At 36.4% G+C, this 275,323-nt stretch overlaps 15 protein-coding genes and 1 long non-coding RNA gene across 30 annotated transcripts in view; 7 read left to right on the top strand and 9 right to left on the bottom strand.

Moving 5' to 3' along the window:
* The first annotated feature begins 10,168 nt into the window (after window positions 1-10,168).
* LOC122137371 lies at window positions 10,169-12,924 on the top strand. 2 transcript variants are annotated; one of them, XR_006154802.1, is made up of 6 exons: window positions 10,169-10,288; window positions 10,697-10,943; window positions 11,026-11,067; window positions 11,180-11,273; window positions 11,939-12,379; window positions 12,778-12,886. It is a non-coding gene; the product is annotated as an uncharacterized LOC122137371 (long non-coding RNA). The 2 variants fall into 2 exon arrangements; XR_006154801.1 differs by having other exon boundaries at window positions 10,170-10,288; window positions 11,939-12,924.
* A 24,871-nt stretch (window positions 12,925-37,795) lies between these two features.
* On the top strand, window positions 37,796-41,271 carry LOC109072439 (homeobox protein orthopedia B). Of its 2 annotated transcripts, none has more exons than XM_019088673.2 (3): window positions 37,796-37,961; window positions 38,316-38,713; window positions 40,003-41,271. In XM_019088673.2, exons 1-3 carry the CDS (start codon window positions 37,925-37,927, stop codon window positions 40,510-40,512), a joined length of 945 nt encoding a protein of 314 aa, XP_018944218.1. In that variant the 5' UTR covers window positions 37,796-37,924; the 3' UTR covers window positions 40,513-41,271. The 2 variants fall into 2 exon arrangements, with proteins under 2 accessions (XP_018944218.1, XP_042580605.1); XM_042724671.1 differs by having other exon boundaries at window positions 37,796-38,000.
* Window positions 41,272-44,788: 3,517 nt separating this feature from the next.
* On the bottom strand, window positions 44,789-51,209 carry ckmt2b (creatine kinase, mitochondrial 2b (sarcomeric)). The gene is made up of 10 exons (XM_042724670.1): window positions 51,079-51,209; window positions 49,136-49,311; window positions 48,853-49,051; window positions 47,706-47,801; window positions 47,361-47,582; window positions 46,170-46,255; window positions 45,793-45,916; window positions 45,566-45,700; window positions 45,255-45,380; window positions 44,789-45,011 (listed from the first exon to the last, which is right to left on the bottom strand). Exons 2-10 carry the CDS (start codon window positions 49,279-49,281, stop codon window positions 44,895-44,897), a joined length of 1,251 nt encoding a protein of 416 aa, XP_042580604.1. The 5' UTR covers window positions 49,282-49,311; window positions 51,079-51,209; the 3' UTR covers window positions 44,789-44,894.
* Window positions 51,210-51,893: 684 nt separating this feature from the next.
* LOC109056230 (ras-specific guanine nucleotide-releasing factor 2) lies at window positions 51,894-108,137 on the bottom strand. 4 transcript variants are annotated; one of them, XM_042724668.1, is made up of 28 exons: window positions 107,488-108,137; window positions 89,450-89,556; window positions 87,252-87,399; window positions 85,258-85,347; window positions 84,321-84,574; window positions 81,601-81,680; window positions 81,069-81,262; window positions 80,427-80,536; window positions 79,488-79,606; window positions 77,952-78,112; window positions 76,784-76,850; window positions 76,196-76,332; window positions 74,207-74,289; window positions 73,081-73,284; window positions 71,512-71,604; window positions 70,139-70,548; window positions 67,393-67,518; window positions 65,931-66,020; window positions 65,252-65,358; window positions 60,714-60,826; window positions 60,515-60,575; window positions 56,548-56,651; window positions 56,261-56,345; window positions 55,955-56,152; window positions 55,774-55,853; window positions 55,570-55,687; window positions 55,376-55,444; window positions 51,894-54,288 (listed from the first exon to the last, which is right to left on the bottom strand). In XM_042724668.1, the coding sequence occupies exons 1-28, from the start codon at window positions 107,761-107,763 to the stop codon at window positions 54,196-54,198; spliced, it is 3,777 nt and encodes a 1,258-aa protein (XP_042580602.1). In that variant the 5' UTR covers window positions 107,764-108,137; the 3' UTR covers window positions 51,894-54,195. The 4 variants fall into 4 exon arrangements, with proteins under 4 accessions (XP_042580602.1, XP_042580599.1, XP_042580601.1 ...); XM_042724665.1 differs by having other exon boundaries at window positions 73,081-73,329; window positions 107,488-108,136; XM_042724667.1 differs by having other exon boundaries at window positions 67,393-67,479; window positions 73,081-73,329; window positions 107,488-108,136.
* A 1,882-nt stretch (window positions 108,138-110,019) lies between these two features.
* On the bottom strand, window positions 110,020-160,833 carry LOC109046921 (DNA mismatch repair protein Msh3-like). The gene is given in 25 exon segments (XM_042724664.1): window positions 110,020-110,403; window positions 110,764-110,932; window positions 113,330-113,456; window positions 121,586-121,709; window positions 121,711-121,755; window positions 127,401-127,558; window positions 129,332-129,446; window positions 130,244-130,351; window positions 130,573-130,689; window positions 131,041-131,105; window positions 133,994-134,162; window positions 134,338-134,525; window positions 136,812-136,944; window positions 139,780-139,889; window positions 140,997-141,081; window positions 143,911-144,019; window positions 146,411-146,541; window positions 156,356-156,522; window positions 156,633-156,766; window positions 157,426-157,543; window positions 158,166-158,282; window positions 159,024-159,221; window positions 159,411-159,628; window positions 160,168-160,261; window positions 160,424-160,833. Coding segments are annotated over 25 exon segments (3,243 nt in total). The 5' UTR covers window positions 160,586-160,833; the 3' UTR covers window positions 110,020-110,321.
* Window positions 160,834-165,365: 4,532 nt separating this feature from the next.
* On the bottom strand, window positions 165,366-172,531 carry LOC109085502 (ubiquitin-associated domain-containing protein 1-like). The gene is made up of 10 exons (XM_042724663.1): window positions 172,006-172,531; window positions 171,000-171,120; window positions 170,151-170,230; window positions 169,932-170,033; window positions 169,743-169,845; window positions 169,295-169,403; window positions 168,770-169,028; window positions 167,806-167,892; window positions 167,494-167,632; window positions 165,366-165,900 (listed from the first exon to the last, which is right to left on the bottom strand). The coding sequence occupies exons 1-10, from the start codon at window positions 172,141-172,143 to the stop codon at window positions 165,785-165,787; spliced, it is 1,254 nt and encodes a 417-aa protein (XP_042580597.1). The 5' UTR covers window positions 172,144-172,531; the 3' UTR covers window positions 165,366-165,784.
* A 1,122-nt stretch (window positions 172,532-173,653) lies between these two features.
* entr1 (endosome associated trafficking regulator 1) lies at window positions 173,654-176,819 on the top strand. Of its 3 annotated transcripts, none has more exons than XM_019100051.2 (9): window positions 173,654-173,727; window positions 173,886-173,990; window positions 174,150-174,241; window positions 174,488-174,898; window positions 175,008-175,081; window positions 175,533-175,644; window positions 175,753-175,815; window positions 175,999-176,138; window positions 176,240-176,819. In XM_019100051.2, the coding sequence occupies exons 2-9, from the start codon at window positions 173,951-173,953 to the stop codon at window positions 176,322-176,324; spliced, it is 1,017 nt and encodes a 338-aa protein (XP_018955596.2). In that variant the 5' UTR covers window positions 173,654-173,727; window positions 173,886-173,950; the 3' UTR covers window positions 176,325-176,819. The 3 variants fall into 3 exon arrangements, with proteins under 3 accessions (XP_018955596.2, XP_042580596.1, XP_018955593.2); XM_042724662.1 differs by having other exon boundaries at window positions 173,659-173,737; XM_019100048.2 differs by having other exon boundaries at window positions 173,675-173,990.
* Window positions 176,820-177,158: 339 nt separating this feature from the next.
* On the top strand, window positions 177,159-190,671 carry LOC109067927 (snRNA-activating protein complex subunit 4-like). Of its 3 annotated transcripts, none has more exons than XM_042724657.1 (26): window positions 177,159-177,485; window positions 177,541-177,565; window positions 178,245-178,385; window positions 178,686-178,726; window positions 178,840-178,942; window positions 179,068-179,090; window positions 179,201-179,344; window positions 179,455-179,580; window positions 179,676-179,754; window positions 179,842-179,923; window positions 180,124-180,225; window positions 180,783-180,855; window positions 180,966-181,130; window positions 181,298-181,448; window positions 183,227-183,333; window positions 183,508-183,602; window positions 183,707-183,801; window positions 184,123-184,205; window positions 184,292-184,774; window positions 184,888-184,974; window positions 185,230-185,377; window positions 186,650-186,720; window positions 186,806-186,871; window positions 187,033-187,063; window positions 187,195-190,058; window positions 190,145-190,671. In XM_042724657.1, the coding sequence occupies exons 3-26, from the start codon at window positions 178,262-178,264 to the stop codon at window positions 190,229-190,231; spliced, it is 5,430 nt and encodes a 1,809-aa protein (XP_042580591.1). In that variant the 5' UTR covers window positions 177,159-177,485; window positions 177,541-177,565; window positions 178,245-178,261; the 3' UTR covers window positions 190,232-190,671. The 3 variants fall into 3 exon arrangements, with proteins under 3 accessions (XP_042580591.1, XP_042580592.1, XP_042580593.1); XM_042724658.1 differs by having other exon boundaries at window positions 178,233-178,385; XM_042724659.1 differs by having other exon boundaries at window positions 177,159-177,565; window positions 187,195-189,227; window positions 189,330-190,058.
* Window positions 190,672-190,815: 144 nt separating this feature from the next.
* LOC109067948 (caspase recruitment domain-containing protein 9-like) lies at window positions 190,816-196,844 on the top strand. 3 transcript variants are annotated; one of them, XM_042724661.1, is made up of 12 exons: window positions 190,816-191,294; window positions 191,476-191,613; window positions 192,573-192,898; window positions 193,412-193,591; window positions 193,669-193,812; window positions 194,809-194,934; window positions 195,395-195,583; window positions 195,775-195,810; window positions 195,963-196,011; window positions 196,101-196,144; window positions 196,222-196,301; window positions 196,443-196,844. In XM_042724661.1, exons 1-12 carry the CDS (start codon window positions 191,018-191,020, stop codon window positions 196,534-196,536), a joined length of 1,683 nt encoding a protein of 560 aa, XP_042580595.1. In that variant the 5' UTR covers window positions 190,816-191,017; the 3' UTR covers window positions 196,537-196,844. The 3 variants fall into 3 exon arrangements, 2 of the variants coding, with proteins under 2 accessions (XP_042580595.1, XP_042580594.1); XM_042724660.1 differs by having other exon boundaries at window positions 195,930-196,011; XR_006154883.1 differs by lacking the exon at window positions 196,443-196,844 and having other exon boundaries at window positions 195,907-196,011; window positions 196,222-196,277.
* A 427-nt stretch (window positions 196,845-197,271) lies between these two features.
* ccdc180 (coiled-coil domain containing 180) lies at window positions 197,272-209,919 on the top strand. The gene is made up of 37 exons (XM_042724654.1): window positions 197,272-197,536; window positions 197,687-197,817; window positions 197,894-197,973; window positions 198,656-198,765; window positions 198,914-199,042; window positions 199,147-199,257; window positions 199,338-199,433; window positions 199,521-199,684; window positions 199,879-199,998; window positions 200,089-200,168; window positions 200,283-200,371; window positions 200,450-200,569; window positions 200,656-200,829; window positions 200,968-201,083; window positions 201,228-201,354; window positions 201,439-201,481; window positions 201,569-201,687; window positions 201,759-201,946; window positions 202,259-202,434; window positions 203,262-203,442; window positions 203,536-203,682; window positions 203,788-203,932; window positions 204,023-204,139; window positions 204,217-204,315; window positions 204,398-204,484; window positions 204,572-204,759; window positions 204,988-205,052; window positions 205,184-205,292; window positions 206,192-206,272; window positions 206,366-206,435; window positions 206,529-206,673; window positions 207,218-207,378; window positions 207,602-207,739; window positions 207,823-207,934; window positions 208,470-208,572; window positions 208,685-208,826; window positions 209,497-209,919. Exons 1-37 carry the CDS (start codon window positions 197,477-197,479, stop codon window positions 209,629-209,631), a joined length of 4,458 nt encoding a protein of 1,485 aa, XP_042580588.1. The 5' UTR covers window positions 197,272-197,476; the 3' UTR covers window positions 209,632-209,919.
* LOC109067947 (protein O-mannosyl-transferase 1-like) lies at window positions 209,826-218,805 on the bottom strand. The gene is made up of 19 exons (XM_042724656.1): window positions 218,643-218,805; window positions 218,419-218,525; window positions 218,279-218,329; window positions 216,087-216,233; window positions 215,881-215,986; window positions 215,634-215,693; window positions 215,371-215,464; window positions 215,134-215,289; window positions 213,637-213,767; window positions 213,452-213,547; window positions 212,716-212,808; window positions 212,520-212,616; window positions 212,340-212,432; window positions 211,929-212,049; window positions 211,756-211,853; window positions 211,559-211,672; window positions 211,342-211,468; window positions 210,969-211,146; window positions 209,826-210,400 (listed from the first exon to the last, which is right to left on the bottom strand). Exons 1-19 carry the CDS (start codon window positions 218,759-218,761, stop codon window positions 210,226-210,228), a joined length of 2,163 nt encoding a protein of 720 aa, XP_042580590.1. The 5' UTR covers window positions 218,762-218,805; the 3' UTR covers window positions 209,826-210,225.
* A 990-nt stretch (window positions 218,806-219,795) lies between these two features.
* Window positions 219,796-236,707, bottom strand: zgc:194398 (midasin AAA ATPase-domain containing protein). Of its 2 annotated transcripts, XM_042724653.1 has the most exons (13): window positions 236,573-236,653; window positions 232,772-232,898; window positions 232,381-232,480; window positions 232,207-232,292; window positions 231,906-232,074; window positions 231,646-231,825; window positions 231,423-231,545; window positions 231,154-231,266; window positions 229,650-229,677; window positions 229,463-229,565; window positions 229,284-229,383; window positions 222,238-229,134; window positions 219,796-222,195 (listed from the first exon to the last, which is right to left on the bottom strand). In XM_042724653.1, the coding sequence occupies exons 2-13, from the start codon at window positions 232,895-232,897 to the stop codon at window positions 220,744-220,746; spliced, it is 9,477 nt and encodes a 3,158-aa protein (XP_042580587.1). In that variant the 5' UTR covers window position 232,898; window positions 236,573-236,653; the 3' UTR covers window positions 219,796-220,743. The 2 variants fall into 2 exon arrangements, with proteins under 2 accessions (XP_042580587.1, XP_018940340.2); XM_019084795.2 differs by having other exon boundaries at window positions 219,796-229,134; window positions 236,573-236,707.
* A 9,500-nt stretch (window positions 236,708-246,207) lies between these two features.
* Window positions 246,208-248,470, bottom strand: gcnt4a (glucosaminyl (N-acetyl) transferase 4a). The gene is made up of 3 exons (XM_019084812.2): window positions 248,318-248,470; window positions 247,905-247,972; window positions 246,208-247,783 (listed from the first exon to the last, which is right to left on the bottom strand). The coding sequence occupies exon 3, from the start codon at window positions 247,780-247,782 to the stop codon at window positions 246,493-246,495; it is 1,290 nt and encodes a 429-aa protein (XP_018940357.1). The 5' UTR covers window position 247,783; window positions 247,905-247,972; window positions 248,318-248,470; the 3' UTR covers window positions 246,208-246,492.
* Window positions 248,471-248,608: 138 nt separating this feature from the next.
* Window positions 248,609-257,916, bottom strand: ankrd31 (ankyrin repeat domain 31). 3 transcript variants are annotated; one of them, XM_042724650.1, is made up of 18 exons: window positions 257,721-257,916; window positions 257,548-257,615; window positions 257,367-257,434; window positions 257,227-257,267; window positions 257,083-257,138; window positions 255,829-256,008; window positions 255,469-255,611; window positions 255,219-255,357; window positions 254,508-254,584; window positions 254,254-254,401; window positions 252,649-252,734; window positions 251,007-252,561; window positions 250,773-250,928; window positions 250,550-250,692; window positions 249,960-250,158; window positions 249,431-249,597; window positions 249,156-249,270; window positions 248,609-248,968 (listed from the first exon to the last, which is right to left on the bottom strand). In XM_042724650.1, the coding sequence occupies exons 1-18, from the start codon at window positions 257,795-257,797 to the stop codon at window positions 248,832-248,834; spliced, it is 3,555 nt and encodes a 1,184-aa protein (XP_042580584.1). In that variant the 5' UTR covers window positions 257,798-257,916; the 3' UTR covers window positions 248,609-248,831. The 3 variants fall into 3 exon arrangements, with proteins under 3 accessions (XP_042580584.1, XP_042580585.1, XP_042580586.1); XM_042724651.1 differs by having other exon boundaries at window positions 249,156-249,267; XM_042724652.1 differs by lacking the exons at window positions 248,609-248,968; window positions 249,156-249,270; window positions 249,431-249,597; ... (3 more) ...; window positions 251,007-252,561; window positions 252,649-252,734 and adding an exon at window positions 253,083-253,460.
* A 941-nt stretch (window positions 257,917-258,857) lies between these two features.
* hmgcra (3-hydroxy-3-methylglutaryl-CoA reductase a) lies at window positions 258,858-267,250 on the top strand. Its single transcript, XM_042724647.1, has 20 exons — window positions 258,858-259,084; window positions 259,927-260,116; window positions 260,229-260,340; window positions 260,443-260,530; window positions 260,633-260,717; window positions 260,817-260,922; window positions 261,040-261,146; window positions 261,230-261,349; window positions 261,430-261,590; window positions 262,031-262,272; window positions 262,363-262,532; window positions 262,869-263,063; window positions 263,819-263,977; window positions 264,103-264,260; window positions 264,356-264,461; window positions 264,599-264,769; window positions 264,910-265,050; window positions 265,144-265,302; window positions 265,438-265,592; window positions 266,066-267,250. Exons 2-20 carry the CDS (start codon window positions 259,952-259,954, stop codon window positions 266,118-266,120), a joined length of 2,655 nt encoding a protein of 884 aa, XP_042580581.1. The 5' UTR covers window positions 258,858-259,084; window positions 259,927-259,951; the 3' UTR covers window positions 266,121-267,250.
* Window positions 267,251-268,282: 1,032 nt separating this feature from the next.
* cert1a (ceramide transporter 1a) overlaps window positions 268,283-275,323 on the bottom strand; it is a 29,757-nt gene continuing 22,716 nt past the window's right edge. Inside the window, exons 8-18 of the mRNA XM_042724649.1 lie at window positions 274,201-274,293; window positions 274,023-274,109; window positions 272,909-272,998; window positions 272,530-272,607; window positions 272,301-272,396; window positions 271,385-271,517; window positions 271,221-271,291; window positions 271,002-271,130; window positions 270,730-270,859; window positions 270,198-270,335; window positions 268,283-270,111 (exon numbers count right to left, since the gene is read on the bottom strand). Coding sequence (XP_042580583.1) covers window positions 270,208-270,335; window positions 270,730-270,859; window positions 271,002-271,130; window positions 271,221-271,291; window positions 271,385-271,517; window positions 272,301-272,396; window positions 272,530-272,607; window positions 272,909-272,998; window positions 274,023-274,109; window positions 274,201-274,293 — 1,035 coding nt within the window. The 3' untranslated portion in view covers window positions 268,283-270,111; window positions 270,198-270,207. The remainder of the gene's footprint in view (window positions 270,112-270,197; window positions 270,336-270,729; window positions 270,860-271,001; window positions 271,131-271,220; window positions 271,292-271,384; window positions 271,518-272,300; window positions 272,397-272,529; window positions 272,608-272,908; window positions 272,999-274,022; window positions 274,110-274,200; window positions 274,294-275,323) is intronic.

Below are 275,323 nucleotides of genomic sequence, written 5' to 3'. Positions count from 1 at the left end.
AGGGCGAGGAGCTAGAGACTGCACAGCGTATGTATGATCAATCAGTCTCAAGTGATTATTAGCAAACGCTCGGCTGCAGGTTTGTTGCCAAGAGAACATGAGAGTCAAAAAGACTCATGTGTTTCAGACAATAGGAACGCCAGAGGGTTCTGGGAGTAATTGGTTGTAGTGTGACACAGGTCTACCTGAAAATTCACTCACCTGAGAAGAACAGATGCTCATGTGAAACCCAAACACTAATGTGAAACAGACCAAACCTAAAAAAGGACAAACAAACTACTCAGGTATGCAAATGACCTCAGAAATGAGTCTGGGCATGTGTGTTGTGTGGAATAATTACTGTGAAATTGATAATTGCACTGTTATGTGAGATTATGTCTGGTAGCATGACGAGCAAGACCCATCTTGGCATATCATTTCTGTATGGCAGCGACATCTAATGTCACTATAAGGTCAAAATGCACCACAGCTATGGATGTAAACAGATGACAATCAGTTATAATGCTACAAAATCTTTGATTTCCCTCTCTACTTGTTAAGCAAGGCTAGTTGATGTGAAATCCTTCTGTAGTGGACATGTCCTACGTTATATAATTGTATATTTAAAAAAAAAAAAAATTCTGTACTTGCTATGCAAGGGTAGTTGACATGAAATACTTCTGTAGTTGACATGTATTGCAGTGAGACATTATATCGTTGTATAATTTAAAATGATTTATTATGAAATAATAATTACATTAATTAAGCCTTTTTTTTTTACTTTTAATGCAAGGGTACCTAACATGAAATTCTTCTGAAGTTCAAATGTCCTACACTGAGACATACTATAATAATGAAATTAATAAGGTATATTTTAATTACTTAATAAAAATCTAGACTTTTTATGCAAGGGTATATACTTCTTAAATTATATGTCCTGCTGTCTATATTTTTAAGTTATGTTTATGATAATATAATATAATATAATATAATATAATATAATATAATATAATATAATATAATATAATATAATATAATATAATATTTATGTATGTACAGTATTTATTTTTATATTGATTTTAAATAATTATTTTTTACATTTATGACCAGATATTAATTTATTTATACATAAAAATTAATTTGTCACACTCCAGTAGCATTTAAAATGAGCTACTGATGGCAGAAAGGTGTTTAAAAATGATGAAAACTTTTATAGGTCAACATTTCTTTATAGTCTACAGGACAAAAACATCTTTATTTTATACATTCATAAACAATTGAGCCTAAATCCCTGATAATAGAAAAGTCCACAAACAGGTTCCATGTTCTTATAGGATTATGTGGGTCAAATTGATATGTTCTTGATGTCTTCCATTATAGCCTGAAGGATGGTATGTGAGGTTTTGTTTACTTTGCTTGAAACCGTAAAGCTTTGAATTGGTCGGAGCGCGGCCGTGTTCTCCAAGGACGTTTTGGCGAGCGCTTCTTCTCAATCTATATCTCTTATCTGTGGTTGTTGATGATGTATCTGAGCATTTGTGGCAGCTGTGTGTTACGTCTAATAGAGCAGAAAGGCTGCTCAGAATAAAGCTATTTGAAAATTTGTTTATGTGAAATATTTGTAAATGGAAGCAGGACTCCTGGCGCCTTTGCATCACGTTCTGGTGTCAGTCTGGATTGTGAATTTGACGGGGGATTTGAGGCTGGCAAATGGAGCACATGTTGAAGCAGATCACGAAGACTCCTGCCTCCCCTCGGTGGCTGCTTTAGGCCGGTGTTAGATGCCAGCGGTGTCTGCTGACATCTCCTCTCAGAGCCACAGTCATTCTGCAAGAATTCCCCTATGGTTTCTCAGAGCTGCAAGTGTCATATTTGCTGTATTGACAGTGCATGGAGCCTACTACCTATTTTCTAGCATTTTTTTTTTTTTACATATTTGTCTTTTTTCAGAGTAACTCATATGTAAACATCATCTGTTTTTGTGACAGAAGAAAATCATACAGTGTAGTCTTATATGATCAGTGAACTCACCGTTGAATAAAGTTTGATTTTGCTTTCGATGAAATGTCTTTTCTAGTCACAACATTCCCTGATTTATTTGCTTACTTTTCCATTTAGTCCTTCAACGCAACACATACTCTCAGTCCCAGCAAAGAATTGTGCCATTTCAGCCTTTTAACCAGCTCTAGCAATTACATTTGATGCTCCTTAATTCTGACACCGTCTCTCCCTCCAAAGCCTCTTTTCCAGCTCAGCAATCGAGACAATATGTTTGCTTACCGCACTGCTCTGCTAAGTGTTCCTTTGCATGTAAATTAATCTTGATTCAGTTGACACTGTCATGTTGAGTGGTACAAATTGCCCATAACAGTAAAGCAGGCTGAATAAGAAAAAAGCCAAATTGCGGCACTTGACATGATGTTTCTTTGCTTTATGCCAATACATTAGCAGCACGTAATGAGTGCGCTGAAAAGCATGGTATACTGGAGTTTTAATTTTACTTCAATGGAGCAGCACCATATCTTTTGAAATCCAAGTCAGACAAATCATTAACAATGTGGATGTTGAGGTTAAATAGGAAGCAATGCATTCACTTGTACAAGCTCAGAGTGCCATCCATCATTCTATTTGCAGAAGCTTGACAAAAGTACTTGGCTTTAAATAACAATCTATTTACTCTTGGTTCTGGGCAAAACAGGTTTTAGGCATTATACAGTGCAAAAGCCATTTTCCATTTATTTAACTTTAATTTAGAAAGAGAGGAATGAAATCCAAGGATAGAGATAAGAAACAGAGAAATTATATTCAGCATTTCAATGTAAAGTGTACACTTTTGTGTCCATATCTGTTTCAAGACATACACCATAAAGTAATATCTTAATGAAACAACAATATACAGAAGAAGTGCCTGACACAATGCTTGTAATAATCAGAAAGAAGAATTCTCAGAAGTCTGCGGAATTACTTTTAAAATTTGAATTTAAAATTACTTTTATAAAATATATATATTTATTTCCACTCCTGGCTTATGATTGGTTGATACAATATTCCAGGTTTATTTTCAATAATGTCGTTGCAATTATGATGCAAACATATCATAGGAGATTTTGTTGCATGAGAACTATAATAAGAACTAATATAAAACTAATATTTGTTTTAGCAAATGTGCGTTAAGTTAGTTATTTGTAATTAAATAGTTTTAACATTTAAATTAAAATGAAAAATTTGTTAAAAACTTAATGTTAAGAAATTGTGTCCTCAAAATTTTTATTATGTGGCAGTTATGTGGCAATATTGTTGTTGCAAAAAAAAAACCTTTTCCTTACTCAGTATGTTTGTCTTGTTAGTATAAATATCTACAGTAAGCATTTTTAAATTAAGATTATTATTATTTTTTAGAAAATAAAACTTAATATCTTAATTAATGTTGCTTCTCAAGTAATTGTATCTTGATTTATAAAAGTTTAAATATTTGTACTGGAAAACAAGAGAAATATACTGCATGAGTAGTATTTTGCAGTTTATTATTGTTATTGTCATTGTTATTATAATTTACAGTATAGTACAACCTTAAGTGCTTTAAGTGTTGATCTAATATGTTCTTTGTCTGAGTATTTTACCACAATGAGGCAGCCATCCTCAAAACCGTTGTTGTTTATATTAGTATTTTAACGTGTGATGTGTTGTTCTGAAACACATTTCCCCTCATATTTCCTACTTTTTCATAAGCAATATACAGCAAATCATTCTTGTTTCATCTCTGTCTCATGTTATTGTATGAAACACATCTTCAATATGATTTTAATGTGGGTTATCCTGCTGTTTTGTTGTGGTAAAACCACATCATTTTTCTCCAACCTATTTAGTACTATCTGTGTGGGGCCTCCGTACAATTTACCAGCTCCGTGATAATTATTCTGGCAGCACAAATGGAGGGGCCAGCCCTCTTTTCTCACTCAATGCTCCCTAATAGGATTGTGTCTGCTTCAGCAGACTTTAATTGAGGACTCCATGTCAAAAGAGAGCAAGCCTGAATGACTCTCCCTTCTCAGCTGCTGGTCACCATGAAGTCTCAGACTAAATGTTGAGAGAATTAAGGTGCTGAGTTATGATTTTTCGAACAATACAGCAATTGCCATTACCTGCTGTTATATGATATACTTAGAGATGAGACATTGCTCAGAACATCATAGCAAATCAGGTCTTTAACATATTATTTAATCATATTATTAAGTCTATATTATAATTTTAATCTTAATTATTAAATAAAAATATATAGCTATTAAAGATTTATTAAGAAAAAACATCAAACTATTAAATATATTTGTATAATATTTTACTGATAAATAACGAATTATTAATTATTATAATGTAATATAATATAATATATTATAATATACAACTATGAAATAAAATCTAACATATATATGTATTATTATTATGTATTATAGTTCATTGATATTTATTTCTAATCATGATTCCCTCATGCAGATGCTTTGTTATTACTCCCAGGAAAAGCATTGTTCACACATTATATGTGTTTTTCTCTAACAGACACTTTTGACACAGAGCGGATTAAAAACAGTGTCAGAAGAGTAGGCCCTAGAGCATATTACTCATTTAATCCTGATTTAGCCTGAGGGAGAAAGGGATTTTAAGTGTCTAGTGATAAACTCCCTTTCTTCTGTTGATGGTAATTATCCACGTCTCTTGAGACTCTGCCAAGATGTTGGTGACAGGATGTGTGTTCTGATCGTCAGACATGAGACACACTGTCCAGTTGGTCTGTGTAGGTGAATAGAACCCAATGTATTTACAGGCTCCTCTGCATGTTTGAAGATGGCCTATTGTAGCCCTTTTGTAAGGGATAACTGGTCAGCCTTTGTGGCCAAATATGTTAGGCAAATTGAGGCAGATGGCTCTAATTCAGACACGTGGCTTTCCCAGGGCAGCAGGGATGGCCTAGACAGTGGAGAGGGGTGTTGTGGGTCAGGGCCCTGCTTGGCACTTGTTAGTGCCTTCAATAGACCCATGTGGCTTTATTCACCCCCCATGTGGTGTTGCTGAGAAACACCACGCTGAAGCCTCCAGCCCTGCCCACTGAAGGACAGCATGGGGGCGGCAACAGCAGCACTCCATCTTCCTCACGGGCCTCGGCATAGTCCCGCTCTTGCCCTCTGGGATTTGGATGAATAGGGCCGACTGACAAGTGGGTGGTGGTCCATCCTGAAAGGCTTTTCAGTCAGCTGCTATAATAGACTGGAAGGTTTTTTTTCCACACTCTATAATAGCTGCTAATTATGAGATTTGCAATGTTTTGGAATCCCTTTTTAATATCTGTCTTGTGTGTTTTCTCTTTTCAGTGTATTCTGTGAACATTGGGAACATTGCAAATCCTATAATTTGTTGACTGTTTTAGTTCTAATCCAGCTACCTGTTTTATTTGAAGGATATTTTATTTGTTTATAGCCCATAACATCTTTGAAGGGAACACATTCATGTTAAGTGACTTCAGTCAAGCTGATTTCCAATATGGCACAAGAAGCGATGCATTGATTTATGAGTGTTAATTATAACATAATTAGAATTTTAATATACCATTTAAGCATGTTTGCATATTTGTGTAAAATATTGTTTGTGTGTGTGTGTGTGTGTATGTGTGTATATATTTATATATATATATATATATATCACATATGTACACCTATACATACATACATATATATATATATATATATATACGTGCATAACACACACACATATATATATATATATATATATATATATATATATATATATACAGTGCATTCAGAGACCTTTCACTTTTCAATTTTGTTTTGTTGCAGCCTGAAACTACAATTGTTTACATTTTTTTCTTATTAATTTACACTCCGTACTTCATAATGACAAAGTGAAAACAGAATTTTAGAAATGTCAGTTAATTTATTAGAAAGAAAAAGGTTTTCATTGAGGATATCTCTGTACTCTGTACTCAAACCTGACCAGTCTCCCAGTCCCTGCCGCTGAAAAATACACCTACAGCATGAGGCTGCTACCAGCACACTTTACTTTTGGGATGGTATTCTGCAGGTGATGAGCAGAGCTGGTTTCCTTTAAGCATGATGCTTGGAATTGAGGTTTATCAGACCAGAGAATCTTGCTTCTCAGAGTCTGAGGGTCCTTTAGGTGCTGTTTTACAAATTCCAAGTGTGTTTTCATATGTCTTCACTGAGAAGATTGATTCTTGCCACACCACCATAAAGCCCAGATCGGTGGAGTGTTGCAGTGATGTTTGTCCTACTGTAGTTTTCTCCCATCTGCATACATGATCATGGAGCTCAACTAGAGTAACCATCATCTAGACAAGGCCCTTCTCCATCATTTGCTCAGTTTGGCTGGGTGACCAACTCTTGGAAGAGTCCTGGTTCTTTCTTTCATTTGAGAATTATGAAAGTCATGACATTTTCCAAGTATGGTAACCCATACTCGGAATTGGTGCCCATCCAAGTGCACACACACAGCACACACTGCACACACACAGCAGTGAGAAGTGAACACACACCCGGAGCAGTGGGCAGCTATATCCAGGGTGGAAGAAAGTGCTGTTCATTCACTCCCTCCCACCTACAACTCCTGCCAACACCGAGACTCGAACCTGCGACCTTCGGGTTACAAGTCCAACTCTCTAACCATTAGGCCACAGCTGCCCCCTTATGGAAGCCATTGTACTCTTGTGAATCTTCAGTGCAGCAGAACTTCTTTTTTGTCTTCCCAAGATTTGTGCCTTGATACAATCCTGTCTCTGAGCTCTGCAGGCAGCTCCTTTGTCCTCATGGCTTGGTTTTCACTCTGATAAACATTTTCAGCTGTGAGGCCTTTATAGAGAGGTGTGTGCCTTTCCACATCATGTCCAATCAGTTTAATTTACCGTAGGTGCACTCCAGTGTAGAAACATCTCAGCAATGATCACAAGAAATGGGAGGCACCTGAGCTAAATCTCAAGTGTTGTTGCAAAGGGTCTGAATACTTATGTAAATGTGATATTTCAGTTTTTTCTTTTAATGAATTTACAGACATTTCTAAAATTCTGTTTTCACTTTGTCATTATGAGGTACGGAGTGTAGATTAATGAAAATAAAATGAATTGAACAATTGTGGTTTCAGGCTGCAACATGACAAAATACAAAAAAGGGTCTGAATACTTCCTGAATGCACTGTATACAGTATATATACACACACACACACACACACACAATATTTTTCACAAACATGCTAAAATGGTTTAACACATAATTCTAGTTATGTTATAATGATTAGATAGATAGATAGATAGATAGATAGATAGATAGATAGATAGATAGATAGATAGATAGATAGATAGATAGATAGATAGATAGATAGATAGATAGATAGATTTTTTGTAGATAGATAGATGTTTAACAATATCATCAAGATTCACCATATAGTCTGCTGTGTTTACAGTACATAATAAAAATAGCTCTGTATAATATTCTTCACTGCATTCCCCCGGCATCTCAATTACCAGGGTTGCTCTCTGTGTCTTCTGAACATGGATGCTTTTACTTCACAAACAAACGTGGTCCAGAGATCTCCATTTTAATGCACTGCTTATTCAAACGTGCCAGGGGTCAAGAGTGAAGATGTTACCAGCCGGCCATTCATCACAGACATGACACCCTCTCTCCTCCGCTCCCTCACCTCCAGGCTATGCTTTATAGAACAAACACGTCACCACAGGCCATGCAGTCATCCATTTTCCTGTGCTATGCATTAGAGCTTCATGAATATCCCCACACAGTACCTGCAGCCCGGCTGTGGATGGATTGCAAGGGGTTCTTTTCTTCTGCAATATGAAACTGAGAATGTAAGGAAGTTATCATTTACTGATACTAATTTCTTCTTTAACCCCTGTTCTCTGTAGTTTAACGTGACTGTTTAATGTTTGCTTTTATCATGCATTTATTTGTTAAAAATGCAGTAAATCTGTTGTGAAGTATTATTACAGTTTAAAATAAAATTGTAAAATATAATTTATTCCTGTAATGGCAAAGCAGAATTGTCCACCGCCAGTGTCTTCAGTATCACACGATCTTTCAGAAATCATTGTAATAATTTGCTTGCACTCAAGACAACATGTATTATTTTGTTGAAAACGGTTGTGTTGCTTAATATTTCAGTGAAAACCATAATAGATTTATTCAGGATATTTTGATGAATATGAAGTTCAATAGAACAGCATTTATTTGAATTTTGTAAAATTACACATGTGTCTGATGTCACTTCTGATGACCTCAAACATTTGATCAACAGTGCTTTTTTTTTTTTATCAGACCAAAGTAGAACATTTGGGTTAATTAGAAGATGACCAAACGTGGAAAATAAACACCTGAACCAATTGACTAATCAAAACAAAAGGGAGAAACTGGGTCACGTGGGGGAAGAAAAACACAACAAAACAGGACACAGGTCTGACAACAGCAAGCCTGAGATCCTACAAAACAATGTGCTTCTACAGAATTAGTTTCTTTTTAGTATTCATATCGAGACAATATGCTCCAGACCCAATGGCATTAGTTCTTTGTGTCATGGGGCTGCAATCTGCCATAGGCACCATTGCACGCCTTTGATTATTAACAGACAGCATGCCACTGCTCCAACCATCCCACCCCTCCCTCCTCTTCATCTGCCACCCATGTGACCCCTCCTGGCAAATGATTGGCTAATTACGATTCTGGACAGAATTTGAGGGTGGCTAACGCTGCATCTGGCCTCTGAGGTGCCTGCGACTGCAGCTGGTGTGGCTGCTCTACAGCAGGGCTGTCTGTGGCCCCTCATAAATAAAAAGCTCTTACAAACTGGTTATGAACACCTGTTAGATCATCTGTCAGCCTAGCCCCCTTCTCATCCATCACCTAGTGCTCAGGGAAGTCATTCCACCCCATCAATCCCTCTCCGTACTTACCAGGACTTCAACACTGCCCTGATACCATCCACAGCGTAATAGCACTGCACTGCTGGACACTTTTAAATACAGATTAAGAATCCCTTTCTGTCAGCTTTGGGGATTTAAAAGTGAGGGGTTGCGGAGTGCTGTAAAAGTTTACATTTGTGTCAATAAATCAGAGGAGAGGAGTCACGGACGGGCTTGTCATTCGGTCTAATAGCCGAATCCTTCACAGACCACGCTGAACGTGCCGAGATAAAATGTGTTCGGGGTTGTTCAGTCATTATACCTTTATTACCCCCTGCCATAACCAAGGAGAGTGAGGAGAATCGGGAATGAATGAATTATGTGTGCTTTAGAAGGTGCTGAGGGTCTTCATCTCTGATATTGTGACACAATCAGACAACCACAACACAACATTTTCACTTTAACACTGCTGTTATGGTCTCAAATGACATAAAGGATGGTACATTACAGTCATTTTCTATGTAGTCAAAGGATTTATGGGTTAAAAAATTAGCCTTTTACAAAGCGAAAATGAAGCTGTGTGCCCTTTACTCACACACATGTGACATTTTTTCACCCTCAGTGCACCCTTTTGCCAAACCAACATTGGTGCAGATTCCACCGCCTGATCTATGAAGAATTTGTAACTATTTAAACATATATTTTGGATTTATTTTAAAATGGATGCACTGACAATGGCGAACACATAAAAGTGCGTACAGCTTTAGAAATGTAAAAATCCAGTTTCCAGCATTTTATTATTATTTGTATGTATAGTATTTATTAATTATTGGAATTTGGTTTTATTTTTATTTTTTATAGTTTGGGGACTGATTCTCACTATTAGCTAACTATTAACTAATATTAGACTGTTGCCTAATAAACTCCTAATTTACTCATTATTAATAGTTGGTAAAGTAGTTTAGGTATAGGGTAGGGTAGGATTAAGGGATCTAAAATATGGTAATGCAGAATAAGGCATTATTATGTGCTTTATAAGCAGGCCACTAATAAACAGCCACACTGTAAAATGTAATTGCTGAGCTTACTGAAATGATTAAGTAAACTTAACTTATTTTATTAAGTTTGTTGACATTACTTAGTTAAACTAAGTAATTCCAACTTTTTCCTCACACAAAGTGCTTAAACTCAACTTGTTCATTTAGCTCAACTTAAAAGTTTAAGTATTGTGAATGCACCAGATATACCGTAGGTGGCGGTAATACTCCAAAGGAGTGAGAGGCCATTAATTGGACGAAGAAGACTGCATATGCGTAGTTACTTGCTTCAGATAGCAGGTTCATTAATTTGCACGTGGCTGGAAAAGAGCATGATGAGGTGAGTCTAATTTTTTACAGTTTAACTGCTACATTTTTATTTCAAAATAACAATATACCAATCAAAGTTTATAAACAGTAGTATTTTGTTAATATAAAATCGATGGATGACGTTGGATTGCTTTTAGCAATCTAATAATTGGTAATCGTCTAGCTTCAGATTAGTGATGGATGAGAGAAGCTCTTTACACGAGTAACTTTACTCATACCCGCAATTGAACATTTCTAAAATACAATAATATGTAAGGTTATATATTCTGCAAGCACGTTTGTCTAAGCGACATTGTTTTTTTCTTAAGACTAAAAACTCATTCTGATTTTAAACGCCTCACGTGCCTTCAGACCATATACTGAACAAATTAGTAATTCGTGAGCGAATTTAGATTGTCTTTCTCTGTTGTGTTTTCAGTTATCGGCAAAGAATCGATTCAAACGAATCGAGATCAATTTTCTACCCAATATGCCTTCTGGTGAAAATGAAAGCAGCATGGAATCAAAACGATTAGAGGAAATGAAGAAACGACATCAAAGTTCTACACTGCTAGCACAGAACATGGACATAAGTTTTTCGCTAAGAAGAAAAGAGTTGGTTGAAAAGGAGCCTTCAGTAAAAGAGACTTTACAAGGATGGCCAGCACTCTTCAGGGAACAGTCAGGTAATTAAGACACTTTATCTAGGGCATGTAAAAATGTTTTAAGTCTTAATGTGTTGTTTCTTTTGTTCTCCTCTTTTCGTAGATTATTGTTCAACCGGAGTATCTAATGCAAATGAAGTCTGCAGTAAGTGTTTTTTTTTTGTTTGTTTTTTTATACAATAGTCTAAGTCCATTTGTCAACTTTAAAGTGATCTGTTTTCACTGTTGATCTTGATGTTTTATGTATTATTATTTAGAACATCACTGATGTCACTGCTCGACGGACAGCAGTTCTCTGTGGTCTTGCTGTCCTTCTTGGGGAAGACACTACAGACTTCTTCAAAACATGCTGTAAGTATTCTTCTAACTTAATATCTGTAAAAAGTGCTGCAAGAAAGATGTCCCAATCGAAGGCGATTCATATGCTTGTCAGTGATCTACGGTTCTGTCTATTAAATGCCGCTCCATTTGAAAGCAGGTGATGGCGATTTAGCGGTAATCAAGGAACCAGATTTACTGACTAGATGCGCATGATAATATCGTTCGATATATATCGCCCAGCCCTAGTCCCGTGACAGTTTTAGCAGCATCCCCTCTCCACCCTATCACCTCACTCTCTGCTGGTATAGATGGTTTCAGCAGTAACAACAAAAACGCCTTTCGATGACCAATAATTAGCGTTAAATAATAAGTTAAACATTACAAGGATAGGGAAAGGATCTCATTTTGTTAAAAACCTGTATAAATTTCTTTGTTCTGTTTGAAACCAAACCGATCATGGGATGGATGTAACTGTTTTACTAAAAAGACATTGCTATTAAATGTTTCAATGATGCTTTTGCTGAAAAGGTCCAAATTATCACTGACAGTTCCCACTGAAGCCCTGTTACAAATTTAAATGTTACTTCAAGAACTAGTAACAGCACCTTAAGCAGTTTAAATTTTTAAAAGGAACATGCACTTGTTTGCGTTTGCAATATAAGAATGTATTTTAATATTGTTTCTTTTTTTCTTAGGACATTGATATTGTTGCACCTCAAGTATCGATAGGAATTCTCACTGTGGTGCCAGAGGACAGCCCGATGTCTCCACAAGGTTTGCCATTGGAGGTCACTGATACAGCAATAATTTTGGAGGGTGTTATAGCAATGGATGGACTTGAGAATGTTCCACATTCCATTTTTGTTTTTGGGCTGATCTATGCTTTAAATATGGAGTACCCTTCACAGCTTAAGAATTTGTGCAATGTGTTTTTAATAGCAGAAAAAAGCCTGTCTTAGGTCTATTTTTGCATTTTGGGTGTTGTTTCCAGATTGATGGGTGACTGATTAAAAATCTCAATACTTAAAAACTTAAAAACCTTGATGTTTTAATCTGTTTTTGTTTTATGCTTCTTGATGGCAGAAAAAGACCATGTTATTGTAGGTCTGTTGTTGCACTTTGGGTGTTTTATCCAGGTTGATGGGTGACTGATTAAAACAAATCTGTTTTATTTAAAATGTTTAATGGTTGCAAAAACAAGGATTTGTTACTGTACGTCTGTTGCATGTTGAGTTTGTTTTATTTTTATTTTTTAGTCATCCAGTAACTTGGGTACAAATCCTAGAAAAACAAAACTGTAATTGCTGCATAACTTGGATGTTTTGGTCAAGATGTGTTCTTTGTGTTTCTGATGGCAGAAACTAGACCGTGTTGCAGTATGTCTGTTGTTGAACTTTTTTTGATAGTTTTAATCAGACACCTACCAACCTGGATGCAAAACCAAAACTTTAGTCAAGATGTGTTTATGTTAGTAATTACTAATTACAGAATGATTTAGTCTTGTCTATTGTTGCATTTTGGGTGTTGTATTCAGGTTGATGGGTGACAAATCCCTATACCCACAACAAAAATGTCTGTTTTAATCAGTTATCTGTGTGTTTGCAGTAACACAAATGTTTTATTGTTGGGTTGACTTATTTGTTGTTTTATTCACTTACCATCAACCCTTTGTTTTTAAAAATGCTTTAAAGAAAAATTTTTGTACACTGTTACAATAAAATGAATGTTTTGACAACATAGTTCATTTTTTGCTTTACTCGTTTTTGTTAGTTTAGCTTACTTAAAAATGTGAGGCAATCGGTTTCCTTATATTTACTAGTAAAGTGAACACTAATAATAAGTTACATCAACTAATGGTTTTGAGTCACCAGTACTTAATTGTACTTGATAATTAAGTTTAGTCTACAAATACTATTTAGTTCTGCCAACTTAAAATGAATACATTACTTAACTTATAAATTTAAGGCAATCGGTTTCCTCACTTTTTTAAGTTAACTCAACTTATTACATTTTACAGTGCAATATGCTGGTAATATGCATGCTAATAAGCAACTAGTTAATAGTGGAACTGGTTCCTAAACTAAAGTGTTACCAGCTTTTTGTTATTTTAATTAGCTAAGTATCTAGATAGCGTGGTGAATGTTTATTTGGTTACCAAATGGGATGCTATTTTTTAAAAACCAGCTGGAATCTGAATAAATATCTTCTGGCTTTAATAAGATTTCCCCATTAAAATAGGCCAGAATGAACTCCTGAATGGTCTGGCCTCCATGATTCCTGTTCTTTACGACAACAAAGCACTTGAACACAACAAACTCGTAATTACAACTTTAGAAGTGGCAAATAGGAAATTTCCAATAGCATGTGAAGGCAGCATTGTTAGGAGGCCTTAACAATCTTAAAGAATTCATAAATATGTGTATGTTTTTGTATGTTATGTCACTACTTTTCATTGTCTATGCAAACACACAAATATGTGCTAAAACCACAGCTTACACAATAAATACCTATGATTAGACCACATTTTGGAAAGGGTCTTTATTTCTACCAAGAATATTGTGACGTTCACTTGAATTTGGTGTAGTTTATGCTATATTTATGTTTATGTTATTCTTTTTGCCTTTATGCCTTTATTCAGATTTCTGTCTGTTAAGTTGTTTGACTTATTGGGCAGCAAATCAGTTGCCTTCAGCATGTAAGCTTTATGAGTATTAGCATGAAAATGGCAGGCAAGTTTAAAGATTCTCTCACTGGTTTATGGCAACTATTACAGCAGAGTTAGTCTCAGTTTTATGTGCATTATCTCAGGGCTTGGCTGAAACTATAACTTTTATGCATTCATAAAGTGTAAATTGACAGCGATGAATCAGCTATGACCAGGCAAGCCCTTATACCTTTCCGTCATCTTTATCGAAAGAGAGAAACGGGAATGCTGGAGATTTTTTTAGTGCTTTTTGAAATGTTTTATGATCTTAACTTAGTCATGCCCTTAAACTCTCTTGCGTCAAAGTTGCCTGAGATTTCATTTGTAACTCTGTAAATGAGTATGTGCTTAATATTAAATCATTATGAGCAATCAAATGCATGATACCAGAAATGTTAATCAGCATTTAGACAGAAGGCTAATTTTAGGTGCTAATTGTCCCCTAGAATGTCTGTAAAATGGGATCTATTGCCAGCTAAAAGAAAATATCTAGTGAAGCAATCTTAGCCACACTAATCGTCACTACAGGAGCCCAATTTACAATCTCTTTGAACCAGCAAGAAGCAATAATGAGACACCTGATAGCGTCCCAGAATAAACTGGAGAATGTGGCCTGTCTAGTTTGTGGCACAGGCTATTACAGAGAAGCGTTGAAGAGATGTGCAGTCTCACTGGCCTGATGTGACAGCTTGATTTCCTGGCCTCCTGGTGGGACATCAGAAGAGGTGACATGAATGGCCTGTTAATTTGGCCATGTCACAGTATATAGCAGCGTCCTCAGGTAAAGGATACTTTCGGATGGTTTAGGGTGAGGGAATAGAGCTTGTCTCAGCCCGGAACCGCCTGTCCAGTGTGACAGAGAGGGGCAGTCTCACACTTTATTGTGTAGGTCACACACACACACACACACACACACACACACACACACACACACACACACACACACACACACACACACAATGGCCCGTCTCTGTGCGGTGACAGGCGAGGATGGAATGGGGCGGTGGTGGCTTCTCTTGTTTGCCCTTGATGAGCATGTGATTAATGGAAATAGGAGAAACGGTGGGCCATATCAGTATTCAAATAGCCTGCCATCTTCTTCTCTTCCTCCGCGTGCTGACTCCTAAACATTCAGCTCCCTGCTAACTCTTTCCATGCCTTTCTCTATTCCTTTTTCCTATCAAACTAGCCCGAACTTCAAGGTGTACTGGAGAAAATTATATTATTTCTTCGGTCCTGTGGACTCCTTGTGGAATATAAACTCTCTTAAAACACACTTTTTACACTTTCAATTCTATATTTAATTCATCTACTAAGAATGTCTAACAGTGAATGAATTCTGTCATTTTTGTCTCTTTTTATTGGAACATCATGAACTTTTCCACCACAGTCCCATTTCCACCAAATCTTATGTTTAACATTTTGTGATGGAAATGACCGCAGTGCAAACAGCATTTAAACACTTTTGGAATGAAATAACCGATATCCTTTGTCTGAGTTGAGGCTATTTTTATGGCTACCCGTTTATGTATCCTAAATACACACAATAAAATGTATATATATTTATATATAACTTCCTACAAATGGGATGTAAAAATATTTAGTGATATTTACATTTCACATTTGTAAATATATTTGAATGAATATATTTTACTAATTTCAGACATGATGCATGTTCCTCCTCTTGATAAATAAATACACAGTTAAAAAAAAAAAAAAAAAAAAAAAAAACTTTATTAAAAAGGTAATTTTTTAAATTGTCATGAAATATAAAAACAAATAACTTAGTTTGAGGACAGTTGCAATTTGTGTAACTGCTATAATTATTGAATTAACTGAATTGAAATATTGCATTAATACTGAATTATAAATATTGAAACTGAATATTTAATTAATTGTTTAGGCTATACATTTTTAATGAACTAAAATATGATTACTTAAAGTAAGACAGTAAGTGCACTCATTTTTGAAAAAAACAAAAAAACAAAAACAAAAGAAAAACCTACTACAACAACAACAACAACAACAATAACAACAACAACAAAAAAACAGTAAAGGCAAAAATTGTTATTTGATGTGGAAATGATGATACATTTAATCATCATTAGTAAATTTGAGGACCGCTGTCATTTGTGCAAACATTGCTATAAAATAGTGAACATTTAAATACAGATATCCTGTACATCGAAAAAATATTAAATATGTCATTCAATGTTTTAGTTAGCATTGTTTTTCAAATAAAATTTTTATGATAAATCTTCATATTTTAAAATTGGTGTGGGACAAGGGTAGAAGAACAATCTCTAAACTTAAAAAAAGCATCTATGTTTTAAATGCTAAATATTTAAATATAATAAAAAAAACATTAATGTGACATCATTAATGTAATAAAGCTTTTTGTACAATCAAATACAATCATGATGAGCTATTTCCTGTGATGATCACAACAATCCTGTGAGATGGCCTCCCTGCTTTCCTCTTAAATGGAGTCCATTCTGCACTATTGCTATAGATAAACACCCACTCTACCTCACTTTTGGTTGTATGGACCACTTCAGCAAGGAGTCTGTCAAGTAGTTAGGGGCTTAATTGGGCTGATCCGTGTTCAGTTCGTTAGAGTAATTTATCAGAAAATTGGCTGGTTGAAATGAAGACAGGTCAGACCCTAAACAGACACGTGTAGGGATGCACAATCACAGAAAGTACAGAGCTACAGTGCCTCACAAGAACATCACAAGCAACCATGGAACAGCGTGGTTGCTTTTTCCCTTCAATAGACGTTTATTGAAGTAAAGCTAAGAAATAATTGATATAAAGTAGCTACACAAGGCATCCCATTAACAGCTTCAGAAAACCTCCCATTTCAAGTCGGCTTCTTGGCATCAGTGCATCCTTCTGCCTTTTCCACTGTGCATTACTGATGCTTTCTCTTGATCAGAGTGATATTTGTTACATTATGATCAGAAACAAGCTTTATGTGCCAGTGCACTGCTGGTGAATGCTGCTGTTTTGATAGGCTCCATTGAGCAGATCCTTGAGGCTCAACACAAACACTCAGCGGCAGGTGCACAGCTGTGACGTAATGAACGCTCGTGCCACTTTCTTTTTGCGGGCAGGATTTCTATATTCTGTAATTAAGGGTGAATGTACAATGCAGCACAGGGCCAATGCAGAAAGCACCGAAGAGGATGCCTTTTCATTTAAGTGCCTTCTTGAGTCTATCTGGGAGCTGAGGTTGCCAGTGCAGCCACATCTAATCATGAAAGAAAGCCTCCTCATTATTTCAAGTCATTCTGTAAAGGAGGGCGGCACTTAAAATCCCACCAAAGAAGTCCGGACCAGTGTAATTGTATTTCTTATTTGAATGACGGTAAAAAAGGGAAAGAAAAACATAAAGAAAAGTCAAAGGTTTTTCGCTTATCATAGGGCGCTCAGGTTGTCAAATAGGTTCCTGTATGAAAGAGAAGAAGAAAGCACGCTGGTTTATTCAAAACATTCCCACTGATAAATTGAAACAAGCTTTTAGGCTGGTTTTGTGAAGCCCAGTTCAAACAAGAGCAAAAAATACACATCCTGCAAATAATAAATGCCACAGTGTTAAGTGCCACTCTCGTCTATAGCAGAGCGGCTTCAAATGAGATCTGTGTTTAACACTTGCCTCGCTGCCTCCTCTAAGAATCGGGAAGTTCATCTCTCGCTTTCTCTCTCTTGTGCTCTTTCTTTTTGTTGCTGTTAGATTTGTTTTGCTTTCAAGTTAATGATTTATTTACAACCAATTAGGAAGCCAATCAGGGCAGAGTGCAGTGTATGGGCAAAGAGGCCTGAGAATACATCAGCCATCAGCCCTTTTATTTACTTAAGAATTAATATTGATAGTAGCAAAAGACTATTTCACTCATATAATGTACCATTTTAGAATTACTGTAATCCTCATTTCACTAACCACACACAAAACCTTAAACTCCTGGTCTTGTTATGTCCTATTTTTCACATTTTCACATTCAAGAGTGACACAAATGCTTTCAGAAACTCACAATTAAGATTTGTCACTAGATCCACTAAACAAAATCATCAGGATAAAAATATTTTTTTTGGCAAATTGCTCTTATTTGGATCCTTACCTTGTTGATACCTTGAGATCACATTTGCATTATTGTTCTTGGCCTTGCTGAAATATCTGATACTTTGAAGTACACAGAAGCTGAAATCCCAAGGTGTCAATATGCTTGGTACGTCATTTATTTAATATCTAAGAAGCTCCAAGTGTGACTTATAACAGAGTCCAAGCAAAATAGTAATAGTATAGGATGGTTTTGCCAAAAGGATTCGTTAGGGTTGCATTTCTACACTGCAACTATAGACGTGCTTCAAGTTTATTGCTATTGCAGATGTCTGTTAATAATAATTTGATTTTGATTTAAATTTATAAATTAAATGAATTAAATCTTCTATTATTTCCTTTCAGTCCTTGAAGACTGTTTACTGTCTGACTGTTTAAGCACAAATATTCAGAAAATTATTATTATTATTATTATTATTATTTATTTATTTATTTTAAACCTGTAACAAAATAGGGATTATTGAGCCTAACAAATGAAATAATTGTCTATTTTTTAATAGAGATGTTAATTGACCTTTACTTATTGAGCTTTATTAACCTTTATTGACCTCATACTTTAGGAGGAAAAAAAACAAAAAAAAAATCTTAGGTTTTATTCAGAAGTCCAAACTGAGCAAAGATATGCAATTTGGTGCAGTTGCTGATTTTTATATTGCCAGAAGCAAGATGAAATTCTGACAGCTTGTAATGTAAATCAATAAAACTTTTATACCAGTATAGCAAAATACTTACATAAAATGCATATTAATATCAGATATCACAAAATATGCAATGCAATGCAATACAATGATGATTCAGAAATATACAAATAAACATTCCTCAAATCCTGATGCATCAAATTTGATACTTTTTTATTAATACAAATCACTATTAGTATTCTAGGGCTGTTAAAGAAGGCTATAATTAATTTAATATGTTTCATATAACCATTTTTAACATATTTGCAAAATTTTATAGTATTACGGTTTCATTTCACTTTCTAAAACTAGTCACGAAATCATGAAATTACTCACACTTTTTTTATTCAGACAGCACTAGTTTTTGTATTTATTTTAGCTAAATATAAACCTTTAAGATAAATACAAAAAAAAAACTTTATTAGTTAAGATGACAAGATGAACTGTGAGCAAAGTAACATGTAAGCAAAGTAAAGAGCGTTCTCCACATTATATTATATTATATTATATTATATTATATTATATTATATTATATTATATTATATTATATTATATTATATTATATAATACATACAGCTGTCTTTATACAATATTTTAGGATGTAGGTCCATCGAATTACATCTGTGGATCCTTGATAACGAAAAATCATCAACTTGTTGGTACAACTGTTTCCAGGTATTTGGTCAGCAAGCAGATACTTTTGGTCTACAAACAGGCAAATCATTCAGTGTTGCTTTTGCAAATGCCCATGTCAAAGATTTAAATCACAAATAGAGGGGGGCAAATGTGGTTGTTCTCCTCTGATGGCGATCCTCAATCAATTAAGCGTGGCTGAGGAGGCTGGTGGCTGTGAGGGGCTATTTAAATTTAAATGTGTCTCATCTCCGAGCACCTAGCGGGGGCTACATCACTTTCGTTCCAAGGGGAAAAAGACATTAACGCAGTCTGTCCTTTTTTTCAGCAGTTTGTCCTCCAGAAGCTAATTCTTCAGCCACTAGTGCAGTTAAGAGCATTCTCTCTGGGACACTGCAGTCAGTGCGCCTCTCAGAATTGATGTTTAGAAACTTTCCTTTGTTTACACCTCACTCCCCTGTGAGGCAGCGTAGAAAGGGCTCTAATTGAAAGTGACAGTTCTTTAATTGAGGAGGTCTTAAAGCAGCGCCTGCCTGATGAATAACGATTGTGGTTTCACCAAAATGCATGCTTAGACCGATAACATGGATTGTGTAGGTTCTGGAGAAGTCGCTTTTATTTTCTTTGCACTATTGACAGTGTGTGATTTAACTGACTAAAGGATTTGACCGCCTCTTCTATGCAGCTGTTGAAGAAAGCCTTTCCTTACGATCATTGTATATTTAATTGTATATCAAAGACAACATTTCATGTGTTTGAGTTATAATTTAAACATAAAACTGCATATATTTTATACATTTTATTTTACTAATGCCAGTCCCCATTAATCTTGGTCTATCTTAGAGATGATCACAAAGGTTCTAAATCTGTGTTTAGTAAATCCAGACATTAACAATGAGTGAATCTAAGCTGTTGTGATCATCAGAAAGCATGAAGTGATTAAGAGAAGGTACAGGGACCTGTGATTTGTGTGCGTAAGAAGACTTTGCAATTTATCGGCATGCGTGACCCTGCTTAGCGGACATTCAAATTGAAATACAGCAGAGTTTATTCTTCTGATTAGACTTTCTACTGCCAAGCACTGGGACTTTATCTGCAGAAACAGATAATAATTGTGACAAATAGATCATTTTTTGATAATTTGATAAATTAATGCAATTCTGCTTTCAACAACTAGCTAACCAGTTTTATTATTTTGTTAACTGAAGATTAAGTAAAAAGATTTTAGGCATGTTGTTTTTAGATAATAGTATATAAAACACGCATCATGTATGAATCATAAATGATGGCTGGAATTAATCAGTTAGATCTGAAATGACATTGCGATATTGTGTGCTTAAAGACAGCTGGTCTGCCTGTGTTAAGATACTTTCATTGTTTTGAAATTGTAACAAGTTGTGTTACCAGTGCAACATACTTCTTGGGGAAATATAAATGTTATGCCTAACCATAGGAAGCAGTTTGTTCACAAACCAACTGTGATGTCCATTAAGATAATTTATTAGGAACCATCTACTTCATGTCACATGTAATACTGAGAAAAACGAGGATTGAGTCTATCAGTTTTGTCAAGAGAGCTTAATACAGAGATTTGAAGATTTGTTTCTCTTTTATCACATTTTGCAGTGCTGTCATTTTTTAAATACAATAATAAAAATAAAATTAAATAAAAACTGCACTATTTTAAACATTGGGTTTGGAGAAAATAGCTTTTTTCTACACTATTCCAGTGTTTTCCAACCTTTTCCTGTCTTATGGAGCCCCATCCAACACACAAAGTATTATACTATAAAATTTTTGGTGAATTCATATGGATTTGTACACTCTTTTTCTTACGATCTGCTTAGGAAGGTTTGTTTTAGGATACTTTTGGTTTCTAAAACCTAAAAGGTTTCTTTATGTTTTCATACAAATACACATGTAACTTGTAAAATAGTTATGTTTTCTCATTAAATCAGAATGGTCCCATCAGTGCAGCATAAATGAAGAAAGTCATCATGTCTGAATCAAGAAAGAAATATGTACAGATCAAGCACCACATATGAGCGAAATTAAATATGTTGGTGGATTTTGATGCAAGAGAACAAGAGGGGATGGACATTTTCACTGGAGGAAGTGTTAAAATGGATTATGGACTATTCTGGCCAGAGGTGGCAGTTTAAAGGGGTCATATGATGCAATTTCAAGTTTTCCTTTCTCTTTTGATTGATACAAGCTGTTCCTGCATACAGTAGATGTTGCAACTCAGTAGATAAGTTGCAAAGACTAAAATCTCAAATCCAAAGAGATATTCTTTATAAAAGTTAAGACTCGTCCACGCCCTCCTAAAACGGCTCATTTAAATACGCCCCCACATGTCTACATCACTGTGTGGGAAGATTTGTATAACAACGCCCAAATGTTCATGCAAAGAAAGAAGGCGTAACTTTGATTCTAGCTGTAGTATTGGTGCTGCCTTTTTTGTTTTGTTATGTTTTTTGTTTTTTTTTGGGTTGTTGTTGTTGTTTTTTTCGTAAGAAGTTGTGTTGTTTTTATCAGCTGTTTGGACTCTCATTCTGACGGCACCCATTCACTGCAGAGGATCCATCGATGAGCAAGTGATGTAATGCTAAATTCCTCCAAATCTGTTCAGATGAAGAAACAAACTCATCTACATATTGAATGAGCTGAGGTGAGTACATTTTCATTTTTGGGTGAACTGTTCCTTCAAAATAGCCAGATGAGGCCATTACTATGATTCATTATTTAGATAAGTTATTTAATGAGATCGCTGTTTTAAAGTATGAATAAGAGTAGAGAAAAATCTCTGAGGGATTTTTCCAGCAGGTATGCATGTTCTGATGTGAGAGCTGTTTCTTCAGGGGTTTGCTGTCCTAACACATTTAAGTCCGGCCATCAGCCAATACGAAACATCTGCTGTTTGGGAGAAACAAAGCGCACTAATCCAATATGTATTTCAGACATTTTAAACATCATCAGCTCCCCAGAGAGCGGCCACTGCTTGGCTACGGGAGAGAATTTTAAAGCGAATTGTTCTGATTTATGTAGGGACAATAAATCAAAATTAGGGTGAGGACAGTGCAATGCACTTCACTGTAAAATGACAAAATGCAGTAGGGGCTGGTACCATGCCCCTTATATGTTTGTGTGTGGGGTTTTATTTGAAGCTTTTTCTGCATTACACTTGATTGTAAGTTTATGTGAAACTGTGAGAATGGAATGATATCATTGTATAAAGTGCAGGGTATAAATACTGCTGCAGCCCATCAGGATTTACTATTTGATGGACAGTGGTTTCAATGCTTCATAAAATTTAATGCACTGAAATATGTGCACGCTTGCATTTTAATGTCCATGACTTGGCCTTCCACTTATATCATAGGTCACTTAAACTGTGTTTTGAATCATGTATGAGAGGAAAAGGGAACTGCATTTTTATTACTTCCAGTGAAATCTCAAAAGTCTCTGTAAGGAAAAAGGATTTGGTTGTGACTGAACAAAACAGTAGCTCTCTAGTTTTAAACTAAAATTGCAGATGACCATAGGTTGTATCTGTTAAATAAGTTTTTAAAAAACTGTTGTCAGCTGGATATGAGTGGATTTTACTGTTGTGTTTGTGTAAAATAGCATTATATTGAAGATTTGTTATAAAATGCTCAGAAGGAATGAGAATTAAACAAAAAAATCTAATGTTTCTTTTTATAGTATTTTGTGGTTACACTTTTTTTTAAGGTGTCCTTATTAAATTTTTTTTTATGCGAATACATGCATGGGTACATGATAATCATTGTAGGGTAGACAATCAATGACTATTTAATATCCATGTTAAAGCTGAACAGCACTGAATAACACATCCCAATCATGTAGATAGTCAAAATAGTGAGAATGTAGTTCATTACACAAGTCAGTCTCATAAAACTCTTCCAAAGACTGATACCAGACAATTAAAAGCCTTTTGAAAAGTGTCCTTATTACAGTGTCCAGGCATCTTACTTACCCAAAGATACATCCTTTTACTTGTGCCCCAAAACTGGGTGTAAAATGGCCCTCATCTTTGGAAGTCTTTGGTGATGATGATGTCTGTGAAGGGGCAGATGCTGATGGGACGTTGATGGATGTCTGGAGCAGAGCTGTCATTCAACTGGAACTGAAGTCTTTGGGCAGTCATGCAGTTCCCTGATACTGATTCTCTCTCTTTCTACTCTACACACACATGCCTTTACACTAACTTACAGTTTTTTTCAATTGCTAACAAGCGTTTACCAATACTTAAAGTACTTTTTCTAAACTCTTAACACAGCAACACATCTACGTCACACACTTAGCCAAATAGTTAATTTTATGGCCAAAATCACATAAGTACAAACTTTACATTTTAAAATATTGAATACCTCTTTCTGCATATACTAACTCTATCAAAAAACAGCAAACCCAATTCAAAATCGAGTCATTCGGACAAAACATTAGCACTACTTTTCTATCCAATAAGAACATATATAGTCATAGCACAGTGACTCTCAAAATACTAACAGCTGATGGCTTTACAAAAACTGCATTACTTTCTTGTACGTGTTTGACATACGTTTCAGTTCTACCTGCATATAGACAATATAAAAATCCATTGTTTTTTGTAATTTAGTTACCTTCAACTGAAACCCATTTTACATTTTTAAGTGTTGAATGTGTTCATTCTTGGCAACATACTGTCTAAAACTGAATAAGTCATTACTTTATAGAATGTACAATAGAAAAATATAGGCTCCTCTATGCAGAAATTCAATTGGAACCTTGATTGAAATTGCCCTCCAGTGGGTGGGGGTTGGATGTGGATGGTAGCTGATGCCAGTGATAAACAAAAATTACAACACATGGTTACTATGCAAGCTTGTTTCCGTCACAGGATAAAAAAGTAAAAACAGAAATTGTGAACTTTTTATCTCACAATTTGGACTTCTATTCTTGGAATTGTGAGTTTACGTCTTGCAATTCAGACTTTATCAGAATTGTGAGATAAATTCACAATTGCAAGAAATAAAAGTCAGAAGTATGAGATGAAAAAAGTCATAATTACCCTTAACCCTTTATATTCCACAGCAGAAATAAGCTTTCATAGGCTCTACATGTGTAAGGAGGAAAACAAACAAACAAACAAACAAACAAACAAACATAAAAATGCACAGTCCAGCACACATTCTTACCCCTTTTTCTAACCCAATTATTCCTGTCCCTCTCCAAGGCATTATTTTTCCTCTCTCTGATTCTTTGTGTTGTTCTGCATCCACAAAACCAATTCACAGAGGTTTTACTCTATGTTGATGTAATGGATAGAGCATCAACACCTGACTATTCCTCCAACTGAGACTGGAATCAGCTATTTCTAAATATTTTAGTAATCTGTTACTTAAAAATGCTTATCAGTTGTTACAATATTTTATATAGAGATATTTTTCAATACTTTTGAGCTGCTGTTGTTGCAGAAGTAGAGGCTTTTGTAAAAAAGATAAGAAAGATCTATGATTTTGGTATGGGGTAAGCTTATGTGAAAAGAACATTTAAGCAATTTAGAAACGTGTTAATTTACTGAATATTGTGTGAAAACAACATGAATTGTGTTAAAGGTGTGGTCACAACAGACTGATGTTGTGCTAATTGTGTATAGTGGTTTGGAAAAGTGACTACAGATTGGACAAATGCATGTTAGCAATTTAAAAAAACTGTAAAAATATTATTTTTAAACACTAACATGCTATATATTTGTTTTAAAACTTGTGTATGCATGACAAAATAATGTGAACCGGGCAATATTTCTTTATTTTACCACCATTTGCCTTTAATATAACTTCTTAGACTAGATTTATATAGATTCACATCAACTTTTGAACACTCTCTTGTTGACTGTTGTCTATCAGAACATCTTCCAGTCTTTCAGAGGAGGCTGGAGTTTGGACTGGTCACTCTTCTCTCTAAAAATATCCAAAGTGGATTGATGATATTCAAGACAGGTGATTTGACCAGCCGAGACAGATGTTGAAGATCATCTTGGTGCTCCAACTATCAAGGTTTTATTATCATAACACTAATAATAAAATTTTTGCATTTTTGCATTAGTGTCTGTGATTAAATATTTAAAATTTGCAGAATTTTTATAGATGTTAATAAGAATATTTCTGTGTGGATAGATAGATATATAGATAGATTTACTTTTGGCTTATTGTATATACATTCAATCTTTCATTGAGCACTAGTTATGATTTACGATGCATATTCTATAAAATAAGGAATAATTCCAACTTTTTGTATAGGAATGCATTGTATTGTATTAAGGCGGTTATTCATTAGAAGGCACAATTAGTGATAAACTAGCCATAGCGGCCCGACTCATTAGATGCTGAAGCTTTATTTAAAATTTGAGCAGTGCCTTGTTTCCACTCTATTCTCCACCATATGTATGCATTAATTAGAGAACTGTGGAGGAGGAGTGGGTTGCTGTGTGTGTGTATGTGTGTGTGTGTGTGTGTGTGTGTGTGTGTGTGTGTGTGTGTGTGTGTGTGTGTTTATGTGTGATGTTTGTTTTTTTTTTTGTGTGTGTGTGTTTTTTTTTGTGTTTCGTGTTTCGCTTGTGTTCTACCCCCTATAACTGAGGATCTAATCAATCTGCTGGCTATTAAGTTTCTTAATTGATAATGCATACAAATTAAGCTGAGTGCTGTTACTTTGGAGACTTCGAGCAGGTGATTTTAGGCACCGGTCCAAATGGACTTTTAAAGCAGTTAGCCTAAGACTGAATCTATCTGGCAAAAGATGAATCTATACCACTGAGTCTAAGGACAGAATCTTTTCACGTTTTCACTTTTCATGATTCGATTCAGTTAGGCTACACAACACCAAGCACATCTGGACAAATCCAGTGGTTTTAAGAGCATCATGGGAATCGCAAAGCAGAAAAATAAACCTGTTTTTGAAGTTGCTATTTAAATTGCTATCATTTCTTCCATATTGAAGGCAGATTTGAATGTAAGCTTACAGTCCATTGTAAGAAATAAATGTTTTTAATTTTTTAATGCATATGCATGGATAAAAAACTCACAATAGGATTAACAACTTGAGTTTAAAAATATAGATATGTAAAATGAAATAGTGATCAAATCATCAAAGTGAGGAGGATTCCGAATATTATTCGTCTTTTGTACATTTCACTGATAAACATCTAAATCATTTTGCACATGATGTTGTTCATAAAGTATGTACATATAATACAGTCAACACTTTACTATCACATCTCCTGCTCAGAATCAATCAAAACTGTCTCTTCATGCAAATTAGACAAAATAAACGTTAACAACTCACAACCACCAAACATAAATTAGGCAGACAAACCGGGAATGACAGTTACCATCAACATGATGAGTCATAAAGACAAAATAATGATCCAAATATTCACCCATCTTTATGGCTGATCTGAGGAAAAAACATTCCATTAATCTGACACTTCATTAGGAACACACTTATTTAGAATGCTAAATAGTTTTGGCAATGGAAAACATGGTTAAAGAATTCACAGTTCACCACCACATAACAATAGAACTTCTTGAGAGATAAATCTGATGTGATCATATGTTTACTCATGAAAGCACAGGTGATCCCTGCATTAATGTTTTTAATATCACAGTCTAATGTTAAATGTCACTGGGGAGAAATGTCTGCTTCTTTTGTAATGTGTCTGTTAGCAGAATTGTGTCTTCATGATTCCTCCATGTCATTTAGATGTTGACGTTCCTCATTTCAGAAGCAGAAGTTTGACTTGATGGAGACACTTGTTGGATGATTTCTGAGTGCTGGTCTGCCTTTTGGTCTTCATGCCCCTGAGACAAACGGACCTACAGGCATGCCAAACTCATTCTCTGATCAACACAATCTGATTTGGTCAATTTTGCCACATAGGACACATTCTCTATTACAGAGATAAATAGCTTTGGGCCAACTGTCGACCAAAACTTGTAAGCTAATAAATTATTCCAATTTCTCCCAATAGATTTCTCTAGAGACAGCCAAGGGAAATACACTTTTTCATTAGTGAAGTTATGTGTGTGTGTGTGTGTGTGTGTGTGTGTGTGTGTGTGTGTGTGTGTGTGTGTGTGTGAGATATGTCATCTCTGATTAGGACCAGAGCTTCTCCGGTGGATGTTGCCTGAAGTGCTGTCATTTTGTAATGAACAGACAGAGGTTGGATCAGCCCACCCGTTCCCAATCTGGAAATGGTGAGAAAATCATCATACTATATTCTACATGGGCATGAAGACATTTGGGTGAATATTAATGCCCACTGTAATTAAGTATGCTACACTCACCGGCTTGGATAACTAAAAAACAACAACAACAACAACCATAATTATATCCATAATACAGCAGTGTTTTGTCTTTATGCAAGACCAATATTTGTGTTGCAATGTTAAATCATTGCAATATCATTATCGCATCAGTTGTGATATCCCTAACCCTAATTGCTCTGAGTTGCATTTACAATCATGTCTGTGTCCTTGCCAGACATTTTCTTAATAAGGTGCATTCGTTTTGTAAGTGGCAATTATCTTACAGTTCATCCATTCATAGTTCATTAATAGTTCATCCAAAAAGAACATTTGTTGAACAGTTACACACTCTCAGGCCATCCAAAATGAAGATGAATTTGTTTCTTTATCAGAACAGATTTGGAGAAATTTAGCATTATGCACAACAAATAAAAAGAAAACATGATTATTTTAGTTAAACCATGGTAACCACTAATTAACCATGGTTTGCTATACATTAACCATAGTTCAACCATGGTATTTGTATTAAAACTAAGGTTATACAAATGGTAACCCTGTTGTCTTTTCACATCAAAATCCACTGACATATTTGTTTAGAACTGTTTCACTTTCAAGGTGCTTCATAAGTACATATTTTTCTCCTGAATCAGATATTTTTCACCAATAACAAAATTGGCTTGTTGCACATCTAATGCATCCCCCTGCTTGTGGTGTTAACTCACTAACTGCCTTGAATTTTAAAGGCTTAAACCATTACATTTAATAACAATATTTCCATATAAACATAGCGGTTGCACTGAGCATGAACACACAGATCATTTATCAACCGCTCTGTGCCCTAAATTATTACGTCTCCAAACTTTCGAACAAGGTCAAGGAAATTCAAATTGTAAATTGAACTTTAAAGGGTCAGCGATTTTTACTTTCCCTATTCATCTTCTCTCACCTTCTAACTTTGAGCCCAGGAGTGCATGATAATTGCATTTCAGTGGGTGGCAGAGTTTCATTATGTCTTCCTATCTTCTTCTCGCATGTAATTTAGTCAGGTCTTCAGAGAACTACATAAAGGCAAGACTGCTTTAAAGAGAAGTTGTTACGTTTTGCAAATGAGCTCTATTTGGTGATAGTGATGTTTCCTTCTGCGTAGCCAATTTAGGCGCAAAATATGATTTTCACTCCACATAAACTGAATGGCAGATCTCAATGAGGTTGTTAGTCTCTGATGTTCAGCGGACACTCCAGACAAAGCATTTACTGTAATAACACAGACACTGCCATTCTGAGTCAATGAAAAACCTTATTTCTCTTCCCACTTCAGAAAAACTCCACCATCTATAGCTGCATAATACAGCAAGTGAAAGTGTTTGCAAAGATATACATGCGAGCTTGCGCGTGTGTGTGTGTGTGTGTGTGTGTGTGCCTGTGTGCAAAGAGCAAAGCAACCAGCTGGGTTGTAGGGGTAATAAAGAAGGAGAATCAATAGGGCATGCAATGGAGCCAAGGTGCTGCCATTTATCATGGCGCTTCTCTGACTCCAATCATTCATCAAGCTCAATGAGGCAGCAAATAGGAAAATGACTATTTGTATCAAACACATCTGCACTCATCCACTGAGGTATTTTATTCCCATTAACTTCCAAAGTAAAATACCCACTTTTTTCAGCTGCTGTGTACCTGTGTGTACAGCCGTGCATGTGTGTGTGTGTGTTTATATTTGCACAGTTAGTAGTAAGACAGCTTACATTGTGGGTATATTTAGAGCTGCATTCCTTTGCACATGCATCTGTCAAAGCATCACTTATCAACCCATCCACCTCCCCAATCTGACTATTTGCAATTATGTATTTTGTGTCCCTAACAGCATTTTTAATTCAAGCATTAACGGGTTACACTTTTCTATTGCTACATGTCTCTCTCTTCAGCAATGGATGTCTCGAGAATCAAGTAAATATGTGTTTCATTAAAATTTGATAGTCTGTCATTTTTGTTCATAAATGACCATTCGAGGACGTACTAGATGTTCATTTCCACTGGCCAGGGCTGCATCAGATGTAAATGGGTGGATTAATGTAATTATGGTGTAATATGCCATGAAATAGTAGTCATTATCTCTGCTCTTTTATGAGGTGTCTGTGGATACAGGATTCTGAGGGATTTCTTTTGCTGACAAATGATATAATTGGATTTGTTATTTTAGGATGTTATGATAATAAATGTAATATTGCTCAGTAAGACAGCAAGACAAAATAGAAATAGTTACTCATAGGAATGCATTGCCTGCCATTTTAAAGAATTTTCTTTATTATTTGCAGTCATGCAGTTGTGCTTGTTTTAAACTAACCTGGCTGGCTTGTTTTAAATTTTGCATCAGATATTTGTACAGGGTGTGTCCTTATCCAATAGGATTATTTTATTCAATTGATTCTAAAGGCTTGTGCTTTGTTTGTGTATAGTCTAATCGTGATTTATTGCATGGACCCTAAATCAATTTCAATCACTGTTGAAAAAAAGAAAATACACATAAAATACAATTAATGACCTAAACTTGAGGCTTTGCTTTGTCTGTGGTAATTGAAGGGAAAAAGCAAGGTGGGATAGACATTATGGGATTGTTATCTGACATTCACTGTGCACAAAACAGTAAAGCAATAACAGCCTGCAATGAAGTCTTCTCTGTAAAAACATTACATTTATTTAAGTCTAAGTAGGTTGTCTATGGGGAAAAAAACTAAGGAAATATTTAGAAAAACATGCATAAATTTATTTTGCTTACACAAAATCAGCACATTTTATGAGCACACTGTAAGAATGAACCCTGAAATTCCTGCATAATGCTGCTATTGTTTGTCTTTGATCAGTATATTCCAAATTAGCCAAGTAATTATTTGATAGTCCCAGCAATTACTATATAAATGGTTAAATTTGGAACTCTAGGGTCCCTAATTGATCCAAATTTGATGTTTTGCATATTTGCATAATGAGGAAATTGATAGAAAATTGTGTTCATTCATTTGTGAAGAATTCTATGAATTTTATAAATTTGAGAGCCGTCCATCGACTGTGGATGGGTGACTTTGCTTGCTGATCGCTGGGAAAACTGGCCACATGCCAAGTTCACAGTCATGCAGATGGACCTAAATGCAAGCAGTTGCATGTTAAAAACAAGATATGTAAAATAAATAATATTTTCAAATGTAGATATTATTTTCCTTTTTTGCACACAATGTCTGCAAATTCACAGTCTGTGTGTCCTACAGTCTGTCATTTGTTCCCAGATACATGCTACAACTCCTGACTAAACAAACTGCACACGGAGACGTACTCATGCGTGGCCGCTCTGCCCTCATAAATACCAAACAGAGGTGATGTCTCCATTTCACACACAGGCCACGGGCACAATATGAGACCCTGTATTGCAATTATTTCGCCTCTGGTTTTGACGGTAAAGATGAATTGCCAGTTCATCCTATCATTGTTTTAGAGGCCGCTTAATGCCAGTTGAAATACTTATAACACATAATGACTTTAGCACGCCGCCAACAATAATGGCACGGATGGGAGTAGATTTATCACAACAATTCATAGCAGGAAATTTCTCATCAAGCCTAATTACTCATTACTCATGATCTGGCCCTTTCTGTTACAAATATATATATATATATATATATATATATATATATATATATATATATATATATATATATATATATATATATATATAATGTCTAGGAATAGACCAATGTATACAAACAAAGCTGGAGTACATATTTTGAGCAAAGGAGGTTTTCCAATTATATGTGTGTGTGTGTGTGTGTGTGTGTGTGTGTGTGTGTGTGTATATATATATATATATATATTTATACACATAGCAATGTATTTGCTTTATTTCAATTCCTTTTTGCAGCCATCTTCGGTCTACTATTACAGATGGCAATCTGATTTTGATTTAAGTATTTTGGTGTAGGCCTGTATCCTTAGGTCTTGGCCGCTCATTTGGATGGAGCAAGCCTACAACTCGCCTCCAAAATATTAGGATCTTAGTGCATGAGATGCTCTAAATAAGATGTCCAATGTAGTTTATAGCATGTGATAATATCCTTCAGGGGCTCACTAAATCATTTCATGATCTGTTGCCTGTTGGCCTCATCCGACAGAAAAGGGCGAGTGGCTGTGGTGCATCGCCCTGAAAGTATAAAAGAGATGAAGGTAAGGATATTAAGTGACTCTATAGAACATCCAGGGCACAACAGAATGATTGATGGCGGGACAATGTGAGAGCTTGTGGACAGAGGACCCTTAGAGAGGCAGAAAAAGCCATCTCCAGCCTGGTGTGCTCGTGTGGTCTATTTGTATGAGTAATCAGTTGAGCTCCCTACTCTGTCAGTCCTGTTTACTCACTGATTCTCTCAACAAGACAGTCATTGACACGGGATAGATGGGGATAGTCTAGCAGAGAAGCCGGCGGCTTTAAAGAGGTTAGGGTTACGTTGGAGTCTCCAGACCCAAAGCACTATATTACACAATGTGATATTTGTAATACCTGACCATTTATTTGAATTGTCAGACTGTGTGTGATTTCCTTATGTCCTAGGAGTGTGTGTGTGTGTGTGTGTGTGTGTGTGTGTGTGTGTGTGTGTGTGTGTGTGTGTTTGTGTTAACTAGACTGGCTGCATGTGTCACAATGGTTCATTTCCACCAGCTGATGCCCTGCTCTTCTCGCTGTAACCGCAGTAACATTCTCTCCCCTTTCCGAACGTCACTAATTTCTCTTCCACAGTCAAACACACATGCGCACTAATGGTGTAATTGATATTCAGACAGCGCTCTCTGCGAGGACATGAGGACTGCATTTAGATGTGTGCTTTTTCGCACATTTTCGCACATATTGGTTGCCCGAAGAGCCACGCTGGGTTTGAGTTAAAATATGCTCACAGAGAACTGTCATTTAAGCGTCATGCCAAGTGCAACCACCTCTCTGCATTTATGCGTCCCACTGTACTTTATTTTGTTATTTGGCATGTACCGTAGACTCGCTAAGGCCCGTGCATTAAAGTTCGTTTTCCACTAGTAGTAACACGTAAATCTTTTTAACTGTTACTAAGTTTGCGTGCTGTCTTTCATTTATTTTTTTCCATATAAGTCTACTTTGACTTGGTCATATCTCGCCACTCCTTGGTTGTTTCGTGCACTAGGATAAGCCACTCATCCAGTTTTCCCTAATCACGACAATTACTTCTGAATTATCTTCGGACCCTGACAGACGTTCCTTGTAACTCTCTTTTATTTTCAAACGGCCCCTAATCAGCGACTCTCATTACAATCGCTGATTAAACTGCAAATTATCCAGCAGCGCCAACAGTTCGCGCCTACCACCGGCTCGTTCAATATCAATTACACCGAGCAGCATGTCTGCAGCCTCCGGGAGCCTCCAAGTGCTTGATGGTGGCACTTATTAGTTTGGAAAACAAGGAAAATACTAATAATCAGGGGTCATGAGAAAAAAAGAGGACACGGAGGGATTATAAAGTAGCAATTGAAATGCTATCAATAGATACGACATTCTTCTTTGCGCACATATAGGCTACTGTAGTTGCCTTTGAAATGAAATGGTAAACATACCTGGAGGAGTGTCTGTTACTTCATGTGAAGTCACCAACTTCCAAAACAAGCGATTTACGATCTCCGCTTCTTCTTAGTCATTTTTCTCCTGTGCATTTTAATGATGAAGAATAAGTTCCATTTAAGGCCTATGAACACGAAGCTCTGTTTAAAAGCCATCGCCCGCTGAGCGCAGCGATCTGGATGTGTGGTCCAAATTCATTTATACTACCCTCAGATAAAAATAACATCGTGCTAGGCAATTACTTGACGAATCATATGTCTCAGTGCAGTTATATAAACACAAATGAATATGTTCTTATTGAAGAACAAATGGGGTGAGAGGGTGGTATGGCGAAATGAAAGCATTGCTAAGCGCATTTAGAGGATTTACAAGTTGTGGTTCTCCTCCGTGATGTGCGCATTTGTGATATCGATTTTATTTTGATTACACAAAAATTTAAAATGGCCCCCAGATGTAGCTTTGCTACAGGTTGGTGCAAGATGTGCTACAGGCTAACAAACAGGCCTGTATTGGCTTGATAAAATAATATATTTTTTGGAAAGATTATGTACAGTTTTCAATATTCAAATAATTTTCTACAGTAGCTATTCATAAGAAATAACTCAGTAAAATAGCCTTTGTATGGTTAGTTTTCGTTATGCTTAGAAAGGAATGACGCATAGATCTACATCTTGCCTATAGCAGAATGCAAAAAAAAAATCATATGGCTACTTTTGTGCCGACAAAAGTGCATTCTTTGAATTAAGAAGCGACAAATCAATTTGTTATATTTCACATATATGCCTCAGTATAAGAATAAAATGCCTCCACTGGGGCATCTCTTCATTCAAAGTGGATTATCTGGGTTTTTTCAAAGCTGCAGTAAAGCAGCATAGATGAGATATTCATTTGGTGAGTTCAGCTTTGTATATGCTAACAATGACAACTGAAATTATTTGTGTAACTGACACAAAGTGTGACAAAGTATGTCAGGCTTTCTGAGCAAAGAACACACATTACTGAAGATCTGCCCCATAATGCACCTGACTAATGGCAGCTTGCCCACGCGCCCTGCTGATTTCATGAAAAATGTATTTTGTGCTGTCATTCCGACAAGCTAGCAAGCAAATCCGGAAAGAAACTATTAGTGCGCATTTATTATTAAAAGTGATATCTACAAACTCTATTAGAAAAATCAGCCAGCAATTTATTCAATAAATGTATCTCGTTTGTGCGTAATTGATAAATAATCAAAATATATCAACGTAACCTGCACACATTTCAGTTACAATCAAGTAAAAGTAGACCATTTACCACCTGACTTGGTCCGAATTAGAGCTAAATTGACGATCAATTAATCTTGGAGCCGCTAGAGTTGTAATTTGTGGACAAGCAGCAGAGAAGTGGCAAATAAATGGAGTAGAGACAGGAGATTAGTGGAATGAGCAGAAAGGAGCTGAACCGCCTCGGTCTGTATAGATAATGGACTTGCAGCTGGGTCGCAAATTGCTGGATTTGTATCATCAGTAGGAGTCAAATTGTAGACTTTATGATTTATCATACAGAGTACGAGGGTTCTTTTTTTCTTAACTTTAAGGCGGAACACGGTAGTTCGAATGGGTGGGAATCTTCTGGCATATTGACAAAATGAGCAGTTTTAATGCAGTTTAAATTAACATGGGTAATGCTTCAGGTAAATGTATAATAAACACTTTTTTAACGAATACAATAGGCGAAGACAATAAAAAAAAAATTGCAACACAGGCGAGATGTTTTCACTTCCACAGATTCATCTGCACTTTTCAAAAATTTTGTCAATGACATGATACATTGTAAACATCGCCGTTTTGAAAGATGGCCTTATGTACCTATTTTTATTGCTTTATGAAAATTATAAGACTCATTCACTCCGAGTTTTCTATGGAAGGGGAGTGGTTTGGAGCATTTAAGCATTACTGTTTCACTCTCGTCTTGCAATGTACAAGGTCAGTGAAACTAATTATTTTCAGTATTAATTTGCTGATGCATTAAATTGCATTAGCAGTGTGATTATCCTGGAATTTAATAATTACTAGCACATGTTCCCAATTTGGAAAAACTCAGAGTGACCACTGACCCAAGTCCTCCCTTCTCGCAAGCTACTTAAGGCCTTTCTTAAATGAATAATGTCAGTATATGTATTGTCTTAAATATTAGTTACCACACCCTGTTCCTTTACTTGTTTGACACGGAGTTCACTTCACTGATTATTTCAAACAAAACAAATTACAAAATATGATTTTTTAAATAATTTTAGTAATTTTAAAAGATTGCTGTTCCACGGGTTTTGTGTCAGAGTAAACTTGACTAATCCTCTTGCATAAGGCCCAGAACTGAATTATGCATCTGTAAATCAGGACTAAACCTTGCATTTAGACTTCGAGAACAAAGTTTTAGTGCAAACGTGGACATCGAAGTAAACACAGTTTCATGTTTAGATGATTGTCGTGCTTACCCCCAAAAGTCTCATTACGGACCGTAATGGAGGCCAGCCACTCCGTGACACACCAAAGCTCCATTTCATTACGGTAATCGCCGTCCAATGCTGATTATTTTATTTAGGGCCATAATTGTATTCTCCCCAGAAAACTCACGTTGAAATCGGGTCCACATGGAGGGCACCGAGTCTAATCACAGTATGAGATGCGACGGGGGTCGCTTCTGCTTGAATGCAGGAGCCGTTGTGTTACTTTCCAATTCACTTAGGCTGTTTCACGGTATATGGTGAGCCCTTTGGACCTTTTATCCAACTTATGTCAAACCGCAATGTCATTTACACAAAATAAATAAGAATTCCTCATGGATGGAATCGGTAAGTATCAACAGAAACTGTCCTGTGAAAATAATAAAATAACACCCAGAAGTAGGCCTATATTAAAGCACATTCAAAATCACGTTTACATTTTATATGAACACTGCTGCAACATTTACAGCCAATAATAATTATAATTACAATAATAATAAATAACGACATTATTCCTTCTGAAATTAAATTGTAAATGGCAAGCTTTCAAATAACAAACCATTTGGAGTTGAGATAGCTATAATTTCAATATAATTGACTATCACCAACTTGCAGGGCCAGAAAAGAATGCATGCTCCAGTAATTATGGGTTAATTAATTAATAATAATAATAATAATAATAATAAACAGACAAATCTATTGTTGTCGTTATATTAAATTATAATATTTTTATATAAAAATGATGCCGTGATTATGTAGCCTAGATTATTTTCTGTCTAAAATTTTGCACTGGTCTGAAAGGATGTTTAGACCCATGCCTTTCTTTGATATTCAGCTGGATTCAAGCTATATTACTGGAAAGTACGCGACGACCCCAAAGCAAAAGTATGCAGAAATATGACAGCATTTGTAGGGTTTTTAGTGATATTCGAGATTCCCATATCCTTTGTGTTTCTTAATTAGGCTACTCTCAGTAGTCCAACAGCTTGGCTGTGCACATTCATGCTAGAAACCGAAGGGAGCACTGATTGATTATACAAAAACACGCTGAAAACTTGACAGCCTGGAGAATGTGCTTTCGCTGAATGGATTAAATTAGGCAATGTATGTCAGCGAGTTTGAATTAAATAAGTCGAATTACTTGCGTCAGCGCTGATGAAACATCGATACAACTGAGGCATCAGTACGCATCAGTAGCCTGTTTCACCTCAAGCCTTTACCGAAATGAATTAGAATTCTTCAAACATGATTTACAACGCCTTCTTGCAATATATCTAAACACAGTTAAATTACCACGCATTACTCAGATTTCACTGTAATAACTGAGATGAAAGCTCATAGATTTGGCACTAATTACTTCAAATGCTTAATGGTCTTGAAAATGACTAGTTGGAAATGTACCTTGGATGTGTTGTTAGCTGCCTCAAAGAATTCATCGTTTTTGATAGATGGATTCCACTCAAATAAAGCTGTAACTCACATGAGGGTAATAAAACAACCAGCTCACAGCACCCATAGCAACCCTGTGTTCATTCTCTTCACACGAAAACAAGCAAATATGACCCGCGTTCTGCATTCGATCCGCAAAGGGCCTCGAAAGTATAGGGCTGCAACCAAATAGTGACTTTAGAAAAAGTGCCCCCTATTCCATGCGTTTAGATGGAATAATATTGCATTCCAAGTCGGTCAAGTAGTAAGCTATAGGCTTAAGTCTAGACTTTTCCACCTTTTGTGAAGCCTCTTTTTACCAGTAGCCTACAGAAATATTTATTATTCACTGGTTTTTCACCATGATTATGAAGTCATTTAAAATATATAGCTAATAAGGGGGCGACGCAATAAATCAGATTTGAAATGAACGAGAGCAACTACAGATGAAGCCGGTTTGTGGATTTTAGTGGTTGGTTGTCTCACATTTCCAACCCTCAATTCTGATTGGCTCCCATTTGTGGACGCTCACGGGCTCATCCAACTATTAAGCGCCTCCCAATCTCTCTAAAGAACAGCATAATACATGGAACCGCCTTTTTAAACGCACTGACGACTTTCCTTGATTTGAGCCCTATGCGCTTTTTAAAAGGGTTAAAAGTTGTAGAGTAGTTTGGGAAGCAGTTGTGACTCCAGCAGTGCGCAATGCTCTCTCATGCCGACCTTTTGGATACTCGCCTCGGTGAGTTATCGCCACCAAACTCCGGTCTTCAGCTCCACTGTAAGCTAGAGTATTTTTCAGTCTTCAAACTAGTGAACTAATGTGATTGCAAAACTGATTTCTCAATCTGTTTTTATTTTACTTGCAATGTTTGTTAATTATCAGATAAATTAATTACACATTTTCATCTATCAGCTTATTCTGATGGATTGCGAAACTGAACAATGTTTTTGATAACTGTTTGTGTAACAAATATGTCAATAAGTTTATAATTTATTTTAAAAATACATTTTGTTCTTTCTGTCTTTAATGTGGATATTTACATGTTCCTGCCATTTGGAGAGTATGCTACATTTTTGACTCGTGCGTCCACAGGGATGAAGGATGCTGCAGCCGAGCTTCTCGGACACAGAGAGGCTCTGAAGTGCAGACTAGCGGGGACTGACTCTGGACACCCCGGCGATCTTACTTCGGCTACAGAGACTGTGGAAGGGACCACTCTGCTCCCCGGGGAAGACATAAGTAATGTGGGATCCAATCCTAATGGAATGCAGCAGGTCAACGCCAAAGACCAAGAAAAGCAGCAACAGCAAAACTCTAATAATCAATCGGGTGGCCAGCAAAACCAACAGAAACAGAAACGCCACAGGACCCGCTTTACTCCAGCGCAGCTGAACGAACTGGAAAGGAGCTTTGCTAAAACACACTACCCTGATATCTTCATGAGAGAGGAACTTGCATTACGGGTTGGTTTAACGGAATCACGGGTTCAGGTGAGACAGAGTGGACCTGCTCATCTTTGACATCGTAACGGAGCTTTCCAGCTCGCTATTAACATCTTAAAAAGATAAACGGAAAGCAAACTGAACAAAAATGATATGATGAAAATGATATTTTTCTAAAGATCCGCAACAATTTATTGTATGCATTGCATGTATGCCTTCAATAATAATAATAAGCTCTCTCCCTCAAAAAAAAAAGATGCACAAAATATAGGTAGCCTAAATATCGATGCTGCCCGCTGCGCTAGGCCTACTTTCAAATGTAAAAACATTCAGTGTTGTCAGTGCAAAAATTCAACGTTAAAAATTCCATTAAAAAAGTGAAATACACGCCCTCAAGCGAAAATAAAAAAATAGTACATTTGCAAAATTTTCGTCAAAGAAACAAGTCATCAACGTCAACAGAATACATGCCCTGTTAGACAATACTTTATAAAACGTTTTCTATTAGCTGAATACGAGTTGTGTCGTTAACAGTAGCTAGTATAAAAATATGCAAATTAGAAATAATAATAAAAAAAAATAATAAGGTGTCAATAATAAATCGTATGAGCCAAGCGCTAAATGTTAAAAATACCCAAACAATAAGAAAGGGTAATATCCATTTTGAGCCCTGCTTGTGCACTTATTTTCATCATGAATTCATGATTATGGTTCAGTGATGAATTACGGAGGCCATCAAACTATCAGTCTCCTAGAATGTGCCATCAGCTATAACGACTTCATCGCCAGCTGTCTGCAAAACATCATAGAAATTGCTTGGTCTGTTTTTGTCTTGAAATGACCTTCCCCCATGTTATATCATGGCTAGTTGTCGGTGAAGACAGTAGCATAATATTTAAAATTTTATATAGCGTCTACAAAAAACAAGCAGGTGCATGTTTATAACATTCAGCATTCATGAAGAACCATTGTACAAAGCCCACAAATTTACAGTGGCTCAAATCTGCATAACAAAAAATTAATGCTCGCCTTTTACCCACAAACTTAGGCTAAGCTGTTGCAAGAAATTGTGCGGTAATCTAGCCTATATGTTTTATTTATGTTTTTATTTATTAAATGTTATTCATTTATTTCAACACAATTATTTTTTATTAATTTCAGAATTCAAATCAAATAAATATGTGTTAGCCTATATGCAGTTTAGTAGCCTATATCCTAGCAAAATATTTGTGCAAGAAAGTTGTAAAAGTAGCCTAGGCTATACAACTATAATTCATAGGCTACTCACCAACGAATCGCGTGACTTTCTAAGTGTTTGTTTTTGTTTATCCTTCCAGGTGTGGTTCCAGAATCGACGCGCAAAATGGAAGAAGCGCAAGAAGACAACCAATGTTTTCCGGGCGCCGGGCACTTTGCTGCCAACACACGGTCTGCCTCAGTTTCCGTCTGCGGCTGCGATGGGCGACAGTCTCTGCTCTTTTCATGCCAACGACACACGCTGGGCCACGGCCGGGATGCCTGGAGTCTCACAGCTGCAGATACCGCCTGCGCTAGGCCGACAGCAGGCGATGGCGCAGTCCCTGTCCCAGTGCAGTCTTGGAGCCGGCCCCCCACCAAACTCCATGGGCCTTTCCAGCAGCTTATCGTCAAATGGTTCCGGTCTTCAATCGCATCTGTATCAACCCACATTTCCAGGGATGGTGCCCGCTTCACTCTCGGGTCCAACGAGTGTGAGCGGCTCCCCTCAGCTGTGCAGCTCGCCGGACAGTGACATGTGGAGAGGGACTAGTATCGCTTCGCTGCGCCGTAAAGCACTTGAGCACACCGTTTCCATGAGTTTCACCTAATTTGAGCATCCAAGACGTCTTTTCTGTCACGGCAAACCCCAAGTATTCCTGAAAAACAGTCACGGAGCACTCAGGATATGAGGTTATAACTGTGAAATTACAAATTGGCAGCCTTACTGGATGATGGGACCCAAACAAACCCCAGACAATGCTTATATACAGCAGATGTAAAATCTAGTAATAGTTTTAATGCTTGAAATGTATGTAATTTATTTATGTGTTGGATTCGGTCATTTTTATTTGGTTTTCATAGCTATTGATTTTAATAACGGCGACTTATTTATTTATGAGTATTTATATGACTCTTCATTCATATATGAAGAACAACTGCAAGCATATTTATTTCGCTGATTGGTGATATTATTTTAAACTAAACTAAATGTAAAAGGACACGTTATTAAGGACCACATGTGGGCATGTACAGATTGTTCTACGGCACGTACTACGTTGGAGTGATTTTTCAGGTACAGAACTGAACACGTTGGAGTGAGAGCCAATTTCCAAATAATCAGATTCAGATGCATGTAAAATTTCAACCAGGATCAACAGGAAGTTGTTTACATAAAGCAAAATGAACTTGAGTGTTTGTGTAGATAAGAAAAAAAAATTGTTATCTGCTGGTATGTTTGTGACATGTTTTAACTTATTGTCTGTGCTTATTACTGGAATATGGTTTTTGTAAATGTTTATCTTACCAAATTCAACAGAATTGGGAAAGTTTATGTAAGTGGGTGAATAAAATCATTTTAAGAATTTCAATTGCCAAGTTCATATGCATTTTTTAAGGTGAAGGAGCAAGAAACAAAAAAATATAGCTCAAAATGAAAATTGTCCACATATTTTAGGGTTATGGACCGATAATTTGGAATTCAAACATATGTTTTGTCTTAAGTTATAATTTAGCGCTTTTTTCTCTTTTTTTCTAAAGCAACATTCTGGAAAAACATGCTTTGCTCAACAGAGACGCTCAACAATGCTCAAGTGCATGAATCATTTGTCCAGATTTTTACCCCATCTCTACAGAATTGCTTGACCTTGCCATGTTGTCAATGGGAGTAAATATTTACCCCCTGACATTAAGTAAAAAGACAAAATGATCATACATATAAATAAGAATGGCCTGACACAAATCTTGAGCCTTATTTTATAGGTTATTTTAACCTTTTCATGATCAAGGATATAATCATGGTCATTTGGATAGTCAACGCAACATATTTTCCAGTGATACATTCTAATATATCCTCACAACACTGAAAATTGTTTGCAATATGTTTCAAAATATTTTAAACAAACATAACCATTTAGATTGATGCAATGGTTAATTTTAGTTTTATGGTCAAGATAAAAAAATAAATAAAAAAAAAACAACTTGACTAAAAGGCTTTCCTAAAAGACCTCCTAAAGGGATAGTTCACCTAAAATGAAAACAAATGTAATTTTAAACTTATTTGTCCTTCTTCTGAGGAATACAAAAAGAAAATATTTTGAAAAAAAATACTTTTTTCTCTCTCCAACAATGACAGTCAGTGTTCAACATTTTATAAAATATTTTCTGTTTTATCTTCCCCTGAGGAAAGATTTGCAGCGACATTAAGATGAGCAAATTATGGCATTTTGTTTCATTTTTAGGTGATATTATTCTTCTAGAATTCAAGATTTTACAGCTTTTGGGAAAATGTAAATACTAGTGGTCGTCTACCCTGGATCATCAGTTGGACAGATAAAACAGAAGCATAACATTCCTTGAAGGGTCCTTGGGAAATCTGGGAAACGTAAGACACGCTACTCAAGACCCTTTGCTTTTTCTATAGCAGTAAAGCACCAACATAATTGTAGATATAGCTTACAGCACATTTTACAGAGATAGCTTATGATACTGCACATTACTACTGCATTCATAAATTTCAGTTGCAATAAGTCTGTAGGGATGTATTCATATCTGATTGTAGCCCCTTGCAGACAAATATCTAAAGCAAAATTGTAACCAATTAGTGTGGCATGTTTTTTCTCCTGATCTCTTTGTGTGGTTTGTAACCGTTACCACTGGGGAGGTGGAACAGCCCACAAACATCTGCCTGATCTTTTCTCTGATACAATACCAAGACTGTGTCACATTTAGCAAAGATTCCTTTGAGCTGTGAGAAGAACCATCTACTGTCACTTCAGCAATCGCCTTTATCAGCTGACAGAAGACTCAGACAGACCTGGTCAAATGTAACCATATTTCAAATAATTACTGTAATGCCTGTCACAACAGATAAAACTAGTTCACTCTTTTTTTACATATATATTTTAAAAGCATATGATATAAAACACATGGTAAAAAGCGAAATCTGAAATTGCCACTCGCAGAGTGCTGCCCTGCACTGATGTGAAACTAATTGTCCCAGTAAATTTGCATATAAGATTTCATGAAACAATGGAAAATGCAGAATCTACACAAGCCTCCCCTGATCATTCAACAGTTTCCATGTAGACATCCATCATCATCAGTTTTAGCATCTGCTCTGAGAGACCCTCTGCCTCTCTGGTCCCCCTGTGAACGCATGCTCTGTTCACTGGTGTATTTCATCACTTTAAGCAAAACGCACAAGTGTCTCATGATTAAAACAGAATATAATGACAATTAGGAGATTCTTTAAATGGAATTAATGAGATTTTGTCAAAAGTGTTCGTTGAAAAATCTACTTTCAGTTAATAGTCAGCCCTTAGGGCCACTGAAGACGTTCTTCTTCTTCTTTTTTTATAACATGGTCCCATGGATATGAGTGTAATGAATCAGTGATATATGCACAAAGATGAGATTTGAGTTATGAATGAAATGAAGACTGCATGTGCATGCTCCACTTTGCCCATGTATCTGATTATGGTCATCAAAACAAAAATTATGCCATAACCTTATCAAAAAATACACAATGCACTTCTAATGCACAAAAGCCATTCCCTGCTTTTCCTTGCTTGCTTTATTCACCCAACCTGTCCACACTTGCCCTTGAGTTGCTCTGTCAGTGCATGGAAAGCACCTCAGCTCCTGACAAGAGCAGCACTAAATCAGAAATCAGTGGCTGGCAGAGGAGTAAGCCACCATGAAGGTCACAGACATCAGCAGGATGCCATCTTTATCCACCCAGAGCACACATCCGTGACCAGCAGGAGGATTCTCCCATCTCAGGCTGGGACAGGCTACATGCCATGATCTCAAAACAGCCTAAATTAAAACAGAACTAAGCAACAGAAAAGCTAAATTATTCATCGCATTCTAGGTTTGAGCAATTACCATAGGTGAACGTACATTAATATGCAAGTATTTATAGGTGGGTTGAATATTTTTCAGTCATTTATGTTTGTCTGTTATGTTTATTTTTTTTTAAATATATATTTGTAAAAAGTTACATTTTTAATTGTTAAAAACAATAAAATACAACTTAAAAAAGATTTTGTTGTATAGGCTATACATTTTGAGAGTAAATAACACTCTTAAACTGGTATTATCACCGTGATAAATTATCTATACAATACGCTACATTTGGGTTATAATATTCAATTTATTACAACAGTAAATGTTATTATGGAAAACACATTTTATGGTGTTTGCCTTCTGCATGTGTTCATCACATGTTAACATACTGCCATCTGCTGGTGAACCAGAGAGAATGTTTTGTGTGCGTGATGCTACTGATTCTTTAGGAATAAATCAACCAGTTATTTGAGATCAGTGTGCAGGATCTTGTTATGTCTAATTGTTCTTGAAGTGCACAACAAATGAAAGCAATATGTGTTCTAAAATCCTCTTTCTTTCTGTCTTTTTGATTGTAATGTAGTGTTGTAATTTTAAATAATATCCTCCCAGCCAGAAGATTCAAATGAGCTTCTAGGCTATGGCACAACAACTGTGTTACATAAGGTCCCTGTTAAATAAATAAAATAGACTAAACTAAACTCTGAATGCCCAATATCAGACTGCAGACTAGATCTGACGTTTGGCAAAAAGATTTGACTTTCAGAAAAAAAGGTACAAAATCTGTCTCTGGGGTGGTACCCTTTCAAAAGGAACTGATATTTACTTGAGGTACAAATATGTATCTTTAAAGTACTAATATGCACCTTTTAAGGATAAATAAGGTACAAAGTTGTCCCTATTGAAAAGTACCATCCTAGCTTTTGTGTTTTTCTGAGTGTGGTGTACAGTAGATGCCTCCAAAATCAGGGCAAAAATTGTGGTAAAAAATTATGTTGTGTGTTCCAGCCTTAATTTTAAAGATCCCACAAGACAGAATTAAAATATGAATAATTTATTCAGTTGAGTTCCCTGCAGACGTCATAAATAACAGGTTACAGATCTCTCAGCTGCCTAGCTCTCAGTTCCTCTCAAAAGGATGCCATTATTTCTTGAACTGGGATACTGGTGGAGGGATGGTGATATCCTGGCCCTTCTCAAGTTTCTTTTCACAGTCGATCAGGTAGTTGACACCATCAACCACACACTGAACGAGCTCAACCTGAAAGGCAATGTCAAATAAAATTGGATTTAATAACTGGCTACATATGTCTTTGATATATAATTTTTACAAACATATTGAAAAACTGTTTTTATTTGCATTATTCTACACTACTAACATCTGATAAAACATCTCACATAATCTTTCGAAGTATGTCTACTTTTTATTTGCAGAATTTGCTATTTTTATCCAATTGAATGCATTTGCACGGGTTAAGACACTTATCAAAGATGTGCTGTTTACCTCAGATTTGCCTAGACGGTCAAGGTTGGAAATGTCAAAAGTGTCCCCCACAGCCGCAGTATCCACGCCTCCTGTGCCACGTTTTTGTAGCCTGAGATTATCCAGAATTTTATTAAAGCGTGAGTCCTGTTCAGAAGAGTATATGAAATAGAGGACATTTTCTAATTAGAAGGCGGCTTTCAGTAGATTATTTAACATAAATTCTTAGCATGTATGCATTTCATTTGATCATTTTTGATGGAAATTTAATCCATGACCTTGGCATTGGGAAATCAGTTTCAGATTAAACTGAACTATGTTAGATTTAGCACCTTGCTCAGGAGGGGCAGACGGACATGGACTCCAGCTCTCAGTCCGGTGCCTAGGTTAGAGGGGCAGGTCAGGATGTAGCCCAAGCGTTCATTCCACATAAACTCCCAGCCTCTCTCCTGAATCAATTTCTCGACCTGGGAGAAACAAACTTCATTAACTGACCTCATATCAATTGAATTCACAGACAATATGCATTTTTTGGGGCTGATTGCTTTGACAGTGATACCTCTTTCAGTCCTCTGCAGAACCTCTCAAACACTCTCTTCATGTTCCCACCCTTTTCCATGGAAATGACACGGGTGTGATCCTCCTCATTGATCCAGATTAAAAATGTTTTTTCATTGTTGTGCCTAGACGTGAAGACAAAATGCATTCAGGGAATTCTGCTAAAACTGTTTTTATTCAGCCTTAATTTTTTGCAGCGGGATCCATGAATGTCAGCTAGCTTTTGATTCCATGTATACTAGTTGTTCTAGGGTTAATATTGTAACAATGAATCGCTCAGTAAAAACAGACACCCATTAAGACGCCCGGTTATGTAACACACACAAGCACATGCTCTCTATAAGCGCCCTCTGGTGATGCAAACCTCATGCACCATACCAGATGCCTCTGGCATCGGGCCAATCCCGCGCCATTCCTGCACAAGTCAGCAAGGGTGATACGGGCTTGTCAAACAAGAAGTGGTCCTGGAATTTTCAATCAAGAAAGAAAAAGAAAGGGAAGTCTGGACTGGTTCAGTGTGGTAAAATATCTCCTGATAACTTTCTCTCTGGTTCTTAGTTGTTGAGTATCTAGCCATTCATTCATTATGTATAAAATGCCTCTCTGGAATTGGAATACAGCTGCCAAAAAAGGATTTTCAAACAGAGATTTAGGTGAGAATATCTGAGCCAGCTTATGGGTGACTAGTAAAGGATGTGCTATAGGAATGTAGTGCTATGCTCTACCAACAGTTCAGTAGTTCTTCAGTCTTACCAAATCCCACGAGCATCTGGCCAATCTCTAGCCATACCAGATGCGATGAGGAGAGGAGACACTGGCTTATCAAAAAGAAAATGCTCCTTTGGTAGGCCATCATAAAACAAGAGCAGTGAGGTTTGTTAGAGAATTACAATATGCAACGGCCCTAATGAAAAGACGAGCATGTGTCATGTTATGGATACTTGGCTAGTGTCCCTAATAATAGCTAAACCAGCAAATATGAAGTTTATTCCGGAATGACCAGCTTCATAAGTGTTTCTGCTGAACAGAATTACTATGTTTATATACCAGACAGAATAGAGTGCTGCAGGGATGACGTATTTACGTAGGCCAAAACCTGGAAATGCAGCATTTTAGCATTTTAGCACTACCAGTTCCATTATTCTGAAGTCAAAAGCCTGAAATAAAGTCTGTGGTTAAACACAAGCTCAAAATATCTTCATGTTTTATTCAGTATCTTAAAATCCATCAGTAATACCAAAGAAAAAAAAAGTTTTAAATGTCTGAAACAGTTTTAAGTTTCTTTTCTGTTTCAATGTGCTTATGTTATACCCACACTTTAGCAAACTATACAAACGCAAACTTTGAGTGTGAGTACTGCAGGTGATCTGCAGATATGATATAAAATATAGAAAAATTATTATATAAGATACTATTTTTAATTAGTATGATTTTATATCTGGGTGGAGGTCTGTGAAGTTTGAAAACTTTGAAAAACTGGATAAATGCAACTGATGTATTTGTGTCTGCTTCCATAGTCATTTGCCTACAGTGAGCTTATGCTGAAATGTGTTTCTGGTGTGTACTTACATCAATCAGCTGCTGCTGCTCTTGCTCAGTCATCTCTGTCAGGCTGTAGTATTTGCCCGCCAGATCACCCTTCAGACCAGAAAGACCCTGGACCACCACACGCTCCACCTCACGGCGTTCAGCACGAGTGCAGGCAGGAGGCAGACTGAGCCCACGAATACTGCGGCCCGTGCGCACACGTGATGACAGCACATAGTTCTCATCAAACATCCCGGAGGTGATCTGTTCAGAGGCCATCGGTAGAGACATTCAGTTTTCAGTGTAACTAAACTGAGACAGATCTCACCTTGCATGAGCCCTTGATGGAATGAGTTTCAGAACCAAAGACAACAGAGGAACCTTTACCTTTGAGCTGTCCAGGTCTGTTGGGTGCTTCATGGTTGTAGGGTCATAACCATTGTGTCTGTCCTTAATGACTGGGTTAAAGATGTCAGCAAAAACCTGAGGATCACAGCCATAGTCAATGACAAAGTTCATCTGCATGTACTGTATTTATGTCGAAGTACTTCATTTTGATGGACAATTAAATAATTATCTTCTCTTATTGTATTATAAAATGAACACAAATTCCTTTGTCTATTCAACTGACTATAACATTGCTCTCTTCAAACTATACTCACAGTGACCACAGTCCAAAACATAACTCAGTATACAATGAAATTACATGATTACATGAATCATTGCCACTAGGAGCCTCATAAAGATTTTTTAGGCAAATTGTGCCTGTGACAAGAAGATAAATCATAATTTTGTCACTTGTCAATTTTAATTTTGTTGGCTTAAAATTTATATTTTAAATAATAGTGAATATTTTTAAGGTTGATTTTAAGACTTTAAGTTATATAAATGAAACAAAAAGTAGGAAATGATGCACTAAAATGCACAACAAACATTATTTTACATTTTAGCAGATAATTTGGATAAAGAATTTGGATCAGGAAACTCTTGTTTCAAGCATATTGGTATTTAAAAGTCCAAAAATGGATCCAAAATTTTATTAAATATCATCAGCACTGTTGCTCCTCATTTCAATTTTTCCTGGCTAATGTTGCCTTCATGTGCTATCGGAATTACCATAAATATTCATAGTTGGAAATTAGACATGAACAGCCTTTCAAGTCATATTTACACTCAGAGATACTTCTGATACCTGAGTTTGCCAGTTGGGTGAGAGTGATGGAGAGGCTTTGTCCCATCACAGTGGGATATAAACTTTAAACATGGTGGAGAAACTGTAGTATAAAGTTTATTATATAATTTATTATATTTATAAGTTTTTTTCTTGCTGTTACAGGCATTTATTTACATATATACACAACTATTTGGTGCACATTGCAAACTCGTAATTACACCTTCAGAAGTGGGAAGTAGGAAATTTCCAATAGCATGTGAAGGCAGCCTTATTATGAGAATTATGTCTCATAATTGTGTTATTGATGATTTTAATATCCTCTAAAGCCAATTTTTACTGACATTTGGCCCAGTTTTGTACCTCATAGCTCTCCTCATCACCAGCCACCATGCCCACAGTCTTGATGAAGGGATGACCAGGGTTGTCCACTCCAGTCTGAATGCATTGGTCAAGACTCCAGTTATTGGGGGTCAGCTTGTCCCTCAGCTGGCCATAAATAGCAGGAGTCAAGACAGAAGCCATGCAGTTGTTGTGTTTGCGCAGGTCTGGGTAGTCAGCACTTGGAAAGATAAAAACCAAGGTTAACTGGAAACTAAGTCCTCAGGATAACGGGAAACTAAGTGAAGTCATCTTTCCTACTCACCTGGGTGGGTACAGCTTCTTTTTCTCCCCAGCAGAGACTCCTGACTCAGTCATGATATAGCTGGATACCAGGGAACCTGCACCCAGGCTGGCCATGATCACAGCCGTGTTGCGTCCAGACAGCACTCGAGTGAACATGCTTGCCATCCTCACCACTCAGCCACTTACCAACTTTAACTTTAGAGCAGAGGACAGCAATAATTTGTGTTAAAAAATGTATGGTCAGGTAAAATAAACTGTTTTTTATGTGACTGAGTAATCCTTTTTTTAAAGATTTATTTTTGGCATTTTATTTTATTTATTTATTTTACTTTATTAGTGTAGGACAGTGTAGACGTGACAGGAAGCAAAGTGGGAAACAGAAGGTCATGGAGCCATGATTCGAAACTCGATAGCAATGATTTTTTGTGAATTAATTTTAATGATATTAATAACATTTCTTGTACCTTTATATTTTTTATTCGTTTGGTTTACTCAACAATTCATTTACTTTACTTACTTAATGTCTTAGATAAAACAAATTAAAGGTAGCCCAGAAATGACAATGCTTTCACTCATGGCTTTCCAAACTCCAAACCATTCCAAAAGACTCTTATTCATCTTTGAAAAGCAAATGAAGATTTTTAAAATATCCTTCATCATTTTTGTCTGTCCACTGAAAGTACATGCAAACCAAGATTTTCACACATCAAAGAGTAATGATCAAAACACATCTCATGAAATAAGGAAAGCTCGGCGTGTTTTCTAGAGCTTTGCTCAGTGTTCTGTTTACTTAAATAAAAGCCTAAATTTAATCTGTCTTCGAAAATTTAATAAGTCTTCAATTAACCCACTCGTTTCATATGGATTACTTTTACCAAGTTTGACGCATACAAATCTTGGTTGTGTGGACTTTCAGTGAATGGATAAACATGATGAGAAAACATTACAAAATACTTTTTATTTCTGGTCCGAAAATAAATTATGACATTTAAATTATGACAATGTGACTGAATGAATCAGTGTTAATCAAAAGTGCTCTACTTGTCGATACAGTAGTTTGAAATGAGCAACTTCTGTGTTCTGACATACAGTGCATGCTGACTTTTTCCACTGAGGAGTATCCAAATATACATAGGCTTTGAACTTGATGCCCGAGTAATATATGCCAGCTTATATTTCACATGCTCCAGTACCACGCAGTGCAGCCCGTGTGTCACATGTAGGCTATGTTCCAGTTGTCAGGTTTCTAAAATTTTACCGAAACATTCTTGAAAAATCTTACACAAAACTTTAGTTATAGGCACAACTCTTCAGCAAATGTTGTTTTAAAAATCTAAATACACCATTCATTTTTTAGTAGAGAGTCCATGTCTGCTTGCTAATCCTGTTTTTTCATCCTAACTAGTATGTTATCACTATCCAGCTTCTTTACAAAATACTCAGTTTGTGGTCCATATGAGGAATTTATGTTCTTAGTGGTTCCCAATATTTTAGCTGTATGCCAAAGAGGTCAATGCTGTCTACAGTGTTACAGCTGACATTAGATCCACAGCAAATGGTCTTTACACAATGGTGTGCAGACTTTGCCGGAATATGTTACAATAATCACATGACCAGTGACCATGTAGAGGGGCTTACAATAAGACAAGGTGGTTGTGCGATGGTCAAACTTCTAGAGCCTTCTGAGAATGTAATGGTGTGCATTATATAAACATAGGAAAATGGAAATCACATTATTTTACATGATTTTAATTATAAGCAGTCATTTTGGATAAAGAGATGAACTTCGGTTTCATTTCAGATTAGTTAACAGATTAGTATCAGAACCAGACTGTCATAAAAAATACTTTGCACTGTTGCAACTGCCAAAATCTAGCTTCCCTGGTTTCTCTACATTTCTGTCAATAAATAAAGCTATACAAATACAAATGATTGTTAAAGCGAATGCTTTATTGTACTCACCTGTAGGACTGAAGGGGTCTCAGACTTCAGAACAGCAGACTGTTCTCTGTAGTGTGAGACCACACTGGGCCTGTGCTTAAAATAAGAGCTCATCTCTCCAGCCAATCCTATTTCATCTGTCAGCATGACGCCACGTCTCTGTGTCCTTGAGTTCTCCCTAACCAGTGGAAACCTCCAGTCATGTGCCAGTGATACTGTACACAGCTGGTGACTATGATACTTATACATACATATGTTTACCTTTCACCCACCATAGTCCATCGCGTGGCCATTATTTTACAATATGTGTTTAGATTTGCTAAAAAAAGCTTTACAATTACATGTCTCCATTTTCAGAGAAAATACCCTTTTAAATGTTGTACTTTGTCACATGTGGCTACAGATGATATATAAAGCTCACTTGTTTAGTGGGACAGTGTGTGAGGGATAAAGTTAAACTGGTATTTGATTTGCACAACCCAAGAGCTTGTGCATTATCTGGTGCTCATCCCCCCCTTCCTCTCTAGGATTATGAGCAGAAAGAGAGACCTTGACATTAGTGCCTGGACACTAATAACACTCTAGTTTTCAAATAATTTGTTCACATTCCACACCCTTCTGAAGAGACCGATTTATACTAGAGAACTGATGAGAAACATAAACATGACAATGAGTTCACGATACTCAAATGGCAGTCTCAGTCACCAGATGTCAATACAATAGCACCCTTTGGAGTTGGTGGAACAAGAGAGATGTATCATGGATGTATTTATCTATCTGATTTGATATCTTATCTATAGTTTGATTAGTAATTTATCGTAGATTCCATTGTTTGTTTAATTTGTTTATTTGAAATGAAAGCATGGAATTTAAGTACAGAAGCCATACAGTCTCCAAGAGAATCAGTGATAAAATAAGGAGGAAAAATAGTTTGTACAAAAAGCAGATTTCACAGAAGGAATCCAACCTGAACATGCAAAGACATGCAACATACCAAAGCAACAATTCTGTGTGCACAACACACTAAACCCATAAAAAAGAAAGAAAAAGGACAAAGGATTGTAAATTAATCAGTTATGCTACATTTTTCTTAACACATTTAGCAAAATATAACAATTACACAAGTGCTTGCAGAAATTAAAATATTACATGGTAATGGATGGGGACAAAAATCACATTATATCATAAACCCATATTGACACACTATATACAAAAAGGGTCAAATAAATATGCCAGGAAATAAATACTACTGATTCACACTTGTTTTAAAGATAACAACGCTACATTGATGAGAGTGTAACTCACACCTTTCCAACCCACTCACCTCTGAGATCACATTCACACCTACAAGCTCTCCTGCCTTTCACACGCTTGCACCTAAAGAATCGAAATCCATCCCACTCCGAAGAAAGGAAAGATCAGACAAAAACAACATTGTCTTCATACAGCACAGTGGTAGATATATATTTATGGCCAATTTGACAGTTCCCTGCCAGTCTATGCATATGAAATCTCCAGCTATTATGATCAAAGTATTTAGATAAAGAAGTGCAGTCAGATGAGAAGATAAATATATGTATCTGTTTTACTTGAGGTTTCTAGAGAGTTTAAAAGAGGCTACACAGCAGCTGAATGACACATGACCACAAAACATGTCTTGCAATGCAATTTCCAAACATGCGATCACTGAATTTTTCATGCAAATTATGAAGCGACCCTCTTTTCTGGATAGTTGACCAGTGGGGTCATTACATTAAAAAGCAGGAAAACAATGATTATTGAAGAACTTGTGAGTCAGATTTGGTTAAGAATCATTCAACAATAATAAACTTTTCCTCCAATAGGGGGAGGCAAAGCCTCAATTTACTGTAAAATCAGACCAGAAAAGGTTTGCGTTGCACAAGCATACAGTATGTCAACTTGTACTTTGTAATGCATGGATGATGCAACCTACTGTAAGTGGATTATATCTGCACGCTGAGGGTATTAAAGTACGATGTTTTAAAATTAAGGCCTGTTCACACCAAAAACGAATAACCAAAGCACAATGTTAACGGTGTTTATTGTATTAAAGCTGCAGTTATGTTGCCTGCATCTTAAAATGCTCAAGCTCTTTAAAGCAGGATGTAGGCTATTCTGATTGACTGTCGATGTTTTTATCATTTATAAGCTGTGGATCCCAACAATATCGGTCCTTGTGGCATGGACTCTGCTCTTGATTTAGAATGATTTTTAAAACTATGTCTTTTTTGCCCTTGGTGTGAACAGGCCTTAATGCTGAATTTGAGCAGAAAATGCTAATTTACAGTATACTTGTATTTATTAGTGTAAATAGTTTGAATATCTCCATTCTGTCATCACTTTGCTACACAGGCCAATAATATCCAAACTTTTAAGCATTGCTGAGACATTGGTTTTCATTTACAAGTGTCTGTGAGAAGGCACAATAAGCAACTGATTTTTAAAGAGCTCATATAGCTTCAGGGGCTATTACGAAATATCAATATCATCTATAACTGGTTAGTATTTTAAAAAAGCTACTATACATTCCCATTACTTAGAAGTCTGATGTATCTTTTAAATGTGGCATTCTTCATGTGGCATTTTGGTTCAGTTTATCCAGCTGTTGGCAGATAGGAGAGCACATGGAGTGTAAAGTTGAGGCAAAGCACACAGCAAACCCACAGTCTAGTTCATGCACAAAGTCACTACCATTACCAATGAGGGGATGTGCCAAGGGCCACAGGCCCAGGGAGGCCACAATACACTACATAAGATCTGGCTAATAGCTCTACTTCTGTACATGCTACATATCTTCAACCACTCTCTTCACAATTTAGACTGAATCCATCTGCTCGACCCTGAAACTCACTCATGACTCCTGACCTCTGACAGTGGCCAGTTTTCATCCTTCATTCCTTCCATGATAAAAGTCACCCTTCAGGGGACATTATGGTGGTGAGCACTGTTCAATACTCTCCTCCAAACCTGGACTCTCTACTTTTACTTCAAATGGAAAATTTTCCTTCCTCCCTAACATCCCTCTTTCTCAAACAATAGACATGCTTCATGCCTTCAAAACATCCCAAGAGTGAGAAGCACATCTAGATGCAAGCTGCCAGGTACTGAGGTTGTAGTTCATGCAGGAAGCCTGGGTTCAATCTTGAGAGACAAGTCATACAGTGTGTCTTCATCCATAATCAAGGTCTTATCCAGAAGATACTGTGTGACCTGGACACGAAAACAATAGATTACATGATTACAAATTAGAGTGGAATTAGATTGCATAATACATGTTTAAAGCAGTTTATAAAAACAATAGAAAGTACAGGTTGCCATGATTCATCTGAAGTCCAATATGCTCATATTTTTTCATAAGATATATAACAATCTCTTACACACACACACACACTCAAACACACACATAAACACACACACACACACACACACACACACACACACACACACACACACACACACACACACACACACACACACACACAAACACACAAAGCTAAATAAAAATAAGTTGAGCAGCTCTCGAAACCTCTGGCAAGATGTACAAAGCACAAATATAATCATAATGAATGACACATTATAGTTAACCTTATGGACGTCACATTATGGTTAACACTGCCACTGAAATATTTTTTTTTCTTACATTTTTGAATGATGCATCTTCTATTCTCAACACATTTGCTTTTACTTGATCTTAAAATGCGGTAATAAAACACTAATATTGTGAAATATTATTACAATTTAACATTTTTTAAACATTTTTACAATTTAACAGTTTTCTATTCTAATATATTATAAAATGTAAATCATAAGAACTGCATTTATTTGAAATAGAAATCTTTTGTAATATGTCTTTACTGTCACTTGATCAATTTCATGCATTCTTGCTGTATAAAAGTATTAATTTCTTGGATGTGCATATACTTATTTAAACAAATACAATTAATATGTAAAATAATAGATTATAGAAGTAATACAAATAAAAACACGAAAAACATGGCTTTTGTGTAGCTTTTGTCTAAATAAAGCCTCACAATATGTAACTTGTAATCAACTATATATAACATAATATATACATGATTTAACAAGCACTGATTGCAATTAATAGCATCTACAAAATACAGACATTCATAAAATAAATTACACTTTTGCACAGTCAAATATTATGAACAGTACATATGACACACTGTCTGAATGCATGGCTGAGATTAATCAAATAACGTACAGTAATGTTATTGAAGCAGGACTGATGCATGGAGAGGTGTCAGAACTTGATCTGAATATGAATTATTTGTCTAACCTTTGGTTGGTGCTCAATTCTGTAGGGAGTTTGCTGGAACTGTCGGATCTCTCGTATGATATGAGATATCTGCAGTCAAAGTGTCATGATTTATTAGTCTACCCACACAGTATCAAAGATACTAAAGATACACAAACATTGATTAGTATTTTAATCCCTGAGCAAATTATACAGGATATTACATAATTTCTTACCATTCTCATCTTTGAGAAGTTAACCAGACCTTCCTCTGTGAAGTTTGGTGTTCCCTCTTCGATAAATGCGAGGTCTGTCAAGTACATACCCAGATATGGAACACAAGGTGGATTACAGCTGCAGAAAGACAGAAATGAGGTCAAAAACAAGTCATAAATTATGTAATAATAATGTAGCTGTTTCAAAATGTATCAGTAGCTCACTTTTTTAGAGTTTCCCTCAGGTTTTTAAACCTTCCCTCAGATGACACAGTCTTTTGAAGTTTGTCCATTAGTGCTTTAGTCTGTTTGAAGAGACACAACAGCGGTAAATAATTTATGAATTTGCATACTGATATAACCTACATAAAACATTACAGCACAGTATTCACTCGGCATTTCTCACCTGTTTGCACACTTTAGCCCAAGTCTTCTTTAGCCTGTAGATGGCGCTCCGGTTCAGGGCAGACGTGATCTCCAAGACACCATTATAATTGTTGAGACAGCGACAAATATCAGCCACTGCTACCCATTTTTCAATAGAGCTGGCTCTAGAGCCCACATCTGTGTGGCTCATGATCTGAGAGGCCACGAGATTACTCATCTACACAGAGAAAGAGAGAGACATTTTTATAAACAAGCCAGGGTTATGCTTTTTTACTTCAGTATCCTAAGAGGGTAGCAGATGGATATTTCCATATAATATACTCACATCATTGAAGTGCTGACTTGTCTTCATGATGTATGGAGTTCTCTCTGTCTTGTCTGTCTTCATCCATCCTTGGCCCAGGAACTCCCTACAGCAAGAACACAGTCAGTGTATTGTGATAGATGTGCATCTGCAGAGGCTTCTTCTCTCATAAACACACAAGCCTTTTTGAAGCCCATAATGAGTATGTACAGTAAGGCTGGCACAGATTTGTTCGTGCATTAATCTCTGGTGTCTTTGAGGCTTGAGGTCTGCATCTCTCTGCACTGTGTTGTTGATGCTCTACTCACTCATATGGAATGCTCCTGAAGACTATGTGATCGAGAAGAGTGATTTGTTCAGCTAGCTCCATCGCTGACAGAGACTCAAAACACTCAGTCTTTGGGCATTCAGCCTGGATGAGACAAACAGACACAAAATCAGCTCTTTATCATGACAAGATGGCTCTGTAAATGTACAACAACTCCTTCTGGTATTATAAATACTGCGTATCTACAAAGTATTTTTAAATCATGTTTTCATTAGTGTATGTTTTTCCCTAAAAAAAAAATAAAACAAAAAAAATTCATTTTTAGTAACTGAAATAGGATAATCAGTGCACAAAATGTCATTTTTGTCATTATTTACTCTCCCTCAAGTCTTTCTTTCTGTAGTGGAACACAAAATAGTAAATGTACATGCTGCTCCTTTCAATACAATGAAAATGAACAGTGACCAAGACCATCATGCTTCATAAATAAATAAATCTCATGGGCTCTATTCCAAGACTTCTGAAGCCATATGATAAAAATATGTGAAGAACAGAATGAAATTTAAATCAATATTAACTGAAAATCTATTCACCATGGAAAGGGCAGCATAAACATTCTTCAAAACATCTTCTTTGGTGTTACATGGAAGAAAGTAAGTCATACAGGTTTTGAAATAAATGAGGGTGAGCAAATCAAGACAGATTTTTCTTTTTAAGGTGAACTATCCCTTTAATAATGTAAACGTTCTGTTCTAGGAACATTTGTACTTGTGACAACGCAACATTGTTAAATGGCAAAGTGGAACATATCATGGTGATGCTGATATGACAGCTAGAAATTACACATTGTATGCATATGAACTTATGAAAATCTATAATTAAACCACCAATTAGTGATGAGTGACTGTTGGTTTTGTTTTCTTTGGCAGAGACACTTTTCAATTAACACAGTAGGTGAGGATTTTAGAAGCAAAATAAGGGTGTGTGTGTCCAGGCACCATGCATTACTAATCAAAACATGCTCACACACACACACACACACACACACACACACACACACACACACACACACACACACACACACACACACACACACACACACACACACACACACACACACACACACACACACACAACTGTACAGGCTCGGCCCTGATAATGCATGCTGTGTTTGTAATTAGTGAGCCCAGTATGCTGCTGCCAGTAGCATATTATATCATACAGCCACGCATGAGTGTGTGAATACATTTATTTGCGTATCTATAAACAACAGTGCATAAGAAACATTAAAATCAACTGGTGTTACTCACTCAAGTCCTCTTAAAAAACAGAGTACTGCAAACTATATTCATTCAATCTACAGTATAAGCAGAAGAATAAGTGGAACTGACTGCATTATACAGTAAATCGGCATACAGTGCAGATGCTGCTTTTACAATATTAATAAACATGGACTACTCTCATCACATAAAATAATAGCAATTTTTCCTTCACTGCCAATGACAGAACAATGGGAAGCCCTCCAAAACCATGCCTCTAAAACTGAAACTCAACAAATATCACTAGCAGGGCTTTGAAATGTAATAACATGATCATTTACAATAACACATGGATATTTCAGGAAGGAAATACTCCTGAAAGGTTGTTTAGAGTGTGTTTTTGTGTGCGCTGGCTTTGTTGCATATAGTTTGCATGTGGTGGACAGCAACAGGCGCGCCGTCTCGCTGTTTGAAGTTGTAATTAGAGTCCTGCTGCTCAGAGATTTGCAGTTAGAACATGTAATTCGGTCCCTGAGCCCGATGCTGCCTCTGAAGCTGCCTCATGAGGCATGCCAAAATCTGCCTTCCCTCTGAGATCTCCTCCGTAGGTGGCTGCTCAACAGTGATGTGGAACAGAGATATGATTTTAAGTAATAAGATATCTTCGGACAAGTGAGACAGCTGGGCATGGGCGTCTTATATCAAAGTCTTATATGAGCCTTGCTTTAAAACAAATGGTTTATGTTCTAAATTCTCATTGGAGGAGCCAAGTATGCATGTATGTATATGTCTGTTCCTCCGTCCATCTGATCATTCATATTTATTCACAGATGTGATGTAAGTCAAAATCTTTCAGCTATTTTGAAGGCCATTTCATTAGCCCCAAGTTCCTGATTTAATAGGAAATACACTATATGGACAAAAGTATTAGGTCATTACACCAACAGGGACTTTAATGGCATAGAATACATAGATATTAATATGGAGTTGGTCCCCCCTTTGTAGCTATGAGAACTCCCACTCTTTTGAGAATGCTTTCCACAAAATTTTGCAGTGTTTCTGTGGGAATTTTTGCCCAGTTATTCCAGTAGAAAATTTGTGAGGTCAGGCACTGATGTTGGACGAGACGGCCTGGCTCTCTTATTCAGTTCATCCCAAAGGTGTTCGATGGGTTGAGGAAAGGGCTCTGTATGGGCCAGTCAAGTTCTTCCAAACCAAACTCATTTTATGGACCTTGCTTTGTGCACTGGGGGACAGGCATGCTGAAATGGAAAAGTGTTTCTAAGAAGTTGGACGCATAGCTTTGTCTAAAATGTCTTTGTATGTTGAAGCATCACCCATCAGACTGCCAAACAGAGAAGTGTGATTTGTCACTCCACATAACAGGTTTCCACTGCTCCAGAGTCCAGTGGCAGCATGCTTTATACCACTCCATCTGACGCTTGGCATTGCACTTGGTGATGTGAGTCTTGCATGCAGCTGCTCAGCTATGGAAACCTATTCCATGAAGCTCTTCCCTCTCAGTTTTTTGTGCTGACATTAATGGCAGTGGAAGTTTGGAACTCAGCTATGGAATCAGCAGAACGGTGGTTACTTTTAAGTACCATCCACCCACTCTGTAACTTTACATGGACTTCTGCTTCATGACTGAGTTGCTGCTGTTCCTAAATGCTCCCATTTTCCAATAATGCCACTTACAGTTGACTGTGGAATATCTAGCAGGGATGAAATTTCACAAACTGACTGCATCCAGTCACAGTACCACATTTGTGAAGGCAGACTGCAATGGTTAGATTTTATACACCTTTGTCTGGTTGAAACACCTGAATCCTGTAATTAAGGGATGTGTCCCAATACTTTTGAAAGAAAACTTTAAGGGGGGGTACAATGCTGTTTCATGCATTCAGAGTTGTTTACACTGTTAAAGAGATGGATTCTCATCCTAAGCATGGAAAAAAAAAACAAAAAAAAACAATTTGGACGAATGATGGAGTATTTCCGTGGCAAAAATCCTACTTCCAGGTTCGTACAAGTTTCGGAGAGATTTTTTTCGATCATGGCTCTTCATGAAGTAGACAAGGGTGGAACTCCTTATATGGGCAATTCTCCCAGAAAAACGCACCCGTTCCGGCATCGACCAGAGCGAGAGTGAGATCGCGCCAATCAACAAGCTTCATCTGGTGGCAGCACTGCACGGGACTTGCTCGGGAAGAATGTCTCCAAAGAAGTGTGTTTTTGGTTGTAAGGGAAAGATAACTTTGTTCAGCTTCCTAAAGCGTTATGTAAAGAGTGGATACAGTTTGTTTCACGGAGTTTCACAAGTGTGTTTATTGACAAATATTTTATTAACAAGGCCCAGTTTGACGCTGCATTTGCACTTCAATTTGTACTGAAAGATGGAGCGGTCCCAGCTATAAAAGATCCCGGTCATGATTCAGAACTGCAGACAGTAAGGGAAACGGCATCAAATGTCTGTTTTGTTGGCATTCGGTGATCAAGTGCTCATCACTCTTTAGCTCTGCCCACGGCGCGCCTCCAGGAACTCGGCTTTTTCCGGAGAGAATCATAAAGCTATATCTTTCTTTTATAAATATAATAAAACTAAAGACTTTTTGGAGATATGATGCAGTTCTACTCTATAGGTACTCAAGATTAACCTGAGATTGGGTGAAACCGTATGTGTTTTGTCCCCTTTAAGCTATTTCTTGTGGTTTATAAACATATGCAAAGACTATAACTTATCCTCACCATCTGAAGAATGTCTTCAATCTTCAGCTGGGCATCGTCCTGGTCATCTTGAGAAAGGGCACTAGGGAGAAAAAACCAACTTCCTTTAATCAGCTTTCAAGTTTGCCTTGAAAATAAAATCTTAAAAAAGATTTACACTTATATTTAAAGACTTTCAGAAAATGCTTTCATTTCATGTGTGAGAGGCTGTGTAACCTGCCTTAGTATGTTTGCTGTGGCTTTCCTCTCCTGAGGAAGAAGGTCAGGGTCTCTCAACACCTCCTCTAGCAGGCAGATCACACCCATCTTCAGCTCTCCATTCATTTCAAAGTCCTGAAACCCACCACACACACATATAGAATCACGATCCACAAACATGAGACACCCATGCATAATTTAAGTAAAGCAAATACTGATGGGTTCACATCCCCAGATGACCGAAATCAACTACTGGGTGAATACAAACTCATTTTCTTTATTTTAACTAATGCAGATTAATCTAATGCAGATTCTGTGCATAGACTGTACGATATTACTAATCAGCATTTTTGTGTAGTTTCTTTTGCAAGCATTTGTTTTGAGAGAACATATTTTGAATGAAGGATATCAAATAAAAAATGTAGTCAGATTCTTCTTTTGGGGTAGAAAAAGAATTCAAGAACAGAACAAGTCTAAAAGCCCGTTCACACCAAGATTAATAACTACAATTATATTAGCGTCCACACCAGTGGATGATATCATCTGTTTATTCAAATGCGCACACTTGTCTGCCACTTTAAATTCTCAAGCTCATTATAGCAGGTTTGATTCTGACTGGGTGTCAATGTTTTTCAGCTGTAAAACGTTCATCAGCTGGTAAAAATCATTCGGAAAGTGATTCCAACACTATTTTTTCTCTTTACCTTTTTCATTATAGCTGCGGTGTGGACTTTGCTTTTCTTTAATATTGAGAACGATTTTTATAACAGGCCTTTACACAATTTGCTTTTTAGCTAATTTGTCTTGTTTTAATGATGTTTATATATATATATTTTTTTTTTATTGGAAAAACAAGAACAAAATACAGATTAATAAAAATGTTATGCAGTGTGAAAGTGTTGGTGTTTTAGATTGCATACTCTCCATTAATGCTCATCAGAAGCTGTACTACCTCAGCTTTACAGTTTCCCAGTGCACTAATCAACAGCTAACCCAGCCTTTCCTCTGTCTCTCTGTGCCTGCAGGCACTGCAGGTGGGTGGCTAATCTCTTGTGTCACAGTTAAAGCATTCTTCAGTTCTGGCTTCATAATGCCCTGCATCTATTAAACAGTCAGTGTTCTTCACTGTTTTTTTTTCCATTCACTTTAGGTTTATTGTTGAAATAATTTGGCCATCAGGACCAAAGCATTAGTCTAGTTTGATCCATCCATGTTCATACCATCTGTGTTTAGAGCACTTTCATCTGCCAGTTTTGAGCTTACTAATAATTCCTGATCCTGACATGAAAAATGTAAATATTTCTCTGCTAAGGGACAGTCATCCAAAATAGCATAAGTGACATGATTTAAACAAACCAATAAATTAGTACATAATATTCAGTGCAGCCTTTCAAATGCAAATGCATAAAGCACTTGAGCGCTTGTGCTGTGTTGTTCTCAGAGTATAAGTACTCTTATGTTTGATATGCTAGACTGTAGTTAGCATAATGGGCAACTCACTTGCTTATTCCTGTTATGCAGTACAATTTTATGTCCCCTTTATATAGTATATGTCTGGATAAAACGTTAACATTACCCTTTTAAAGTTTTTTTATTTAAACTTTCCAAAAATATATTTTCCAGATGTCTTCCTGCAAATAGAAACTTTAAAACAAAGAAGCAGGACCAGATCAATTGAACCATTTCTGATGATTCTGTGAGGTTTCTGCACTTATTGGTACATTGGTATATGGTATATGCTTTAGCTGTTATGACCTGGCTTTCCAGCAGGGGGCTTTGAAAATATATTGACTAAATACTAATCTGAATTCAAAAAGTATTACCAGATAGTAGCTGTTTCAGTTTCAGTCAAGGAGAAAGATGATGTAAACATCTGATAGAGGATGAGAGAGATGAAATGGCAGTGCAGGGTCTCTGGGCTAATTAACAGTGCAGCTGAATTCTCAGTCCTCTTATTCACTTGTGGGGGTTTTTCAAAGAGATTCAGCAGCCTGCAATAAACGCTTCCAGATCCAAAAGTAATTTACACTAAATCATACTGTAGCTGGTAACATTTTATTGTGAACAGTAGATAGCTGTTTATTCCAGTTTTGTCCCTAGAGTGACAAAAAAAGAAAAGAAATAAAAAAAGACCCAATAGTACCATGGTAATGTCATGATTTATAAGACATAGTATCATGTCAGTGTTGTTATTAAAATAATTATTTGAATTGAGATAAAGTTGGAATAAATTAAAATATTAAAGTAAACGTTAGAAACATTAGATATTAGATGAAAAGCCTTAAACAAAAATTTTTGCCCTGGCAAACATTAGAATATAATTTTACTAAATATAAAAGAAAACTAAATAGTGGGAAAAAAATAAAAAAATCTTACTTAATGATACAACAATATATAAATAATCCTGAAATAACAATGTATCATAATATGATATGATATGTTTAGTAATACTTTGAAGTGCTTTTGAGCAACTCCCTACTATCAGCTGAATATTTCACTTCTCTTCTAACAAGTTCTCTCTGTGTGAGTTTGTCAGGCCGTTCTTAACCTAAACTGACAAAGGGTTAAATCAGATCAATGAAATTAGCCCATACTTTGCCTTCACTCAAACAAAGCAAAATAAATTGAAAAATCAGAAGGCCATTATGAGAGACTGTTTCCACTGCAGCAGAAATTTATATTGGCTGTGTGTGAGGTCCTGTGACTGTGTGTGTGTGTGTGTGTGTGTATGTGTGTGTTTTGCTCTGAACAGTTGTCAATATTAATGTTATAATGTCCTATGCTTTTGACTCATGAAGAAGTTGGCAGGGCCTGAAATTATATTTTATCTCCATGAGTTAATGGGCATAATATAATACAGATCAATATGATGACTATATGGCTTTATAGCTGAAAGCAAGCCAAGTATTGCTGAAAATACCTGAATCAATAAATATACAAGTGTACAGAGAGAAACAATAAGGCCATAAGTTGCAGTAAGGCCATAAAACAGTGCACATGGTAGATTTGAACACATACCACAATTCATTTAACAATTTCCTCCATCTACCAATGAAACAATTACCCAAAATTTACAATTTTCTGAAAAATTAACTCTCAGGTCATTCAAGATCTACATTGTTTCTTTTTTGGAACAAACTTTACAGTACATTACATGTATTGTAACCATTACATTACTATCGGATCCTTTGCAGTGAATAGGTGCCATCAGAATGAGAGTCCAAACAGCTGACAAACACATCACAATATTTCACAAGTAATCCACAAGACCCCAGTCCATAAATTAACTTCCTGTGACATGAAAAATGGTATGTTTTGTAATTAACAAATCCATCATTCAGATGTTTTTAACTTCGAAGCATTGCTTCCGGATTAAATGCATTATCCTCTATCCATAATATTGCTTTCTCTAGGGAAAAGTCTAAATCAGGAGAAAAATATGCATAGATCAAGCACTGTTTATGAGCAAAAACAGTCCAAAACTGTTTTTTTTTTAAATATATATTTTCGCCTTTATTTTATAGGACAGTAGTTAGACAGGAAGTGAAGTTGGAGAGAGAAGGAGGGGCAGGATCAGGAAAGGTCCACGAGCTGGGACTCGAACACAAAATGTTGACGCGCTGCCCACAAGGCTCTCAGCGCCAACAGTGCAAAACAGTTCTAAGCAAATATGTTGGTGAATTTTGATGTGATTGGACAACAGTGGATGGACTTTATCAGCAGAGGAAGTGTTATTATAGATAATAGATTGGCATTTTGGCCAGTGTTTAAAGTTAAAACGCCTTGATGGTTTTGTTTCTTACAAACAAGCAATTTTTCACTTCAACAGACAGAGGACTGGAACTGAGTGGATTTGATGTTTGGACTCTTATTCTGATGGCATCCATTCACTCCAGAGGATCCAGTGGTGAGCAAGTGATATAATGCAAAATTCCCCCAACCTGTTCCAATGAAGAATCAAATTTTTAAAATTGTTAAAAATTCCTTTTCCTATTCTAACAAAATGTGTATATTCAAAGTCATTTGTATCCCCTTGAAAAGTCTAACAATGGCTCTAAGGCTTTTCAAAACACTGATCAGCAACATTACTCAAACAATGTCAGTCCAACCAATGCTAGATGGGAAAATGTTCAAACAATCATTATTCTTTCAAATCCACTTGGTTGGATGCTACTGGCACAGAAATTGCACACTTCACCTTTAATAGTCTCTCTTTCAAGAAATGCATTTTGGTAATTAAGGTTTGGTGCTGTTTATGTAAGGTAATTGGTTTCCCTTGTGAAAATAATATGGAAATTGTGAAGAGGTGTTACGTTTCCTCTGCCCTGTAAAATATGAAGCCTGGGGGTTAACCATGTGTTCACAGCTGAAGTCTGGACTAAAATGTAAAGGTGCTGATAAAATATCAGTCAAGCAGCAGGGAAGGAGAAAGAGAGGCTGATGAGGTTGACAACTACTGCGTTAGGTTTTTAGTGACACGAAATGTGTCATCTGCTGTTCGGTACGACGATGTCATTGAAATATAAGCAGCTACAGAAGAACTAATGCTGAGGGACAGACCTGTGAGTGTTTGGAGACCCAATGGCGCAGGACATTCAGGACTCTGTTGGTAGCCGCACGACGTATAATGAACTCCTTGTCACAAGTCCGCTCAGAATTGTTAAAAACTGTAAAGGAACATAGACATCGTAAGGGCAAAAAAAAAAAAAAAAACGGCCCTTAATATCCAGGCTGTTGTTTCAAAATGTAAAACCAATGTGAATATAGATTACAGGATCAACAGCATACTCTATCATATGCTATATACATTGCCTTGCAAATTAAATGTCCATTTTGCACATTTTAGACATACATTCCGATCAAACCCTTTAATATTTTCACATTTTGTTAGGCTGATACCATAAGAGTACTAATGCAATTCTGAAGGTATTTAGTAGGATTAGAAAATGTTAGTTTATGCAAGTAAAAGGATTAAGCTTTTTTTTTTTTTTGACAGTTTAATCTAAGCAAATTATTCCTTAATTCAACATGTAAATCTTGAGCCTGCTATTCCTGTTACGGTTTTAAATACTCTGCTGATAATGAAAAACCTACTAGAGCTGCAGAAACTGCAACAGCTTTATGTGTAAAGTGAATTTCAGTTTGTGAACATAGTAGAGGGTCTACAGCATTCTGAGGCAAAGGGCAGAGCATATGAATCTGTGAGCTTCTCCCGGCTTGTGTCAGTGGTGCAGTGTACCTGGAGGGCTGCTGTGTCCAGCTGCTGCTGTGGCGATAGCAAACGCAGAGGCTGGAGAAACGGAGCAGCGTGAGTTCTCAGCTGACTGGACTAGAAAAAATAATATGGAGAACAAATTTAACAATGATCATTTTTAGAAAAAAAATAAATTAATTAATTAAAAAAACCTGAATTGGCCAAAAAGGGTGATGACACCTATTCAAAGAATCAAGTCGCTCAAAAATTCTTTCATTATTTACTCACTCTTAAGTCATTTTTCCCATGGAACACAGAGAATCTAATAGTTCATTTATTTATTTAGGTTGGATCTCAATAACATCAAATGTCATTAGATCCCAAGTGTCTCATAACCACATGCCATGATGTCAAACCTGCACCACATCCATCATATTTGGTGAATCGTTTTACGGAATAATGGCTTAATTTTCAGTCTCTTCCTCACACACAATTATAGGATGAACTACTTTATTGAACTACTTTTAAAGCTTTTTTGTCCATTGTAGCTTGCAAGCTCCTGGTCACTTTGGACTTATTGTTTGGAAAATACTAATGCTAATACCATTTAAAATTTATTTTTTAGTGTGTGTTCCACTGGAAAAAAACAGCATACGGGTTGGGAATGACATTAGGTTAAAAAAAATAATGACAGAATTTATCCTTGACTTCCTCAATGGATGTGTAGTACAGTATGTACTGTATGCGTAGCAAAGCCTTAGTTATCTCAAAACCAGTCCTTCTGACAATCTAGTGGTCATACTTCAAAATGAAAGAAATATTTTGCCCTTTATTCAGCCAGTAACTGAGTGAACATATGGAAACTGCTTTTCATGGAAACTGAGAGAGCAGACATGGTTATAAACCATATACTGTATATCTACTGCTAATTGCTTATGTTGAACAAAATGAAGATGCTAATGATACCCAATACAAACAGTCTGGATGGAACAACAGCTGCACCAATCAAAACCAATTATGTGCTGGTGGAAGTCCCATATAATTTACTCCTGTCCCAACTCTCCAAGCACAATATTTGACTGTTTCAGATCCAAGACTGTGACTGTGGCCATTTAGTAACAGAACTGTACTTTATGGAGGAATGGAGTATGTTTCGCTTGAGGAATCATCAGGATTGTATGCTTTCTCCACTAAAATGCAAATTGAAAACATAAGACACATAAAACTGATCTAAGACCAGTATAAAAGCAACTGCATGTCCCATTAGCTATTTAATACATGCAATAGGACTTCACAAAGTTATCTACAGTCCAGCTTTATTTTATTAAATTACGGTCAAATCTTCATTTACACCACCTCATTGTATGGAAAAATACTGGAATGAAAGTGTTTCTTTCACTGAAGTATCTATATTTCTCTGGGAAAGTCATAACTCGCCACTGTGTTTGACTCTATAGTTGTTCTGAGAAGAGGCCTGCCAAACACAAACAGACATGCGCACGCTTACCTCCTGACTGTCTGTAGCGGAGGTGGCGTGGAGTGGAGGGTGAGCGGCAGGGAGAGATTTCTCCTGGTTCACTGCCTTGTGGCGACTCTGGAATAAATTTGTCCAAAGACACTGACTCCAACACAGCTGAGGGGAAAGTCAGACTCTTTATTAAAATGGATCATAACCCCTCCTTAAAAAAATGGTTTAAGGGCAACAGCTCTTCAAGCAAACAGAGCAGGGAGCAGGGAACAGCAAATAACTATGGCCAGGGAGTTGCTATGCGGATGCTGGGGGGATCTGGGTGGTTATTAGGTCATTGACACAGTGATATAAGAGGATGTTTGGATGTCATGACATCTGGGATATGTTTGCTTCTTCTTCTGTCATTAGCCATATTTCTAACTTTGAAATCAGGAGTCCAACAGGCAGCATAATAGGCACAAATCAGATTCGTTCATACATGTAACATTAGTCAGAGAATTGAACAAACAGCTGGCTCAGAGGAAGATAGTAACCATGTCTTTGTGTCATTATTTCTGGTGATTAATGGATGATACAAGACTTCATCACCTTATGAAAAGGCTAAAAGTGAAAATGCTACAAAAATGGTTATCATATTCTGTGAGAAACTGTGATGCAATACTGCAAAACAGGCACAATTTATTTATTTATTTATTTTTTCTGTAGCTATGAGACATATTATCTCGTTACTGAGATCAGACAGTAAAATCAAAAACAATAAAATAATAACATAATTTTTTGGTTATTTTTTTTTTTTTAGAGTGAGACATTGATTGGGCTGTGATACAAAAGCACACCAGAAGCAGCAAATCTCTTAGCAGGTTTAATGTGGCTCATCTGATGCAGTGTTAAAGCTTACTATTTAGTGCTAATGGTTCACAATAAGAACTCAGAATGTGGTGGATTTTATAGCAGAAAGTGGGAAAAACAATACAAGCTCATCTCTTTAAACTAGCAAACACAAGAAGCAAACTATTAGTAGTTTGCACACCACACATCCTAACCAAAGCCACTCAAAGATGCCCATTTCCAACACGAAAATTGATCCTTTGAATGTTTCTGAATAAAGCAAGCGCTTTATCATCTGGTTTAGTTTCAAACATGCCTGCTTCTCATTCCGAACTGCCTGGCTGCCAGTACGACCACAAAATTATGGGTGTTTCGCCAAATATCTCAAGTCTTCTGTTTTGCATTAAGGAGGCACACAATGCAAGCATGTTTGCACTTTTTTTGCGCGTGGATTTTATGTGGAGACAGGAGAATGTTGTTCAGACTAATAGCCTATAAAAGAAAATAACACATTTGTTTGGCCGTCAAGTTATTATAATGAAGTGGTTTTAATGTTATTTGGAGCAGCTACAGATATCTTTCCCACAATATTCACTCTGCCAGCTACTTCTGGGAGTAAATGAAATTTTGCTTTTAAAAAAGCAAAAGCCAGCTAATGAAGTTTGTGTTCATGAACATCCATGCTACCATCCAGCCAGTGTGTTGACCTACTTCCAACATCCCATCACTGCTCACCCAATGCAAAGACTTTTATGTTAAAAAATCTTAATTATACTTAATTAGATACCTTGTTTGATACTTCCTCTCATGTAACCTTCCTTGATAAGACTCAGCGAAAAAGTAAGTCCAAGATGGTGGATGAAGCAAAATAAATTTCAATTTTAAATGATAAATCTTAGATTTCATGCAGTACTGAAAAGTATAATCAGGTATAAAAAAGTATATCACTTTAGTGTGCCTATAAATGACCAAACATTTGTGTGCACTATATATTTGTATTATTTTTATGTGTTGCGCTTTTAGCTTAGCAATATGCCAATACCAAACTGTAGTGTGCAAAAGTGCCCAGCGATTTTTCCCATTGGGATAAAAAAAAGTCTTTGATAAACCTTATTACCTTGCCTTATAGCCATGAACCAAACCAACCAGCTATGAGGTGAATTATAAAAATTACAAACTTTTATTTGCCGCAAAGACATTTTTGAAAATCAGACAAAAATACAAAAGCCTTAATGACTTTAATGAGGGAGAGAACTACAACCTAATGAAGCACTGCAAATGACATAATCTAAAAACTATGAATAAATAAATAAATGACAACTGATTTAAAGATATTGATCTTCATGGAGGTGTACTTTTGACAGAATTTGCTTGTTTAGATTCTCTGATTGGTTGAGGATTTTTTGTAGAATCGTGGGTAACAATTTTACACCTAAAATTCTGTTGTTGAACACGATTATTTAAAAAAAAAAAAGTTGAAAAAAAAATGTGGACCGATGGCCTTAACAGAAGTAAGTACCATTGATTAACAACCTTAGCTTGTAATGCACAATAGGTCTGCCTTTAATGGTTTATAACAGGGGTGCCCAATCCTGTTTCTGGAGATCTACTGTCCTGCAAAGTTCAGCTCCAACCCTGTTCAAACACAACAGAACCAGATAAATAAGATCTTCAGGAGCATTTGATAATTACAGAGAGGTGTGTTGGATTAGGGTTGGATCTGAACTCTGTAGGTAGATCTCCAGGAACAGGATTGGGCACCCGGGTCTATAAGTTAAAAATCTCTATAGAGAACATGAAAGGGATTTTTACTTCTGGAAGCCAACTGCTACATTTTGACTTAAGTCATGTGTATGCGTCCAAATTATTATGGAAGGCACCTACTGTAGTAAGCAGTAGACAGCAGGGAAAAACAGGTTTTAAAACAGAAAGAGAAAAAGTATTTTCTGCTCACCTCTCCTAATGCTGCGACGCAGTTTACCGCAGAGAGCATCGATTCGCGGCACCTCTGCATTCTCATCCGGAGCTCCAGGGCTCTGTTCGGGGGAGGATGGACTTTGTCCACGGCTAAGATCCAAAGGGGGCTTGTTGTTGTTGTTGGACGGTGGGGGTGAGATGGTGGGATTGGCAGAGGTTGGACTACTGGCTGCAGATGACGAGGTCGTGGACAGATCCAGGATGCCTACTTTTGACCCAATAGGAGAATTAAGAGAAAGTTTCCTGGTGCGAACCGGAGAGGAAGTGCGGGAGGGGATGGAGAGAGGTGGAGGAGATGAGAACTTGCGACACAGTCTGGGGGATTTGTCATTTACGTGGTCCCCGCTGCGGTTGTTCTGGTTGGTGGCGAAGAAAAGCTCCAGGGATCTGAGTTGTGGAAACAACATTGAAAGATAGGGCATAAATGGCAGAGCAACACTGGCACATCTCTCATGTTCTCTTCTCTGTACTTGCATGCTCCACTAAACACACTTGCCAAACAGTTTTTTGGATGTATTCTTGAAACACACAAGGAGTATTGATTGCAGCTTTCAGAAATTGAGAAAACAGCAGTAACAAAGCAGGTAAACATTGCAAGATGTAAAATCTGCAATGGATGATAGCATTTGTACAAGTGCAGAAGTTTCGAGAATCCAGGATTTAAAGGGATCATGAACTGAGAAACCAAAATTCCCTTGTTCTTTTGAAAACCGTAATGTATTACTCTATGATGTACTACTCTGTGTGGCTAAACACTGAAAATCAATGTCTGCTTCTTCATCGCTGCCTGTTTAGTGTAAATAACGCAGGTCTACAGAGAAACTAAATGATAAAGATGGCTCTGAAGACAGCAAAATGCTGTTAATTAATAAGTTGTGGAAAAAACAGTCTTTGCATTGCCTTCCTTCTGATCCCAACATTAGGAAAGAGTGAATGAACTTTATTTTTAATAATGTAAAGGACGTAGGCTGTCAAACATACACAACTTAGCCAATCACAGCAGCGGCTGTTTACTTCAGAGTCTATAATCCGCTGTGCCTATTCAAACAGAGCATTCAGAAGAAGGGGCTCAAAAACAGGAAAGAATATAGCCTATTACTTTTAAATTATGATTTTTTTTAAAGTAAAAATCTTGATAACATTATAAGTGGCCCTTTATAAGAGAACAGTACAAAATGAAAAAAACAGAGGCAGTTCATGACTCTAAATAAAATCAAATATTTGTAACTTCCGAAAAAGAGGATTAAGACTCCCAAAAATAAAGACAAACAGAGTGGAAAATGTGAGGATACAAATTAGAAAATGGACAAAGATAAAAGTGAATGGGTAACAGAGAGATGGTTTTGTTACTTTGACTGATCCAGTGCTATCTTCCTGATCTTCAGGCTGTAGTCTGGGCAGATGGATGTAATGGACAAGCGGTCAAATGAGTGATACTGGACCCTGTGTGACAGCAAAGTAGGTGTGGGGATGAGGAACATCAGAGACAACACATGAAACGTCACATCACTCACAATGACCACAAGCATCTGCACATGAGGTACACAGGCTGCGTTTGCCTTCTGCACAAGCATACTGAACATTCAAGGAAAATGGAGGAGGAATAGCTGAGCACTTAAAGGCTTTCTGAACTGCTTTTTAGGTAAAGGTTACAAAGAGTGCACCAATTTAACTTGGCAGAACACCTGCTTTTGGAACAGAAAACATTCTTCCATTTGAAAGGATAAATGTATGCAGAAATAAAAGCCCTACTCACTCTTACTCACAGCAGTGTTTCAGACGCATACACCTAGTGGTTTCTTTCACATATTTCAATCACACAGAGCATTTGAGTGTGAATATATGCTATTATTTCAAAAGGATTTGACAGGCCATAATGTAGAAAACTGACTAAGATCCAACAAGTTTAAAGAGACAAGCCATTTGCCTGTAAACACAAAATATAAAACTGCTGTGTGACGTAATACATTTATAGCCATTCAGAAGATATTTATGTGGAGCAGGACCAGTGAGATCTCTCTATGGGCACTTAAAATATGATTTCTTCTCATGGTGCTTTAAATATAACTTTTTTATTTCTTTTTTTATTTCTTTAACTATATAACTGGCTGTAATCTACTTGCTACAATATATTGAATATATACAACTGCAATTTTTTTTTATTAAAGCCCATAAAACATTAAGCAGCATTGAGCCTACTGTGATGATTTTAATGTGTTTTTGGATAATTTGATAAAAAAAGATATAAGTGTCTCTGATTAAAACTTTGGAAGTAAAAATGGTATTAGAGTTGGTTAATTTGTCAGTTTGATTTTCAGTGCATGAGTTCAGTTCAATTGATTTCAACAGAGTGTTTGCATCATCATTCAAAAATGTTAACAGTCTCAATGCTATATTCTTCATAAATTACATATATTATTCATATATTAAATTACATATATAGTAAATATTTATGTACACTAGGCCGAAATAGCTGTTTATTATTATTATTTAAAAATAGTTTTACTGTATATTATTTGCATTAAAGATTTGAAATCTACTTGACAACAATATGCTTGCTGATGGACTGAAAAAAATAACATTTGTGACCCTGGACCACAAAACCAGTCATAAGTCACATGGGTATATCTGTAGCAATACATTGTATGGGTCAAAATTATAAATGTTTCTTTTATGCCAAAAATCATTAGGTTCTTAAATAAAGATCATGCTCCATGAAGATATTTAGCAAATTTTGCTACCATAAATATATCAAAACTTAATTTTTGATCAGTAATATGCATTTCTAAGGACTTCATTTGGACAACTTTAAAGGCAATTTTCTCAATAGTTAGATTTTTTTTTTTGCACCCTCAAATTCCAAAAATTTAAATAGTTGTATCTCGGCCAAATATTATCCCCCTTTAAGAGCTCTATTACCTGACTGGTATGGATGTAAAAGGCTTCTTGTAGATGTCAGCCAGTTTCTCCATGACCACGGTGGCGGTGGTGAAGATTCGGTAGGTGTGCAGGAATGTGTTGAGGAAGTCTATGGAGAGGAAGCGCAGGTCGGTCAGCCTCTCCAGCAGTCTCTCCACGCTGGCGTAGCGGATCTGAGGAACCTTGCAGGAGTTGAGCGTCTTACTGAAGCAAATGTCAACATCATCTTTATGGAGACGCGCATCAGATCTAATAAGGAGCACAACCAAAGCATCTTTACTGTCTGTATGCTGTACTTTTATTTTGATTTTATGAAGAATTAGTGGAGATGTACTGATATAATTTTTTCATAGTTGATAGTTATTGTAGCTAAATATGTTAACTAGCTCATAACAAATGTAACTTAGATTGTAGAGTAATAAAAGTAACATATACTTGTGGTTACTTTGGATTACAAGCTTTATGCTAATCTACAAGTGGAATATTAAAACTATTTAAACTCAAATCAATATTTCAAATTATTTCAAAAGTGCAAATGCAATAAGCAAGAAACAGCCAATTAGTTGGTCATTATAGCAAAATAAACTCTAATTAACCTTGGGGTCTTGATCATCCAGCTAGGCTGACAGTACATTCTCACTTACATCATAAAGATTTTTTATTTTAAATAAATAAATGCATACAGACATAATAATCATTATTTTTTTCTTATGGTCCTTTTTGCCAGTGGTAGTCAATCACATGGACAGTTGCACTGAAATACTGTAATGCTTTCTGGACTGGTATTGCCAACATATTTTCCAGCAGGGAGGGAAATTAGTCCCAGTTGGTTGCCCTTATTGTAGTGTGCTCACTGTCACTGCAGTGTTTAGCTTGGACAGATGCGTTTGCACATGTGCAAGGAGCCAGCACTAAGGGCTTCAGTGCATGTTCACTGGGCCAGCTGATGCATTTTTGTGCACTTAAAATTTTTGAAGGATTCATCATTTCAAAACAGTGATTTTTGGCTAGATGAAATATTATTTTTAGGCATTCTGTCTTTTACAAAATGCTTCTGTAATTACAAAAACACTGACCCATAGCAATTAAGACACATTATTTCACAATAAACAAAGGTTTGCCTTACTTGATCATGTGTGGCACTGTGACTTTTGAGTTCTCCTCAAACACGCTGGTCATCAGTCCATTACAGCGGATGTTATCGATGCACTATATAAAGCAGAAATTCAAATGAAGAGAAGAATCAAGCCGAGAACAGAGGACAACACAAAGTGTGACGTCACAAAGACAGGCATCTGAGATCGGCTCAATTTGAGAAAGGGGAAATGATTTAACGAGATAAAAAAAAAAAAAAAACACTGGATGGATTTTTATCATTATAGGGTGGTTGTGTACACACACTGCCAACACACATTTCAGTTCAAACAACTTGTAAAAGTGTGTGTGGCATCCGACGTCCCCTTTAACCTCATGGCTCATGGTGTGAAGTTTCAGTGAGGTGGGTGTTAGTTATTATGTTCCAGTTCTTCTGTAGAGCCATTATAGTTTTGTTTTTTAAAGGCTACAGGGAATTTGTATGGTTCAGAGTAATTGCACAAACTATAGATGAGGTGTCAGGCACTGTTATCTTTTTATTTTTTTATTGCTGTGTATGCCTATAATCAACAGGAAACTAGAGAGAGACAGGGTCGTATATCGTTGAATATGAGAAATGAAGCAAGCTAGATACTAAAACTTCATCTCCAGCATGTGCATTAACAACCAAGTCCCAACACTGACCAAGTTTATCAGTGAGCATATACAGAAAAATAATACATTAACACATACACTACAAATCAAAAGTAATTTGTGTGTGTGTGTGTGTGTGTGTGTGTGTGTGTGTGTGTGTGTGTGTGTGTGTGTGTGTGTGTGTGTGTGTGTGTGTGTGTGTGTGAAAAAGAGTCATGGCTTCCACAAGAATATTAAGCTCCACAATTTGTTGTGTTGTTTGTTTTTGAGCACCAAATCAGCATATTACAATGATTTCTGAAAGATTATGTGACACTGTAGACTGGAGTAATGGCTACTGAAAATTCAGCTTTGCCATGACAGGAATAAATTACAATTTAAAATATGAGTGTAAAAGACTTTTCACAAACATTAAAGGGATAGTTCAATCAAAAATGAAAATTTTGTCATTAATTACTCTCCCTCATGCTGTTTCGAACCTTTGTTCATCTTTGGAACAGAAGTTAAGATATTTTTGATTAAATCCGAGAGCTTACTGATCATAAAGAGCAAAGCAACTGAAATGTTCAAGTCCCAGAAACGTAGTAAGGACATCGTTAAAATAGTCCTTGTGATGTCTGTGGTTCAAACATCATTTTATGAAGCTATGAGAATACTTGTGTGCAAAGATAACAAAAATAATGACTTCATTCAACAATTTCCTCTCTTCCATGTCAGTCTTCTAAGTTCATTATCTGTATATTCTTGTTTGAATAAGTAAGTCCCGGGCAAAAAAAAGTCATCCTCTCTGTCCAAATCTTCAGTCATGTTCACAATGACTGCTTTATGTATAGAGTGTGTCTTTCTCTGTTTTAAACAAGGCGCAGCGGTGCATCCAGGTTCTACGTCAAAATGCCAGCTCCTGCGTCAGCAGCACCACACACATGTCGTGATACTGTCGTGAATGCGCATCGAAGCCTGACACGGAAGAGAAGAAATTGTTGAATAAAGTTATTTTTGTCTTTTTTATGCACAAAGTATTCTTGTTGCTTCATAAAATTAAGGTTGAAGCACTGATGTCACATGGATTGTGTTAACAATGTCCTTACTACCTTTCTGGGCCTTGAACGTGGTAGTTCCATTGCTGTCTATGCAGGGTCAGAAAGCTCTCGGATTTCATAAAAAATATCTTAATTTGTGTTCTGAAGATGAACGGAGGTCTTATGGGTTCAGAACGACATGAGGGTGAGCAATTAATGACAGAATTTAAATTTTTGGACGAACTAACCCTTTAAAATGATTGCCAACCCCCAAACTTTTGAATGGTAGTGTACAGTAAGTGATAAAATACCCATGAGCAGTTGACCGCAAAGGAGGAGCTGTTGGTTACATGTGGCTTCTCTCTCACCTGGCTGATGTCGCTGGTCCAGGCCGCTTTCTCCTGACGGGACGGTGCCAGCAGCACCACAGTGAAGGCAGGAGCATCTGAGGGCTCTACCACAATCTTAAAGTCCAAGTGACCAAACACCTGCCCTGAATTCTTAGCTAAAAACAGACAGAAGCTTACAATTAAATATGAATCATACTCTAAAATCCTAATTTAACAGTCCCGAGGGACCACTCAGGAAAACAATGGCAATAAAAGCTAATTAAACTGAAGGAAACTCTTCTTAGTAACATAATAATGGTGGTGATGTTTATTAAATAAGCTCTTAGGGACCATATTTAGGGATCAGGAGAGGGTCATTGTGATGCAGTTTTGAATTAGCCCTTGGGTCTCTTTATATACCCTCAAGTGGATAATCACTCCATGACAATTATCATCTCTGCCCATCTGACATTTAAACAGCAGGTAGTTTGGACTCTTTTCTGACCTGTCTATAATAGTTAATTAACCTGCAGTATATGAATAATGGCCAATATATAGCTAATGATGCATGTCTCCACTCTTCTGTGCTGATGTGTTTGAAAATGTGTGTCAAAGAAACGGGCTCACCGTCTTCGTCGTTAGCGTCAGGCTCCTCAATGAGAGTGCACTCAATCAGGGACAGCACACCACCTTGCTGCCAGAGTCAAACCATTAGGTTGAGAGGTTAATCACAGAGGGAGAGTTTCCCGATATTGATGGTTTGTTAGAATAACGGATTTGTGATGGATCTCATGTACAAATAATTTCAAAGGTGTTTTCCAAAAGCCTTTGTAGTGCTTTCTGATAAATCTCATTTTGCTGTGGCAATCACCAAATAATTAAATAACTGGTAATTATTTAGCTGGATAAGAAAAACCAAGAGTTTTTGAGAAAACTAAAATTTAGAAAATTACTTGAGTAAATACAAATGAGCAAATATTTTGTACTGCATGGTCAAAGTGTGTATAAATCATAGCTTTACTGGAGTTGCATTATAGTTAATTTCCAGTTATAAAATAGCAAATTATTTTATGTTGCAAATTACTTCGATATTAACAAAAAAATGCTATATTATTATGATGCATATAAAGCAGAGGACTGCACACGGATGGGTGATTGGCTTTATATTAATCAGAATTACATCAAATTAAATATCATTTAACTGAAGAATACATAACAGCAGAATTCTTCTGTGATTTATGTATTTACACTGCTAGACTGTAAGTACACAAACTAAATAAACTGTATTAAGAGATTTTTTAAACCCTCTTAGTTATACCTATTTGAAGCTCACAAGGAAATTCAGCTTTAGAAATTGTGCCTGAGGATTGACCCAGTCAATTAAAATAGCACAAAAGCATGTCACAAAGTGTGAGAGGAGTAATCAATACATGATTTTAAAGCGCTTTGGGTGTACAGCAATACAAAATAAAGCGCTATATAAATGCATCATTCATTCATTTATAATACACAAAAGCCGGACAAGGGCTGTAGGAACTGAAGGAAATGTACAGGGGAAGCTGAAACCTCATCACGCATGATTAACCTTTTGATATTATTACAATTATCAATTATATGCTGCAGGGTTTCTACAGTACTGTATGTTATTGATCATCAGGGGTTTACTTTATAATCACTATGCCTTAGCTGCCCTCTCAATACATTCAACACAGAACGGAAGACTTTTTTTAGTGACTGATGTGCAGTAAAATAGCATTTTCATTTGCTGTACTCTGAGTGCATGTGTGTCACGTACTTTGAGCAGGTGAAGTTTGCCTCCTGAGCTGCGTGTGCAGATAAGGAAGTGCTTGGTGAAGAGGAAGCACTGTCTCTCCCCTTCCTTTTTGAGTGAGAGAGAGCCTAGGCGCACCTTACTGAGTTTCCCTCTCTCCACTGAGGGCAACTGGATCAAAGAGCCTGAGAGAAAGAGGTCAGGAAAGAGAGAAAGAATGTAAAAAAGTCCAAAAAAAGTATCCATGTGTCCATACAACTAACATATTTAGAACAACACAATAACAAAAAGGGAATCTATTTACTTTATTAAATCACTTTATTAAATTGATATCACACTTATTTGTTGGAAATTTATAATTTTTTAACAAATTTAATTTTTTTCTTTTCTTATTTATTTTTGCATAGTTGCTAGTTTCCCCACCCTCTTTCTTACATTTCTTTCATACATTTCTTTCATTTTTTTAATCTAAATAAATTCATCTTATGCTTAGAGAGTTCGTGGGTTAACGTTTCAAGAGGAGAAACATAATTTTTTCTAAGGCCACATTTAAAAACCTGGAGAAACTATTTTGACAAGAAATCAGTTTTATTATTGCTAAAAAATTTAACATTTTACAGAGGAGATTTTAGCATTTTAGCAGATTTTACATTTTAGCAGTGCATACTGCATCATGCACAAGGTGAACGATTATAAATGCACGTTGAATGATCTTTATTGTATCACTGTATGTGGGCAGAGACAAATCAAACAGTCAAGTCAATCTTCTCTTTTGCTCATTTTTTTTTCAGAAATCAGCATCTCACATTGAAAATATGAGACTGCTTTGTCACTGCAGCAGTATAAATAACTTTTTAAATTAAAAGTCAGGGTTTTTTTTTTGTGCTGTAAGAACCGCCACATTGCATGTGAAACTTCTCACATACAGGATGCAAGGTATCTGTACAATTTAATGTTAACTTTGTCATTGTCCAGTTACAGCCTCTTTGCAAAGCCTGCATTGTGACAGGACTCAGGATAAATAATAAAATAAATATAAAATAAAAGTATATAAAATTATATAAAATAAAACTAAAATAAACTGAGGCTACTTTAAAATGTGGATCCTATAGACAGAATGCAATACATACTGTAAGTCATAATAATGAGAAATCATCTCACACTGACTCATAGTGCTCACGTGTTTTAAAATCGCAAGAAAAGTCAACAAAAGAAATTGCTTTTCCTGTCACTCATTCTACAAAAATAACATGAACTTTATCATGGTGAGCTGATGTCATTTCCTATTCCACACATTCCATGTAGAGACCCCCCAAGTGCTTGTTATTCCTGGTTTTCTGCTTCTCCAGTACAGGGCCGGATTCTAATACTTTATAAAACACCTCAACTGAAAACATCAGGCACTCTGTCAATCCTGGAGACAATGCTGTCCACTTGTGAAACCATGAATAATTCAGAGCCAGAGGGGATCAAACCAAAGTTGTCGCTGTCAGTCAGGTGCTGGTTCTGCTTAAGGCAGTGTGTCAGGCAGGTGGCAGCTCGAGTGTTAACACGACTCACCTTGTCTCACAAACGTCTGGCTGGTGTCAAGGAGGATGTCACAGCCCTCCACGATCATGCGCTCAATAGCCAGGTTCTTACGGATGTTTTCTGTGTCACTCACTTCATCGTGCATCACCCTGGAACAATGCGAACATCACACTTGTGTCACAAATGGAAACCTGAGAAATTCACCATTTTACTTTTTGCCACTTTGGTTCTCTGGCAAAGCTGTAAATGAACATGTCAGGGTATAAGAAGAACAGTGTATAAGTTGAGTCGACATATTTACAACTACTGCATAATGCCATATGTTTAGCATTAGCATAATATTCAAATAGTGCTGTGTTCTGTGAGTAGGGCTCTATAGTGATTTATATAAAAAGTAGAGAAAATGACTTAATACTCATGGCATAATGCTATTTCAATGTATTAAGGGGATGGGTCACCCAAAAATGAAAATTCTTTCATTATTTACTCACCCTAATGTTGTTCCAAACCTATATGACCTTCCTTTTTCTGTGGAACATAAAATAAGTTATTTTGAAAAATGTCTCTGTGGGTTTTTTTGCTCATACAATGGAAGTCAATTGTCCCCAAAAGCCAATAGACCCCCCCCCCCACCCCATCCCAAAACCAACATTTTTCAAAATATCTCCATTTGTGTTCCATAAAAACGAAAGAAAGTCATATAAGTCATATATATATATATATATGTGTGTGTGTGTGTGTGTGTGTGTGTGTGTGTGTGTGTGTATATATATATATATGATATATATATATATATATATATATATATATATATATATATATATATATATATTTATTTTATTTTATTATTATTATTATTTATTTATTTATTTATTTAGTTATTGGTTAGTGAATTAGGTTGAAGGTTTTTGCAATGATTTACAATGCACAACTGTTTAGTAAGTTTGCCTCTCAGGGTGGTTTCTTTACCTGGAGAGTTCCTCCAGTTTAGACTTGGCAAACTCTAGACTTTTCCTTTCCACATGCTCATGAGGTGTATGAGCCAGTAGCTCATGGAGAGTGATGATATAACGAGGGATCTGTCAATCAAAAGCAAAGAGAGAAAAATTATAAAGACTGAACTTGTTCAGAGCGAGAGTTATCAGCAGGCCTGCATAGAATCTGCGCCCACAGGATCTCCGTCTATCAATCAAGTTGTACACGTCACTCGCCCCTTACATGTTTATTACTTTAAAAATATGGCTAATTTGATAATGTTTACACCCAAGAGTCCAGTACTCTCTGACTAATCTAATTCTACAGATTTTACCTCAAAATCGCCCCTGAAAAAATCTGCAGATTCTGTCTGGGCCTTGATTTCAGGAAACTTATAAAAGATTACTTTAAATGTTTGAGGAATTGAGATACATCAGGCTTCTACAAGTGATAAATGAGGCTCTTCGTGAGTGAGTGTGAAGAGCTCCCTCAAATGGTTTATGGAAAATAAATGTCTTATTTGTAGAAACACAAGCCAGCAATTCCCAGTGGCAGTTCAATTAATTGAACAAATCAAGCTCTTCAGTGATCAGTCTGGAATTGAATAAGACACTAATGAGAGTGCGAGAGTGGCACCTGAAACATGGGGTATGTGAGGAAGGTTTCCAGCATCCTCCCTTCACATGCAGCGTTTGATTCGTATTGCTTCAGGAGTTTGTCAAAGTCCCGGTTCTGCTTACAGTTGGCCAGAACCTGAAGACTGTACTGGTGGTTCCTCACAAACTCCTGATAGATGTTCAGCATTGGCAGCAAGATATCAAAGAGATCCGCTAAAAAGGAGAAAGCAACGTCAAAGTCATTAAAAAAAACGGATTCTTTTATTCACAGCGGTGCTTGAAAATGCTTATCTTGGGTTTAAGATGTTGGCGGGTTTTTGTCTGGCTCTCATTGTTGCATAAGTGTGTGTGTCTGTATACGGTGAGATAGAAGAGAGTCAGACGTCATTGAAGGGTCTGATTGAGATGCTGTGTGTCAGCGGAAGCAGCTTGTCCTTGATGTTAGTGTCACCCTGCAATGTGCTGTCTTTGTTGATGGGGTGTTCTGAATAGCTGCTCCTGAGTGCGGTAATTAGCTTTCTGAGAGATAAAATGTAACAATCATGACATACCTAGAACCAGTGTGGGCCAGTTTGCTATCCTCGCCTTCAATCCCTGATGGAATATTTCATGTAGAAACATGATTGTTTCACTGAGGACAAAAAAGAGAGTATATATTAATACAACAAATATTTAAAAGGATTTATTAAAATATCAATAAATCCGATTATCCCATGGCACCAGGGTCAAAGCTTAACACTCTGCTTGTGCCAAAGGCGAGTAAAAATAAACCACCCACCAATAAACACAATGTTGTATTTTGCTTGCAATTCATTTAAAATGCAGTAAAGCATTTATAGGATGTTTTATTTAGGTTTAAAATAAATCAACACATTGGATTGAGATGTTTCAAAAACATTAAGGGCCAGTTTTACTTAAAGGGGTCATATGATCCTTTTTTAAAGATCATTATTTTGTGTATTTGGTGTAACAGAATATGCTGACATGCTTTAATGTTCAAAAAAAACACATTATTTTTCAAATACTGTACATTATTGTAGGTCCTCTATGCCCCGCCTCCCTCAAAAGTGTCATTTTCTACAAAGTCCCTCCTTCTGACGAGAACAGTCTGCTCTGATTGGCCAACTGACCCAGTGAATTGTGATTGACTGAACACCGCAAGCACTCGTCGGAAATGTAATGCCTCCTTTCCATAATCGCGAGGTTCATCTTTCAAAATAAATGTAAAGACAGTTAATAATGTCCTTAGTTTTACCATCAGTTCAGGCCCGAAAGGGGAACAGAGTCGCATGACAGACACAGTGATGAAGCTCCAATGTGTTTGCAGTACACAAGCCACGGACAGTTAAGACTCTCTCTCTCTCTCACACACACACGCTAGATATGTAGAATATCTCTTTGGATTTGAGACTTTAGTCTTTGCAACTTTACAGATATTCTTCATGCACCAAGAGCTTGTAACACTCCAAAGAGAAAGGAAAAATCGCATCGCATAATATGAACCCTTTAACACTGCAAATTAGCATGAGAGCGCATCTCCAAAACAGCACCGATAAGCGTGGACATTTAATTTTTTTTGGACATAACATCATTTACATATCAATCAACGCAATATACCAAGTGCAGCACAAATTAGCGTAGTCGCAGATAAAGAAATAAAGAAGTACATTGAAAAAAAATGAAGGGTTGCAAGAATTTTGAAAGACCTGGTATTGCGTGACTCCTAGTTGAGGGTTCTAAGCCATCTTTTATTTCCTGAAACAATTTAAAAATAACATAGTTTGGCTTGGCTTGGCAAATGATATGTTTGGATAATGTGTCCTTCTGGCATTCCAAATAAATAAATATGTGTGGAAAAAATCCTTTCCCTTCTATCACACATAAATAATGGCGCAAATTCCAGTAATTTTAAGAGCACAAACGTTAGTAAATCTTGTTGCGTGATTCATTTTAATACTCTCCTCCCATAAATTTTGCATCTGAAAGGGGAACTCTGACAAATACATATTCAATAAGGTCAGGCGCAAAAATAACTGTGTCCAACTGTGAGCGTCTTTAGTAAATCCAGACAGTACTATTTTAATGCCAAAAGACGGTTTGTGCTGGCACAAGCTGTTAGTAAAACTGGACCTATATCTGTGTTGCAGGAGGATGTGGATGAAATAGTTCAAATCAGCATGCAAACAAGCTGTCACAACACTGCAGTAATTATATGTCAACACTGACACTGGTTGACCTGGTATACATTTTTACAACCCAGGATCATTGGAAAAATATTCCTGTTGCATAATTTCTGCAAAATGGCATTGTTTTTTTTCCATATTTCCTGACCCTTTCAAAGTGAAATGTCCAATGAAATGTCCTACACTAAACCTAACTAACAACAAAAGTAAACATGATAGAAAAATTTGCTAAATCATCTATGCCATTAGCTGGCTTCTACAAGTCTTTGAGTTCTTTTATCGTGGATTGTGTTTTACTAGATTTGTACATGAAGTCTCTGAATCATCTGTATAGTACTGTACCAGGTGAGCTACAGAGCAACTTTACTATGTCAGAAAAGCCATACATATGAGGGCAGCTGTGGCCTAATGGTTAGAGATTTGGACTTGTAACCAGAAGGTTGCAGGTTCGAGTCTTGATGCTGGCAAGAGTTGTAGGTGGGAGGGAGTGAATGAAAAGCGATATATTTGAGGGTAAATACCCATAACTGAAGTGCCCTTGAGCAAGGCACTGAACCCCCAGTTGCTCCCCGGGCGCTGGATATATAGCTGCCCACTGCTCCGGGTGTGTGTTCACTTCTCACTACTGTGTGTGTGCACTTGGATGGGTTAAATGCAGAGCACCAATTTCGAGTATGGGTTACCATACTTGACAAATGTCACGACTTTCACTTTTTCACTTTCACATATGAAGCTGGTTATGTGATGCAATCATTAAAATATATTAGTTTTCACAATCATGCCCTATAGTAAAAATTTTTGAGGTCATAATATAATATTGTGCAAGGAAACATGCAAAAAATATGTCTTTATTAGTTGATAATCTGTCCCTGTAATAATTACTTGTGTGAAAAGGAATAAAGTTGTTGCTGTTTTACTGCCTCTAGTGTTATTTCAGCTGAAAACTGCAGTAAATTATATGTTCTGATATATTTTTGGAGTTTTGCAAAAATGTTGGCCGAAGTACATTTGTCATTGGTTTTTCCAATGAGCCTTTGTTGATTTTTGACAGAGTGGTTTTCAATGCCAAAGAAACCAAACTCACACACCTGTTAAGGAAGATGCTACTGACATCATCGTGGCTAATGGGTGGTTTCTTGGAGCTGGCGGCCATTCTGAGTGGCCTCAGGAAGCAGTTGACCAGGATGGAAAGCTGATGGACATACTCTGTCTCAGCCTCCACCATGTTGAAGACGATCTGGTTCCTCTTCCGCATGCTCTCAGCATGAGGAGAACAGATGTAGTCCTGCACAATAATCTTCCATTTCCTTCTACACAGCCACCCTCGCATGAAGCTCTGGACCTACAGAGACAAAGTGTCTAGGATTACTATTTGTGGTCACAGTTTGATCAATGAGGGAAACAGTTTAACTTCATGAACTTCTCAAACAATGGCTCTGGTTAAATGTTTAACGGAGCATTGCGTAGGTTCTGAAATTTCTAACCGTAACTGACACCAGTGGCCGTTAGAGGAACTGCAGCCAGTCTCATGCTTGTTCTCAGTGCGCACGCTCTCTCTTTTTGCCACACTAGATACGTTTTTTTTTTTTTTTTTTTTTACTTACGAGAAGTGTCCGTGGGTGTCTGAATTGTGCTGCCGGAGGCTGGTCGCTTCTTTCCATCCACAGAGTCCATCTGAAAACACTATTGCCGCTGCTTACTATAATGGCTGGCTTGCTGTACGGTTGTAAGACCAAGTAGACGAGAACGCGCATGACGTCACATTTTGTGAATTTTCGCACCAATTCGGGGCCCGACTCCTCTACACACAATTGAGCCTACAGGCTGATAGAGGCAACCGTGGTGGACAGTCGAGGTGTCATTCTTTTTTTTACATCATGGTTGGCTCATACATGTACAAATGAAAACTCTATCTTAAAGATTTTTTTAAGTAAAAACCTCCACATAGCTCCTTTAACAAGCCCATATGGCAGTGGGGTTTGGATGTAGACATATTTCTGGCCATGTAATGTTAAAGTTCTTTACCTTTTTGATTTTTTTTATATCAGGATCTTCCTCTTCTTGGTATACGTGGTAGGGGCGCATCCTTTCCTTAGTTTTGTTCAAGGCTATAATCTTTAAGAGGGAACAAAACATAACATGACTGAGCATTACAATGTTTAAAACACTTGCAAAAGGAAATTGGTGGAGATGACTGTCAAAACGATTGGGCTGCAAATGGTCGCTGTGATTATAATTTGACAAATCAGATAATGTTGAGGTATTTAACGATCATCCTTCTCATTGAATAATCAGTGTGTCATATACTGTATGTGGATCACTGAGACCCTGTGTGGGTGCTGGCACATCAGATAACCATCTTAACTTCCTCTCCACGCACGATTTCCTTCCTTCATTCAACAGCCTTCATCAAAAAGCTCTCTCACCAAGCCTTTATCAGTCATTTACTTTGGATGCAAATAGGCTAAATGCCCCACAGCGTATTTCCCAGTATGTGCGGTCTGCAGACACAAGCCAAGACTTTAGTTTATTGAAGTGCTATTGTACATATTGATAATAGGTAATAGTAATGGGTAATGGTCATGTTTGTTGTGTTTTCAAAAGTGTTAGTTTGAAATTTAAAAAATCTTTGCATATAATCTGAAGGGTTTTATCGCTACCCTGCTTTAAGTGGATAATGGTTCAGTTTCCTTATTCTACTTTTACTGCAATCATATAACATGCAAAATGTATGTTTTTTTCTTCAGTTTCACAACAATAAAAATTATACTGAGTTTCTATAATAAAACAATACAATCACTTACCAAAATTCAGCATTTACACAGAATATACAGTATTTGTGAATATCTTGGCTTTATGTCATCAATACAAATGTTTTCTACAATATCAGGATGCAGGCCAGTAGTAGATGGATCTTTTTTAACTGTATCCTCATAAAATATTTATAACTCACAACAAGTTTGAATTCAGATGTTTCAGTTTAAAAAACAAAGCACTGCTTTTATGGCTTCATCATTTATTCATAAAGGATACTTCTGATATAATCTTGACAATACAGCATAAGTGGTTTTTATGGCTATTTATATTATACACCATTCCTATGTTTATATAAAGAAATAATAGTGCAAGGAAAACAACACCATGCAATAACAACGGTAGTTAGAACGATAGATGGAATAACCGAATAAAAGAATAATAGAACAGTGGATGGACGGACGAGTGGATAGACAGACAGACAGACAGATAGACAGATAGATAGATAGATAGATAGATAGATAGATAGATAGATAGATAGATAGATAGACAGATAGATAGATAGATAGATAGTTATTTAGATAGATAGATAGATAGATAGTTATTTAGATAGATAGATAGATAGATAGATAGATAGATAGATAGATAGATAGATAGATAGATAGATAGACAGATAGATAGATAGACAGATAGATAGATAGATAGATAGATAGATAGATAGATAGATAGATAGATAGATAGAGATTCCGTCTTTTGTGAATACTAAACAGTAAGTGTAATCAGCCTAATTAAGATAACATCTTTCTCATTTCTTTGCATTGATTTATACTCTGAACCGTGTGTTCACATGCCACTGACCCTGCAATGTCAATAATGGGGCATAATTCTCGTCCCCATGGTGACTGGTCCAATGGGGAGGATAATTCCTTGGTAACACAACTAGGGAACAGATAAGATGCAGAGCCTGAGAGATGCTCTGTGGCACACTGGGATTGCATATGTTGCTGGTAACCTTAATCACAAAAAAGAAAAATTCTACAATCTGGAAAAAGCAATGTGGGAAAAGCAAACCTATGGTTGAACTCCATATCAGGATAAGTCACAAATGCTTTTTGTACACAGGACCGTTCAGTAATGGTGACATTTTTGGAGACCTGCACTGTTATTAGACTAATGGGATCTAGAGTGGTTCACTGATTCACAAAATTGGACTGCACGTTGGAAAACAGCCCATTAAATGGCACAGCTCAAGCATATACAGTTACCTCAGATTTAAGCCTCTCAATCTCTGTGTCTTGGTCTTCCAGTTGTGTGCGGAGCTGATTGGCTGCCACCTTCTCTGTCTCCACAATCTGCACCAGGTGGATGTACTTCTGCATAAGAACCTCACGCTCGATGATGATGTCAGAGTAACTGAGATGAAAACACCAGGGTTACACTCAAATTTAATGAGATATCAGAATATTAATGTAGTCGTTTATGTATGCCTGGGTTCATTTAGTGATGCTCAACAATAAAGATGTCCAGTTGAGCAAACTGCTACTATCAAGCCACTGCTGAACTTGTTACTAAATCTTAGCTTTTATCATTTCCAGATATAATTTAAAATGGAAAAAAAAACTTTTTAAATGAAAACTTACTGAAAATGTTTTGAAAAATACAACATATGCATGTTTTAAAAAAATGTAACGCACACACAAAAATGGTGCACTTTGACTTTATGTATTGTCTCTGATTTATTTCCAGTTGCATTTAAGTGAACAATGTCGGCCTGTTTGACTGAAGTTCAATGCGGCCTGTCCAGATGTTCACAGGCACATCTGTTCATGGGTAACCCAATAATCTGTTAGATTCAGCCGATCTCTCCAGTGACGCAATACAAATGAACACTGCAGCTTGAGTATAAATCTGTATGAGAGGTATAAATCTCTAGACTGTCAGCATGTGAGTGCCTTAAATCTCTGTGGGTTTGTGTGTCTGCAGAATATTGTGTGTGTATGTGTGTGTGTGTGTGTGTGTGTGTGTGTGTGTGTGTGTGTGTGTGTGTGTGTGTGTGTGTGTGTGTGTGTGTGTGTGTGTGTGTGTGTGTGTGTGTGTGTGTGTCTTTGTGTGTGTCTTTGTGTAAGTTGCTAACAACAACAAACCATTGTCATAACATCATAAATCAGTTTTTCTCCCACTCAGACTTAAAACTGTATTTGTTGCATTGTTTAAGTGAAGTGTATAATTATCTCAATGTTAAAATACTTTCACAACTATAAATAAGCCATTCATAAGATTGATTCCCCCAAAAAGTGTAAACAATGAGGCTTTTCAAAACATTGCTATGTTTGTTTGAGCATCCCAATCAGCCCGGCTCAACCAATGGCATGAGTTACATTACATTACATTACATTTAGTCATTTAGCAGACGCTTTTATCCAAAGCGACTTACAAATGAGGACAATGGAAGCAATCAAAAACAACAAAAGAGCAATGATATATAAGTGCTATAACAAGTCTCAGTTTGGATACATATTCAAAAAACAATATTATTGTCATGTTTTTGTCATTATTGTCATCCCTGTTTCTTTTCTGCATTTCACCTCTATTCTACCTTGTTTCCTGATGTAGCTTTCTAATAAACCTGACACTGTATACTATGAATTTTGTTGGCTCTGTATTGAACTGCTTATTATGTTCCTATTTTTAGCTGCTTTAGATAAAAGCATTTGCATTAATGTATATGCTAAAAGAAAACTGTACCACTAGACCTAGTCACTGTATCAGAAGTACTATTTTTACATATATTTTCAGTCAATAAAGCTATTGTTAACTATTACAATATTGCTAAATACAGCAACAAATAATATGGAAAATATTATGAAATAAGCTTAAAGAAAGAAAGAAAGACTTATACATGCATAATGAACTACTAAGTTGCTAAAAAATGCTCAAGTTGCTAAAGGTTATCTTTAAGTGATCTTGCCTAGGGCACCAAGAGAGAAAGGGCTGGTACATCAAAAAAAAAAAAAAAAAAAGATTGGTGCATGACACCCCTGGCAACAGGGTTTCCACAGTCTGAAATTACAGCTTATTATTCAGTCTTGCTCAAGGCAGATCTGTGATACAACAAATAAAGCAGTTTAAGCTTTCTTTAGAGATTTGTCTCCTGGAGATGAGTTGTATAAAACATGACTGCAAAGTTTGATCTTAGGCTGCATGTCTGAGCACCAGGGAGAGGAGAACAGCAGTGCTGTCAACCTCAGTGCGGCTTATTTGTTGCTGTGCTGCTCTGCAGTGACAGGAATAAATGCACAAAGCGCTTGACTTAACCCGCTCTGATATGTCTCTTTCTTATTATGATGATTTTATTCTTTCAGCCTGAGAGTAAAGCTTCTTTAGCACTTCTAAATTTTATCCTTGAATGAGTAAGATACAAAAAAGAAAAATAGGAAAAGAAAAATACACACAATCACACTACCTGGCCTGCTGGATGGCCTCCACCCATTCATCACAGTCTGACTCCTCCTCTGTCCGCAGTTCCAGAGGCTTCTGTCCATCATGCCCGAAGACGACAAGGAAATAATGCTGAAGAGATAGACAGACAGACACAAACTGAGAAGTTAGCCTGTGTGTGTGTGTGTGTGTGTGTGTGTGTGTGTGTGTGTATGAGTGTGTTGAACCTACTAAACTTCAAACTGTACTACAGGCACTTTTCATGAATAGTGTATTTTAATGTTCTATTTTAAACCATTACAGGCATTTTTGTTGTTAAAACTATTAGATGCTAATTATTCCATGCTTAGTAAAATAGCTGTATGAAAAGCAGCTATTTTTAACACATCAAAATTAATTAATTGTGGCCTGTCTCACTTCACGTCTTAACTTTCTCAACTGTATTCAACAACAAAACCCAAACAATGTCACCATCTTGACATAATCTGCAGAATCTATTTAATTATTTTTATATATTTACCTGTTTCCCACATTTTCTTCACAACCCTCTTACCGTCTGTTTTTTTCCACAATTTGGATCCTTTACTACAAAATGGAGAGAATAAATAATCTCAGTTTTACCACAAAATGCAGTTCAATGCATGTCAAAAAAAAAATATATAATAATAATAATAATTTAATCATTCTATATCATTTTGATGTATATTGCTAGAAAATCAGGGTTGCAAAAAAAAAGGAATAGCCATTTGTTAAAAAAGAAAAGCAGTTCAGACATTATTTTCTACCTTAATTGCCCAAAGCACTACAGTCTAAAATATGAAGATTAGGGAAAAAAATGACAACCACAAGAGGCCTGCTTTTAGATATAGCTATCAGAGCACCTGCTCTGTATTAGAAACAGCAAGCTTTTACTGCCAAAACACAAATGCTGACAAGCATTGTGAAATAAAACAGGTACAGGGTTATGAGAGTCTGAGCACTATGCGGCTTGAGGCCATCTGCAAGGCAAATAAACAGATACAGCCCCTTAACAGCAGGTGTGAGAGGAGTTGAATCAGCTATTGTCATAATGACCTGAGGGAAAATGCATGGTGTGAGCTGGTTAGCATGTGACATTAATAAGCAGCTTCACAAAGCATTTCACTTTAAATGTATTGTTTTTTGTTGTTTCCTAGAGTTACAGTTGAGTAGGGCAAGCAAGACCAAAATAAATAATATGGGAAAGCACAGTGTATGAAAAGCTCCTAAATAAATAAATAAAAACAGAATAGAATAGAATAGAATAGAAGTCTCATTTTCAATATAATATCTACTCTGACATCAAATTCAGACAGTCTGTAAGAGGATTTTATATATATATATATATATATATATATATATATATATATATATATATATATATATATATATATATATATATATATAATATATATATGTGTATGTGTGTGTGTGTGTGTGTGTGTGTGTGTGTGTGTGTGTGTGTATACACAAATTATTGTACATCCATTAATGTCAGCAAAATGAAAAGCAACTAGCTATTTGTTTATATAGCGGAATGAACTATTACTGCAATCCCTGCATAACCATATACACTGGTGCTGCTTCAAAGACACTATTAATGAAATATCAACTACATCAAGGCAGTCAAACTTAAGCATTACTAACCACAGCCTGACATGTATTTAAAAAAAAGGAATTGTGGCTTGGCCTTTTTCAAACATTGAAAATCACTTGGGAATAAAAAAACACACTCTAGCAGCATTTAACTGACATTGAGAGCAAGCAATCACAGTCTAAATGCAAGAAAGCTGATTATTTTCATCCCTTGGTGCTGGAATTAACATACACTTAGAATCCATTGGGAAATAAGTCTAAAATATATAAATAATTCTAACTAGTTTATATAATTTCATAAGGCATCGTTATGCATATAAATGCAATCTACTAATTCAAAGGCTTAGGGGTCAGAAAGCAGAACATATTGCATTTGTTTGTGTATCTGACGTTTGCATTTATTTCTCATCTGCAGCCGACACTAATGAAATGAGTGACTTCAGCTGGTCATGCAACAGCAAACACAGTTCCACTCTTGCACTTTAGGTCATCGCTAGATTCGCGAGGAGACAAAATACATCGCAAATGTTTGAGTCAGTTTGTGACTGCCATGTACTGTATATGTCAGAGAGAGAAAGAACTGTTTGTGTGTACAGATGTGCATATGCTTCCAGTATATGTATGCACACATATATAATCACAAAACTGCAGTTGAAGTCAAGTTCAAGGGATTAAGCATTCAGTGTTTTCTAGCACAGACAGGCATGAGAGGCCTTATGTAACCCTCCCTAGATCTATTTACAGTCTCTCAGGCTGGCTGCCTCTCTGGACGTCCTCCTGCACACTTCTCTGGGCGTTTAAATTGCACATAAACAGAAGGATAAAATCAGCACCAGGCATTCTTACATATACAAAACCATCTCTACGCTCTCAGAAAAAAAGTACAAAACTGTCACTGGGGTGGTACCCTACTAATATGAACACTTTAGGTAATAATTAGTACTTTTAAAGTACTAATATATAACTTTTTTATTGTTTAGGGGTAAAGTTTGTACCTTTTTTCTGGGAGTGTATGTAAGCTATTGGTAAACCTAGCAGAACCTACTTAAAGGGATAGCTAGTTCACTCCATCATCATTTACTGACCCTCAGGTTGTTCCAAACCTGGTTCTTTCTCTCTCTCTCTCTCTCTCTCTCTCTCTCTTTTTTTTTACTACAGTTGCCAGTAGCATTATCTTCCATAGTATGGAAAAAAAAAGCTGTTTGGTCGCTAACATTCTTTAAAATATCTTCTTTTGTTTTCAACAGCAGAAAGAAACTCATACAGGTTTGGAACAACATTACGGTGAGTAAACGATGACAAAATGCTTATTTTTGAGTGAACTATTCCTTTAAATATCTAAAATCGTCTGCAGCATCCAACAGATCTACTACAACCAGCCACTGTGGTGTCTGTTTAAATTGTTGGTAACACTGTAACACTTTACAATAAGGTCTCTTTAACATCAGTCAAAGGAATAGTTCACCTAAAAATGAAAATTCTATCATTAATTACTCACCCTCATGTTGTTCCAAACCTGTAAGACCTTTATTCATCTTCAGAACACAAATTAAAATATTTTTGATGAAATCTGAGAGCTTTCTGACACTGCATAGACAGCAGCGCAATTGAAATTATTGAATAAAGTCATTATAAATAAGTAGTTGTTTTTTGTGCACAAAAAGTATTCTCGTAGCTAAAGTAAAATTACAGCTGAACCACTGATTTCACATCAATGTCCTTACTACATTTCTGGGTTTCTTGACAGAATTTTCTTTTTTGGGTAAACTATCCCTTTAATGCTTTAGCTAAAAGCATTTATTAGCTTCTGTTAATGTTAAAATTATTAATTTTTTATTACTAAGATTAATACATGCTGTAAAATGTATTGCTCACTGTTCGTTCGTGTTAATTGATACATTTAACTAATGTCAACAATTGAAAACTTATTGTACCAAAGGTTTAAACCAGCTACAATATTTGCAGCACCCAGAGGCTTTTTTTTTTCAAACAACAGACTAAAGAGGTTTGTGAGCAGCCTTGGTGATAGGATGAGATAAAAACAATGTCAAAACAAATACACAGACATCAGAGTTAATACAGAACACAATATTACATCTCTGCAATCATAAGCCCTGGAGTAATCTTTTAAATGGTTTTTGCAAGGCTCTAGTGTATACTGACATTTCCTGCGATAACAGGAAGTAATTTGCTCAAACTCATAACACTCACTAAGAAAGACAATCAGATTTTACACAAAAAGTACATTCGAAAAGGAGATCGACTTCTATAAATGAAAAATGGTCTGACAACACAAGATCATATAAAATCAACATATGATAATCATTTCAGGACATGTTTAGAATAGTCGGGTAACAAGATTTCTTTTGAACTTGAAAAAAAAATGTATCATGGTTTCCGCAAAAATATTAAGCACCACAACTGTTTTTAACAGTGATATCAACAGTGATAATTCAGCTAGCCATTGCAGGAATAAAATCCATTTTAAAAGAATAAGCTGCAAGAATGCTGGTTTATATGCAGAGCAAAATCTGGTCGCTCACCTAAAAATCTACACTTTTGTGCTGATCAGGTTTCGTCTAAACCATTTGTGACCTTAAAAAGGATAGTGAAACAAACCCAAAAATGAAAAATTTGTCATCATACTCGCCCTCAAGCTGTTCCAAAACTCTATGATTTCATTGCTTCTGCTGAACACAAAAGAAGATACAGTATTTTGAAGAATGTTGGTTACCAAATAGTTGACGGCAGTCTTTGACTTTCACAGTATTTTTCCATACTGTGGAAGTAAATGGCTACCGTCAACTGTTTGGTTACCAACATTCTAAACTCAGGTTCGGAACAACTTGAGCATGAGTAAATGATGACAGAATTTCCATTGCATGACTGGTTATTAAATATAATCAGTGCAAGACTGTGCATAAATGCAGTCATACTTAAGTTTAGATAACATTCTAATTCTAGATAAAATAACAATAATCCCAAACTACAACTTCACAAAAAAGACTGATATACTATTAATAGAGCCAAATATTCTCTATGAACAAAATAGAAGAGAAGTAGCCCACATGGACACTGACCTAATAAACTAAATCATCGGTGCTCTGCCCCTTTACACGCATGAGCTCTTTTCAATGCGGGTGAGAATGGACCGGTGTCAACCCCTCACTCACAACCAGTTATGTCGGTCTTTCCCCCTGGAACTGTCTGACTGAAATATTTCCTAACCTATTTCCTCACACAAGTCATACATTTGTGAAATTCTGAAGCCCTGTATTCACAAGGCCATGCCCCAAAGCACTGAATTATATGAAGAGTGTCTATTCTGGGCTGAGCGCTTATATGGAAGCCGTACACACAGAACACTCTTGTTCGACTCACAGGAGGGCACTGAACTATGCCGCCACATTAGTGCCCAAGGCCAACACAAACCAACAGGCCTGGTGAGCAGGGTGAAGATTTGGCCCAAAACCTCTAAATCTAGTCACCGAACCCTCCACCAATACACAAATTCATCGCTGCATGTATCCGCAATAGTAATTTGCTCTGGAAATCTGCCAAGCCTACAGAAGGGAAAAACAGAGCGGGCGCGTGAGAGAGACAGAACCTCTTGCATAACATTTCTTAACAAGTGTCAAGCATACATTTAAACCTTCACTTTACCAAACAAATTTCGTTTCCATGACAACACAGTGCTCTGCGCAAGAACGGCGCTCAATAATGCTTTTTGGTCTGCATTAATTACTACCGCTTTCTTCATTCAGCGCCTTGCCAATCTTCATTTAAACTTCCTCGTCTATTAGGTTGACAGGAGTTATGTTATGAATACATTCGGCTTGCCTTCATATTTGCTATGATCTTAGCACTGTAAATGACGATATGTTGAAAAAAAACAGCCTAAGGTGATTTCTGCTGGTTTGATGTGGTTTGAACAGTTGAACAGCCAGCTGGTTGACTCCCAAACTCCCAATAAAACCAGCAAAACAGAAAAAACGTAGACTTATTGGACCCATATTAAAAATAAAGTTTATTTATTGGCATTTTTGGTTCCATCAAGAACATCCATGGAACCTTTCCATTGGTTCTTTATAGTAAAAACAGGACATATAGGCCATTAAAATGTTCTCCACTCCAAGAAAATAATGGTTCTTTTAAGAACTAATGGCACCAAAAATGGTTCTTCTATGGCATCACTGCAAAACACACTTTTGGAACGAGTGAATCTTAAAAATAAAGGTTCTTTATTGGCATCTATGGTTCTATGGAGATTCTTTAACATCCATAGAAGCTTTCCATTCCACAAACGGTTCTTTATAATGGGAAAAAAAGTTCTTTAGATTTTAAAGAAAGAAAAACTGCTTCTTTCAAGAAATGTTTACTGAAAGCTTCTTTGGGGAACCATTTATTCATTGAGTGCCTTCATTTAAACTTTCTCGTCTATTACGCTGACAGGAAATTGACGTTTGGCTCACCTTTTGCAAATCATATTTGCCGTCATCTCAGCACTGTAAAATGACAATGATACATAGAAAAATAAACAACCTAAAGCCCGAGACACGCACGTTTCTTGGCCATCCCAGATTGGCATCATAAAACAATCGTGGTGATTTCTGTGTTCGTGGCACCTAACCGGTGGTCCTATGTCCTACAGTGAGAGAGCTTCAAAGACGGCCGTTGTCAGTCTTGCGACCAAAGATAGCCTACAATCATTTTCTGGCAGTGTCAGAAATTCAGCATGATCATCACAAAATGTGTGAAGGAAGAAGGGATGGAGCTGTCAGCTTTGCTCTTGGTTTTTCAGGAAAAGTGTTGATGTTCGCCGTCTGGATGAAATAGATGATGCTTTCTGCTCTCACTCCTGCTGGGTGCTTACTGATACTGTTTACAATCATGCGGTTTAGCTGTGTGCTATGTCTGTACTTATCTTTGCAGCTACAGCCAGATATAAAGCAATCAATCACAAAGCAATATTTGCTGCTGTCATAATACACCTTTGTGGTATGTTTATGACAGACAGATGGCAGTAAAAGAAATGGAGCAGGTCCTGCTTTTTCTCAGGGTGACTGCACTATTTTTCAAGCTTTCAATCAAGATTTTATAGAATCTATTGTAATATCCCATCTCAATGATTTCTTGACATCCATGCAATATTTAACACAGAGGATAAAGTGGTCTGTCAATAATATTTGAGTTTTGAAGAAATTAAGGCTGGAATACAGTAGACAACTTTTGCCCAGATTTTTGTCCTGATTTGCAGTCTGGATAAGTCAGCACTAGCTTCCAATAGTCAGTCTATGGTTCTGTCCGGTCTACAGATATCAAACGTTTCATATTTTGTACAATTTTAAACCACATTGTTTTCATTTGCCATGCATTTCCTAGAAATGAGCTGCACGTTTCTATGCAAGTTTGTAGGATTCGGAATAACTTAAAAGTCTGGTAGTGTGTAATTCCCAGTCTTTTTTTCTGTAACCATCTACAAAGTCATGTAGTGTTTTAAAATCTGTTCAGATTTTAAAAGTTGTATAGGATGTTACAGTCTTTACCAACAGCATAAACAAGCCTATATGGTGAAGTAGTTCTTCCCATGCAAACTATGCTACTTAGACTGGTCTTGACAGTTGGGAGATCAGCTTGCTGATCAGGTAGACAAGTTTAAACATACTAAGACTAGCAAACTAAAGTATGTGATTGGTGCAGAGGGAACCCAAAGCTCAACTTTGTTTGGAATGAGATGTGAATATTTTGAAAGTTACTCTGAGACAATACCATATATACCAAGCGTACATTCACAGGCTAATATTTTAGTGTTTCAATAAGCAAGACTTCTCCAAGTACTGTTTATATATATATTTTTTTAACTCTTATATTACATGATATATATATAAAAAATGAAAAATTAAAAGAACTTTCTATGTGCAAATTTTGCTATGGAACATGAAATGTGGTTTCTATCACTGGTGAGCATGGAGCGGGAAATGGAAAACCCAGAGTGTGGCTGGAATGGAGTGATTACAGAACACTTTCAGCAAGAAGAGAAATTGCTGTCACTCCACTTCACTCATACGCTCTGCAGAAAAACACCTTAGGCTGGTTTAAGCTGTTATTTTTGGAAGGGTTTTGGCAGTACGAACATCAAGCTCCCAGACCCTGTCTCTAATCTGTGCCTCCACAAGAGGAGTTGCACCACACAAGGATCAGATGGAACTAATTTAGTTTAGTGTTCTCCTACTGATCACATTATCAACACAGACTATGGAAATCTCGTGTAGTCTTTAAACATGTGGACCAGTGGCAAAACATTTTTGAACCCTTTGAGCACACAGAGAAAAATCTAATATTCAAAGGGAATTTTAACAATATATTTAAAAATAAAACACTTGGCAGTGATTGAGAATCACAGTAATTTTTTTTTTTTTTTACAAAAGTACAACTGATGAAAGTATTCATGAATCTTTTTCTATTTGATTAATGTCCAGCACTTACTCTCTTATGACTTATTATGGGAGAGTAAGAGTGTTATAAGAGTGTTGATTATGTGTGGATTGAATTGATTTTTACTTCTTACTAGTATCTATAAATATTACATGTAAAATCACTTCCTTAAAGTTGAAGTGCGCAATTGCTGTGCCTCCATTTGGATTTGCAAAAAAAAAAAAAAAAAATGGCTACGTTATAATAATTGTCAAAGAAACAATAGGAAGATCATTGCATCATGTGCTCAGTACATAGAACTGTGTTTAGATACAGTGCAGCACTGTGACCTTTCATGCAAATGGTAGTAGCTCTAAATATAATCCTATAATCAACACTTTTCATAATTAATTTATCTCGTTATAGTAAAAACACAGTAAAATTTTTCAAGAGAGTTCACATGTACTGCTAATTTCAGGCTAAATTCAGAGTAGAAAATGACCGTTTATATCTAAATTATGACCATTTTTGATGAGGAAAAAAAGTAAACAAAAAACATACAAGGATTATAAGCGCACCTCAGGAAACATAAAATCATTTTAAAAATGCATTTCACAACCTCTTTAACGAAAAACACAAATTATGATTCGCAATAACACAAAGCAACAAAACAGCAGGCTTCACATCCCAAAACAATATTTTTCACTGGGACCTGTCAGTTTAATGCTCCCAATCTAGAGCTTATTTCTAAGGCCAATTATCAAAGCTGAACAGCTGGGAATACGTTTCTCCATCTCTCCTCTTAATCTAGTGAAAATATAAAAAATATCTTGAGCTGGAGGATTTCCTCACAAAACGTTTTGTTAATAAGGAACACAGGGATGAAATAACTTTCCCTGTGAAACTACTGTAGTTTAACGCTGAAATACATCAGTTTAATTGGAATAGACTCACATTATATCTGATCTCGTTCTTCCGATGGTAATGGTAATGGTAATGATAATTCTCGAGGCGCCATGGTGGTGGAACTGTCATGGGGCGTGATAAATTTCATACATTAAAAGTGTATGAAAATTTGTGATCATCTGCTTTTGTGTGAAGATGGACGAGCTCACATAAGATGCCGAAGAAAGAAAAAAAAGCATGGTAATTGCCCTGGAAATAGTCTCTTAATATGAATAATTAACAATAGCTGTTCAATAATAGCAGCTTCTTCACTGTAGACATTGAAAGGTGGGTCCAAATGAAAATAAATACTGCTCTATTTTATTGACACCAGCCCAGTTTTAAGTGTCTGCACCAAATCAACCAGATAAACTACATTGCCGCCTTTTCTTACTTAATTTTACATAACTTTAAGATCAACAGTTACCCTCTTCCTGAGATCACCATCTATTCAGTCACAGTATAAATCTTTATCATCAGATACAAGGATACTTGATAAAATCACTGCTTATTTAGCATGATGTTTTATCAACACAAGCGCATCGTGTCCAGCTGTGCGTATCTCAGAGCCTGATGGCAGCATAGGATGACATAACTCCCACTCGGGTGTGAACAGTAATGAGACAGCCAGTAGCGATTCTTTAATGTTATTAATAACTGCAGTCAGGAGAGCAAATGTGTAATCTAATATCATCATGACGTCAATGGTCATGCTCAGCATATATTAACAGATCAATATTAGGTAGATGGTTTAATATTTAGTTTGTTGTGTAGGGAACACTGGGTGGGCAATATGGCAACAATAATGTATCAGTTTTTTCACTATTTCAGGACAATCATTGAATTATTGTCATGTTGGTTTCACTATTTTGTAAGTTGTCTGATCACGACAGCCTAACTAATTTCCCTATTTTAAAAACAAATCATCCTTATAGAGTAAGAAAATATAAAATAAAAATAAATGGCAGACATTTAGGCAAAAGTGGGCGGAGACAAAAAAAATCTTTGTCAATATTTTATCTTTGTTAATAAAAAATAAGATCAAAGATACACATTTAAATACACATAACATATAAATAAAACAAACAAACAGTGTTGTATTATCAGGAACAGCTGTTTTATTTAGCAGTTGCACTCAAGAAATTGAATGAACAGATATAAAAATAAAACAATATACACGTCACTGTATACATTACAGTATTGAGTCTTATTAAAGCAACTGTATTAAAGTTGTTCAGTCAAAAGCAGTGAGTGATTTTCCTCTTTGTATTTTGTTGTTATATTAATGTTAAAGGGATAGTTCACATTTACTTACTCTCAACTTGTTTTAAACCTTAATTAGTTTCTTTCTTTTCTTTCATTTGAAGAATGTGGGTAACCAAACAGTTGTTAGTCCCTAGTTAGTATTTTTCCCCCCACTATCAAAGTCAATGGGGACCAGCAACTGTTTGGTTACCCACATTCTTTAAAATGTCTTATTTTGCATTCAGCACAAGAAAGAAATGAATACAGGTTTGGGACAACATGAGAGTGAATAAATAATTACAGAATTTTCATTTTTAGGTGAACTATCACTTTAAGAGCTGCACGCATCTATACAGGCACGCATCCATTTTTCTCTCAACTGTCTACTTTCACTTTGTTTATACGTAAACCTTGTGTGCTTTTTAGTGTGCACACACTTCAGGTGTACATGCTCAGAAAAGGCACATGTCAGATACTTTCAGTTATTTTAGCAGTAACAAAAACAATCCATTATGCTGTTTAATATTGCAAATGTGTATTTGTTTTTATATTATTTTTAATTTATCATAAACACTGGTTTGTAGCAAGAAATACAAACTGTAAATAATTTTACAGTTTACTGCACTTTGTGCTTTGTTTCTTCTAGTTATTTACATTTAGCAGCTAACAAATTAGAAATATTGCGCAGCCACGGGAAATAACTTTGGCATTGAAAAATAAGGTGAATAAAGTATGTTCAAATAAATAAATAAATAATTTGGGTAAATGTCATAAATAATGATTACATGTTATTAATGTATTATTTGTAAAATATTTTTGTCAAAATATCTATGTTACATAAATTTACAAATTCATTACACATTCAAACTTTTTTGTTTGCAATACAGAGCAATATCTATGATTAAAACTTTAAGTAAATTAAATAAATAAATCCGTTTTAAAAAATAAGGTGAATAAGGTATAAACTTGGAAGGGAATACTCCCTTAAAAGGGAGTATAATTTTGCAGCTCACGGGGGTTTGGAGCAGAGATACGTCACACTATTTTATTTGTTTGTTTGTTTGTTTGTTTGTTTGTTTTTTAATGGATGAGTATGTTATTTCCCAGGAAGAAGAATCATGTAATGCTGACTGTTTTTGTGACCTGTTATTAACAAGAGTCTTGCAAAACAAACTGGGACTAAATGCAATGAAAAGACAGATGTCACGTTCCACATGCTCTGTCCTTTCTTGCAAATCATGGAGTGGAAATTAAACTATATTAGAAACACCTGCTTGTTTTTCACTCCAACATTTTCCATTTTAAATAGTATTTTTGCTGCCCCATTATCTTAGTTGTGCTTATTATATCAGCTCATGTTGTAAAAAACATTATTGTGCACTATCTGTGCCTGAACAGGACTATTAAAACAATAAAACAGGTCGTAGAGTGAAGTGCAGTGCAGCAGAAAAGGTCAGACTACTTTAACTTTTTTCCACAACACATCCATCTGATGATCTGCTGGGAATTAGGTGGGATTTCCCAACGTATGTATTTTCCCTAATTAGGAAAACAAACTCATGTCAGGCATCTGTTAATAAAGATGTGAAACACCTTGATTTTTAATGTATTTAGGGTGTGTGCTACATTCATCTTAAATGCATTAATTACAGTAAATGCCTGATGCCAAAGGACAATTTTTTTTTATTTCAGCTGTCACACCCCTTGTGCTGAAATAGCACCATGTATTTGAACTGCAATATGAAACTGCAGTCACAATTGAACTGCAGTGATGATGCACAACCTTGAGCTTGCATAGCTAGAAGTGTCTGCATCCACATATTTGCTCAGAGTATGTTTCGGGTCTGAAACTAAGCATGCGTGCAATATTCAGAAAACACATAACTGCACCTACAGCATACACAGAGATTTAGACTGACATCTGTTTAAACAGACTTCATACTGGCACCTTTCCTCTTCTTTCATATTTCTATAACTCTGTACCTGCTCATTTTATGAGAGCAAACCTACTCATCGTGTGCTTTTTTTTTAAAGTCTGCTGGAAAGGATTATCTACATGTTGTAGTCTCTCAGTCGGATTATATCAATCCTATGCACAGCACACATTAATGCCTACTTTCAGATAAACAGAGCTACAGACATTGTGAGAATAACATGCCTACTGGTACAGTAAGTGCTGCTCCAAGTATACTAACCCCTTACAAACACTTCTAACACTATGATATAGTGTGTCTTACAATATCAACAACATTATATAAGAGATTGGTCACAGTCAATGTAAACCGATCAATAAGGAATGAGATAATACTGCTGTAAGAGATACAAGCTTATTGGCATCTGTCTTTCTCAGTATAATCTTTAATAATACTAGCAGCACACTAACATCAATAACCTATGTGGGTTAAAAAGCAATGTTCAGGTGTCCTTACATAAGAACAGCTTTAGGAGATCCAACAGACTAAATTCTCTTTAATCAAAAAAATCACTACATATCAGATGACAATCTATTAGCAATAGGTTGCAAACTGAATCGAAATTGAATGTCTTTTTCTTTCAAATATGTCATATAGTAATTTAATACTAAATAGTAATAAATAGTAATGAAATAGACATAAGCAATAAGATGAGTAATAAATCATCTGGTCTGTACTGATGAAGTAACTATATTTAACTGAGTTCAGGCTGTATCAATTACAAGTAATTAAGCATTTGATCTGATGCTGTAAACAAACAATATCAAATGGAACACCAATGTCAAAATCAAGTTTACTTCATTTATATAGTACACTTAAACAGCCACAAGACTTACCAAAGAGCTTCACAATAATAAACAACATAATAAAATTAGTAATACAAAAACTGTATTCAGTTAGATAAAAGAAAAATTGGAAATACAATAGGCAAGAGTATAATTTCTAATAGGCCAATGAAAACAAATAAGACTTAAAAATAGTCAGGCTAGGGGCTGTTCTAATCTCAGCTGGCAACACGGTCACCTCTACGCTTGAGTCTGGGATGCGGAATTCTACATTTCATAACACTGAAATGCAGACTACATGTAATATCAGTCAATAAAATTAAATGGATGGTTCATAATAAAATGAAAATTCTGTACATGACATAACTTTCCTCTGTTTAACACAAAACAAGATGTAAAATATCAATGCAGACTGTCAAAAAGGACAAAAAAGTAAAACAAATGTTGTCCAGACATGATTTATTCTTCTGAAGCTGCATAAATAGCCACAAATAAAAAATTTGTGGACAGAACAGACCACTCTATTCACTCTCAATCTTGCCTGCTAGCTTAACAGCCCATATGCTCTTAAAAATATAGTTATTTATTTATTATTATTTATTTTTGGCAGAGATGGCATAGATTAACCATTTCCTCACACTTTTTTCTTAGTGTGAAGAACATTTTAATAATCTGATGAAACTTTTTACAGTATAAAAAACCTTTTGTGCAATGGAAAGACTGCATGGATGTTAAAGGTTTCTAATGGAACCGTAGATGGACATAAAGAAACATTATTTTTAGAGTGTGGTCACGTTTTCTTCCATTGTATGGAAAAGAGCAATCAAGACATTCAGCTAAACATCTACTTTAAGTTTCACAAAAGAAAGAATATGGGTGAGTAAAATAATTAACTGATGAGCCACAATTAGAATTTGGGGTGAACTAAGTCTTTTAATAGTGCAAGTGTTGACAACGTATCATTGACTAATTTCTCTGGCTGAAAACAGAAAGACAACTCAAGCAAAAAACACATAAACAAAGCAAATATCATCAACTAAAGAAACTTGCAGTATTACTTTGTCATCCTTCCTTCCGTACCTTGAAGCTATCACCTCTTCTGAAAATTTCAGAAATTTACACACTCAGCCCCAACAGACAGTGCATCTCTTTGCCCCTCATTCATCAAACTGTCAGCTCATCAGATATGCTGGATATGAATGAACTACACACAAGACCAAGAAACATCAATGAGTCTTTGGGTAGTGTATGGAATATAAAAATAAAGAATTGGTGTTATCAGCATTTTAACTGCATGGACACAGTAAATGCTTTACCACTGTAATCTAACTGCATTTTGTTGCATTATTTATAAAAAAAAAAAAAAAAATCATTGGAATCTGAAAACATCAGTAGGATATGCACTGAATAAGTTTGAACAAAACAAGATCAGCTCCCTTGTACAATATGTACAAATGCAGCAAGTTTGCTGCTGCTCTAAGGTGATTATTTATTTAGAAATGATAAGATTATGATATTGATCCAGGGCACAACATTAGCAGGAATACAGTATTTATAATTTATGTCTGTTTCTAAGCACTTCATGAGTCCCAGAAGTGTGTTATTACCCCATATAATTTCAGTGTTGATGTAATTAATCTTTCATAAAGGCAGTTAATACAAACAATCTCATAACAAAAGACTCCAAATCAAATCATGATGTTGTCTGATTGTTCCATGGTCTTTATAAGCTTAAGGGCGTCTATTTGCTGTATTTTCAGCAAATGCCCAATCCTCAGAAATCTGGCATTATAAAAAGAGTTTTGGACTTCATAAAAATACACAAATAAAATCAGTCAGGCACAGGAAGGTTTTCATTGACATTAGTGTTAGCTTTATGTTTCAAATAAGCAGCTGGAAATCTCCACCTACACATTTCTATAAAATCTTTATGCTTTTCTCATCAAAAATAGTCATTTAAATACTGGGAAATGGACTTTGATCATCAGTTACAGCAGTGTTAATAACATTTATTCATATTCGTTGTGGTTGGTTTACGTTTTCTACTCCTCTGGGGTTCCTCTCCCCAAAGGAGTTTCAGTATCCCTATTGACTGCTTCTATACCTGTCCGTACTCTTTATAGACTAGCCAACATTTATTCCTTTGTGTCTTTTTAGTTGTCTGTGGGAGAGAGTGTGCATACTTATATGCAGCTGTGTGGGAGTCTGTGGGTGTGTGATTGAGCGAGGATTTCTGACTGTGTTCTCGCAGAGAAAGAGTCGATACGGGGTACAAACATGCACTGTGTAAGAACTATATGACTTCTGTAGATTAAAAGCCATCTCATTTCTGTTTGAACAGGCAGAATATTCAAAGTGCTACATGATTGCTGATACTTACATCTTTTTTGAAGATTTTACTATGGCTGGTTTTCTGAAAGCCTTAAGTTGACATGGTATACCATAATTTGGATAAATGCACAGCACCAACTGAGAAACAAAACTTCCCTTGATCTTTTGACATATAAGAAGTCACTGTACTATAAAAACATCTGCTAAGTTTCAAAACTCAAAACTCAAAACTTTCTCATTAGTCTAAAAGCAACTTATATTGAAGCCAGTCTGCCTAAATGACAGGTTGTGGAATGTGCCACTCTATTACGTAATAGTGTGGCTAAACACTGACTCCGCAGGAGAACATCAACACCTGCTTCTACATCGCTGTCTGTTTGGCCCCGCCCACCGCTTCATGAAAGCATTGTTTATGACAGAGGTGAACGCAGGTCTACTCTACACAGAAACCCTACGATAAAGACAGCTCCAAAGACAAGACGCTGTTCATTGCCAAGTTGTGTCTTTGCATTGCATTCCTTCTGATCCCAATGTTAGGAAAGAGTTGATGAACTTTATTTTTAATGAAGATCCAGACTGCGTCAGTAAGAACTTTGTCCTTTGTTCACTTCATTTTACCACAGATTTGTTTACAAACAAGGCACAATTTGACGCAGGATATTCAGAAAGAGTGAAACTAAAAGACGATGCTGTGTTGGCTACACTGGACCCGACAGTAATGTCACAACACACAAGTGTGAGTAACTGTTGCTTATTACTTCTAAATTATGATGTTTTTTTGATGTTTTTTTTTTTTTTAAGTTTAGATGTTTGATTAAGTTAGAAGTTGAAATTAGAGATCAGTTGCAGTTGATAACCTTTTTAACAGGCAGAGGAAACAAAGCTAAACTGCAATAGGAAATCAATAAAATGAAATTGAATCTTATTAACTCATTAGCAGGTTAGCAGATTAAATGGTTAGATGGTTAATTTAAACACAATTTAATTCCAATATTTGATGCAGCCAAAAAGCATGTTTTGCTACCAAAGGTATCTGATATCTGGCTGCAACATTATGGCAATACTTATGAATTTGTATGCCCTTATTCATAAATTTTTATATGATATGCTCAAACCCCACTTATGGTTGTTTAGCGGTGGTTCTTCATGCTTTTTTCCCCTAAAAAAAAAACTTTAGACATCATGTGAATTCATATGAAAATGCCACCTTGTGAATGTTTTTCATGCAAACTTGGGTTGGTATTTTTTTTAAAGCAACATTTAAATCACCATGGGGGTGACCTGTGCAAGCTAAACAACACCCATATTTATTTGTTTTTCCATTTTCTATCTCATGTAGTGGTGCTCCATAATTTGAGAAAAAGTCTGAATGAGGTCATTTCATGGCAGTCAGAGAGACACTAGTGTGTTTAAGAAGATGATGACCGAAAAATAAATAGCACATATTTTCACCTAATTATAAAGTATGAATGTGACTGCAAATGTGTGCCTGCATGTAAGAGATTCATCAGCAGATGAAAGTGTTAGCCACAACATGGGTGGATTTAGAGCTCGGATAATTCCCATATTAGGCTGGCTTGTGATCCTTTTGCATACGGCTGGTGTAAAAAAATTTTATTTTTTTTTTGTACAGAGGTAACAGACTGCACCTGTTTCAGTTTCTAACTGAAATCAATATCTGACATCAATGGCCACCAACAATATCACATTTTTAATGCTGCCAGCATACCACGACACTAGCAGGTGAACATTTCTTCATGGCTTCATCCACATTTCTTTGTCAGAACACCATTTGAAATGTAATTATTACCTATCTCACATACTAACGAAGACATCACGAGTCAGTATAGACATTATAGGGTCTTCAGGAAGCGATGATCTTATATTCATGCATAAATTAACGCTCACGGTTCTGCACTGCTCGAATGCTATTCAAAGGAGGACTTGGGGTGTCCAGTTCAACAGGTTTTCACGCAAAGAAATTGTTTTTACAAGACATTTGCGCTTATCTATTAGATACTTTCCAACACATTGGTGACGTTTAGCTTTTTACTATATGAGTGGAAGAAACAGACTAATATATTCTCCAAATTTCCAGATGTCAGCGATAATTAATTCCGTCAGATCTCTTATTCGCATACTGTGATAACAGCACTCAAAATACAAAAAGCAGAAAGATATTTTCCTCCATCTCTAGTATTTTTACCATTTTGGTTATATTTATTGTGCCATTTATTCAAGGACTTCCAAGGGTCTGGGATTTTTAAAGGTATTTACAGTCCGTCAGTCATTTTAGAGCAGTCTCTGGAGGATCCTCACGCAGTTAGCTAACTGACCACCTTTAAAAGACGTTTTAAACTGAAAACTCTATCGTTTTTGAGACTAGGTGACATCTAGATCTATAGTAATGTCATAATGTCCACACTTACGTATTTGTCGACTTACAATCCGACACTAATGTGAAGTGCTAAGGCAGCGTACTGTTGCTATGGTTACCTCATCTCGCGAAAGCGACTTCGAGTCACAAGCTTGTTCAGTGCATTCCGAGAACTTGCAACTGAACTTTTTAGTCAAGGAAACGTTAAAAGGCAGGTTTAAGTAACATATACGTTTATGTAAAAAGAATACATGTTTTAAGACACCTTTTGCTTTTACCTCCTTTGGAGAAGTTCAAGCCTTATAAACGCTCAGTCTCCCTAAAGCCTCAATAATTCGTGTCTTTATTAAACTGTTCTGTTGAAGGAGCTTTAACTCACCAGCTTGTCAAGTGCGTCTTTGCCAACAGTGGACACCTTGAGCGCAGGGACTCGTTCACATGTGCATCCTTCCAGAAGATAAATCCCTGATGGTCGAGCACTCTGGTCGGTGTCGAAGTAAAATAAAACATTCTGATAAAGTGCAAAAAACTTCTCATGCCATTTACTGTTTTCTGTGGTCTTCTTGCTGAGATAACCTCGCTTGGTGCCCTCTTTACGCGCGACAACGGAGAGATACAGAGCGTGTCCCTCATTGTACCGAACACTCTTCTGCATTTTCCGTCTTGGTTTAATGTGTATTCACTTGTTTGTCACCATATCCCATGTGATTTTAACTTTCCACCTAGGATGTTTGGAGAAATGCGCACGGGAAAGTTGCCGAGCTGAAGCGCACTGCCCATAAGCGACTCATCCAAACGAGTTCGGAGCCCAATCCATTCTGGCCTGAAGAAAAGTTTTAACCCCGACGAACAACCGTGTCTGTCAACGCGTTTAGCTCATACAGTACGGCAAAATAAGCAATAGTAGTGGGCAGACGGTGAGACAGAATCACTGTTGAAAGCAGATGTAATCGGCTTTGGCATCCTCTTAAAGAGACAGCGCCTCTCTGGCGCGCCGAGATCCACTTTCCCTTGTGGCTGAGCGCAGCTTTTAATGAGTGGGCGGATCGAAGGCGCGGCAGAAAGACTCGCAGCTTTTAATGAGTGGGCGGGGATGCCGGTATTTTAATGAGGAGGCGGGACTGTGTATATATTTTAATGAGGAGGCGGGGCGAAGCGAAGCGAAGCGCGTTAACTCTATATACACAGCAAGCAACTAGGTTCCTATTAGGTGCTTTACTGTTAGATTAAGTTGCTTTAAAGGAAAAGCCACAATTCTCACTGAGTACATGTTACATTTCAGTGTCCTTGATGTTCATCATTTAGAAATCGAGGTATAATGATAAAAAATAACTACAAGCAGCATTAGAAATAACTCATTACAATCATAGTTTTTCATTTCATTGAATACTATGCATAAAAACTGCCACACAAACAAGTGTAAAGGCCCGTTTACACCAAGAACGCTATTTATAAATATAACTAAAATGCTAATTATAATACCGTTAACTATATCCACACCAACACAGAATACCATTCTGTTTATGATAAGCATACACTGCTATTTTGTCATCTGCCACTTTAAATGCTCAAGTTCTATAAAGTCAAATGGATTCTGACTGGTTACCAATGTTATCACTCATCAGCTGGGAAAAAACTGAAAGTAATTTAAATGATATTGTTCAACTTGGGGGAAGTTGTGGCCTAGTGGTTAGAGAGTTTGACTCCTAACCCTAAGGTTGTGGGTTTGAGTCTCGGCCCGGCAATACCACGACTGAGGTGCCCTTGAGCAAGGCACCGAACCCCCAACTGCTCCCTGGGCACCGCAGCATAAATGGCTGCCCACTGCTCTGGGTGTGTGTTCACAGTGTGTGTGTGTGTGTTCACTGCTGTGTGTGTGCACTTTGGATGGGTTAAAAGCAGAGCACGAATTCTGAGTATGGGTCACCATACTTGGCTGTATGTCATGTCACACTCACACAACTGACGTTAGTTATAGCTATTTTGTAGACTTGTTTTCTCATAGGATTGGAATGATAATTAAAATTTTAAATTTACCATTATAGCAGCCATTCACACAGAACACGTTTTTACATTTAACTGTTTTTCTTCTTTTCTTCCATTGTTGTCTGTACAGTAAACACTGCATTAGACAATGTTGCACTTGTGTCTCCAAAACATGGCACGCAAGTTAAAATTTCGAATTTCTCTAGCACATTTTCACAAAGTGTCAGATAAGGGACAAATGTTGGACTTAGGATTACTGTCACATGGACACTTCGTATGCACAAGCAAGTGACATTCTCAGACTCTATCAAGCTTCAATTATATCTGAGAAATGCACATTCATTTTCATCTTATTTGCTATTCTTACTTTTATGATGTTAGGATGACATATTAAGGATTAAGATGGTAATGATAACTGATATACTGCATATTTGATAATATAAAGATGAAATAATACAAATCAATTTTAAAATCCAGTTCAGTCAGTTTATTTTATATAGTGTAGCATCTATAATTCATGATTTTAAATGACATTTAAAATAATATTATTAAAGCAAACCTGGGCAACTTCAAAGCAAATGTGAGTAAGGGAGGAAGACACAGGAGGGTTTTATGTTCTTCTTCAGCTTTTATGAAGACTGATTATCATTCACCTCAGACGTCACATTTGAAGGACAATGAGATTACGGAGGAAACTTAAAGGGATAGTTCACCCAAGAAATGAAGACTGTCACCAATTACCATTCCAAATCTTTATTACTTATTCTCCTGTAGAACGTACATTTTGTCAACTTCAAATAAAACTGTTTGGTTACCAACATGGTTTAAATTAAGAAAAAGAGAAAATCATACATGAGTGAGTAAATGATGACAGGATTTTCATTTATGGGTGAACTAATGAAATGAACACCACAATTTACAGAAAAATGTTTAATTTCTAGTTTAATTAATGCACATACAACATTACACTAACAATCTTAGAAAGGCGCATTAGTTTCTTTTTTCCTATGGTCACAAATACAGCATATTACCAGCAAACCTTCTGGCCAAAGCACCTGGAGAGTGTTTATGTAAGACATCATTCATAGCTGTAAGCTCTATTGTTTTGAGTTCACGTTAAAACGGGTGATGAAATACATGATGTATTCAAATACATGATATTCAGTTCCTATTTGTTTAACGGTTTTTGCAACCATCATCCAATGGGCAAAAACCATCATGCTATTATTAGAGACTAGACTTTCTCCAATCCAGCAATGCTTCCTTGTTGGTGATACTCCAGGCATCAGATAACAGTCTCACCATTTTCCTGTTTGAAGACAGAAGGGGGTAATATCAGGTTACATACCACACAATAACAAAAAGGTTTAAACGGTGTCAATACCTCAGGAAATATTGTTTAATAACGTAGACAAATAAAAGACATATGGAAGCCTGTTTCCACCACTGAATAAAAAAAAGTTCCTTGAAACTTTTTATCTCACAATTCTGACCTTTTTTTTCTCACAATTGGGAGATATAAACTCACATAGGGAGTTATAAAGTCAGAATTATAATGCATAAACTCGCAGTTGACTTTTTTCCTCAGATTTGCATGATCAGAATTGCATGTCAGTCAGTAATTACTACAGTGTTCTTCTTCCAGTGTGCAACCAATCAGCCCACGTACCTCCGGCTGTTCACGAGAGCCTCCAACTCTTTGGATTTGAATGCAGCGGTCCTGAGGATGGACTCTGGGATTTCAGCCAGACGTGCTACATTTAGCCCATAGCTCCTGGCGGCTGCGCCTTCAGTCAGCTGATAGAGAAATGTGATGAACTCTGGCTGCACCTCCTCCTCTAGGAACGAGAGCAACGGAGTTATTAAACACTGTGGAAGCACTACTGTATGTGTATATCAAAGTAATGATCAGAGGATTCAATATGAAAGAACAAAAGTTTCAAGAAAATAATTTATAAAAACAAGATCCATGATAATCCTGATGATGATGATGATGATACTAAATTTATACAGTAATAAACAGTCTTCTGCTTAAATACTATATTGTTTTATGCTAATATTGCAAAATAATGCTTTAATGGACTATGCTAAAATCTGATGAATTGATCAAGTATTTTAGCCATTATACTGGAATAAGAGAAAGCATTTTAACATACAAAAATGAAACACATTACCTCAAAGTATTAAGTATAAGAGCATATGACCAAAGTGTCAAATCTGTGAATAATACCAATGTGATGGCATAATAACTCTGGAGAAGTTTTTGTCTGAGAAAAGATATATCTAAAGATATATCTAATGTCCATCAGTGATGGACATTAGAAGGTCATTGAGTTGTGCTGAGAACTTTTTCCATAAAAGACACTTCTTCAGAACTCAGATAAAGTCATTTCTTGTGTCATGGTGTGACAGTAATGACACAGTTATTATTAACCTGATTTGTGAATATGATTTGTGAACATTTCTTCTAATATTTCTCAGCAATTCTGTCACAAAAATGAGGGGTGGGGGGTGGGGAGTGAGTCTAGCTGAATTCTGATGATCAGATTTACACATGAATTTCAATGACGGTAGGCGAAACTACACAGCACTGTACAATGAGAAACTGAAGAGGAAAGACTACTTATGCAATAGGATTACTGCCATACACACAAGATAGCTGTTAAGTAACCACTACCTGGGTCTTGTAACAGTGTTACAAGGATTTAAGATTCTGGAATTCTCTTTCTTCCTGGAAAATGTAATTTTATACCACACAACTCCAGAAGGCCTGACTCTGATTGGTTGACAGATGTTTCCAAGCCATCAATTTGACAATAAATTTGTTCAAATTCCATCTCATAGTCACATCCGTTTATGCGAAGTAGCTTCTACCAATCAAAGTACTAGCCAAAGTAGTTTCTACGACAGGAGAAGAAGCAGACTTGGGCTTTCTAAGCAGGATGCTTAAGCTTGAACCTTAAAATAACTTGGAAAAAGATCTTTAGACTAATAAGCTAACCATTATAAAAGTGAAATCGGCGAATCAGTTTAAAAATGACCACTCAGGGTTCTTGTCTTTTGCAGTCCTATCTGCTCCTCAACACTATGTAAGAGCAAATATGATCTGTTGACCTGTCACTGCCTGAAGCCATTTAGAGATTAAGCAATGTACTACACAACTTATTACCAAATCATTTTCACACATGAAAGCAGGGAAATATTTCTCATATTTCATACTGACTGATTCAACCGTCTCAAGTTTCTTGAATATCAAACTGATATTTAAAAAAAAAAAAGATGCTTGGAAACAAATATCACAATGATGGTCTCATCTCCTTCAAATGGAAAATTCACCCAAAGACGAAAATTCATTTACTCACTTTTATGTCATTCCAAAACCATAAGACTTTACTTAATCTTCAAAACACAAACTAAGAAAATAAATAAAACCTTCATTTGAATTTTAACGATTAACCAAAGTCTAATGACTTTGAAAAGACACGAGGGTGAGTAAATGCTGACAGAATTTTCATTTTTGGATGAACTATCAAGGCATGTCAGTAAATAAAATGGGCATGAAAATATCAAAAAACTCCAATAAATGAAAAGAGGGGCATAGAGCATGCACAATTAAATCCGGCATTCAACACACATGTAAAAGTGACATTTGTTATTCTACAACTTAAATGAAAGGTTTTCCTGAGAAAAGAAAAGAAAAAAAAAACATCACAAAGCACATCAAAACCCTCCCCGCCAAAAAAGAAGAAGAAAAAAAAACATTATTTGATTAAGAGTTAAGTACTCTGTTCTATTCCATTTTCATACATAATCAAGCGTTGGCCAGATCAGACAACAGGTGGACTGACTAACAGAAGGTTAGAAAGTGTGCCGCACTCCTTGATCACTCAAGCAGCATAAGGTCAATGCAAAGATGAGTAAGTGATCCATGAAATCCCAAATGACTCAGCTGACATACAACAGCAAAGGAACTGGTTCAGAGGCTACCAAAACCAGCATATTCCAAGACAATGCACTCCTCTTTCCCTACTACTGCTTTGTGTACACTGAAGAAATCAACTCCCTGATCCAGACACTAATGGCTTTCAGATGACATCAAGGTGAAGTTAATAAACATGCATGGTTCATTATCAAGAACAGCAAGATCAGGATTTTGAATGGAAGTGTATATATATAGCCCAATCCCAAGTCAAGAAGCTGATGTAATGTGAGTTGGTAGATAATTCCATACACACCATCAGAAGTGCTCTCTGGCTCATTCAGCAGAAAAGCCATGTGGTAGTTCCCCACAAGCAGCGGGTACATGTGCTCCAGCTCACACAATGGAGGGTAGTGGGTCACAAACAACGTCATACACCTCACCTGCAGAAACACACAGAGAAGAAAAATAATACAACTTCACACATTTGCACATAATTCAAAGGTAAAGCTATTTCTGAAGGTATTTTTAACAATGTTGGCAATCAAACAGTTGACAGCAGCCATTGACATCAGCAGTATATTTACCAAACTATGGAAGTCAATGGGTACTGTCAAGCTTCCTCAAAAAAAAAAGTCAGTGGCTTTCGTCCACCAACCATATATCTTTTTGTGTGTTCAACAGCAAAAAATGAACCAGGTTTGGAAGAACTTGAGGGTGAGTACATGATGGCAATTTTCATTCATGAAAATTACAAGCCACGCTGAACATTTAGTCTGTGTTATTTTTGAGGGAAATTGTATTGTTGACAGGAATATCAAGAAAAAATAAAGCAAATTCAGAACAGCTTGAATAACTGCCAAGTTTAGTGAACACAGCTTGAAAGCTACAGTCAGAAAGAATTTGAACTAACTACTTAAGACAATTCATTACAAATCAGCACCAATTATAATCAAAACTCAACATTACAAATGCATTCAAGTACCAACAATATAGATTTGGTTACTCAGCAGCCTGCTTCCATATGACTGCGTGACAGAGTGAGACATCTTTCAGCCAGATGCCCAAACCACGCAAACAGCAACCACCCCCTCACTCGCCATTTACGAACATTATCAGCAGCCCGGCAGACCGCGTGTGCATCTGTGTGCATTGCGTTACCACCTCACCAATGCACACATTTCATTCCAGAGGGGGGACGTGTTCATTTCTCTATTTATTGATGTGTTTGGTTTTTTTAGCAGGCTCAGGGGAGGCATTGAGCTGAAGTGTGAATATGAGACACACAGAAGATATGCAGACAGAGCACCGAAGCAGAACAAGAGGCATGTGATTTTTCTTGTAATTTTTCTGTGATGCTTTCCTCACAAGCAGTTCACATTTATTAGAACATATTTATTAGAAGTCGGTTTTGGAAACTTTCAAGGCAAGGCTACTAACTTGCCCATTACCATCAAATACAACCAGCATACTCTTTGAATGCACAGGATGAACATTATTGAAGCTAAATAGCTTTATATATTGTATATAAAGCTTTATATATTATATATTGAAGCTTTATATCTTTAATTGGCCAGCAAGTTTTTAATTACTGCATAAAGAAAAAAAATAGACTTAAATAGGCATAAAAAGTAGGGTGAATCCATGGTCCACTGCTTCTAATCTACACAAAGTCTCGTTTGCGCCAATATTCATGCTTGGTGTGAAAAGGCGATTAAATGAAAAATTACATTACAATAAAAACAAATACTATTACATGTAGGCATACTTTTCAGCATGAAATCCAGTCCATTATAATTATTCTGGCCAAAAACTGCTCACTAAAAAGAAAATATCATCTGATCAATAGGTAAAACAATCAACTAAAGTGTGCATCAATTACATGGCATTTAGTGACAAATACAATCTTTAGAGCAAAGTTGTGATTAAAGATCTCTAATTTACTTTAAATGTACACTGTCGTTCAAACCGAAAAATGCAGGTAGTGACTACCTGCATTTACAGAAATTCTACAAAGTATATACTGTACCAAACTGATCAAGTAGTTGTTAATGACGTATTAAAATGCATATCACAGAGTTGTAGCTTTTCTGTATGTGTGGTGCAAGAAATCACAGTGTAAATTTAGTCTTTTCAGTGTTGCCAGATCTCACTAGAAACACAAAAACAAAAATGGAAATAAACCACATAACAAAATCTACTTTATTAACCCCATAAACTGAATGACTATGTGCAGAGGCCAAACAACAAACCCAAAGACACTTAATAATGGCCACTTGTAATAAGTGGATATGACAACCCTTCAAGAGTGCGCTCTGCAAAACAGCCTTCCAAAGAGGTCCGGCCAATAAAACGATAACGATAATTATTGCAATATAATTGCAATAAAACGATAACGAGTTGGATAAATGTTTTATACAATGTTTATGCTCTAAAAGCGGAATGAAACAGTGCTACTCATTTAAACCGCACCACACTATTTATCCGCTCGGCTTAAAGTTCAAATGGCATCGCAGCACGAGCTTACTAGAGTAGATGCATTTATTCTTTGAAAAGTCTTGTTCACATGAGCACTAAACAGCGCTTGAATTCAGCGAAGTGTTCAGCAAACACAAATGATTCTGTGATTTAAACTAGTTTAAAGCCAGATGAAACAGCGCTAACAAACAGGAGAAACACTGTGCGCAATAATAGTCATAAGGCTTTTCAGTCTATAAATCGCCATCATTTAACATGGATTCTGTTCTGTACGCACATGAAACAATAATTTAGGGGATTCACTCCCGTATTTAAATGCGGTCCACAAACTTTACAGTGACTACAATGCCAGGAGAGACCTTCCTTACACATACAATTCTGAGACCACTTGTTCGACTTTTCAGCCAAAGAACTTATCTGTATATATGAAAGCGCAATTGCAGAGTCATGTGACAATCACAGCTAAACACATTTGATGTTTAATATAAAGTCATGTGAAACAGAAACTCAAAACGCAATAAAAACCAAGGACAAAAACCCAGATCAGGTGAGAGTCCAGTATGATGAAGCCACTAGCAGCCACTGAGAGAAAAGCAGAGTTCTTCAAGGTCAGGTTACTGCACAACTACAGAAAAAGCCTTTGTTTGAGATTTAGTGCAAAGTTCTGAATGACATCACGTCGTCTTTAGCCCACCTCCTTGCTTCTTCAGCTCTCAGATATCTCAGCTTGGAAATGCTCACTGTAAATACTGAGGAGTGACTCTGCCTGCCTCTTGCATGAGCTCCAAGTGCTTTGCTATGGCAACCAGTGCTGCTCCACTACCTAACTATTGCCCACAGAAGAAAGTTCTGCGTCAAGGCTGCTCACAATGCACCATTCAAAGGTGTTACACAACAAACGTATTTACATTCTTAAATACAGTGCAGGTGAACAAGTGAGCCTTGTTGCCATGGCGATGTGCAGACACTGTCTGCTAGATGCTGCCAGGATACATGTACGTGCTGTAAAGGAAACGGGCATGAACAAAAAGCTATTCTAGTGTGAAGGGGGGAATTTCAATATGAAGCACACACAAACACTGAGGCTTTTATTTTTGAACCTCTGTGAGTGCTCAGTGTCACAACTTTAGCTGTGCAGCACGAGTCTGAGCATATAAGGCTCATGATATTCTAAGTGGATTCCAGTATATAATATGACTACATTTGTATATTTTCTGAAGAAAATGTGAGTGGCGCTTGCCCATAAAACTCATTAGCACCTTGTTAGGATGTTGATATGTAGTTACTAAGATGTTCAGAATAGATTTTAATGCATTGCTATAAAATTCTGGGAGGTTGCTTGTATTGTGGGGTCAGTAAGAAATTTAAAGAAATCTGCCATTTTATTTGGATAATATGCATTACATTTAACAAAGATGACTATTATCTATTTACAATAAATTATATTATTTCAATTAAATCATCCTAAAACGCATTTCCACAAAAATATTAAGTAACACAACTGTTTTCAACTAATCTAATAATAATCAAATCTAATCTAATTATCTAATAATAATCTGTATGTTAAAATTATTTTTGAAGGAAATGGCTGCTAAAAAATTCAGCTTTTCGATCACAGGAATAAGTTAAATTTTAAAATATATTAAAATAGAAAACAAGTTGATTTTAATTGTAATAATATTGTATTTTACAATATTGCTGTTCTTACAGTAATAATACAGTGTGAAATAAATTCAGCCTTGGTGAGGAAAAAAGAACTAAAACAAACAATTATAACTAAATAAAAAAACAATACATTTTGTGATTGCAGTTTTTTAAAGAAACTTAAAGTTAACTAAAAAATATATATTTTAAAAAAAAATAATCAGAAAGTGAAAATTTGGCAGGATAAATAAAAATCTGAACTACTGAATTATTGCCTTAAATTATTGCCTGCTTGCCTTAAAAAGGACCACTATGTATTTAAACAGTCATTTTGTTTTCCATAATACATTAACAGCTTTGAAACAAACAGCTCATGCCAATTCTGTGAGCAATGTGCATCAGATGGTCAGTGAATGGCCCATGGCTGTGCCGTCTGACACGGTGTCCCCACCAGGCGAGACGCACGTTTCCAGTGACTAATTTGTCAGTAATTTGTCAAGCAATTTGTCTCACCTCACTGAAAGCGAACATGTATCATGATCATGTTGCACAATCACACCCAATCAGAACATATTTGATGTTTAATATACTGCTATGTAGAGCTTTTATTCAAGTTAAATTACTTGAATTGAAGACCATTTAGGCTTTGTTGCATCATATGAGACTAAGACATGAGGATACAGGTGACATGAAAAGGGAAGATAAAAATTAAAACCCATTCAAATGGCTTTGAAACAAACAGTTAATTATAACTGAAAACATAGCAAAAATAACAAGTTTACTGCTGAGTCTTTATTTGTACCATTTATAAACTCTGTGTAAAATACATAAATTTGCCATTTGAACTTTTGGAACTTTCCATTTGACCATTCAACAGACAGAAAACTGTCACCCTGCTGTAAGGACAAGCACCCTTCAATAAAAATCTCTTGAAGTAAGAAGAGAAAAGGAATGGGAGAACAGGAGAATGATGTGAAAACCATCTGAGAAGACAACAAACAGTAACAAGGCCTTGGCTATGCTGTATCACAGCTATGTTGTGGCAAACAAGCCCGTCCATGTGCCAATAAATGAATAACTCCAGCCTGAGGCAGTATCAGTACAAGAGACCTGTGGTGGGAGAAAGAGAGCAAAATAGAAAAAGAAAGAGTGATAGATCTTGCACCTGAGCCAATGCCATAGAGACACACAACATTATGCAATACCCAGTGGAGCCCACCCTCTGAAAGCCCAAACACCAGCACAGCATCTAAAATGACTTTTACCTTCAATATTAGCAACTACAGCCAACAACCAACTAATTAGCACTTTTAATTTGCCACACACAGCATATGATTGCCAGTTTTACTACCATCCATCTCATTTAACTTGGCAGCAAAATTTGGTGTTCGCATTGGTGTGAAGTGACATATATTGACGATCACTTGCAGCTAAATTTATACCTGCGGAGGATGCTGTAAATAAGAAAAAACCAATGTAGTATAAACAGTACATCAAAATATTTGATTAATTTAAAGCTAAAGTTTGAAATTTCTGCAGCATTAGTGTCACAAAACCCACAATTATGTAGTTGACAAGGTTTACTTTTCACTTTGAGTTGTTTTCTGTGTATAACTGTGCGTGACATTTATCTTGAATCTGTTCAGTAGGTTTCCTCGCATTTTCCCCGTCAGCCATTGGTCAAACACACAGTCCCATCCCAAACTCACACCAGTGGTTTAGTCACTGTTGGCGTGTCGGACTTGTCAGGATGGTCAAACAAACAGAACAATCAATGTTTAAAACATCAACCTATCACTGGATAAATTTAGAAGAATTGTTTTTAAATCGAAAAAAAACTACACAAAGCAGCTCCAAACACGCATGTCTCACAGGAGATAAACAGGGACACTTGATATACTGTGTCCCAAAGGATGGACTGGTGTGAGCTATTTTTTCGATGTGCCTGGGGGTGATTAGGCTCCCTTGAGTCCAACAGATCCCTTGATGCTTTGCTTTGGAGTATAAACCATTAAGTCTTGCTACTTCTTACAGAGAATTTTGACCCTGTTGCAGTTGGAAGAAAAACATTTTTAATTTCTATCAGAATGGCACCTACTACGACATGCTGCTCGTCAAACATTCAAATGCTGCCAGATGTCAGAGAACTGTTATTAAATCTGTGAATGCTTTAATGAAGTTTACACTTTCAACGAAGGCATCATTTTGGCTCTTGTGATTCCAGTCTGTGACTCCTGTGAGTTTTTCTTTTAGCAGAGGAATATACCGCTGATGGTAAACACAGCTGTCGAATCAGAATGTCATTTTAACACGTCTAATGTGGTCATTCTCCTGTGAGTCTAAGTAGTCTTTACCTGTCAAATTTGTTTATTTAACAAAAGTTAACAAAGCACACTGGAGAGGCAAAATATCCCTTGAATACCACAGAATTGAAAACCTTCCATTTAAAGTCCTCTCAAGAGCCACGGCTTTGCATTTTAGTTAGGAGTGAGAAGAGAAATCTGAATAAATTAAGACAAGAATATAATCCTTAAGACAAGAAAATACAAGATTTTAGAGTTTAACCCAAGATTTTTTTCCAAAGTTGACTTTCAACACAATTAATAAATATTAAATTCCGATGTAAAGAAAAATAAATGTATTGTAGCATGTGATTTGTAAATGCATTTCTCATATCATGTAAACAACTCATCCTTGTACGTTTATTTTTTGTTTATTTTATTATTATTACTTTTGACTTTGTAATGTTTAATCAAAATGTCATAACACAATCATCCAGCACTTCTCTAATCATTTATTATGTTTTAAACTCGCCCCTCCACAGTGTCCATACAGAAGCATTCATTTATAAATGCAACGTCCAAATCTCAAAATCCAAACAACAACTGATGGATGGAACCAAGCTCTCTTCCTACATTTATATACTGTATATACTCACAGACCATTTTTAGGTACATCTTACTAGTATCAGGTTGGACCTCCTTTTGCTGCACATCCATGATGCGAATTTCCACCAAATCCCAAAGGTGCTTTATTGGATTGAGATCTGGCCATTTGAATATAGTTAACTCATTGTCATGTTCAAAATACCAGTTTGAGATGATTTGTGACAAGGCGCTTTATCCTGCTGGAAGTATCACAAGATGGGTGTACATTGTGGTCATAAAAGGATGAAAATGTCAGCAAGAAAACTCAAGTAGGCTGTGGCTTTAAAAACGATGCAACTAAGAAGCCAAAGCATGGCAAGAAAATACCCCCCCACACCATTAATCCACCAGCAGCAGTCTGAAATGTTGATAGAAGGCAGGATGGATCCATGCTTTCATATTGTTTCTGCCAAATTCTGACCCTACCATCCAAATATGGCAGCAGAAATCAAGACTCATCACACCAGCCAACCTTTTTCTAATCTTCTATTGTCCAACTTTGTTGAGCCCATGTAAATTGTAGCATCAGTTTCTGTTCTTAACTGACAGGAGATGTACCTAGTGTGGTCTTCCGCTGCTGTATTTGCTTCAAGGTTCTACATGTTGTATGTTTAGATGCTCTTCTGGATACCATGGTTGTAATAAGTGGTTAATTGAGTTAATGTTGCCTTTCTATCAGTTCGAACCAATCTAGCTGTTCTCCTCTGACCTCTGACATCAACAAGGCATTTTCGCCCACAGAACTGCCACTCACTTGATGTTTTCTCTTTTTTAAACCCTAGGGATAGTTGTGTGTGTGAATCCCAGCAGATCAGCAGTTTATGAAATACTCAGACCTGCACGTCTGCTACCAACAACCATGCCTCATTCAAAATCACTTAAATCACCCTTTTCTCCACATTTCGAAGCTAATTTTGAGCTTCAGAATATCATCTTGACCATGTCTGTATGTCTAAATACATAGAGTTGCTGTGATAAGATTGGCTGATTAGATATTTCCATGAACAAGCAGTTGAACAGGTGTTCCTAATAAAGTGGATGGTGAGTGTACAGTATATATATATAAGTAAACACATATTTTACATAATATTTTTCTAAAATTTATTAAAATAAGCTAAATGTGCTGCTCTATGCATTAGCGAGGGCATCTGCAGATTTTAGAACGGTCTCAAGGCAGAGATAATACGGATGATGATATTCTCAAAATGGCCAAATATCGGTGGATTAGTAGGCTTGGCTTGCCACTCAACATTAGGGTTAAGGATTTGGGAGCTGGGTTCAATCCAAAGTAGCAGTGACCCAAGAACTGTAGAATTACTGGAATCACAGTTCTCTATTTAACCTATAAACAGGGCACATAACCACAGGCTACAACACAGGGATTCTCCCCCCAATAATTATACTACAAGTCATTCTGGATGAACTGTGTTATACTATATGGCATGAAAACATGTCAGAATCACAGCCTTCCTCTTTAGGTATATTTGCCAAGCAAGGCCTCCAAGTCTTTCAGTCTCACTTACGTCTCTGATGAAGGACTCTAGGGTAGCATAGGCGATGGCGATGCCGTCATGAGTGCTGGTGCCTCGACCAAGCTCATCCAGGATGACTAGGGAACGGGAGGTGGCACGAGCCAAAATATCTGACCATAAAGGTGCTTCTTCCCCTTGAGATGTTGTCAGACGCTCCCATTCTGTCAGAACCAAAACCAGTTGAGCAAATTAAATTAGCCTGCAACAAGCATTAGTTTGGTATAAAAAAAATATTTTAAAAAATGAAAATTTATCACTCTCATCTCATTATTTCAGTTGCTGAGAGTGCAGGAAAACGATGATGCTGTTTTCTTCTTTTCTTTTTCCAATGGTTAGTAGAAAAGCACAATGTAAAGCCTTCCTAATTCAGACCAATTGCAACAGCATTAAGCAAGACATGAGCCAATTAATGTGCTGGCCATTACAGAATCCCCAGAACGCAGAATTATTCTTTGTTAACAGCTAATCTGGAAATCATTCCCATTATCCTGGTAAGGGGCTTGGGCCTACTTTTAAATTGAATAAAAAAACCACAGAAAAGCTTTAGCTGGACTAATAGTGCAGCTCTTGGCCACGCTGGAGTGAGAACATGGATGGTTTATGAAGTCTTCTTTGCTGTGAACCACATTAACAAAACGCCACTTTCATTCTCTTGTTGCTTTTGTCTCTAAATGTTTCTTGTATTTTAACCTCCAAACATTTTGACTACAGGCATTTCATTTTCATGTTTTTGTCAGCAGATTTCTCCCAGGAAACAGAGCTTGAGCTGCACAACCACATTTCCATTTGAAGTGTAATTAGAATTTTTAATCAGTGGCTTCGATGGCTGTTGCAATCATATTGTTTTCTATGACGATCAAAATATCAAATGTGTTTTTACTAGGGCTGTCAGTGGATTCAAATATTTAATCAAATTAATTACAGGATGTGTCGATTAATTAATCTAATTAATGGCAAACTAAATTTGGCAGTGAAATTACCCACAAAAGATTATTTAAAGCCATTTTTGTATTAAATTAAAAAGTATCAAATAGTCATTGCAAATAGTAGCTGTAGAAATAAATAAAGTGGTAGAGCATTGCGTTAACAAGCGCAAGGTTGGGGGTTCGATTCACCGGGAACACATGATAGGTAAAAGTTGATAGCCTGAATGCACTGTAAGTCGCTTTGGATAAAAGCGTCTGCTAAATGCATAAATTTTAAAATATGAAAGATAAAAGAAGATAATTTGAGAAACATCTCAGTATTTTTTGTTCATACAATGAAAGACCAAAACAGCTTAGTTACGAACAGTCTTTTTTTAATGAAATGAAATGATACTCTAAATAAGAAACTAAAACTGCCAGCAAGTGGTGGTAAATGTCTTTATACATCATTCATTCATTCATTTGATTCATTCAGGAATGAAGTAAGGCTCAGTTTATGAGTAGGCTATTGAATCATTGGATTCGTTCAAAATGCGAATTCTAAACATCGATATGTTGCTCAGAGACAAACAAAACAGTTCTGCAGTGCCTTCAAAAGTAATACTTTCCCTGCAAAATTGAGCAAAACGGACAGTATTGTGTTTAAAATATAACAATACTTTAAATATTGTTTAAATATAACTACTTATTTACTGAAATGTTGTATAAAATCACATTTAAACTCATTATATTCGTGACATATCAGCACTCGTGTAATTGCTCTCGTGTAAGATGACGTACAGTCCATACAGAACACGTCAGATGTTTCTGCAGTGAATCTGTCTGGTTGCCATAAATGCAATCTCAGACTGAACATAGCAATAAACACTAATATTTACTTTTTCACTTTAAAAGGTTTCATTTAAGGCTTCACATTTCTTTTTTCTTTTTTGGAATTGCACTTAACTTCCTGTTTCTATCACAACCAAAACAAAGAGGGGGAAAAGAGCTTCCAAACCTTAAGTGCTATTCAATAAAAAAAAAAAAAGGGCTATTCAATACAATAAAACTGATGGAACACTATTCAATAAAAGTGTTCCATCAGTGGGGGAAAAAAAATGACAAAATACTGTCTGTCTAACCTAAGACACAGATGCTCAGGACTGTGCAGTCTCCTGCAGTTTAGATAGCTATTATGGGCATGTCACTACAAATGAAATGAAAAAGCATTCTTCTTCTGTGCCTGAATAGTTGACGCACAATGCTTTCATGAAAGCAAAAAAATAAATAATAAATGTGAGAGTTTTGACAAAAGGCAGTGGGACAAATTCAAACTTTAAACAAAGTCATTTTTTTTATATTCAATAAATAATAATTCCTAATAATATTCCTTTTAAATAACATAAGGCTAGACCAGGGGTCGACAAACGGCTGAGATAGCCAATCAAATCAAAGTAGGTAGGGTTTACTGTTGACAGAAGCAGAGCGTGAAGAGTCAGTTTAATGTTAAAGAGAGCGAGGTAAGATGAAGCTGCAAATCATTTAATATTAGTCAACTTTTAACGATACGTCTTACGATAGAAAATGACCGACAGATATATCCAGTGAAGCAAACTACTCTATTTCTTTTTCTCAATTATGGCCATTTTGAGAGGGATATATATATATATATATATATATATATATATATATATATATATATATATATATATATATATATATATATATATATATATATATATATATATATATATATATATATATATATATAGACAGACGCAGACGATTTACACACATATATATATATATATATATATATATATATATATATATATATATATATATATATATATATATGTATATATATATATATATATATATATATATATATATATATATATATATATATATATATATATATATATATATATATATATATATATATGTATATATATATATATATGTATATATATATATATATATATATATGTGTGTAAATCGTCTGCGTCTGTCTCTCTCTTTACAAACAATGAAGCTGAGTTTAGTTACTTAAAAACAGCAATTTTACCCCCTCATAGCTCAGTAATATAATGTAGCGATTCAGTATAGATTAATAAAAGTCACGTGGCAGCACTGACAACAAGTTTACGTTGTCATGTAAAACAATATAAACTTATATATACAAGTATATATAAGTAACATAAAATGTTACTTTTTGCACAGCGTGATCTCAGATCTTTGTTTGCGAGTGGTGTGTGTGTGTGTGTGCGCACGCATCAAGTAAAGCAGCGCATTAATATAAAATGGTGATTAAACTGAACGATTTTAATGCATTGGCCTGGTCACACACACACACACACACACACACACACACACACACACACAGTGGTGTTCAGTACACTCACACTGTATATCTGTTATTCAAGAAACTTTTGAAAAGTTTAAAAAACAATTTAGGAAAAAATCCTCTGAAACGATTTGCACGAAAAGTGCAAGGTGTTGATGCCACAGTGGTTAACCAGAAAAAATAAAAATGGCACATCATGCCAAAAAGGTTGCTGACCCCTGGGCTAGACGCATGATGATTATTATCAATGAATTGCAAAAATGGCACTTTAATACGTAGCACTTTAATGTAGCGTGACGTGCACTTTTCAAAGATATTAATGTCAGCTACCGAACAATAGTTAGAGTGTGTCATAAATCTTTGTTACACGAAAAGCCAAAATCTAAACAAAGCAGCTGCAAAAGATTTTGACTCTGCTTAGGATGTAATCTCTTTTCCAGTATTCCACAGTCCCACTACACAAATGCGATAACCATTCAATGTTTCTGCTTCAGCAGAGTGCAGTATAGGCCACTGAATGCTGTTTAAACCTGATCTTGACCTGTTAATTGGAACAAACCAACACAACTCTGGGGAGTGAAGGCAATTATCTTCTGACGTGAATAGTGCAAGGACTGGGTTAATTAACAAGGCAGCACTTCACTGTTAGTGGTATGTACAGATTTAGACTGACAGTATCAAAAAAAGCCTAAAGCACCCTACATCACATCCCCTTCCTGTTGATTGGTCTTGCATTGGTGCTTTAAAATCTTTAGGGGTAGATAAAAAAAATAAATAAAAAATAAACTAATTCACAAATTCAATGTATGTTGTATATTATCAAAATAAAAGTGCATGCTGGCTGCTAGGAACATTTACAAAATACCTCAACAAATAATTAATTCTACATTATTACTGGTCTTAAACAAAATATTTTCAAATCTGCAATAGATCTCAGGCATTTTCCACTTGCATCTGAGTCCAATTAGTAAACCGCTGTGGATGTTGTGGATGTTGGTAGCCTAATGACTAGCACAGTCAGCAGAAATCAACCACCCCTACAACAGTAAACAATGTTAATAAATCACATCAAAATGAAAGACTAAAGAAGGTAAAGAGAGGTTGGAAGTTCACTTAGGTTATTAAGAAAAAAAGAGCAAGACAGGTTTAGTTAACATACTTGACAAGAATCTAGATATTTCATCTGAATTTATGAGGGAGGTGAAACACCACTGAATACATTTCTGTGACAGTGAAGCTTAAAAAGACCAAATGAAACAGGCAGGCCATTTTTTATGTTTTCAGAACACATTACAGGATGATAGTAGATTACCACTGACACTCACAAGAAATATCCATGAATTCCTTTTACAAATAAAGCTTGCTTTTGATGTGCAAATACATTTGTTCTGATTTTGTTCTTTTTCTCTCACAAAATAGAAAATGTTCTGCTAAATGCCTGTGAAGACTCAAGCCAAACAAAACGCAAAAAACTAATGAATAAATATATAATAATTGTGCAAAACTTAATAAAACTTAAAATTAGGCTTTTAAAATTAAAATTTTAAAATACAAAAAAAAAAATACAAATTAATTTATATTTAAAAATTCAATCCAACAAAACCAGTATACATTAGTTTCACACATTAGTCTTGCTACTTTTTTTTTTATCAATTGCGATTTAATATTAGGTTTTTTCAACTATTACAGTTTTATTTTAAAAAGGGAGAGAATGTTTGCCATTCAAAATCTAACTAACAGTAATGACATCATTACAAAATGTGCAAAGGGAATTATTACACAATTATGTTTTTTTTTTTTTTTTGGCATGTATTTAACACAGCAAAACTGTATTTAAATGAAAAATCAATGTTTTCATTCTCGTCGTTCATTCCCTGGCAAGCACCTGAAAATCTATTATTACTCTGCTCCACAAAAATCAACCTGAAGATGTGGCATAAGGTCTGAATAGGTTTGACTCCCACTCCTGCCTCTGTAATCTTTGGTAACCCGGGGTTCTGTGAAAAGACTAGTGGGCATGGTTTCACTCTGTTCAATTCTGGACCATTCAAGCAAGTCTGCTCAGCCCCTGAAGTGTTGTCATGGTCACTAAAGTTCAGCTTTGTGCTGTCATACATAACTTCCTCTCTAATGGCCAGAAAACAAAAGAAACAATATCTCCGTAAGAGCTGATTTTCCCACAGGTTTAAGAAGACGGATGGTTTCCAAAGCTTCTGTTCCTTTAGAGAATGACCCATCTACATATCTCAGTAAATACTGCATTATGGCAGATCAGGTGAGGCTGTGATAAATCTCCTATGAAAGTGATCTTTGTTCTTTAGGAAAGAAAATGAAAAACAGGAAATAAGGATGGTGTAGAGAATAAAAGGTCTGAAAATGTCTTTTCATCAGAAGATAATATGCAATTAAAAGATCTCAGATGCATTTTGTGACAACCAGAGGAAATGATATGCATTATGCTCACAGTGAGGTCTTTTACAACTACAATAATCTTTTCTCAGCTATTGTTTATAGGCCACTGACAAGAATGTGGTGTTTAGCAAGTGGAAGATACCTGACATATATGCCGTCTACAATGCCCACCGACGCCTCTCTGGCAGGAACAAAGGATCCCAGCTGTGCCATGATTGTCACTAGAGCAACCTGTCGGATGTAAGAGCTCTTGCCACCCATGTTGGGCCCAGTGATGATCATGGCTCGCTTGCCATCCCCTTAAGACAGGAAAAGGTAATTAGATGAATATTTGTGCAAGATTACAGTAAAGATTCTCAAGGTCAAGCAGATGTAGATGTTAATGTTCTGGCTGACTGCTTGAGTGTCAAAAATAGAGAGGGAATCAGGGATGGAGCACAAAGGTCAGGTCTCAATCATCTGGACAGAAAATGCTGAGGAAACACAGCTCAGCACAGTTATTATGAAAGAGTATGAATAGCAGAAATCAATTTATAATAAAATAGAAAAAAGGTCAGAGACAAGAGAATAGACACACCACGAAAACCATTTGGGTCAGTAATATAACTTACAAGGAATAAAAGGAAATTCTATTAAAGAAAAGGACAAAAGAAACACTGAATGGGATTATAAAAGTGATTCAGAAAAAAATGTTTAAATCAATTTTTCAAATTAAAAAATAAAATGGTTCTTATATTAAAAAATACATTGGCATACAGTGGTTCCAAAAAGTATTTGGACACTACAGCAATTAAAATTTATGAATGCCATTGCAGTATATAAAAAGTATACTTTCTGGTAGTCAAATCATTTTCATCGCCCTGTGGACACCTGTGTGAATGTGAGAGGAACTGACATCATACATGCAGTAAAAATCACATTGACACCATTTGGTAAAAAGCCATTGCATCATTTGTTTGCAGATGTCACATGGCTATTTAGTTATAGTTCACAATGAAATTCAGACATTTTTTTGTCTGTCTGTTTTAAAAAATATGTCTGAGTGAATGGGCATATGGCAAGTAATGTGAAGAAAAGTATGGTGACCCAGCAACACGGCTTCATTATTAAAGCCTGCTTCACACACTGAATGGAAGCCCAGTGATTGGGTGGGTGGGAGCAGAGAAATGGAGAAAAAGAAGTGACAAAGATATTAAAAAACATATGCTAATCGGGATGGCAGAGTGGGTGGGCAAAACAAAAGGTTAGGCTGCTGGTTCAACAGCATTTTCTTACAGGTGAATTAAAAAGGATTACCATGTAGTGAAAGACAACCACACAGTCTCTGGCATGAAGAAAGACTCCCTCACCATTATTTTAAAATGAAATGCTGGAACAATAATCAAGTTTCATATAAGATCTATAAGCCCCAACGGCATTTTATGAAAAAGAGTTGTTCATGAGAATGTGGAAGCACTGATATTAATATGGCTCATGAATATGTGTCTCAAGTAAAGTGTGAAATTTCAGCATTACTAGAATGAAACAGAATAGGTGAGTGAATCATTATTTTGAGATGGGCCATCAATGAATCAGTTTATCCAGTTCACAAAAACAAGTGTGAATGAACCCGACTGACAACTCCCTGCAGGGAAAGATTTATCAAGGAATAACTTACATTTCATTCTGTTTTTCACAAAAAGCTATCAGAGATAGGGATGGACTAATATTAAAAAAAATACAAAAATACAACACTAACTAAAAATCTGTCAAGTGAATTTAAGTGAATATAACTGAATTTAAGCATCACAACATCATAATCATTAAAATTAATTTTACAGCTACTCAGTTTTAAATATTACAAATTTCATTTTTTTAAACATCAGTTTAATATATATATATATATATATATATATATATATATATATATATATATATATATATATATATATATATATATATATATATATATATATATATATATATATATATTAAAAAAGAAATTCATACAGGTCTGAAGAAACATGAGGGTGAGTAAACTCTCATTCTGGTTAATCCATTATAAAAACAATAACAGTATTAAAAAACTGTCACCTGTAAGTAAGTGTCATTGGGGACATATTGATCCTCATCTCCCATCAGTGTGGTGATGACTGGATGCTTGCCTGCCATGATCAAAATCTGACTTTTATCCTCGAGAATCTCAGGCCTGTGCTCAGGACATGCAAAAAAAGATGATTTAGACACCAATAAAGTAGATTATTCACAATTAGATAAAACTGACAAAAAAATAAATAAATCAAGAATAAATTCCCCAAAATAAAGTTTTACGAACACCATATTGGCATGACACCTTATATATAAGAGTTGGAATTTATGGTATCAGCTCAACACACTTTTGAAAAGTCCAGAGGGAGAGGATAAGCTCTGGTGCTCTGCAGAGCATGCGGGAGGGGGAGGCGGTAAGGAGCAGAGGGGGAGTCGTTGGCGGAAACCTCTGCTTTCAAAGTCAAATCCACTCCCCCACACAGACTGTCAGAGGGATATGGAGTGGGCTCTATACTGCATGGGGGTGGGATTCATCCTACTGTTGGACTCAATTCGGGCCAGGGAGAGATAGAGATGTGGGGGCTCCAGGGTCCCCTTACTCTTGTTCATCTATGAAAGCTTATGTAAGATGCTTTATGCGCATCTCACCAAACACAAAAGAGAAATAGAGCTTCTTTGTAGATGCTCAGAAATGATTGATTTTATTGCACTTCAGTGCGTCAAAAAAGCTTTAAGACTGGGAAAAGTCCCTACAATCACTCCTAGAACTGCACGTATCTGACTTTTGAATTTTCAAAAAGAATAGAAGACTAAAGTCAGGCCTTAGAAACAGAGCTTAGTATATTCAGTTTGATGAACTAGGTAATCTATGAAAGAATGCGCATGCTTGTGCACTATGAGAGATGACAGGAAGTCAGCAGAGAATATGGGAATAAAAAGCCAAATTCATTACCATACCTGCAGTAATTATTTTCTTTAGCAACCTGAGCCAATGAGAAGAGGCAGTCCATGGTTGCTAGGTGACACACTGCTTTCCTCAGGATGTAGTAATGGTCCCCAAATAGCCTACACATGGCAAAAAAGAGAGAAGGCTATTGAGAAAGAGAGAAAGAACGCTGCCGGGTCGGAAAGTGACAGGATAAAATATATGTTTTATGTGATTAAATTACTACACAGCAGCTTCCAGATTTCAAAGTCTATACTGAAACAAATTGATGAAAGCATTTCAACTGATCAACAGGGCTTCAATTAAAAAACGATTTTTGTCATATTTCAAAGGTACATACTGAAGGAAGTTGATCCACTCGTGATTGCAGTCAATAACCAGCTGTTCTCGTAGTTGCTGCAGGCGCCGATGTTTCTCCACAATGAATGGAGTGTGATATCGGCCCACAATCTTAGTACTGGGAATGAAAAGCAGACATTTAATATTGGTTGGTCTCCACATTATTTTATAATGTAGAAGAAAGCTATTTCCAGCAAACCTGCAAGGGATCATTAGCCACTTTAGCTTAATAACTAGAAAAATAAAGTGCAGTAAACAGGAAATTTTTTGCATTACTACCGGTGTGTGCATGATTACGGTAATGAATTAAAATAGTATGACAACAAACACCAGTTTGCAATATCAAGCAGTATGAGGAACTGTTTTTGTCCAGCTAAAATAACTGGAAGAAGCCAACACCAGAAGCCTCGCAAATTTGAGTTACAATTTTAGGGAGCAAGTGATCAAATTTGTCAACACTGGTGCCCACCTGTTGATTTTGACCCAGTCTGCCGGGACTATAGATGACATACTGTTCTTTACTTCAATGAGAAACTGCACAAAAAAAGAGACACTTGTCAAATCTTTGTAATCATCCAAAGTCCTACTCAGTAGCAAAGACCTGAAATTATGTAAAAAACACTTTAATTTTATCACCTCCTTACCTTCACATTACAACAACCATTGATGTTTCACCACAAATAGTGCTATCCTCTAAAAACCAAAGGAATTGTTCACCCCAAAAAATGTATAATTGTGTCATCATTTACTCACCCTCATGTTGTTTCCAAAAACTGTATCTTTCTTTCTGGTGTGGAACATATTTGTCAAATATTTTGATGAATACCTTAGCATTTTTTCCTCCATACAATGGAAGTCAAACCAAACCTTCTAAATATATTAATTTGTTTTCCACAGAAGAAAAAAATCCCACAGGTTTGGAATGGTGAATTAAGGGTGAGTAAATGATGACGAATTTTCATGTTTGGGTGGACTATACCATTAGAGTCTCCCATCATCTTGCTAATAATAACAAAGTCTGTTTACTGACCATCTGATGCATATTGCATAAAATAATGGCTATAAATAAATATAATTCATATCAACCTGCCCCTATATCATATGTAAAAATGTGGCACGCAATTGTCTGTGTCAGTCATACTGTCTCTTCTTGTGCCTCTTCTTGGCCAGAATAAGATGCCAAGTGAACCAGACTTTATGCTGATAGTCAAAGTCGTAGCTATGTTAGACTCAGCTAGAGATGGTGGGAGAAAGAGGGATGGCCAGAGTCTATACTGTCTATACTGGGGAAAAACTGTTGTGCATTCATGAGAGAATGGCAACAGTGAGCAGATGGAGAAACAGATGTGGAGCTGCATACAAACTGCAACATTTCAGACCCTGTCCTTGTAGCTGTCATCTTCTAGTAAGGTAGTATTCAACAGTATATCTACAACAGAATAAAATAAGTTAAATGGCTTTTTCCAGGTTCGATGTAGATGTACACTGTAGAATAGGCAGTAATTAGGTGTGTTACTAAACAAATAATATCACATAATTGGAGACAATTAATATGAGATCTTGGTGTTCTTGAATGAATCACATACAACAGAGATACCCAAACCAGGGTCTGTGGACTACAAAGAGAAAAAAAACAAAAAAACAAGCCATTAAAGTGTATCCTCATTTCTAATTTAATTTTTGCACTGAAATGTAATTTGAAACGGGGTAAAAATATTTTTTTGTTTGATTATTACATATATTTTTAGTCATTTTAATAAAAACTTTGGATATAATACAACATTTACTTTTGGCCTCAGTAAAGATTGATTTTTCCTTTGTTGGTCCTTCGTATTAAAAAAAAAATTGGGCACAAGTATTGAATGGTGCCATGATATGAATGGAAATAATTAGGTCTGTTCCTAAACAAATAAAAGTCACATTATCTTGGTGTTCTCGAATGCTCTCGAACATCCTTCCATTCGTAGCGAAAACATTCAAACAAGTTGTTTTCAACCAGGTATCATTGTTTCTTTCACAGAACAACAAACTGGACACTAACCACTCAGGTTTCAGGAGTGGCCATTCAATGGAGACTGCGCTACTGTCAGTCACGTGAGCCCTGTGGATTGCAAAAGCTGATTCCAAATCATCAGTTCTTATTCTGCTGGATCTATCTGCTGCTTTTGACACAGTGAATCATCAGATCCTACTGTCCACTTACTCATCACTGGCCATCACAGGGATTCCACTTCGCTGGTTTGAATCCAATCTCACTGGTAGGTCTTTTAGGGTGGCTTGTGGAGGGGAGGTATCCAAAGCACATCAACTGGTCACTGGGGTTCCTCAGGGATCAGTTCTTGGACCCATCCTCTTCTCCATATACACTACATCACTGGGTCCCATCATACAGGCACATGGTTTCTCCTACCATTGCTATGCTGATAACACACCTCTATCTTTCATTTCAACCAGATGATCCAATGGTAGCTGCACAGATCTCAGGCTGCCTGGTAGACATCTTGGCATGGATGAAAGAACATCACCTACAGCTCAACCTGGCAAAGACTGAGCTTCTTGTCTGAGCTTCAGCATGATTTCACCATCCAGCTAGGTTCTTCTACAATTACCCCATCAACAACTTCGGTCAGAAATCTTGGTGTAATCTTTGATGACCCGCTGACCTTCAAAGACCACATTGCAAAGACTGCTCGATCTTGCAGGTTTACATTGCACAACATCAGAAAGATCAGGCCCTTGTCATTTCTAAGCTGGACTACTGCAGTGCTCTTCTGGCTGGACTTCCATCAACCACAATCAAACCTCTACAAATGATTCAGAATGCAGCGGCACGACTGGTCTTCAACGAGCCCAAAAGAGCCCATGTTACAGTTCTCTTTATCTCCATGCACAGGCTACCGGTTCAAGACGTTGATGCTTGCTGTTTGCCTCTTTCAGAAGAATCTCTTTATGTATTCCCCAATTGTAAGTCGCTTAATAAAAGTGTCTGCAAAATGACTAAATGTAAATTTAAATGTAAATGCAGCATTTGATAGATCATGGGTGCACCTTTCCATGAACAGGGTTCAAAAAGGACCTGAAACTCTTAAGAAAAACACTACTTTTGTGTGAGTTTGACATTTTCTAGCAAAACATTTAAACAAATCTAAATTCTAAACTAAACTATTTCTCAGAAGGGTTTAATTAGTTTGTGACCAAAAAAAGACTTCTCATATTTTTTTTATTAAAACAACTTAAGTAACAGGGTTGACAATTAAGCTTGACAAATTTGAACAATTTTGACAGCAACAACAAGGTACTTGCGCCTTTAACGTAAAATAAAGTGTAGCATATTTGTGGAAAATACCAATAGCTTGTTAAAATAGTTTTGGTGCTCAGTTCCTGAAACTCATTAATAAGAAGAGATCCTTGACGCTTATTACCTGCTGGCCAGACACTGTGGTGTAGTCCAAAGAAGGGTTTTTTAACACCAGGCGAACCTCTCGCCGATGCTCCATTATGTCTGATAGGACACTCTGGATTTCCTCTTTTCTGTTTCGGATCACTGGGAAGTCAGTCAGATCCACAAACATCTCAGTTTTATTACCTGTCCTAAAAAGATAAGTTTGAGAGATATTTTATCAGAAAAGCTACATAAAGAATAAAAACAATTTTTCAGCAATATGAAAAAATATCTGGTATATATATATATATTTATTATGTAGGGATTTGGAAAAAGGAAGGTATGAATATTCATGAAGTCAAAATGTTTAAAGATATAACTCACTTTGCAGCTTTCTCATCCAGTACTTTTAAGAAGTTGTGGGCGGGGCTTAGAAGCTGAGGTGTGTCCAGTAGGAGGTTTTTTAGAAGGGCAGAGCTGAGCTGTGATTGGATGGCAGGCATAAGGGCTTGAAGCTCAGCACTCAGGCGAGAAAGAGTGCTGGTGATGAGGTAAAATTCCTGAGTAGAGCACTGACAAGACAGAAAATATCAAAATAAACAGAAAAACATGTCTGTAAAATATAGCCAAGTACAAGTAGGGGTCATTAATTTTATATCTTGCTACTTTACTCCAGGTTTAATTAACAGCCTCTTTGTAAGCTCTTTAATTCAAAACAATGTGACAGGTTTAGAAAACAATCAGTGATGTAAATGTGGGTGATCATGCATGCACTTGTTTAAATGTATTCAAAGTTGTAGAAGTACAAAAAAATCATTTTTGCAGATTAGTTTCAATAAATGATGTGTTTGGGCTCGAAAGTTACAAGTTAATATGAAAGCTGCTATGCTTATTTCAAAAGATTACATTTCATCAAATTTGATTTTACGATATAATTCCTTGTGAGCCAGACAGCAATCTATATAATACAGAGTAATATTTGAAGATATTAAGTATAAAGATTTTTTGAAATAATAAAGACCGAGAATAATGAACAAATTCCCTTTATTGTGCTTTACTTCATTATGCATTAAAGGGTTAGTTCAGCCAAAAATTAAAATTATGTCATTAATGACTCACCCTCATGTCGTTCCAAACCCGTGAGACCTCCGTTCATCTTCGGAACACAGTTTAAGATATTTTAGATTTAGTCCGAGAGCTTTCTGACCCTCCACTGAAAATGTATGTACGGTATACTGTCCACGTCCAGAAAGGTAATAAAAACATTATCAAAGTAGTCCATGTGACATCAGAGTGTCCGTTAGAATTTTTTGAAGCATTGAAAATACATTTTGGTCCAAAAAGAACAAAAACAGAACAGAAAGCTCTCGGACTAAATCTAAAATATCTTAAACTGTGTTCCGAAGATGAACGGAGGTCTTACAGGTTTGGAACGACATGAGGGTGAGTCATTAATGACATAATTAAAATTTTTGGCTGAACTTTAATAATAATATTTAAAAATATATAGTGCTGTCAAATGATTAATCGTGATTAATCGCATCTAAAATAAGTTTTTGTTTACATAATTTATGTGTGTGTACTGTGTATGTATATTTATTATGTATATATAAAAGCACACACACAGTATATATTTTGAAAATATTTACATGTATTTACATGCATATTTATATTTATAAAATTTATATTACTGTATTTAAAAATATATTTATTATATAAACATAACATACTTAAATATATACATGCATGTGTTTGTATTTATATATGCAAAATAATAATAAACAGTACACACCACATATATAATGTGAAAAAAAACTTATTTTGGATGCGATTAATCGTGATCGTTTGACAGCACTAAAAATATATATCGATTACCAGAAGAAATATGAAATGCTTAGTTGTAACTTAGCTTGTAGCTTAGTTGTGCTGGCCATCATTAATCATTATGCCAATGGCTTGTGCGTATGCAATCTGTTATTTCCATATTTTGATAACAGTAAGCACCAAGGAGCCAATTAAATCTCTGCTTGATCTTGTGTATGTTTATAAACATCAAGCCCATTTCCCAAAGGCTCAACGTTAGTCATTCCTACTAAACATAATGAGCCAATACATATCCACTCTCTGTGTTCATTAAAAACAGTATGAAAGTCCCCAGTAGGTCTAAGCAAAAACTTTCTGACCCTTTTTACAGTACATACATTTAATTTACATTGGAAGTCCTACTTTGGCAGTCTACCGCTGGTAAATGAGATGCAGAAAAACAACAGAAAAAAATAAATTCTGAATATTCAGTGATTTCCAACCTACCAATGATAAAGTTTTAGGCAAAACTACACATAAACCTTTAACACGTTTTGTTTTATAAATTCGAATTATTTTTTATTTTTTTTGATGAATGTGCGTTTACAAAAATGAAGGACAATGAGATGACAGAAACAGGCAGGTGAGGCGGGGTTAATGAGGACCCTCTAGCTCTACAAAACAATAATCATTCCCATTCCTGCTCCCACTCTTGTCATTATGCTAATAGAGCCATTCAACAGAAACATGCCATTAAGCACCTTCCCTTCAACCTCCTGCCTGATCCCAGAAACAAATGGAATGAAAAATGCAGGGAAAATACAGAACTTTCCATCTGCTAAAATAAATTCTGTTCTTGAGAGGTTTTCATTTTCAGACAAAACATGACAGACACTTTTAGTGCCGCCATGGCCACTACTATGGTCTAAAATATATTGTTGTTCAATCTAATTCAAACTAAATTTGAATTGTAAATGAAAAGGCATGGATTCCTGGTGGAACCGTGCAGTAAGAATTGTTTCAAACAGTGATTGCTTAGGTAAAACAGGCATTACTTTTTTGTGGTAGATACTGCAAAGTCCTCTCTCGAGGTCAGGCAGACGAGTTAGCAAAGACTGCAGAGAGGGAAGGACACTGGACTCAGAAGACAAAATTTCTGCTACTGCCTCCTGTCGAGCCTGGATATCACTGAGAGAGAGAGAGAGAGAGAGAGAGAGAGAGGGCGGGGGGGGGATTTGAAAAATAGTATAAACAGAAGCAAGCAAATCAGTAGGGATTGTAGGAATTTGTCAACAGATGCTATGTACACAAACCAGATAAACCGCTGGAACTAAATAAGGCCTGTATCAAACAGCACACCCAAGTGAAGCAGGATCATAACTATCAGCAGATCGCATAGTGCTTCTCTGCTGTACAATACAGCTGTGATGCAGTACAAAATAAAGACATTTCTGAGTTACTACACCAAAGTACTTAAAGGTGTCATATGATGCTGCTAAAAAGAACATTATTTTGTGTATTTGGTGTAATGAAATGTGTTTATGTGGTTTAAGGTTAAAAAAACACATTATTTTCCACATACTATACATTATTGTTTCTCCTCTATGCCCTGCCTTTCTGAAACGCGTCGATTTTTACAAAGCTCATCGTTCTGAAAAGCAAGGTGGGCTCTGATTGGCCAGCTATCCAGTGAATACCTCAAGCGTGTGACGGAAATGTTACGCCCCTTACCATACTGTGATGCCGTGTCCCAGTGCGACGAGACAAAACCAGTAAAACCCATTACAAACGAGGCATTTGTTGCATTCAGTGGGGACATAATTACAGAAAATAATGACTTATACTGTCTTTTTACGTCTTGCATTGCGTATCACACCGCGTAAACATAAAACCACGTCTGCATTTGTGATCGGAGCAACGACAAACAAGCACTACTCTACACTGCTCAAAACTCACGTTTGAATCATCATTGGCAAATTCTTTAAATATGAAAACGTATTTACAGACTGTGAGTCAGAAGCACCAGACTTGTCCTTGCAAAGTTGTAAACTGTCCCTCTTTATAGAAACAGCCTTAGTGCACAGCCTTCCCAGGATCAAGGAAGAGTCCTCCGCAAAATGTGCTGCACAAATCTGAATATTTGGTTTGAACTGTTCTGGAACAGTGTTGTAAATACAACTTAACCACTGATTTCTAATTGTGTCCTCTTTTGGAAGACCAAACAAAGTAATTTCGCTTTCACAACGAAACACACAGCGTCTCTAAAACATGACGGTGGTGGGAAAAAAACTACAGCGAGAACCATAGTTAAGCCTTCTTTCTTTGTGTGAACATTTGGGTGGTGTTATGCAAATCTTCCCACACAGTGATGTAGACATGTTGGGGCGCGTTTAAACGAGGCGTTTTAGGAGGGCGTGGACGAGTCTTAACTTTTATAAAGAATATCTCTTTGGCTTTGGGACTTTAGTCTTTGGAACTTTAGGGATCTTATCTATTCACGAACAGCTTGTAACACTCCAAAGAGAAAGGAAAATTTGAAATTGCATCATATGACCCCATTAAAACAAAAAGACTGTTGATAAGTCTATGACCAAAAGTGTGCGCTGGACTTCAGTGGTATCAAAAGGCATTTAAAACAATGTTTGGAAAAGAAAGTAATTTTTGTTTTGCAGCATAAAATGCCTTTTGATACCACTGAGGTCCAGCGCACACTTTTGGACATTGGTCTTGTTTTTAAATCCGTTAGTACTGTAAGGTAATATAACTTTAACCGATATCTTGCTGCATCTTTTGAGAAGTGACTTTATGTACAATACAGTTCAAAAGATGTTTTAATATTTTTGAAACAAGGCTGCATATATTTTTATTAAAAGTACAGTAAAAACTGTAATATTAGGAAATATTACTACAGTTTAAAATAACAGTTTTCCATTTTAAAATATTTTAACTTGCCATTTATTCTTGATCAAATCTGAATTTTCAGCATAATTACTCCAGTCTTCAGTGTCACATGACCCTTCAGAAATCATTCTAATATACTAATTAGATGCTCAGGAAACATATCTTTTTATTTTCTATGTTGACAACAGCTTAATACTTTTGTGTGTGTGTGGTGGGGGGGGGTAGAAGTTTCTTTCAGGATTTTTTTTTTGATAAATAGAAAGTTGAAAAGAACAGCATTTATTTGAAATGGAAATTATTTGTACCATTATTCCCTTACCGTCACTTTGGATCATTTTAGTGCATTTTTGCTGAATAAAAATAATTTATTTCAAAAACCTAATGATTCTAAACGTTTGAATATAACTTATGAGGTTGGTAAAGACAGTTTAAGATAATTTTGTCATCTAACTGCATTGTCCAGTCCTTCCACAGACAACACGCCAGCATTTCCATGGAAATTCACATTCAATGGCATGATAGTCTCAATTTAAAACACTCCCCAACATGTCTGCTAAGAGGTTTGCCAAGAAAATATGTGGATTTAAGATTAAATTGTTATGGAATCAAATATTTATATATTTATTTTTCTCTACAAACATAATCGGATTCTTTGTAAGCATGCATTACAATCACACACAGATCCAAACAATCCCCCACAACCTTTAAAAGGTGTATAAAAATGGCATCAGATAGACAGTGCCTTGCCAATTTAATTTTTGGGAGATACTGAAGTTGTGTAATTACCAAAAAGATGAAACCTCAGATTAAAAACTTGCATTTATGGCAGGTTATCCTTTTTTATATTCAATAGTGTTTTCCCATAATCCATGGGAGACGAGCCTGAAGGGAATTATAATCCCACCACTGGCTGAAAAGTGGGCTGCAAAGTTCCTTTGTTTTCAAAATATTCCAGAACTAGGATTAACCAAGGCTCAGAGTTTAGAGCTCACTACTATCTGTAGTGATGTTGTGAAGATCTGGGCATGCCACTTCTATTCAACATTGCAAACACTCTGCATCTTCCATACTAGCATTCAAATCACTGTGATTACTGAATAAAAAAATTAAATAATGACTCACATCACAGACTTCAGCGGCTGGCTCACCCACTTTCTTAACAGTCTCTTTCCAAATGGAGTTTGAGTGTGATCCAGAACCCACAGCAGACTGCCTTTTACTGAACCTGTGGTCTGACAGCAATGAAAAAGAAGTCATTATGAAATCCAAACCAACATCCTAGATAACAGATAAATCACTTGGTTAACAAAACACAAAGACCATGTTATTATCCAGGCAGCCTGTGACACAAGGCATAATTATATTATGTTGTTATATTTACACCCTAATACTACATCAAGAGACAGTTTTAAAGCGAAGCTAAGAGGTAAAATTAAGTAAGTCTTAATATCATAATGTAAAGTTACATTTCTTAAACAGGATTTTTATTTAAATGTGATGTTCATTGTAACAGACAATTCATTTCCACATAAGCAAGAGAAATGTACTTTTTACTACAAAAAGGATTTTGGTAATAATCCTCCAACAAATTTTATCCGATATTCACAGAAATTTAGTTGGATTACCTTTAGTCCACGTCTGACAAAAATTGTCAAATGGATATTTTGTTCTCCAAATATGCCTTGCCTAGTAATTTGCCTAATACTGACATTCAACTCAATATCACTAAAACTCACTGAAAAATTAGCAAATCGTTGAAAGGTCATAGGTTTGAACCTCACAGAAGGCCCATAGTCACTGTTGCAGCAATATTTAATACTATTTTTTCATCTTTTTTTACTGATCTTACACTGTTTTATGTGTCACAGTTATAATCATTTAGCTTGATCGACTGTAAAATTTAAAATCTGAGTTTCAGCCATTTGGCTACATATATACTTAATATTTATAATTTAGTTCAACGACTTCTTAATCTGAGACCACTAGCAAGAAATGCTTGTATTTTACTTTTTTATTTATATTTTTCGGCATAATATAATTTGAGTGAAAAGATTAAATAAAAAAATGCATTTTTCAATAGAAGAACATCTGACAGCCACATGATCGCACATTTACACAAATTCACAGTTTATCAAATTAAATTTTAATTAGCATCTAAAATGCAGAAATGCAGAATGTATTTCTTATTTAGAAAACAGAATCCCTTTAGACACGTATTATGTAAATAGCAATGTTTAATGGCTGAGCACAAGTGATCATCAGCTCACCCAAGACGGATGTTAGTACTAGGTGTAAACAGTACGACTGCAATCAGCCATGTTTTCCTCGGTTTGACTGACCTGGTTGCACAGGATCTCCAGGTTCTTCATGGTAGCAGCACTGAGCTGCATATGGTCAGCGTCACTCGACAGCCGCTTAAACGAGCTGCAAACATCACAACACAACCAAAATGTGCTTTCCACATAAACAACTCCAGCTTCATAATTACATCTTTACATTTTTCCACATCTTTAAATAAAAGTCAGATCAGCAACAATACACAATCATGACAAACTATTAGGTAGCAAGGCCCTATTTCAGCTAATGATGCATGTTAATTAAGGCCCTTTCAGAAAGTCTGCAAGGTCAACGCCTCTTATTTTTCTTTAAAGAAAGTGCTTAATCAGTCTGTAATTACAGGACGCTTCTGAACATTCACACATCAGGGGTGACACTCTGCTTGCATCATGATTCAGATTGGGCTCGGTTTCCCGCTGCTACACTATATTTGGATAAACGAAGGCCCTTGCTAATACCTATGTGCCTGATGGAAGTAGGTGTGAGATGTGTCTACTTTAGGTGAGGAGGAAAAATACCAGTTTGTCTCCTAATAGGGTCACGCTATGCCACTGGATTCATCAATGTGTTTGAAGCAAAAGCCAACAAGAGAGGAAAGTGTAGGTGTAGCAGTAGGCTTGGGCGGTAACACGGTAATATGGTATACCGCGGGATCTAAAAATAGCAACGGTATCAGTTTCAATACCGTCATACCGTCATTAAAAAAAAAACAATGCACTTATATAGGAGACAAGGATTAAATATTAAATATAATTTATTTAATGCCTAAAAATGCGTATGCGTGGTTGTCATCACGTGACAGCGTGGAGGAGAAAGAGAGAGAGGGAAAGATGGCGAGTCGCGCACCGGTAAGGACCTAACGAATGAATGAATAGGCCTAAATAAACGAAAGAATGAATGAATAGGCCTAAATAAACGAATGAATGAATGAATTAATAAATAGGCCTAAATAAACGAATGAATGCATAAATAAATAAGTCCATTAATGTATATTATTCCATTTGGTCAAATTTGCATGCACATTTTTTTTATTAGTCCCTTATGCGCATCAAGCCTGCATTTATTTGATAAAAAATACAGAGAAAAAAAAATTTGCAATGTAAAAAATGGTTTTCTATTTTAATATAGCCTACTTTTAAATATAATTTATTTATGTGATGCAAAGCATATATATGTTCCTTTTTTTACATTTGAGCCCCTGTCCCTGAGGAACTCTCTGCACATTTTATGCTTACCATCATGAGGCCTATTCATTCATTCGTTCGTTTATTTAGGCCAATTAATTAATATTTAGGCCTAAATAAACGAATTTCGTTTACGTTTGAAAGCTGTTCACGAAGCACTGAAACTAGTCGGTGACTTCACTGATATTTTGTCAGGAGAAAATAATGTGACCAGTTCCTGTATCCTCCCCATGGCCATACTACAGCTCTGCAGGGACAATGTGTTGGTTGCGTCAGAAAATGACCTCAAGCTAACAAAGTCAATAAAAACTGGAATTTTAACAAAGCTGGAGGCCAAGTATGAATCCGATTCAGTGCGCAAAATAATGCGAAAATGCACTTTCCTCGACCCTCGTTACCGTGGAGGATATGAGACGGATAACAACGCATTGTCTGAGACCAAGGCCGAATTACTGGCTGAGATCGTGAGCTTAGAGGCAGCAGGTCCAGTGGCCATCAGAGTGGAAGAGGGAGAGGCGCAACCCGAACCCTCACGAAAAAAGATGACTCTGGGAAGTATGCTGCAAAAAAAAAAAAAAATAAAAAAAAGGTACGTTTTAAAGGAAGGTTCCGTCGGCATCGGCACCGTAACACCGGAGCCAGTTACTCAAGGAGACGAGGACCCACTTCTCTGGTGGAAAAATGCTGCCAGGCGTTTTCCCGATGTCGCGAGTGGCACGAAAGTACCTGTGCGTCTGTGCCACAAGCACACCATCGGAGCGGGTTTTCAGCACCATTTTTTATTTGTTGTAATTGATTCATGTATTTTTATTTGGTTTTCGTTAAAAACAATATTGGAAAGAAGACTGGAAAGAATAAGTTTTTATTTAGGCCTATTGCTTTGCAATAATTTTTATAATATGGATGTTTATGTTAATTCAACTCTGGTTGACTGTTGTGGGTCTATTTGCACTTTTTTATAAGCTGCTCTTTGTTATTAAAAGTTGTTCGGGCGGTGTGATTTACTTTAATTGATTTGTGTTCTTTTGTGTTGATTTGTTGTGATTTGTTCTGGATGTTTATGTTAAATTTAATTCTGTTTGACTGTTGTATTTGCACTTTTTTATAAACTGCTATTTGTTGCTAATAAAGTTGTTAATATTGTTGTGCATGTTATTTTGTTATTGTTTCAGTATTAGTGTTTGGTATTCAGTTTCTGAACGGTTTAGCCACAAGCCAACAGTTTGGTGACGTTGTCTGAGCCTTACGTCATCATTTTTTAATTATTCACGGTAATACCGTATACCGAGGTAAAATAAGGAGGAGGTTTGGCGGTATCAAAATTTGGATACCGCCCAAGCCTATGTAGCAGACACTGACTCATTCAGGAAATACACAGTGAACACAGTTAACACACTGTTGAGTTTGCTATATAATTATTCAAATATTCACCATTACCACACAATAAGCACTGTCAAAGCACAAATCCAAACTAACAGAAACCGAAACCAAAGGGAAAAGCAGAAAAAGGATTTACACAACAATTGAAATTTGCCCTTTTTTCTGTCACCAAATGTACATGTTCTCAGCCCTAGTCCCCATTTACTTTCATTGTATGGAAAAGAGCAGCCGGAACATTCTGCTAAACTACTTAATCATTTTGCATTCCATGGAATAAAGAAAGTCATATGGACTTGGAGCAACATGAGGGTGATAAATGATGACAGAATTTTAATTTTTGGCTCAACTATACCTGGAACATAGTAAAATCTTCTCTAGCTTAAACTCAGTCAGATACTGGATCACAGGACCAAGACAGCAGATGATGGGGCTCTCCAGACCCATACACAGGGAGTAGGAACCTATTTTGAAAGGAAAAAAAAAAATTGTAAAAACATACTATATTATTTAATTGTACTGACTAATGTTTTGTGCTTTTAGCATAAATATGCAATTGGACAGACTGAGTCGCTGACAGTTCACATGTCTTAAAAAATATGTTTCTGCCTTTCTGCATACACTACCACTCCAAACTTTGGGGCCAATAAGATTTTTTTTTAATGAAAGTAATAATTAATAAATTAGACAAGATGTATTAAATTTGATCAAAACTGACAGTAAAAAATGTAGAATGTTAGATTAGATTTCTATTTCTAACAAATTGTTTTTTTCTGTTCTTTCTATTGATCAAATAATCCTGAAAACAAAACTATTAAGCAGCACAACTGTTTTCAACATCGAGTTAAATAAATGTTTCCTGAGAACCCAGTCAGCATACTAACAAGATTTCTGAATTTCTGTATATTTTCCATCACAGGAATAAATTGTAATAATATTTTACAAATATTAATTGAAAAATCTGTGTAAATTAGTTTTAAATGCATTGTAAATCAAGTAAGTTCAGCCTTGTTGAGCATAAGAGACTTCCTTTATCCTTTAAACTGTGGTGTGTCACTGTCACTAGAAATGTAACGAATAACCACGAGCCGGTTGAAAATCGATTCAAATATGTGATGATTCAAATCTGTTTAGATGCTAAACAAATCGAGATTAATTTAGGTGTAAGAGTTTATATGAGGGGAACTTACTGTCTTTAGAAAAGTTTAGATGGTATTTTTTCTTTCCATCTTGCCTCTGTATAATACATATTAAAGTTCATAAGTGCAGCGCTGCTTTATTTACAGCAGAAACCAAGGAAACGCTTTAAGCGTCACCTGCTGGCAGAGAGTGAATCTGCGTCTCGTTCAGTTCGTCTGCTGTTTCATGCTGATATTTTCATGTATAGTTTCACAAAACTGAAGTCAAACCATTCTGTTTTTGCTTCAGAATTTCTAAATTATAAAATCTAATTTAAATTAAAAACTGCTCATGTTGCATGAATGCGGCATCTTTGTTTGGATCATGATTAAAATGCAGTGTTTGCCTCTAATTTAAATGGAAAGAGCACAGACAAAGCCTTATTTTGTTTATATGAAGAGATTTATTTTATTTGTGTTACTTATTTATTTGATTTGGGGCTTGTTTTAAAATTTCAGTTTAGTTTTGTTATTTACATTTACCTTTTATTTGAATTTTTTTTTTTTGTTGTGTTTTTTATTTATTTGTTTTGACTTATGAGGTGAGGACAATAGATGAAATCAAACAAAAGAGCAATAATATGCAAGTGCTATATTAGTATATTATTATAGTTATATTTCAATTTCACAAAGAAATGTACAGCATTTTGTCCAAGCAATAATAAAAGGACAGATTTAATTCATAATTTGTCAAATATAATTTTGTAAAAAAAAAAAATAATTGTGAATCAAATCGTGAAATCAAAATCGTGAATTGAATCGAATTGTGAGTTGAGTGAATCGTTACTTCCCTAACTGTCACTGTCAAGATTTCTAGATTTTCTAATCACATATAACAAATCTGCAAACAAAAAGATTTATTGAGCACTCTGTGTAAGGTTGTCACAATACCGATATTTAAACAATCTATATAAACCATGGAAATTCAGAATTCTTTCTATATACCGATTTTGACATAAATAATTTAATAATCTGTTTCTGAAATCACTTAAAAAAAAAAATTAAAAAAAATACAAATGAATTTCAAACAAAAGCATGTAGTTTTAAATTATTTTTTAATTAAGCAAATGTTGCTGATATTCTTTTACCAAGTAATTATTCAAGTTAACAGTTCAGGTTTAACTTCGTATTTATGTTCATGCTGGTTTTTGCCACAAATACTGTAGAAAAAAGTGGACTATTACATTGTTTTAAATTTTAAAAACTTGGTATTGAAGCGCCTGTGGCTTCTGACATACCTATTTTCAATAAACATGACAGAAGGTGTTTGGGGATAATAATTAGACTAAAGACTTGTTGCTTGTCAACATTTTTCAATGTAGGTGACATCAAGCTGCATTTGAGATACAAAGTAAAGAGCATCAGAGAAAACTTTCCGTGATGGTGAGGGAGTCTGTTGTGTGCAATTAATGGATCCCGAACAAGACAAAAAAGTGATTTAGTCGCCGTCTTGCCAGGGAAAGCCACCACCCTTTGTCCTACACATGTCCAGCCTAAAGGACAGCAGACATTGATCTGCCACCCTTCTGCCTACAGGGAATGATTTTTCAATTAAACACACTGACCTTGCATCAGACTGGGCAGATATCTCTATCCTAAAGACCAGGTGATGATTCATCATGACTGGAGGGCAGACATCAAAAAAAACAGACAGGAGACAAAAATAAAGCCATTTACCCTTTTCCTGGTTTCCCACAGCTGGATGAGGGGTGTCTCTGTAGAAATCTTTGATAATTCTCATTGCAGCTGGGTATTCAAACATGGAGCTTTCTCGTTTCTCAATGCAAATTCGGTCATCTGCGTGGACACTGAAAGAGGAGACAAACAGTAGGTTTACACGGGACAACAGGAAACTGCACCAGGTGAAACCTCTAGGAGAAACAGGAAAATGTTCTTGCATACTTTGTATATTCTGTGTACCATATAACACTTTACTGTTAAAATTACTGTTTACATTGACTTGACACAAAAATGTCAGCGTTCATAGATGATAAAAGATAATAAAGTGTTCGTGCAAAAGGGTGAATCTCGATTAAGGAAAGAAAAGAAAAAAGAAATGAAAAAGTTTTCCTGTACAGGTACAGCTCACTATAGTAGAATAGAGTTATCAATGACCATGGGTTTGATTTCCATTGATCTTAAATGCTGATAAACACAGTGTGATAAAAATGTAAATTACATTTTGCCTACACAAAATTAGGTTTTTAGAAAACTAATTAAATAAGCCAGATAAGTCAATTTTCACCCCAATTCTTATCATCTTAATTAAAAAAAAAAAAAATGTCGTGCAATTATTTATTGTCCTTATGGATACATAAAAACAATGCTAACTATCATTCATAAGATTTTAATTATAAATACATTCAGCTGTCATTACTCCAGTTTTTAGTGTAACAGGGTCATTTGGAAATTATTCTAATATGCTAATTTGCTGCTAGCTATTGTGAATTATTGTGAGTGTAAAAACAGTTGTGCTGCTTAATACTTTTGCAGAACCATGACACATTTTTTTGGAATTCTTTAATGAATAGAAAAGTTTAAAAGAAAAGCTTTTTTGTCAAATAAATATTTTGAAACATTACAAATGTCTTCAAATGTGTCCTTCCTGAAATTGTAATAATTACTATATTACAATAATGAGAATGTAATGAGAACCACCTTAGGAATAACAAAAAAAAAAAAAATACAGTAATGAATATTTCAGGCAGGGATGCTTAACTTTCAAGTTGTGTCACAATTTATAAGGAAAATGACACTCAAAAAAAAGGAAAAATTAATAAAAATTATTTTTTTCTATTTTGATTTTTGGATGAAATATGAGCTTGACGTGTTTGTGAAATTACCAATTAATAATAGAAATTATTCAAAGAAAAGACAAAAAAATCTGTTTATTTTTTTATTTTTTGGTCTCATCCTAAAGCCTTCAATACCAGTGGATTTTCTCAGTGCAATTAAGGTGCATATTAGTCTCATACACACACACACACACACACACACACGCTTCACCATCAGTCCATTCACTTTTGCTTCCCCACCATTCAACATCACAGAGATCTCAAGGACGCAGGTTTTCTTTGTATCTCTGTGCTGTTGCTGGGGCAACCAATGAACATATGTGGCCTATGCAAGCGTGCAGCCAGCTTTATCTTCCCCAACAGTATTATCAACTTGCTGGAAAAAACAAATAGTAATAATTAATTTAAAACAGTATTGTGCCCATGGGTGACTGTTCCCACAAATCACAACTATGCAAACACAGTCACAAGAGGTAGCTGGCTCATAATATGTCTATGGCCCTTTATTTATATACATGCTTTAGAGAAGGCAATATCTTAGGTCATTTTGATCACTGTTTTGTCTTAATTTTAAATACTCTTGCAGTGATAAATTAATTTATCCAAATACAAATATTCTCGATAGTTTCTCAACTAGTTACAGTATGCATTAGTGCCATAAATCATTTTGACAACATTTCAATCCATTAAAGGGATAGTTCACCCAAAAAATTTACATTTTGTCATCATTTACTCACCCTCAAGTCATTCCAAATCTGTTGGTTTCTTATTTTGAGCACAAAACAAGATATTTTGAAGAATTCTGAAGAACCAAACAGTTGTAGTGACCACCATAGTAGGTCACTCCACTATGGTGCTCGCTTTTTTGTTGCTCTATGGTGCTCGCTTTTATGTTTAACATAAAGAAACCCCTGTTCTACAGTTAGGACATGTGAATGCAGAGAAGAAATATTATGGAAGTCAATGGGGACCATCAACTGTTTGATTATTTCACAATATCTCCTTTTATGTTCAACATAAAGAAACTCATACAGGTTTGGAATGAAATGAGGGTGAGTAAATAATGACAAAATTGTCCTTTTTGGGTGAACTACCCCTTTAAAAATCCTTCAAGATAAATGTCACATCCTCCCTTGTTACAAAATGTAACAAAATTTACATGGTCATGAAAGATTAGGTTAAAACTTTGCATTATATTATTTGCATACATGTGTGCTGGTTGTACAGTTTGTATCTGAATGTTTATTCTTGCCCTGACAGCTCGCCAACAGATGCTTTACCTGAAAGGTAACTAATTCAAAGACCATTTCCAACCCTCAATGTAGAAACTTTATTACCCTCATTGGCTATCAAAGCCAAAAAATGAAAACAGGAGGAAATTTGCCAAGTTATTTTAAGGAATAAACAACAGACAAAATCCTGTAATGAAGCGTGATTGTGTTGTGTATGAATAAAGTAGTTTGATTAGTATGGCAGAGGAGCATTCAGAATCCATTTCAAGTAACCAGTACGCACTGGGAGAAACTGATGGCAGTGGCACCTTCAACATACCACATGCAATTCCCCTGAGGCTCTCATTAACCCACAGCACTGCAACCCCTCGGCAACAGTTGCTATGGGCCCTCCCTCACTATCACACCCCTGAGAACTGAAGTGCACAGCACATGGTTGGCAGTGGAAACCAGTATACCTTACATTACCGCAGTATAGTATTTACAGCAACATGAAGAATGGAATGGAAAAATGGAGAACAAATGTCAGATTTTAACAATGATGATCAATTGGCCCCCCATAATCAGTATTTTAGAAATAGGAAAATACGAAGGTTGTTTGAAGTTGGTGCAGATTTTAAAGGGATATTTCATCCAAAAACTATGGAAAAAACTCACCCTCATATTGTTCTGAACCCATAATACCTTTGTTCATCTTCAACACAAATTAAGATATTTTTGATGAAATCCTAGAACTTTCTGGCCCTGCATAGACAGCAACGCAACTATACAGGGCATCGTTAAAAATGGTTACATCGTTAAAATAGTCTTATTAAGTTAAAATAGTTTTTGTGTCATAGTACTATTGTTAATGTGTGTCGAAGTCTGACATGGAAGAGAAGAAATTGTTGAATAATGGTTATTTGAATAATCAGGGATGTGAACTGAATGTATTCTCGTAGCTTTATAAAATTAAGGTTGAACCACCAATGTCACATGGATTATTTTAACAATGTCGTTACCTTTCTGTACCTTGAACATAATTTTCATTTTGGGGTAACTATCCCTTTAAAACACTTTCCAAGATGGTATTAATTTCCTACATGCATATAAAAACAATCATAAACCATCACTTGAAAAGACTGAGGCTTACTGACAGCACTTAAGCAAACCTGCATAGTTCACACACTCCATTTTAAAAGGTCTTGAGTTTAAGCTAACAACAGTGCCCTTTAAAGCTTGTATGCAGACATAAATGCCTACGCAGTGATTTGACAGTTGTTCAGGTGGATAGGTCAGAGGCTTTAACCTTTAAACACTTTGATATATAATTCTGCTTCACGCTTCTTTTCCCCCCAGATTTTCTAGAACCATTAATACAATATTAGAGGTTACGTTTATGGAAAAATTATGACAGGGCAATAGAGGAGAAGGACAGCAAAGAACCACAAGGCCAGACATGTCTGGTTATAAAATGAAGCCAAAAAAAGGAGCAGCTGGAGCAAGACAAAGATAGGGAGAAGATGACTGAAAGCCCGTAATTAGGAAAAGAAGAGTTGAGACTGTGAGTGTGATCGGGACAATTAAAGCTTATGTGTGAAACGTCTGCACAAATACAAAAATCAGGACTGCAAAAACAATGACTGTTTATTAAACAGGTCTCTCTTGTCTGCCATTGGTCAAGCAAACCCGCCTGCAAACTCTTAACATTGGTGTCGCCATGCTGGGTTGGTTGGGATTCTCAAACAAATTTTCTGAAAACACCACAAAGATGCAGTATTTTTAGCAGTAGAAATGGGACAGTACAGAAAGATATAGATCAAGTCTGATGAGGAGGCCGCATTCTTGCCTGGAGTATGTGCTCCTCACTAATTTAATCTATTACCTGCTTCAGTCCTCTTAGTACCTTAAAGCGTTGCCCTTGGCAACAGTGATCACAATCACAGGGATGAGCGAGTCAAAAATACATCAACAACATCTGTCTCATTTAAAAGACAAAACAAGAGATGTTGCCCCTGTCAACTGAGCAGTGTCTCTCTCAGGACTGCAATGGTCATTGCTCTTTTTCCTCAGGAAGTTACTACATTCGGCTTTGTGATGACCCTTAGCCACCTGTTGGGACTCCCAGCAAGTACAGAATCTAATCCAGCATCTTCAAAACTACTTACTCACTTATTTACTCATGACTGTTCATTGTTATGGATGATGACATCATTTCCAGGAGTGTGGTTACTTTTGGCCATTGAAGGTGGTCGTGGAACCCAATTCATGAGCCGCATGTTCTTCTACAGCAGGGGTATCCAAACCTCTTCCTGGAGGGCCAGTGTCCTGCAGAGTTTAGCTCCAAACCTGAACCAAAGTAATCAAGTTCTTCAGACTCACTAGAAACTTCAAGGTAAATGTGTTGGAACTGGCTGAAGATAAACTCTGCAGTATATTGGCCTTCAGGAGCAGGATTGGACACCCCTGTTCTACAGTTAGGACATGTGAATGCAGAGTTGAAAATGTGTTGGTGACTACAAAAAAAACATGTTGAATTTCTAATTGTTCAACACCCTTTTTTAGATGCAGCACTAGATGCCAGCCAGTTAGTAGCCATTATTCCCTGGTGCAATACAACTTGCTTTTAAGGTTCCACTGAGGTGGTTCTTCAACTGTCATTACTGTCCTTAAAGTCTTAGACAACTTGAAGCAACACAGTCACAGCACGCAGCATAGAAATGTTCAAAGCAAAAAGTGAAGAGATATTAATGCGTAGTGTATTAAATCTGTGCAATAGTTTGAGACTTTTCTTTTAACAGTTTTAAATCTCAGTTACTGTGCACTCTTGGAGAGAGTTTCATCGTCTTGACTGTTGGAACCGAATGCGTAATGATGCGCTTGAAGCAATAAGGAGTCACAGCGCGTAGTGCTCCACATAGAGAGATCATCTTTTTTGTAGTACTTTTGCAGCAATTACAACAGGTGTAGTCTGGCGTAGTGTCAATATATTTCCTGAGAACTTAACACTAATGTTACCCCATGCCTTCTGCAACTCAAGCCAAAGGCTTTTCTTTCAATGTACAATAGATCTATCCAGTTTATTTTCCAACTCACCCCAAATTTGCTTGATGGGGTTGAGGTCCGGACTTTGACGGGGTCAGTCCATCATTTTCAATGTTCCAGCAGATTCCTTCCGTCACAGGTAGTTTAGCAATAGTTGGTTTTATGGGTATTGTAATGGCCAATTCAATAAAAACAACTGAAACCTCTTAAATATGGCAAGTATATTATAAATTGTTTTTATATATAGTTTTTATATATATTTTAAATTTTAATGCTTGCTCAACATAGTGATGTTTGTCGGCCATCTGGGATGGATGATGGCATCATCCATTGGCCCAACCCTAGTTAAGACTAAAGTCTCCTGAAGTGTTACCTCAAGGGATAGTAAAGTGTGCAATGAGTCGGCGCCGATAGCCTCATGGGCAGCGTGTCGACATGTAGCGCCACTGCGTTTTGTGCATCCCGTGTTCGAGTCCCAGGTCGCAGACCTTTCCCGATCCCATCCCCCTTTATCTCTCCAACTTTGCTTCCTGTCTAACTACTGTCCTATCAAATAAAAGGAAAAAACGCCAAAATAAATCTAAAAAAAATTTTTTTTCAATTTGATAGGCACTTCAGAATCTTCCTGGAAGTAGCAGGTCATCTGGGTACTTTTTGCCTACTGTTTTATGAACACTGAATTCAGACATACTATTTTAAACATGTTTTCGCCTACAATATAGAATGGAAGTAGGCATATCTGGATACAGGACAAGAAAGTACAGAATCCATGTTTCACAATCTTACCAATCTACCTCTATCCCAATAACAGGCTGTTAACAAAGAACAGGCAAAGTGCCTTCATCTGACAAGCAGCAAGGTGTTGTGGAGGCCTTCATATCGTCAATTACTGAAGTGCAGTCTGCATTTAACAACTTTTTGCATTTTGAGGACTGCACATCATTGGATCTGATGGAAATATCGTCTGAAGGAAATGTCAGCCTGCCATAGTTAATGTTTTTCTGACCGGTTTTTGCAGATTTCCTCCAAAAATCGGTAGCCAAACCTGCTCCTAGAGCACATATTCCACGAAAAAGAATCCATGTAAAGCATTATTATACCATTTTCTAAGCCTGCACAAAATTATTTAAACCATTTAAAAACCATAATAAAGCATGTGCTGTTGTGAGTTCACAAAGGCTATGAAGCAATTAAATATGTGCGCTGAGGGTTTAATATATGCTTTATGCATGTAGGTTACGTGCATCTCAGAGTGCCTACATTCACAGTAAATGCTGCTCCACACAAACAGTTCTCTTCCATGCATGGACCATCTCAAACTCCATCTTATAATATGGTGTGAGTCTGAGATGCTTATAACGTTTATCTAGGAACAATGCGCACCATTCTATCAGATCCATAAGGTCAATCATTTATAAACATACGCCAACACAGGAGAAGACATCATTGCCTTTGTAAATATGCTAACTGTTCATTGTGATTTCGAAATAAAAGTTTAAACCCTCACTTTGGGTAAGCATGTTTTGATCTCCATGTTCTTGTTGAAGAAATGAGAATGGCATTTCTATCATAAAGAAGTGGCAAAATATTAAAGATTAAGTGGACATTTTAATTAAATGTTGTTCAGTCATAATATTGATTGTTTTTACACTTGATCACACTGTAAAGTGCATTTGAAGGGCATTTGATATAATACGTAATTATATAAGTTACAATTATATTGTTTTATTACATCATTTATTTTAACTTTTGTTCAAAAAACCAAGATTATTTGTTTTTGATATTTTATTTGAACCAATTATTATTGCCTCATTGCTGCTATATCTATATTTGAAGTCATTTTAAAGTCTATTGTTTGCTAAGGTCCATTTTTATTACCACAAAAAAAAAATGATCTGATTACTTGATTAAAGGTCAGGATAATCAGTAGTGACAGCCCTACTTTTGAGCTCAAGTATGGATCTCAGTGACCACCTGGGAGAACTGAAACTAGATCTTCTTCCAAAGAGTGAAATCACAGAAAATTTGCACTGGCTGTGCAGTGAAAACCAGCTGTTCTCAGATGTGCTCCAGAGGAACTCTGGATGGCCTGATCACCAGGGTGAAAAAAATAGGACCCCGATTTGTCAAAGAAATGTTACCTGTGATTCCAGATGATAACAATCACAAGGAGAAAAAAAAAAAGCAAGGAACATTTCCAGGCAGCCAGTAAGTATTCAGTATGTGGTTCTCTTGGGTTTGCATATATTATTTCTGCCTTCAGCCAAATTGCTCATCCTACATGCGAAAACATTACAGAGTGTAATAAGAGCTGTCTGAATAAAGGACCATCTAGACATGTTCCTCAGTCTAAAGTCAGGCCAATGTAACAGTCAATGTGTTTTGCTTTTAAAATTATAAAATAAGGTGCGAAAATGAGGATGTGTCTTCATAACAAGCCAAATTTCACTCCGGTCATTTGGGAAATCCAAGGAAAATAAAGTAACACATTAGTTCGTAGCGTTCCAAGACTTATTTAAGGAGAAACGTGGTTGGGTCAGCCAATGGAAAAACTGTAAAGCAGTCTCAGATGCACACACAGTTCTACTGATTTTTGGAATGATTTTTGCAGGATTCCTCTTTACACCTGCATGTGAAATGCATAGGGTTTTTAATAAAATTATTACTAGATGTACACTGAATTCTTTCTCTGTAATGGAGAAATAACTCAATCTACATCTCGATACCATACATTCTCTTTCTCTTTCTCTCGCTACAGATAATCTGGCACAGGTTTTACGCCGGATACCCTTCCTGATCAACTCAGTACTGAGAGTGCACCAACTTGTGCCCCAGTGCTGGAACTAGATACAATACCATCACCTGGGTTATACTTAAGCATTTTTTTTTTACAGCAAAACCACAAAAAAGAACACTATCCTGTATCAGTTAAAAGCTGTGTCCAGCACTTTAATGCAGACACTTCAACTGAGAGATGAAGCACCAGCACCAGCTCAGCCCTAATGAATACCATCCATTCTACTTAGCTGTGTTGAGCAACCTCGTCTACATATGGCCACAGGCACTGAAACAGACAACAAAGTCTGGCTGGGTCTTTAAAAGAAGTTTGAGTTAAACTAAGAGGAAAATACTGCCAGCCTTGCAGCACACTCTCATGGAATTTTTCTCAATTGGAGGTATCCTACTGTGGCACTAAAAAATAGGAGCTGAAAGTGCACTTGATTGTGTAGGGTGGAACATGCACGTTATTTACACTCTGTGTATATGTATATTTGAACTTGATGTGTGTACATAAAAGTATATAGTGTGCTGTGCTGTACTGTGCTGCTCAGGTGAACAACATAAATTTGAAAAAAAGAACAAAATGGGTATTTTCACAATTTTAAATATTCTCACAGGCAATGAAACATGATGTCAGTAATGAGGTGATAGTTATTTACTGACATCTAGTGGTGACTGTCAACTATTGCTAGTCACTATGAATTGCAAAGCTTATTGCTCCATTCACAACTGATGACATATTATAATTCAAAACAATTAAAAGCACTGAGAGAAGACTTCCTCCATGACAGAAGGTTTTAATTATTAGCTAAGATGCATTTTGGATTTCAAGGATTGAGAAATCCTTTAAGCAAATGTTATATAATTTGGAACAGCCTCCACACACTCACAGAAAGCATTATTTAAAAAAAATTAGAAAAGAAAAAAAACTGGAGAATGAACAACAAAAAACACAATAAGATTGGTGCAAATAAAATCTGCATCAGTTACATGGCTAGGGTTTTCTAACATGAACGATGACTAAAGATGCGTAATAAACTAGGGCTGCACCTAACAATTATTTTGTTAATCAAATAATCTGTGGATTCTTTCTTCAGTTGACTGATTAATCAGATAAAACATTATTTTCAGTTTTTACTGAAAAAACAAACAAACTATGAAATAAGCTATTCCAGTGTTTCCTTCAAACAATGTGCAAATTAAAGGCTATAACAACAAGCATAGTGATTGTAAGTCTATGCTGATGTACAACAAATGTTTAAAAAAGCTTATACAATATATAAAAACAGCTTATTGGTTCTTATAATGGTGAAAGGCCATTTAAATCTATATTTTAAAATGATAAAGTAAAACAGAAGCACAAACTAAGTGTTAAAATTAAAATGCAGGAACACACATTCCCTGGCAGCTCATGCCTCATTAAACGATATGCTTACAAGTATGTTTGAAGCATTTAATAAAGAATTCTCAAGTTTTGGGTAGCTAGGTAGCACTTTTCCACAGCAGCTCAGTCTGTGTCCTCCATTATTTTTCAGGTTCTTTCTGTTCATGGACATGCATTGTTCACTGCTGTAAAATTATGTGACTGGAGTTTTTATGCACAGAATTCAGGCATGAGTCATCAATAATTAAATTAGTTGTTAGCCGTTTTCATTATCGATTACACAATTAGCTGTTGTAGCCCTGTTATAAACCATCTACAATGCAGCATCACACAAACATGTTCACAATCATCACAATAAGATCTCTAAATGAAAAAATATCAAATGTTCTGCAACAAGAATATTTACCTGGACAGAGCAATGTTGCGTAATAACCTCTCAGTCGCCTCTGAAAGGTCCGAAGGCACCAGGATCTCTACAGGTTGTATTTTCAGTACCCTGGATTCCAGCTCTGAATGGGATACATTATCTTTGAAACAGTCCACCATCAGGTCCCCAATGCTTGGCTGGACCACCTGTATTCCAAAAGGAAGACTCGGCTGTAGTAGTGAGCATTGAAAGTTATAATAATATGGGATTGTTTTAACCAGCTAAAACACTCTGTTGTATTACAACAATGACTTACCACCATCCCTACAGTCAGCTCCTTGCTCTGTTTATCAAAACTCTCGCTCACACACATTAAATAGTTGTTGCCACTGTCCTGCACCACATCCTCAGCTTGCTCCAAATCTCCCAGCTTTAGCAGAGGATTCACATCTGAGAAAAAGGCAATTCAATCATTCATTGCAGGCTCTTTACTATTTAAAAAAACAGAAACTGTGGCCATTTCGTAAATAGATACACTTCCCTCCAAAAGTTTGGGTAAGAAAAGAAAACCTTTATTCATCAGGATGCATTAATTTAATCAAAGTGGCATTAAAGACTTTAACATTCTATTTCAAATCGATGCTGTTATTTATAACTTTCCATCCTACAAAGAATCCTGTAAAAATGTATCATGGTTTCCAGATTAAATAAATGAATAAATAAGCAGCACAATTTTTTTTAATACTGATAATAATAAATGTTTCTTAAGCACCAAATCAGCATATGAGGATGATTTCTGAAGGATCATGTGACATTGAAAACAGGAGTAATAATGCTGAAAATTCATCTTTGCCATCACGGAAATAATTTACATAAAATATATCAAACTAGACAACAGTTATTTGAAATTGTATTAATAGATCATAATATTACTGTTTTTACTATATTTTTGATCAACCAAATGCAGCCTTGGTAAACAAATGAGACTTCTTTCAAAAAAGTTTTAAAAAATTTCCAATCCAATTGAGTATTGAAATTGAAAAACCCATTGAAATCAACCTCAAAAAAATAATAATAATGTATCTACTGAGTAAGAGCACAAACAATACCTTCTCCCACAAGCGTGGATTTGGTGTAAAGTGCATGTAGTTGCCGTGTGAATAGAGAACTCTTGTTGGTGCTGGAGGCCTTGATGGCTGTAGTTTCGGTCTGCTTGACCACACCTACCTAAGAATGACACTTACATTTAGTCATTCATAGCAGACTCTTTTATCCAAAGCGACTTACAAATGAGGACAATAGAAGCAATCAAAACCAACAAAATGCCAATAACAGGCTCTATTTTAACGATCTCAGTGCATGGTGTGAAGCGCATGGCATGTCTGAATCCACTTTTGCTAGTTTAATGACAGAAAAAACAGTTGGCGCACCAGGCACATGGTCCAAAAGGGTTGTACCTAATCTCTTAATGAGTCATGGGTGTGTTTGGGGCGTAATGTGCAATAAACCAATCAGAGTCTCAGCTGCCATTCTCTTTAAAAGCCAGTTGCGCTTGCACCATGGCGGATTCTGCAAGAGCAAAGACTGAATGCTTCTCCAGAGAGGATACAGATCAATGGGACAAGCCGGATTCCACTAAAGCCCCTTGAGGTGAAGCAGGCGTGGGCGTACACAATAATAATCTTTCACATTGCAATCCTTTTATTTTTAATATTTGGAATGTTTGTGTTTAGTCAATTTAGGCATGAAAACACTGTTATGGTAACAGAAATCACAGAAATTTGATAGATTTACTTGTGCCTATGTGACAAATTTGCAGCATTATTGTAATTAAGACAACATCAGTGACCTTATAGCCCTGAGAGACCAGTCGCCGAACATGCACAAACAGGCGATGAGTAGGGATGCTGGCCGTCATGAAGTTATGGTCCGGATGACAAGTGATATTTAGCTCCTTTGCAGCGATCTAAAAAAAATAAAAATAAATAAAATGCACATGGGTAAGTCTCTCATAGTCTAAAATGATCATTTATGCCAACAGGTCAATATCATTGCATTAAAGGGATAGTTTACTTCAAATGTTAAATTCTCATTTTAAAATTAGTTTGAGCTTCTGTTTACTATATTTAATGAGCTCTATGTATGTACGTGTATGTATGTGATCTGGTCATTATATAAAGCAATTGTGTTTCTCTGGATTAAACTGCTCAATTCATGTGGATTACTTTTACTTTCTCTTTATGAACTTTTTGTAGGCCTTTCAGTGAGGGAACAGAATTTTTCAGGTTTCATTAAAAATATCTTCATTTTTGCTTTGTGATACAGTAGAATCTTTTTGATGAGTAGTGATTAAGAATAAAAAATCTTGTTTTTTGTTTGTTTGGTTTTTTTTGTTTTTTTTTTCAAGTGTAATTAAAGTATTTTGAGGAAGATTGAAAATCTAATGCATAATGATTTTAGTGCTGAGGCACTGATAGTGTGTTGTTGTTTTTTTGTTGTTTTTTTTGGATAAGACAAGTGTTTGTCATAAATTGCCTTAAGTCAAACAAATATTAGGTTGAATAATTATACAAAAGTTTCAAACACAAGCAAAAGTGTTATGGATTTGGAACAAGGTTGATGAATTCATTTGTGGCTAGACTAAACCTTTAAAAGGATAATTTATCACCAACGTCTGCTATTTGTGATGGGCTGCACTAGTTCTTACCTCTGCATCCTCACCGAAGAACCTGTACTTGTAGCCACACTCAACACAAAGCACTGTGTCCACATGTTGTTTTTTGATCTCCATGTACTGTTCCTCCAGAGGAGTGTATATGGTCTTGGTTCTCCTGTTGGGAACACCAGGCTCTTCTGAACTCTTTTTGATCACAGTATTCTTAGTAAACTGACTAAAGGAAAACTCCTGAAAACAGAAAAAGTAAAAACATCAGCAGCTATAATGGCCATTCTGGCCAACACTGAGAATGAGATTAGCTGTGTTTCCTTTAAGTGACAAATCAAGTATTTCATAAACATGCAATCTGTAATTAAGACAAACAACAGTCTTTCAATGGTCAACTCTGAAACATACAAGTTTTGTATAGAATCAAACCTGTTTAATCTTATTAGGCTCTTCTTTGACCTCTTCCTCCAATTCATTGTAGGAATTCATTACACTGTGTTGCTGTGGGGCAGAGACTGAAGGCTCCACTTCCATCTTTCTAACCTGATCGGAGGCTCGGCTCTCTGAGCTCCCGGGGCAGCTGAAATCTTTAAGCCTTGTCAGGGTGGCATGGCTGACACTGGCTCTTGAGGATACCATCTTATCTACTGCACATAAAAGAGAAAAAAATTAAAAAGAGGCTAAGAGTTTACTAATACACAAGCAAGAATTACAGTCAGTAGTGCACTGTCAGCACATTTTGTTAATCATGTACTGCACTTCTGTTTTCATGCCTTACAAACCTAAACATTTTATTTTCTGATGTTTGGAATGCTGTCTTTTATGGAGTTACGTTATTAGACCTTTTTTCAAGAAAAAAAAAGTCTCCTGACTAGGGGTTGACTGATTATTGCCGCCGATATTAAACATTTTTATGGTTATATATATATAGGTTCAAAATATCGGTTATCTTTGATAATCAGTATCGGCCCTGAAAAACACAGATTAGTCAACCCCTACTGCTGACACATAAATATTGCAATATAAAAAGTATCTTTATTATCTGTAGACTGAACAGGTTTAAGAATGCATTTGTGCCAGCCCAGCTTCAACATTCATTGTGCCTATTTTAAAATAAAAAGGTGAAATATATCAGCTGAAAACAACAAAAACATATAAATGACATGCATGGTGCATGTGTCCTTACAGGTGCTGGGGGTCACCATGCACTCCTCCTCCTCCACACTGAGAGAGAGTTTGGGCCGTTTCTCCAAGGACATTCCTCCATCAGATAACCTCTTCTAAAACAGCACAGATTTAGATTTCAGTCGGTGTTGCTTAGAAACAGCAAAAGCTTCGTGCATGCGATGCATATTTGACTTGAACTGTTATATGACTCTATAGGATGAAATGAGTGTTTACAGAGTAACAAGCTGAGCCTGTCCTGCATATGAGGTTCTTACCTTTCCTCTGCCCTCATGGCGTCCGTCCTGGCGTTTAATCCCGGGCTGGGCAGGTGGCTGAGAGCTATCGTTTGCACTTGTAAAGAATCTGCTGATAGTTGTCTGAGTGCTGGACTTCTTGGAAGATTTGGATGCATTGACATTTTTGACACTTGTATGCATTTTACAGCATTAACTGATTATTAACGTGTTGCCTGCAATATTTACTTTCTTTTTGAAAACAGGCCAAAACTCTGAGGATTAAAAATAGTCTCTAAAAGAGACAGGTACAGCGGATCATGTTGGCGCGTGAGTGACGTATCCAGTGTCTCGCGCACGCGAACTCTGCTGTACTACTGCAGAGGGTGAGAGATGCGCTACTTGTGCGCAGGCAGTACGGTGATGCAGTCATGCAGAGGGTGAAAGTGGCGTTAGATATGCGCAGTCCTCCATTTACAGAAGTCTGTGGTGGAGGAGAAAACTGTAACAAACCGCAATCACAAATTAACATAATACTGATTTAAATTAATGGTGATTGTTCACGCTGTGCCTCTGAACTTGGCTGGGTTAAATGCAGAGCACAGATTCCAGGTATGACACATCACATGTCACGTCATCTGTAAAATAAAAATAAAAAATGGTTTTCTGCTGTTATAAATTTGATAAACACACCAGTGTTCAACAAACAGCTTATTGACTTTGTAAACTACATTATCACTATATATAAATATTCCCTAGAATATCATTATATGCTTTAACATTAAGATTTGTACTCATGGAAATATGTCAAACAATACATGGAAGTAGACAAACTTGTTCATTAGAAGATGGTGTCCCAATACTTTTGTCCATATAGTGTGTGTATATATAGGTGCATCTAAAAAAAATAGAATATTGTGAAAAAAATATTTTTTTGTAACATTTCAAAAAGTGAAACTTTCATATAGTCTAGATTCATTGCATGTAATGTAAAACATTTCAAAAGTTTTATTTTTTTATATTTTTAATTCTGAGCTTACAGCTCATGAAAGTCAAAAATCCAGTATCTCAAAATATTGGAATATTTACATTTGAGTTTCATTAAATGAACTGTCATTTTAATAATAATAATAATAACATAATAAATTATGGGTATTTCTTGTTATTTGAAACCACAATAATGGGGAAGACTGCTGACTTGCCAGTGGTCCAGAAGACAATCATTGACACCCTCCACAAAGAGGGTAAGTCATAGAAGGTCATTACTGAAATGGGTGGCTGTTCACAGAGTGCTGTATCAAAGCATATTTAATGCAAAGTTGACTGGATGGAAGAAATTAGGTAGGAAAAGGTGCACAAGCAACAGGGATGACCGCAAGCTTGAGAATACTGTCAAACAAAGCCGATTCAAACACTTGGGAGAGCTTCACAAGGAGAGACATCAAGAGTCACCACGCTCAAGACGTCTTCAGGAAAAGGGCTACCAAGCCACTTCTGAAACAGAAACAATGTCAGAAGCATCTTACCTGGGCTAAAGAGAAAAAGAACTGGACTGTTGCTCAGTGGTCCAAAGTCCTCTTTTCAGATGAGAGCAAGTTTTGCAAGTCTATGATGATTTGGGGTGCCGTGAGATCTGCTGGTGTTGGTCCATTGTGTTTTATCAAGTCCAAAGTCAATGCAGCCATCTACAGGAGATTTTGGAGCACTTTATGTTTCTATCTGCTGACAAGCTTTATGCAGATGCTGATTTCCTTTTCCAGCAGGACTTTGCACCTGCCCACCTTTTTTTTTTTTTTTTTTTTTTTTTTTTTATAAATAAGATACAACATATTTTATTTTTGAATATGTTGATGCACCTGTATATATATATTTTGTTTGTTTGTGAACCCCTTGCAGAATATGTGAAAATGTGAGTAATTTTAACAAAATAAGAGAGATCATACAAATTGCATGTTATTTTTTATTTAGTACTGTCCTGAGTAAGATATTTTACATAAATGTCTACATTTAGTCCACAAGACAAAAAAATAAATAGCTGAAATTATTAAAATAACCCCATTCAAAAGTTTGTGAACCCTTGGTTCTTAATACTGTGTGGTTACCTGGATGATCCACGACTGTTTTTTGTTTTGTGATTGTTCATGAATCCCTTGTTAGTTCTGAACAGTTAAACTGAGCACTGTTCTTCAGAAAAATCCTTCAGGTCCTGCAGATTCTTCAGTTTTCCAGCATCTTTTGCATATTTGAACCCTTTCCAGCAAAGACTGTATGATTTTGAGATACATCTTTTTACACCGAGGACAATTGAGGGACTCAAACACAACTATTAAAAAAGGTTCAGACATTCACTGACGCTCCTGAAGGAAACAAGATGCATTAAGAGCCGGGGGGTGAAAACGTTTTGAATTTGAAAATCAAGGTAAATTGTACTTAATTTGTTTTCCCGGATACATGCAAGTCTCTCTGTGGATTCCGAAGGGCAGTACTAAATGGAAAAAATACATATTTTTATAAAATGAGAAAAATTTGAACATCCTGTTCAAACGTTTTCACCCCCGGCTCTTAATGAGGCTCTTTAAATAACACTGAAAGTACCATCATTAAGCCTAAGTAAGTTAAATGTTTCCCTAAAACACACATTTAGATTACAGCGTAGATGGGAGTGGTTTAGGTGGTTTAAGTGTTTTAGGCTTTGATACATTAAGGAAAGACATTTGCCTGTATTCAGACTTCTGAACTACACCGAATTATCAACAAGTGTTGAGAATAATAATAACAATAATACAAGAAAACAGGGATTTCAAAACTTTTTTTATTATTATTATTTCTCATGAAAGGCTTTTCAACAAGTGGATTGAGAAAGTTACATTTCAACTCTCAAACTGTAGGGGCCTATTCTGAAACTGAACTTGTACACGGAGCAAGGACACAAAATTAAAATGAGAACACAAGAGCACCAAACCTTCAAGATATTTCATCATAACTTCTGTGACCTGATAGCCTTTTTTAAAATGAGGGAGAAAAAAAAAAATGAAACAAAATCTGTAACATTTGATCAATGATAATTTTAAGGTACTCAGCACTCCAATTCCAAAATGACACTGTTTAAACATATAAGCATTTCTAAACAGTAAATGAATAAACGTCAAACATTTTAAAATACTGAAATCATACAGCACTTTCTACTTTACAGAGCTTAGACATGATGAAACCAAAATAAGATATGACATGAAAGTGCACATCAATTACTCAAATACCACAAATGCATCATGATACTGAAAGCTGTTTTTTTTTTTTTTTTATCGAGGCAACAAAAAAACTGAATTGCATAGAAGCCCGTACTCTCTAGTCCCCCAAAACAATATCAGCTACATTTCTTAAGACCAAAACTTGTTCTCAAGACAACGGAGATGATCTGATTTCAAATGCTATACATGTTCAACACAAACTTTACCTACATTTGAAGCCACTCAGTGAGGTGAGGTCTTCTAAAACTGTATAATAATGACAATCTCTCTAGGGATGGTTTCATGATTGGTTATATTTGGCCTCAAAATAAATATCACACAAGGATAGTAAGTCTTCCTTTAAAGATTTATGTTTTCAGATATATTCATAGAGTTCTTTGATAATGCAATCACTAAACTACTGTTGTTTGTATTGATAAAGTAGGCATTACTATAGCAGATATTTGCCCGGTATGGCTAAGAAAACCCTGAGCACACACTTCACACCAACACGATTCAAATATTGAATGGAAACACTCCACACTTGGCCAAAAGGGGGGAAAAAAAGCATATTTCATATTCTAATTTACACAATTATCCATGATTCTAAAATTGCTGTTTGTTATGACCCCATTTTTGTAATATATTTATCTGATACAACTCAAAATGTTAAAAAAAAAGCATAACAGAACCATTTAAATAACATTTCTCATCTCGAGTCTTACTGAAAACTTAAATAATCATTTCTTTTAGCACAGGTATTTGAAGCAGAGCATATAAATGAAAGATGTCCATCCATAAATGATCTCTACACCAAACAATGCCTCAATATCATCCCAGACAGGGAGTTTCAAAATGAACATCTCATATATCATTTAAAATAATGTTGTGTACTATGAATGCCGTCTGAATTTCCTGTGCAAACTAAAAAGTGCACTGTAAAAAGTGACATAAGAGAACTGTTATGACACTGAAAGCACATTGTCAGTGAACACAAACAACTTAAGCAAACATACCGTGTAGTAGAACCAATCCATAAAATAAGAGTTGTTTTTTTTTTGTTTGTTAAAAATTAAAGTGTGTAGAGTCTGGTGTTGTTGTGTAGTGTGAGTCTCATTTTAAGTGTGAGGATTCGAGTGAGATCAGAGGCAGCAGCTTGATCATGATGGTGGATTAAAGTACTCTAATACTTGGAAACCCCTGATGCAGGAGCTACTGGGAGAAAACGAAGATAATAATGATACAGAACTCATTTATACCAGCTTTGTTCTAAACTGACTTGCATCCATTCAGACAGATGAATCCACCTGAATAGACTTTTTATAGATCAGAATAGTGAAAGAGACACAAGGAACAAAGAGATCAGGTTCGATTTCATTATTTATCATGTATCTATGTCTGTAAGGGGCTGCAAATTGCTATTGCGTCACCACAACATCACAGAAATGTCTGTAGTGTTAATGAAACCACAAAGCTTGAATGATCTTCAAATGAGGAGTTGCCAAAAAACTGCTGGTGCTTGCTTTGCTTTCCCTCAAAACATACCTTCATTTGATGTTTTTGGAAGGAATTTCTAATCTAATACATAAACGATTTCATTTTTGAACCAATAATAAAATAACTGAATACACATTGTTGATCTCCCTGTAGAAACATTCAGTTATGACAAGTGTACCATGTGAAGTGTTAAATAATTTGGTTGAAATTTGATCTTTGAGCACAAAAACCATAGAAAATTGCTTCTGGTGATTTTTTACTTTTTTTTTCTTGTCTTTTTTTTATTTTATTTTTTATTTTTTATATATATGTCCAATTGTACAATTATATAGAGAAATTATATAAAATAAAGTAATGTGCTTAATATAATTAAAAACAGATCTTATTAAAACATAAAAAACTAAATAATGGAGTTAGATATTTATCATTAAGTTACAGCTTACATTGTATTTGTACAAGTGTTGTGTAGTTATAAATAGATATTTTCCTCTGTATAACATGATGTGAAAATGTCATCATTGTATTTTTACATTCATCTTCTGTGACTTCTCCACTTAAAACAATAATTATGTCACATACACACACACACACACGAACACACACATACACTTCTCTTCTAAATGATTGACCTTTTTCCCTATATGCTGTGGTTCCAGCCGCTCCACAGATGAGGTGTGTTTTATGTGCGATTGAGTGTCTGGAAGATTCTGGAGATCTGTAGCATGACAGGACCTGTCTCAGGATCGTTCATCCACTGTGTACTGTTCAGCGGGTTCTCCAGCATGTCCTCAAATGCTGCAAAGCCAAGAAAAATATGTCTCAGCCACATCCAACCAACAACTGACACGGACTGCACTGTGTTTACTTGAAAATACAGTTTAGTCTGTTTCACTGAATGATTCAACAGTGGTCTTGGACTCCAAACAAACGTTTTAATAAAAAAAAAATTTTAAAATCACATTAAATATGTTAACAAATAGTCCTGTAGATCATCTTTGTGTTATCATTGTGTTGTGGCACATTGTGTTTTCAATGCCAAGGTCATCGTTGGTTTGTTTTCCAGGAAACACATACTAACAATAATTACATGCTTGGAATAATTAACATTTTTAATTGTTTTGAAAGATGTCTCTTATGCTTACCAGGTTTACATTTATTTAATCATAAATATACTAAAAACAGTAAGTTGTGTGTGGTAATGGAGTTTTAAAAATGATGAAAATATTTCAAAATATCAGTTGGCAAAATATTACACAGTGTAGATACTTTCTACTTCAAGTCAGCTTTGCAAACGGGCAACCAGATTAAATTTGAATAAATGACCAAAGTAGTCACTCGCAGAGTGCTTTGATTCAAATCATAGACTGTATAAAAACGTAGTGTCCGTGATGTCACCCATTGGTTTCCGAAGAGCGTTTTTGAAGCCTAAAGTAGGGGGGCCGGCGGTCGCCATCTTGGCAGCACATCATTCCCGGATAATCGAAAATGGGCAAAAAGGCGGAAGCTGGTTGCTGAAACCACACCCACCTAGCTCGACACGGTGACAGCAGCGGCAATCCACCTGTCACTCAAGTGGCCACGCCCTTAATTATGCAGAACTTTGAGGCTTAATATAATTTAAACGGATGAGTTATAAAAAAAAAAAATCACCCCCTCACAGTTGTCATGAAGGGATAAATTAGCTATATAGACCAAAATCATTTTTTGAATCAGGCTGTAAACATGTTTTTTCTGCTGTAAAGTTGGGCATTTTAACATGGGGAGTCTATGGGATTGACTCCCTTTTGCAGCCAGCCTCTAGCGACCAGTTGATGAATTACAGTTTTAGTCACTTCCTTGTTGGATTCAAGAGAGAAAGTGGGAGGTTGCTGCTTGGTTCAAATGGGACAAACTGTCCAGACCTCAGCAATCTTTTTAGCACTTCCAAGATTAAGCCCTTTTTGCAGCCGTGGCTATAAAGGAAGCCACTTCAGAGCAAGTCCAAGATCATTCTGGATATTGTAAAAATAAAAAAATAAAAATATGGCAAAACCTGAAAGGATTCGTAAGTAACTGCTGTGGTCTGATGAAATGAAAATTGAGCTCTCTGGCCTAAAAGCAAAGTGCTGTGTTTACCACAAACCACACAGAGCCCAACACCCAGATAACGTCATCCTGCTATCAAGCACGGTGGTGGCAGCATCATTGGTCTCGGTTACTGTTTAGCTGGAGGAACTGGAAAACTCGCTATATTAGGCCAAATGGATAGAATCAAATAAACACTTGAAAACCTTGAAATAACTTGTTTTGATCTGTCTTCTACAGAAAAGTAGAAACATACAACTGATTTGACAAAGCTGGAGCAAATGCTTTGAAGAGCCTTTGAGTATACAGGGAAAAAAAACTCACCTAGAAGAGTCTTGGGGTTTGTGAGACCAAGCTGTACAACTGGGTTCTCCAGGATGGCCTGAAATAGGGGACTGTTGGTATCAATGCCCTTGTCCAGATCCTCAGGGGTGGGCTTTCTGTCACCAAGCAGCCATTCACACTGTGTGGGAACATAAGTTACAAAACAAGGATATGGAATAAAAATGCGACCTTGATAAATGTTGTTTAACTAAACAAAACAAAGACTTAACCAAACATTTCACTGAATATCACTGAGCTCATTTAGTCTTATCTGACTGTTGAAATAACTCATGAATCTGAATGTTTACATACAGCTGCATCCTGTTGATTATTATTGACGCGAAGGGCATCAATCACCTCCTTCTCATCGAAGCCCATCTCCATCAGCGCAATCACTGCCTGCACACAAACACACAGACAAGATGATGCATCTCATTTAAAAAGATTCCACAGCAAGACAGAAGTAGCTATTTAATGTGAATTACTGCAGAATTTGCAACCAACCAAAAGTTAATTCTACAGTGGCATTTGACTGTGGAAAACTTCTATGATGTTAGTGTGTTGTGGGTGGTGGCCAGGACATTGCTATGTGGTTGCTAAAGTGTTTTAATTGTTTTTAGCTTTTTGCTATAAGTGTTTCTATTGTTAGCTAAAATGTTTAAAAACAGTTTTTGTAAATTGAACATGAAAAAAACTGAAATTAATTTTCTAACTATTTAAAAATTAGAAACGCTGTTTTGGTGACTAACTGAAACAAAGTTGAAGTTGTATTTAGTATTAAAATTTCTAAATAAAAATACTGAAATGAAATTGTAAAAAAAAAAAAAAAATACATTAAAAAATTTATAATGCTAAAAGCACAAAATAAAACAAACAAAAAAGTTTCATATGTAAAACCTGATTAAAATAAAACTTGAAAACGTGTTGGCATCGCATGAATTAAAACCATGGTTCAGTATCATGATAAGTGTGAATACAAGCTAAAAATTCGCAATGACAGCTACTCTCAGATGTTGTAAAAGAATGTTTTATTGCATCATGCTGATGGTCAGTTCTATGGTACATTAACCAAACTGAACAAATGGATCTGATTTCATTTTTATTGTAATGTGCAAAAAAAAAAAAAGAAAGAAAAGCATTTATTCCATCTAACACTTTAATCTTGCATTGGTGAAACAACTGAGGCTATTATCATAGCATGTCAGTGGTTCAGAATATTTTATCACATTTGAGTTTATTCTTCTCCTGTTTCTCATGACACCCACATGACACTAACCCGTGAGTCAGGCCTGAACTCTCTTTTCCTCCTGATCCGTTTGAAGATCTCTGTCAGTTCATCTTGTTTGGCCTCCTCTAGGCTGGCCTGGGAGGACAGACGGGCCCGGGCTCCTGAAACTGTGGCAGAGGGAGCTGGGGCTGGGGCTGCAGCTGCAGCGGCCGCCGCCCCTGGGGTGTCCTGTCCAGGCAGAGGAGTGTCAACCATGGGGTCATCCACATGCTCAATCAGCCATTCCATAGCCTGGGTCACAGACATGCTGCAGGAAGAGTGATTAGTTATTAAATCCACTGAGAGTTGGCACACTCTGATGATGTTATGTTTGCTCATTGGATTATTCTTATTCAGAAACATTACATCATATGATCATATAATGATTGAAATGGTACTCCAAATTTACACCAAGTTATTTTTGTTTATGCTTCACTGACCAATATGACAGTGCTCTCTTAAGACTTTATTCTGAAACACAGGAAATGCACTTTTCATCGGCATATTTATCACCCAAGAATAGAGAGTACTCACTGGTTTAAGCGCAGAGCCTTCACAGCACGACTCTCAGGGAAACCCATCTCAGTCAGCTGCTGCAGGGCCGTTTCATCCACACGGTCCTCCTCATCCTCGTCCAGCATGGCTGCCAGATACAAAGAATAATCACTCACCAACATTCTCTAAGAGAGAAAAATTATATTTACACCTGCACACTGACTAGTCAGACATGTCCCATGAGAATGGTTCTGAGCGTTCCTCAGAGTTAGGTTAAAAATTATGTTAAAAATTACCTCTCACAAAAAAGGACCGTGGCAGTACTATGGCACAGCAATGTTACTCTATGGTACTTCAAATAAATAGTATGCTCAAAAAACATAGCATTACCATGGCAGATGTCTGAAAAGCATGGTAATTCATTATTTCACCAAGGCTTAAATAGATTTAATCTGGTCAGGGATCTATTCATACATCCGTAGCTTACCATTGGCCTTTTTGAAGAGCTCAACAGCATCTGGATTCAGAGCCAGCAGCTTCTGAGCCACCTCAATAAGTGAGACCAGAATCTTCCTCAGCTCTGTTTGAAACTGATGGAAACAATAAAATGTAAAACAATATATTCTAAACAACTGCAACGCAGAAAAGTCTAACTGAACTGACTGCAAGCACGCACATCTCTGATATTGTGTTGAGTTACAGTGCGGTCAGTGTTACGAGTGGACAGGTTTGCTGTGGCTTTGAGGATGGCCTCCTTATCTGGTGCTTTGTTCTCTTGCTTTTCTGTCAACAAGCACAAAGACTGATCAACTTTGAAGAATCAAAGCTTAGAAGTGTAATGTACATTATTAATTAAAAGTAAATCACCCACCCCCCAAAAACTAAAATTGTCAACAGATACCTTCTCTTCAGAAGATATGTCAGCCATTTTTGGTGGAGCCGGTGGAGGTCTTTTCTTTATCAATAATAAGCAGTCTAGAAAACAAACAATAATGAATCAGGATTTGTGTCTTTTAGAATCTGATTTTAAATACAAAGAACATATGCAAAACATGATGACTACATCTAGATCAGTGGTTCTTAACCAGGGGCTGGGACCCAACAGGGGGCCTTAGCAAGCTTTCAAAGGGGCCTCAAGATGAATTAAATGATTAAAATCAGCCTGAAAGAAAATTGCAATCATATTTTTTCTCTATTGTGATGTATATCCAAGTAAAACAGCTTTTCAAACAAGAATTTTTTTATTTTATTTTATTAAAGATTACAAGAGTACACTTTTTTTTTTATTTTTTGAATGATTTATAATAAACACTGTAATAATGATCCATTGAAAGAATAAAAAATTGTCCAGTTTAATTTAATGGTGACTTTAAAATAAGACAAAAAAAGCATTAAAATCAGCTACAACAATTTCAATTCACAAGAAAAAAAAAATAATAATAATTATATATATATATATATATATATATATATATATATATATATATATATATATATATGTTACTTATATATAATTATATAATTTTTGGGAGAATCAGGGTTCACACTGACAAAGTCATATAACTCGATGGAAATTTTTGTACTGAATATAAAATAGTAAATACGATAAAAATTGTGAGATTCTTTAAAATAATTATCTTAATCCTTATCCAGTAAAATCTCAAAAAATGGGAAATATCATGGGGGGCCTTTGTGGAAAATGCCAAAACAAAGAACAACCAAATGCAGCAGAAAGTTTAAATACCTTTGTCTTTAAGATTTTCCTCAGCAACAGTTTTGGATTCCGTGAGAATTCTCTCAGTGGCAGCATGAATGAGTTTGTGATGTGTAAGAGTTTTAGGATCCTCTAGACTTCCATGGACATACTGTAAGAGAAGAAACACCAATAAAGTCGACCCACTTTATATTAAGTGTCTTTAACTAGTATGTACTAACACTGAAATATATAATCAATAGATACAATGTTCTTATTGCATACATGTTTTAAACAGTATCAATAATTTAAAACTACCTGCATATACATACATGACCCCAAACTTTTGAACAGCACTGTACATTTAACCCATAAAAATCACAATCATGAGCTCAACCCACTTACAGTGAGGTCTAGTACTGTGCTAGTTAGTACCACAGTTCAGTTGGTGCCAATTGTTACCATGGTATATTGATATACACCTTGGTACTAAATAAATAATGTATCCTGCTTTATACGTGATACTCCAAGGTACTTCAAAGAACACTATGGTATTGTCATTATAAATGTCCATAAAATTTGTTGTAATTGTGGCATTATGCACAGGGTTATACCATGGTACACATTGCACACTGTAGCTAGGACATGGCTTGACTTTCAGTCTGTGGCAATGCCACCTGCTAAAATGATTACAAAAACATTCACAACCTTAAAGCCATAAAATGTGCAAATCACATCCTCACAGAAACTATGAATGGCTGTCAAGGTGCCTTGAGCTGCACAGATCTGAGTACTTGACAGATATATTGTGAGCAAAAAGAGGCTGTCAACAAGTTAATGTCAGCTCCACACTGTAAACCAACCAGCCAGCAGTGTGACAGAGCTAGTTACAGTACAGCCACAGAGACCGAGGTGACGGACCAGCTTGCTAAATTATAAATAGCACCGTCGACTCGTCTGCTAGTTACTAAAAATACTTGGCAATGACTCTGAGAATCCAGCGGGCCTGTCCTGTCCGGGTTGGCTAACAGTGCCAGCTAACCGATGGCAGACCTACATGCTTTAAGCATTTTTCCTTGAGTTTCTCTATAATGGTGTCTTCCGTGACTTCCTCCAGCCACTCGGTGCCCTCCATGGTACAGATGTGGACCTTCAGGACTTTGCTTGCAAAGATCTTCTCCTCCTGCACGAACATTGTAGCAGCAGCAGCAGTAGCGGCGGCGGCGGCAGGACCGCAGGGCTCCCCGCTGAAGACGCTCCGCGAGCCCGCTGTCTACAGCCCAGAAAGCCGCCCTCTTCTCCGCTTAAACCTGCCCTGGCAACAGACACGGCCTCACGGTCTCATTCGGACATTTTCAGGCCGTACGATCTGTCCTGCCCGCCCACTCCGTAGGATTGATATATTTTCGCTGGGACAGAGAGGTTTGCTCACTCGCAGCTGTAACAGAGAGGCTCGCTCCGTTGACACCTGCGACGCGAGAACGACAGCAGTCGGTAGAGCGCAGCAGTGCGCATGCGTGCCGTCGCGGACTGTGATTGGTGGAGGTAGGCAAACACGCAGACGCGTCGTGCTGCAGACTCTCAAAACAGCCTCGGATGGGAGCGGCAGTCCCTAAAGCTTGAGGAGGAGTATCGCTCTGCCATTGAAAAAAACGGGATGTTTTCATCTGTACTTTGAGAAAAATAAAATTATATATATAAAAAATAAAAAAACGCAATTTCTGATTCCTGCCAGATATCTACCTACCTATAAACATTGTAATGCCCGCATAATACTACACTTTAAGTAAATGTAAAATTGTATTTATAAAACACATACTACACCAAAAATTGACTGTATATTGAAAACTGACAAACACAGACAATTATTAAAATAAATAAGAAAGAAAAAAGAAAGACAGAAAGAAACAGTAATAGTGTAGACATTAAAAACTGTCATACAATAACTGATGTATATATTTATATACAGTACATTACACTTATACAAGTGAAAATTTCATAAAAAGTTGACCAATATTATCTGCATTTAGGTAGAATAATAATTATTGTGAGTCAGGTGCAAGTCAGTTTTTAATGCAGCATAGGAGAATTGTGTATTTGTGGGCTAAATTTGGGTTTGCAAATTCTTGTTCATTCTTGCTCCATTTACATTTAAATGCAAAAGGTCGGCAAGGTTATTAAGATTTCGTTATTAATTATTATTTAAGTAATATTATATCTGATAAATTGTTGGTTTAAAAATCTGGAAAACACCAGAAATGTTTATTATGTCAGAATAATTGAAATTAATATATTTTTGGCAATTAATATGCAAAAGGCAGCATTTCCCATAACTAGACATCAACCATCACTCCCATCTAAACACGTTTATCTTCCACGTCAATAGGTGGAGATATTATACATGTGCTCTCTGCCATCTATCTATCTATCTATCTATCTATCTATCTATCTATCTATCTATGACTCAGGTTTAGGATCTAGATTAGATTATAATATGTGTGGATGGGAGTATTCTACCTTATCTGGGGCATGAAGAGTTAAATGTGAGTGTTAGAGGAGCTGAACACGCATCTGAGTGCTCCATAGATTGGAGAGAATATAAAACATACCCCAACATTTATTTTTTTCACTCTTCTCAAATTTCAGTCTCATGACCTGTGGAAGTTTACTTGACATCCAGTACAGTAGGTGGCGATAATGCTCCGGAGTTATTCGCCATTAAACAAGAAGAAGAAGAAGAAGAAGGAGGAGGAGAGACATCAGGAGATTAGTGCTATTTGTGAGATACAGTAATGAATTATGGTTTATAACATAATATTTGACATTGAACATAATTAAACGAAACATTTACTGGGGATACATTTTACTTTCTGCAGTACTTCATCTCTTTCTGCATCTTTTCCTTTCCTTCACACCGTAATGTAATGTTGAGCTTAGGTATTTAGCAAAAACAGTCTGCTGGATACTTTACGTCTCTGATCAAGCTGAATCTGTAAGTTATCATGTCTAAACACAGGACGAAAAAGCTCATCATTGAAGATGGTATGTGTTAACCTACTGGTCTTTTGCTCTTTCTATACTGCATCATGATTATAATGCAGCACTAGCTGTCTGTCTTGAATATGTATCATAGGTTTTTATATTAAAACATTCTGGGCTTGAAATCTTCATTTTTAATGTCCTGTACAAATTTACTTTCAGATGAGCCAAAGCAAGATGAGCTGAATCCGTTTTCTTTCAAGGAGTTCGTCCGATACAAGAACCAGCAGTCTTGTACTACAGAAGCCACAGAGGTGAGAAACAACATGACACAGATTTTAATTAAAGTTTAGTAGATTACATGACTTTTGACTGATGTCTCTAATCTAATGTTCCTTTAAAGTCATTAAAGTAGGGTTCACGTTTGTGCATTTACATATACAAATGTAAAACTTGCCAGTAAACAAAAGTAAGTTTATGCAGAATTTCATTGCTGGTAGATTCTTGGCTTGTCTTGTTTTTTTTTTTTTATAATATTTCATATATGTTTGATTTTCCGGGTGTGTGGTGGAGCATTCAACGTCGAACAGGATTATAACACCTCCATAGATTTTGCCACGAAGGGGCCGTTCTTCTCAGACCCGTCTGCGCTCTGTCAGCCTTCTGAAAACGAACCTGAGGAAACATGGATTGAAAGCTGCCGCCCATCAGCCCTTGATGGTTCTCATGACTTCGAACTATCTGGTACTTTAGACCTCAGTGCTTTCTCTGAGCAGTCATCTCTCTGCAGTGATGAGAGGGGAGCACATGTAACTGAATGGGAACTGTGTAATTCTGACTTCCTGCCAAAGAGCCACTTAGCTAGAAGAAGCACAGGAAGCTATGAGGGTGATGAAGAGACTTCAGTGATTGACATTTCCTTCCATCCGAAGAGGAGTAATGCTGAAAATGGCACAAAGAATCCCCAACAGGTATGTTGTGTGAATTGTGAATGGTGTGAGGTTTTGTATATACATGAGCCAATTGTTATATTATAATTGGTGCAAATGAATGTTTTTAAAGGTGTTTTGTGTGTTTTAGCTTAGAGAAGAGAATTCTCTACTCAGAAAGCAAGTCAAAGAACTCCTTAGAAGGTCAGAATCTGACTCCAAAAGGTAGGCTATTTACACCAATTGTAATATTATATACATTACTAAATGTAAAATAACACATTAATTGTAATTCTTTTGAGGTAATTAAAGATTAGATTACCCAAAAGTGAACATTCACTCACTCTCAGGTCATCGTATGTGTAGATGAGTTTGTTTCTTCATCGGAACAGTTTTGGAGAAATTTAGCATTACATCACTTGCTCACCAACGGATCCTCTGCAAGTGAATGGGTGCCGTCAGAATGAGAGTCCAAACAGCTGATAAAAACATCACAATAATTCACACGACTCCAGTCCATGAAGAAACAAACTCATTTAGATATTGTATGGCCTTAGGGTAAATGTTCAGCACATTTTTATTTTTGGGTGAACCATTCATTTAATGGACTGAAGCTGCTGTGCTTTTATTAAGTTTCTAGATGATTTCTCACTGTTAAACTATCCAATTGTAATAGGATCAAACAACTGACGGATGAGTTGCACAACAAGAAGTTGCAGGAGGAGAGAGAGGCTAAGGCTTTGGAGACAATGGTGCAGTCAGTAGAACAAAACCTTGAGTTAATGACGGTATTAAGCACTGTGTTATCTTTCATATGACATTTCTTTTTTGTTTTTAGTGTAAATCCTATTCTTATAAATGCTTTAAAAAATTCTGTTTTTTTTTTTCCAATACAGAAGCGAGCAGTCAAAGCTGAAAATAGTATTTCAAAATTGAAACAAGAGATACAACAACTCCAGGTTGGACTTCTTTTCATATGCACAAGCACACTGAAGAAAGCATACTATGCACATACATTATATAATGTCATCCAGCTATATACTATATTATAAGTTTATGAATTTGTGAGCAAAATATTCAGGTCTGTTATTGTTCAGATTAAAACTCCATTAGTGCAACTATTTGTAATGTTTTCTTCCCAGGGTCAGCTTGAAGGATATAAAAGTGAAAATGAGAGGCTAAGATATGGAGAAACTACAGCCTTAACTACAATGAGACACAATGCACAAGTGGCCTCTGAGTACCTTAACAAAGCAGCTCAAGATGCAGAGACTTCTATTAAGTATGATTAACAACAATCACTTCAATCATTTAACAATGATCAGAAATGTAAATAAATGATCTAATGTATCATTGCACTGAATGTGTTTTGTATTTTTACAGGCAGCTGCTGTCAGGAAGAGAGACACTGTGTTATGTTTCCCAGTTATTGACATCTATTGACAAGATCACCGAGATTCATGATTGACTTTCTCTTTAAACATCATGTTCTGTACTCTATAGACTCACTGCATTTGCATGGTACATCGTTTATTTTGTTCATCCACTTCATTAAAATCATGTTTAGTTTATAGAAAATAACAAAATGAGGTGTGATGGGCCAAATGATTAACAAAATAAGCTCTAGCAGGAACCAAATAAAAAAAGTGTACCAAATAGTGCCTTGGATTCTCACCAAAATCAAAGATCTATATTGTAGTAGAGTATGGGGAAACAATATTTTCAAAAACGTTTTGCACTTTTATTAAACAATGAGTCAAGTCACTTCTTAAAATACTATAGCAGATTATTAACCAGATTTTGTTTTATGATATATAACTTAACATATTTGATATGTTCTAAATATGTTCTAAATTACAACATTTTAAGTATTTGTTTATTTAAAAATACTTTACTAATCAATACTGGATTGTGTGCCTTATATTCATAATGCTCTTTATTGATTTAATAAAGAAGATTATTTTAGTCACGTGGTCCTGTTATTCTTTGAGAATCTGAAAATTAGTATCTCTATATTATTGCGTTAACATTCAATAGATGCTAAATTATGAAACCATTATTATATGGCTTTTTTTATATCTACTTTTTGTACAATATACAATATCTATACTAAATATTAAAGCAGTAAGTATAAATTTAATGTTTATTAATTAAAATAGTAATGAACATACTAAAACAATTTGCTAGTTTGGTAGCTGAGAGATGTATTTATTTATTTCTAGATCAGTAGGTGGCGGTAATGCACCTTTTTTGCTGGTTTGCCAAACCGCCATAAAACACTAGAAGAAGAAGAAGAAGAAGCTCGCTGAGAGGCGATGGGACTTTTATTATGACGCGTCAGTGAGGATGACGCATTATTGACGCGCGCTTCATGTTTGTATCTTTGTACACAACGCGTTACATGAACGTCGAGTAGTTTTAGTAGGGGAGAATTATTCTTGACAGTTTTAAGTAAGATTTACATAAATCTTTGTGATATTTGCAACCCGCCATTCAAAGCAACGACTTTGATTTATTGTGTAACAAGTGTAAATCTAGTTTGTGAAGTCCCTAATAAACATGCTGCTGCGCTGGAAGATTTGAGTGGGACATTTAGAAAAGCGTGCAGTGATGCCGCAGCATCCAGGAGGTGTTTTTGTTGTGTTGGTGTGATCGAAGAGCTGCAACACTGAAGCCATTAGCAGCATGATGCTTTAAAGGAAAGCTAATGTAAGTACAGGTCTGCACGGCACAGACAAACTAGAGATCCGGTCTCTACACGTTTCTGTCCCGTTGCCAAACACTCATGTACTGTATTTTCTACTTCGTGAGCTAGAAGTGAGTTTAGATTTACATTTTATATTGAATATAGAAGTTTTTTAGATATCTGTTTAAAGAGTTACTGTTTCTTACTACAGCATTACATTTGAGTAGATGTGAAACGTTACAAGTAAATAGAAAGTAGGTACTGAATCAAAAGAAGAAAAAACTCACTGTCTAATATGTAATAAATAGAAATCTAATCTACATTTAATTTAATAATTGAGTACTGTATTTAAACTGAAATAAAGAGACTTTGTAAACCAACTCTTTTCTATGTGTGTAAGAAACACTTTTAAGATTGAATATTTTTTAACATTTTAAATTCAGCTGTAAATTCTATGGTTTCTCTGATGTAGATTAGACATCTTTTTAAAAGGAGAGTTATTAAATTATAGTGGTTTCATTGGCTGTTTTCACAGGAGAGAATAAAATAGACTTTGTTTTGTAATTACAGGAAATTCTTTAGATCTGTGAAATATGCCCAGAATAATATCCATGCACTTTACACCACTGCAAATGAGTAAGGTCATATTGGCAAACTGTACAATGTTGTAACCCAGTAACCTGTAAAAAGTTGGGTTTTCAGGTCTCACCTCGTCTATCATGGAATCAAATGAGTTGCTTGCGAAGAGAGAAAGAATCCAGAGGGAGATTTTGGCTCTTGAGAGTACTCTGGGTGCGGACAGCAGCATCATAGACCTTCTGTCATCTGACAGCAGCAGTGACGGTAAGTTACCGTCTCCTAACTGTGAGAGAGATGCCTTGTGGCCATCCCATTGCACTAATTCACCAGTGAGTGAATCAGGGTAATCATAAGTGAATCGTTCTTTTATATCAAATTTATTCACACAATTGTCTGAATGAATCAGAAGTGATCTAAAAATTATTTGATGGAATCCTTATCCAGCATAACTGGAATGGTCATGGAAAAGTCTTGGAATTGCACTGGCCAAAAAGTATAGGGGCCTTGTATTTGGCCTGTGCTCTGTGCCTTATATTAATGTCATAAATAACGTTTCCTTGACAGATGATGAATCTGATGACAGTGGACCTGAAGTTGAAGGAGTGGTAAGAATTTAGAAAACCGCATGGTTACTATGACACACTATAGTAATTAAATATAATGTTCTTCTTGTAATGTTTTTCTTTTCATTTTTTAAATTGCTTTTAATTGACTCTAGGAGCGCGATGACTTGGAGGCAGAGCGTCTGCGGATACAGAGGGAGATTGAAGAGTTAGAGAATACACTTGGTGCTAATGCAGCACTGGCCGATGTGTTGGATGGTGAATTATATCTTAGTATTCATAGCGATTATTGCATTTCATTATTGGGTCTGCTGTTTCAGCTATACAAATATTTTGTTTTTAAATTAATTTGTCTTAATTATTTTTTTTGTTTTGTAAAACAGGGAGTGAACATGATACTGATTCGGTGAGTTTCCACTTTGTTTCTTTGATACATGCTTGTGCTGACACTGTTTTTTGTGTTTTCTCATTATTGTTTTAAATGCTTATAATACAGTTTTGTTCTGCTCTCATTAGAGTGATGAAGACAGTGATGATGATGAGTTGGATCTTCCTCAAAATGTGGAGACTTGCCTGCAGATGAATTTAGTCTATCAGGAGGTGCTGAAAGAGAAGCTAGTTGAGCTGGAAAAACTCCTCAATGAGAACCAACAGCAGCAGGTGAACAACAACATCAAGGCTGCAGTTCATTAAAACAGAGTCTTCATGCCACTCAGTTGCATGGGTTTAATTACAGTAGAACCATTTTAAAGCCTACTGTATCTCCACAGAAAGAGATTGATGCCCAGATCTCTGGCCCAAGCACTTCTAGCTCCTCCGTACCAGGAATTCCCCCTCAGAAACAATTTCTTGGATACTTCTTGAAGCCTTACTTCAAAGACAAACTCACTGGTCTGGTATGTTATGAAACTAATACTGGAAGTCTTTTTTATTCTTTTTTTATTTTATTTCTTTCCTGTGAAGTTTTATTAATGTTTTTGTTTGCTTCTAGGGCCCTCCAGCAAATGAAGAAACTAAAGCGAGACTGTGTCATGGTACCAGACACATTGATGACCTGAAAATAAAAAGATGTATGTTTTATGGCAGCATGAGTGCTTGATATTACTTGTAGTGAACTGATTTTTTAATAAAAATAAAACGCTGGTTAATTCTTTCAGGGGACGGTTGGCAGAAGACTTTGCTGACCGACACAGTCGCCAAAGACACTTTGAAACGGATGCTACAACCCAAACTATCCAAGTGAGTTCTGGAAAAAAGGAAAACCAAACCTAAATATATGATTATTGTTGCCTTGTTTGTGCAATTTGGATAAAAAAAAAGTTGTGCATTTAGAAATGCAAGTTTGCTTTTTCTGTTAAATTGAAGTATATGTGTAGTTTTGTTGATAATGGCTGTTTTTATTACATTTTGAGAGCTTCTAATGGTCTGTGTTTTCTTAGGCTGGACTATCTGAGTGCCAAGATGTCTAGAGCTGATGATGAGGGAAAAGAAGAATTGAAAAAACAAATAGATTTAATCGAGAAAGAAATTGCAGAAATAAGGTAAAAGCATTTTAAGAACCTCGTCTAAGAGAACATGTCCTGTAAGATTGTACCTACACTACAGTTCAGAGGTTAGAGGTCAGAAATATTTTTTTTGAAAGAAGTCTATGCAGTTGTAATGTTACAAAAGGTTTCTGTTTTAAATAAATGCTTTCGTCAAAGGATGCGAAAAATGTATATTAAGCATCTGTTTTCAACATTCATAATTATAAGAAATGTTTCTTAAGGACCAAATCAGCATATCACAATGATTTCTGAAGAATCATGTGACATTGAAGACTGGCGTAATGATGCTGAAAATTTAGCTTTGCCATCACTGGAATAAATTGGATTTTAAAATGTATTCAAATAGAGAACAGTTGCTTTAAATGGTACTAATATTTCTCAGTATTGCTGTTTTACTGTATTTTGATCAAATACAGTATAAGAAGCCTTGGGGAGCATAAGAGGCTTATTTTGAAAACAATAAAAAAAAGCATTAAAGACCCACAAACTTTTGAATGGTTGTGTGCAAAAAAATAAATAAAGTATAATCAAACTTTGTAATATCGTCTTAGTGCCCTGAGAGACGATCAGCTGCTGGGTAATCGCCATGACGATCATGACTGGGAGAAAATATCAAATATTGACGTAAGTTATGTAGTTGTTTTATTAAGGTGCATGCAAATAAATCTTGTTCTGTCTTCTAACATCAGTTTTCCATTTCTAAAAGAATGAACGAATGTGTTTTTGTTTGATAGTTTGAAGGTTTGCGACATGCTGAGGATTTGAAAAGGTTCTGGCAGAACTATTTGCACCCCTCCATTAACAAGTCAGTATGGAAACAGGATGAGATTGATAAACTGAAAAGAATTGTGGAAGAGTACAATTGCTGCCATTGGGACAAAATCGCAGAGGCTCTTGGGGTAAGGGCAGAGAAATTCAGGCACATTCAAAACAGCAGCTAATGTTAACATGCGATTTAATAAGGTTTTCAATGTTTAACAGTGCAACATTCACTATATAATGCCTTTGATATATAAATATACTTGTATATAATATATTTGTGTGTGTGTGTGTGTTTTTTTTCCAGACAAATAGAACGGCTTTCATGTGCTTCCAGACTTACCAGCGCTACATTTCAAAGACCTTCAGAAGGAAAGAGTGGACAAAAGAAGAAGATGAGATCCTCAAAAAACTTGTTGAAAAAATGAAAATTGGCAACTTCATTCCTTACATACAGAGTGAGATATTTGGATCTTCTTGAGCGCTTGTGCTGAATTTTGCATATTTGTGTCTAAAACAGATCATTCTGTCTCTGAAATCAGATTGGATAAGCCAAATTCAGAATAAAATAATTCATATACACTACCGTTCGAAAGTTTGGGGTCAGTAAGACTTTTAATGTTTTTTTAAAGAAGTCTCTTCTGCTCATCAAGGCTGCATTTATTTGATCAAAAAAAAAAAAAACTGTAATCTTGCAAAATGTTATTAGAATATAAAATAATGGTTTCTATTTAAATATCATTTAAAATATAATTTATTTCTGTGATGCAAAGCTGAATTTCCAGCATCATGATCATGACTCCAGTATAAAAGTGTCACATGATCATTCAGAAATCATTCTAAAATGCTGATTTATTATTAGAATTATCAATGTTGGCAACACCCAAATATTTTTTGGAAGCTGTGATACTTTTTTTCAGGATTCTTTGATGAATAAAAAGTTAAAAAGAACAGCATTTATTTAAAATAGAAATCTTTTTTAACAATATACACTACCATTCAAGGATGTGTTAAATTTAAGTGATAGAAAAGATTCATATTGTTAGAAAAGATTTCTATTTTGAATAAATGCTGTTCTTTTTAACTTTTTATTCATCAGAGAAGCCTGAAAAAATATCGCAGTTTCCAAAAAAAAATATTTGGCAGTACAACTGTTGCCAACATTGATAATTCTAATAATAAATCAGCATATTGGAATGATTTCTGAAGGATCATGTGACACTTTTTACTGGAGTAATGGCTGATTTAAATTCAGCTTTGCATCAGAGAAATAAATTATATTTTAAAGGATTATTAAAATAGAAAACATTATTTCATATTGTAATAACATTTTGGCAGATTACCATTTTTTGATCAAATAAATGCAGGCCTGATGAGCATAAGAGACTTTTTAAAAAAACATTACAGTGCAGCAAAAGAAGCACTATCCACAGAATTAGTAAATAGTTTTATACCTTTTACAGACTTAAAACAAACGATAAATGAATACATCAGAAATAAATGGCAATCAGAATGGGATCAATGTCTAAATAATAAGTTGCATGAAATAAATCCTGATGTGAAGAAAAAACTTAACCTCTGTTTTGAGAATCGTTGGAATCAAGTCATCTATACACGATGCAGAATAGGACATTCAAAAATTACACATAAATTTTTACTCTCAGGAGAAAATCCTCCAAAATGTTCATCTTGTCAGAATTCATTGTCCATTAAACATATCCTTCTAGATTGTATTACATCTGCCCCTGTGAGAAACCTTTTTTATTCCGTTGATACTTTTGGAAAAATTTTTTAATCAAGTGAATCCGAACATGGTCCTAAGATTTCTAGAGGAAATAAATGTTAAACATCTTTTCTAGTCTTCCTTTGATTGATTGCACTTTATTCTCGCCATGAATATAGCCTTAGAAGCTGGTATGGCGTTTAAAAGAAAAAAAAGAAAAAGAAAAAAACATTACAAGTCTTACTGACCCCAAACTTTCGAACGGTAGTGTATATAATATAGATTTAATTCTTATATAGACAGAAAAAAACAGTGAGGGAACAACAAGGGATTGTTCACACACAATGCATTCCTGCATCCATCTGCACTTTCCAAAAATCATTTTTTAACTATTCGTTTTAAATGTAAGAATATGTCCTTTATAACAGGTTTAATTTATAGATTTCATTTTCTTCAATTGTGTTTTGGAAAATCACAGGGGCTAAATATTCGTATTATTTATTATCTCCACAGTGTCATTCTTCATGGAGGGCCGTGATGGATCACAGCTGGCATATCGCTGGACATCTGTTTTGGATCCCTCTATAAAGAAAGGCCCCTGGTCCAAAGAGGAGGACCAGGTATGGAGCATAATTAATTGTGGATATTCCACTCTCTTTCAATAAATGAGAAACTGATTTAATGCATTGTTTTTGCGATATACCATATACCGTCAATGAAGACACAATGTTTTAAAATCTGTTGCAGTCACACATGCCTATGTTCACTAATTTGACTAACCGTTCTCATATCAGTTGTTGCGGAATGCTGTCGCAAAATATGGCACCAAAGAATGGGGGAAAATCAGATTGGAAGTCCCAGGCAGGACTGACGGTGCTTGTCGTGACAGGTACAGTGTGACACATTTCAATGTAATGTTTCAAAATAACACCCAAATCAATCTGGCTGGATTGACTAGTGCTTGATATGTATATGAATATTTTTGCATCTTAGGTATTTGGATTGTCTTCAGGAGAATGTGAAAAAGGGTCCTTGGAGCAAAGAGGAAGTGGAACTACTAAAAGAAAAGGTTGCGAAATATGGTGTTGGTAAGTGATATCCCTCTTAAAAGGTTAAAACTTCGGAATTAACTATCACTACCTCAATAAACTAGCTTTTTTTAACATATATATATATATATATATATATATATATATATATATATATATACTATACTATATTATTATTATTATTATTATTATTTTTTTTTTTCAAAATATAAAAATGAAATTATTTGCATTTTTGTTTTGTAAATATTTACATATTTGTTTTCAATTTCAATTTTTTGGGGGGGCCATGGGCCTCAGTCAACTTAGATTTTTGGCCCTTTGTATTAAAACATTTGGGCACATCTGATCATTGTTTTCCAGGCAAGTGGACTAAGATTGCCTCAGAGATCCCAAACCGGATTGACTGTCAGTGTCTAAGCAAGTGGAAATTACTAACACAAGCTGTAAGTTCATTTCAGAATGTCTTGCGTCCTTCAAGAAGATTAAATATCATAAGTATACACATTTGGTTGTTGCTTCTGTTTTTCAGAGGAAGAGTAAAGCATGTCAGCGTAAAGGCATAAAAAGACAAAGGAAGCCAACAACAGTGCCACGAAAAAGAAAAAGACAAAAAACATTGAAAACTATTAAAAAGGAGATGCTCTCCTCCAGTGAGGACGAAAAACAGGTAAAGTATATGGACAGTGATGTTGAACCAGATGTTCCCTCAGTCAAAGTTCAGGAAATACCACGAAAGGACTACGTACAGCCAGATATGAAGGAATGGATACCTGTAAATGCCAACACAGGGGTTCATTCTCTAGAAACTGTCAGGACTGTGTGGGTCCATCCTCCCTCCAATGAGGAGGAGCTAGAGAAATCCACTCTAGAATCTGGCTCAGGCCGCATTCGATCAAAGAACAGCAAATGTCCAAAAGTCATGCTCTGTTTAGTGCGCAATACCATCCTGAACCGCTTTGGAAACATGGAAAGGTCTTATGTAGGTTTGAAACCTACTGTCTTGCAGAGTCAGGTAAGAGGTTTTCTTTTTCCTTTCCCTTTTAAGGTCAGATTAGATTTATTTAGTTTTATTTATATGTTCTGCAGTGCTTCTGTATAAAAGTGCATTTCATTTCATGCATGTAGACTGAAGATGAGAAGGCCATGCTCAAGGTGTCTGTGAGTGATATTAAACATTTCCTGCAGTGGAAGGGAACATCTGTAGTTAAGAAGGTATGGTTAACACAAACACACATTTATTGTAAATAAGGCCATTACATTATTATTATTTAAGTATAATAGAAAATAGTTGCTACTTTCTAATAAGCTAACAAGATTTAAAACTATAGCCTTATTCAGACTTAAGACTGTTAAGGCAGTATTGTCTTTTTATTATCATAATTACTATTTAAAAAATAATATTTGGAAAATATATTGTTAAATAAATAAACTGATTGTATGATTTTGTCCTTTCAAAATGACCTAAAGGAGAAAATGACAAGTTCAAAAAATATTAAGAAAAGAAGGTCGGTTCAGGACGTGGCCAGCCTTAATAATGACCTCTTTAAAGCCATCACCCCATGGATTGGCAATGTGATCCTGCCTGCTCCAGTGAATGAAAACACATTTTGTGAAGGTACAGACCCTTTTTTCACTTCTGACGAAACACCTAAATTTTTGTGGTACCGAAGAAATATTTGAGCAGCCTCACATATCAGACGGGTAATTGCTGATAAATAAAGTTTCACCCCTTCTTCCTGTTAAATATCTTGTTTCACTTCAAAATGTATCACATTATGGAAGGGTGGTTTCTGCAGGTCCTAAAAAGTCTTAAATCGCCCTTCCACAATTTATAGCCTTAAAAAAGGTCTTGCATCAGAGCAGAAAGTCATAAATTCATAGTCATCGCATTAAATGTTGAATGCATTGCCAAAATGAATATCTTCCTGTTTGTTTTCCGGTACAAATATCTAACATTCTTAAATGAACATATATTTATTTGAGATGCCAATTTAAAACCGAAAAGTCTTGAAAATATTTACAAAATTATGTTTATGCTTACAAAACGAGAACAAATATCTGTCAATAGTACATATGAACATTTCCCTTTTAATGAAGTTACCTTTAGCTGAGCCCACTGACATATTTTTGTTCATTGTTTTAAACATAAATGTATTTTACTGGAAACAAGAAAATATATCTTTATTTAAGAATCTTTAGACATCTGCACTGGAAAACAAGACAAAAGGGGATTTCCATACTTGTTCTAGTGGTTGATAGTTATTCAAGCCTTCAGCAATTATTATTATTTATTTTTTATTTTTTTTGTAAAATTAATTAAAAATAATGGAGATCAGTTGGAAGCTGTATTTTGAAGTTCTGCTAATACAACTCTTTGGGTTCAGTTCCATAAACTTAGCCTTTATGTTAAGACAATGTCTTAAGTACGAGTTTGACCAACTAGCAGTTAGCCAATAAGTAATCAGTCTTATTTTTGGAATGAACTTAGAATAATCTATGCTTTTATGTAACTGAATTTTAAAAACTGTAAGACCAGTTTAAATCATTTATGCAAATGGCCCATTGTGAGTTTGCTAGATAATTATATTTAGAGAACTTATCGTAAGAATGACATTGTTTTACATATTGTGTAAGAGAGACGCATTGTGTTTCCATTGATCCTTAAAATTTTTTTGCTAAGTCTTAAAGTCTTAAATTGACCTTAATAAAGCCTGCAGAAACTATAATATATAAGATATAACTATAACTATAATTCGCATTGACTTTAAGCAATAAGTGCAATTTAGCTTATAGTACTCTAGTTTGCAGATTCAACATGGACCTAATTATGAGTAAATAATTCAAGGCTTTTTTGTCAGTAATTCAATAATCAATAATGATTTTACAGGTGATATTGTTGGAATGAAAGCAGAAGACATCGCTCTTCCAAAAACATCAGTGTTTTCATTTTTCCTCAAAGTAAGTCTAATTACTTTGTCAGTTATTATTAAGAAATTGAAAAACAAAGACAGCAGTTTCACATGGTTGTATTTTCTTAACACAGGCTCTTCAAATAGATATCAAAGGTTGCAGGAATGTCATTGAAATTCAGCAAATAATCAACATTAAGGTATTTATCAATCAATCCAGTGTCTTAAGTTTATTAGCCTAGTTCTCATACTGTGTTGCTGATGTGCATATGAATATGCAGTGTTTTTAAAAGAAATTATCTTGAAGATTAATGTTCCCTCAGTATTATCAGTTGTTCTCTCTTGTCTTGTCTTTTTTCAGAAGCCAATTGCTCAATCTAAACCAAGTACAGGTATGTCAGTTTATATTTATCCATTTAAATTTTTTTAAATGTAATAGCAAATAATGCACATATCCAACGAGCTCTAGTTCTTTCTGCAGTAACATGCTTAATGTCATTGTTTCCTTCCTATGGTTATTTAGCTCCTCCTCAAAAAGTGTCAGTGATTCTTAAGGATGCAAAACAGAAAGCTTCGCACAAGAAACCTGCAGAACCTCCTCAGCACCCACCTCCCCTGCAGCCAGTTCTTCTTAACCCTCTCCAACTGCCAGCCAGACAGAAGACTACCCCTGCTTTTATTCAACCCAAAACTCTTGTCATTACACAGCCAAACAGGCAGAGGGCAGTGCAGCCTTTACTAATTAAGTCACCACCACAAGTTTTATCACAGATCCCTTTACCGCTAATACAGCCGACAGCACCTGCTCAACCTGTCATGGCCTCAGCCCCCAAATCACCAAGTACAGAGGACTCAAGCAGCATCAGATCTGCAAAACGCATCCGCAAACCTACTGAGAAAGTCCAAGCCCTAATGGAAGAAGCTAAAGCTAAAGATAGTAAAAAAGAGTCATCGAAACAAAATCAAGGCAAACAGAATGTTGTTTTTGCAACTATTACATTGCAGACACAGCCAGTAAACTGGATTTTTACCCCCACCAAGTTGGTACAAGTAACCGGTCCACTTTCTGCTAATATCCCAAGCAACCAGACACTAACTGTGCCAAATAGTTCCCCCCTGAATAACAGTATTAGTCCATGCATCTCAACTAATCTGAACCCAGCATCATCTGCACTGTTTGTTGCTGCTTCCTCTGTTGGTCCTACCCTTATACATTCTTCAGTCTCGAATGCCTCCAGAGATACCCCAAAGACTTCCTCCTCTGTGAACATTAGCCCCAAAGGCATCCAGACACCTCTTTCACCTACTTCTACCTTAGTACAGAGCAAAAGTGTACTACATAGTGTTCAGATGTCATCCCCGACACCTATCAATGTGGACCAGAAAGGTTCACATGTTGAAGCTACGAAGAACTCCTCTGAGTCCTCTTCTGATGAATCCATTGTAAGGCTATATGAAACATCTACATCAACTGGTTCCAGAGTATCTCCTGCTGTTTTCAGTGTTCTTCCATTTCCCTTGACTGTGCCACCTTTGACTAGTTCACCAGTTGTATTGAAACCAACAAATAATGTTAATAGTGTATCTGAAAATGGCTGTGTTCTTGTGAGAACTAATCAGAATTATCCAACCATCATCCAACAGAAAAGTTTGCCCGACACAATATTGAGCCCTCTTTCTGCTTCTAGAACACCAGTTGCTCCTTCACCTCCGGTTGTAGCTAAGTGTCCTCAGATTGTAGCTCCATTAGCTCAGATTGTGGCTGTGTCACCTCAGATTATGGCTCCATCACCTCAGATTGTAGCTCCATCAACTCGCATTGGGGCTCCATCACCTCAGATTGTGGCTCCATCCCCTTTAATTGCTGCATCATCACCTCAGTTTGTGGCTCCATCAGTTCAGTTTGTGGCTCCATCACCTCGGATTGCTGCTTCATCACCTCGGATTGTGGCTTCATCACCTCGGATTGTGGCTCCATCACCTCAGTTTGTGGCTCCATCACCTCAGTTTGTGGCTCCATCACCTCAGTTTGTGGCTCCATCAGATCAGATTGGGGCTCCATCACCTCAGATTATGGCTCCATCAACTCGGATTGGGGCTCCATCACCTCAGATTGCGGCTCCATCACCTCAGTTTGTGGCTCCATCACCTCAGTTTGTGGCTCCATCACCTCAGATTGCGGCTCCATCACCTCAGTTTGTGGCTCCATCAGCTCGGGTTGCGGCTCCACCACCTCAGATTGTGGCTCCATCAACTCAGATTGGGGCTCCATCACCTCAGATTATGGCTCCATCAACTCGGATTGGGGCTCCATCACCTCAGATTGCGGCTCCATCACCTCCGTTTGTGGCTCCATCAGCTCGGGTTGCGGCTCCACCAATTCAGATTGTTGCTCCATCACTTCAGATTGTGGCTTCACCACCTTGGACTGTGGCTCCATCACCTCGGATTATGGCTCCATCACCTCAGACTGTGGCTCCATCACCTCGGATTATGGCTCCATCACCTCAGACTGTGGCTCCATCACCTCGGATTATGGCTCCGTCCCCTCCATCACCTCAGACTGTGGCTCCATCACCTCTGATTATGGCTCCGTCCCCTCCATCACCTCAGACTGTGGCTCCATCACCTCGGATTATGGCTCCGTCCCCTCCATCACCTCAGACTGTGGCTCCATCGCTTCGTTTTATGGCTCCATCAGCTCGGGTTGTGGCTCCTCCACCTCCGATTGCAGCTTCATCAGCTCGGATTGCAGCTCCATCAGTTCAGATTGTGGCTCCACCACCTCGGATTATGGCTCCATCACCTCAGATTGCTGCTCCATCAGCTCAAATTGCAGCTCCATCAGCTCGGACTGTGGCTCCATCAGAAATACCTCAAATTAGAACATCAAGTGAACAATTGCTCCCTCTTCCTGATATTCCCTCTGATGTTGTTAGCTTTAATCCTCACTTGATATTCCCTGAGCGGTCATCTGAAGTAGATGACTGGATGAATGGAAAAGGTGGAATTCCACTATCTCATTTAGAGATGTCTTTGCCTTACCTTCCGCCATCTGCTGCCAGCATCAAAACACTGACTTCTTTGCTCAAAGTTAAACAATCTCTGCTTGCAGCTGCAGTGAATATCCTGCCAGTTGAGTATCAAAACTATAGAGAGGAAGAAGCTCAAGTAGCTGCCATCCGCAAAATGATTGCTGAAAGATTTGCCTCAAACCCAGCGTACCAGCTTTTGAAGGCTCGTTTCTTGTCATGCTTTACTTTACCAGCCCTTTTGGCCACTATAAACCCTTCTGTGAAATGTGAGTTGCCCACAGATAACAATGGTGATGAAGATGAGGTCTTGTTTTTGGAAAATATAAAAAAAAGGATTCGGCCACCATCTGCAGTAAGTTACGCATAACATTGAAGCAGTCTTTGTTTTATTTGTTCATTTATTTTTATCATAATTTATGCCTTTTCCCTATCTTTCAGAGGATTGAGCTTAACACAAATGAAAACGAAGCATCAGCGAAAGAGTTCTCAGGAATCAGTACAAAAAGACAAACGAGTCAACATTGAGCTACATAAGATTCAACATCTGAATGAGTACCAGTAACTTGTGTACCACTAAAAAAAAATCAATATTACAGTTAAAGGAACCAGTCAGATATTAATTGCACTAATTTTGTTTGCTCCATCCATACGTTTTAAGAACATTCAGTATGTGTCCTGACAATTTTTTGGAAATAAAACTATAAAAAACAAGACTCGGAAGTTTGCACTGACCTACTATTAAATTATCATATACTTTCATGTTGTTACTGCTTTTTAAATAAGTAGAAATGTGAAATGATTTGTCATTATTTGTTTTTGTGCATTTGTATTATAAGCATTTGCGTTTTGTTATGGTTTTATATTATGTGATCAAAATGTGCAACCTACACCAGAATCTAAAGGTTTGTGAACTTTTAAAAAATTATGAATTTATAATAAATTTTTTTACATTCAATACCACTTAATAAAAGTACATAATTTCTTGTGTTTTTATACAAAACCCATTTCCCATGAGATGAGAACATCAGTACCTTAATAGAAGCTGTTGTGTGTTGAGAGCACAGAGAAACACTGAATATATTATTAACGGTTGACTATATATATTTCTTCAGAAAATTATGTACTCATTATTTAGTCATTCTGTGACCAAATATTACACAAAGTGTGTTGCAGCTCAACAATTTATTGTGAAATAGAGGGGAATTAAAAAAAAAAAAAAAAAAAACTGCAATGACAGCTGGAAAAAGGGAACTTATGTCACCACAGAGCTCAGTGAACTTCATTTCCTTTTTTAGTTTACAGACGAGCTGAATGTGTAATGCGCGTTTAGCCTTAACTTGCAATCAAACAACTATTTTTCAAGCTAACAAAGAGCTAGAGTCAGTCATGTTTGATGGCCCAGGGGGTTTTGAGGTGGAGGAGGATGATGAGTGCTGGGCACGGCTGGAAGACTACAGAATGCTTCTCATCAAGACCATTGAGCCCTCAAGGATAACACCTTATCTGAGACAATGTAAAGTGCTGAGCAGCGAGGACGAAGAACAGATCTACAATGACCCCAGTCTGGTTATCAGGCGTAGAAAAGTTGGTAAGTGTTTTTAGGCCACATAAGGTCCAACTGTTTTCAAACATTAAATATACAGCAAATATTGCTGAAAGAAATAGTTACTGAATTATCTGAAGCTTTCTATCTTATTTTCTAAGTACACACTTATTGGTCTCTAGATATTTATATGGTTCATTAATGTTTTTTTTTTATTTGCTTATAGGGATGCTGCTGGACATATTACAAAGAACTGGCCTCAAAGGATATGAAGCATTTCTAGAGAGTTTGGAGCTAGACTACCCAGATGTGTACCGCAAAATCACCGGCAAAGAGCCTGCTAGGGTCTTCTCCGTACTTATTGGTAAGTTGTATATTTTTCAATACAAAGTATCATTTGGTCAGTATACTTTTTTAATATGTTAAACAAAAATACTTTAGCCACATCTTTTATGCAAATAAAATTTGAAAACTGCTATCATCATAGGCCAGAGGACTTTGGGAAATATTGCCACAGGATTTTTAACCATAGGGTCTCTGGAGGGTACTAAAAGGGGTCCTTAGAGAGGATATAAAATTTCATGTTTCCATCATGTTAATTAATGTTTGTTCATGTATGGATTTCCAGACTTTTGACATCTTTATAATTTCATTTATTATTAGCCTTTCATGAACACCCTGCAGTTTTTTTTTTTAAAAAATAGTTTTTTGAAAAAATTTTGTGTTGTGTTGTTTTTTGTGTTTTTCGATATTTTTATAAAAGAGTGTGATATATTTTATTTTTGTTTTTTTTTATATATGGTATATAATAATCACATTCAAGTCTATGTGATAAACGAGTTGGGTCAAAAGTAATATAAAAGTAGGCTAGTCATCTACCCAGCACTGCACACACATTCATACTATACAGAACCTGCTTTTTTATGATCTGCAAAGAACTTACTCAAAAGAAAGAATGCTAATTTGAATGAATCTGTTGAATGAAGGATTCAAGGAATCACTGTTAAAGACGCCCACTCTTTGCAATGCCACCACCTGCTGTAACAATGTACACTGAAAAATCCCCACCACAAATGTCCAGACTCAGAGTCTGTATGGAAATTAAATTTAAACTATTAATTAAATTTGAAACTAACTGTTTAATAAAATGTAGTAATACTAAGTTACTATTCTAGATTAAAGTTATTATATTGTGTTACTGATAAAAACGTGCTTTTTATACTTAAAAGTACTTATATGTTTCTACGTTGCAAGCACAGGTAGAAATTTTGACTATTTCTGTACGCAAACCTCTGGTTTACAGAACTCTCTCTGTTCACCCAGACACGGCCGGTGAATGTGGCCTCACTCAGTTCCTAATGAGCGAGGTCTCTCGCCTACAGAAGCTCGCACAGGACGAACGGAGGAAGCGACTCGAAGTGTCTGCGCAGGTGGCGGAGCAGCTAGACACCATCCGCCAGCTGCAGCTGTGTGAGAGCGAGCTGCACAAACAGCAGGACCGCGTGCAGCGCATCCGAGAGGAGCGCGAGCGCACGTGCGAGGAGGCGCGTAAACTGAGAGACGAGAATTACCGACTGATGCACGACCTGACCCGCCTGAGCGAGGACAAGAACTGCGCGCTCATGTGTAACAGAGACCTCCAGCTCGAGGTGATCAGTCAGTCCAGCAAGAAGACCTGTCAAAAACTGGGTCTTAGTTCACCACAAAAGAAATAAGAAATTAAATGCATTTGCGCTCATAACTGTAATTTTAACTGTAAAGGTCCCAATAGGATTTTTCCATTGGCTTTTGAATTGTTGCAGAAACAACTAACAAAAGTTTATTATTCTTACATGTTTTATAATCTTAAAGGGTTAGTTCACCCAAAAATGAAAATGGAAACTTGTTTCTGAGTTTTGGCCTACAAAAATATGTCATCGCTGTAGCATGTCTATGTCTACAGAAGGGCAAAGTTGAAGAAAGTAGACTATTAGTTTTCTAAAGTATTATAATATATATATATTATATATATATATATATATATATATATATATATATATATATATATATATTTTTTTGTTATGTTGTTTTTTTATATTTTCTTTTTTCTTTTTTTTTTTATTTTTGTTTTATTTTTTCTTTTTGTATTTTTTTTTTTCTTTTTTTTTGTTCCTTTCTGTAAGATTGAGAAATTGAAACACAGCTTAATGAATGCAGAAAGTGACTCAAAGATCCAACGGAAAAAAACAGTAACCTTGAAGAATGCGATGGAGCAGAGGCCAAGTCCTGAGCTGATCTGGCAGTTGCAGAGAGAAAATGACATCCTTAAAGCTCGCATACAGGAGCTCAAAAGTGCTTCCAAGGTAAATCAGTCTCATTAGTCTACACTAATCAAAATGTGAACAAGAATGCCTAATACACACAATTCACTGACGCGCAGGTCCAAACTCTGGAGCATAAAAAACTTGATTCACAGTCATTAGAGGAATTCAAGCAACAAAGTCAGGCACAATACCAGGAGCTGGTGAATGATCTCTACAATCTAAGGAAAGACCTACATGACGCAGAAGAGCTGAGTGATAAGGTAACCTTTGTTTAATATGGACTGGATTCAAAGTAAATTCAAAGAAAATGTTACTTTGTTTTTTGTTAGGCATATCATACTAGGAGATATATAAGTATTGTACACGCCACCATTATAATAAATATATTATATTTATTATATATTATATATATATTTAGTAAATATATTTCAAAAGGTGCTGTAGACATTAAATTTTCACCAGATGTTGGTAACAACCCAAGTAATTCATACATACAAATAAAACAAAACAAATAAGTTCAGAAATTAAGTTATGTGTATAAAAATGGAATGACACTGGGAAAAAGTATTGAACTACTGAAATGTATTTAATACTTTGTACAAAAGCCTTTGTTGGTAATGACAGCTTCATGACACCTCCTGTATGGAGAAACTAGTCGCATGCATTGCTCAGGTATGATTTTGACCCATTCTTCAACACAGTCTTCAAATCTTGAAGGTTCTGTGAGCCTCTTCTATGAACTCTGATCTTTAGTTCTTATTTTCTATTGGATTCAAGTCAGGTGATTGGCTGGGCCATTCTAGCAGCTTTATGTCCATCCTTGTTTCATCTTCATCATCCTGGTACTGTAGGTGCTGGGACTGAACCAGCTAATATTAATTTCCACTGACTAGGGGCAGGATTGCTTTCTAATTACTTTCTAATTGCTTTTTTCTATGCCTTTTTGCACCTCCCTTTCTTCATGTGTTCAATACTTTTTCCCTGCGTTGTTCCATTTTATTACACGTAATTTCATTTCTGAACTTATTTGTTTTGTTTATTTGTATTATGGATTACTTGGGCTGTTACCGACATCTGGTGAAAATTTCAATTCAACAACACCTTCAGAAATATATTTACTGAGAAAAATGGTGATGTGTTTAATACTTATTTTACCCGCTGTAGATATATGCGTGTGTTTGTGTGTGTGTGTATGTGCGTGTGTGTATAATGTATGTATATATATTTTTTTAATATAATTCTGTTTTAAAATTTAATATCGACAGGAGAAGGATGAACTAGAGCTGAAGTGCATAATGCTTAAAAAGGACTCCAAAATGTACCGTGACAGAATGGAAGACATTCTGAAGCAGCTGGAAGAAGTCATCAAAGAAAGAGACAAGGTATCTCACTTTCCTCTTTGCATGACAAAGCATATAGCAACATAATGTGGTTAATTTTACATTAGATCAGAGAAGCACAAACAAGGGCCTGTGGACCAAAGTTGCCCTGTGACAGCTTTTGATTTGGCCCAAAATCCATATAAGCAGAGGGGGGAAAACCATGTAATTAAAGCATATCTTTATTTTTAACTTATCTTTTTGTTTTAAACATATTTTATTTTTGCATTGAAAATATAAATTTGATTAAGAAGCTTACATTTTAATATAATATAATTGTAATATAATATTAATATAATTTGGCCCACAGCCCTCAAACTAGTTTGAAATTTGGACCGTCATAAAAAACATTTGGTCACATCTGCATCAGATGAAGAAATGCTCTTTATTGAGATTTATTCAATGTATCTGTTGTATGTATCACATTAACCACACCAGTTGTATGGCATTGCTCTCTTAATAGGCTATTTGTACAAGAGAGGAGTACCATTTGGAGAACTCAAAAAATCTCCAAGACAAAGACCAGTACCGCAAACAGATCCGGGAGATGGGAGAGCGTTATGATGAGCTTCAAGTCCAGTTGTTTCGAACTCAAGGAGAAGTTCTTGCTCTGCAGTCAAAGCTTCGCAAACAGAAAAACCCAATTCAAGTGGTATGTACAAAATTTATACTACGCAGAGTGACCATGACATGTGTGAATGGAACAGATGAGTCATTATTTTGTTCAAGTGCTTCCTGTTGTGTCATTCTGATGTAAGCACATTATCTTTAGGCACAAAATGCATGATCATTGGGTAATGGTAATAATGAATAGTGTTTGTTATGATGTGTTTTATTCCTCAGAACTCAGAAGAAAGCTCCTTGCTAAGTTCATTTGAGGTAATTTTATATAACTCTCTATTAAACATTTAAATGCAAACACTCTTCAGAATTTCTGTTGTCTTTCTCATCATAAATTGGCATTGTTCTCCACAGCATTTGGTTTGTATTCTTTTTAGTCATCAACAGGGTTGCTTGCATTTTGTCCACAGATGAAAAGTCTGACTAGTGAGGAGGAGTCCAGGGAAAGGGGTGAAAAGGGTAACATTCTCAGGTTTTCTCCATCAGATCTCATGCAAAAAAAAATATTATTCTTGTTTTTTAAACATTGTTCCTGTTTCCTCACACAGATATGAGTGAAGAGTCACAGAGCCAGACATCTGGAGAGTACAATGTAGGTATCTTTGTTGTGGATGCTTATTCATACAGTGATAGTGGCTTCATTTTTTTATGCATATTTGATGTTTGCAGTATTCCGAGAGGATGTTCTCTGAGGAGGACATATCAGCTAACTGCAGACTTAAAGGAAAATGCAACTTTTATTATAGGAGGTTGGTTTTTTTATTTTGATTTTTTTCATAACAATTTAACCATTGGAATTAACAATTGAATCAGAACTACTAATATATTTCAGATAGAAATGAAATGGAATGATTTGTTTCTAAGAATACTCTTAATGTGGTCTTGGACAGGAAACGTGCTTTAAGAACCAAAAAATTCACAGACAAAGAGAGTGTGCAGTGCATACTGGACAACACTACTGGGAGTGATACGGACGGGATGTGACATACAGCTTTGGACAAGGAGATGAAATGTGACCACCTTTGAAGGCATATTTAAAATGCAATTTAATGATAATCCAACATTGTTCTGCATCCAGTGACCTCTAAAACCTGATAAGCATCATATCGATATCATTGTGTTTACTGTTAAAGTATGTCCAGTCAGTCACTTGTCATAAATCCGATTTGACAATTTTTCTGTTTAATATATGAAATATAAAATATCATTTATGTATATCTTGTTCTCTTGAGCAAAAACTGTGAAAATGTTTGAATGATTTATTTGTACCCAAATAAACTTTAAGACTTTAAGGTATGTGGAGAAACTGATGTTTAAAAATGAACTTACCCTAAAAATATTCACTAAACTTAAAAGTCTGACAGTTATCTCTAGTTTCTCATATAAGGGCATGAATGATACTGTATGAACCGATGTGAATGGGATATTCTAATTATTTTTCTATTAACTTTTTTTATGAAATTATAGTGATGTGTAAAAATAAAAATACAGTATTATATATATATATATATATATATATATATATATATATATATATATGTATATATATATATATATATATATATATAACAGTTTTGTTATCAACAACAAAATAATAATAAAAAATGTTTGACTTAATATGTAGGACATTTTTTATTTACTATTTGAATGGGAAATTTGATTGGACCGAACACACTTGACTCGTTGGTTGGACTTTTTTACTCCAACGGCGTCACCTGTGTGGCTGCCATAGCAACAAGAAAATGCTGAGTGAAGGCCTGAGTGAACGCTTCCATGAATTAAGAACACCGCAATTTGTATTTGCATAATACGCAGATAATTGTGTTGAAAACTCTTATAATGGACCAGCCGTCCTATAACTTCGCACTGACTTCGATATAGTTTTATTTTGACTGAAAAATAAGCATATTATTCCGTAGCTACAATGGTAGACACGCGTGTGCTTCCCAGTGGTAAAGTTTACCGGCAGATGTTTGACGCTCAGGTAACGTTAATAGTATTCATAGTATCTGAACGAGAGATGTGCGTTTTTACATATTGTTGATGTTTGTAATATTGCGGATCATTTTGGATGCAAACTCCTGGCCTGCAGGCAGCTGTGGGTGTCTGTTGATATTGGTTTGTTGGTGGTCAGGTTCAGCTGTCTCTGGCTCTCTTTGAGTCGCGGAGGAAGCGCGTCGGGGACGAGGGCGACTGTCTGCTCAGCGGAGACGCGGCAGACTCAGCGTCACAGCAGCTCAATGCGACGTTCAACTTCACCACACAGTAAGATGTTGTTGCTGCTGCTGCTGCTGCTGAATTTAATGACATCAGTGCTAATTAAAATTGACCTGTTTGATAGGAACACACTTTACTCTTGTGGAAAAAGAAATGAGGACCAGGATGATAGTGAGGAGGTTTGGGGTCTTCCAGACACTGTTGGTGAGAACTTAGAGATAACTGTCTTTATTTTCTCTTCTTTTCAAAACCATTTATTTGTTCAAAAAACAGTAATATTGTCAAATACTACTAACATTTAAAATAACCTTTTTCTATTTGAAAATATTGTAAAGTGTCATTTATTTCTGTGGTGACAAAGCTGAATTTTCAGCAGCCATTACTCCAGTCTTCAGCATCACATAAATCCTTCTAATATGAATCATTCTAATATCTAATATCCTAGTCCAACAACAGACTAACACATCTTAATATCAATTAGAAAACAGTTGTTGCTGCTTAATATTTTTGTAGAAACCATTATAGTTTTTTCAGGATTGTTAGATAACTAGAAAGTTCAAAAGAATAGCATTTATTTAAAATTATTTGTAACATTATGAATGTCTTTACTGTCAGTGTGTCCTTGGTACTTAAAAGTGTTTATTTAAAAAAAAAAAATATTAATAATAACAAAAAAATCTTACTGACCCCAAAGTTTTGAATGGTAGAGTATGCAAAACAGACATTTGTTCAACCAGCATTTGTTAATTTTCAGTCAAAGCAACAATAAAGAAACTCATAATAAAGCATGTTTGGCAAATTTCTTTTCAATAATAATAAATATATTGTGTAATATAAAATTGACAATGAAAATAATCAATCTATTGTGATTCTGTTTTGTCTGGAGTTCCAGAGAAAAAAACCTCAGACATCATTGATCGTCTTGCGGAGAAAAGGCGAAGGGATCACAACGAAGCTGTTTGTCAGTTGCAGACAGAACTCTCCAGCATCAGTGTGGTACACACACACCTATATATGTAGTGCCAAAATGTGTTTATTCTTATGTAGAGTCCAGTTAATCTATTGTCCATCTACAGTTTAATCACTTTGGCATGCTAATTATAACTCTCAAAGGTGCCTTATATTGTGATATTTCTGCATCTAGGGTTTTGAACCATTATTCAGACAGACAGGAAAGGATATGCTTCTCAGATTGTCAGAGCATAATGACAATACTGAAAACCTTATGCAAAAGATCGAAAACATCTCTGATTTGACAGCACACAGCTATCAGGTCAGGACCAAATGTCATATACTACAACACTTTGTCAAATTCAGTATTTGTAAGTAAATGAGTTTAGGATCACTCAAGTGTTATTCATCCTTTGTCTTATAAAGGACATGCATGACATCTGGAACAAAGTCTGCTATGAATCTTCCTTGAAAAGAAAGTGGATTAAAGAGCTAGATGAGATATATGCCAAATATGAATCTGAGAGAAAAGCTATGGTATGTGGTCTATATTATGTAAAGCATATGTTTCCAGAGTCAGTAGAGTAGTACACTGCCTGTTTATCCCCCTTTTCTAGATTTCAGCATTATTGAGAAAGTCCACAACAAAACTGGAGAAAATCAGTTATTTGATGCCATGTGATGTCCACAGACTGATTGACAGTGAAGCCATGGTAATATATTCCACATGACAAATACGTATTTGTATGTTTTCAGTAGTTTTTTTTTTTTCTTTTGTCAAGAATCCATGTTTTCCACAGATGATAAACCAAGCTCTGCTAGCAAATCAGCATGCTTTGGCCAAACTGTGCTTGAATTTGATGGAGAAACATTTGCAGATGGACATTTCCCAAAGGCTGAGATGGGAGGAAAAGCTCCAAGATTGGAAACAAATAAAACTTAATGACACAGTTACCCGGTTCAGGTAGGTCTGATGTTAAAATATTGTGCCATATTGTTTAGCAACAAAGTGCATGATTTCTCTGATGAAAATAGTTGGCAATGGGAGTTTTGCTGGTTACGATAGTTAAGAATCCTACCAGGGCCACCAGAATATCGTACAGGGGAATGATATTATCTAAAATACAGCATATACCCATATTTATGTTCTTCCTGCAGAGACGTTATGAACAGCCCTGACATTCAGAACCCTAAAAACATTCAAGATACTCTGAGCACTTTGAAGTCAGATCAGAAAACACAGAGAGATAAACGCATCCAAACGCTGGAGATGATTAGGTGAGAAATGAAACACTGATCTTGCATGCCATTTCCTCAGTGAATGTTAGTTAACATGTAACATTTACTTACATTTTCTGCCCCATATCAAGACATGAAGCCTCCAAGAATCTCAAAGTCATCAGTTGCAGAGTGGTTTTCAGCCCTGTCTGTCATCAATGAGCAAATAGGTCAGAAAATGTGGTTCTTATTACAGTAATCCAGCATTATAAAATGGTAATATGTGCTCTTCGTCACTTTGTGAACTTTTCTGTGCAATTCCTCACTATGTTCCATTTCTTCAGATTGTATTCACATTGCCACAATGGAAAAACTTCATAAAAACTTTGAGAACAACTGGCAAGTATGTTTGGCAGAGGTTGATCTCTTTAAGGTGAGAAATAACTTGTGCTTGTCTTGATTGTCAAAGCACTACAGAAATGCAACAATAATCACAACTCTTTACACACAGACAGAGGTGTCCACATACGGATTCACCACCGACGAAATACAGAATATTGTTAACGTGGAGATACTACCTCTCATTGGCCAGCGCCAATCACAAACTGAGATCTATTTAGAAAAACTTGACGTAAGTTTTGTTTCCTCAATGCTTTAAAAGAAATCTTTCCACTTCTGGACTATCATGTTATATTGTGTACTTTAACATTTTTACAGAAAGCTTTTGAGTGTTTAGCCAAAACCGCAGCTTATGACAGTAAGTGCCTGTTCAAGTTTATGTGTGGGGCAGCTCAGCTATGGGAAAACCACTGTGCAGGCATGTTGAACAGAGAACAGCAGCTACAAAATTCACTGGAGTCCCTCAGTCAAGTCCACGAACTAGAGAACCAGGCAAGATTTTGTTAACTGTTTTATGCATTTCTCATAAGTAATGCTTGTAATGTTCATCTTTTTTGCAGTATTTTGTAACATTTCACACCTTGACATGTTTGAACATGGATATAAGCTGTCAAATGTCTCACACTGCAGAGGAAAGAGGCCCAGCTGGATATGATGTTGGACAAACTCAGGCAGGAAAGCTCAGAAGAAGCTCTGAAAGCCTCTTTAAAGAAGACACTAAACTATTTGGAAGAGGTTAAGAATGGGTAACACACATTGAGATTTCTTTTAGTTTTTTTGTTGTTTGTTCATTTAAGCTGTCTGAACTCCGCTATAAAAAGAAAAAAAAAAATCACCAAAATAATGAAAACCTGGAAATTTTTGTAAATCCTTTTCTTGTATTGTTCTTAGTATATGAGCATTTATAAAGAGGAAGTTGAAACTGTGGAGTCCTACCCGTCGTTAGTCTTGCAGGAATTACAAGCATACAGTCATTCTGTCAGCCAATTTTTTAATGTCAAAGAGATTTATGGCCAGGTACATATTCAACCAGAACAGTGCAGTTATCTCTGTTTGTTTAAAGACAAACATTGTTAAAAATAACTTTATTTTTCATTACAGGACTCAAAGGGTTTTTGTCAACTTTATCCCTCTCTTAAACTTAGTGAGTTCAAAACTAACATCGAGGAACTGTATTATTCTTTTGCCTCTGAACCACCCATTTATCATGTTTATTTTGGTGTTTACTCAGGTCGAAGCATGACAAATATTAAAAATGAAATATTGGATGCAGAATTTGAGGTGAAACACAGAGGCTCACAAAAGCCACATTTCAACCATCAAGGAACATTCAGCTGGTCCAGTGCAATGGTAATGACACATAAAACTTACCTCTTTTATTTTGTGTCTGCTTAAATATTTCATTTCCTCTTTTTTTGTAGGATGTCCAAGATTGTAAGGCTTTAGAATTTTCAGTCTCTCAAACCAAAGAGACTCTCACTACTGTAAAAGGAAATGTGTACAACTGCTATGGGTTTCACACTACCCACGATGAGGAACAAGAGACACACCTTAAGGAAACTGAGCTGGTTTTCTACCCAAAGGCTCTCATTGTTGAATTGCTAAAAGAGTAAGTGTACAGTAGAAATGATAGAATGGAAAAATGCTTTGTGTGATCATAGTGATGTCTGTCTTGTGTTATAGGCTAGTTACAATCAACAAAATGAAAGCCAGAAGCTAGAGTGTTTGAATCTGAAATGAAAATTGTGCAATAATAAAAAAAAACCCATGTTCTCTTTTATGTAATTTACTTCTTCTTGCGGTTCTTTGTTTACTTTATATTATTAATTTATTTATTTTTTGTTTTGTTTTGTTTTGTTTTTTTGTGGGTAACAAAGAATGAATTTGATATTGAAAAACCTGTTTTGTTGCTCCGTCATAGTGTAAGACACACATTTTTCAGCCATCTGGAAGAGAGGTTTCATATTACTCTAACCAACACTATCACTGTGGTGGAAGCCAAAAAAAGGAAACTGAAAGCTGAGCTGGATCTTCGCCTACAGCTCCACCAACCACGTGCTGCAAGAATAGAGATGGGCATTCACAATGTCAGAGCAGGTTTGTCCCCTCATCACATCCAAAGCCATTTTGGCTTTTACTTATTTGGAGTTGTGTAACAGAACAAGCATGATTTAGCATACATATAAAAAAAAGAGTACTAATTACAAGAATGATACATTTAAATAATAATATAACTGAATGTAATGTTTTCAGACATAAAATCTTTTTTGTCATACTTAAAGGGATACTCCATTCCAAATTTTGTCATTATTCACTAACTAAAGCTTTTAACACAATTTAAGATATTTTGGATGAAAACCTGGAGGCTTGAGACTGTCCCATAGACTGACAAATAAATAACAGTGTCAAGGTCCTGGAAAGTATGAAAAGCATCGTCAGAATAGTCCATCTGCCATTAGTGATTCAACCGTAACATTATGAAGTGACGAGAATACTTTTTGTACACAAAGAAATGTAATGATGAAGTTGCCATTTAATACATTCAAAATATATTTTCTTTAAATTGAAGATTGAATAACACACTATAGTTCAAATTACAATCAAGTATGCTTTACTATTTTTGTAAACACGTTAAAATTAGTGTACTTCTCTAAATTATGACAAAAGATTAAAATATGATTTAAAACACTTTAAAGTAAAACCTTTAAATTGCATTATGACAAAGTGAACGTAAAAAGTGTACTCTCCTTAAGTGGCCTTTTATTTAATTAATATTATAAGTACATTTAAAAGAATATATACCTTTAATATTTGAAGTACACTACAAGTGCACATTCAGTACATTTAAGAGTACTTCTTTTTAACAAAAGAGAAGTAAAATGGTGCAATCTGACATTTCATAACTCTGTGTATTACTTGGCCAGCTGAACTAGTGCTACATCGAGAACGCATGGATCGACACTGCAAGGGTATACTGGACGTCCTAGAAGACTGCCGGACAGGAGTACAGGAGTTACAGATCCAGCAAAATAAACTGACGAAAGACTTCCTAATGCAAATCTACAATAGAGAGAAAGATTTTACCATTGCCACCAATTCCGAAAAGTAAATGAATGAAAACAATGTATAGTGGTAATTATGTGTACCGTTTATATACAATCACAGTCTCACACTTATTCTGGCCATTTTTATTCACAGGATAAATAAACTCCGTACCTTGCTTCAAACCAACCTGAACAAGCACATCTGTATCATCCAGACTTTACAAAGAGACATTAGACAGAAGACAGAGTTCAGATTGGAGGCCCTTAGGGACTCAAACGTTCAGATAATGAGATCTTTCAAGTATGTCATTGACATTCTCTGTATAAGTAATTATATGTTGTGTTTCACAGTGAATTTATATATAACATTTAAATATATTATTAATCATTGATGTATTTTCACAAGATTGTTTTCTGAGGGTGGGAATTTTACACCCCAAGAAATTGAAGTCTTTCATTCACATCTGGAAAAAATGGACAAGCGCATTGATTCTGCAGAGTGGGCCGTAATTCAGGACATGGAAGAAAGAGAAACAAAGTGTCTGGAGCAGGTAGAGATTAAAGAATTCTCATTAAAGAATCACACATTAAAGAATTATTAATTGGACAGGAAGTTACAGTGAGAATCCATTTTTCCTCAGGCCAAGGATACACTCAGGAAGTTTGAGGAAAAATTCAGTTTTCTTGCTATCGATCTGAAGTTTCTTGAAAAAATGCAACAAATTTTTACAAATACACGGGTCCAGATCAGAGGCGAGGTACCATTTAGTCTTATTTCATTTCCTTCCCTCTGTCTGCTGTTTATAATCTGTTTAATTTGTATTTGTCTGCTCAGGCTTTTAAGAGTAACATGCAGAAAAAGGCGATTGACAGCATGCTGAGTAATTTAAAGGAAATAACTGCTGACTATGATCAACCCAGGTCCAATAAGAAGGTAAATGCCCTAATACATTATTAGAATCAGATTGACAGATGACATTATAATACTGGTCTACAGAAAACAATTTGTATTGTAGATTGTAAACAAAGTGGAGATAACCAGTTTGACAACTTCTTTGATGGAGGAAGTAAAGAAGAGGTGTCAGTACCTTGACTGCTTCTTGGTATGGCATTACACATGCTGATGCTATAGGCATATTGAAATGTAATCCTTAGAAAACTGGATGATAATAGTTTGATATATTTTATAGGATGCCTCTATGGCTGTTCCCCGACCAAAGACTCCACTTCAGGGGGCTTTTGCAGTTGCAGCTCGCCCTAGGTCCCATATACAGGAAAAAACAGTCAGTCCAGATGGAGATGGCCTGCTCCATCCTAGCCGCATTGGAGTGTCCTTCCTGGATGATGCGGCTGTGGGGGTTATCAAAGGCCTGCTCAAGTCAGTGTCCTTAAATTAAAAAAGTTCACCAACATTGTTGACATAAGTGACTCAATTCCACTGAAGTGCTTAAATTTTTCATTCAGTTCATTTGTGTCATTGGTTCTGTTGTGGGTGACTGTTTGTAATGCCCTCAAACAGGAAAACGTGACGTCTAGGTAAAATGAAAAAAAAAGAGGAAATAAACTACTTCTCATGACATACATAATGTCTTTTTCCTGCTAACAGGGTAGGCAAAGCACAAGACCTCAAGGAGGCAAACTTTGACCCGATAGAAAGACGCTCTTCAGCAGGTTGGATTGTTTATGTGTCCTCATCATTTAAACTAATATGGTTGTTGTGGTGTTATTAGTTTGCCTTTTTATAGTCATCTGTGACTAGTTTTTGTGGTTTCTTTTAAATATTGTAAATTCTTCACCTTCAGCAAGGATAAACTCCCCTCTTGGATCAGATTGGAGGTCAGGAAAGAGCCCCAGTCAGTCTGGAATAGAGACTCTGCGCAGAAAGTCAGTGGAGTCAATGACTACCCAAAGGTGTGACATTTCAAATTTGACAAGAGAGAAAATAATTTAGGAAATACCATTAGAGAAGTGGCTGTATCTCTCTTCTGGAGGTAATGTAGTAATATGTGACCCTGGACCACAAAACCATTCTTAAAGTGATACTCCACCCCAAAATGAAAATTGTGTCATTAATCACTTACCCCCATGTCGTTACAAACCTCTAAAAGCTCTGTTCATCTTCGGAACACAATTTAAGATATTTTGGATGAAAACCGGGAGGCTTGAGACTGTCCCATAGACTGCCAAATAAATAACAGTGTCAAGGTCCATAAAAGTTATGAAAGTTGTCATCTGAATACTCCATCTGCCATCAGACGTGCAATCTGGGTTATATGAAGTGACAGGAACACTTTTTGTAAGCGAAGAAAACAAAAATAATGACTTTATTCAACAATTCCTTTGTCAACAGTCTCCTCTGTGTCTGTCCATATAACTGTATGCTTGTGGCGCGGATGACACAGAAAAGCATACACAGCATACGGTGATATGGCCAGACAGAGGAGACTGCATTGTTAAGAACTTAATTTGGACAACTTTAAAGGTGATTTTTTTGCACCCTCAGATTCCAGATTTTCAAATAGTTGCATCTCGGCCAAATATTGTCCTATCCTAAAAAACAAACAAAATACATTAATGGAAAGCTTATTTATTAATCTTTCAGATGATGTATAAATCTCAATTTCAAACAATTGACCGTAATGACTGGTTTTGTGGTCCAGGGTCACATATAGTATTATGGTAATTAAAAAAAAATCTGAGCACATAGAAAATGATCTGTAATAGATAACATACTTTCCATTTAATGATCATATAAAATGGACATTTATGAGACAAAATATTTTATAATTTCTTCGAAACTTTTCTGTCAGTTTAAGGAGAATCTCCAAACCCAACCGCTTTGATAAGAAGTTCCTTATTTTTGGCTCAAAACCTGAAGAGCAGCAGGACAGGTCAGTGCATTTGCTGGCTGTGATTTTATATCTTTTTTTTTTTGTTATGTTATGTTAATTTCACATTCTCTGAATATTTTTTCCATTTCTCAGTGTTCCCTTTAAAGCCTCAATCACCAATATTCTGTGGAAAGCCAATGATATTCTCCTCTTGGTGGCAGAGGTACTATGAAAAAATATTAAGAGAGTCAATCTGTTTTATGCAAATAAGGTGGTAAAGCAGTTGATTTTGGACTGAGCTTTGTGTCACCATCAGGAGTTCTATAAGAAGAAAGAGCGCCGCTCTATCACTCGGCCTGAGCAACTGCAGGAGACATTTGATCAGTGTGCAGAGGAGATACACAAAAGACTTCTTAGCTACCAGAGCCAGTCACATGATTACCACAACAGCTGTCTGCAAGGTTAACCCATGAGATATTGTCCAAAATGCTACTTACAAAAATAGGCTAAAAAAGTTGACCAGTTACAATGCAATATGCATTTACTACGATGATGTCACTGTTTGATGATACTATTCACTTAAGTCAAGTCTGAAGTCAAAGGTCACTGTTTCTGCCATCATTTACTCAACCTCAAGTTGATCCAAACCTGTATGAATTTTTTTCTTCTGCTGAACACAGAAGAAGATATTCTGAGAAATGTGGTTAACCAAACAGTTTCTGGACCCCTTTGACATCCGTAGTATTTTTGTCATATTATGAATGTCAGTGGGGACCAGCAACTGTTCTTCAAAATATCTTATTTTATGTTCAACAGAAGAACAATACTCATACAGGTTTAGAAAAGATAATGACGGACAGGTAAAATACAATGTTTTGAAATATCAGTAACATAGGATGCCTTGCAATCCTGTTATAATAACAATAACAGAGATCTAATTACAAGACAAAACAATGTGGATTTCTAATTATTATGACAATATGTAATACTTTTCACTCTGTGTAGAATTTCAGCTCCAGTTGAAGGCCATTGAAGAGTTTCTGAGCAGCGTACCAGAGAAGCTTTTTTCTAAACTAAGAGATCAATACCTTGAGGAGCTGATGCAAAACATGACAGAAATTCAACACCAGTTTCAACTAGCTCAGCAGCAGAGTGAACAAAAGCGGGTATGTGAACAAATGCAGAACAATATTGAGAGCAGAGGAAATTATTCTGTCATCCTGTCCTATTGAGTTCCTCCCATGTAGTCACTCTGAGGAAGAAGGCTTTAAACTGTCACAGTGAAAGAGTACTTCAGATATTTGCAAAGTATTGCACACATGAACCTGTAGCTATTCATAAAGAATAGGTCACCAGGTTTGTCCTGTTTTTTGTGGCCTGCTGTCATAGAGGGAGCACAGTGGTCAGTTGAGTGTTCGTCTGAGCCATCCGGCCTGTGAGACAGAACTGAAGCAACTGATGCTGGCTGAGGAGGAGAGACAGACAAAGCAGAGACAAGCCATCCAGAATACCAGACAGGAAGTTCAGGTTACAGACTTAGTGCTTTAACTCAAGAAATTCCCGTTTTAAAAATCACAAAAGTTAAACTTGGTCTTCTTGTTTCTGGACAGGCCTGTGCACTCAAAAATGCAGAAGAATTTGTCACTGCTCTTGCCAGGTTGGCAGAGACCTTACTCTTCCAATTCGATAACCTCATAACCATTCATGAGGTTCAAGTGGGATGTAAGTTTATGAATTATTGGATGGAAGTGTAGATGCTGGTGCCACAGCAAAGGTTTAATATGGTTACGATCAGTGTTGGTGTTGTCGCATTATAAGCAATATGAATATAATTATAGGCAATATGTAATCAGATTTTTTTAATTGCAATTGTTTGCTGAAAAAAGAAGTATATGTTGAATATATATGCACAATTTTATTGCATTGTTTTTCTGTGTAAATAGGTTTTTCAGGCATGTTATCCGCAAAAGACAAAAATAAGAAGGAAGCTGTTTTTCCCTATGCAATATGGCTATAAAATAATAGTAATCATAAAGCTTTTATTTTGATGGGAAATTAAATGAGACTTATCTTTTGATGTAGGAAAAAACTTTTTAAAAACCATACTTTCCATAAAAAGTAACAATGAAACTTGATTATTTTCTTTATGAGTAACACAGTAGTGCAACATGTTACTTACAAAGACAATGTTCTGCAATACTCCTTACAATAATCATTAATTTACTGACTCAAACGTGAACATCTTTTGGAAAAGCAGATGCTGAACAAAAGAAAGCTAATATTGCTACACTCATCCGCCAAACACAAACGGACCTTCTGCTGGAAAACAAGAGCAGTACTCTGATGCAGAAAGGCAGCAGGTATGGAAATATTGTACTCAAAATAGATGTCTTTTAAACACCATTTCTTTAAATTGTATATGGGACATTAATTATGAATGTTAAATGCTGAATTGCATGTGTTGTTTTGTAGAACATGGTCAGGCATTTGCTACTTTGGATCCACTGATGGCAGCTCATTTCATAAACAATCTCAGGAAACGGCCACCATCACAACTGCTAAAACCACACTAGGGCATCTTAAGGCCATTGAGGAGCGAGACGCAGTGCATGAGGTAAGTTCATTTCAGATGAGTTGGATATATAATTTGTTCTTGTCTAACCGTGCCTGATAAGAGCATGAAATAGTCTTTTGTGCACTTTTGTGCTTAGTACAATATGATCAACATACAACAGCTGTAAATAAGTTATGTACTAGCCTTTACAACAGTGCCTAACTCTATTGGAGCTGATCAAAATGAGGCTGCTACAGATGCTAGTTGATCCATTCAGAGCCCTGTCACATCATGCGTTAGTAATTTGCAAGGTGTAGCCTTTTTTTGTTTTAATTTTGGAATGCACCTAAAGACTTGCAGGTTGAATTTTAAAGGCATAGTTCATCCAAAAATGAAAATGGTCATCATTTACTCACCCTCAAGTTGTTCAAAACCTGTATGAGTGTCTTTACTCTGTTGAACCCAAAAAATGTTCTTTGAAGAATGTTAGTGACCAAAGAGTTGACAGTGGCCACTGACTTCCATTTTAGTATTTTTTTTCCATACTATGGGAGTCAATGGCTACCATCAACTGTAGAAAGAAAGGAACTCATACAGCTTTGGAACAATTTGTGGGTGAGTTAATGATGACCATTTTCATTTTTGGATGAACTAAAGAATACGAACATACGTAAATATGTATTTTGTTTTAAAAAGTGTTCTGCTTGTGCAACTGTTGATCTTCCCCCAGAACTATGGGCAGAGGGTTCAGGAGGAGCTGTTCAAAGCCCAGCGAGAGTGTGACGCTCAAGAAAGACAACAGCAGCAGTGGCATGACCACTGGCAGAGTCAGCTAAAAACCCTCGCTTCACTCAACTCTGAATGACCATGAGACATTTATGAACACTGACAATCTAAGCCGAGGCATTAAACAGCCTCAAAGAGAAAGGACACTACACTAAACTACATGGACTTCTCTTTCAACTGTGCTAACTCAACATTTACACGCTAATCTGTTCCATGATGTTGGATTCATGCATGGATTAAAATAATGGCTGTTATGAATAGGCTAATACAAAGTTTGATGACATAAAAAATGTTTATTCCATATTTTCAAGTTTAATTGGTAACTGTTGTGCAATGATTAAATAAAAGCAAATTCTAATAAATGCAACTCATCTTATTAGTTTTACAAGTCCCTAAAACTATACAATAAAATTGCCATACAAACAGAATATGTAAACATAAGAGCATGATAAATTAAGCTCTAAATGGTGCTTTACAGTCCATTTGGTTTAGAGTTTTGAGATTGAACAGCATGAGTTCTCAAAGAGTTTTTCACATTTTTAAATTTGTGTACTCTAGACCCTAGAAACGTATTTCACAGATCTCTGGAGAGTCAGCAGCACTGCCTTGGCTTTAGATTTCACATCATCATGAACTTACAGAAGCTCCCATTCTTAAAGAAGAAAAATGGATTTCAGCGTTTTCTTAGGAGAATATCCCAACTCTCTCTCCAGCGCAGTGCAGCAAGCTCGTCTGACGATAATGCTGGCTGGCCGTAGGTCAGAGGACTCAGGTTGTGGTAGGACACGTATACTGAACAAAGGACTCCCAGAATAACACCACCAAATGCTTTCCTTTGAGCTGGGGATCTGAGAAACAGAATGACATACAGATACAAGCATAGACATGTGATTTACACCAGAGAGACACAATGATCAAGATACAGGTTTCATTCACATGCACCATGATTCAAAAGTCTAGAGTTAGCAACATTTTTTTAAACAAATCAATACTTGTATTCAGCAAGGATGCATTAAATTAACCAAAAAAATATTCATAAGTCATATAAGATTTCTATTTTAAATTAATGCTCTTTTTTTACTTTCTATTTATCAAAGAATCCTGGAAAAAATGTATTGTTTACTCAAAACTATTAAGCAGCACAACTGTTTTCAACAATAAGAAATGTTTCTTGAGCAGCAAATCAGCATATTAGAATGATTTCTAAAGGACTGTGTGCGTAAGACTGGAGTAATGACTGCTGAACAGTATATTCAAATACAAAACAGTTATTGTAAATTGTAATAATATTTCACATTATTTCTGTTTGCACTGTTTTTATGATTGGTGAGCATAAGACACGTCTTTCTAAAACATTCAAAATCTTACCGACCCCAAACGCACTGATAATTTTCAGACTGAAGTCAGAACTCTTACCTCAATACATGGATGTACAGGTGCTCTATGACTACAGGTATCTGCAAGATCTTGAAGGTGAGTGCTGGAAGATAGTGATACAGAAACAGAGTCTTCTCCATTAGGAAGAACGGCAGGTAATTCACTGCCCAGCCTCCAAAACAAATGACACCAGCCAAAACTAGCTGTTCCCAAGAGTCTAAGAGAGAAGAAATGTGGGGAAAGAACAGTTTATTAAAGGTGATGATAAAGCAAGCATCTCTATTATTATTGCTCACAGTTAATATCAGAATAAACTCCATCCCCAATATTGAACTTCTTTGTCTCCCTCACTGTCTTTGCAATAGACATGAATGATACATAAAATCATATGGCAGTATTTCCAGGCACAAACCTTGAGGAATGTCTTCAACTTTCCTCCGTCGTCTTGGTATGTAGGTTAGAAACATAAGACAGTAAACAACCAATGAAAGGTTTGCAATGGTCCAATTAACAATATTCCCAATCAGCTGAATTTGTGCCTATATTAAAAATAGAAAAGATTAGATTAGCCTTCATTCTGTCAAACACAAAGAAATAAAAGAAAAACCAACAGAATGATGCTGACATACATTACTTGAAGGATGAAGCCAGTATGCAATGTTGGTGTCCATTGTGATCCATTCAAGAGGTGATGAACTATATTTGTGCTCGGACTCTTCATTCTTTACTGTCAGCATCTTCCACTGTTACTCAAACATACAACACCTGCTCTAAATGGCTTTTCTGACGATTGACATCAGGATCATTATTCATATTTAATATTCACCTGCAGCTCAAGAAATTTGGCCATAAAAGTGAGGTTTCTCTTGATGTCGCTGTGGGTAGGTAATTTCAACTCCAACTCCCTTTCCTTCTGTTCCTGACCTGTATACATGTGAGTTTAATCAAGGAAGAACACAAAAGCAATGTGAGAACATATACAGATGTTGACTCTCATACTTCTGCCATAGCGATGCTCCTCCACGTTCCACATGCCGCTCTGCTGGTAGCCTTTATAAATCTTATCCCCAACCACCTCCAGCTGTTTGAAACCCCACTCCGGTAAAGATGCTCCACTGAGCTGCAAAACATTAAAGAACAGGTATAAATAACACTTTTAAAGAGATAATCTGCCCAAAACTGCATATTTTGTCATCACCCTCATTTTGTTCTAAAGCTATATGACTTTCTTTCTTCTGTGGAACATAAAAGGAGATGTTTCAGGAAATGTCTGAGGGTTTTTTGGGCTCTAATGTTTGGTTCCCAGTATTCTTCAAAACAACATCTTTTAGGTTCTATTGATACAATACAACAATCACTATTGATATACCTGTACAACTTTTTCTGTACAAACCTTACTAATATACAAACCTTTAAAACAGCTGAAGTGTTCACATGGACTAGTCGCACCTCTGATAAAATCGTCTTCCAGATTTCTCTATCAGACTCCCTATTAACTATGTCCTATAGTGCAATGAAAATAATGTATCATAAAACAAATTTCAAGTAAATGTGAATATGTGTTATAGACTTATGGGTCTCAGATCTTACCACTCTCCATAGATTCTGAGCTGGCATAGACACATTAAAGTCTATGTAGCCAGACACTTCCTGTGAGTGAGGACTCATGGGGGCTGCAACATCATGTCTTGAAAACAAAGCATATCCATCTCAAACTACTATCTCAAACAGATTACAAACAAATATTATAAACATTATTATCTAATGATGGGTAGAATTATATTACGTGTTCAGGTAGCGAGAGGTCATTCCATGCAGCAGCTGAATAATATCGCCATGCCTGACAGGTCTGGGTGGGCTGCTGACCACGAGACTGTGCCTGGGGTTTAAAATTACAATTACAATTCACGTTAAACATTTAGCAGCAGACCATGGGTCATATGAAATTCACTAAATTATTTTTAGTAATGCTATATATATTAAAGGAATAGTTTTAGAAATTTTGCATCACATCACGTGATCCTCTGCAGTGAATGGGTGCCGTCAGAATGACAGTCCATACAGCTGATAAAACATCATTTTTAAGAAATTTGCACGACTCCAGTCCATCAGTTAATGCAAAAAGTTGCCTATTTGTATAAATTCATTGAATAATTTGTAACTTAACCACTGTTTCTGGCTAAAATACTGAAAAAGTCTTTACAACAGGGGAAGCACTTTTTCACTGGAGGAAGCATTATTTTGGATTATGGACTGTTACTTTCGGCCAGATGTGACAGATTAAAGTTAAAATAAACAAACACGCAGCTTTTCACTTCAAAAGATGTTATTTGATGGACTGGGGTCGTGTGGATTGCTTGTGGATTATTGTATTGTTTTTATCAGCTGCTGAACTCTGATTATGGCGGCACCCATTGAATTCTAAATTTCTCAGACTCATCTACATCTTGGATGCCCTGAGAGTCAGTGAATGTTCAGCATTTTTTTTTTTTGGGTGAACTATTTTTTTTAAATCAACATACCGCCCAGGGTCTTTAATAATCCACCAGTTGTTGACATCTTTAAAAGGATAGCAGGTCACCTGCTGCTGGTGGGAGCTACCACGGCCATTTTCATACCTTTAAGTATAGATAATTAGCAAAGAGCAGCATGAAGATGTGGTCGTTTAGGATCATGTCACCTTGAACATTGAGTCTTGATGTCTCACCTGACTGGATAGTTAGCCTTGTGGGAGTGAAGCCAACATGGAACAGGTTTACTGGACACGGTGCGGAGAGTGACCTGTGAGCCGAATGCAACATCCAAGGGTTGTCCCTGAGTGATCCGCGCTAAACCACCCTTTATAGGAGAAATGGGAGAAATAAAGGAGATGTTGACCACTCAGATAGGTTACACTGTGGATTAAACCAAATCTGTTTAAAAACATTTTGCACATTACCCTTTAAAAGTTCGGTGTCAATAATTTATTTTCTTTTTAAAGTAATCAACTTTTATTCAGCAAGTAAAATGTTGAAAATTTATAGTGCATTAAATTGTTCAAAAGTGATAGTGAAACATATATAAAAATCTATTTCAAATAAATGCTGTTCCAAATAAATATTACGCAGCACAGCTGTTTTCAGTATTGATGATAAGAAATGTTTAAAGTGCCCCTATTATGGATTTTTTTAAATGACCTTTCATGCAGTGTGTAACACAGCTTTAAGTGAATGAAAACATCCTGCAAAGTTTTGAATCTGAAAGTGCACATTGTATAACATTATTGTCTTTCAAAAGAAAGAGTTGACTCTGAGTCATTGAAAAGAGTCTTTTTAAAACGAATCCTGTCAATGTGAGATATTAGCATATTGCCCACCCACTTGTTGTTCTTTTTGCATTGTGGTCTGAATGAAAATGCAAATTCATTCTGTTCCACTAGGTGCTGCTTTTGGAGCGGTAAAATAGCTGTTTCCCCGGTAACGCTGTACACAAAGCAGCACTGCGCTCACAAACATTACACGCATGATGAAATGATCTACAACAAGTTTTGATGATAATTAAACAAATATTTCATTATAATACTGCAGTATTTCTCGCTAGAAATAACATCAAAAGTGCAAAAAGTTAGTCAGAAATACACATTTACACACAAACTGACCACCAAACGCAAATTTCAGACTCCAACTTTACATTTTTTATCGCAACCGTCTCGGAATGGAATGCACAGGATTGTGGGACATCAAAGGCAGCGGAGGATACATGTATGCTTCCTTCAAAATTCGATAAGAAGAAGGTACCTTCGGAGACAGGAAGTGAAGCAGAATTTGGATTTGGATGTGCCTTGTTGAAACGTTTGGAAGTCGTTGAGCAAATAAAGTAAAAATAAATGCATATTATAAGACAATGACACGTGTTTTTTGACCTTGCGTGCATGTCAACCTGTTGTTGGGGACTAACAAAACCAATATATGAACCTTTCATTACCCATAATAAGGGCACTTTAAGAATGATTTCTGAAAGATCAAGTGACAGTGGAGTAATGTCTGCTGAAGACGTCACAAGAATAAATATTATTTAAATGAAAAATAGTTTAAATTGTAATATTATTTCACAATATTGCTGTTTTACTGTGCTTTTATCAAATAAATGCTGTCTTGGTGGGCATTAAACATAAGAGACTCTCACCAACCACAAACTTTTGTACTTTGAAGAAACTAATCTGTACCTCTAGACTTGCTTGAAAAGCACTGCTCATCATCTGGTCATGTGGTCCACTGCGATACAGCAGCGTAAGATGGATGTAGAAAAATCCAAGGTACATGATGACGGGTAACACCACAAGAGCCAGGAAGCGAACCAAAATCTGCACCACTACTTTGCCCTTTTCACACAGATCACAAAATCATAATGTGCAAAATCATAGTGCTGTAAAACCCAACAATGTTTGGTAACTAGAACTCACATGGCTTAAGGTTCGATCTCCAATAACATGCCAGGTGTGTACAGCTGCCAGGCCTAGCAGTAAAAAGTATGTGAACATACCCATGTACTTTACCCTGAAAAACAAGCCAAAAGAAAAAGAAAACTCAACCATTTGGCATTATTTAAATTTCATTTGCAGAGCAAGTTAAACTAGATTTTTGCACATTCTGAAAACGTTAGTGTTGCTTCACAAAAGTAAAAAATCCCTAATGTTCAAAAAAACTTTTTTATGACCGTACATACCCAATTCCACATGCACAACTGACCCCAGAGGTCACAAGCCAAAACCACCTAAAAGATGAACTGAAAGAAAAGAAAGCACATGACACGTATATTACCATGAAATTGGGGCAAATAGCATTAGTCACAGAAGGCTGACAAGACAATCCATTTACATTTAGTCATTTAGCAGACGCTTTTATCCAAAGCGACTTACAAATGAGGACAATCCAGATCTGAGACTGACAGAACAGATCTCAACAATTCTTACTTGTGTGCTTTGTGGAAGCGGAGGTAAGACAGTACAGCTAACAGCAGGAAAAAGATTAGAACAGACTCCAGCAGCATAAAGCGCGATTGCACAATCAAGGAGTTTTCTGTAAAAATGAAACAAATCTATTTAACCTACAGTAACAGGCAGGGAAAAAAAAAAACATCATTTGGCAATGACTCGAAAATTCTATGCTAAGCACTTACCCATGAGGAGAAGCACACAGGCCCCCAGTGCTGAGGAATGGGAATATCCAAGCTCCACCACCAGAAGATAAGCAAGAGGTATACAAAAAGAGCCAGCAAGGGCCGGTATTACCCGAAGGCTCCAAACAGGAACATTACTGGTGTATTCTACAATAGACCCAAAATCAGTAAGAGTAATGCAGTTACTAATGCCTGTGTTATGTAAAACAAAAGGAAAGTTGAAACGTTGTCTTGACAAAGCCTTGCCTGAACATTCACAACTGGTTTTAAGGTTATACAAGTGTTAGTGTGTCCTGTAGCTTGATGCAATGTAAACTTTGCTAGGTGGTTGCTGGGACATTGCAAATCAGCAATTTCTGGTTCTTATAGAAAATACTGCATTAGTAAGAACAGCCTAAAAGACTGTGCCATAATAGTTTTCTTTCGCTCTAGTGGCCCTTAACCTGTTTTTCAGCATACAGTAAATACTAGAGGAATATCTTATCAATATGTGGGGTGTTAAACAATGGGGTGTCTTCAAGGTCTAGAACAGGGTTATTCATATCTTACCCTCGATGGCCAGTGCACTGCAGAGTTTAGCTCTCGAGGGTAAGATTTGAATAACCCTGGTCTAGAACATGGGATTCGCCATTTACTGTGTGATCTCAATAGTGTGTTAAAAAAATAAAATAAAATGATACATATATATATATATATATATATATATATATATATATATATATATATATATATATATATATATATATATATATATATATATATATATATATATATATATATATTTAAAAAAAAAGTGTGAAATTATGATTTCAAAATTAAAGTCAAATGTTTCACTATTCATCTCATATTTAAAGAAAAAGTAAAATTCAAAGTTTTTTTTCTTCAGTAAAATCAATCTAATGTATTTTTGTTCAATAATATTTTTTCTTTTGTATTTTGAGAGAATTATATGGTACTAATTGATATTTATGCAATAATTATGATAAATTTTCCCCATTGAAAATAGTACAAAAAAAAAACAATTTTATTTTATTTTTTTAATTAATGCAGTATTTCAGATTTAAATAGAGACTAGGCCTTTAAAATCCAATTTTTGAAGGTAGAATAGCACCTCCTGGTGAGAGCAAAAAAAGGAGAAATCCTGTAATTTTATGGTGTAAACATTTGATTCCTGTATGGGACTCCCTGTGAATTCCCTAGTTGTTTTTATACATAATTTCTTATTAGGTTGTGGATTTAAATGTATATAAAGCCATTCTCAAAGACTACTTTTTGTCAAGGTTTATATTTTTTGTTGTTTTAAATGTTGATTTGAAGTGTAGGTTTTTGCAGTATTTATTACTACCTTTTAAACCTGAACACAGAAAGCATTTTGTTACACAAAACATTAAAATTCTATAAAAAATTTAATAAAAATTAACAGGAATACTTTATCAGAGCTTAATCCTTCTGGGTCTGATCTGATTTTAACCTCTTATTTCAGTCTTCTGGCTATATGGTTATAGCATACCAATTCATTTGAGTATGTATAATTCTGTATGCGTGTGTCTGTGAGTGTGTGTGTGTGAGTGGATATATCTGTTTTACACTCTTGATGTTTTAGAGTGTAACACCTTTCTTACTGTCCACTTTTTACTGCATTGTAGTTGAATTATTGATTTTATTTAACATAGTTGCAGTGTTAGTCACACCAGTTCATAGGTGTGTGTCTGTGTGTGTGTCCGTGTGTTGATTTTGCACTCAATATGTTTTAGAGTTTAACCCCTTCACTGTGCATTTTTTTTTTTTTGTTGTTGGTTTTTTGTTTGTTGTAAAAAAAAAATTATTTTTATTTAAAAAAAAAAAAAAAAATCAATTTCCTATTCATTTCCTATAGTTGGTCATTTTTGACCGAAGACCATGAGTGTGACTATTTTTTTTTTGACCACTTAGCTTTTTCAAATCATGTACTCAATTTTTTTTTTGTGTACACATACCAAGTGCCATGAAATTCACAAGTTTCGTACCATTCTGGTGGCGCTACGATTTTTAAAAAATTCTAAATGTAAAATTCTCTGGTCAGAAGTGAATGAAGACAGCACAAGGGCTAGAAGAAGTTAGAATTGGCTTAGAGACAGTAAAAACTGGAAGGTCTGTACATGAAGAGTTGTTTGGCTTTGTCAGCTCAACATAAACCTGTATGAGAGGATCACCTGCTCCAATCCTGTTCCAAACAAAGTTGCCATCAAATCCTCCTAAATACGCTGCAAAGATAAATAATATGCATTAGTAAATATACATAAAGTGGCTTACTTCATGAATATAATTTATAAAGTATGAAATATCTTCTTACCTCCTAAAGCTAGTATCATGTGGCCGAAAGGTGGACCACTCTCATCAATGAAAAACACGTGCTTCATGTACAGAGACAGGAACTGTCCGTAATAAACTTCATCAAACCTGTAGCAGTATGCAAACATGATATATACATATGTGCATTTCTTTTAATCCACAAAATTAAAAGAATGAAAATATCTAAAAATAAATAAACAAATAAACAATTAAAGGAAGACTTACACAACAGCTTTAGGAAAGTGAATGCCGTACAGTCTGGTCACGAGCGCTGAAACGGTGACTGCCACGAGCAGCAGATTGATCTCCACTGACACACTGATGGGCAGTTTCACACACTGCATGCTGCCCGACTACATCCATTCATTATGGTAAAACATACCGTTATTTCGACATACACATTCATTTACTTGCATATACAGACACAAAGGATCTGGCATGGAAAATGCATTTTCATATTATTTTGTTAATTGTTGTTTTTTTTTTATTTTTTTTATTTTATTTTGTTGTTGTTTTTTTATGAGGTTTTTTAGTAATTCATTGGTCAACACTGCTGCTTTCGAGACTACATGTGCTGTGTCTTTCCGCAAAACGTAATGACCAGCGACCTTCGATATACCTTGACTTTATTAAAAAAAAAAAATATATATATATATATATATATATATATATATATATATATATATATATACAGCTGTTTTTCTGGCATAAGCGACAGCTTTAGTCTTCACCTTAAAAATACTATAATTTGTAAATAAACCGACGGTATGTAGTATGTGTTCTAGTGTTTCCGGGCAGTATTGCCCACATTTCAAAATAAAAGTTTAAACATTCCTGTACTTAGATTAATCCCTTGTATGACACGAAAAAGTATTTGGGCACGTAAACCAAATACTAAAAGTGGCATCTATTTGAAAGAAAATTAACACAAACAAAAGGAAAATCATAAAAATAATTAACTGTCTATTATAGAAATACTTTTGCAACAAGTGATAAACTGTCCAGATTAAGATTGTTATTTTTTTTTAAATGGAGAACTGACTTTATAACATCCACTAAAACTTAATGTGGTCAAAGTAATTGTAAATGTTTAAAAATAATTGAAAAATTAAGAAGAATCAGAATAAAGGTCTTGCATCATTTGTTTGATGTAATTTTTATTATTTTTTATGGATTTTAAAGTTATAGTTATTATGTGAGCTACTTTGCTATGAGTGATGGTTGTGAGAGAAAAAAATAAAAATCAAACAAATACTGTAAGTGTGTGAAACATCTGACACATCCATTGATCCGTCCTATTTCCAAATCACTTGTTTCATGTGCTGTAGGGTCATGGGGATGCTGAAGCCTATCCCAACATACGACTGACACAAATAAGTTACATTGATAATTCATGAATTTATTTAAACATTTAAGAAAAAACAACTGACAAATCACAGTTCAGGGAAACATTTTCAAAGGACAATCACAGAGGTCAAAGAAAGAAAGTAATTATTTTTGTATTTCAACATTGATGAAACGTGAAGCTACCTGAACTGTTCTGCTAACAGAATATGAGTGTAAAATAAACAACAAACCCATAGAATTACACATTCACAAACATTTGCTATTTATTAAAGATGTTGCAATAATGTTAAAAAAGGTTGCAGCTACAAAATACATTGCTGTGAGATTCAAAGAAGACTTAATACAATTCAAGGAAATAATTTTCTTGGCAATAAAAACAAGGGCAGTTGTGGCAGATACTCTGTAATTTGAAAAAATGCAATCACAAAACGTGTCACAAATTCACATTTGAAAGGTACGTGGTATGTAATGGAAGCACATAAAGCACATTGTAAAAATGTTTCACACAAACACCTATGCTGTGTGAGCACCTGTGTACTCTGAAAATGAATATCAAATTAGATAAATGTATCATCCAATTCAGAACCAAACTGATTGCAGTGGACCGTTGCATGTTTCATTTAATTGAATATAAAAATAGTGCTATACACGAAAAAACTACCTCTATAATGAATTTACAATGCATAATATAGAAAATCATGAAAGTGTCTAAACTAAAGATATTATAGTTAGACATTTATCAACTAAATGTTACACTGAACATGCTTATTTCAGTAAATCCTAATTTCAAGAAACACCTGTTTTATAAAATCCCAAATAATTCAGAAAAAAATCTATAGTTGTTGAAAATAGTTTGTGTTGTTTTGCATATGAAAATGTAATAGAAAAATTTCACATTATTTATATAATTGGTTGGTTGGTCCCTTAAACAATGCATACGAGTCTTGTACTAAAACAAGAGCCACAAATCACTAATCTGCTAAACGATTCTTGCCCTAACATGGCGTTTGGATCTGCGTGCTGATGCTGAGTCAGTAATGGCTTTTCTTTTCCTCTGATGTCTCTGTTTCGAGGATTGTTGTACTTCTGATTCAGAATCTGATTCATCTTCCTTCTTTTTGGATTCATGCATTTGTAGCCTCATTGATTTTCGTTTGGGTGAAGCAGTAGTTGAGCTACTCTGAAGAACATGCTTTCCAATGGCAAGACCTTTCTCATCGTCTTCAGAGATATTTTCTTCACCTTTCTCACATTTTTGTGCAGATGGGGATATCTCTTTTTGAGCCTCCATCCCCACTCCGCTCTGCTCATCTGCTTTGTTTTCTTCTTGATCAGAAGTTCCCTCTACCTCTAACGCTAAAGTGAAGCCCTCATTTGTACTGGACTCGAGATCTACATGTTGCTCTATCACCTCCTCTATTATTTCATCTGTCATAACCTCTTCTTTATCCTCATCTGTCTGGGTTTTATTTAATCTGCTCTGTTTTTGCTCCTCTTGAGATTCACCTGCACCTGGCTCTGTGTCTTTATGCACATTACATTCTCCATCTGATTTAGTCCCATTTTTCTGTATTTTTTGTAGTATTTCTTCACCCAAATTATTTCCCTCAAAAACTGCTGCAGTTGCATCTGACCTCAGCTCTACAATGTCTTCTGTAAATGTAACTTCTACTGAGTCAGTCTGTCCCATAACTGCCTCCTTGACCTGCTCACTATCGTTATCATGCTCTTGTTTATGAAGACGTTTGGATTTCCTTGGAGCAGCTGTTTCAACAGTCATTCTTTTTCTCAGGGATCTCCTTTCCACTGTTGTTTCCTCCAAATCAGCAGAACTTCCTTGCACACCTTCTGCGGCTCCCTCATTTTCTCTTTCTTGGAGTGGTTTTGCTTCCTTCTGTACACTGGAAACCTCTTCCTCCTCCTGTTCATTAAGCATCGACATATCTTCTCTCTCAAGATTTTCTTCTTGAGTTTTGTTTTGTTCAGTGTTTACCTGGCTGCCACTGTTACTTTCCATGATTTCAAACAGAATTTCGTTTCCTTTCTCCTTAGTATCATCTTTTGTCTCTGAGTTTTCTGACTTCCCATCTGTATTTGTCTGAATTATGCCCTCTCCCTCTTTTGTCTCCAAATTTTCAAATTCAGCAGTGCTGTCCTCAGCAATTAATGCCTCATTCTCCTTCCCTATAGGGGCATTTAAATGATCAGTTTGTCTTTCTGACTCCAGCTCTTGTCTGTGGAAGCGTTTTGATTTACTTCTTGGTGTAGATTGGACTGTTACTGTTCGGTATCTGAGACTTCTTGTAATGAAAGCTGCTTCTTGGTCTGAGTTTTCAAAAGCAACCATCTCCTCCACAGCTGTTGTCTTAAATACATTTGTCAGATCGGTTTCCCCCACATTTTCACCCAGTGACACTGCTTCTTCTTTTTCCTGCTCTGTGTTTTCCTGTGAAGGCTCTGCTTTTTCTTCTTCCTGAACTCCCCCCTTTACATCTTTTTGCATTTTATCCATTTCCAGCCAAATATCATTTTCAGTTATTTCAATTAAGGTCAAATTCTCATCTTCAACATCTGTAGATATTTCAGCTTCATCCACCCTTCCCTTTTCATTTGATATGTCTTGGTCTTGCTCATCTGAAGTAGTTTCCACCCTTTTACTCACATCTCTATCTTCTCTATCTCCATCAAGATACTCCACATTGGTCTCAACGGTGACCGGTAAACAGACATTTACCGTCTTTGCTGTCATTGAAGAAGTTTCTTCATTTCTACTCATCTCTGCATCTTTTATTGGTTCCAACTCTGATTTGTTGAGACGTGCAGATTTTCTGGTCTTCTGTGTAGATGGGACTGATTGAGAACTGATCACTGGACTTCTCCTTTTGGTCCTTTCACTTTTATTTTTATTGGTTTCAGAGCTTTCCACCTGCAAGATCTCTTCCTCTGCTTGAATGGGTGTCTCCTCTAAAACGTATGTTTGCTCCTTGTTAACCACCGAACCTTCATCCATCCCCATGGGTTTTCCTGTTTCAGCTGTTTCTTTCTCATTTTCAACAGATAGCTCATTTTCCTGTTGCTCTAAATTGACTTTGTCTCTTTCCATCTCATGGGTTGCCTCATTCCCTAAATTTGTTTCCTTGTTCTCCATGTTGTTAATTATTTCAAATCCTTTTTTTATTACATTCTCATCAGTTTCTCTTTCTATAAGTGAGACAATGTTCTCAGTAGCTTCTACAGTTGTTTTTTGAAGTGTTTCCTCTTGATCTATTTCTGCTCCTTCTTTATGCACTTCTTCATCTCCTTTTCCTGTTAGTTGGACTGTTACAGTTTTATCTTCAAAAACTTCAGGCTCTTTTCTTTGTGCTCGTCTAGATTTCTTTATTGGTGGAGACTGAATTTTTACTGTTCTACGCCTGAGATTTCTCTCCGTGCTGACTGATGCCTCCTCTTCTAAGACTTCCTGGACAGCTTTTGGTGCCTCCTGGCCAAGACTTCTCATCTCTAGGTCACTATTCATTTGTTTCTCTTTTAAAGAAATATCTTGATTTTCTGTCTCCTGAATTATATTTGTGTTGCCTTCGACTGTTGTTGCTTTTGGATGTTCTCCAGATTTTACACTTTCTTCCACATCTTCAACTATGACCATCTTACATTCCTCTTCATTCTCTCTCTCCTTTACATCATTCTGTCCTACCAAATCGTCTGTTGGTTTTTGCCCCTCGACTGTCATGTCTTGTTGGTCCTCTTCTGATATCAGGTTACATAGTTGATAGTCATTTTTATCTGGTTCATACAATTCCAGTTGTTCCTCTGTGTGAAAATGTGTCAGGACGTCTTGAGTGTCAGTCTGTTCTTCTGTAGTTTGAGAAAGTTTGTTTAAATCTACAAGTAATAGTGTGTCTTTTTGCAGCATTACTGGAGTACCATCATCTTTCACCTCCTCATCAGGTGCTGCTTCTTTAGGTGGGACCTCTTCTACAATCTTTGAGGGCTCCTCTTTATCATTTATTTCTTCACTCGTCAGCAGCTCAGTAGTCTCAGGTTCAACAGCTGTAGTTTCTTCAACATTTGTATTTGCTATTTCATCAAGAGTGTCCAAGTTGCTCTCAACTGTAATTATTGGCATACACACATTCACAGTCTCTTCCATTGTTGTTGAGGTTTCTTCATGTTCATTTCTACTCATATTTGTCTCTTTCACTGGGTCCAACTCTACTTTGTGGAGACGTGTAGATTTTCTGGTCTTCTGTGTAGCTGTGACTGATTTCGCACTGAGCCTGAGACTTCTCTTTGTGATCCTTTCATTGTCACTTTGCTCGGTTTCTGTGCTTTCCTCCTGTGAGAATGTCTCCTCTATTTCAATGGTGGTCCCCCCTACAACGTATGTTTGCTCCTTGCTAACCACAGGGTCAATTTGCAGTTGTATTACTGGAGTACCATCATCTTTTTCTACCTCCTCATCAAGTTCTGCTTCTACAAGTGAGACCCGTGAGACCTCCTTCTCTATTTGGATGGTGGTCCCCCCTACAATAAATGTTTGCTCTTTGCCAACCACTGGGTCAATCTCCATGGATTTTTCTGTCTCCGTTGTTTCTTTGTCATTTTTAACCAATGGCTCGTTTTGCTGTTGCTCTAAATTGGCTTCTTCTTCCACCTCAGGTGTCTTCTCATCTGAGTCTTTTGTCACAGCTAAATTTGTTTCCTTGTCTTCAATCTTGTTGATTTCTTCAACTCCTTTTTCTGCTACATTATCTTCAGGTTCTGCTTCTACAAATGGGATGACCTCAGTAGCCTCTACAGTTGATTTCTTAAGTGTTTCCTGCATTTCATCAACTACCTTTCCTCTTATTGGGATGTTTCTAGTTTTACCTTCAAAAGCTTCAGCCTCTTGTTTTTGTAAACGTCTCGATTTTCTTCTAGGTGGAGACTGAATTTTTATTGTTCTACGCCTGAGACATCTCTCTGTGCTGACTGATGCCTCCTCTTCTAAGACTTCCTGGTCAGTTTCTGGTGCCTCCTGAGCAAGCGCACTCATTTCTATGTCACTGTCTGTTTGCATTTTTTTAAAAGAAATGTTACAATCTTTTTCTGCCTCCAGACTCATATTTGTTTCATCTGCCATTGTTGTTGTTTTTTCAGGATGCTCTCCAGAATTTACTGCTTCTTCCACATCCTCATCTACAGCCCTATAAACTTCTACGATCTCTGTCACTTTTAAGTCATTGTGTTCTTCCAAATCTTCTGTTGATTTTTGCTGCTCAAATGTCATGTCTTGTTTATCGGGTTCATTCTGTTCTTCAACTGTGTTTTCATCCTCCATTTTGTCTTTCTCAGGATTTTTTTCAGTATCTTCCTCTTTTTGTAGTTGTTCTAGCTGTTCTTCTTCTTCGGATGTCAGATTACATAGTTGAGATTCACTATTATCTGGTTTATCCTGTTCCAGTATTTCTTCTGTCTGGGAATGTGTTAGGACTTCTGGAGTGTCACTCTCTCCTTCTGTATTTTGGGAAAGTTTGCTTAAATCTTCAAGTACTACTGTGGCTTTCTGCAGTTGTATTACTGGAGAACCATCGTCTTTTTCTACCTGCTCACCAGGTTCTGCTTCTACAAGTGTGACCTGTGAGACCTCCTTCTCTATTTGGATGGTAGTCCCCCCTTCAATGAATATTTGCTCTTTGCCAACCACTGGGGCAAACACCACAGATGTTTCTGTCTCAGCTGTTTCTTTGTCATTTTTAACCAATGCCTCATTTTGCTGTTGCTCTAAATTGGCTTCTTCTTCCACCTCAGATGTCTCCTCACCTGTGTCTCTTGTTACAGCTAAATTTGCTTCCTTGTTTTCCAACTTGTTGATTTCTTCAACTCCTTTTTCTACGACATTATCTTCAGGTTCTGCTTCTACGAGTGGGATCACCTCCTCAGTAGTATCTACAATTGATGTTTGAGGCACTTTCTCTTTATTAACTATTTCTACACCTTGGTCCACCTCATCAGCTTCCTTTTCTGTTATTAGGAATATTTCAGTTTTATCTTCAGGAACGTCAGCCCCTTGTTTTTGTATACGTCTAGATTTTCTTCTTGGTGGAGACGGAACTCTTTTTGTTCTTCGTCTAAGACTTCGCTGTGTGCTGACTGGTGCCTCCTCTTCTAAGTTTTCTTGAACAGGATTCTCCTGGGCAAGACCGCTCACCCCTTCATCCTCATTCTGTTTGTTTTCAATCTTATTGCTTTCCACCAGGCTGCCCTCAGCTGGCATTGTGGCCAAATCTTCAGTTGGCTTTTGCTCTTCAAATGTCATGTCTTGTTTATCGAGTTTGTTCTGCTCTTCAACTGTGTTTTCTTCCTCCATTTTCTCTTCCTCAGGGGTCTTTTCAGTGTCTTCCTGTGTTTGTACTTCTTCTTGTTCCTCCTCTTCTAATGCCAGATTAGACGGTTCTTGTTCACTTTTATCTAGATCATACAGTTCCAGTTTTTCCTCCATTTGGAAATGTGTCAGGTCTTCTGAAGCCTCAACCTCTCCTTCTGTGTTTTGGGAAAGTTTGCTCAAATCCACAAGTACTACTGTGGCTCTTTGTAATTTTATTACTGGAGTACCATCACCATTCTCTACCTCCTTGCCAGGTTCTACAAGTGAGACCTTTTCTTCATGACCATCAACAATCTGAAATCTTTTCTCCTGATCATGTATTTCTACACCCAAAGTTAGTCCGGGACTCTCTGGAACTGCGGTTTCCTCAGTATTTGTGTTTACTATTTCATCAAGACTTTCCAAACTAGCCTCAGTTGTAAAAATTGGTATACACGCATCCACAGTCTCTTCTGTTATTGCTGATGTTTTTTCATATTCATTTATACTTATGTTTTGTTCTTCCACTGGCTCCAACTCAGCGAAATGTTCTTCTTTGTTCTCCATCTTGTTGACATCTTGATCCATTTCATCCTCTCTCTCTTTTGTCATCAAGATTGTATCAGTTTTATTCTTGCTCATCACTGTGTGTCTTTCCTGATGTTCAACATCTGCTTCAGCTTTTTGTTTCTTTATACATCTAGATTTCCTTGTCAGTGGAGTCTGAACTCTTATTGTTCTACGTCTGAGATGTCTTTCTGTGCTGATTGGTACCTCTTCTTCCTGGAGATATACCTCCTGAGCAAGACTGCTCATCTCTATGTCACTGTCCAATTGTCCAGCTAAATTTGCTTCCTTGTTCTCAATATTTTTGATGTCTTCAACTCTGTTTTCTAATACATCCTCCTTAGCTTCTGTTTCTATAAGTGGGATTTCCTCAGTAACCTTTGTAATCTGAGGTTCTTTCTCTTTATCATCTATTTCTGCAGCTCTAAGGAGTTCAGAACTTCCACATTCAACACTTGCAATTTCTTCAGCATTTGTGTTTGCCATTTCATTCTCCTCTGGACTTACATCTTCCGCAATAAGTTCATCCCTCTCAGGGTTGCCATCAGTCCTGAGTTTTGCATCAACTTGAGGCTCAACACTTTCCATCTGTTGAATCACTGCTTTGCTACGTGCAGATCTCCTAACAGGGGTGATCTTGACTGGTTTCAAAGTGCTCCTAAGACATCTAACTGTCTGCCCAGGGTCAACAGACTGATCTTTAAGTCTTGTGGATCTACTTGGGATGTCGATAGAGCCTTTCTTTTGAGTTTGTTTGCCTTGTTTTGGAAAATTGTCTGCCTCATACAAATCTTGTTTATCCTCTTTATCTTGTTCAGTGTCTGTTTTCTCTGGTTTCTCAACTTGGCTTAGAAGAACAACCTCTGTGGTTTCTGATTCTGGCTCATTTTCTTGATCTTTGTATGCAGCTGATTGATCTGGAGTTCTGTTGGCATCAGCTGCTACAACGTATCCTTCTGTTGTAGTAGTACAGGCCGGTTCTTCCATAGGTTTAGTGTCTAATGTACCATCTTGTTCTTCTTTTCTCATATTTTCTTCAGTTGCTTGTAGCTCAGATGACATGGTGAGTTTCATTTCCTCTTGTTCAGGAATACTGATCTCTCCATGATTATCACCTGCCTCCTTAGAAGAAAGTTCATGCAGATCTACAAGCACAACTTTGGCTTCACTCAAAGTCAACATCACAGTGCTATTCTCCACTGTCTCGTCATCCTCTTCAGGTGTTGTTTTTGATTCCTGTATCTCAGGAGGCTCCACAGATGACTGTAGTGGTGCTTTTTCTGGATCTGTTTCTTTTCTTTCCACTAATTTAGAAACTTCAGGAAATACAGTTTCCTCAACCTGTGTAATTTCAACGTCCATAGAAGATACAGTTTCCACTGTAGGCATGTCTTTTTCTTTGTATTCCTCAACCTCAGACTCTGCCTTATGTTCATCTGTTGATTGTTCAATATCTTCATCTTGCATCATTACTTTGCTGTGATGTTTGGATCCTTGTTGGCCTGTTTTCACAGACTTTGTAGTTGTAAGGTCTTTTTCAGCAGGCTCATGCCTGAGTCTTTTGGACCTCCTTGAAGGAGTTAAACCTGATGATCTCTTTTGAGGTAATCTGCTCTTGTTGAAGACCTGTTCTGCCTCATCAGGGCCTAATTTATGTTTACTTGCTTTTTCAATTAGTGTATCCTTGTTTGACATTGTTTGGTTTGGTTCAGAGACTTCTGTTTCAGCTTCATTTTGTTTGGGCTGGTCACATAAGACCTCTTCAGTAGTAAGGACCTCTCTCACAGAATCTGCCTCCATCTCTATCTGGTCTTCAACTACCACAGACTGCAGAACTGTGTCTTCATCCTTTGATTTAGTTTTCTCTTGGCCTGTGTTGTCATCTCTGTTTTCCTCAATTAGGTCCTTTTCACTTTCTGCCATAACCTCATCTTCTGCTCTTTCTTTATTCTCTGTTATCTCCATATCCCAGTGTGCTTGTACTTTTTCAGTTGATTTAGCATGAGTCTCTGATTGCTCGGGCACCTCGGTCTCACTCACAGTTTTTTCCTCTCTCGGTTTATCTGGCATTTGTTTTATTTCCTCCATCTCTGCCTCACACACAGAATCATCTTCCTCAACCTCTTTGTTCTTCCCTAAATTTTCATTTTTTTCTTCTTCAGTTCCTGTACTCATCTTAACAATTTCTACGTCCACCACAGACTGAAGTTGGTTTTGTTCAATAGACCCTATAGTGGCTCCTTGTATATCTATAGTGTACTCCTTAATAACCATTTCACATTCCTCTTTACTACTTCTTTGGTTCTTTATTTCCCCAGCTGTGGTGAGGTGGGTGACTGGACTCCCCTCGGATGTAGCTGTGACAATGTCTTTTTCAATGTCATGCATCTCCTCTTTTTGTGATCCTCTAAACTCTGCAAAGTTTGTCACAGTTGCAGTTACTGTGTCTACTGAGCTCTGCCAAATTAAGAGAAGAGAGATGTTAATTAATGAACTGAAAGTGTGAAAATTACAAAAGGCCATTTTAAGAAAACAAAGTGCATAATAATAATGTTCAAGCTGTTATTACTGAAGCAAACATGATGTTTATTCAGTTGAATACATACCCTGAGTACTGTTTCTGATTCTTTTACAGAAAAAGTGTTAAGATTTTCCACGGCTGCCACCTCGACTGAACTTTCAACTCCTGCCTCAATGTCTTCCACCCTTTGTGAGACATAGTTATTTATATACATAGTGTAGTAATCAATACTGTTATGCATTCTGCTGACAAATAATATGTTACCTGATTATATTCTCTGAAAGCCTCTCCTCTGAATTTTCTCTGATAGCTCTTCGTTTTAGGTTGCTACCTCTGCCACGCCTTGTAACAGGTATGTCATCTACTTCTGTAACAGTGACGAACATCAGCTAGATTCAGCTGAATAAACTTTTTTGAGCAAATTATTGTTCAACCAACAATTCATACTTACCTTTGGTGATGTCTATGATGGTCTCCTCCTAAAATTTGAAAGTTGATATAAATGTTAGATATAAGATTCCCTTTGTAATATATCTGTACATACAGTAATTTTGTTATCTAAACTAGCAGTCAGTTAAAGGGTTAGTTCAGCCAAAAATTAAAATTATGTCATTAATGACTCACCCTCATGTCGTTCCAAACCCGTAAGACCTCCGTTCATCTTTGGAACACAGTTTAAGATATTTTAGATTTAGTCCGAGAGCTTTCTGACCCTCCATTGAAAATGTATGTACGGTATACTGTCCACATCCAGAAAGGTAATAAAAACATCATAAAAGTAGTCCATGTGACATCAGAGGGTCCGTTAGAATTTATTAAAGCATCAAAAATACATTTTGCTCCAAAAATAACCAAAATTACGACTTTATTCATCATTATCTTCTCTTCCGGGTCTGTTGTGAACGCGACTGCTGTGACTGTTGACGTACGACGCTGCTGACGTGTTTTCTGGTGCGCCCAATAACAAAGAAAACATGTCAGCAGCGTCATATGTCAGCGGCGTCACTGCAGCGTCGTGAACGCGCTCACAACAGACCCGGAAGAGAAGAAAATGATGAATAAAGTTGTAATTTTTGTTATTTTTGGAGCAAAATGTATTTTCGATGCTTCAATAAATTCTAACGGACCCTCTGATGTCACATGGACTACTTTGATGATGTTTTTATTACCTTTCTGGACATGGACAGTATACCGTTCATACATTTTCAATGGAGGGTCAGAAAGCTCTCGGACTAAATCTAAAATATCTTAAACTGTGTTCTGAAGATGAACGGAGGTCTTACGGGTTTGGAACGACATGAGGGTGAGTCATTAATGACATAATTTCCATTTTTGGCTGAACTAACCCTTTAATATGAGTTTAACCATTCAGCCATGGCCTTGATGCATTGGCTGAAGAATCACATGCATCGATCTTGACATTTACTCTATATAATATTCAAAATGCTAAAAATCTAATTAGTTGCCAACTAATTATGTGGGCACAACTGCATGCAGAAATCATTTGAAGTTTAATTTTAGATATTTGCTTTCTCTTGTACTTACACATGTAGTCTTGAGATAATATAAAAGTAAATTATAGTGAGATAATGATACTTTCACGTTGTGATATTTGGATTAAAGTTACTGATTCAATTTTTATGCATCTCTGGTCACTCACAAACACTGTTTGTTAGTTTTGCATTCTCTGTTGTAGTCCAAGTAACCTATACGCTCATGTTAGTAACGGGTTTCCTTTCAAGACACTTTTGGTACAATAAACAGTCTGAAGCTTTTTTTCTTTTCCTTGCCTATGATACATTAGGAGAAATATTTTAAAAATCCTATAAATCAAATTTATAAATAGTATTGTATTTGAAATGGTCTGAATTTCCCAAATCAATTTTGAATCAAATAGGAAAGTTAACTGAATACATTTTCTGTAATTAATACAAAAATAACAGAAATTAGAGTACCACAATCTCCACCGTATGTTCAGTGGTTTCCTGAATCTTTGTGATCTCAATTTCCATTGGAGCAGTGGCATCATCTTCGTCAAAATCCAGTTTGCTCACAACCTGGTCCTTCTCTGTTAAAGACATAACACATTATTAGGACCGTAAATCCCTTAAAATTTTCAATCGGATTAATTACATGATTAATCCATTAAATTCATCATCACAAATAATTACAAATATCAATATTTCCATATCACTGAAGCTAAAAATACAGATATTTTTCTTACCCTTTAGCTTCAACTTCTGTAGCCTGTTGGCTATTAGAGTTCTCTGGAAAGGGCTTCCTATTTTCTCTACTTCCCACAGAAGCTCCTTGTCTTCTGGATATATACTGAAGTACTTTTCACAAACTGTAAAGAAAGAGTTAGATGCCAAGCATAGAAACCAAGAATGATATCTGTTATATGAGAAAATATGACATTTGACCGGACTGTAGGTCTGCTTTTATACCTTTATACATAGCTTCTGAAAGAGGAAATTTTAACCCTATGTACTCATTTCTGAAGCTACCAACAAAGTCTTCCAGTATCTTTATGGCATGACCCTGGCCCCGGTGACACTTCCTGACAAATACTGTGTCCATTACAGGAAGTAGATAGCATTGGGTCAAGAAGTTTCTGCATAAGCTACCTGTAAGTGAAGAGAAACATGAAGTAACCAACAAGTAAGGTATGAAATTGTACATGAGGCTTTGAAGGAACTGTCATTGCCTTTGGGTTTGAATGAGTAAAAGCCAATGGCCTCTCCATCCTTCCATAGTATTTTTGCAGCTTCATGCTCACAATGACAGAGAAAGAAAACATCTTCACTGCTCTTCTCATTTCTCAACACAATTCTGTTGAGAACATATAGGACTATCCTTTCCCCAAGGGTGCTGACCTGGGGAAAATATGGCACTAGTTATTAACATTTACTTATACAAATTTGCAAAAGAAACCAATTTGCTAATGATGACACATTAGGTCATTAATCGAAGCATTACTGGCCTTGGTTAAAAATGAAAACACTGACCTTGTTCAGGCCTGTTCTTGAGGGCTCTGCTGTTTTAAGAACATCTTCAACCCTCCACCACCGATCCAGCAAATATAGACCTACAACTGCAGATTATCGTAATAAATCTGTTAAAATTTACAGTATTAGCCTCACAGCATGTTAAAAAAAAATGTTCTGGTTTTCATCACTTACCTGTGTTAGAGTTATCAGGTGAGAACAATGCAAGGAGCTTTTTTTCACTATCTGCTCCATATAGAGGGACAAAACTCACATTGCAGAGTCCAATTTCTATCTGTCACCGAGGGAACATAATTGAAAATGTGAAAATGTTTATCATAACAAAATGTTTTAAAGTCACATTGTGCAAATGTATTCGACACCTTGTTGAAAAAATAGGATTCTTTGGGAAAACACAAAAAACACACAAAGTCAATATTCCGAAAACATAATTTGTCCTTAATCCTTTATTTTGAATAGTAAAGTATTTACTTATTTAAAGGGAACATTTTTTTACTTTTCACAGAAAATTATTTATATACATTTTGGAGGGAAAATTTGCAGACAATATACTTGTTCATCTTACCTGTTTGGAATCAGAGAGGCTGAAGTACTCTGTATTTCTGTAGGGGAGCTGAGACATGTATTCCTCAGCTGTTAGCTCTAAGGTCTCATAATCCACATTTGTCAGAATATCTACAGGATATGCCATCCTATGGAAGAAAACATTTGTTCAAAAAAATACCCCTCATGTAATATCTAGAAATGTATGTACATTTACTGTATGGAAGTCCCAAATGATAAAGACTGCTTAAAACCCATGTATCATAGCTTTTGGACCAACTTTTACTTGTAAAAGATTGGTCACCAAGGCTGCATTTAATCAAAATGCAGCAAAACTTTATTTTCATTTAATTTTTGATTAAGGGAGTTTTTTTCCCTGTGATGGCAAGCTGAATTTTCAGTCAGTCTTGAAACAAATCTACAATAAGCAATGTATTACTTTGTATGGTGAGTGTGACAGATAATGTAGTTGTAGCATTCCTGATGAGCATGGAGAAACATCATTTTGTTTGAATGGCTAAATATGCATATAAAAAAAACCTCTAAACAGAAAATGTAAAATAACCAAACAAACCTTTTCATGATTTCAAATATAGATTCAATATGGAGTCACAAACCAAAAAAGTTCTGAAATCCTTTGTTCACTGTAGATCTCCTTATCACAAATGACACATTGGCCTCTAACTTAGACTTTGACAGTACAAAGCAAGGGGCTTCGTATCTGTTTAAATGTATCTACCGCTTTAACTGTGGCTTTTAAGAATGTGGTAAATGCTGCTTGCGACATAAGGCTTAGAATTGCCCTTGAGTGATAGAACTGACAGCCGCTCTGGATGATTATTGAAAAAAATATCATGGATAGCTTAAGGTATTCTGGTGTGCCACACCTCCAGCTCAACTCGACCACATAAACATTAGTAGTTCTCACATTTCATGCCAAGTAGCTCTGCAGAAATATGGAGAGTCCTGGAGTTGAAGAACATAGAAGTAAGAGGAGCAATGTATGTAACATACACACAAAACTAACAAAGCTGTCTGTGTTTTGGGCCTCTTTTCTGGTTTGGCACATCTGTTTAATGCTTATATAGTTGCCTTAAAGATTACATGTGTAATTACATACTTGTATGTATCATCTGTCTCTTCAAGGTCTCTACATACCACCTTTGAAAGTGCAAATCCCACTGAGGGATGTAAAACATTCAATAGTCAATATGTAATGAATTATGGCTTTAGAGCACAGACTGAACGTTAGCTTGTGTCTGAATCAGTCAATACAATAATGTGTTTGTTAGTAAGCCTCATAACAAAGTGGGTTTGTTCATGTTTGTGCATAGTGAATATATTTGATAGGGAAAACAGTTTAAGGGCTGCCTTATGAATTAGTCAATGGCCCTTCTGTCAGGGAACATTACCAGTGAGGCAGAAAAGCAAGCTTTGTGCGTGTCTGTGTATTTGGGTTTGCTGAGAACCAGATGAACACCTTACTCACGTACACACCTGCAGGGCAACTGGATATGAATATTGCCTCTTTGCAGAAACATGCTCGTTGTGAACTACAACTGCACAACCAGCGTGCATTCTGGTTAACTGGAAGATATCAAGCATAACAGTAGCTACCTTGATCCACAACGTACTTATAGATTGTCATGATGTGTTTGATTAATGACACTAATGGTAAGTCTATTGTTAAATATGGTAAATAAATAAGTCTATACTTAAAATATTATTCAAAATATTCAAATGAACTCGAATGATCAATTAATTCAAAGGTATCAAATTTGCCAGATTCAAAAGTTGCTCTCCAAATTTCAAAAAACGTATTAAATTATTCTCTATAGAAGAGCAGCAAACTTTTATGAAATGTATTGTACAGAACAAATTTAATACAACCTTCCCCACATTCATGTAAAATAGGAGGCGCTTTGCACATGGCATTTACATGTGACACTGTAGGCCAACATGAAAACAAGTCATGCAGAAATTCTACATCAGTGCATGTGCTAATGGACTTGCTTTAACATTTATCTGCAGCATGCACTAAAATATGTGACCCTCGACCACAAATCCAGTCTTAAGTCACACAGATATATTTGTAGCAATAGCCAACAATACATTGTAAGGGTCAAAATTATAGATTTTTCTTTTATGCCAAAAATCATTAGGATATTAAGTAAAGATCATGTTCCATGAAGATATTTTGTACATTTCCTACCGTAAATATATCAAAACTTCATTTTTGATTAGTAATATGCACTGCTAAGGACTTAATTAAGACAAGGCGATTTTCTCAATATTTTTTTTTTTCACCCTCAGATTCCAGATTGTCTAATAGTTGTATCTCAGCCAAATACTGTCCTATCCAAACAAACCATACATCAATAGAAAGCTTTTTATTTTTTTAATCTTTCAGATTATGTATAATTCTCAATTTAAAAAAATTGATTTTATGACTGGGTTTGTGGTCCAGTGCAGGGTTGCTAGAGGGGCTAATATAAGCATGTTTTTTGGAGGGGTTCCCCTGGTAAAATTCACATTTTAGGGGCTAAATATCACATTATTGGGGTTGCTTCAACCCGCAGACATGAAAAACAACCCGCAGCAACAGTGATAAAGTAGCCCAATAAACATTCTTTAAATAAATGCATTCAGTATCGATTTTTGCATCACTAAAGTTTAGGATAAAGCTTTGGTATAATGTTTATCTGCAGTGTGCAAAAAACGTTTTTAAATGAATAATTAATAAATTAATGAATAAATTAATGACAAAATATGTCTATAAATATATTAATTTATGCAGAATAACTGCAGAAGAAGAGAAGTGGAGAAGTCACCTAAACAATACCACCAACTGTGTGTGTGTGTGTATATATATATATATATATATGACATACTATTTTTAAAAAGCTTAATGTAGGAAGATATCAAAGGACACAAAGATTTTAAAAAATGAATGAATTATGAATTTCGTGCAAAGAGAATGCTTTATCTAAAACATAAAGCAAGCAAAAGTATCTGATGTTTTCACAGTCAGCAGTGAAGTACCTGGGGCCCCTAACAAAAGCCTGGAACACTGTGTACTTAAGCGCGCTAAAGCAGAGGGGGTGTGTGTGTCCCGCCACGCTGCAGGAGGAATCCTTCCATTTAAAGTCCCACGAACCAAAACAAACTAATTCAATACTTCATACACGTGTTCCTGATTCTCAACTACAGACATTTATCGGGAAACCATTTAAAAACCTTCCATACGAAAATATTCGCTCGGAACTCTTTGTCTACGGTCCTGAATGCGTGTTTAAAGAGGTGTTTTTTTTTTCGAGTAAAAACTGTGCAGAGCGCGCGCATATGTGCAAAAACGATCTTTTGTGTTTAAACATCTATGTTTGACGAATGTGGGCCTGTCGAGCGATTTAAAGCTCATACTTTAGCTGGACCGGGCAGGAATCGTCAAGTAAAACGCTGATAAAGCATGCAGCCCCCAAAGGCTTGCAGTTGCATAACACAACGCACATGTGTCATTAATAATGAACTTAATTAAACATTCTGGATGTGCCCTATTCTGCAGCAAAGACTGTGTTTTGTTAAAACAGTTTTTTTGTAAATGATTTTTCGACAAACAAATGGCCAGACTTGGGCCAAAGTGAAGTATTTAAATAAATATGCATGATTCATTCCTCATAAAGAGTGGACCTGGTGAACTGGAGCAGGAGCAAGAAGCTTAGTAAACAAACACTAATCCAGTGCGCTGATGCGTACTTGGCACGTCGCGCCATTACATTGTTCTGATTTGAAGAAGACAAATAACGACATAGAAAACGGGACTTACCTGATTTTTAAAAACTCCGTCGACTATATTAATTTTTATTCCCGTAAACCCCCGTGGATGAATATTACGTGGCTGTTACATAGTAGTTGTGTTGTGTATTTAAGCGCGAGCTGGAGCCCCCTCCTTCCCTTTCCCTCCACTTTGAGAAGCGCACGAGCAGCCAACGGGAGATGAGCGCACAATCGCGTTATGCAATCACATTCATACTGCCTAAAACCTACATACTAAATCTAGATCGCGTTTGATATTTAAAACAAACGTGTTATTAGTATAAATAATCAAGTATAGGCCTAATCGCCTAATTGCATAGGCCTACTAGTCACAAATGAAGAATCTGACTTCACCTGAAAGAAATCTGATCCAGAAGATCAGTAGACAGACAGTAGAAAAAACATACAAATAGTTAGTAGAGAAAGACCTCATCCGCATATGTAAGGCAAATGTAATCATCTAATTTGTTTGATAGAACACTGCTATTTTAAATCTAGTTATTAAATCCCATTACCTCAAATCTGTAATGTAAAATGTAAATGAAGGATCTGGGGCTGGTTGCACAAAGTGTCTTACAAGTTATTCATTTAATTTTTTTCTTTAATACTGGTAATAAAAATGTAAATAAGTCTAAGCTGAATTAGAAAATTTGATCACCCCTTGGTTATGCTAGTTGGTCAAACTCTTAGGACACAGTCTTAACTAAGTTTATTGCAGTACACAGCAACTAGTGTTGACGAAATTAGTGGTCACGTTTTATTGCTATATTTACCATTTTATGGGAAAATAGAATCAAAATGTTTCATTTGATCTTACTTTTGGCATGTGTTACAGTTGAAATAATGCTTATAAATGAAAATTCAGTTATAAATCTTGTAAGTTTCTATTTATAAAATTTGTGAAGTTAATGAAATAGTTTTGACAGTTTTAGTTCATGGGCAAAAAAAATTTTTTTACATGTAAAAAGGGCTCTCAAGAGCAAAGCTAAAAGATTAAAAATTCAGAAGAATTGGTTAAACCAGAAACAAGACACTATGGATAGCCAGAAGTGTTAAAGACAAATAAAACCACAATAAAGTAGCATGAAAAAAAAAAAGATCATATGATGTTACTGTCACACTATGTGTAACGAGGAGCGAGGAGAAAGGAAACACGGAATGTACGATACTCTTCTTTTAATTTCAATAATCCAAAGGGTACATGGGGTAGACAGGAGCACAGGACTCACACACTGGTAGACGTATAATCTCCGACAAACACAAAGTGAATGGACTAGAGCAGTGCTTCCTAAAACCTGTCCTAGAGGACTCCCTGCCCTGCACATTTTGTATGTCTCCCTAATCACACACTCAATTTAGCTCTTGCACTCTACTAATGAGCTGATGAGTAGAATCAGGTGTTACATAAGGTTGACATACAAAAAGTGCAGGGCGGGGGGCCTCCAGGATGGGTTTGGGAAGCACTGGACTACAGCTTATAAACACAGGATCATTGGGGAAACACAGGTCTATGGAATGACTAAATTAACGGGGACATGGAACACATGGGGAAGGAAACTAGACACACCTGAAATCAAATTAAACCACGAGAGACAGAAACTAGGTCACAGGGAGCAAAACACAGGTCCATAACCCTGACATATCACCCCCTCCCAGAAGGTGCATCCTAGTACCACAGATACAACAGAAGGGGGGTGAGGGTGGGAACTGAGGAGGAGTTTCTGAAGGAGGACGGACACCCGGCAGGGGACCGGCAGAAAGGGTCCAGGGGGACGATGAAGGAGGAAGGAACAGGACAGACCCGGAGCAGGAAGAGCACAGCAGGACCCAGGCCAAGTGGAGCCGATGGTGCCAGCAACCGATGCGGAGATGTGGATCTGGGAGGCCACGGTGGAGCCGGAGCAACAAAGGTGGAGCCAAGGGGATGAAGGAGCCTGATGGAGCCAGAGGGATGGAGGGATGAGGTGAAGCCAAGTCTTGAGGCGCAGGATGGTCGACGCCAGACCAAGGTGGAGCCAGAGGGACGAGGGAGCCAGGCAGAGCTTGTGGACTGGCGGGCCACGATGGAGATGAGGGAGCCAGGAGCCATGGTGGAGCCGACGGATCAACGGACCCAGGCCTCGGAAGTTGGAGGAGGAGGTGAGGGAGACTCTGACCATGGCGACACTGGAGGATGGCAGTCCCGCGATGATCGCACCGCATAGATGGTGGGCTGAGGGTGAGCAGAGAGGCTGCCAGACGACAGCGGTGGAGACGGCAGGAGCAGGTCGGAGGGTGTGCATTTTTTCGAGGAGCAGGTACATTCTAGGAGCAGGCACTGGAGAATCAGAACCCCCCTCAGGGCTGGACGAGGGAACCATGGACGAAGGAGGGCTTTACAGGACCAGCCGAGACAACTGGAGAGGGGGCAGTTTGATCTCCAGATCAGATTCCCAGTCAATGAGATCCTCCTCCTCATTTTGGCCCTTTTGGCCCTTTTTCACCCTCAGTCGTCTGCGCCGCTCTCCCTCATCGCAGGTGCTGTTGCCGGCTCACATACCTTGACTGACGTCTTCAGCAGCACTGGCTCTGCGGCGATCCTCAGCACTGTCGCTCCATGCGGCGATGGCTGGTCGGTCACGGTGGGCTCTGGCTCTCCGTCAGCGGTGGGCTCGGGCATGTGCTCGTCGGTTGGGGGATATGTTGGGATGGGCTCTGGGTGCGGAGTGGATCTGGCGAGATCATCTACGAGGTGGATAGTAAGTGGCGACCCGTTTCTCACCAGAGTCCACTCCACGAAGGCGCGAATTCCTCCCGAGGACTATCTTCGGACGACAGCGCTCTGCACTCGGCATTCAGGCTTGCATCATAGAAAGTGCAGAGGGCGTCGTCCGGGTAGATGGTGATGTGAGCTAACAACAGGAACTGTCTGGTATGGTCCTCAAGAGATTGGCCTCCCTGCTCCAGCAGGAGGAGAAATTTGGGGTGAAGGAGGGGAACCATAAAACACACAACAGACACAAAACGGAGGGTAAACAAACGGAGGTAACTGTTTAGGTCGGAGATTCTGTCACACTACGAGGAGCGAGGAAACACGGAATGCATAATACTCTTCTTTTAATTTCAATAATCCAAAGGGTAGATAGGAGCGCAGGACAAACACTGGTAGATGTCTAATCTCCGACAAACATAAACTGAATGGACTAAGGCTTATAAACACAGGATCATTGGGGAAACACAGGTGTATGGAATGACTAAATTAATGGGGACATGGAAGACATGGGGAAGAAACTAGACACACCTGAAATCAGATTAACAAACCACGGGAGACATAAACTGGGTCACAGGGAGCAAAACACACACAGGTCCATAACCCTGACAGTTACAATGTTTCATGACAGCAAAAGAAAGGTGATTTTCAACTGAAGGAATATTTCACCCAAAAATGAAATTCACTTAAGATTTACTCACCCTCAGGTCATCCAAGGTGTAGATGAGTTTATTTCTTCATCTGAACATATTTGGAGAAATTAATGTAGCATCACTTTGTCATCAATGCATCCATTCCAGTGAATGGGTGGAACTCTCATTATAACGGCATCTCAACACTGTGTTCAGATTTGACAACAAAGTATGCATCATAATTCAGAGTTTCAACAGTAACATTTGTCAACCACCATGTCCAAGACTTTGCTGTCCACCTTCATGTCATAGATCTATACTTTAACTGTCAACAATGAAGTTAAACTCCATAATGAATTTAAAACAGATTAAAATAAAGCTGAGAGGGCACTTGCAGTATTACAATTGCATACATTCTGTACTGATCCTTGATATAATTTTTACAACTCACAACTTTCAAAATTGTTTTATGGATTTTTTTATTTTAACATAATTTTTTTTGGAAAAAAGATAATCAGCTAAACAATTGGCATGTTGTTATATCATGATAAATAAAATATCCTTTAAACACACTGCACTTTTGTCCCTCACAGCCTTGTTTTCATTCCTGTCAAAAATTAAATATTGTATTACTCTGATTTAGGTCTATTCTGCTGTTATTATAGGTCTTATTTGTGTCTATTTTATAGAGAAATGATGTGTTATGAAAGATCAGCCTTTGAGCTATAGCCTACACAGTTTTCCTGCCAATAGTCTATAAAATTGTCTAAGTAGTCTCTGTAAGACTCTGTGAGTTGTATTATTATAATCTTGTTTCATATGTATAACATTTTGTCAAATAACTTATTATAAACCTGTGAGGCCAAGTTTTTATGAAAAGAGATTGTGGTAGTTTTTCATTTGTGACGTAAAAGATGTTTTATGTAATTTATCAATGTAATTTATAAATGTTTAAAGTTGTTTCTTGGTTCCATTTTGTCAGTGAACAAAATCCGTTTTCTTGTAATTACATATCACTTTCAGTTTTAGATTTATTGTGAGAAATGATACATTTAGTGGCGTTATTGCGCTATACCTTTTATGGTCACTAGGTGGCGTGCAATATTCGTTTTAGACGGTTTTCGATTAAAGTGTGACATGTTTGAAGTACAGCTAATTTATCCTTATTAAACCTGCAAACTGGAAAGTGTCAGGGCAGAGTTAATCATTTTTTAAAAGAAATTTCTGTATACAAACAACAACAACAACAACAACAAATAAATAGATATACAAATAATTAAAAAGTAATACAAATTTGCATACATTTATATGATTAAAACATAATAAAACCCTCAAAAGAGATTTCACAACATGCCCCAAGCTGACATTTTTTGAAACATAGCCTACACTTTGTCCTGAGACCATAGGTCAGCCTTGCAGTTATATGCCAGTCTGTGTTCAGTTGATTAACAGCTTTAGCCATTTTTGCCACACACTTTATACACTTCTCATAACCAACCGAGGTGTGCAGGAAGCCGTGGTGGCCTTCACAGTGCAGGTTATCTCCCCACTGACTGTCACCCTCTGTGGAGTCAGTGACCTGTAACCACCTGGGCAGAAGAAGAGTGAGGATACTTAAGACTTCATATCAATAATTGAAAGAAACTCTGTCCCCTCGTTTTAATTTATTGATAAGCCCACCTCGCAATATTCCTTAATTACTCCGCCACCTGCACGCCCACCCTATAGAATGCAGAGGAAGCCATTACGGGAGGCCAGAAAATGATCCGCTGCATCAACAATTGTATCTTTGTGTGGCTAAGACGGAGAGTTAGGTGTTGGGTTACATTAGAGCCATCATGTTGATCATGATAGGGCACATTTTTTTGAAGATTATTGGAATTGCTCAAACAATCGACATTCACAAGCTGTCACACTGCAATAACTGTGAGGCGCTTCTAGTGTTTCCATCGCAGGAATTTCAAGAATCTGTACAGTTTTGATCAAGAGCTGTGGACAATTCACTGAGGACAACACATTGTGTATATTTGAAAATGAGAATAGGCATTTCCTGAAGTTTCAAAGAAAAAGGGGCACAAACAAAAAGTTGACAAGCCAGTCTTTCGGCATAACATTTTTAACAAGGTAGTGGACTAGAGTTTGCTTAATTCAGCCATACAATCTCAGGAAACAACTGATTAGATTCTCTTTAATGCAAACAGGTTTGGCAAAAAACCGTGATGTGAGTTGGACTGCATTCTGATCTGGTTTGATGTCAGACAAAATAATAGGACATGAGAGATAGATATTATGTTGGTTAGACTGGCTACTCTCTGGGCATATCCTGACTTGCATACTTGAATATCCAGATTCACAGATGATACACTCTCAGATTTCAGCAAATGAAGACGTCGTTGACTGCATAGCCTACGTTATAAAATCTAATTTATATGAATATGTAGGCTACTCAAGCTTACTTAATTAATTATATTTATGTTTAACAACGCTTGAATTTTAAGAGTCACAGATGAAAATAAAGTTCCAAACGTGGGTTCGGGAGCAGCCTAATCATTCAGTCCTGTCAATAATCGCTGCATGAGCTTTTTTAAGCAGCAGTCATTATTGCGCAGTCCCAGAAACAATTCACAATGCATTCCTTACATGCTCCGCCTCCCCTCTTCTTCATTTCCTTAATTTTTCCCTCACACCAAACAATCACAGGGGCCTCGGGTTCGAGCTTCCTTCGAGGAGAGCAAGCCAAGTTTGTTACCATTATCTTACAGGACTGAATGGGCAGGCGAGCTCGGGAAACACTCCCAGGGATTGAAGATGTCTTTTGACTCCCAATACAATCGAAGGCGTATCAATATTTACACAAGGTTACTTAAGTAAATCTGTTACTGGGGTTTAACACATTGTGACTTGCATAAAATGTTTGAACAATGCTAGAATTTCTAGAGTCATTGTTAATACACTTCCAGTTTTGGCCTAATGAAGACGTCATAGACTCACAATGCATGTACATTTAATGCATATCAGTATATTTACTCAAGCTTATATTTACTTAACCATTTAATGTCTAACATATTGCTACATCAGGCTGAATATTACAACATCTAGACCCTAGTCTGGTAGCATATTTGCTGGTAAAAACTGAGGACTCCAAAGTGGAATACTACTTGGATTTTGATGACTCTGAATTTTTTTTTTTTTTTTTTTTTGCCATGTCCTTGGGGCACACAAGCTTAGCCTGGAGGGCTGGCGAGTGCTGCGAACAGGAAAGAAGAATAAAAAGGCTCTTTGTTGCAGTTTGGTCGGTTCGCCTGGCTGACTCCGGGCACGATGCTGAGTGACGGGGCTTGTCTTGCTAGCTCTTGCAGTCAGCATGGCTCTGTTCATCTGTCATGGACCCCGGGACCTCCATCACCAAGTCCACAATGGGCATGATTATAGATGTAATAATGGTTATGACAACATTGTTCAGAGTCGGTCAAAGAGCACAGACTCAGACTTCTTGTTCATGGAAACTGTTTGTCTTTTAAGTTAATTGATTTAGTTAATACTCTGGTACTGAACACGCAATAGTCAATGCACAATCTGCGTCACTTTTATATTTCAGAGTGGGCAAGGCCAATTGTAGTCTAATGAATGTGTTTACACTGTGGACAACGCCTAGCTGCAATAACATTATCTGTGAGACCAAACCGTTTACATGACATTTTAAAAAGACAAATATTGTTTTAGTCTGACTGAAAATGAACATTAAAGTGAATGTAACACGAGTGCCTAGTGTATTTAAGCACATTAAAAAGGCTGAATATAAGATATGAACTGACCAACATGAACTTTTTTTATTTAGCAACCCACTCTTTGCTGCCAGAAACTAAACATTTTTATAAAAACTCCTATACACTGAAGTAAAGATTGTTTTGTGGAACTTTAGGAGGCTACCGAAGGCAGCGTACAGCAGTGTAAATTATATTTCACACTAGTTTATTTCTGGCAGAGGGGACACCTACACAAGGTTGTGCTAATAATGTCACATCCTTAAATAGCACTAGCATAAATAACACAGAGGTGTGGCCTGCACATCAGTAAAATAGATTACCCCTCATTTTGGACTTCCCTAACCTTAGGTTCTAAAGTCTTTGAGCAACTTTATTAATAAAACTGTAATAATGCTACACTTCAGTGCTTGTCTTTTTATCCACGGTATTATCCACAAAGGCTGATGATATTTACTCTGTGGTGACATAAATGCTTTTGAGAGTGGAAACGTTGCAGCTAGTTAAACTGCCATGTCATGGAAAGGAAACGAGTCAGGTTTTCTCTGCCTGTGTGGTAAAGGTTCAAGAATATATTATAATGGTTAGAAGAATATATATAATGGGTCAGTATGACTACAAATGTTACCATGCAAATGACATTTTACTTTCACAGAAAATCCACAAAGCCACACAGATAAGTTCTTTTCCTATATGAAAGTTCATTATACACTTGTTCAGTGTATATGTGTTTTAGTCATTCCATGGCAGAACTGAAAGTACCAACCATGACTGGAAATACAATGTTACAATAAGTTAACAGTGTTCAAAGCAGATTTGTATGTTGACAAGCAGATATGATGAGGGGCATGATTTCAGCCTAATAGGATTTGCAAAACTTCTATCTCTGGGGAACATGCCAGTTCTCAGACACTGCTGTCCGTTTCCTGTTTTTCAACCAGTTTTAGCACTTACTGTTATTCATTCCTCTGGAGGAATGTATTTTCTGTTGGAAGAGACTTCCTCATATCTGCCTTTCAGGAAACATGTTGTGACTTTGACTGTTCCCTGCTTCTGTTCTCACCGAGGATGTGGCAGGCTTTTTGTAAAGTTGATGTTCATGTCATTTTTCTGTACTGCACATGATCCATGAACTGGTTAGTCATATTCAAACGGTTGATCGCAGAGCAGTAATAGATATTAAGTAAATAAAACATACACAGAGGGATCTCTGTACTAAGTACATCACTGGGGAGTCTGAGACATAAGAAAAACTAAGAGGGCCAAAGAGGTTTTAATGGCAGGCGTCTACATTCCAGGTTGCGTTAACTTACGACAGAGCTGCATGTGCTGGTCAAGCTGCATTTAGATTAAGAAAACCGAGCCCTGCTGGCTACCTCAGTGGTCAAACATGCTGTACAATTACGTCTTCAGAGTGAAAACCTTTCAGAAAAGTAGGTTCAAGATCTCTGTTTCCAGCACTCTGGTAACGAACAGAGACAGACTGGCACAGGGCAAACTCAGGACACTGCCACTAACTACGTAGCTTAAAATAAAAATGATCATTTAGAATCAAACTTTTTCATTCAGTTTCCAAAAGAGTGAAAGGATTGTCTTTCACGAGCAAACTTTAAAAATGGCTGTTTCTAAAATGTCTTAAGGGACATATCAGTTATAAAAAGTGGCTTTTGGGAATTCACTCGGTGTGTACGCTTGAGTGTCTTGTTGCAGTGAAAGTTTGGGTGCTTTTGTTCAGCCATTGACTTGTTGAGCCAAGAAATGAAGGCTTTCTTATTGGTCTTGCATCTCCACTTTAAAGACTGCTATATCTCAGTTTATCTCAGTTGACAGACTGTGGATTCAACAAAGTGTACATTTTAATACCATCTTACTGCAAACATTAAAATAATCTTAATATAAAGATAGCTGTTGGGTTAAAGTTAAATGAGGGCTTTGAAGGTAATGCAGATATCCAGTTTAATTTAGTGACATAAGCAGCGCAAAGTAAACTAAGGTATTTCATAAGCCTACTTGAACTATAAATATTTAAAGATTATATTGCATCACACAAGCAAGAGTCTTGTTTTAATATAAAGTCCAACAGCACAAATTTAAGTGTGAAACTCTTTGTACAACAGTTCAATTAACAAGAAGTAAATATCAAGCTACTTAGTATTTTAAACACAATATTGCCAGTTACTCTGTCTATTTCACCCCACCAACCAAAACTAACCACAGTGTAACTGTTACTCATCTCCCATGTTGCATGAAATAGTGGCATTCCTGAATGAAACAGCATTTTTGAACAAATCCTCTGAGTGAATGATTCAACAACTTGCTTTATTACTGAATAAACCTAATGGCTTAACAATTTAGCCTGCAGAAAGAGTAACTAAAAATAAAACACTGACAGACAGTCTGTCTGGAACGTGTATCAATCTACAGCAGTATGAGAAGTATTTTATGTTATGTATAATTTAACTTCTATCAACACCTATGGAAAACCACTCAGCCAATGAAATTTGAAGACCGTAAGAAACTATTGTTTAATATTTACATCATTGACAGACAGCAAATATACTGTGTCCTTTGAGTACACAGGTGTGACTGTTTCACTGTAACAATAAGAGAAGGAGAAAGACTCGGTCAATATTGAATGTACAGAAGAGATTGTCGGTTATTATATAAATAATTTTAAAATGACACAGCATATCCCTGGCATTGATACAGGCATTGTTTTAAGATGACTATTTAGCAAACATACATATTTACACCAAAGCACGGTCCAAAAAGTTCGGCCTTCATTTTAAGACACTCTTTTCAGGCATTGTTGATGCTGCTTCTCCTCAAGTTTCTCTTCAAGACATTTAATAACAACAGGGTCAACTTTGGGATCAAACTTGTTTGCAAACCAGTGGCCGTCCTCCAGAAGCCAACGGAGCTCCGCCGCACCATAGATGCAGACACTGCGTCTGTGTGTGCCGGTGCACTGTGGATACAAACGGCCTTCAAGATAGTTCCATTTAACCAAACGTGTCCTACTCTTCAGGTCTGTAACATCAGGCTCAGATCTCCCGATCTCTCCAGGAACTCCAGGCACTCTGGTCATCGTTGCCCAAAAGTGCTCATCAGGAGAATATGTGTCAGCTGTCCACTGCAGAAAATCCTTTGCCAGTTGATTGGTCATAATATATGACACAAAATCACGTGTCAAGACAAAGTAAGCACTCCCAACAAACATCTCAATGCCATGTGGTGGTGGGTCTTTAGCAATGTCTGTCTTAACTGGCATTTTATGGTATTCATATGACACGTCTTTCAATTCATACCGAAACTGAAATCGCTTTTTTTTCATTTTGCTGGGCCTGCTTGATTCGAGCATGTTTGCACCGTTCAGTTTACTGAGCTCAGTTACCAGCTCATAATTGGACTTGAGCGGAAAGTCTTGGCCACACAAATTGATAACATACTTCCATTTGACCTCTGAACTCAAAAGGTCTGAAAGGCAGTTGAGATCTGCATTAAGTCTGGTAATATGTGCATACTGAACTGACTCAATTTTAGAGGCTATGAAGACATTTGGAAAACATTTTTCCAAGTTCTTCATTGCTGCAATAAATTGTTTTGAGGACTTTTGGTCATAATGAATGCAGTAAATATTGTGAGGTGTGTAGATGGCTCGAAGAATCCTTTCCACCATAGCGCTGTTCTTGTGCACCACTAAAGAGTATGCAATTGGAAAGCTGCATTCCTCATCTGTTACAATGACCTCATTATAACCCCTTTGTTCGATGTAGTTTTTGCAGTCTGCAGTGAAAGAAACAATATTCCCATCATCGACTTCCAAAATGTTTTTGCGTCTTAACTCCAATGACTTGCCAATTTCCGCCGGTTCCAGTTCATAAATGGCTGTGCAGTTAATACCATTCAGAGGCTGAGCTCTGAGTGATCTATGTGTAGCTCCATAGGGCTCGATGTAAATACTGTTGTCCATTGAAATCTTGATGTACACCAGCTTCAGCACGACAAACAATGACACAACAAACACATAGAACTTGCATCTTAACCAGTGTAAGACAGCACATCTTCTTTTCATTCTGTTGGCAAAGTAAAACGGGTGTTACAAATAAGGCTGACATAACCACTCAAATCCTCTACAAAACTATTCAGCCAGGAAAATGTATCATAGTCAGTTATATCGATATGACTCTTGCCTACCTTGCACGCTGCAGGTCTTTTGTTTTGTGTCACTGCCATCAAATGTTTCTCAAAAATACAACATATGTCTGTGTGACAGATGAAGAATAACAGATGTAAAACCTTCGGTTCCGAAAGGAATTGATTTGCTAATACTGCTGAAGTTGCCGCACGGTTTGAATACCACAGAACCAGAGATTAACAAACTATAGCGTACAGTAACCTACTAGAAAAACTCCATTCGACCGAAACCAAAGAAAAGAGTTTACTTTTTGTATGTTCGAAACTCAATTCAAATAATGTATGAACGACGTAATATAGAATTAAGAAAAGAGTAACCGGACAACGGATTTATGCTGTCTGTAATAAACATGCGATGGAAATACTAATTAATGTCGCGTCTATCTCTAAATAATAGAGTTCAAGATACTTACATCTTCTTTTAAGATTGCGTGGAGTCGTACAGTCAGTCCGCTCAAGATGAGTAAGTTCTTGGACTGCTGACTTCACTTTTTTGTGCAGTCTGACTCGAGCAGCATGAGGCGTGGACGCCAGGAAAAGTCCTGTCCGCCCACTCGCATCAAAACCTCGTTATCTTCAAGTCTCTATCGTTTCCTAGCATCACAAGCGTGTTCAATCACACAAACTCATTTAGAAACGCGCTGATAACAGCTGGGATCCATACCGGTTATAACTTCGGTAAAATAAATAAATGCAGCGGGTCATGTGTTGACATACATTTTAATATCAAGACCATCATCCTACAAAAAACTGAAACTTAGTTGTACAAAAACGTTTCAAACATAGGCTATTCGTACTTTCTAAACAACAACAATGAGAATATAACACTCTTCCACGTTATAAAAGTTATAACATTAAAGGTTTTAACACTGGAACGGTTTTCGCTGATGCTCTAACAGGCACTTTTGTGCTACATGAGCGATTTTCTTAAGTTTCAAAGGTCCACTCCTCACTCTGGGCGAAGAAATCCCAGTATTTGTTCATCACGTGGTTTGGAAAAAACTCCTCATCGCTGACCAAGCGAATGGATCTGATGTTCATGAAAGCGTCATTTTTGGGCGGCTCTGTTGAACAAAATGAATGAATTATTAAACGAAATAGTATTAACTAGACAGTTATTTCAAAAGCTAGTTCAAGTTTACAAAACGCCTGTGACATGCAGTCGATTACTATGCAACATAACCTCCATTTGTTCTTTTCAGTACAAACTAGGAGTAGTAAGGTTTGTCCTATATCTAGTTATCTACAAACCTTTTATAATAGGTTTTGATGGACTGTTGTTGTATGTGCAGGAATGGGGATGTACTGATCCCAGAGGTGTTTTCTCCGTATTTAAACAACTCGACTTGGATTGATACATAACCTGCTAGGATAAGAAAGTAAAAAAAAACTAAATGTCACTACTAAACCAATAAATGTAATGAACTCACAATTCAGTATTTTTGTCTCATGATTACTCTAGTTATAGCCATGCATCAGAATTAACAGCAGATAACAGCTTAACATTCCACAAAGTTGTCTTGTACCTTTTCAAAGGCAAAATCAGAGGTGACAGGACCTGAGGACTGACTCTCCAGGACTGATTCAAAACATTGTTCTGGGAGGAAGAAGACTCTGCCACTGGCATCACTGATAGACCCATTTTCCAAAAGAGAGGCCTCGTAGCTACAAGCCAACTTGTCTTGATCAGCATCTGACAAATGATTTATAAATTAGCCTTCCCTAAATGTCATTTCTAAATGATCATCCCCATGTTGAATGATTCCATCTCTAATAAGGCAGTTCAATTTGCTATTGCCACTAAAACCGATCCTTGTTCCTGCTGACTGAAAACACTGATCTGTTGAGAATGTGAATAAATGAACTCAATAAACATACATTAAATATATCCACACACACACACACACACACACACACACACACACACACACACGCACACTTTCACACACACACACACACACACACACGATACAGGTTTGGAATAAGATGAGGGTGAGTAAATAATGAGATAATTTTTGTTACTGTTTTTAAAGTCTTCCATGCAGACATTTTTACCTGGCTGCATGTGCTCTGCAGCCAAAAGCTGGGATCCCTGTTTGGAAGTGTCAGTTGTCCGGACAGGTTTACGAAAAGGTCCTTTAAATGTCAAAAGCAGCTCTTTGATGCTTTCATGTGCTGCGAGGTCTACCGCATTGTGTCCCAGGATATTCTTGTCAAAAGGACTTGAGCCAAACTGAAGGAGAAGCCTCACAATCTATACATAAAACATCAAGATCAGAACTTTAACTGCTTTTGAAAGTGCATTTACATTTGAGTACAGAGTGTTAGTGTGAATGTGAAATAACAGAGCTGTAGCTGCAATTACATAATTCTTGCTATAACACAAGTAGTATAGCATCAAAAGAATATAGTGCACGAGTTGCTTGAACTACACTTATGGTATTTTTTTTTTTTCGTTTTTGAAGATTGACAGCATTTGATCACTATATTTTCTTTGTATGGAACGCATGTAATGACATGTAGTTGAGTAAATACTTATTTAAATTAATTTTTTTGGGTTAATGACCCTTTAACCAGTACACTAACAAGGAAGGAAACCTGGCATTTAAAATTGGGACATATCATAACAGAAATACAGAAGCAACCTCATATGAGCCCGATGCAACAGCATCATGCAGAGGGTTCCATCCATGTAGCCCTCTGCTGGTGACATCGGCCCCTGCTTCCAAGAGCTGCTCTGCCACATCTACAAAACCTCTGGAACAGGCCTCATGAAGGGCGGTCCATCCTGTCCACCCAAGACATCATGAAAGCCGTAAATAGATCAAAGGAAATGATGTACACTTACCAAGGCAAGGATTTTCCCACCTGCATGATCTGATACATTAACATTGCTTCCAGCTTCTATCAAGACTTTGACCATTTGCAGGTCTCCTCTGATGCACGCCCGGTGAAGCTGAGTTTCTCCTACACTATTTCGCTTGTGAAGATTTCTCTGAGTAATTTTAAAACATCTCTTTGATCCTGTTGAGAAGGACAATATATAAATGAACATGTTCTGAATAGTGATGATTATATTTATGATTGACCCCAAGGAATCACCTGTATTCAATCCATCTGCGACATTTCGTCCTTGTCTAAGCGGATTTTTCTTCTGTTTCAATTTCTTTTTCTGCCTTTTTAGTTCACCTGTGTTTAGGAGCCTTTTGATTTCCTGAGCTATTTGTGGATCATGTGCCGTTTCTTCATTGTTATCCAGTGAAGGTTGTGTACACAAATTTTCAGGTAAAAACAGCCTCAAAACACTCTCTGAAGCCACTGTGTCAGGTGTAGCCTCTGTGTTCTCTGCTTCCTTTTCACTATGCCTTTCTTCAGAACCAAAGAGTTCATGCACAACAGTGCAGTCAGAATCTGCTGAATCTCTAACTATATGATTCTCGACAACAATGCAATCAGCCATGTGAGAATTTTCAAGCTGTTTAACATCTACTCTGTCACAGAAAAAAGTGGGTGAAGCAGGACATGTACTGGCATGGTCTTTGAGAACGTCACTCACTGGCTCATTAACTACCCCCCTCCAAGAAGAATGTGGTTCTGCTTCAGGTCCGCCAATGAGATCTGTCACATTTAAAATCAATGTGTCACATTCCAGCTTTTCACATTCCACGCAAACATCTTCACTGTAGCTCTTACTCATTTTTGTCTGATTAGTGCTCAGTGCTGTCTCTTTTATCTCTACCACCTCCTGCTGGTTTTGAATGGTGATCATGCCTGTTTCGCCGTCCTGATTTACTGGCTTCTTTAGGGGCAGCGTTTTAGGAGATTGCAGTTCTTGAATGCTGATTTGTGTCGAGTCATTATGTGGTGTATTTATACAGGTTTCTGAACAGCCAGTGATACTATCCACATGGAGAGACTCAATGGCAAGGCTGGTTGATGGCAAAGTTCCCTGTAGTTGTTGGAGCTCACTATACAATGACTGGGCCATAAGTGGGTCTTCTGATGGTTTAGTATCTGGCAGTTTTTTGTTGGCTGTGTCTGATTCCTCTAATGGTTCATCTTTCTCTGAATCCTCTGGACTGCAGGTTAATCCTTGATTATGGATTATGGCCATAAGTAAAGACAGTGAACCAGGACTGCCAGAGTCAAACAGTTCCTCACTCTGTAATAGTGATTTAGCCATTGCTCCAGATGGATGTACATTAACATCTTCCTTGAATGTCCCTTGTACATATGAGTCAATTAGTTCATTTAAATGAGGGGACAGTGAAGAATTGCTGCATTCTTGACTGCTGTTGTTGTTGGTGTCAGAACAGCACACAGTTTCAGATGGAATCTTTTGGTAAACACCAAGAGCTGACTCTTGTTCTTTTCTTGCATCTTCATTCTGCTGAAGTAAGGGGCCATCTACTTCTTTTTTACTCTCAGGATCAACAAAGACATGGTTCATATCAAAGTTGAGCAAGTATTCCAAAAACTCTTTTTCAATTTGAATGTCATGTTTTGTTCTTTTGAGCTTTTTCTTAGCCACAGCAGAGTCATTATCATTCCTAATATCAGCCCCATAACTGTGTTGACAGCCCTCCAATATCCTCTTTCTTGCTGAGGGAACTTTATATGAATCTTCACTTCTGCTCTGAACTGACAGATCAGTAATCTGAAATAATCAGTGAAATAAAAATGCTGAGCAGGTTTGGATACAATGCACACAACGTCATTATTTGGTATAAAGGAAACAACTCACTGCATAGCTATGGTCATGGAAAGATTTTGAGCTTGTCTTCTCAGCTACTGAACTGCCATCATTCATCAGTGTTTCACCAGCCTCCCCTAAGAATAATAAATAGAAACAAATAAAGATAGAATAAAAACTAAAGGGAAAATTTTTTTTCACCCTCAGTGTTGTATTTTGTTTACAAAGAAAATCATTTTCATGAGACAACTTTAAATCTAATTTCTTTATTCTGGAAACTCAAAGGAACAACCACATTGTGACACACATTAAAATCTTAAAAAGGCAAATTAGTAGATTTACTATTATGAAATTTAAATAACAGATAACACAACCAAACAAATGTACTGTAATTTATGTAAAAAAAAAAATTGTGGCAAAATTCCAATATTTTTAACATTTACCAGATGTATACATTTTAATTTTATAGTATATTTTGTATTTGTATCAGATAGTATGCAGCTCAAATGATGTAAAAGAAAAAAAAAGAAAAAAAAAAAGAGTACTAAGTTACATAAAATAACCCAATATTTAAGTGTCAGACTTCAACTGAATTAATTTATCAGATATTTGACAATCTGCTGAAACATCCCTATTGCTCTAGGAACCAGAGAAATCTTGAGTAGCACACAGAGTCCAATGTTTTGGTGAGGATGAATAATCTTCGATATAATCCACTGTAACATCACTGTCTATGCAGGTTGAGGTGTCTGATCCCACGCTCTCCTGATCTTGAACCAGTGAGGGACCCTGGCTACAGAAGTCCTGCTCTTGGTTCCTCACAGGACACAGCACATTGGTGCTAGTCTGGGGTGATGGTTCCACTGGGAAATGAGGACACACAACACCCCAATTCACACTGAGTCTCACATTAGATGTGCTATCTAATAAAAGCCAAAAATGATAAAGACTGTTAATAATGTGCCTCCACAAAGTTGCACAATGTTGCATAGTGCAATTACTGTCAGAAGCAGTATAATACAAGTCTGCATGTGCAGCATGAATGTGCAGTTATTAATCTGTTTTATTTTCTTATATACGTGGATCAAGCACATAAGGGACTAATTTTAGCAAATAAAGTTGTGGCCAAAACATGACTCAATTTGATAACTGTATTGCTTGCTAATGTGCCATTTTAACACTTCCTACTGAATATAAGAGATGCTGAGGTGGATACTGTCACTTACTTGGTGCAAAAAAGCTACTTTCCTTTTGTTAGCAATTATTGTGGATTTAGCTCCCAATCAAAATAAACGATAATTTTATTTTAAAATAAGATGTTATTTTACATCACATGAGATGTTATTGCAACCAAAAAATTTCATTAGCCTTCACATTCAAAATAATAAGCCTTACTCCATGAGGATGAATTTTACACTTAATACCCTCTAAAGAACTAATTCTTTAGAGGGTTCTGATTTAAGCTGGCTAACTTAACCTGACCATATCTTTGATCAATACGACATCAAATAAATTTTAACGAATGTGTATTTCACTGTTGGGTAAATGTGTGTTCATTACAGTGACTAGATTGTCAAGATGTACACGTTTACTGTTATTAAATATTGCATGAGCCATATCTAGTTCCCACAACCCTTGACTAATGTAGAGGAGAACCTTGGAGAGAGGCCTGAATGGAAGGATCACAGCTTGGTTGTTCACTGCTTGGACCAGGAATGGGTTCAGCTTCACCAGACTGCGGGGTCTTTTCATGCTCACTTGTATCAGCAGTTCCTGTTGATTTCTGAAGAGGAGTTCTTGTGTCCTCAAAGTTAAATGACACAAAAGTATCTGATCAGTAATCAGATCATGTAATGATGCCACAGTCAGTGACAGCAGATCTTTTATCTAATAATACATCTTTGACTTACTTTGATGGAGTTCTGGCTGTTTCTTTGGCTCATACTTGGATTCACTGCAGAATCAGTGGTGATGGGTGTATTTTTATCTGTTTACAAATACAGCGAAACAAACCACTTTTTACTATTTATATTTAATGTTTTGTATTCTAGGAGATATGCTATACAGTATATATATGAACGCATATAAATATACACGGGTTGGATAAAATAATGTGAACACCCATTATTATAGGGTTTTTTCATTGGCTATATTCTCTAGTTTGTGTATCAGTGTTGTATAAGTTGTATTCAGCAGTGGTTATTACAAATGCTCCGGGAAATGGCTCTGTCAGACATCCAAAAAACAGGACAAATCATGGATGTGCAATTAATATGAGCATCTGTTACCCTAACAGCCAAATTGTTTTTAATTACAACATTCTTTATGATTATGACTGTGTACACAAAGCATGGAAAGACTACATCAGCAAAGAAGACTAGCGGCCAAGAGCTAAATGTTTTTAGTGAATATTTCTAGTGAGAAGATTAGAAGATTTCTTCTTCCAAGAGCAACTGGCAGGAGGGCAACATTCAACTGGAGACTAAGGTTGGAAGCTGTATTCAAGGCAAACAGTGGTAAAACACCTAATTAAGAAATATTGCCTATTTCCCAGGTGTTCACATTATTTTGTCCAACCTCTGTATATTAAATTTGTTTTGCGTATGTCAAGAGGTTTAGACCTGGATTAGATTTAGTCTTCTGCAGATATTTCTCCACCAGTATGTACATAGATCTTTCTGTGGTCATGTCCATAGGAGTCATCCCTCTGTCACACTTTAATAATGGATCAGCACCATACTTCAGAAGTAGATCTACAATCTGTAATCATAAGTATTCAATATAATAACTATCACAGTCTGTGTACAGTATTTTATATAATTAGTGTTCATTGAAAGTACATCTGAGTACCACTGTATGCAATTTACACACCTTGTAATACTGACATCGAATGGCATCATGTAAAGGTGTAATTCCATTATCTCCTCTGCAGTTTACCTCAGCTCCAGCTTCGAGTAAACTTTCTGTCATGTCATACTTGTTTCTCTGCACTGCCTCATGGAGTGGAGTCCAACCTGAAAGTGAATAGACCTTTAAGTTCAGAAGTGTTGATCCACAATGCCATCAGGTGGACATGTGTGCTAACTTCAACCACTGATCTATAACTAGGGTGCCAAATGAGGCTTGTGGGATGATTTGAATAGAAGTGTGAAATATGCAGTGTCCTCTAATAAAATGAAATAGTGGTAATGAACAATTTTATGTTTTATGATATCCTCTAACATGCCATACCTGCATAATCCGGTACATTAACAGAAGCACCCACTGTGATCAAGTCTTCGACGTCTTGAATGTCTCCCTTCATCACAGCTAAATGCAGCTTTGTCTCTCCAAAATGATTCTGTCTGTGGATGGACTTGAGTGACAGGACTTTCCCTGATTTTCTTTCTGTAATGCCTTGGCCACTGAAACCTAACAAACAGAGTTTGATATTTAAGTGTATCTCATAAAGGTGCACATATGCTTTTATCAAGAAAGTTTCATTTCTAGCATGGATTCATCATTCTGTACAAAATTAAGAAGAACACATGCTGTAATGTACCTGTCTACACTGCACGGAGCTTAATTTGTGTGGTCAGGTTTGAGCACTTGCCTGGACTAATGTAAGGCTTAGCGGTTAATTTTGGTTTATCATGTGAAGGCAAAGGTGTATTGAACTCTTTATTGTACTCTTTGGTGTCTGGACTCTTCTTCCTTTTAGAAGGCAGTGACCTGAATGTAAACAGTAAATATAACATTAATTTTCCAGGCTAATTTTGAGCTAATGTTCAACGTATAAAACAGCTGATTTAAATGAGTGACATACAGTGGGATCCAAAATCTGAGATGATGCTTGTAAAATGCTTGTATTCAGCTGACTGAATCAGTGTTTTTTAAATCACAAATTATACTAGCAGCTTAACGGTTACATTGAAAATTGGATTATTAGGTCAAAGTAAGTTCCAAAGAGCATCTGGACTTTAATTAGTTACCTAGAAATTAATTGTACATGATAACATTTCTTTGTTTTAAAATGTTCACAATGTTGAAGCTTTATTTATTTATATATAGGTTTAAATAAGATTTAGAATTTCAAATATTCAGTATGGTTTTAGACCCTACTGTATGTTTTAGCAATTGACAATCTGAAATATACTAATGCGTGCATTTATTCCTGATCCTGATTGACCTGTTTTTAGTATTCTGTAGTTGAGTGTTCTTCACTGTGGCCAATGGATCAGTTTTTTCCCCAAAAGTTTTGCCATTTATTCTCAATGAACGTCTCAAAGTTTGCACATGCTGCTGGTGAGGAGCATCCATTGAGTTTGTGCCATGAATGGGAATGAGTCTCAACACTAGGGGGCAGAAGTTACATAAGAATTAGCCCAAGACCTGTCTCCAAAACCATGAAACAGCCTGGATCAGGTGCTATATATCTAGTTAAGGCACTAAATGCTTTGTGGATCTTATGGAACTTGTTTACAGTTAAAAGACTGTGTACGTTACCTTCACTGTTTTCCCTTTCTGAAGAACTTTCTTCTCCAATAATACGAGCTTGAACACTACCGATAAACACAGAGCAAAGCAAATTATTATGTGAATTTCACACTTGAATGCACATTTGTTTCATGTACGAAAAGGTGTGCAAACCTTGCAGGATTTATTGGTGGAACCACGGTGCCATGGGTTTGTGTAATGATAAAACAGAGAATTCAACACATAATGTACCTAGAAATGCTTAGGCTTAGATTTGATCAGGACCTCAGCATGCGCCGTCTAATGTAATATACCTGTTTTGTTATGGACGTCTTTCTGTTCTGTCCTGTGGGATATTGCAGCTCAATCTGAGGTGAAATCTCTGTCAAACAAAGAGACTAGTTAAGCTACTACTGTACGTTATAGTTAACTGTACAGTGAATAGTAGTACAATTAGTGGTGCTCACTAACTAACGTTACAGCACATGATCTTACCTTCAGTAATTAGGACACGATGAGAGACGACAGTGGGGGTGGACAACTGATGTTCTGTCAACATTAACCTACAGTCATACACGAACCAGTCGTTATCATTGTAAATCTATCACTTTCGCTACATTTAACTGGGCAGAATACAGGGACGGAAAGGTTAGCCGTTATCAGCTGACCTGTTGAGGTAAAAGCTGTGGTCGGCCTCGCTGCTGTCGTCGTCCGTCGCGATGCTCTCCTCCTGCTCTAAATACATATTTGTTTGCACTGAACAATACGACACACGTCACGTAATAAACGCGCGATGTCTCGTTACTTTGGTAATATTCAAACACTGTTGCTACGGAGTTGCGTTAAAATTTAAGTTTTTTTTTCTCGGCGGCAAATTGGGTTAATAGCTCCAATCTGATTGGTCACAGCAAGATCTCATTTGATAAGAGATATTTAATGTTTTTTTTTTAATCCTATGATATACATAAAACCCTATCATTTCTGACCATAAAGAGATTCGAAATCATTCATAACTCATTAAATCTTATTATTGATTTTAAAATAATATTCTTAAAAATGACTTCAAAAATAAATAGTATTTTTGAAAAGTGTTTAGATATTTCTCTCTTTGCTTGATACCCATGCTATCGGACATTAAATATATACATATATAAACAGGACATTTCTACAATGACACCAACAAATACTTTAACTTTTTTTTTAATGAGTCAAAATTCTTGCAAATTTAGTTCTGAGAAGAATGTATCACGAGAAACACTCAACTACATCACACCAAACACACACACGATGATCAGTACTGTTATATAAATCAGTTTATACAGTACAGAGATCTGAAATGCAGCTGTATACAAAACGCTTGTAATATAATGAAAACGTCATATTGTATTGGCAGGCCAAACATCGATATACTTACTGATTAATTTTATTTTATTTTTTAGTCATTCATAGATGTTCCATGAAACAAAACCTACATTAGATCAGATAATTGTCATTGATTAAAAAAGGTTAACCAAGATTAATTAACGGTAGGATAAGAAAATATTATATTGCTGTGGGGTCTATTACAGTTACAAGGTCGGGTATTTTTGCGGTGAAGGCTCAAGGCTGGTCCAAGGTTTACACACACCTCACACACCCCTCACAGACATATCCAAATGATGGCCAGATCACGCGTCCTCCGGCAGGACACGCCCTCAGCACCATTATCAGGAAAGTGGGCGTGGATTTCTTGCTCAACGGTGTGGTTCGAGGATTTGATTGGCTCTTCGCTCGACTGACGCAGAGCCATGCCATCGCTTCATAAGCTTTAGAGGAGGATGCCGGTTTTGGCTGGAGTTCTCAGACGTCGGGATATGGACTGATATCGTCTGTATTTATTTATTTTGGCCATTTTAATCATGAAAAACACATCTAAATGTTAATTTATAACTGGAAAACATCTATAGGCTTTTATTAAATCAGCCGCATATGTGGAGGATTTTACAGGATTTGCTCTTGCTACTAATTCTTTAACCCTCACTGACCCTCACTGGTAAGTGCGTGCATCAGACCTACAGCCAGCCATAGCTTTTATTTCAGACCTGCCTGCTCAGTGCTGTCCATGATCGAATGTGGATTTCTTTCAGTTCGTCTCGGCATGACTGCATCAGTGATTCATGTTTTATCATCATTGTTGGTGATGTAGGCTCTAAAACTAGAACATGAAGTCAGGATCGTTGTATGTGCTAATGCAAAAGATGGATAAAAATATTTTTCTATCGTCTCTTTTTGTTTTATTACAATTACAGAAATTTAAATTAATGGTTAATAAAAAGTTAATAATAATAATTGAAAATCTAATGATGAGGTGACTCAGCTTTTATCTATAAACTACTTTTTTGTTTCTTATTTATTTATTTGTTTGTTTGTTTTTATTTTTTGAAAACACTCATCACTTTGCACATACAAAAAGAAATTCTATTTAATGAGATCAATCTAATTTTGACAGTTAAATCAGTGATTATAATCTGATCATTGGTCTTCACAATCAGTAAATACAGAAACTAATGGCACCGTCTATAATCTATCACATTACCTATTTATTTTGTGCATTGCGCTAATGTCAAGCCATCTGATGTTACTGTAGTACAATGTAAATTCGGTAATAAAGACCATTTCTATAAACAACTCAAAAATAACTTTTATTTAACTAAAATGAACTTTAAGTGTTTTTTTCATCAATTTATTATGTAGTTACTATTTTTTGTGCTTGACTTCATACTCATGAAATTGCGGTGTTATGAGTGTCAGGATAACATTTGTAATTCATAATTCTGCCATTGTAATCCTGTTAAACAAGTTTCTTTTCTCCTATTTGTTTTCTGTCATCTACAGTAAGTGACTGTAACACACCTTCAAAATGCTGACGAGACTTTTCCGAATCCACGGCCTGTTTGTGGCCTCCCATCCTTGGGAAGTCATTGTGGCTACTGTGACCCTCACCATCTGCATGATGTCCATGAATATGTTCACTGGAAATAACCAGATTTGTGGCTGGAACTTTGATTGCCCCAAATTGGAGGAGGTACAGTATGTTACTGTGGAAATGAATTACAACACAATGGTTCTAATTCATCTAATTCCTATCTATTATATCTATTATTCCTAATATTTCTTTCTCTCTGTCTTGTCTCCAGCAAATCTTAAGCAGCGATATCATTATCCTGACTATCACAAGATGCATAGCAATCGTCTATATTTACTTTCAATTCCAAAATCTTCGACAATTAGGATCCAAATACATATTGGGTAAGTTGTAATTTTTTAACATGTTTTTTTTTTTTTTTTTATGAGTTTGTGAGGTAACATGAATTACGAGTGTTAATGTTTATATTAATATTTATTTTTCAGGCATTGCAGGACTTTTCACAATATTCTCCAGTTTTGTGTTTAGCACAGTTGTGATTCACTTTCTGGACAAGGAGCTCACAGGCCTCAAGTATGTCTTCTATCACTCTCGCTAGAAATTTGACTAACTATTTTTTGGAAAATAGTTCGTAAAAATATCAAGTTAATTTTTATTTTGTTTTTATTTCCCCAGTGAGGCCTTGCCATTTTTTCTGCTGTTGATTGACCTCTCCAAAGCATGTGCTCTGGCTAAGTTTGCTTTGAGTTCAAACTCACAGGTACTTTACCTTTTCATCTACGTTAAACTGAAGTTTAAATAAACACGACTAATCAGTCTCTGGTTTTTCTCAATGGCTTTTTGGACTGTCCTCCTGCAGGACGAGGTGAGAGAGAATATTGCCAAAGGAATGGCTGTTTTAGGACCCACTTTTACTCTTGATGCTCTTGTGGAGTGCCTGGTGATTGGTGTGGGGACAATGTCAGGTAAACTCAACCCTTCCACATGAGACAGAAAATCAGCACAGTTGCAGTGCATTCAACAGATTTGTTTAACTCAGCAGTAGTGAACTTTATTTTGCCCTTTTCATTGTTTTTCTGCAGGTGTGCGACAGCTTGAGATCATGTGCTGCTTCGGTTGCATGTCTGTCCTGGCGAACTACTTTGTGTTCATGACCTTCTTCCCGGCCTGTGTCTCTCTTGTGCTGGAGGTATGTACTGTAAGCATATTTAAGTGCAGTACACATATAGGAAGACTGTAACATATTCTAATATGTGTGATTATTTCACATAGGTGTCTAGAGAGAGCAGGGAGGGACGACCCATCTGGCAGCTGAGTCACTTTGCTAGAGTTCTGGAGGAGGAAGAGGACAACAAGCCTAACCCTGTCACACAAAGAGTCAAAATGATCATGGTACGCATTGAACCAAAAACACTACAATCTTTTAATACTGGGATTTATTATATTAATGGTTTTGTCGCTAATATTTGCAGTCTCTTGGCCTGGTCATGGTTCATGCTCATAGCCGGTGGATTGCAGATCCCACGTCAAGTAGTGGAACTCTTGATCTTCCTCAAGTTGGCTTGAGCCTGAATGACAATATGCCCAAGAGAATTGAGCCAGACATGCCCCTTTGGCACTTTTACCTGTCCAGGTAGGTACACTTCAGAGATTTTATTCGTTTAATTAATAAAAAAAAAAATGGTCCATTAATGATGGAGATGGTTTTATTGAAATTCTTTGTATAGTTCAATAGTTCAGAAATACATAGTTCTATGTCCAATTGATGGACTATAGATAAGCTACAGTATAATGTTCAGTATGAAATTTTGACATAGAAATGTATTTTGAGATTTGCTGAAGATTGCATTTAACAGTGTTAATTGGTACAGTTTAGTGAGTGTTAGCAAAGATAATCTAAATGAAAAAATAGGAGAAATGAGCATGCACAATTAATTATCCAAAATCAATAGTTGGCTCCAAACTCCAATATTGGCTAATAAACTGTGTTAATAATATATTGTGCATTGTTAAAATTAATAACAATAACAAGAATATGATGTGACTATGTTTTATTTTATTCTGTGCATTTAGGATGATCAGCATGGATATTGAGCAGGTGATCACGCTGGGTCTTGCTCTGTTCCTGGCTGTGAAGTACATTTTCTTCGAGCAGGTGGAGATGGAGTCTACCCTTTCCCTGAAAGTCCCCACACCAAGCTCCATGCTCTCTCAGAAATGGTCTCCTGATCAGTGCTGTAGGAAAGATGTTCCCGTTTCCAGCAAGCCTGAGAAAACCCCAACTCCCCCTCCAGTTGTTACCAAAGAGGAAAGAGGTATTCTCTTCTTACCTTTACACATTTGTGTTCATTTACTGCAAACCCAACATTCTACAGTGGAATCTAAATGCAGTGTTTCTCCTTCAGATTTAGTGATTCGGCCCCTGCCTGCCCCAAAAGAGCCGGAGCATAAACATACTTTTGTTTTGGGAGAGGATGAAGCTCAGGAAATTGTTGATGTGTCGGAGACTGTGATCAGTGTACCTGCTGAACCCAGATCTGTGGAAGACTGTCTGTCCATTCTGAAAAACCCAGATGTAAGAGCGTTGTCAAATATCCCTTTTTACATCGATACTGTTGTGCTCTTTCTTGCATAAAGATGAACTCTGGGTTCACTGTGGGACTGAAACCTGTAGTTATTTTTTACCTCAGCGTTGACCCGTGTAGTCTCTAATGAGATCTTCCTTTTTCTCTTTACACTCTTACTCTTAGCCAATTAGTTTATGACGTTAGACAAGATCAGAAGCGTGTAGTGAAACCGTTTACCTCCCAGAGTAGACTTCTGTAACCTAAAGCCACGTATAATGTGTGTGTGTGTATACATATAGTGTATGTATGTGAGTATTTAAGTGTCACTTCTTCTGACCCTGCAGATGGGCGCTCGCTACCTCAGCGATGAAGAGGTCATCGTGTTGGTAAACTCGAAGCACATCCCAGCTTACAAATTGGAAGCCATGATGGAGAGCCCTGAGAGAGGGGTGATGATCCGTAGAAAAATGCTCAGCCCCAAATTCCCAGAGCCCACAGCTCTCACCTGCCTGCCTTATAAAGACTATGACTACTCTAAGGTAAGACATCAGGTCATTACATCATACATAATTTAATTAGTGGTGATTTATGGATTTGAACAAACCAGGGTTGCACTAATATTAAAACTTTCCATATTAAATTTTTTTTTTACATTTTGTCCAGTTTGATAAGAAACAATATGTTTTTGAGAGAAGCCTATTATGCTCGCCAAGACTACATTTATTTGATTTTGATTTTTGACGGCAAAACAGTGATTATTATGAATTATTATTTACAAGTGTCATTTGTTCCTGTGATGGCAAAGTTGAATTTTTAGCAGTCATTACTCTAGTCTTCTGTGTCACATTCAGAAATCATTCTAATATGCTGATTTGCTGCTAAAAAAAATTATAATCAGTTGAAAACACTAAAATGGCTTTTTATAGAAACTGTGATTTGTTTTAGGATTTTTTGATGAATAGAAAGTTTCTAAGAACAGCAATTTATCTGTGTCACATTAGAAATGTCTTTACTGTCACTTTTTATTTATTTAACGTGTTCTTCCTGAAATTATCAATTATGTTTCTTTTCAAAAATATACTTAATGTAAATGCACTATGTGTTTATATACACAGCAATACAAAAAAAGGTTCATAATTGGCTCATAGGTCATAACCAATTGGTTACCAATACATTATACCATACTTTGGGGGTGGGCAGTTTTGACATGGTCCAGGAAGCAAAAACTTAGTAGCAGTCCAGAAACTTAGCAACCATCAAAGTTCAGCATTCATTTTCCTGTTCTTTACTCCAGGTGATGGGAACATGTTGTGAGAACGTCATCGGTTACATGCCAGTTCCTGTGGGGGTTGCTGGCCCTCTGTTATTGGATGGAAAGCAGTTTCAGGTCCCCATGGCAACAACTGAGGGCTGCCTAGTTGCCAGCACAAATAGAGGCTGCAGAGCTATTGCAGTAAGCATAATTTTCCCAATATGATTTTTGTGTTCTTGAAGGGTCTCATTTCATGGCCATTTGAACTGATATAATATTGCATAATGTCTAGTGTAAAGCACATTAATCTACTGCTCTGTCCACAGTTGGCAGGTGGTGCCAGCAGCCGTGTTCTTGCAGATGGTATGACCAGAGGGCCGGTGGTGCGCCTGCCTTCTGCCTGTCACGCGGCTGAAGTCAAGGCCTGGCTGGAAAGTGATGAGGGCTTTAAATGCATCAAGGAGGCCTTTGACCAGACCAGCAGGTAAAGGACTATATCAGTCAACTGATTTAGTGTGATAGTGTAGTTTTAAAAAAAAAATTATGATTAGGTTACATATATTTGTGTTGTGTTTGTAGGTTCGCACGATTGGAGAAGCTTCTGATCGGCCTGGCGAGTCGCAATCTATACATTCGATTCCAGTCCAGAACTGGAGATGCAATGGGGATGAACATGATCTCAAAAGTATGCAAGTACTGAATTTTACAAAATGTTGTGAAACATGGTCATTAAAGTGATCTTAAAATAAACCGCCATGACTCATTTCTGAGTTATGAAGAACTTGTGCAGTAATATAATTTTTTTTTCTCTTTGGTCACCAGGGCACAGAACAGGCTCTTGCCAGGCTGAAGGAGGAATTTCCAGAGCTTCAAATTTTGTCTGTTAGTGGAAACTATTGCACTGACAAAAAACCTGCCGCCATCAACTGGATTGAAGGCAGGGGCAAATCAGTGGTGTGTGAGACCACCATCCCAGCCAAAGTTGTCAAAGAGGTACAAAACCTCATCCTATTCTACAAAAAGGCCTTCAAAAGAAGGTACAAAACGCCCTGCAAAATCTGAATAAGGACATACATTTGTTTTTAGGATGATAGTCCAGACTATAAGTCTCACGTAAGTGTGTTTCTGTGCAGATTTTAAAGACCACGACTGAGGCTCTGGTAGATGTCAACATCAGCAAGAACTTGATTGGATCTGCTATGGCTGGAAGCATCGGAGGTTATAACGCTCACGCCGCCAACATCGTAGCTGCTCTCTATATTGCTTGTGGACAGGTAATAAAAGTTATTGTTTACGGTATGATTTTGATGTGATTATATAGTGGTGGTACAGATGTGAATTCAACTAAATGAATTTGTCCTTGACAGGATCCAGCGCAGACAGTGGGCAGCTCTAATTGTATCACTATTATGGAAGCCTCGGGCCCCACCGGGGAGGATCTTTATATCAGCTGTACTATGCCCTCCATTGAGCTGGGCACTGTGGGCGGAGGCACTAACCTTCCTCCCCAGCAGGCTTGTTTACAGGTACTTGATACAGGATCAATATTTGACACATTTGAAAGACAGAAGTATTTTAGTTTCACTGTGGATGTACAGTTGATAAAGCCACTCTCTTAGCCGATCTAATGCAGTTTTATTCTCTCTCTGTCTTGCTGTCAGATGTTAGGTGTGCTGGGTGCCAATCAGGAGTGTCCGGGTGAAAATGCCCGACAGCTTGCCAGGGTGGTGTGTGCTACCGTGCTTGCAGGAGAGCTGTCACTCATGTCTGCACTCACTGCTGGACACCTGGTCAAAAGTCACATGACTCACAACAGGTAAGAACTGTTTATTATATATGAATACAACATTCTAATTTATTATTATTGATATACTGTGTGTATATGTTTATTAAAATCTTTATTTAAAAAATCTTGAAGCAAAAAAAAAAGCTTAAAATTCAAATATAACAATATAGTTCTATATATAATATAGTACATAATGTAAAAGATTTAATGTATTACTATTAAATCATATATTAAGATGTTTATCTAAAAGTTAAAATTATAAACATTGAAATATATTGTATCTTCTAATCAGTTAAATTCATGTAATCCTAATCAAATGTAATCAAATTACATTAAATCTTTAAAAAAATTACATAATTGAAAATATAATAACATGTTGATCTTTTAATCATAATAATTTTACAAATTATAGTATAAAATTAAATTCTGTGACAATGTTTTATAAGAATCTATCATCTGCAAACACCTGTATAATTGCTTTTTTTTTTTTTTTTTGGCTATAGATCAAAAGTGAATTTGCAAGAAGCTCCAGGAACATGTACTAAGCAGGCATCTTGAGTCGTCACATGTTGAAGATGCAAAAGGCCCATAAAGAAAGAGGATCTCAAGTTAAGGCACATGTGATTAGTAATTTAGATTAATTTTAAAGACCAGCAAAAGGATGCTTGAATACAGACAAATGACTTTTCATGGTTCCCCTGATCTGTTAAACGAGTTGTTTTTATAACTACAAACATTCTTTCAAAGTAAACAGGTTGAAAATAAACACTTGAATCAAGACCAGCTGTGTTCACAAGCCTAGAGCCAATATTTCGAAATCATATCCGAACAGAAATGGCTGTTTCCGGACCTGCTTTGTTAAGCTTAAATTGCTATGGAGAGCAAATCAGATCTTAGATTCACAACAGCCAGTACATAGAGATACAAAAGGCCACATAATTTAACTTATTTCCTAAAATCAATATAGACTAAATGGGTTAAAGCCAAGTACATGTTTTACTTCATTATTCGTTGGGGATAGCAACAGGGATCATATCGTTGCCAACTTTTTGCCAACTGAAAAAAAGCAACATTAGACCGAAAGGGAAGGTAAAAATTGACTCTTCATTGCACTTATAAAGGGAAATGGCACGGGACAGTACCGATACAGAGAGGAGTTTAAAGTACTATGATTCACTAGTTGGTACACATGTAGAATATTACAGAATGACTATGAAATTGCCAAATGCAGCCGTCAGCAGTGCTCATGATGTTTTCAGTGTCAGAATGTCCATTGTTTTTTTTTTCTACGACACAGGAATTGAATGACTTTTGTAAATGAAAAGGGTTGTGCTACAGCTTGACGACACAAATATTTCAAAAGGTGCTACAATCCACATGATGTTTCAGTTCTTTGTTCATTAAGCTATTTCTTTGTGTTTGAACACCTCTAATAATAGATTTATGTAACGATAAGCAACTTAACGCCTTGCATGTTTCCGAAGGCTTGAAATGGCTTTTATTCAGTTGGTTCTGGTTTTTCGTGTCATGGAAAAGAGTGGCTGTTTAGACATGTACGTTTCATGCTGAAGAAGTTGAAAGGAAGCTTTGCTATTTCCCCACCCCCCCAAAGGCACCATTCAAATGATTCAATTAATAATAAACTGCAAAAGTTTGTATATTTTTTATAATAAAAAGAAAATATAGAATTCATTGACTTCTGCTTGATCTTATTCTCTCTCACTTGGGCAACTTCAACCAATGAAAATGAAAGTGAAAAAACAAAACAAACACTAAGAACATGTTCAAGGTTTAAAACTATGAAGTCCTGCCAGTATATATACATTCCTTCTCTACCAAAGGTCACCTCCAATATCTAATATCCTCAACCAGTAACAAATGATTTAATCAGCTTTCAAAAGTTCAAATATAGGTTTTGAACAAAAGTGAAGGTTACTATAAAAGAAGGATTACAGCCTTTTAAACCATTGTTTAAGAAAAGGGATGAGATAATACTGTAGATAACTTTTTTGGATTTTTAGAATTTAGATCAGCTTCTTTTCAATTCACTGGTTAACCAATAAAAACAATTTAAAAGGATTACACGGATCACAGGAACAGTGAATTTTGCCGAAAGTTAGTACGCAAGCATAAAGACAGTATATTTGCATTGTGAAAGTTACTATTTTTTCTCATGTGTTGAATTCTAAAATACAAAAAAGATTGTGAAGCAATAAGCCCAAGAACCAAACGGCACCAAATGAATCATAGAATTAAAAGAAACATGTAGATGAACTATATCTATCAAGGAATTTAACCATTAAAATGTTCAGTTCTCCTCTAGCACAAGCTAAAAAATAGTTCAGTACTAAAAAAAGCACACTTATTTGAGTGCTTGAGACCTGAGGGTGGTGAGATGTTCAGGTTCTCCTGAGGCAACGTCATTATAGGCTCTTGCCTCACCAGAGTGCGAGCCGGCCAATCAGCTCACCCTGCATCACATCTCACCAGGACACTGACTGCTGATTGGCTTAACCTCATTGAGGCCCCAGACAGACCTGCAGGGATGAAACGGGCTTTACACACACGTTAATCTCAGAGCGCTAGAGCGCTAACCGTGTAACTCCTCCCCTCATGCTTATCTTGAATAGTAACCCTACCTCATGCACATGATGCCATATCGGCCCATGGGTTTGTCAGTCATCCACGCTCAGTGTGATTGGAAATGTTCCCACAGTGAGTTCATAGGACAATGAAAAATTTATTGCACTGTACAGTGAGATATTCTTCCTGTATGAACCTCAACAACACAGAAAATCATCCTTAAATGAGATTAACAAACAATTGGCAGAAACATAAAAAGAAAAAGTTATAAAGTTTTGCTTTTGTTTCATAAAATTTGGTTTCATTAATAAGTTGGTGATACATGTAGAAAGAAGTCATTTACAAAACTTTTTTTTTTTCCCAAGCATTCAACATTTGTAGATCAATCTCCAAATAAAATCAAAGTTCAGAAAGTTTCTTGTTCTTGCTGTCATGAACAAAGTGTTCCACACTAGTACACTAAATATAAAAGTGCTTGAAGCAGAACTGCAGCAGCAAATTTGTAGCGGCAGGCAAGTGCTGCAATAAATGTATAACTTGAACCTTACTTCAAATCAGGCATTCTGAACTCAAGTATTAGTATGAAAAGACTATGGTGGGATTAAAAAAAATAAATCAGACGTGAGATTAGTGCAAACAATGTTACAGGAAACACAAATTCAACATGACATCATGAGCTTAAAGGGATAGTTCACTCAAAAATACAAATCATTTACTCGAGTTGTTCCAAACCTGAATTGCTTTCAAAAGAACATAAAAACATTTTCAAGAATGTTGGTATCCAAGCAGAATTTGGTTACCATTGATGGCCACTGTATGGAGAAAAACATCTCAACATATTTGATTATTTTTTCCACTAATGGAACAACATGAGGGTGAGAAAATCTTACATGACAGAATTGTCATTTTTGGATGAACTATCCCTTTAAGACTAGTGATAGTTAAAAACGTCCTTGATTCATTACTGCCTCAATATAGTGAATTAGACCACAGAAAGTGATATTAAACTGTGAAATTCCATTACAACTCCCTCTCTTTCAGAAGCATAGATGGCACATCTGCAGTAATTCTACAGAGATTTTGTAGATGGAAGCCCAATAGGTAGTGATGAACCAGATGAGGAATGACGTTGTTTTGGGGCCCAAAAAGGCATGTGTGCAATAAAGTGTCACCTATCTGCAGAAATTAAACTTGAATTGAAACTTCTGGAAATTAAAAAAAAAAAAAAAAAAAAAAAAATTTACAAGAGAAAAAGAAAGGCAGTTATGGTCTATTAAGTCACTAACAACTTTTCACAGGCCTACCGAAATACCCTATACATTGATTATTGTCTTATACAAGCAGTTCCCAATAAATGTACACTTTGCCTAAAGCCACATTTGTGAATTTCAAGAATCAAAATGTGTAATGCCTTCACATGTAAATAATCTTAAACATTTAGATTAACTAACTGTACAAAAGATCTTAAGACTGAAGTTTGACATCATCTTGATCATCAGGGCTAGAAAGGGTCTTCCTAAGAGAAATGGCTACTGGACAAGGTCAGTGAAAAAAGCTCACGAACAGCTGAGATAATGCTTGGATTAGATCAAGGCATCAAGTTTACAGTATATATATATCTCATCAAGATCATAGTCATACCTCAAACTATGATCAAATATTTACAAAAATGTAAAACACTTTAACAAAACCAGAGCCGCACCTCATTTAGGGAAAAACAAGTAAGGCCTTTTAAAGATGAACAGGCTGTGTTGGTTTTTCTAGTGTGTTTGTACTTTTCAAAGGTGCTTTTACAGACTTTGGTGTTGGTGTACCACTGTTGTTCAGTCTGTATGGATAAGGTTTGAAAAGGTTTCCGAAGAGTATCAAGAGCACTTTGGCTGAGCAGCTCTTTGTTGTGAGTGATGTGTATAAGGCGTTTCTTCATTAGAGTCGGAAAGCAAACTGAAAATGTAGATTGAACAACCTGGAAGAAGAGAAAACCAGATTTTGAATAAACGCGCAATTTAATTTATAGGCGGAAATGGCTGCTTTTTTAAAGATGTGACTTACCTGGTGTTGCTTAAAAGAGAATAGCCTCACCGCTGCTCTTCTCTTGAACATACGAGGTGAAGCGTTTGAGGAATTTGGGGTATTCTCTCTTGGCTATGGCTCGTAAGACTGATGCAGGGGCCCAACCACCAGGATTTACTTTAGGATTATATGAACACAGCATTAATGTGATATAGAATATATCATGTATATAATAAATAAAGAATGCAAACCACACTGTGATGTACTCGGTGTGCAAATGGTATATGATTTTCACAGCTGACCCCAAAATATATAACAGGAAACTGAAAATATAACATTTTATTATAAAATAATGAGAGTCATCCTTTGTCAATGTACCTACTCACTGATGATAACAAAAAATGATCCAGTGCCAAACTGTTGCTATGTTTACCTCTTCAGGTATTAATTGACTTCAGAAAAACAAACCTTACTGAACCCAAACTTTGCATGTACTCTTTTTTTAAAGTTTTAATTTTTTTGTAAGTTTCAAAACTTAATTAGGAGACCAAACACCCCCAGGAGGACTTACCATTGGCCACATAGGTGATTTTACAGAGGATGTTGTCTCTGGTGATCTCTTTGTCTCCCTCTGGTGGGCTGATTAAAGTTTGACAGATCATGGCTACATTGATTTTGGCACGAATGCATCTAGCAGAGGGCTGGAGAAAACAGTTTTGGAAAAAAAGACAGTTACTGATGCACAGCTTACTGTATACTGCTAATATTGATTAATATGTGTCTATGATATCAAACTGCATGAATAAACCTTTCAAAAGATAATTCTGAAGTCCTGGTACTTACTGGATAGCTGTCATGATCCACTGAGAAGTTGCACACCAGCCAGGTGTCTGGATCATTCTCATTGGTGGAGAGAATTTTACGGATAACCGATACATAAAGCACATCTCTCTGGGAAGCAGGCCATACCCTCTGCAACAGAGTAGTAAAAAAAAAAAACCCCTGAAATCTAATGATTACCCATGATGCAATAGTGAATGTGTCAAAGTGGAAGTCTTCTACCTTATGTGTCTGATGAATGATGACCGCTTTATCTGAGAGCGTCTCAACCACTTGAAAGCTTTCAATAGTTGCTGTAAAAAATAAATAAGGTGAGCCTATTATCATTCTCACAATATAAGATTAGAAGATCAAAAAGGCAAAATGATGTACTGAAGAGAACATACTCTCCCAGTCGTTCCGAAAAGCTGTGTCCCAAAAGTAGTGGCAGACCTCGTGACCTGTTACCCCTTTGACAGCATGAGTAGCTTTGAGAGGATCCAGAACGATGCCGTTCTCCTCCACCTCTCTCCTGTACACCTGCAAAAACAATTGTTCTAACATATTAATTTCTGAGCATTAATAATGACAGAACTGCAAATGGACAAAACGATGGCAACCTCTAGTGGAAAAGAGAACAATAAAGGGTTGAAAGAGATAGTTTACTGAAAAATGCAAATATCCCAAACTCTAACCTGAGGAAGATTTCAACTGGTGTCAAGGTTCTTTCGCATATTCTACTGTTTTGTGACTGAACCAGAAACTACCCACCCACACACTACGCTTCAGTTTTTTGTTTTGTTTTTACAGTAAAGATACAATAATTAAATACAAAAATACAGGACGGATGCATTAAATTGATTAAAAAGTGACAATACAGAGATTCATAATGTAACAAAATATTACATTATGATATGTTACACTGAAGACTGATCAATGGCTGCTGAAAATTGAGCTTTGCCATCAGAGTTATTAATAAAATTTATTACAAAAATTTCACAATATTCCTGTTTTTACAGCATTTTTCAGCACATAAATTGCAGCCTTGGTGAGCATAAGAGACTTTTCAAAAATGTTTTTATTAAAAAAAAACAAAAAAAACCTAACCAATGTTTGTATGGTTATGTATATACAGTAGATACATAGACAAAGATATATACGTACAGGTAAAAAAAATAAAAATAAAAAATAAATTATAAGATATAAAGCCTCATTTATATTTTTATATATATATATTTTTTACTTTGATATGGAAACCAGCTTCCATAGAAACAGCCCAATGTGTCAAATAAAAAAAATCCACTGCCTTTATCTCCATCTCACCTTCATATCCCCTTCTTCAACAAGCAGCTGCCAGTTAGCATCTCCACCCACATCTTGTAAAGAATAAGTCATGTGGCTCTGCACCATCTCCTCAACCTGTGAACAAACAAGAGGTATTAAGTGTTATATACTAAAGTAAACAAGCAAAAAATGTATGTTACATTTCTTCAAGTTCAGAACAATCATATGCCTGCAGTTCATCTGCACTAGTGTGGTGTCATATCTCTACCTGAGCACTGAACCTGTGCACGTCATCGGAGGCACTTATGAGGTCAATGGAGGATAAGGAGGAAGTTTGACTGTGAGGCTGAACCAAAGAGAAAGAGAGCCAGAGGGGAACAGGTCAAGGGAAAGAGAAGGAAATAAAAAACTCATCATCACCCAGAGAATACAGAGCAGACCGCCACTGCGAATCACACTTCAGCAGGAGGGACTGGAAGAACAAAGGCAGCTTCACACATGTAAAAGCCCCAAAGACTTCACCGAGCAGATCCACCATCAGCAATGACAGAATTACATAATCAGTCACGAAGAAGCAAATGTGCTTTGTTAACGTGAGTGTGTAGGAGTGTGTGCTTGTGTGGGTGAGCCAGAGTGGTCTGACTTACCTTAGTCAAGTATTTCGGAGGGCTGATGGAGGAATAGGTGTCTGGAGGGAGGGAGATCTGTCGAGATGCCCTGCTCCTTTCTGCATGGGACTGCAAAACATGACAGCAACTTAGGCATGAAATTGAATTGAATTAGCTGTGAATATGCTTTGGATATAGTTCTTGACTGTTGGATCCCAATGAATAATGAACTCTGGGTCATGCATTATATTTCAGTCATTTGTGGACAGCGGTCCATCTGTTTCTCCACAAAAGTCAATGAGGTCTACATCCATAATCAGCTCTGGTTCCAACTAGTGGTCAGCTTATATATCAACAAGGATGAACAAAGCCATTTTTCAATCATCACATTGGTTTGGTAGATAACATCGATTTTAACATCAAACCAGACTTTAAACAATATAGAGTGTGTTTTTAAGCATATTTACAACCATAACAATAACTAAATGATACCTAATTTAGCACCGAACCAACGGATGTTAAATGTTCTGTTTAGTTATGTCTACTGCCACTTTAAATGCTCAAGCTCTTTAAAGTCAAGTGGATTCTGATTGACCTTCAATGTTTGAAGTTCTTAATGTATTTTTAAAGATGCTGCTCCTCTGGGTTGTAATTGTTATAGCTGTGGTGTGAACCTCGCAATTCTCACAGAATTAGAATGATTCATAAAACAATATAGTTATAGTTAACTTTCTGGTCTTTATTGTGGTCAAAAATAAACTAAATGCCTACTGACTTAAAATGACTACAACTCCGTTTTAATGTGCTCTTTTAATGTAAAATTTTTTTTTTTTTTTTTTGTATGTGTGAACCAAAAAAATTGTGGACTTGGCTAAATTTGTTTAGAGGGCTTTAAAAGTGGCAACAGTGCCACAGTTCAATAGCATAGGCCACTCTGACCGCTTTGGTTTTCCCAGTTTTTCCACTTAACTGCAAGCACAAACATAATCCTTCTGTATATATTTACACTTCAAAAGTCATGATGATGTAATCAAACCATTGTAACCATTGTAGCCATTGTATAACAAAACCACATCACGTGTCAGAGTACCAGTACTTCAAACTGAATCTTTGCAAAAGTGATAAGTTGAAATAAGAATGGCCGGATCATTACTTGCTCTTCGATTTGGTCATGCTTATCCAATGCAGCTTCCACAGCATCAAAGAACTCCTCTTCATTGATCAGACTGTTTGGTCCTTCCTGCACAGAGAGAATTTCTCAGTCTGGAAAGGAGGGTGTGTGTTGAACGAAAGATGTAAAGGACAGTGTGAATTAAAGGCTGTGGACGCACTTCATAGTCTGGTCCTCCATAATGAGGCTTCTTCTTCAGCTCTGTCAGTGCAGCTTTATAGGCGTCTTCAGCACGTCTTCTCCTTTCAATTTCTTATGAATGATAGAAGAATGTTACTCATCACAATGCACTCAAGAAGATCTTAAATGACTCATACCAATATATAATTATTAAATAATGTTTATAATAATATTTTTCCCCACACTCTTAATTTTATTAAATTATAAAGTTTTCTGGTATTTGGGAAAGAATTATAGCATCTATTCTGCCTTCTTAGATAATATTAAATAACTGTTTTTATATATTATTATTAATACATTTTTAAAAGCTGAACTTTCAGCAGCCATTACTCCAGTCTTCACTGTCACATGATCCTTCAGAAATCATTCTAATGCACAAAAGCATCATTTATTATTATTATTCTTTTTTTATTGAACAGTTGTGCTGCTTAATATTTTAACAAACCACTTTGCTACCTAGTTTCTTTAAATCTTTTAGACTTGGGAAGATGTTTAGACTTCTGCAACTTGCTAGCTGCTAAATAAACTTGCTTACAAACTAATCAAAGAAATGCCTGATTAGGATCCAAATAAAGAATCCGGAGCAGTGACATGACACAGGAACTCTGACAGCTCCACTTGCAGTTTCATGCTTAAGCTTAAGCAAACACACCCATTTCAATTGTCAATCCCACTACAGATGCCATTGAAGATACCATTGTGACATGCCTCTTTGGAAGGTCATTCATCCAACAAAGGGTGGAGCCCATCTCATCTGATTTCTAGACTTGCTTGAAGAGAAAACTAGCTGGAATAGCTTGCAGAAAGCAAACCTCCAAATCACTCAAACCTTCTTTAAATAACTCAACTGAAGCAGAACCTACAACATGAAACCTTTACTAAAAAGTAGTTGTTCAGTTGGCTAACTGAGCAGCTTTAGGTGTTGTAGACAAGTAATTGGTGAGTAATGTTCTTGCATTATAAATGAGATCTGTTCTGAAACTGACAAGGTGTGGTTTAGCTTTAAGCACTGAAACACCTCTCTCTCTGCAAGATGTCACAAGAGACAATTACTGACAACTCCCGGCTTGTATGACAGGTGATAACAACTGTCAAAAGGTGGT

Source organism: Cyprinus carpio, chromosome B5 (assembly GCF_018340385.1).
Source record: "Cyprinus carpio isolate SPL01 chromosome B5, ASM1834038v1, whole genome shotgun sequence".
In the NCBI taxonomy this organism is placed as follows: domain Eukaryota; kingdom Metazoa; phylum Chordata; class Actinopteri; order Cypriniformes; family Cyprinidae; genus Cyprinus; species Cyprinus carpio.
Note: the sequence above shows the minus strand (reverse complement) of the source record. Positions and strands in the feature narration are given on the sequence as shown.

Coding starts and splice junctions, on each gene's coding strand:
- ccdc180 (XM_042724654.1), top strand. CDS start 197,477: ATGGTAGACACGCGTGTGCTTCCCAGTGGTAAAGTTTACCGGCAGATG. Junction 201,688..201,758: donor TCAGCTGGTCCAGTGCAATG/GTAATGACACAT, acceptor CTTTTTTTGTAG/GATGTCCAAGATTGTAAGGC. Junction 204,140..204,216: donor GGGTCCAGATCAGAGGCGAG/GTACCATTTAGT, acceptor TTGTCTGCTCAG/GCTTTTAAGAGTAACATGCA.
- LOC109056230 (XM_042724665.1), bottom strand. CDS start 107,763: ATGCAGAAGAGTGTTCGGTACAATGAGGGACACGCTCTGTATCTCTCC. Junction 71,605..73,080: donor TTTACATCCATACCAGTCAG/GTAATAGAGCTC, acceptor GCTGTCACACAG/GGTCCAGTATCACTCATTTG. Junction 55,854..55,954: donor GGGCTAAAGTGTGCAAACAG/GTGAGAAATGCC, acceptor CTCTTCAAACAG/ACTAAAGCACTAATGGACAA.
- LOC109085502 (XM_042724663.1), bottom strand. CDS start 172,143: ATGTTCGTGCAGGAGGAGAAGATCTTTGCAAGCAAAGTCCTGAAGGTC. Junction 170,034..170,150: donor CTTCTGAAGAGAAGGTATCT/GTTGACAATTTT, acceptor TTGACAGAAAAG/CAAGAGAACAAAGCACCAGA. Junction 169,846..169,931: donor CTCAACACAATATCAGAGAT/GTGCGTGCTTGC, acceptor TGTTTCCATCAG/TTTCAAACAGAGCTGAGGAA.
- entr1 (XM_019100051.2), top strand. CDS start 173,951: ATGTCTAAACACAGGACGAAAAAGCTCATCATTGAAGATG. Junction 173,991..174,149: donor AAAGCTCATCATTGAAGATG/GTATGTGTTAAC, acceptor ATTTACTTTCAG/ATGAGCCAAAGCAAGATGAG. Junction 176,139..176,239: donor GATGCAGAGACTTCTATTAA/GTATGATTAACA, acceptor GTATTTTTACAG/GCAGCTGCTGTCAGGAAGAG.
- LOC109067947 (XM_042724656.1), bottom strand. CDS start 218,761: ATGCAGTGTGTGAAACTGCCCATCAGTGTGTCAGTGGAGATCAATCTG. Junction 216,234..218,278: donor TTGGAACAGGATTGGAGCAG/GTGATCCTCTCA, acceptor GGTCTATTGTAG/AATACACCAGTAATGTTCCT. Junction 215,987..216,086: donor CTGTGTGCTTCTCCTCATGG/GTAAGTGCTTAG, acceptor TCATTTTTACAG/AAAACTCCTTGATTGTGCAA.
- LOC109072439 (XM_042724671.1), top strand. CDS start 37,925: ATGCTCTCTCATGCCGACCTTTTGGATACTCGCCTCGGTGAGTTATCG. Junction 38,001..38,315: donor CTCCGGTCTTCAGCTCCACT/GTAAGCTAGAGT, acceptor GTGCGTCCACAG/GGATGAAGGATGCTGCAGCC. Junction 38,714..40,002: donor TAACGGAATCACGGGTTCAG/GTGAGACAGAGT, acceptor TTATCCTTCCAG/GTGTGGTTCCAGAATCGACG.
- gcnt4a (XM_019084812.2), bottom strand. CDS start 247,782: ATGAAAAGAAGATGTGCTGTCTTACACTGGTTAAGATGCAAGTTCTAT.
- LOC109067927 (XM_042724657.1), top strand. CDS start 178,262: ATGGAATCAAATGAGTTGCTTGCGAAGAGAGAAAGAATCCAGAGGGAG. Junction 179,581..179,675: donor AAGACAAACTCACTGGTCTG/GTATGTTATGAA, acceptor GTTTGCTTCTAG/GGCCCTCCAGCAAATGAAGA. Junction 180,856..180,965: donor AGAAAATATCAAATATTGAC/GTAAGTTATGTA, acceptor TTTGTTTGATAG/TTTGAAGGTTTGCGACATGC.
- ckmt2b (XM_042724670.1), bottom strand. CDS start 49,281: ATGGCAAGCATGTTCACTCGAGTGCTGTCTGGACGCAACACGGCTGTG. Junction 47,583..47,705: donor CAGACCTGGACAGCTCAAAG/GTAAAGGTTCCT, acceptor GCCTCTGAACAG/ATCACCTCCGGGATGTTTGA. Junction 45,012..45,254: donor ACCGTCTAGGCAAATCTGAG/GTAAACAGCACA, acceptor ATTGCCTTTCAG/GTTGAGCTCGTTCAGTGTGT.
- hmgcra (XM_042724647.1), top strand. CDS start 259,952: ATGCTGACGAGACTTTTCCGAATCCACGGCCTGTTTGTGGCCTCCCAT. Junction 261,350..261,429: donor AAAGAGTCAAAATGATCATG/GTACGCATTGAA, acceptor TAATATTTGCAG/TCTCTTGGCCTGGTCATGGT. Junction 264,770..264,909: donor CAGCCAAAGTTGTCAAAGAG/GTACAAAACCTC, acceptor GTTTCTGTGCAG/ATTTTAAAGACCACGACTGA.
- LOC109067948 (XM_042724660.1), top strand. CDS start 191,018: ATGTGTAATGCGCGTTTAGCCTTAACTTGCAATCAAACAACTATTTTT. Junction 192,899..193,411: donor ACAGAGACCTCCAGCTCGAG/GTGATCAGTCAG, acceptor CCTTTCTGTAAG/ATTGAGAAATTGAAACACAG. Junction 195,811..195,929: donor CCTTGCTAAGTTCATTTGAG/GTAATTTTATAT, acceptor TATTCTTTTTAG/TCATCAACAGGGTTGCTTGC.
- ankrd31 (XM_042724650.1), bottom strand. CDS start 257,797: ATGTATTTAGAGCAGGAGGAGAGCATCGCGACGGACGACGACAGCAGC. Junction 250,929..251,006: donor CGCAGATGGATTGAATACAG/GTGATTCCTTGG, acceptor CCTTCTCAACAG/GATCAAAGAGATGTTTTAAA. Junction 248,969..249,155: donor ATCAAAACCTATTATAAAAG/GTTTGTAGATAA, acceptor TTTGTTCAACAG/AGCCGCCCAAAAATGACGCT.
- zgc:194398 (XM_019084795.2), bottom strand. CDS start 232,897: ATGGCATATCCTGTAGATATTCTGACAAATGTGGATTATGAGACCTTA. Junction 232,481..232,771: donor GCCTCTCTGATTCCAAACAG/GTAAGATGAACA, acceptor CCTCGGTGACAG/ATAGAAATTGGACTCTGCAA. Junction 232,293..232,380: donor ACCTGATAACTCTAACACAG/GTAAGTGATGAA, acceptor GATAATCTGCAG/TTGTAGGTCTATATTTGCTG.